The 288,358-nt window shown below is 45.3% G+C and overlaps 3 protein-coding genes across 10 annotated transcripts; 2 read left to right on the forward strand and 1 right to left on the reverse strand.

Moving 5' to 3' along the window:
• Positions 1–16,935: 16,935 nt before the first annotated feature.
• Positions 16,936–95,653, reverse strand: LOC136588016 (RAC-beta serine/threonine-protein kinase-like). Of its 8 annotated transcripts, none has more exons than XM_066586901.1 (6): positions 95,515–95,653; positions 29,277–29,487; positions 28,846–28,960; positions 22,289–22,351; positions 21,354–22,138; positions 16,936–17,294 (listed from the first exon to the last, which is right to left on the reverse strand). In XM_066586901.1, the coding sequence occupies exons 2-5, from the start codon at positions 29,470–29,472 to the stop codon at positions 21,790–21,792; spliced, it is 723 nt and encodes a 240-aa protein (XP_066442998.1). In that variant the 5' UTR covers positions 29,473–29,487; positions 95,515–95,653; the 3' UTR covers positions 16,936–17,294; positions 21,354–21,789. The 8 variants fall into 8 exon arrangements, with proteins under 8 accessions (XP_066442998.1, XP_066442999.1, XP_066443002.1 ...); XM_066586902.1 differs by having other exon boundaries at positions 29,277–29,490; XM_066586905.1 differs by lacking the exon at positions 95,515–95,653 and adding an exon at positions 44,400–44,480 and having other exon boundaries at positions 29,277–29,490.
• Positions 95,654–97,754: 2,101 nt separating this feature from the next.
• LOC136588014 (proton channel OTOP2-like) lies at positions 97,755–162,631 on the forward strand. Its single transcript, XM_066586898.1, has 6 exons — positions 97,755–98,415; positions 109,428–109,564; positions 114,862–114,920; positions 143,742–143,890; positions 154,591–155,456; positions 156,675–162,631. The coding sequence occupies exons 1-6, from the start codon at positions 98,088–98,090 to the stop codon at positions 156,843–156,845; spliced, it is 1,710 nt and encodes a 569-aa protein (XP_066442995.1). The 5' UTR covers positions 97,755–98,087; the 3' UTR covers positions 156,846–162,631.
• A 17,510-nt stretch (positions 162,632–180,141) lies between these two features.
• LOC136587924 (proton channel OTOP2-like) lies at positions 180,142–215,074 on the forward strand. Its single transcript, XM_066586759.1, has 6 exons — positions 180,142–180,663; positions 195,921–196,057; positions 196,827–196,885; positions 206,791–206,939; positions 207,850–208,715; positions 213,557–215,074. The coding sequence occupies exons 1-6, from the start codon at positions 180,339–180,341 to the stop codon at positions 213,725–213,727; spliced, it is 1,707 nt and encodes a 568-aa protein (XP_066442856.1). The 5' UTR covers positions 180,142–180,338; the 3' UTR covers positions 213,728–215,074.
• The last annotated feature ends 73,284 nt before the right edge of the window (positions 215,075–288,358 follow it).

Consider the following 288,358-nt stretch of genomic DNA (forward strand, 5'->3'; position numbering starts at 1 on the left):
ATCTTGTGCCCCCTTGGTGTCGTATATGGGCGACCGCGGTGATATTGTCTGACAGTATCTTTATATGCTGGTCCCGTAGCGAGTTCCCTAACTGCTGTAGGATCTGCCATACGGCCTGTAGTTCCCTGTAATTTGAGGACTGTTCTTTTGTCCTTTGAGGTCACGGGCCCTGAAAGAACTGGTTCCCCACATGCGCTCCCCATCCCCAGGCGCTTGCATCCGTTGTGATGCGAGTGGCTGGGTTTTGTAGCCAATGAACCCCTCTCCGCAGGTTCTCTGGGGATGCCCACCAACGCAGGCATGTTTTCACCGCGCTTGGAATGTACATTCTTGTCCCTAGAGAGGACCGCTTTTTGTCCCACGTGGATAGGACTGAGGCCTGCAGGGCTCCGGTGTGAGCCTGGGCCCATGCCACTCCTGGAATGCCTGAAGTCAAGCTTCCCAGGAGAGACATGGCTTCCCGAATTGTGCATAATTGTCTCCGTAAAAAGGTTTTGACTAGCAGTCGGATTTTTTGTATTCTCTCCTCGGTTAGGCAGGAGCATTGCGATTCCGAGTCGAGCGTTATACCCAGAAACGTTTTCTGTTTGTCGGGATCTAGGCTGGATTTTTCCCAGTTTATGCTCCATCCTAAGGATTGGAGAAGTTCTAGCACTATCCTCAGGTGTTTCGTTGGGAGTTCTCTGGACTCTGCTATTATTCGGACCGACTTCTTCCTCAGGTAGGCGGCTACCTCTGCCATAATTTTGGTGAAGATTCTGCGTGCTGAGGAGATCCCGAAGGGCAGGCATCTGAATTGATGGTGCTCTATTCCTTTGCCCATATCCACTGCGAGCCTTAGGTATTTCCGGGACCCTTCGTGGATCGGTACGCGGAAATAAGTATCCTTTAAATCGATGGATGCCATGTAGGCTCCTTTGGGAATCAACTTTATCGTTGAGGAGATGGACTCCATCTTGAATTTTCTGTATCTGAGGCAGGTGTTCAGAGGTTTCAGGTTCACTATCATCCGCTGTTTCCCACAGGGTTTCCTTACTAGGAAGAGCCTGGAATAATGGCCCTGGGTTTCCTCGTTTTGCGGTACGGGGGATATTGCATTTAGTTGTTGCAGGTGCCCAACACTTTGCCTTAGTAGGTGTAACAGTTTAGAGCCTCCCGTGATAATGAATTTTCTTCTGGGGAGGGACACCAGCTCTATCCGGTATCCCTGCTGTAAGATCTTTGGGATCCATGGGCCTTCAGAAATCGCGGCCCCTTGATCCACAAAGCCCCCCAGCCTTGCCCCTACGGGGATGGCGTCAGGGTCTCTGATTTGGCTCCCCCTGGTGGGGGTAAAAGAGGATATTCCTTACTCTGTCCCCCTTGGGGTAACTCCAGCGGCCTGTCTCTCTTGCCTCGGTAGGCCTCTGGCTGTTGCCTTGGGGCCCGGAAGAAGTTCTTCCCTCTCTGTGGCTTTTCTTCCGGGAATCCCTTCTTTTTGTCGGCCGCCTTCTCTAGAATCTTGTCAAGGTCCGGTCCGAACAAAAACTGGCCATAGAACGGGAGGGCACATAGCTTATTTTTTGAGGCTAGGTCGCCTGACCACGATTTCAGCCATAGCACTCTTCTGGCTGAGTTAGATCGGGCTGTAGCTTTCGCCGAGAGTTTGACAGTTTCGGCCGCGGCGTCCGCTAGGAAATTTGTTGCCATACGAAGGATCGGAAGGGAATTTAGGATCTGTTCCCTCGGCGTCTTATTGGTTAGGTGTAGCTGTTCTAGCCATACCCCCCAGAGTTCGCGGCACACAAGTGGCTGCGATCCCTGGCCTAAGTATGTTTGCCGCTGCCTCCCATGATTTCTTTAGAAGGCCCTCAGCTTTGCGATCCATGGGATCTTTTGACTGTGCGGCGTCCTCCACTCTTTTTGGATTATTTTGGTGATATTCTTGTGGACAGGGAAGGTGTGCTTGCGCCTCTCCCCTAGTCCCCCAAATATCTCATCTTGTAGGGTACGTGGTTCTCTGGGCTCTTCCATTTTTAGTGTAGCCCTGACTGACTTAATCAATTCCATTAAGTCGTCCTGATGGAATAAGTATTTTTTGTAGTCCTCCTAATCTGAGGACTCCTCGGCCGCCTGTTCCTCTTGCTCCGATCCGATAAAACTCTCGGAGTCGGAAGGCTCGTTAGGAACATACGCCCTTTTCTGGCGTTTCGCTGGCGGCGCCAGCTGTGACGTTAGGGCTGATCTAACCTCTTCTTTCACCAGCTTCCTAACGTCCTCCTGATTCCTCTTTAACTAGCCTAGCTACGCATGCCTTGCATAGAGGCCTCTGGTACGTAGCTGGCAGTTTTATCCCGCATTCCACGCATTTTCTGAGTTTTGTTCTGGGGGTGATGTCTTTTTTATCCCCCTGACAAATAAAGCATTTTTTGTGGGTAAATATGCAATTTTCCATACATAATACACTGGATATTTGCATTGTATTTTTTGCGGGTAAATATGCAATTTTCCATACACAATACACTGGATATTTGCATTGTATTTTTTGTGGGTAAATATGCAATTTTCCATACACAATACACTGGATATTTGCATTGTATTCTTTGCGGGTAAATATGCAACTTTCCATACACAATACACTGGATATTTGCATTGTATTTTTTGCCGCACTGGCTACTTACGGCCGCTGAGGCTGAGGTTTCATCTGTCTCTGGGGCTGGAGCACTCATTTCTATACCAGTGCTGCAGACACCCTGCGACCTGTAGTGCTGTTTGTTCTGGCTTCTCTCAGGTTCCTATTTTTTTAAAATTTTTGCGCTCCTGCGCTAAGCCCCGCCCCCTCCGCTCCTGATGCAGATGCGATGACGTCATCGCGCTGCGTGGCGCCCCGCCCCCCGCCGTCGAAAGGCTTCCTGGAGCACCGCGCTGTAACTACTGCAGGGAGGACGAGGGGGACTGAGGCTCCCGCTTTGTACCCCCCATGGGCCGCCGCGGGAGGAACCTGGCCCGGGGGTTACCACCCCATGTGGCGTCCCGGGAGTCGTCTGGCTTGGAAGGGAGGACAGGGTGAGCCACTGCCCTTCGATCCGCCTGTAAGTAAATCCTGGCTGGCTTCTCCACCAGCTCCTCTCAGAGATCCTTCCTCCTGGCAGGACAGGAAGACACTGAGGAAAGTGGGAAAGGGGGGGGAGCTTTTAACCTCTCAGTGTGTTCCTGTCCTATCAGGAGGAGGTGCTGTCGTGGAGACGACTGGGGGAAATATACTTACGCCAGTGTGAAACCGGCCTTCATCTGGAATCACACATGCAATTTCTGATGAGGTTTTTGAGCCAAAACCAGAATGGGAAATATAAATGGCTTAGGCCGACTTTACACAAATGTATTTGCGTGTGCAATTCACAGATAATAAACCCATTGATTCAAATAATGTAGTTCACATAAGCGTATATTGCGCACGCATTTCAGTCGCGCCTGAAAAAAAAAAAAAAGAACAGGTTCTATTTTTCTGCGTATTTGCGCACCTTAGGTTCACACAGAAGTCAATGAGGGTGATCAAATACTTGCAATACACAAGGAGATGTGTGAAACACTGCGTAATTCTGCTGGATGAAGAACACATATGGAACTAGTCAGCTATTCTAATTGGTGTTCATTTGCATGCAGCAAAAAACACACATGTCCTGTAGGTGCAAAAAGTGCAGTAAAATATGCCAATGTGGGCGTAGTTCATTCCGCAAATCACAGCCCTCCGTCGCGCGCAAATACACTCGTGCAAAGCCGGCCTTAGACCTTTTTACTTCTTCATCCTCTTTTGACTTTGACTAAACAAACTGCATCAAAACCTGCACCAAAAGCTGCCACAGAAACGGCATGTGTGATTTCTGCCGAATAGACATTTACTGACCCCATTTGTTCTAAAATCTGGCTTATCCGGAAGTAGCTGGTATCAGTCATTTACACCATTTTTAGCCCCTCTATGGGATTGCAGCCACCTACTGTTGCTTCCAGCAGTCACCACATTGACTATGCTTATCACTCAGTGTATTCCAACAGTCCCAAATGAGTGTATCTGCCATTCATGATGTACATCCCTGGTCACCTCACCATATTGTAATACAATGTTTGCACTTACCTGTCGCCGTGTCCAGCACTGCTTCCTAGCTGAATTCTCTCTGCTAAACTGAACACGGGCCCCATAAATTATTCACTTCCCAAAGACAGCAAAGGGAAACTGAGGCAGAGACCGGTGATCAAAAGGGTTGGAAGTTGTCCCCATGTCAATTATACCCTTATCAAATATCAAATTATTGTGTATGCGGAGAGGCAGGAGAATGGAATTCAACTTCTCAGGACTTTTATATATTGTGATAATCCAGTATATTAGCCAGCAGCCCAATGTAAAAACCACAGGTAATACATTATGATACCCCCATGTGATAGGAGAAATGACAGCTCCACTAGATTTCCACATATTCACATGTACAGTTTTAATTTTTTTTTGTGGTTTTACTTAAAAACAGAACAAAACAAACTCACATGAAAACAGCTATATCAGCTACGTATGAACAACGAGATCTAAAATCAGAGGAGTAATTTAAATCTCCTGGGACTGTCAGAGTAGCATCCCATCTGTGTGGGACCCCTTGTGCGACTGCCATGTGTCTGAGATGCAGCCAATAGCTCCAACACTGCGTGGCTCACAAATTATTTAAGTGGCTATTGAATGTTGATTAGAAATGGCCATTTGTTGTGTCTAAAACCATCTGGCTGTTTACAATAGACAATCACTGACTACGAAGTTATATGTGAGCTACTTTGAGTTGGAGCTTGAGTCTGCATCATGGCCATATCTCAAATGTGCTGTAACTACACAACGGGTATAATGAAAAACGTTTAGTACCGTCTTAGCCAGTAGAGCAAAATGTGATTATTCCCAGCAAGAGAAACCAAGTAATCTTAGAGATATGATCCCTTTTAATGGCTAACAAAAATACATGATGTTATAGCGAGCTTTCGAACCTCTCAGGATTCTTACTCAGGCTTAATAAAATAGATCCAAAGAGGCATGCATTACACATTATATATATATATTTGCGAGAAATACGCCTATCTGAATAAGCCCTTAGGTGATTATCGGTCGGGTTTTCACGACCGGCCGATATATGTTGCCCCTCTCTGCAAGGGGAGGAGGTGGTCCGGGCTGGGCCGGGAGCTAGTGCACTGAACTCCCACCCCCTCTCCGCCCCTCGCCACTGTTTGCAATGGGAGGTGGTGGGTTGGGGCGGAACTTAGCTTCACCCTATCTGCCCTCCCATTGCAAACAGTGGCGAGGGGCGGGAGCTCCGTGCACTAGCTCCCAGCCTGGCCCGCCTCCTCCCCTTGCAGAAAGGAGCAGCGTATATCGGCCGGTCGTAAAAACCTGACCGATATACGCCTAGCTGAATAAGCCCCAACATCGTTGAACATGTGATTTTCATATGCTTCAAAATCGCATGTCTTTTCAATAGGAAAAATTAAAAATCGCATGTACATGTAAGTGCCATTACATTTTTTTTCTCACTCAATGGAAACAATGAGCAAGATTTCTATGGACTCTAAAGCAGAACATGATGTGATTTGGCATTGCACAATGTGAGTTTTTTGTGTCTTGCAACGCACAATACTCCTGTGAATGCACCCTAAATATGGCTACCTGCAATGTTTTTCTTGTGCTTTTATAAAAACTTTGCACCAAGGAGAGAGTGCATTTACCTGCATTAAATACATTTTTTGTTAGATATTCAAGGTCAAAGTTTGCATCATGTGGCCTTAAAATGAAGAAGGTAGTATTTTATTAAAAAACATTTTTTTAAGAAAAGTGCTCCATTGGCTTCAAAACAAGCCCAAGATTAAAGCTCCAACATGATTAGAAATAAAGTTTTCACACTTTTCCTCATGTCTGCAACCCTGCTTTATGAATATGGTATATGGCTGAGGGCTAAAACTTTACATCTGTAAATTAGTTTATGCCGTCTATCATCCTACCAAATTTCATGAAAATCTGAGACGGATAGATTGGCAGCTCTGATTCAGTATGGGTAAAGTTATGCATCTGTGTACAGCTTATGTTTTAGCAAAACCAGGACAGCCCCAGAGTGCATTCACACAAACAAATCTACCACAGTATTCACAGATCTTACATGATCTGCAAAGCAAATCCTGTGCATTCCACTCTATTGCCAAGGACATAATCCACAGCAATTGTGCACCAAAACTCAGATTTTGCAGTGGATTTCTTTATGGTGTGTAAATTCAACTTTGTTAAGAAAGATCTGGGTGCACTCAAAAAATGCTTTTTACTTTTCCCTCAAAGAATACTATGGCCAGATGTTAACTATAAGGCAATAGGCAAACATGTAGCACAATACCAACAATACTTTTTTTGGGAGAATTTATCCAGAAGAGCATATAACGACCCATTTTCACGGCTGGCCGATATACGCTACCCATCTGGTTTCCAATGCCTCAATTCAGATGGGCGATTTTCCACTGCGTAAAAGCGCCCAGCTGGCCAAGATAGCGTATACGGTGCGCATTCTGCCTGGGGTTCTTTTTATGCCAGCCGGTAAAGATAGCTCTAGAACTATCTTTTTCGACTGGCAAGCGGCTGCTGCCATAGACTCCTATGGGAGCCTATGACAGCTGCCGGAGAAGGGAGGTGGTAAGGAGTTTAGCAGCGTGACTGCTAAACTCTCTTCCCCTCTCCACCCCTTGCCGGCTGACTGCAATGGAAGGGGGCGGAAGGGGCGGTAATGGGCAGAGCTAATTTGCTAGAGTTCCGCCTTGCCAGCAGCTCCCATAGGCTGGAGTGGAGAGGGGTAGGGACTAGCTGTCTTAAGCTCCCACTCCCTCATCTTGTTGTAAGTCAGCAAGGGGCGGAGAGGGAGCGAGAATTTAGCAGAGCTTAACTCCCATTCCCCGGCCAATGGTATTCCGAGGCTGTGGCATATATTCACTACAGCCTCAGCTGTCTGTACCGGCGTTTAACCCTTTCCAGTCCACTGTCTAACGTCTGAAGACATTCTGATTAAAGGCTGTACAGCTCTGATGTTAGAAGACGTCCGGCAGGGTATTCTTACTGTATATTACCGGCTGCTCTATTGTCGGGGGCCTCTTCAGCATGTCCCATACCGCAGTACTGGCTCTAGCCAGCAGATGGCGCCATTGTATAATGGCAGAAAGAGAAAGACTCCTAGGAAACCCTGAATCCAAAATTGGATTGCAAAGGTTTAAACGAGAGTTGCAGCCATGTCTTAGTCATGTCTGCCTCTTATCAACGCAATTTTCAGCTGCGCTGTGGCTGTGACAGGGCCAACTGAAAATCGTCATGCTTCTGTGAATGAAACATTAGGATGTTTTTGGATCCATGCTTTTTTTTTAAATATAGCATGAATTTCTCTTCAGGTGTTTTTGATAGGTTTCTCTATTGGTAAAAAAGAAAACCTGGTTCAAAAATCAAATCTGGTTATTGATACTTTTTTGCCTATGTAGGCAAAGATGTCTTAGGTGACTTATAAGACATCTTATGTCTTACATGTCTTATATTATACCCTTATGCTGTTAGTTTAGGTTAGTTTAGGTCATTAGATCTACAACCTGCATTCGCGGTACACACACTACATCCATGGAAAGGGTTCCTTGTCTTCAGTGAAGTCTGAGTTGTAGTGTGTCTTGCTCAGGCAGGTAAGATTCCTTGCAATAGAAAGGCAATCTTGATAGATAATTCAGCCTAACAAAGTGACAAGCGCCACAAACACGGCTCATAAATTAGTCAGGGGCTTTTTGTCCTGTAAACGACCAGAGGCCTCTCAGGTTCCCTTAATAATTAACCAAGTCAGAGTGAGGACTGCATAACCTTGTATAATAAGCCCAGCAGGTCAAGTTGAACAAGAAGACCAATCTCTTCTCCAGCGATTATGTAACACAAGTGGAAGGCAAATATGCATTTGCACTATATAAACTCAATTGATCTTTTCTCTTTAAATATTTACAGGGTTCGGCTATATTCACACTCAGAGCCAAACAGAAAATTGAATTCTGTACAGTTTAGAAATTATAGAATTTTCTTTTAGTTTCACTAAGGAATCTGAACATCCCCTATTTGCTTCTATAATACATTACATTGCAATACTTCTGTATTGCAATGCAGTATGCAGCTGTCTGTATGCCACTAACAGGAAACCTATTATGCCCTGCTTAAGATACAGCCCAATAAGCTCACAGACAAGGCAACTGGCAGACCCTCCCGTACTGAGGTTGTCGGGTGCCAATGGGCTAGCAAATTCAGCTTTGTAGAATAACTAAACCTCCGCAATTGCTTTTGACTGTAGGATCTAAAGGTGTTATATGGCTGGAATTGGAGTTATTTCTGACAGGGCCGTAAGATTGTAATATCAGCTAAATAATACAGCCAACACCCACAAGTATTGGTCCAGGCATAGTTTCTGAGCTGTGACAGCATGATAGTTCCTAGAGAACCCAAGCTGACCGCTACAGATAAGGTTGTTGTTACATTCATGCAGATGTAACAGATGTCTCAACTAGATGTTACAGTTGTCCTCAGGAGACACAAATAGGCATATTTCGACACAGAAGTGTGGGGAACACAAAGTAGGGCAAATAGCGGACACAAAAATATGAGAGTGGGAACAGTATCGCTAACCACCTGTGGAGTGGCGGAACATGCCTAAAAGCGGGGTGCTAATTCCTATAGGGGTGGCTCCATGTCAGAAACCATGGGGACCTGGTCTATCTCTAGATGGAGGATAGGGATGCATATAAAGCAGATGAAAAAGCTAAAAAAAATTATAACAGAACTAGGTGATAGTAAAACTCCATTAAAGTTGAATAAACCACTGGTACTTAGCTTGTCATGAGACCACTACCTCCAGATACCTGAAGCAGGATAATAACTGGTGTGCATGTAGAGGCGGGCATGGAATAAATACACTTCTATTATGTCTGATTGGCCGACTAGTGGAAACACCTCCCTGTTGGCCAATCATTCCATAAGCCACAGGAGATGTTGTAGCAGGGTTGTTAAAGAGGGCCCATTATATGCTGAGCCCATTGAGGGATTTCCTGACAGATGACACCGCAGGAACCTTCTGTATTCACAGGAAGAAGCTACTCATTGGAGCCCAGTGCCAAATAACAGGGTGCATGCACTGAAGACAAGGTCACATGGGTCAGGGCTGACGACATGACATCACCCCAGCTCCCCCCCTGATTGCGGCTGGGTTGTGGCTACAAGCATGAAGGGGTTAATCTGAGGCTAAAATTGTGTTTGGCTGTCAAATCACTTCCCAGCTGTTCTTTCATAACTTGCTTACATACATCACTACATGATCACTCCCGAGCACTTACTACTAGAGATGATTGTATTTGTGATTGTCCCAATGATGTGTGAAACTGGCAATCTAATCCTACCAGCTTTAGGCCGCCTGCAGACAGGCGGAAATTCTGCGGCGGGATTTCCCGCGGAATTTCCGCCCCTGGAAGCTGCCATAGGAGTGCGATAACAAACGCAATCCTAGGCAGATGGCCGCGAGTTGGCCACGCGAAATCTCACGCGGCAAACAAATCGCGGCATGCTCTATTTCTGTACCGGGCTCGCAGAGCCCTGCACTGAAACGTCATTCACCGGCCGCCAGCCACGCTCTGCGCATGCGCCAGCTGCCCGGCAGCCGGCACATGAAAGAGCCGGGGCCGCGGGAGAGGTGAGTGCCCGCGCTGCTCTCTGCAGACGCTCAGGTCGGGTCCCGCTGCGAGACTTCTCGCAGCCGAATCCGACCCGGCCGTCTGCAGGCAGCCTTAATCACTACTTCTGGTATCAGCTCTCTAGAAACATTTACAGTTCTAAACAGAATTGCACTTTAGGTTTAGTGACTCTTTAACCCCTTAAGAACCAGGGTTAAAGGGTTTTAGGGATTTTACCCATGTGGTGGTTTTACTACCAAAATTATTTTTGCTTTTTTTTTTCCGTTAAAATATACGTCAATTTCTTTTTTATATCTTTCTTCACTAATTTTTTTTTCTGTTTTTCAGTTTCTGTTTTTTTAACATGCATAATTGTTTATTTTTAAAATTACTATATTAATAAAGTATGAGAATGGGTTTCTTATTTTTTCTCAGACGTTTTCATATAAATTTGTATAGTCTAGGATTACAGGATGCATATGGCGATGGTTTTGGTTGGCGTTGGCTTTGGGTTATATATATATAATTTTTTTATTTACTTTTTTTTAAAAAACTTTTTGTTAACATCTATGTCCCCCATGATGTCATATAAGACCTCTGGGGGTCATTCACATGGTCTTTTTTTTCCAATTTAAGACTTTTTAACTGTAGCTGGGGCATCCATAGTAGCTCCATACAGAGGCTTTAATCCTGCTCCATATTTTTGCTATCGGCCAGGATAAAGCCCAGGACCAAGAGCCATAAGTTTACAGTGCCTGGTCCTAAAGGGTTTAAGCTAATGTATACCTAACAGGGGTGTAGTATATTGTTGCGATTATTCCAGGCCACTATCAGAGGCGTAACTTGAAGCTCCTGGGCCCTAATGCAAAACCGGGAATGGAGGCCCCAATTATAATGCTTTATTAATAGTACTGGGCTCCCTATATGGAGAAGAGAGGCCTTATGGGCCCCCTAAGGCTCCTGGGCCCGGGTGCAACCGCATCCCCTGCATCCTCTATAGTTACACCCCTGGCCTCTATGCTACGATGTTTCTGCTTATGTGGAGCTTGATGACCACTAGACGCCTCTACGACGCAATCAAAGAGATTTTGCCCAGTTACCAGTGTCTGAGCGGGGCGCATTATTAGAATGCGAGAAGCTGGATGGTCATATCGACGAATTGCCTGCCATCTGGGTTGCTCTGTCCAGACTGTTATTGAATGCTGGGACTAGTGGATGTGTGTGGGCACACTTTACTGGTTGTCTATCGAAGGCTCAGGATGCCCTCGACAGACAACCAGTAAAGAGGAACATCTAGTCGTCCGACAAGCATGAGCAGCTCTAACTCTTTCATTGTCAGCAATTTAGACATTTGATCTCACGGTGCCCATTACTCGTACTGCCTTTGACATCCACCATCGCCTCCATTTGCAGTGGTGTCGTGAACTACAAAACTGGACTGCTACAGAGTGGAACTCGGTTGTCTTCAGAAACAAATCCAAGTTTACCTTGGACAATGATGACACCTTTTTTTTTGTCTGGAGACTTAGGGGTGAGCACATCAATCCTGCCTTTGCTGTGGAGCAGCACACTACCCCCGCTGGTGTGATGGTGTGGGGGCCGTTGCATATTACAGTCGGTCACCCCTAGTAGTGCTACAAGGGACAATGAAAGCTTAGCGGTATATTCAGGACATCCTGCAGCCACGTGTGTTACCCTCATGGTAAAGTTTCCCAGAGACATTTTCCAGCAAGATAATGCTCGGCCGCACACATAAGGGGGTCACAGGAATGTCTCCACAACATTGTCACACTTCCGTGGCTGCCTGATCACCAGATTTATCACCAATAGAACATGTATGGAAACATCTGTGACACCAACTTTGACAGCCTAAACACAATCTAGAGGCTCAGTCACAGCAAATGTAAACAGATACAGGACAGAATACCATACAGAACCTGTATGCCTCCATGCCCATCAGTATTACATCTTGTATCCAAGCTAGAGGCGGTCCAACAGGGTACTAGATCCTCCATGCCTGCCCATATCACATCTTGCATCCAAGCTAGAGCTGGTCCAACAAGGTATTAGAGCCTACCTTCAAAAAGTCAGTTTTCTGCAGTAAATTAAATGCTCTGATATTGTAATCATTTACTTATATGAACACTACAATCACACAGAGAAAGTTTCATTGGTTTCTAACAAGTTTTTCTAGGTGTTTGATTTTTTTTTTGACAATGAGTGTAAGTCAATTTCAGTCACCCTTACTTTGAGGGGGTCACTGCATGGCACAATTATGGGATTCAGAGGGCATGGCCTGTCATAAAGATTTATAGTTATCCCTCTTGCTGTTGTCCCAAAGCTTGAAGTTATGCACATACTGTAGCTTTCACAGTTGATTAGCAAGAAACTTACCACTTCATTAAAGGAACTGGTGACAATAATAGCCAGAACCAAGTCCTGATCACCCACAGCCATCATTAGACTTTATTCAGACCCACAACTTGTGCTGGTGTACAAGGGACCAGCGTCGATGGCAGAGATGTAGAAGAGATACTCTGTTGAACAAGACGGGTGGGAATTAGGGAACCTGCCAAGGCATACTGCTGATTAGCAAATAGTTTCTCTTCCAGGGTCCACTAAAAAGGGGCTACTAGTGGCCTCATACCAAAGTACTGCCTATGGCTGTAGGTGAGCACTCGGAGGCTTGCGGTAGGTGGGCGGACAGAAATCTATGTTAACTTTTGCCAAGAACCTTTATTTTCAAGGAACAATTGTATGAACAGTTTCCGAACAATGAGGAGCAATTTAATCCTTTAAACATAGTTATCATATATGGAAATTAATTTGCAACAGCAAGAACAAAGTTATCAGCTTCAGTCACTTATGTTGGCCCATGCCTGGCCTCAATAGACCACAACAAGGTAGCAGTTTTGGACAAGCAGAGGAAGACCACAAAGTCATGTCTGACTTGAGTTCCCTTTTGCCTCCCCAGTCACAGACCGGTCTCCTGCCCCGGGTGTTTTCAGGTACCAAAAACACCTGCTTCATCCTAAGGGACTGACTTCCACCTGTGCATCCTGCCCAAAACATCTCTTGCCCCTGCAGACCTAAGACCAGAACAACCAATTGGGTGCAGTATATCTATTCTTCAACATATAACATTTCCTCCAGCAGAGGTCACTGCAACTCTGACCATTATTAACAAGTATATTAATAAGCAAATTACAGTCATACTCACACCCTTTTACACTGGAGCATCTTATAAAGACCAAAGTTAATGAACTTTGTTGTGAAGACTCAAACCAGGCACTGACCCAAGTTTAATGGAAAAGATGGGTGAAAACCAGCGTGTGCTGCCTGCCTATGGTGGCTTACTTGGTGTACAAGAATTTCAGGGGGAACTATAAACAGTATGTCTAATGAGGTACATTGGCTAGTAGACGTCAGTGTTTGGCACCAAGTGTGGACCACTTTACTAGTAGTTGCATGCTTGGTTTCTCTTTGCTGCTACTGAAAATAGCATTTTGTTCCATTTGGCTTGTAGACGGCCTTGCCACATCACTGCTGGTAGTAGCCCTGTACCTATTACTATCCAGTAAGAACTGCTGGATTTTCCTTAGTCATTGCATGTGGCTTCATGATCAGGTACCATAGCTAACAGCCACTGTATATTCATATTTGTGTAATGCAAGCCCGACAGATTTACTCTAAAATCCACAGTAGAAGCCTGAAGCAAAGATTCTTCATTCTGCCACAGACGTACCCTTTGATGTACTACAGAAACAATGCTTTAATTATTCTTCCAGCTCATGGTAGCAGCAACAACTATGTCCTTACATACATTTATAATACACTGCAGTATTTCTGCATTGTATTATGCTAGTCATTTTTTTTACTGACAGAAAGCCAATTAGGCCCTGCTTCAGATTTGCCTACATGGTAATCCACAGGCACCCCTCCATGACCAGGTTGTGTTGAGTGCTAATAGAGGAAGCACCCTTTCCTCTGTAAAACTAAAGCCTTTAGAGCACATGGGCAGCAGTATAATACATTGGCATCTACAAGTGATTAAGCAGGAAAAGTTGCTCTACTTAGAGGCCTCTAGTCATTTATCTCATTCCCTCTCAGACCGCTGGCGCTTGGAGTCATGTATGTTCTGCTTTGGTGTTGCTGTATACATGGGGTTCTGGGTGGGATTCCCTTGTCTATTAAACACTGAACAGGTCACTGTTCACACTGTTTGTAGGTGTTCAGACTTTAGGTGTGAACTGTCCTGTTCAGTGTGTGTTGTACTTTCCTTGTCTGATGTTGGCGCCTGTTACCATTTAGGGTGAGCCAGGCCTCTAGGTTCCAGCATAGTGCCGTCCCTATTGGGACAATTGTCCTTCTTGTAGGCAGGGTTCTTTTTTGGGGTTTTAGGCTGGTTTCACACGGGCGAGGCTGATATCAGGCAGTGAATCCTGCCCTCATACTGTGCTCACCATCCATGTGAAGGCCTTGTGGGTGCGAGGCGTTTTCACATGGAAACAGTTTAACATCCCTGCAGGGCTGAAGGAATCCCCCCATCGTGGCAGAGGATTGCGATGTTCTCCCACTGTTTTCAAGCAAGAAGCCAATATTGCAGAAAGATAAAACACGCTAGGATTTGTTTTCTGCATCACAACGCTGTGCCATGTAAGAGGAAAAAAAAAATAAAAAGCTTATGTATATACCCCATTCAAAAGATACAAATTGATTTTTTTTGGGCATGTGAAACTGGCCTTAGTTGTCTTATTAGAGTAGGGACAAGATGACGTGGGCTTGTATATTCTGGCCAAAATACAACCCAATACCTCATGCGTAGTAACTGACTAGGTATTTCCATGTGTCTGGGTGTTGTAGTGCATTGGTAAGTATTTTGGCGCCTGTTATTGTTTGTATGCACATTCTAGTTTATGATGGGCCAATAAATCGTTCAGATTCCTGCGATCCAGTAAGAATGTGAATGATTATCGATAAGTGTGAATGCGTGCTCCGCCTCAACAACAAACGATAATTTGTTCTCTTATCACTTGTTTAGTTTTCTACATGCATAAACTGAACGACAACTATCTTCCTGTGTAAACGTGCATTTCTTCATGTATGAAGGACTGCCTGTTTACTGTGACTGGAGGTGGGTGCCCAGAACGATCCCCGATCTGTTCAACCTCCATTACTGAGCGATGATCGTTCCCGTGTAAGAGTGCAGGAATGATCAGTACTGGAGCAACAGTCGTCCTGTGCAGAGGTGTAACTAAGAGCCCATGGGCCCCAATGCAAAGTCTGTAATGGGACCCCCTATCTACCATGTGTCATTTGTAATAGTGCTGTCTTGGTATTTAACAGGGAGGGGCCTTTGGGACAAGAAGGGAATGCTACCTCTGCACCCCCTTTAGTTACACCTCTGGTCCTGTGTAAATGGGCCCTAACTCCAGTAACCAAGGCCTTCTAATAAGTCTTCCTAAAAACTCCAAAGCATAGAAAGGAAAAAAAAAACCTCTTTTGCCAACATAAACTAAATGGTTCCCATAGGGCTCAGTGTGATTGTTCTCAGTAAAAGAAACCAAGAAATCTTGTAGATATGATACCTTTTAATGACTAACAAAAATACATGATGTTACAGAAAGCTTTTGGGTTCTATCGACCCTTCATCAGGCTAATGAATCATATTACCATAGGTCTCATGCACATGACCATATTACAGCTTCTAGGAAGGATGTTTCCATATGTACCGTACCCGATGGACGCTGCACAGTAGTGTACAAGGGCTCTAAACCTTTGTACTAAGGAAACTTAGCCATACTGCCAAGGAGGGCCACAACCGGGCTCTGCTGAGCACATAAACCCTTAAATAGATGAAGCCAGAAACCTTGGTGACACATAGGACTCCTGACCAGCGGTATAATGACCTAAACTAAAAGGAAAGCACAATACCATACTAGCGATGCCCATTTTTAATCATACTGTGTTGTCTCCTACGCACCCCATAAGGGGTGACCCTACAGTTCATGCACTTGTGAGGATCCATCTATTCTTCTAAGCACTCCAAAAGACAGTTATGATCTGAAGGTTGAAGGCAGGAGTGTAACTACAGTTCCATGGGCCCCTCACCCAACATTATGTTACTTGGATACACGATCCCCAGTAGTATTGGAAGACCACTATGTAAGACATTCAATGGAAATAAAGACACAGACACAAAGATTTATGGAGGGAGAAAGAAGATTTTAATTCTAGTTGTAGGAAACGGTAGATTATGTTATGGGGAATTTTGAAGCTGAGTTGATTCAGACGAAGGCAAAAACCCTTTGATAGGAAAGAGCCAATTATCCTCATATAAAAAAGGGGAAAAAATTCCTTCCCGAACCCAAATATAGTAATTGGAATCAGTCCCAGGATCAAAGCCGACATCGGATTTATCTGACTTTATAAAATGTATTATTGTTTTCATAAATCTAAATAAACCTATTACCATGTATTGTTTGTGTGAACATAAAGTATATTGAACTAAACCTGTTTATAGACTGTGTTGATCCAGAGGAAGGCGAAAACCCACTTGAGGCAAGAGCCAATTATCCTGTTTTAAGGGGGAAAAATTCCTTCTTGATCCCAAATCTGGCGATCAAAATAAACCCCAGGATCAAAACGCCAGCAGCTCCCCTTCCTGGTATATGTGACGTCAGCTAAAGGTTTTTTAAATGTTTATATGATGTTATTTATGTGGATGTTTCTTTATAAATAAAACCTAACCCTATTTAGGGCTGCCTCCAGATGGGCGGAAATTCCACAGCGGGATTTCCTGCGTAATTTCCGGCCTTGGAAGATGCCATAGGATTGCGTTAGCAAACGCAATCCTAGGCAGCCGGCCGTTGTTTGTCCGCGTGAAATCTCGCGTGGCAAACAAACCGCGGCATGCTCTAGTTCTCTGTGGGGCCGGCCGCCGGCTCCGATCTGCGCATGCGCCGGCTGCCCTGCAAGCCGGCACATCAAACAACCAGAGCCGCGGGCGAAAGGGAGTACGCGCTGCTCTCTGCAGGCGCTCGTGTCCCGCGGCGGGAATCCTCGCAGCCAGATCTGACCCGCCCGTCTGCAGGCGGCCTAAGGCTGCGCGTTGATCCAGAGGAAGCCAAAACCTCCTTGAGGTATGAGCCAATTGTCCTCAAGTTGAAAAAAATTCCTCCCTGACCCAAATATGGCGATCAGAGCAAGTCCCAGGATCAAAGCCGACATCTACACCTATCTGTGTGTATACTTGTGTCTATGTATGTGTTTGTGTCTACACTTGTGTCTAATCTTCATGTATGTGGTGTGCGCTACTTACCTGGCCTGTGCCGACGTCTTACAAGTAACCAGGAGCTCAGGGATAATAGTCACTCTGGCTATTTTTCCTGAACTCGCCAGTTACCAAACACCGGCCACTCCTGGGGGTGTAGAGGGTCTTCAGGAGAGGATGTCAAGGTCTGGGGTAGCATGATGGTAATACGCAGAATACAGATGGTGGAGAGTATATATGCTGGTAAGCCAAGCTCTTATGCAGCAGAGTTGCGGGTTCAGGAGACAGTTGGTGCGGGCCGAGCCTACAAGACATAAAAGAGTAATGTTACTTTTACCTCTTGTGGATACAAACAAGTGAGTTACTGTAATATAATAACTTATATCGGGATCTGATTTGTATCGGATATAAAAATAAAAAAAAAAAAAAAATTATTTTCTGCAACTGTCTTTACTATGAATTATTGGGAGTTTTGTGATTGTAGAAGCGACAATGAAGGCAATATTGCTTGTCAACCAGATATACCAAAATCTTAGGAGGGAATGACAGAGGGTGAAAATTACAGAACATGTTATGCCAAATTCTGGCATAGAGAGTCAAAAAAATTGGTGCAAGCCTGAATTGTTTAGCAACCCTTTGTCTGCTGCACCAGCTCACACGATTTTCTCAAAAATGGGCATGGCTTATTAAGAGGATGCATACCTGCCAAGGACCGACACACTTATGTATAATTTCAACCAGAAACTGACTTAATTTTATGCCGGATCAGGCCCGCTGCACATTTCTGTGTAGGCGCACAGAGAAACGCTGGTCTTAATATAATTTTCCCCAAGGCTTTTGCTATTTTAGAGCAAATGTTTTATATATTAAACTTTCTATGGTATGCAAGTTCTGTTACAGTGTATGGATATAATGGTAGCTGTCCTGTGAGTATGTATGTGTGTATATATATATATATATACACTACCGTTCAAAAGTTTGGGGTCACCCAAACAATTTTGTGTTTTCCATGAAAAGTCACACTTATTCACCACCATGCGTTGTGAAATGAATAGAAAATAGAGCCAAGACATTGACAAGGTTAGAAATAATGATTTGTATTTGAAATAACATTGTTTTTACATCAAACTTTGCTTTCGTCAAATAATCTTCCTTTTGCAGCAATTACAGCATTGCACACCTTTGACATTCTAGCTGTTAATTTGTTGAGGTAAGCTTGAGAAATTGCACCCCACGCTTCTAGAAGCATCTCCCACAAGTTGGATTGGTTGGATGGGCACTTCTGGCGTACCATACGGTCAAGCTGCTCCCACAACAGCTCAATGGGGTTCAGATCTGGTGACTGCGCTGGCCACTCCATTACCGATAGAATACCAGCTGCCTGCTTCTGCTGTAAATAGTTCTTGCACAATTTGGAGGTGTGTTTAGGGTCATTGTCCTGTTGTAGGATGAAATTGGTTCCAATCAAGCGCTGTCCACTGGGTATGGCATGGCGTTGCAAAATGGAGTGATAGCCTTCCTTATTCAGAATCCCTTTCACCCTGTACAAATCTCCCACCTTACTAGCACCAAAGCAACCCCAGACCATCACATTACCTCCACCATGCTTAACAGATGGCGTCAGGCATTCTTCCAGCATCTTTTCATTTGTTCTGCGTCTCACAAACGTTCTTCTTTGTGATCCAAACACCTCAAACTTGGATTCATCCGTCCACAACACTTTTTTCCAGTCTTCCTCTGTCCAATGTCTGTGTTCTTTTGCCCATCTTAATCTTTTTCTTTTATTGGCCAGTCTCAGATATGGCTTTTTCTTTGCCACTCTGCCCTGAAGCCCAAAATCCCGCAGCCGCCTCTTCACTGTAGATGTTGACACTGGTGTTTTGCGGGTACTATTTAATGAAGATGCCAGTTGGGTACCTGTGAGGCGTCTGTTTCTCAAACTAGAGACTCTAATGTGCTTATCTTCTTGCTTAGTTGTGCAACGCGGCCTCCCACTTCTTTTTCTACTCTGGTTAGAGCCTGTTTGTGCTGTCCTCTGAAGGGAGTAGTACACACCGTTGTAGGAAATCTTCAATTTCTTAGCAATTTCTCGCATGGAATAGCCTTCATTTCTAAGAACAAGAATAGACTGTCGAGTTTCAGATGACAGTTCTCTTTTTCTGGCCATTTTGAGCGTTTAATTGACCCCACAAATGTGATGCTCCAGAAACTCAATCTGCTCACAGGAAGGTCAGTTTTGTAGCTTCTGTAATGAGCTAGACTGTTTTCAGATGTGTGAACATGATTGCACAAGGGTTTTCTAATCATCAATTAGCCTTCTGAGCCAATGAGCAAACACATTGTACCATTAGAACACTGGAGTGATAGTTGCTGGAAATGGGCCTCTATACACCTTTGTAGATATTGCACAAAAAACCAGACATTCGCAGCTAGAATAGTCATTTACCACATTAGCAATGTATAGAGTGCATTTGTTTAAAGTTAGGACTAGTTTAAAGTTATCTTCATTGAAAAGTACAGTGCTTTTCCTTCAAAAATAAGGACATTTCAATGTGACCCCAAACTTTTGAACGGTAGTGTATATCACTGGCGTACATATAGGGGGTGCTGGGGGTGCGGTTGCGACCCGGCCCCTGAGCCCCTGGGGGCCCACGGGGCTTACTTTCCGACACTGACTGACTGCACTTACTTTCACTATGGTCTCTGTGCAGGCAGGCAGCCTCTCCTGCACATCGGTGCTTCCTCCCAGGACCTCCGCTCAGACCCCTCCCCCATCTGGTTCTCCAGCACAGAGATCATCAGAGGGGAGGAGTCTGAGCGGAGGTCCTGGGAGGAAGCGCCGATGTGCAGGAGAGGCTGCCTGCCTGCGCAGAGACCATAGTGAAAGTAAGTGCAGTCAGTGAGAGGGAACGTCCTCGGTATGATTAAGAGGGGGGAGGGGTGTTGTGTGTGATGGGGAGTGGGGGTGAGTGAGGGGTGTTCTGTGTGTGATGGTGAGTGGGGGAAACGAGGGGTGTTCTGTGTGTGATGGGGAGTGGGGGAAACAAGGGGTGTTCTGTGTGTGATGGGGAGTGGGGGTGAGTGAGGGGTGTTCTGTGTGTGATGGGGAGTGGGGGTGAGTGAGGGGTGTTCTGTGTGTGATGGGGAGTGGGGGTGAGTGAGGGGTGTTCTGTGTGTGATGGGGAGTGGGGGTGAGTGAGGGGTGTTCTGTGTGATGGGGAGTGGGGGTGAGTGAGGGGTGTTCTGTGTGATGGGGAGTGGGGGTGAGTGAGGGGTGTTCTGTGTGTGATGGTGAGTGGGGGAAACGAGGGGTGTTCTGTGTGATGGTGAGTGGGGGAAACGAGGGGTGTTCTGTGTGATGGGGAGTGGGGGAAACGAGGGGTGTTCTGTGTGATGGGGAGTGAGGGTGAGTGAGGGGGGTTCTGTGTGTGATGGGGAGTGGGGGTGAGTGAGGGGGGTTCTGTGTGTGATGGGGAGTGGGGGTGAGTGAGGGGGGGTTCTGTGTGTGATGGGGAGTGGGGGTGAGTGAGGGGGGTTCTGTGTAATGGGGAGTGGGGGTGAGTGAGGGGGGTTCTGTGTAATGGGGGGGGTGAGTGAGGGGGGGTTCTGCGAGCCGGCACCTGACTTCACTATTAGAGGTATGCCAGAACCGAGCCGCTGTATTGGTGACTAAGGGCTCAATGCCAATGCCACAGCCATAAGCCTACAACACTGTGGGAGACCACCAGCATCTCACACATTTCCCAGCCGTGCACGCTGCCGACAGGGACCACATATGGCCTTGTGTGGCACTGCACATGCACAGGGTGATTCTTTTTTTAATTCCCCACTCTGTTTAGAGTGACAATGCGTATGGAAACAATGTAATGTGTATGGGCAGCGTATCATACAAGTGTACAGGGCTCACATTACGTGGTACGCAGAGAAAGAGAGCATGCTGGGATTACCACGTGTGCATAATACGTGGTGAAAACCTGGTCGTGGACATGAGCCCTAACATGTTATAAAAGTTAGCTCATGCTGTCTCCAATGTATGTGTGCCTGTATTATGTATGTGTATATATAATTCGTTTTTTCTTTCTTGGGGAAGCAAAGCGTGCCTTGAGGCTTGTGTTCTGGATGTTTTAAAAATCTAAAACCCCTGATTACTAATGATCCATTGATGGGTCATTAAAAAAAAACAGTAATGTAGCTAAAAGTGATATACAAGGAGTAGCTGTGAAAAAGGAGTGGTGGGTGGACGGGTCTGGAAGGGGGCCCCAAGCTAAACTTTTGCACCCAGGCCCATGAGCCTCTAGCTACGCCCCTGATATATATCTATAACAGATATGTGTAGGGGTAGGTGTGTATAGAGGGTACTTACCGGATGGTTGCGGCTTCCTTCACAATCAGATTCTTCTCGTCATTTTAAGAAGAAGCAGAGACATAGTAATTACAGGAGCAATAATAATGAAGCTGAGGAGGGAGAAGACTGCGGACCAGGCATGATGACATGAAGCAGGGTTATTATATGACCTCCTGTGCCATCTGACACCAGAGGGACAGTGATAATGAACACAGAGGTCAGACTGAAGAACATCATCCCTGGAGGAGGAAGATCTTACTAGGTCCAGCTTGGTGAAGTGTACAAGAATCCGTCCATAGGGTGAAGGGGTTTCCCAATCTCCGGCCACGGCAGGTCTCGATTCTCCAGAACTCCTCTGAATGGCGGATCTGCCCTCTTCAGTTCCAGGTCCTCCCAATCTATGGTGTTGAAGAAGCGATGACCTCTGATGTTCTTGTAGACACTCAGCCTCTTCTCAGGACTCTTTCGCAGCAGCCTCTTCTGAAGATGCTTCACGCCAGCATCCAGCCAAGAGGAAAACTTTGGCTCCTTTCCGGTGATGGATTTGATAAACTCTCCTGGAGGAGCCGTAGTAGAAAGGGGACGGTCCTGCCGCCATCCAGGATACAACAATCCCCAGGCTCCACCAGTCGACTGCTGCGTCGTACTCCTTTTCATGAAGCACCTCTGGAGCCATGAATTGATATGTGCCCGTCATTCTGCTTATCTTCATAGATGGGGTGACGCCGTCTTTGGCCAGCCCCAGGTCAATGAGGCAGATGTGTCCATCTCCGTCCAGCATGATGTTCCCCAGCTTTATGTCTCTGCAATGAAAAAAAGAAATGAGGAATGTTAATCTGTTCAGTGATACAGCAGACTAAGGTATGTACCACAACAAAGGCAGGCCCAATTCAGAACTCTGGGAAAATCTGGAAGCCATTGCAAGGAAAACAATGTGGGAAAGTTCTGCTTACCGATGGATGTTGACGCACCTGTGCAGGAACTGGAAGCTGCATGCAATCTCCGCTGTGCAGAATCTGACAGAGAGAAGAGTGTAGTATCAATGACATGAAATCAGTTCCCTGACATGTCATCGAAGGGTCTATAACCCCCAGAAGAGGCGCCGTTTATGGCAGCCTGTACGCCCTCCACTCTTCTATATCGGACCTGTCACCCTTAGTATTCCCGGTATTCCCTTGTTTTCCTGCACCAAGCCAAGATTGGAAAGGCTCATAGTTGTCACAATGATAGATACTCCCACAAATGACCCCATTTTAAAAACTACACCCCTTAATGTATTCACTGAGGGTGTCAGGAGTATTTTGACCCCACAGTTTAATTTCAGGAGTTAATGCAATTTTTGTAAATATGAAACATGAAAATGAGGATTGGTACCCCAAATTGGATACCCTGTTTGTCCCGTGTTCAGAAATATACCCATTGTGGCCCTAATCTTATGTCTGTATGCACAATGGGGCCCAAACCAAAAGGAGCAGCCGATTGCTTTCAGAACAGACATTTTGCTTGAAGGTGTTTTAGGCACCATTGCCCACTTGTAGAGCCCTTGAGTGGCAAAAATCAACAAAGAACCCCCACAAATGACCCCATTTTGAAAACTAGACCCCTTAACAAATTCAACTAGGGGTGTACTGCATATCTTGACCCCACAGGTTTTGAATGAATTTAAGCAAAGCAGAAGGAAATCATACATCAACTGTCTTAACTTTTATGTGATCGCCATTATCCATTCGACAATGGCGATCACGTGACCGGGGACCGCTCACTGCAGCCCTTGGCTACCTTTAGTAGCCAGGAGATTTTAAGTTTCCTGGGCCCTCCCCAGCATCTGCGCTTGTGTCCGCCATTTTGACGATGAGCCAATGCGCAGAATCAGGGGAGAGGTCCGCGGATAAGGATCTCATTGAGGGACATTGCCAGAGACCTTAGGTAAGTAATTTCACCTCCCCTCATGGATTGGATCTATGACGGGAGGTGAAACTTTTTTTTTTTAACTTTTAGGTGATCACTGTTATCCTTTGGATAGCAGTGATCATGTGACCAGGGACCGCGTACCGCGGCCCTCTGTGAGATCTCCAGGCTCTCGGCTACGTTTGGTAGCCATGAGCGAAGAGATTTTAAAATAACCCTGGCAGTCCGCGGCTTTTGCACATGCGTCCGCCATTTTGATGACGTGTGTGTGCGCACATGCAGAAGCCAGGGTAAGGTCAATGGATAACTCTGGGGGCCTTAGGTACATAATTTCATCTCCCCTTATAGATCATATGTGTTAGGGGAGTTGAAAAAGTTTTTCTCTTACTTTTACATGATCACTGTTAATCATTAGATAATTGGTGACAGCTCCGTGCTCGCAGCTTCTTATACTAGCCGGAAGCAGGGAGTTTTTAACTTTCCTGGGCCTCCTAGGCTTCTGTGCATGCAGAAGGAGTACGAGAACGTTGCAAGGCATCACGGAGGACTGGTGGTGAGTATTCTTAGTTCCCCTTATGGATCTGATCCATAAGAGGAGCTGAAACTTTAACTTTATTTTACTTTTCATTCACTTTATTGCGATCGCCGGTATCCAGTGGATACCGGCGATCGCGTGACCAGGGGAGAGGTAGGGGGGGGGGGATGTTCCTGCAGCCACCCATGACAGCTCTAGGATGTCGGCGGACCTGCATGAGAAGCACAAGTTTGCTGCCATACGCAGCTATACGCAGGGTCATCGCAGTAAAAACGCTATAAAGTGCAGCTGGAACTGCTTACTGCAGTGGTATCACTGTGTCCGTAACGACCTATACTATAAATTGAACACCATTTATCATGCACAGCAAAAACCGATAACAGAAGCAAAATGCTTATTTTGTTAGTTTTACCTCACAAAAAAAAAGTGATTAAAAAAAGCCATCTGTACCCCAAAATGGTACAAATAAAAACTACAGCTCGTTACGTAAAAAAAAAAAAAAACTCCGTCCATGAAAAATTTAAAAAGTTGAGACTTTGAATGCAGCAATGTAAAAATAATTATAATTTAAAAAAATATATTTTTGATATCATTTTCATCGTAGAAAAAAATGTATTGTGTAATTTATGCTGTATGATTGATGCTGAGTGGAGGTCAAAGGTCAGGGAAGCTGATGTTGGCATGTTCCTGCCATATACACTGATGTGGGCACCATGAGTGATAGTCTAGCGCCCAGAGAAAGAGACATACATGGCCGGCTCTAGTGCCACATTAGTAGAGGGGGCAGAAATGGCACTTCATGTCTGGGTTGGCAGCAGTGCCCATAGTTCTGCACAAGCTCCTGCAATGTTAGAAAACTTGCAGTTGTGTGAAAACTGAAATAAAACCATAAATTTTACTAATGCAGGAGTAACAAAGCCTTGTGAGGAGTTGTTTTCTGCTCCATTCAATAAGTGTCCATCATCCAGATACTTGATGTGTATTTCCATAGGTTACAATGGGCAGCGCCCTCCCCAGCGTAGATCTGGGTGTACTGAGTGGAGATGCTTCTATGGAGGTTAGAGAGGGATTCATCCACAATGATGGTTTATTCTAAGGTGTGTAATGTTAGAAAGGGGGGGGGGGGGGGGGGGTCACAGAAATATTAGGAGGATCTTATAAACAAGCAGTCGTGGTGTGAGTTATTGTTGGGGGGCTGTAAATTGGCACAGTAATGTATATACGGTAGTATAAGGCTTATTATTTAAACTGAGCCAATAAAGACTATTTGATTACAAAAGGTTGCGAGTGCCCAATCTGAAGTCTGGGAGAAGGAGAGGATGTGCACAAGATATAGTCAGGCTTATGGCTTTGACAGATAAATATACACCATGATATACTCACTCCTGTGAACAAGTGTACTTAACACCCATGCCTGCGCAAATATGGAGTGTATTTGTGGAGCCTTCACTCACTTACATGAATGTCAGACTCACCCCACCCTGCTTTAAAAGGCTAATGTGTCCAACGTGGTGCCAATGATTGCAGGTATGTTTGTGTTTAGTGCAGACCTGTGCAGGCAGCAGTGAGGTCTTGCACGTCTTCCATAGGCCTCTATGGTGCTCTTTGTTCAAACACACAATAGAGCAGGTCCTATTGTTTTGCACCCACAAAAAAAAAAAAAATGATATAATGAACCCATTGAAATCAATCTCTTTAAGTGCTTTTATAAAGTGACCAGACATCCCCAGTTTAGTGGGTATGACGCTAATGGGAACACAGTGTCACCTTGGTGCAGCCAGCATCCAACCATCTCATTGGTTCAGGTACACATATTTCTGCCCACAGCAGCACCAAGAAGAGTGCTCCGAAAGAGAAGGGCAGCATACTTTAGGGTATGTTAACATGTTGGAGAAGTGCTGTGAAATGTCTGCAGCATTTCTAGATCAAAGAAGTAAAGCAATCAAAACCCAGACCATTGCTGCGGATTTTGACTGGAAACCCGCCACATCGCCGCAGTCGATTTCATACTATGCGGTACTCCACATCACCTCCTTTGAAGGCTTCCCGCTATCAGCACTCTCCAGCTTTGAAAAGTGCAGAGCTGCTGATCAGATGAGGCTGCTACAGGCTGCTGGAAACCAGAAGCCAGAGGAGCACTGACAGCGGGAAGCCTTCAGAGAAGGTGAGGGGGAAGCACTGCATAGTATGAAGTCAGTTGCGGGTACATGGCAGATTTCCAGTTGAAATCTGCAGAAATGGTGTGGATTTTGAATTTATGGATGCAGAAGTGTGAAATTTGGTCCCTGTGACAGAAAGTGTATATAATTACAAAAAAACAAACCTCCTGCTATAAGCCCTGCCACTGACCACATCCCTTTGTCCTGCTTTGACCCTGGGGAAAATCTAGTCACCTTAATAGCACTATTTACAAGAATTATTAGGAATAACAAATATTGTTATTTGTGTCAGAAACCCCCCTATATCTAATCTTCTATAAAAGTCAATTGTCATTCCACAAGACCACTGTAAATGGAGCAGATTGTTTTCCCATTACACTGGCCCTACAGCACCAGAGATGTCATCATTGAAGTGTAGCTAAGTTTAACCCTTTCCAAGCCAATGTCGGGCCTGCCCCGACATCATTTCCCCCCACAGCTCCGATGTCGGGGCAGGCTCGACACTGCAGTGCAGGAGTGCATCTGCACCCGATCATTAGACACATCGGGTGCAGATGTACTCCTGCACTGATCCTCATCAAGCACCCCCGAGGAGAAGGCAGAAAGGGTTTTTAACCCTCTCTGCCTTCTCCTTTACACATTACATAGTGCTCAATTAGCGCTATGTAATGCACAGAAATTCCGGCCGGCAATCATGTGACCACCGGTGTTACCTGACCCCCAGCGGTCACATGAACGCCGAGCCGGAAGCCTGCACCGTGGGGGGACCTGCTTACCTGTCCGGCGTCTTCCGCATTCCCCCTTCCGGCTCGGCGATCATGTGACTGCTGGGTGCCACCTGACCCCAGCGGTCACATGATCGCCGAGCTGGGAGGCAGAAGGGAGAATGCGGAAGATGCCAGACAGGTAAGCAGGTCCCTCCACGGTGCAGTGAGCACCCGTACCCTCCTGAACTCTGTCAGATCAGGAAGGTGCAAGGAAAATTTATTTTTTCTCATCCATTCTCCCCAGCTCCAAATAAATTGGAGCTGGGGAGAATGGATGAGAAAAAAAATAAATGGATTGGAAAGGGTTAAAGCCTTCTGATGTCATAGGGACATGTCAAAAGTGATGTGGGGGCTGCAAGTGGAGACCACCAGTCACTAAGACAGACATAGGCTGCCTGCAGACAGCCAGGTCAGAACCCGCTGCAAGAATTCTTGCAGTGGGATCCGACCCGCGCCCATGGCTCCGGCTGTGATGTGCCAGCTGCTGGCCAGCCAGTGCATGTGCAGAGCGGAGCTGGCCCGGCCCTACTGACAATAGAACATGCTGTGATTTGCTTTCCACATCCAATTTCACGTGGACAAAACGCATCCGTCTGCCTAGAATTGCATTTTCTAATGCAATCCCATGGCAGCAGCCATGGGTGGAAATTCTGTGGGAAATCCCGCCGCAGACTTTCCTCCTGTGTGCAGGGGGCCATACTCAGCCAAGTGCATCATCTCCAGTGGTGTACAGACTGTCTATAGACAATGTAGCCTGGACACTGCTGAGTTTTACGATACCACTGAACAGGCACAGCACTCAGATGACCACCTCTGCCTGTTCATTTTAGCAATCAGTGAGGGGCTCTGGCCCCAGACAAAGTTTGAGATGTCACAAGGAAGTGTCAAAGTGTAACTAGGACTTCGTAAAAGCTTTGAAGAGGCCATTATAGGCCAAGAAACCTTGGTAGTCGGAGGGAGTGTTAAAACAAAGTCTACACAAAACCAGAGTCCAAGCAACATTTATTTCTTAATCTACATCACATTTCTTCTGCTGGTAAAACACATCCTCACCAATCCTGAAAGAGAAGATACACAAGTTAAACTAGAAATGCTGTCAAGGAAACAATTCGGTTTTCAGACTGTCCTACATCAGAAATCTTTCAGAGGCCAGGAGGAGAAAACCCATCTGCCCTCAGAAGCTGCAACCCTTACTCATGTTTGTCTTGTTACTATAAGTCAGGAGAGGTCAGAGGTGCAGCTCCCAACTATTGTTACCACTAGGGTTTGCCAGTCTGTTGGACTATTCCTAGTAACTCAGATCTGAACCTTCTAGAGATGCCATGCTCCGTTTGCACTAGTATTGCTTCCATTTACAACTGTTGTGATATTCCTGTTAGATTCATCTTCAAGTGGATACTGACAAATTCAATGTGAGGCAAAAAATACCATGCAACCTTTTCCAGTTGCAGACAGACAAGGAGCAGGGAGGAGTAACCCAACTTTGTTTTTAATTAACCAGCAAAAATAAATTAGTACTACAACATGTGAACAAACCCCTACAGAGTTTTCATTCACATGTAGTACAAAGTTTTCTTCTCTAGTTTGTCACCAAAGGCTTCATACCTTAAAAATGCACTTTTTTGCTGGTTGTAAAGAGAAGTTGGGTTACTTTCCACCCCACCGACTCTTGTCTCTTCACTTGGGAAAGGTTGTGCCGTTACTGGCTTTTTTGGTTCACCTCCCGCTAACTGCTTTCTACTGCAGCATCCTCATCAGCTGGCAGCAACGCTAGTTTACAGCCCCAGATTTAGCCTGGGGCTCAGATACTCTAACCCTCAGAAGAGGCCTTCTGTGATATACAGGGGCACTGCACCCTCTTCTGCTCCGTTATCCCATGGCCAAAAAACAAGAGATTTGTGCATTGCAAGATGCAAAGTTTGAACCCCATTCTTTTGACAACTCTTGTAAATATTGACATCTAGGAGGTTGTGGCTTTGTGAATCAAATTCCACATGCAACATCTAAATACCATGTAGAAAAGGTACATGTGAGCCATTCTCCAACAGGTGAACAGTACATAGTAAGAGTATGAAGAACACAATCTTTAGGACAACAGAATGTTAATACAACATCTCCGTGGGCCTGGACTGTCTTGTTACCTGGTTGCTTTCCAGTTGTCTTCTATTGTAGCCTTTGAGCGCAACAACCATATTGTTTTCAGGACTGGGCAACCTGATATCTGGAAACATTGGCCAACCCAAGCAGTGACTGAACCTGCAGCAAGATAAGTCAGTAAGAAGGAGATGCATATACTCTCTAGTATAATTGATATATACTTGGGGTATGAAGGCTTCTTCACGTCAAACATTCTAGTGCAGCCATCAGGAATGTTTTATACTGTAGTAAGATCAAGACTGTATTTATAGGTTACAGGTCTACAAACTAGTTGAGCAACATCAATGGACTACAGTGTTACCCACGTACAAAGATGTCCACTTTCTAAAATTGTAGTTAAAGCCACCAAGGAGCCATCGTTATCCAGCTCCTGTTCCATATTAAGGGCCAAATTTCCAGACAAATCAAACCTCACCTCCTTTCCAGCTTGTGGACATGGTGAAGGTTGGCTGATCTCCTTGTCCTACGAGTCCCACCAGCTCACCAGGCATCTGCTCACAGACCGCACCAGGATGGAGCTCTACAGAAGAGTGAAGCGATCCTCTGATCTGGGATCCTTCAGCAGAAATATTAAGAACTGATCCCAGTGTATTCACCCAGACTCCAGTCATGTTACAGTGAGCTCCCTGCTGGCAGAGAAAAGCAAAAACAGCATTGCTAATATATCAAAGCTCTCCACCCCACCCATAGTATACAAAGCTATGAGAGGTGCACATCGACAGCCTAGTCATACTGCTCAAGTGTGCCCCTTGTGAAGGTGATCTAACTACATTTCAGCTTTCATAATGTGCTAGATTGGGTCTTCAGTCATGTTGGATGCCATCAGTCTGTAGATCTTACAAGTGTCTTGAGGATAAAAATTTTTTTTTTAAAAAGGCAAAGTTTTTCAAGTCAAAACTAAAGCTAGTAACTTAATACCAATTTACTCACAAGAGTTGCTTTAGGGCTAATGCCCATGGACGGATTTCTGACGCGTTTTATGCATTGGAAATCCGCAGCGGTGCCCCACAGCCATTAGGTTCTATTGAATCCTAATAGCTCAATGTTCATGCTGCGGAATTCCATCGCATGAAATAAGCTGCATGTTCTAAATGCCGTGGGAATATGCGCAGCCAGCTACCATTGTAGTAAGTGGAAGCCGGCCGTTACGCTATACTTAAGCAGAAGCACAGCTGATGTGTGATTATGCGCCCCGCCCATGTCATCTGACACGTCATGAGCTGTACTGCGCATGCACGCCGGCATGAGGGCCAGGAGGAGTGTATGGAGGTTTTTGGGCACGCCATGGCAGACTCCGCTGCGATATTCTGCTAGCAGAGTCCGCCATGGCCATGGGCATGAGGCCTTAGGAACAGACATCATTTACCCATACCTGGAGCTTCAGTTTATATGGTCCTTTGTCAATCTCTACTTTGTGTGCCCTCGCTTCTAGGATGATCTTATGCTGTAGAGTCAACACCCCCCACTACTAAGTGTCCATTGTATGCAACTGCATAGGGAAGATTTATATTTATTTAAGGGCATTGAGTAAAGTGCCAAGTAGATTGAGACCTAGTTCAGTTTGGTGCATCCTGGGCTGTCCCAAAGCCAGAACGTGAGATTATGCCTGTTATAAGCAAAGGTAACTTCACACAGAATTTGCACCATTCTCTAGTTTAAGACAATTTATTGCATCCTGTGCCGCATCAATAACACTTGTCCAATATCACTAATTGCCAAGCTTCCCCTGCGCTCACAGGAGCAGCCCAGCAATTGTCAGGAAAACATGAGTGCTTATTACCCTCAGGCCCTATTCACAAAGCATAATTTCAACACAGATTTGGACATGAATTCCATACCCAGGGCCGCACCACTTCAACATTTTAAATGCTATGGAGTCTTTCAGATGGTGCAGAAAACTCACAACATTTTTGAAAAACGCTGGATTCTGAATCCTCAGCATACATAGTTATGCTGCAGAATTCAACTCTTGCAATGCAAGGGTTAAACCCATAGCAGATAAGCTTAAAAACCCACAATCAAGCAGACACCAGTTAGGTGCAGATTTAGTCACTGCAGTTCTCCAGTATAATTGCTGCTGGATTTCCATTTTGGAAGACCCATAGCAATTACACTGTGTGAAGGGGGACCAAGACTGCTTTCACACCTGCATTAGGGCTCAGTTCAGGGTTTTTGCATCTCTGCTCCATATTTAGAAGAGAAACCAAAAAAAATAAAATAAATTTAGTTGTATTTGCTCTTCAAAGTTTAAAAACAGATTTAAAAAAAAATGAACTGAGCCTCAAGGCCTCATGCACACAGGCAGATTTGATTTGCAGAACCCACAGCACAGGAGATCCAAAAATTAAGCAGCCCATAGGGAGGCATGGGCACCTGCAGAGCAGCTAAAATCATGCAGATGTGATTTTTTTTCCCCCAGCATGCAGATCGCACAGGAAGAAATTGCAGCATGCTCCATTTTCCTGTGGATCCTGCAGGGACAGCTTCCATTGAAGTCAGTGGAAGCCATCCAATCTGTGGCACGCCTGCAGTTGTCAATGCAGACAACAAAAAAAAAAAAAAACACTGCACATCAGCTGACTTGCATCCACCATGCTGAAGAAAAAAAGATCCAGCCACAACAGAGGAGACCCACACTTGTCTCATGCCCAGGTCTACAGGCACAGACTAATTCTGCAGCAGAATTTGTGCATGAGCCCTAATGCAGGTGTGAAGGCACCTTTCATAGAAGCAGAAGTTTTCTGCAACACAGACACTCCAGCTTAAACTGCAGATTTCTGCTGACATGTGACCCACATGGATACATACAAATTTTGCTACTGAATTTCCTGGATCTTTAAGTGCATATTGCAGAAATATTCCACTCATGTGAAAAGCCCCTTGGAGGCCCATAAGAGCTCCCGTCCCCATATAAGGAGACAGTAATAATAAGGCATTATAGTTGGGGGCAAACTGCTCCAAGCTACCTCTGATTCCAGCACTGCAGCACATACTGCAGCTTTCACTGCTGAGGAACTAGAAACTTACCACTTCACTGTAGTAACTGGTGACCAAGGCCATAACCAGCACCAATGTATAACCACCCACAGCCATCATTGGACTATCTGCAGACCCACAACTTACCAGATCCCCAGTGAGCGTCTTATAAAGACTGAAGCTCATTAATTGATTAATTAGTTTTGTCTTGAAGCTCATGTGCTGCTGTGTCTAATCAGTGATGAAGCAACATGATTGGAGGGAATTATCAGGGTGGGCTCACACACAAGAGGATTGCTGCGGAATGCTAAAATTTTGAAACAGCGTACCGTATAATGTAACATAGTAACATAGTATGCTAGGCTGAAAAAAGACAAACACCCATCCAGTTCAGCCTGTTTCTACCCCCACCCACCTTGTTGATCCAGAGGAAGGGAAAAAAAACAGGGTTTTAACGGACCCCATTCACTAAGGCTGCATTCCCACCAACGTATATCGGCTTGGTTTTCACGCTGAGCCGATATACGTCGTCCTCATCTGCAGGGGAGGGGGGAGGATGGAACAGCCAGGAGCAGGAACTGAGCTCCCGCCCCCTCTCTGCCTCCTCTCCACCCCTCTGCACTATTTGCAATGAAAGGAGGTGGAACGGGGGCGGGGCTAAGTTCTAGGAATTAGCCCCGCCGCTGTTCCGCCTCCCCCCATTGTAAATAGTGCAGAGGGGTGGAGAGGAGGCAGAGAGGGGGCGGGAGCTCAGTTCCTGCTCCTGGCTCTTCCAGCCTCCCGTCCCCCGCCCTGCAGACAAGGACACCGTATATCGGCTCGGCGTGAAAACCGAGCCGATATACGTTCGTGTGAATGCAGCCTTAGGGCGACTTTACACGGGCAAGTGCAATATTGGCAAGCGTTTCCCACTGATTTCAATGGGAAACAACACTTCCCAGTCGTGTGTACATTGCAGGGCATGCGCTGTGTTTGACTGTCCCATTGAAAACAATAGGCGATGCGTTCTGAGAGATGCCAAAAATAAGACATGCAGCAATTTTTCCCCTCGCAGCATCGCTGTGAGACCAAACATCGCTTATGTGTATGACTCCATTCAAAAGCATGGAGTTCATATTTGCGCGTGCTTTGTACACCTCACAATGCTCAAAACTGGCACATGTTTCATGCTTGTGTGAATGTAATCTAAGGACTGCTTCACACTGGTGATTGCGATTTTGCGGCCAGAAAATTACGGCAAAATCACAATTTTGCTCGAGATATCTGAGTGACAGCAATGCTTTTTCTCGCAAAAACATCGCTGCTGCTTGTGATTTTCTTGTGCGTTTTCCTCGATATAGAAAATAAGAGTTTCTAATGTTAAAAACGCATTGCATGAAAATCGCAAGTTCGTGCTTTGCGATGCGATAGAAAAGAGGTTCCATAGGGAAACAGGGGAAAGCGAATGGGTAGGAGAGCGCCCAGGTAATGGCCAATACGAAAAAGTATAACAAAAGTAAAATGAAACCGCAGGAAACTATCCAAGAGCAAGTGGAGAGCTGCAGACCCCAGGAAATCACCAGACACTCCAGAAGGGTGCCGAGGAGCAAGTACGTAGTATTGCGTCTATAAGGAAACATGGGAGATAAAAAAAAGCAAAACGCAGAAAGCCAGAACATGCTGCGATTTTTTTTTTCTACCCCATGTCCTATGAATGAAACCATTGAAAATCATTGGTTTCATAATTCTGCGTTTGCACTCACTCTCACATCGCGCAACATGATATGGACGTGAGAAAATCACAGTGATATCGCTGCGGTTTCTTGCGGTGATACTGCAATTTTGCAGCACCATGTGCAAAGATTTTCCGAAGGAGAGGGGGTGCTAGAAATATAGGCCCTACCCCCAAACTAAGCCCTGGCTGCAGAAAAAAAGCAACAAAGCCCACATCACCAAAGAAGCGCTGTCCAGCTCTTTGGTGTCTTCTCCCCGATCCCTGGAGCTGGTCTTCAGGCATATCTTCTGGTCGGGGATTGGAAATTCCCATCCTCCAGGAAGCGCTGCCTCTGATTGGCTGAGCCATTCATTGAATGGCTGTGATTGGTTCATCAAGTGCTGGCTTTGATTGGCTGAGCACCACAGCACTCAGCCAATCAGAGGCAGCGTTTCCTGGAGGCAGTGAATTTCCAATCCCCGGCCAGAAGACATGCCTGAAGAAAACTATCGGGGACCAAGGGTAAGATGCAGCAGAGCTTTTTGAGCGTCAGAGCTGCTTGGTGTGTGTGACATTGTGGAAGTTTTGGAGAAGTTAAGAGGCAGAGTCGAGAGTAGTGAGGAGAGTGCAGAAATGTAGTCGGTGGAGGAGGACGTGTCAGCGGGAGTCTGAATCTCGTTTTGCTTCTGCATGCGCAGGGATGTGGGCCTATCTCATTTTGCCTGCTATAACAGACGGAGGAATCAACTAGCAAGTAAGAAAGGCAGAGCTGTGCGATTTTAACAATGTCAAGAGCCCACTCCCAGGGATCGTCTATCAGATAACTGAGACTGAGGATACCTTGATATCGGGAAGTGTGTATATATACTATATAGTCAAAAGTATTTGGACTCTGCAGAAAATCATTAAATATGGAAATACTGAGTTTGCAGAACGTTATGCTGGGAAGGGCATGGGTAAAAATAAAAGGCTTCTTATTTTGCAATAACTATTCATTCATCCGATCGTGACTTGTGAGACGAACTGGAGCGATGAGTATGACACCGCCACCCATGCCCATCTTCACAACAATCTCTTCTCACAGCCTTGTGCAGCAACCAAGGACCAGGCCTTCAGCTGAGGGGACGACAGGGTATAGGTTGGCAAACAGTTCACAGTGGTGCTACCGTCTCCCTCTTCCTAAGATGGCCGAAGGGTGGTCCCGCCGCATGCTGGGGGAGACTAAAGAGATTTTACCTGGTTATCCCAACATGTCCTTATTTTGTCATCGTGACGCCAGTGCCCCAGGATAAGTGACAAATTCACTCACCCAGAATAAAGTGTAGTCCACAACAAAAGACTTTTCAGAAACTGGGGGCACATGGTTCTCTTTTACTCATAGTTAATTTAGATAATTGCAAAGTACAAAAGTTCCAAAGTACGGCATTCAGTGCTTCAGAATAGATCTTCTAGAATTCTCATTTCCTTGTCTCATTTCTTTAAACTCGTATAGTTCTGGTTCCCCAAGGCACATACATTCTCAGTGGCAGGGAGATCTGATGGATCTCCTTCTTGGGTTAAACACTCAACTGCACGGCCGCTCTGACACATTCACACTTGTGACTAGCGTTAGGTACTTTCTACTAGTCTTTCTTGAGTTGCAGTTCTGCGCTCTCACACCCACGCTGACTGCATGTTTTGCATTCCCTTCTTTGAAGGGGATGGAACTCTTACAAGGAGAGGCTCCGCCATGGCTGAGCTTAGGAGCAGCCAATCTCTCCTCCATCTCCATCCTCTCCAACTCTCAACAACCAATGTCCACTCACTCCTGTCTCTTCTCTCTCTCTCTAAACTCCTCCTCCTAAAACCTGACCTATTGCAAAGCATGTGCACACAGAACATCATGACATACAATACACATAACTAGACTGATACAATTTCAGACACCAGACATTAACTCATTCATGCCCTGTTTTACGTTAAAACAGATATTACTGTTCTATTCACTACTCTTAACAGTGACACGAAACACTCATAAAACATACAGATTTACAGGTGCTGGGCCACTACTCTTGCACGAGGAATGGCGAGCTATTCCTGCCCAGACTTAGAGAGAACTTGTGGAAAGTATGCCTCGACGTGCTGCCGCTGTAATACAAGCAAAAGGAGGGCCGACACCTTACTAAATAGAAGAATAAAGCACTTTTATGTGAAAAACATGCAGTGTCCAAATACCTTTGTCCATATAGTGTATATGTGTGTATATATATATACATACTTACACACAGATACTTCTATACTGGGGATAGATACATCATGATTGAAGGAGGAAATAAAATGCACCGGAGTGTCTCTTTAGCAGCTTAAGCAGTATGTCCAGAGCTAGATTGATTTTCTTATAAATCACAAGTGAAGCTATGTCTCTCCATGATTACGGCTGCATTCCCACAAACGTATATCGGCTCGGTTTTCACGCCGAGCCGATATACGTCGTCCTCTTGTGCAGGGGGGGGGGGGGAGGATGGAAGAGCCAGGAGCAGGAACTGAGCTCCTGCCCCCTCTCTGCCTCCTCTCCGCACTATTTGCAATGGGGAGAGGCAGGATGGGGGCGGGGCTAATTCTCGGAATGTAGCCCCGCCCCATCCCGCCTGCTTTCATTGCAAATAGTGCAGGGGGTGGAGAGGAGGCAGAGAGGGGGCGGGAGCTCAGTTCCTGCTCCTGGCTTTTTCATCCTCCCCCCCCCCCCTTCAGATGAGGACGACGTATATCGGCTCGGGGTGAAAACCGAGCCGATATACATTCGTGGGAATGCAGCCTAAGGGCGCCCACCCACTGGCGTTTGCGATTTTCGTGCGTGAAAAACGCAGCGTTTTCGGCGCGTTTTTGCCGCGTTTTCCGTTTTTCGCGGTGTTTTCGCGGCTTTTTCGCGCCTTTTCCATTGACATTCATGGGTGCATTAGGAGAAAAATAAGGACACATATGCAACTGACAGTTCCTATGTTAAAAATCGCAACGCACCGCAAAAAAAAACGCCAGTGGACAGGAGTACATTCAATTCTAATTGCTCTTGAGAAAAAACGCAAAACGCAAAGAAAAAAAAATCGCCAGTGGGTGGGCGCCCTTAGGCAGTTTCCCGTGGCAATAAAATCAAGACAAACATTTTGTTCCCCAGTGTAACCTATTCTTAGGATAGGTCATCAATCATTGATCAGTGTACCAAGGGTACCCATAGAAGTCAATGTGGCGGGGGGGGGGGGCAAATGTACGCACAATACGCAAGGAAATGTGTGAAACACTGAGTAATTGCGCAGGAAAAAGACCACAGCTGGAACTCATTAGCCATTTCAATCGGTGCCTCTTTGTTTGCCACGCACAAATTCAACATGCCTTATGGGCGCAGAAAGTACAGTAAAATACACGGATACGCGTACAAAAAAGCATTGTTCATTCCACGAAAATGCCACATTCATGCGTGTTTACACTTGTGTGAAGCCAGCCTAAGGTTCATATCCCCAGGTATTTTTACACTGCGTATTACGCGAGGGTTGCACGCACACATGCGTCATACGTGGTGAATTGACGCAATGAAAGTCAATGGACTTTCATTGTTCTATGCATATTGTTCGATGCTCTATTTCTCTGAGTATGACACGCAGTTTTTCTATGTGCTACGTATGATACGCTGCCCATATGCAATTAAAAAAATCACACTCTGCATGTCCGTGACGTCGGATTCCCGGGCATACACTATGCCATAGTCAGCCCATTGGCAGAGCCTATGGGCTATGTATCTGAAAACGCCGTGGGTGTTCTACACATACACCTGTGGGCATGAGCCCTATGACTGTGTCTAAATCAGTGTTCAGGATTCCTTTCGGAGTCTTCATCACTGATTTCTGCAAAATTCCTGGACAAAACGCTGTATTATTACATTCAATACAATGCCAGATGGCTGGATGGAAACCTGACAGACCCCATTATAATCATTGGGGTCCATTCGGCACTGTTCAGCCAGAAGATTTCATTTTCGTGCTCCTATAATGGACCATGAAAGTGGGACCCATAACTGTGATGTCAACATAGGACCTGCAGGATGTCATGCTTCCTAAAGGTGGTGCTATACCTCTTGTAATCTTTATGATGGTGCAATACTGCACAAACACCAATCACATCAGTTTGTGAGCTCTGTAGCTGCAATGGGATTTTAGGCATGGAAGGAACAGATAATAAGGCTCTGTTCACATGTGTGTTAGTGGACAATCATTAAGTAGCCTTCAGAGGTGCCCGGCACAGCTGCTACCCCCTTTACTATGTAAAAGAAACATGTGGCATCGCTGTATTTGTAATGACACAGAGAAAAAAGTTAGTACATTATTGAACCCATACAGTGCACGCCATTAAAAAAAATGTTGAAAATAGCTAATTTTGTCTGTCTCGCCTTACAAAAATACAAATGAAAACGTCGCATGGATCAACAAATGGTGCCATTAAGTACAACTCATCTTGAAAAAAAAAAACCCTTTCACAGTACCTGTTGACAAAAAAAGAAAAATGTTGGGGGTCTTTGAATGCAGCGATAAACACAAAATCCATTTTTTTTTTAAAAAGCGTGAAAAAGTTGGAAAAAAACCCCCAAAACTATATCAATTTGATATTGAAATAATCACACTGACCTGCAGAGTTAGTTTAACATTATTTATTCTGCACAGTGAACGCCTTAAAAATAAAAATAGAAAACACGCTAGAACTGCAGAGTTTGTTAATCTTGCCTATAGAAAAAAATGGAATTAAAATCAATCAAAATGTTATATGTTCCCAAAAATAAATGGATAAATGAAGACTAGAGTTCATCCCACAAAAAACAAGCCCGCATAGAGCTCCGTCGATGGAAAAATAAATGTTATGCTTTTGGACCCATTGCTGTCTTTTATGACATATGAAGTGTCGTTTCAGTGATTTCATTTATGAGGTCACATGAATTCACAGGATACGAGGAACCGGTCTACTGAACATCCCCACCTGACTCACGAAACACCACTACACAACCAGCAAATTGGCGTTTGGTGCTCAGTGGCAGGAACATGAAAAGTGGGCCCAATTTTCTTTGAAGCAGCTGTGAATACCGAGGTGTATCTGGACACGTGTTAAACGTCTTCCAACCGAATAACACCAGAATAAAGAATGCACTGTATTCCTACTAGATGGGGCAAAACACCACACCTCCCATGACTCATGGAATCTTAGGCTACAAATATCTTTTATTTTACCATGAAAAATAACATACACGAAGTCCGAATCTGGATTAAAAGGCCGCGGCCTTTAATTAAACTGGGTTAAAGCATATTAAATATCATAAAATATATAAAATGTAGACTCAGTCCGTCCACCTCAAGTCTACCAAATATAATAAAATCAAATATAATATTAAATATCATAACCGATATAACACGTAGACTCAGTCCGTCCACCTCCAGTCTACCAAATATAATAAAATCAAATATAATATAACCTGTAGACTTAGTCTTGCATACTCCATTCTACACCACCAAAGTCCTTTTAATAACCTTTCTGTCCACCCGCAGGAGGCGGGCGACATCCCACCCGGCCATGCTCATCCTATGACATGCCCCCCCCCCCCACAACCGCCGCAGCCATTTCAATCATATTTTGCAAATTCATGTTAAGAATGTCAAGAGCAATATCAGATAGATGTACCTGGTCGGCCCTGTAAAACCCAGGAATGAACCCTTCTAATTCTCTGTGACGAAATGAGAAACCCCCAATGGTTGACATCCATCTCTCTAGAGATCTATTCAACCGTCTTCTAATCTTTTCCATAAACAAAAACTTGGGGAACGACCAAATTTTCCGGGGTATTATTTCTGATAACACTATTCTGGTCCCAGGGAACATAGACTTCGTTTTCCACAGCTCCTTTCTGATCTCAAGAATCAAGTCGTATGTCTTCAGCCTTCCAACATCATTTCTTCCTAAATGAATAATCAAAATGCTCGGCATCGGCAGCACTGTCTGCTTCTCGAGCAGCAACGATGTCAAGGAGGGCCAAGACATTACCCTGATTCCACACCAATAGATCTCATAAGAAGATGTATCTAAATCCAAATTCCCCGAGTAGCAGCGGCTTACCGCCCTCTGATGGGCCCAGAATATAAAAGAGTGTCCTACAATCCAAACTATCTCTCTTTGAGAACCTAAAAAAAACAAAGAACATTACAAGGCAACATTATTGGGCCGAACATATAATTGAAATCGATTTGATTCCCATCTACCGATACTCTTAATATGCTCTTTGCTGAAACCCAACCTAGCTGCCTCTGAGGCAGCGCCAATTCTAAACGAGTGCAATGTCACTTTAACACCATTGCAACCTGCCTTCTTAACACATTTCTTTAGCGCACTTACAAATTGAAATCGTGACAGCGAAGATCCGTCCACATGGCAAAAGAACGATCCCATCTTTTGCGGACGAAATCCTCAACTACCTTTGTAAAGCTCTGAGCGGGCACAGGTTAGCAGAGGGATTCTGAAACAGCTGTATCCATATCCCTGCTGCTGTGGAGCCCAACGGTGTCCTCCTGGAACGCTGGCTTGTGACGCTGTGGGGAAACTGATGGAGAATAGCGCCTGCTGCTCTTCTGTGTGCCCTCCACAACCCCTGGTACTATCTCCTTCCAGGCGACCTCTTCCTCGCACTGGACGATGCAGCAGCACTTCTGGTGGAGTCCCTCCGGGGCAAAATGACCGCTGACCCAATACCTCCGGCATCCTCCGGGTCACTTGGCTCAGGGGCTAAAAGGGAGATATCCTCCAGGCTGGCAGGTAAGGCAGACCCACCTGCAGCAGGAACTTCCAGGCAACGTCTCAGCCACTCCTCACCCCCTGCAGCCTCCGCTCTCACTATCAGCTGCCTCAGCAAGTCCTCCATCACACAGCTGGCAACCTTGAATGCTGTGAAGAAAACTGTGACAGGATTCTGCAGCTTTTCTTAATGATATCTCCTCTCTTCTTCCCGCTCAAACCTCCACCAATCACAGCCTGTTGCTAGGCCTTTGCCTCACAGAGACCTTCTCTCCTGATGGGTCACTGCCGTTATCTTCTTGGCCAATCATTCTCTGTCGCTAGGCTTCCCAGCTTCCATAGCAGACTCCTCATATTATAGCTGACCCTAGAGTGACTTAATAAAAACAGGTTAGAACCCCCCCCCATCCCCAATTCAAACCATATCCATCTACCTTTTATTAGTTATTAACCCTTTCCGCCCCCAGATTCCATGAGGCCTAAGTCCCCTAGCGTCCTTCTGTCGTACACTGGCATGGGTTTATGAACTGTTTACAGAAGAGCGCATTGTGAGCAAGGGGTTATGGCCACCATGTTCCCACTTGTCCATATGTGCTTTTTACCTGTCAGGAAATTTAAAGCAGAAAGTATACGCCAGTAATCCACATACACTGGATGAACTCAAGAAAAACATAACAAATACTATCCACAGCATCAACGTTGAAGAGCTGCAGGCAGTATCAGCCAACATGTTGCGATGTATCCAGAGGTTCATTGAAGTGAAAGGGACCACTTGCAGCATCTGTTTTAATTAGGGTAAATAAAGCTTTGGAAAAAACAATCCACTTGCTTGTTCTTCCTGACGCAGAATTATGAGAGGTGGGCTTCTTTTCTGTGGACCACCCTGTATACAGAAACAGAAAATTCTGATAACAATGCTCTTTAAACAACCCTCACAAAATTGCCGGTTCTTATTTGCCACTCCATATTACTTTCTGCTTTGAACAGTAAGAAGACCAGAGTACCTCATTGACTGCATGGTCTCTATGAATATTAGTTTCTGCATATGGCCTTTTAAACTAAAAAACAAGCATGAGCTTCACAGTAATTGCTTCATATTTAAGGTCCATTTACATGGGACGAGCTGTCGGGTAAATGATGCTTGATGAAGGCTACCAAGTTGAAACGTTGCCTAGTCGTATGGAGGAATAAAGTATTTTTTAACTTTTTTGCACCATTTATGTGGTCACACTATTTCTTTAGTTTGCTGCATTTGGTGGATCCTTGATTTGGGCTCCTGCCTGTGACTGCATTTTTTATCTGCCTCACTGGGGACAGCAATCCAGGTTGTGCTGCTGGCATACGCTTTTCTTTCTTAGTTTTTTCTGGGCAAATGATGCCCGGCACTCATTCCAGTGATGCTCGCTCCTGTACACAGGAGCGAGTATCACTGACATTGCTCACAGTGCTACCAGCATGGAGGTGGAGCTGGCTCCCTCCACCCGCCTCTATTCACTGTAAGCCGACAGTCGTTCAAAAGTGAACAACTGCTGTTTATACTGAGCAGCACATCGTTCAGTTATCTGCATGCGGAAAATGAACAACTGAACAATTTTCATTCAACTGCTGCTTGCATTTACACGGGACGATTATCATACAAAGTTCCGCAGGAGCGAGGAATCTGAGCCACTAGACAGTTATCTCACTATTTTCACATAGAGTAATGGCCCTTTTACACACAACGAGGACTGCACAATTCTTGTTTGCCAGAGCGAATGAGCTGATGACGTCCCCAGCAGCGTGTTCGTAAGCATGCATAAAAAAAGGTTAAAGAAAATTAAAACCCCACATATTTGGTATTGTCGCGTCTATAACGAAGTGTACAATAAGCTGCGCATGCTTTTGACTGTGCACGAAGAAAAGCGCTAAAAAACTGAGGCAACATGCTACTTTTTAGCATTTTGCCTCCCTTAAAACGCAATAAAAGTGATTTAAAAAGCTGTATGTACCCCAAAATGGTACCAATAAAAACTACAGCTCGTCTTGCAAAAAATAAGCCCTCATAGAGCTCTGTACATAGAAAAATTAAAAAGTTACAGGACTTTGAATGCAGCGATTTAGAAAAAAAAGATTTCCAAAAAAAGGTGTTTTGTTGCGGAAAAGTGGAAAAACCTAAAAAACGTAAGAATTTTGGTATCGCTGTAACCGTACCGACCCGCAGAAAAAATGTATTGTGTCATTTATGCTGCATGATTAACGCTGTAAAAAAAATAACACCGTATATTCCAGCGTATAAGACGACCTTTTAACTCCGAGAAATCAGCTCGGCAGTCGGGGGTCGTCTTATACGCCGGCTATGCAAAAAAAAAAGTGTAAAAAAAAAATAAAAATCAGTACTCCCCTCCCCCCGCATTCTGCGGTGCTGCTGCAGGCTGTCGCTCCCTCCTCATCCCCGACAGAGCATTGCTTTCTGGATGCTGGGCTTGAAATCCCCACCTCCAGAAAGCTAATGCTGTGATTGGCTAACTCACGCGCCATCAGCCAATTACAGCCATCCAATGACATCATTGAATGGCTGTGATTGGCTGACGCCATGTGGTGTCAGCCAATCACAGCTATTCAATGTTGAATGGCTGTGATTGGCTGATGCCGCGTGAGTTAGCCAATCACAGCATTAGCTTTCTGGACGCGGGGATTTCAAGCCCCGCATCCAGAAAGCAATGCTCTGTCGGGGACGAGGAGGGAGCGACAGCCTGCAGCAGCGCCGCAGAATGCCGGGGGAGGTGAGTACTGCTTTTTTTTTTTTACACCGTATTCCAGGCGTATAAGGCGACAGTTGGGAGCTCGTCTTATACGCCCCGTCGCCTTATACGCCGGAATATACGGTAATCTATGTCAGAATTGATGCATTTTCTCTCCTTGCTATCATAAAAAAAATAATAAAAGTTTTACAATATAGTCAATGTACCCAAAAGTGGCACCAATAAAAACTACAGTTCGCCACGCAAAAAACAAGCCCTTATACATCCGCGTCGATGGAAAAATAAAAAAGTTATGACTATTGAAAAATGGAGAAGAAAATCCGCCAAAAATCGTCGCGTCCTTAAGCCCAAAATAGGCCATGGCATTAAGGGGTTATTGCAACGAGAAGCCAATGATGACTTTTATGCCGGCTGAAACTGAACAACGAACTGAAAGCAAACGATTCTCAATCATCATTGGCTCGCATTTAAGCGGAACAGTTATTGTTCACATTCTTTCTTTGGAATAATATTTGGAACGATAATCATTTTGTCTAAATGCACCATAACAAGTGACCATATATAGGGTAAGTAAAGTAGCACATATGATTAGGAATAATTATTACCTCAATTATGAGTCTACAAAAAAACTTAATTATTCAAAGCATGCAGGGTGGAGACTCTCAAATGTACAGCTATGATTCCATAACATTTGTGACGTACAATTAATGCACACCCTGGAAAAGTTCCCAATAGACACACTAAACATGTTTACTGGGTTACATTAGTCTGACACAGGTCTAAAGAGAGCCCTTTTGGCCTCCATCTAGTCAGTTTCTCAAGTCTTCTGTAAGTATTTTGCAGTTACCCTTAGGTTCTTTCTTTTCTCTCTTAGGATTGCCAGTTGTGCTCTTGGAATGATGTTAACAGCACCCCCACTCCTAGGGAGATTAGCAAGAGTTCTGAATATTTTCCATTTGTAGATCATTTGCTAACAGTGGCTTAATGTACAATCAGATCTTTAGCAATACTTTTGTAGCCCTTTTCAGTTGCATGCCTCTTTATAACATGTCTTCTGAAAGTTGTTTGCATTGAGGCATGGTTCACAGTAACCAATTTTTATTGAGAAGCAGAGATTTGTCAGTAACCAGGCTTTGTGTAGCTTTATTTAATAGGCAAAGCACCTGCGAAACCCATACTTCCAATCTCATCTCCTTCAATTTAACACTTTTTGTCAATTAGTTCTTGGAGATGTCATTAACACAGAGGTTCACTTACTTCTTCTTCCTGTACTGAAATGTTAACCTAATTTGGTCAAGAAAATACAGAGGATATAAAAGCTTAAACATACCTGTTAAATTGCCATGTAAAAAAATCTGACAGAGATGAATCATTTCAGATTTATTTCCACCTTTAATGCGACCCATTATCTGTACAATTCTATTGAGAAAGAAACTGAAATCACTTAGGGTGCCTTGGCACTGGCGAGAAAATCGTGCAAGATTTGTGCGTTGCAAGACTCAATAAATCTCACACAAATATAAAACTCATTCTTTTGAATGGGTTCATTCACATTCACGATGTTTTCTTGCATGGCATAGCATTGCGATGCTATGCAGGAAAAGAAATGGCAGTATGTCCTATCTTTCTGCAAGATCGCCCATTGCTTTCAATGGGTTCGACAGCAATGGGACCGGCTGTGGCAGCCACAGTGGGAATTCCCTACATCTCCGCAGTGATGCAAGGCTTTTTCACGTAAAACCTCCACGCATCCACAGGTTTCACATGAATGGTGAGGGCGATATTGGGCTGTGATGCATGGCGCGATATCGCCCTCGCCAGAGTGAAGAAGCCCTGAGGGTAGAAAAGTTAAAATGTGGTTGCATAAGTGTGAACACCCTCTTATATTTGGGGATGTGGTTGTGTTCAGAATCAGCCAATCACATTTAAACTCATGATAAATAGTAGTCAGAACACAAGTGCCATTATTTACAATGACATTTAAAAAGGTGTTTCAGAATTATAACGTATCGCCTATCCATGTCTGATTGGTGGGGGTCCAACTGTTTTAACCCCCACCAATGACAAGGTTTGAGGTCCCATGTACTCTGTTTCAGTGGAGTGACAGTCAAGTGCTGCTGCTCCATTCTTTAGTATTGCTGAGGCCAATGATTGGAAAATACTACAAGGCAGCAGGAAACATGGATTCTGTCCTTGTATTGTTACACCACTTTATGGGCCTGGAACACCAGAGGCTTAAAGGTATTGTCCAACTTTTTTACTTAGGGAAAAATCAGCTGGCCACAGCTAGTTTCACATACTCTGACAATACTCTTCTTCCCTCCAGTAGTGCATCATGGGACCTGTGACATCATGCCAGCACCTGGTCCAATGACACCCCTATATAGTTACACGGACTAGGAACTAATCATCCAATAGGGATGTCACTGATAAGGTTTCTTTTGGAGTGGGCAGCTTGCAGGACTTTGGCTGCAGTGGTCATGTGAGTCTATAACAAAATCTGTATTTTTTGTATTTTGTGTTTTTAAAAATTATTTTACAATGTTCCTTCCCACTGCTCCATTTTTTTAAATCAGAAAACCCCTTTTACTACCCTGTCTATGATACATAAAATTTGATGGAAGAAGATAGATACCCTTACCATTAAAGGTTGTGTACCCTATACCTTTGTCTTTGGGTTTTATATTGTCTAGAACAGGGGTCCCCAACCACCGGGCCTCGGACCAGGGCCGGGCCATTAGGTGGTTAGCGCCGGTCTGCAGCACCGCCGGAACTTTTCTTCTAAACACAAGGCCCGCGTGCTGAATCCGGCCCGCTGCCTTGTGTTATGTGGCCCGCGGTGTGCCGACACCGCTCACCACTGAAGCGATTACCAGCGGAGGTGCCGCAGCTCCCCGCTGGTTTTCGCGCTGACCCCGGCGCACACTGACGTCAGTGTGCAGCCAGGATTCTCCTCCCCGAGTCCCCTGCTCATTAGTTCCGCAGGTGAGGACTCGGGGAGGAAGCATGCCGGGCTGCACACTGACGTCAGGGCAAGCAGAGAGGGAGCGATGCTGACAGCAGGGAGGAGGTAAGTATATGGGTTGGGGGGGTTGCTTACTACTGGGGGTGGCTGCTAATTACTGGGGGGGCTGGTTATTACTGGGGAGGGCTGGTTATTACTGAGGGGTGGGGGCTGCTTACGGGGGGGGCTGCTTGTTATTGGAAGGGGCTGCCTGTTACTGGGGGGGGGGGGCTGTTTATTAATAGGGGGGCTGCTTATTACTGGGGGGGGCTGCTTATTAATAGGGGGGCTGCTTATTACTGGGGGGCTGCTTACTACTGGGGGGGGGCTGCTTACTACAGGGGGGGCTGCTTACTACGGGGGGGGGGGGGCTGCTTATGACTAGAAGGGGCTGCTTACTACTGGGAGGGCTGCTTACTACTGGGGGGGCTGCTTATTACTGGGGGGGCTGCTTACTACTGGGAGGGCTGCCTATTACTGAGGGGTGGGGGCTGCCTATTACTGGGAGGGCTGCTTATTACTGGGGGGGGGCTGCCTATTACTGGTGGGGGGCCTGCCTATTACTGGGGGGGGGGGGGGGCTGCCTATTACTGGTGGGGGGCTGCTTATTACTGGTGGGGGGCCTGCTTGTTACTGGGGGGGCTGCTTATTACTGGGGGTGGGGGCTACTTATTACAGAGAGAGGGGCTACTAATTACTGGAGGGGGCTGCTAATTATGGGGGGCTGTCTATTACTAGGGGGGGAGATAATTTATATGCTGCCCTATGTGTGTACTGGGGGGGGGAATAGATTATATACTGCCCTATGTGCGTGCTGCCAGGCGGGGGGGGGGATATATTATACTGCCCTTTGTGTGTTCTGCCAGGACATTCTAAATGTCATAATTGAATAAGTATGCACTAAACTCCAACCCCCTTCATAACCCCACCTCATATAACCAAAGCCCCGCCCATGTCCCGCCCAATCCTGCCGGGCCTTGTAAAAATGTTCTTGCTTGAAGCCGGTCCCTGGTGCCAAAAAGGTTGGGGACCACTGGTCTAGAAGGCTTTAGTAGATGGCCACAGATGGGGTTGAGATAAACAATGCTTAGAGTGCTGAGATCATACTTGCAAACATTTGCTAAGTTGCAGTCAGAGTATGCGCTGCCTAACTTGAAAGTTTCTAAGTACTTGTAACTGTGATCCTCCAGTGCTCTTCTTCGATTGTAACTTGGTCAGTCTCACTTTTTTTTTCAGGGATTTAGTTCTAAATCTTTAGTTAGCAGAAATCATACCTGATAATGAGCCGGTTATTTGTCAGGGTGCATTCACACGAACGTATATCGGCTCGGTTTTCACGCCGAGCCGATATACGTTGTCCTCGGGTGCAGGGGGGGGAGGCTAGAAGAGCCAGGGCCAGGAACTGAGGCTCCCGCCCCCTCTCTGCCTCCTCTCCGCCCCTCTGCACTATTTGCAATGGGGAGAGGCGGGGCGGGGGTGGGGCTAATTCCCGGGCTTTAGCTCCCGTTCCGCCTCCTCTCATTGCAAATAGTGCAGAGGGGCGGAGAGGAGGCAGAGAGGGGGCGGGAGCTCAGTTCCTGCACTTGGCTCTTCCATCCTCCCCCCCTGCACACGAGAACAACGTATATCGGCTCGGCGTGAAAACCGAGCCGATATACGTTCGTGTGAATGCACCCTCAGCTATATATCATGCAACACACATTCTGCCATGAAAGCGTCACTGACCCTAACCCTCAATGTGAGGATGACCTAGGTGCAATTCAAGAAGAGCATTGGTGGAATGTGTTGTTAGGGTCATCCTCACATTTAGGGTTAGGGTCAGTGACATGCTTTCATGGCAGAATGTGTGTTGCATGATATATAGCTGATAAATAACCAGCTCATCATCAGGGATGATTTCTGCAATCTAAATGAAAGGAGATTCCAACGCAGATGTGAACCCGGCCTTAGTGAGGCACAACAGCTTTTCCATTTTTAACTTATTCACAGAGAGTACAAAATGATACTGTTTTTATCTAATACTTGGCTGAGAAACAGTCCATGATGGCAGAAATCTAAGTAAGCTGCTCCACATCACATGGCCATGCCCAAAATAAACATGATATTGGGACAGAGTCTAACGGTTTATTTTATTTTATGAGGTTTCTAATCTCTTTAACCCTTTCCAATCCAATTTGTATCCTGGTTTTCCTAGGGGGCTTACTCTTTTTCTGCCGTTATACAATGGCGCTATCTGCTGGCTAAAGCCAGTACTGCATGAGGTGACACGTTGGACAGGCTTCGACAGCAGAGAGGCTGGCAATATACAGTAAGAGAACCCTGATGGACGTCTCCCCACATCGGAGCTGTACATCTTTAAATCATAATGTCTTAAGACGTCAGACAGTGGATTGAAAAGAGTTAACGCTGTCCTGAGATACCTGGAAGACATTCTTGTGATGGAACATATTAAACTAGATCAGTCACGTATGCTGAATATGGCACAAAAGCTAATTTCACAGCACTGCGAACATTGTAAAACCGAAATGTGGTGAATTCACTAAATGTGAAAATATGTGGGTTCATTGAATAGATTTTTGAGTTATGCTACATTGACACTGACCAGAGGTAAAATAATGGGTGTAAGGAGGTGACCTGCTTACTTTGTTCTCGTATGCAAGACCATCTTCACATAACGATGTTATGTATTATATATCTCATATATATACAGGGTGCCAATATAATGTATGCACATTTTGAATGATTATAGATTCAGCATTTATTAACATACAGTTCATTCATTCAATAATTTTTGACTGATTGTTTTTATTTTTTTGTCAATGTCTGTTTTCAAACTGATGACCAATCTGTTCCAGGTACTGCAGATAACACAAAACAATGAACCTCTTCATTCAATCAACCTGTTTGGCACATTGTCATTGGAGGCCCAATTAATTCCTTTGTTGATAAGCCGCACCACACTGTAACTCCTAGTAAATTACCATGATGTTTCTCTACAATGTGGACTCTCTGGTCCCTGGTAGGTGCAATTGTGGTAATTATTTGAGCCATTTAATTTAAATGGAGCCTAATCATGCATCCTCTGCATGTCTTGCCAAGTACAACTCACAAAACTGCACTCTCCAGTCTGGGTCATCTTCATGGAAAGCATGGACTATTCTGGAATGGCTGTAGCTCTGGTTCTATCAGTGTTACCAACATGTTTTTGGTGTCATTTTATAGCTAAGATTCAGTAGCATTTTTCTGTCAGTGTGTGCAGAGGAGAGAGGGAGGGAAAGTAGTAGGTAGCAGAGAAGGAGCTGTCATTCTCCTGCCTCTCCCCATCCAGGGGAGGGGTAACATGAACTTTTGTTCATGTTTTCACCCCCATCAATCAGAGAGTATATTTGCTCTTCGATTGTCACATATGAGGGTCTTTTTTCCCAGAAAAGTGAAATGATAACGATTAGCTCCTCTAATCGCTTCACTCCACATGGGCAATGTGGATTCCGCATGCAGGACCCTGGAATGGAATCCGTCTCTGACCCTGGCTGGCAACCCTGCGTACCTTGTCTTTTCTGTAATGCGAATGATTGCGGATGCTCACCGTCAGTCAGATTTTTTTTAAATATATGTTTTTCCCGCAGCCTATCTGCAATGTCAATTGCGGATGGTCTGCGGATGGGCAGCTTCCATTGACTTTTATGGAAGCCATCCTCACGGAGTCTACAGCAAAATAGAACATGCTGGAATTTTTCCTCTGATTGCAGAAATTGCAACTTGTTTCCGCGGGTGTAGCCTGTTTTGAACTGAATTACTGCCGATCCTCCACGCGGATGCTGACCGTGGATTCCGCAGCAAATATCTATTTGTGTGCAGCCGGCCTTCCCCTTCAGATACTGCAGTCATGTAAAACCTTTCAGCCTTACACAAGGCTTTAAATATTGAAAAGTAAAAAGATTAACCAAAGCTGCACATCATTGAAATCATCACATCCATAACAAATAAAAAATATTACAATAGTTATCCAACATGGATTCAGAAAAAAAACTTAAACAAAAGACAAAATATCAGTTTTGTGGTAAACTATTTACTGGCCAAAAAAATGCGCTTAAGGTGACTGAGTTCTGCATCAAATAAAGTTACACAAAATATGAATTTGAAATCTGCAATTAAAAAAAAAGAAATTTTGGGGAGGGTTTTTCTAATTTTAACGTGACTTTTGGAGGGATAAGACAAAAACGGACATGGTTATACAAAGATGCAATTCTGTTCTGCATATATGTGTTTGTTCATGAGATAGGCAACTACTGCTTCAGTGCAGATAATACAGATGGTTAGGGGCTGAGAGGTGTGGAGGGGAATTGCTATATTGATAGTATATAAGAAATGTAGCGACAACTTTCAATCATATTTACATACCAGTAATTTAAAAAAAAGACAATTAAAACCTAATTTATTATATTTCCTAGAAGAAAACACACAAATGTACAATTTAATCTTAAATCCTATGTACTGGTGTATGTGAGAAGGAAGCTCTTAAATAGTGATGAGCAAGCATTGCCCTTAGCGAGTACCTGCCCACTCGAGAGAAAAGGTCCGGCTGCCGGCGACGGGCAGGGAGCAGCGGGGGAGAGCGGGGCGGAACGGAGGGGAGATCTCTCTCTCCCTCTTTCCCCCCACCCCCCCTGCTCACTGCCGCAACTCACCTGTCACCCGCGCCGGCACCTGAACCTTTTCTCTCGAGCGGGCAGGTAATCACTAAGGGCAATGCTCGCTCGAGCAATTGCCCTTAGCGAGTAGGCTCGCTCATCTCTACTCTTAAATCTTGAATCACATGCTGGAAATCAGATTACAGATGTAGTTTAACATTCCAACATTAGGCACATGTCTGTAATTGTATGCAGTGTTAAACAATGATTCATGCTGGCGTCAAACAAGCAGGATGTTTTTGTATCATGATGAGGTCACAGAATGCTAAATATTGAGCCCTGAGTCCATACTCTGTGTTGAAGATAGCTCTGTTAGGCCTCTTTAAGTGAAATGAAACCTTTGGGTGGCTTTTTCCAAAAATATGTAACTTAAAAATGAGAGCATCAAGCAAATTTTTATTTTGTGAAATCCTATGTAGATGAATCATCAATATAGTTTTGGAGCTTGACAGCTGCTCTTCTGTATAATCCAGGTTAATAGCCCCTATGGACCCTTCTGTCAGACAGAGATGTTGTCTGCAACATTTACTCTTTAACATTATTAAATATTGTATTGCTGCCCAACTCTAAGGTCGATTTTACATCTGTGTTGGAACCGCCAGCTGAAGGTTCCGTTGCAGATCCGGTTCACAATACTGGAAAAAGAAAGTGTTGCATGTATCACCTTTTCTTCCATCTAAAAGCTGGGCAGCTGGACGGAATGCGGACGAACCCCATTATAGTCAATGGAGGCGGGCCGGTTCAGTTCCATCCAGAGACTGAGTCGGTCGTCCACAGGGATTCCCCTTTCCTGTTGCCTGAACAGATCAGGAAAGCGGAATCCTCAGCACAGATATAAAACCACCATAATATATACAGTGGCATGAAAGTAAGTAAACCCTTTGAAATTACCTACATTTCTGCATTGATTACTAATAGAGATGAGCGAGCACCAAAATGCTCGGGTGCTCGTTACTCGAGACGAACTTTTCGCGATGCTCGAGGGTTCGTTTCGAATAACGAACCCCATTGAAGTCAATGGGCGACCCGAGCATTTTTGTATATCGCCGATGCTCGCTAAGGTTTTCATGTGTGAAAATCGGGGCAATTCAAGAAAGTGATGGGAACGACACAGAAACGGATAGGGCAGGCGAGGGGCTACATGTTGGGCTGCATCTCAAGTTCACAGGTCCCACTATTAAGCCACAATAGCGGCAAGAGTGGGCCCCCCCCCCAACAACTTTTACTTCTAAAAAGCCCTCATTAGCAATGCATACCTTAGCTAAGCACCACACTACCTCCAACAAAGCACAATCACTGCCTACATGACACTCCGCTGCCACTTCTCCTGGGTTACATGCTGCCCAACCCCCCCCCCCCCACGACCCAGTGTCCACAGCGCACACCAAAGTGTCCCTGCGCAGCCTTCAGCTGCCCTTATGCCACGCCACCCTCATGTCTATTTATAAGTGCGTCTGCCAGAGGAACCGCAGGCACACACTGCAGAGGGTTGGCACGGCTAGGCAGCGACCCTCTTTAAAAGGGGCGGGGAGATAGCCCACAATGCTGTACAGAAGCAATGAGAAATATAATCCTGTGCCACCACCATCAGGAGCTGCACACGTGGGCATAGCAATGGGGAACCCATGTGCCACACACTATTCATTCTGTCAAGGTGACTGCATGCCCCAGTCAGACTGGGGTTTTTTATAAATAGTCACAGGCAGGTACAACTCCGCAATGGGAATTCCGTGTGCACCCACAGCATGGGTGGCTCCCTGGAACCCACCCGCTGTACATAAATGTATCCCATTGCAGTGCCCTGGACAGCAGAGCTAGCGTCAGATGAAATGCAGGTGGGCTTCGGCCCACACTGCATGCCCCAGTCAGACTGGGGTTCTTTAGAAGTGGACACAGATGCATTTACAACTCCCTGTGGACCCACAGCATGGGTGGCTCCCTGGAACCCACCGGCGGTACATAAAAATATCCCATTGCATTGCCCATCACAGCTGATGTTATGTCAGCTGTAATGCAGGTGGGCAAAAAATTAATTGGATTACACTGTAGGCGAGGGCCCCCAAAAATTGGTGTACCAACAGTACTAATGTACCTGAGAAAAATTGCCTATGCCCAATCGAGAGGGCAGGTGAAACCCATTAATGGCTTTGGTTAATGTGGCTTAATTGGTAACTAGGCCTGGAGGCAGCCCAGTTAAAATAAAAATTGGTGGAGGTGAAAGTTTCAACGCTTTAATGAGCATTGAAACGTATAAAAATTGTTTAGAAAAACTATATGACTGAGCCTTGTGGGCCTAAGAAAAATTGCACGTTCGGCGTGATTACGTCAGGTTTCAGGAGGAGGAGCAGGAGGAGGAGGATGAATATTATACACAGATTGATGAAGCAAAAAGGTCCCCGTTTTGGATGGTGATAGAGAACGATGCTTCCATCCGCGGGTGCAGCCTACGTATTGCTTAGGTATCGCTGCTGTCCGCTAGTGGAGAAGAGAAGTCTGGGGAAATCCAGGCTTTGTTCATCTTGATGAGTGTAAGCCTGTCGGCACTGTCGGTTGGCAGGTGGGTACGCTTATCCGTGATGATTCCCCCAGCCACACTAAACACCCTCTCTGACAAGACGCTAGCCGCAGGACAAGCAAGCACCTCCAGGGCATACAGCGCGAGTTCAGGCCACGTGTCCAGCTTCAACACCCAGTAGTTGTAGGGGGCAGAGGCGTCAACGAGGACGGTCGTGCAATCGGCTACGTACTCCCTCACCATCCTTTTACAGTGCTCCCGCCAACTCAGCCTTGACTGGGGACCGGTGACACAGTCTTGCTGGGGAGCCATAAAGCTGTCAAAGGCCTTAAAGAGTGTTCCCCTGCCTGCGCTGTACATGCTGCCTGATCTCTGCGCCTCCCCTGCTATCTGGGCCGCGGAAATGCGCCTTCGGCCACTAGCGCTGTCGGATGGGAAGTTTACTATCAGTTTGTCCACCAGCGCCCTGTGGTATAGCATTATTCTCGAACCCCTTTCCTCTTCGGGAATGAGAGTGGAAAGGCTCTCCTTACACCGTGGATCGAGCAGTGTGTACACCCAGTAATCCGTAGTGGCCAGAATGCGTGTAACGCGAGGGTCACGAGAAAGGCATCCTAACATGAAGTCAGCCATGTGTGCCAGGGTACCTGTACGCAACACATGGCTGTCCTCACTCGGAAGATCACATTCAGGATCCTCCTCCTCCTCCTCCTCTGGCCATACACGCTAAAAGGATGACAGGCAAGCTGCATCTGTCCCCTCAGCAGTGGGCCAAGCTGTCTCTTACCCTCCTCCTCATGCTCCTCCCCCTCCTCCTCCTCCTCCTCTGGCCATACACGCTGAAAGGATGACAGGCAAGCAGCATCTGTCCCCTCAGCAGTGGGCCAAGCTTCCTCCCCCCCCCCCCCTCCTCATGCTCCTCCCCCTCCTCCTCAACGCGCTGAGATATAGACATGAGGTTGCTCTGACTATCCAGCGACATACTGTCTTCCCCCGCCTCCGTTTCTGATTCCAAAGCGTCTGCCTTTATGCTTTGCAGGGAACTTCTCAAGAGGCATAGCAGAGGAATGGTGACGCTAATGATTGCAGCATCCCCGCTCACCATCTGGGTAGACTCCTCAAATTTTCCCAGGACCTGGCAGATGGCTGCCAACCAGGCCCACTCTTCTGTAAATAATTGAGGAGGCTGACTCCCACTGCGCCGCGCAAGTTGGAGTTGGTATTCCACTATAGCTCTACGCTGCTCATAGAGTCTGGCCAACATGTGGAGCGTAGAGTTCCACTGTGTGGGCACGTCGCACAGCAGTCGGTGCACTGGCAGATTAAACCGATGTTGCAGTGTCCGCAGGGTGGCAGCGTGCGTGTGGGATTTGCGGAAATGTGCGCAGAGCTGGCGCACCTTTCCGAGCAGGTATGGCAAGTTGGGGTAGCTTTTCAGAAAGCGCTGAACCACCAAATTAAAGACATGGGCCAGGCATGGCACGTGCGTGAGGCTGCCGAGCTGCAGAGCCGCCACCAGGTTACGGCCGTTGTCACACACGACCATGCCCGGTTGGAGGCTCAGCGGCGCAAGCCAGCGGTCGGTCTGCTCTGTCAGACCCTGCAGCAGTTCGTAGGCCGTGTGGCTCTTCTCTCCTAAGCTGAGTAGTTTCAGCACGGCCTGCTGACGCTTGCCCACCGCTGTGCTGCCACGCCGCGTGACACCGACTGCTGGCGACGTGCTGCTGCTGACACATCTTGATTGCGAGACAGAGGTTGCATAGGAGGAGGAGGAGGGTGGTTTAGTGGAGGAAGCATACACCCCCGCAGATACCACCACCGAGCTGGGGCACGCAATTCGGGGGGTGGGTAGGACGTGAGCGGTCCCAGGCTCTGACTCTGTCCCAGCCTCCACTAAATTCACCCAATGTGCCGTCAGGGAGATATAGTGGCCCTGCCCGCCTGTGCTTGTCCACGTGTCTGTTGTTAAGTGGACCTTGGCAGTAACCGCGTTGGTGAGGGCGCGTACAATGTTGTGGGAGACGTGGTCGTGCAGGCCTGGGACGGCACATCGGGAAAAGTAGTGGCGACTGGGAACCGAGTAGCGCGGGGCCGCCGCCGCCATCATGCTTTTGAAAGCCTCCGTTTCCACAAGCCTATACGGCAGCATCTCTAGGCTGATCAATTTTGCAATGTGCACGTTTAACGCTTGAGCGTGCGGGTGCGTGGCGTCGTACTTGCGCTCGCGCTCAAACAGTGGCGCTAGCGACGTCTGGACACTTCGCTGAGAGACATTGCTGGATGGGGCCGAGGACAGCTCAGGTGAGGGTGTGGGTGCAGGCCAGGAGACGGTACTGCCTGTGTCCTCAGGGGGGGGTTCGATCTCAGTGGCAGGTTGGGGCACAGGGGGAGAGGCAGTGGTGCAAACCGGAGGCGGTGAACGGGCATCGTACCACCTTGTGGGGTGCTTGGCCATCATATGCCTGCGCATGCTGGTGGTGGTGCCTTCCCAGCTGATCTTGGCGCGACAAAGGTTGCACACCACTGTTCGCCGGTCGTCAGGCGTCTCTGTGAAAAACTGCCACACCGTAGAGCACCTTGACCTCTGCAGGGTGGCATGGCGCGAGGGGGCGCTTTGGGAACCAGTTGGTGGATTATTCGGTCTGGCCCTGCCTCTACCCCTGGCCACCGCAGTGGCTCGGCCTGTGCCCACACCCTGACTTGGGCATCCGCGTCCTCGCCCGCGTCCACGTCCTATAGGCCTACCCCTACCCCTCAGCATGGTGTATTAGCAGTAGTGCAGAAACAGAACGCTGTAATTAAATGTGCCGCTTATTGGCCTGTGCATGGAGGCTGACTTCGTTTACGGAACCCCAGGAAATAATTTGGCGCACGCCTGCTGTAACACTTAGCTGGCTGCGTATTTATTTGGAGAACTAATACCCCCAGCAGACACGGACCCAGAACACTGAGCACAGTTACAGGTAGGCCAAATAGATTTTTTTCCAATATTTTTTGGAAAAGGACCACTGCGTATATTCAATCTATAATATATGTCTTCTGGCCCTGCCTACACAATTCTGTCCCTGATGTGTGTGTCACGGAACTGCAGTGTTGCACTGTTATTAACTGCAACAGAGCGGTGATTTCAGAGCCAGGAAATAATTTGGCGCAAGCCTGCTGTAACACTTAGCTGGCTGCGTATGATTTTGGAGAACTAATACCCCCAGCAGACACGGACCCAGAACACTGAGCACAGTGACAGGCAGGCCAAATAGATTTTTTTCCAATATTTTTTTGAAAAGGACCACTGCGTATATTCAATCAATAATATATGTCTTCTGGCCCTGCCTACACACTTCTGTCCCTGTAGTATTACTGCAGGGCGCAATGCTCTGCACGGCCAATATACCAAAAAAAAAAAAGTGCAACACTGCTAAAAGCAGCCTCCACACTACTGCACACGGTTAGATGTGGCCCTAAGAAGGACCGTTGGGGTTCTTGAAGCCTACAATAACTCCTAACGCTCTCCCTGCCTCCACACTTCTGTCCCTGGACTATTACTGCAGGGCGCAATGCTCTGCACGGCCGATATACCAAAAAAAAAAATGTGCAACACTGCTAAAAGCAGCCTCCACACTACTGCACACGGTTAGATGTGGCCCTAAGAAGGACCGTTGGGGTTCTTGAAGCCTACACTAACTCCTAACACTCTCCCTACAGCAGCTCCAACACGATACCACTGTCCCTCAGCTATGTCACAACGCATCTGAGGCGAGCCGCGGGAGGGGCCGATTTTTATACTCGGGTGACACCTGATCTCCCCAGCCACTCACTGCAGGGGGGTGGTATAGGGCTTGAATGTCGCAGGGGGAAGTTGTAATGCCTTCCCTGTCTTTCAATTGGCCAGAAAAGCGCGCTAACGTCTCAGACATGAAAGTGAAAGTAACCCGAACATCGCGTGGTACTAGTTACGAGTAACGAGCATCCCGAACACGCTAATACTCGAACGAGTATCAAGCTCGGACGAGTACGTTCGCTCATCTCTAATTACTAATAAAATCTAGACTGATGGTTATCCAAGTCAAGTTTTAGTCAAAGTCAAGATTGGATACAAAACAAAGGAAAAGTATTCAGAAGCAACATAGGTTGTATATTGTGAGGTTGAGGCATGGTTAAAACCACACGAAAAACACAATAAAAACATGATATATGATGTGGTTGCAGTTTCTCATGCAACGGCCAAGCAGAGAGCGCCAAAATGAGGGGGACCATGGGATTTGAAGAAGGATTGTTACAGGTGGCTCTGTGGTCTCTCCCAACAGTGGCACTAAGGGTGCTCTGTTCGGGGGTTGTGCAGTGGTCCAAAGAACATACCGTGGTACGCTTAACAGGAAGCACAGAAGAAGTGAAGAGTCCTCAAGGATACCACCGGTCATGCCATAAAATCCAAACCCTTTATTTTAAAGTGCCATACAAATGAGTAAAATGTAAGAAGGATGCGTTTCCACTCCTGCACGGAGTCTTGATCACCTCGCTAGTCTATCAGTTTCCACTTCCTTTTACGTACATGTAGTTAATTAAAAACAAACATTCCACACATGATTGTTAAGCCTTTACCATATTTCTTTTTCCTGTTGTTTTAAAGTACATATCAGTGAATTTCACATATGCAGTTATACATTTAAATGCCATTGGATCATATAAAATGTATGTAAATTACGAGGGCCTAGTATGCACACCAATGTATACAAAATAAGACAGACTTTTATTTTCTGATATATTTTGAATTATCTGAGAAAATCACAGCAGAGAAGGATCTCACCGGTTCATATGCAAGGTCCCTTTCTATTTGCTAATGGACGGATTGAGCTGCCCATGTACAGTGATACCTTGGGTTAGGAGTGCCTCAGCTTACAAGCTTTTTGACTTGAGAGCAGCTCTCTCCTGAATTTTTGCTCTCACTTAAGAGCAAAAACTTGGGTTACAAGCCTTGCTCTCAATAGGGCCGCCGCTGCTGCCGGTGGCCCTTTTGAAAGCAATGGCCTGCCGGCAACCCCACACTGGTTTTCGGATAAGGGCTTTAAATATAAGCCCTTCCCTGAAAATTATCCCTACCTGTAGTAAAAAAATAAAAAATATATATACTCACCTGTCCGCCGCTGCTGGGGCTCAGGTGTGCCTAGTCGCCGCTTGTTCTCCCTGCGTTTTTAATTCCTACCTGCTGAAAAGCTTCAGAGCAGTGCTAGGAGAATAAGTGGTGGCTAGACGCGCCTGAGCCCTGGCAGAAAGGTGAGTTATGTGTATTTTTAATTTTTTTACTACAGCTAGAGTGCCTTGGGTTAAGAGTTTAATTTGTTCCGTGATGGAGCTCTTAACCCAAAACACTTGTAAGTCAGATCAATTTTCCCCATTCAAATGAATGGAAAAGCCATTAATCCGTTCCCGTTCGTGAAGCTTTCCCACCGATTTCAATGGGGATGGCGTTGCCCCATTGAAAGCAATAGGACGCCTGCACCCCCACAGTGATTTTCGGGGAAGGGCTTTAAATATAAGCCCTTCCATGAAAATCATCCCTAGCTGTAGTAAAAAATATATATATACTCACCTGTCTGCCAGGGCTCAGGCACGTCTAGCCACCGCTTGTTCTCCCTGCACTGCTCTGAAGCTTTTCATCAGGTGGGATTAAAAATGCAGGGAGAACAAGCAGCGACTAGGCACGCCTGAGCCCGGCAGACAGGTGAGTATATATATTTTTTATTTTTTTGCTACAGCTAGGGATGATTTTCAGGGAAGCGCTTATATTTAAATCCCTTCCCTGAAAATTATTGCGAGGGTGCTGGTGTCCCACTGTTTTCAATGGGGCAACGCCATCCCCATTGAAATCAGTGGGAGAGAGAGCTCTATGATCCGGAACGGATTAATGACTTTTCCATTTATTTCAATGGGGAAAATTGATTTGACTTACGAGTGTTTTGTGTTTAGAGCTCCGTCACAGAACAAATTAAACCCTTAACCCAAGGCAGCACTGTATATTTGTTTAATCTTATATTTCTCTTTATGTCATTAATCATTATATCCAATGCCTAATAATATTGAAGCACCATTCTAAAATATTTTTCCATATGTGTAATACTAATTGTATACATAGCATAACCTAATTACGTCTACAACCATAAAACCGATTCATGTATATGTATTTATTTTTTATTCCCTACTTATGCAAATATTATCCATATAATAAAAAAATCATTGGGTATAATATTATTTATTCATTAATTATTTTTAAATTCACTTTGTATTCTAAATACAGGTTTTAAGCAGCTCCTTCCTAATGCATACTATTTGAACATCACAATTTCCCCCAAAGTATTATACTTTTAATATACACACAATAAGTCACTTCTAATATTTAATCCTTTGGGAATTCTTGTGTCTAAATTCAAAATCCAATAGGCTTCACGTTTAAATACCATATTTTGATCTATTTTAACTTTTCTTTTTAGTTACTTCCTCTATTCCATAGAATTCAAATGTCTCGATTTTTTTTCCCCCCATGCTTTTCTGCAAAATGTTTGGCTGCACCTGAACTCCCCAGACTGCCATTTTTTATCTGTCTACGATGTTCTCCCACTTGTATTCTTCATTTTTCTCGTAGTACATCCTACATAGTGTAGATTACCCTCAGTACATCCAATAGTATAGATTACATTATGTGAATTACAATTAATGTAATTTTTGATATCATATTTTTATTTGTTTTTCTCAAGTATCGTGGGGAAAGAAATAGGTGAGCAAACCCGATTTTTTTACTATATGCTTAACAGGAAGGCCAGTTTTGTCACGGGTGACACCAGTATTCCAACCGGGACCCACGGGATGGAATGCCGATGAAATAATTGAGACGAGTCCAGTAGTTTGTGGTAGTAATCTGGGAGTACGCAGATTTACTAAACTGAAGTTTGTAACAGTAAACAATACAAATCTCCAATGCAGCTTTTGGTAATGGTACAGGGAGATGCAGCAGTTTGGAGTGAATTGAAGACGATGAAGAATACAGCAATATAGACTTGAATAGACTTTTTGGCCCTACACTAATTAGACTCCGATTTATGGCCCCACAGTAATAATCCCCCCCCCCCCTCCTGCTTCCTGGATGCTTTAAAACAAAAAAAAATTACACTATACCCCCCGGCCACTTTAGTGTAATATGTATAAGTGTCACGATCTGACCGTGGGTTTACTGATCTGAACGCCAAACATCTCAGTAATGCAGCAGGAAAACGCACATGTGCAATGGCGTGCTGCCAATAGAGGCAAACCATGTGACTGCTATGGGGACCCCAGGGCAGAGAGCCCGGGCAGAATGACCCAATCACCCCTACCCCATTTGCAGAACCTTTATGCCCCGAACCACTGGCTGACAGTAAAATGTGATCACATACTCACATTGTCATGCTGACGCCAGCCAGAGTGCTCAGTACACCATCTGACTGTTGTCTTTCCTGCTGGCAGAGTACAATATGCAGGAGACTGTGATAGTGTCAGTATGTAATCACATTATTATGGGTGGCTGGTGGGGATAATGGTTCAGTGGGTGGCAGTGGATCAGGTGGAATATTACTGAGCCTGAGCCATTCTAAATTTTGTTATGGGGCCCCATGAGGTCTGTGCATGCCTCTGCGTCACTTGCCTTATACACGGTTTTGAAGTCACTCCTGTATTTGGTTCAAAAATCTTGCATCAAAAACTGCACGTCATTCCGGCCTTATAACTATATTGGGTTCTACAGTTTTTTTTAAGTCTCCACTAGAGATGAGCGAGCACCAAAATGCTCGGGTGCTCGTTACTCGGGACGAAATTATCGCAATGCTCCAGGGTTCGTTTCGAGTAACGAACCCCATTGAAGTCAATGGGCGACCCGAGCATTTTTGTATATCGCCGATGCTCGCTAAGGTTTCCATTTGTGAAAATCTGGGCAATTCAAGAAAGTGATGGGAACAACACAGCAACGGATAGGGCAGGCGAGGGGCTACATGTTGGGCTGCATCTCAAGTTCCCAGGTCCCACTATTAAGCCACAATAGCGGCAAGAGTGGCCCCCCCCCCCCCTCCCAACAACTTTTACTTCTGCAAAGCCCTCATTAGCAATGCATACCTTAGCTAAGCACCACACTACCTCCAACAAAGCACAATCACTGCCTGCATGACACTCTGCATGACTTCTCCTGGGTTACATGCTGCCCAACCCCCCCCCCCCCCGCACGACGCAGTGTCCACAGCGCACACCAAATTGTCCCTGCGCAGCCTTCAGCTGTCCTCATGCCACGCCACACTCATGTCTATTTATAAGTGCGTCTGCCATGAGGAGGAACCGCAGGCACACACTGCAGAGGGTTGGCACGGCTAGGCAGCGACCCTCTTTAAAAGGGGCGGGGAGATAGCCCACAATGCTGTAGAGAAGCAATGAGAAATATAATCCTGTGCCACCGCCATCAGGAGCTGCACATGTGGGCATAGCAATGGGGAACCTATGTGCCACACACTATTCATTCTGTCAAGGTGTCTGCAGCCCCAGTCAGACCGCGTTTTTTTATAAATAGTCACAGGCAGGTACAACTGGGAATCCCCAACTCCGCAATGGGAATTCCGTGTGCACCCACAGCATGGGTGGCTCCCTGGAACCCACCCGCTGTACATAAATGTATCCCATTGCAGTGCCCTGGACAGCAGAGCTAACGTCAGATTAAAAGCAGGTGGGCTTCGGCCCAAACTGCATGCCCCAGTCAGACTGGGGTTCTTTAGAAGTGGACACATGCAGTTACAACTCCGTGTGGACACACAGCATGGGTGGCTCCCTGGAACCCACCGGCGGTACATAAATATATCCCATTGCAGTGCCCATCACAGCTGAGGTAATAATGTCATGTTTAATGCAGGTGGGCAAAAAATTAATTGGATTACACTGTAGGCGAGGGCCCCAAAAAATTGGTGTACCAACAGTACTAATGTACGTCAGAAAAATTGCCCATGCCCAACCAAGAGGGCAGGTGAAACCCATTAATCGCTTTGGTTAATGTGGCTTAATTTGTAACTAGGCCTGGAGGCAGCCCAGTTAAAATAAAAATTGGTTCAAGTGAAAGTTTCAACGCTTTAATGAGCATTGAAACGTATAAAACTTGTTTACAAAAATTATATGACTGAGCCTTGTGGGCCTAAGAAAAATTGCCCGTTTGGCGTGATTACGTCAGGTTTCAGGAGGAGGAGGATGAATATTATACACAGATTGATGAAGCTAAAAGGTCCATGTTTTTGATGGTGATAGAGAACAATGCTTCCATCCGCGGGTGCAGCCTACGTATTGTTTAGGTATCGCTGCTGACCGCTGGTGGAGAAGAGAAGTCTGGGGAAATCCAGGCTTTGTTCATCTTGATGAGTGTAAGCCTGTCGGCACTGTCGGTTGACAGGCGGGTACGCTTATCCGTGATGATTCCCCCAGCCGCACTAAACACCCTCTCTGACAAGACGCTAGCCGCAGGACAAGCAAGCACCTCCAGGGCATACAGCGCGAGTTCAGGCCACGTGTCCAGCTTCGACACCCAGTAGTTGTAGGGGGCAGAGGCGTCACGGAGGACGGTCGTGCGATCGGCTACGTACTCCCTCACCATCCTTTTACAGTGCTCCCGCCGACTCAGCCTTGACTGGGGAGCGGTGACACAGTCTTGCTGGGGACCCAGAAAGCTGTCAAAGGCCTTAGAGAGTGTTCCCCTGCCTGTGCTGTACATGCTGCCTGATCTCTGCACCTCCCCTGCTGCCTGGCCCTCGGAACTGCGCCTTTGGCCACTAGCGCTGTCGGATGGGAATTTTACCAGCAGTTTGTCCGCCAGGGTCCTGTGGTATAGCATCACTCTCGAACCCCTTTCCTCTTCAGGTATGAGAGTGGAAAGGTTCTCCTTATACCGTGGGTCGAGCAGTGTGTACACCCAGTAATCCGTAGTGGCCAGAATGCGTGTAACGCGAGGGTCACGAGAAAGGCTTCCTAACATGAAGTCAGCCATGTGTGCCAGGGTACCTGTACGCAACACATGGCTGTCCTCACTAGGAAGATCACTTTCAGGATCCTCCTCCTCCTTAGGCCATACACGCTGAAAGGATGACAGGCAAGCAGCATGGGTACCCTCAGCAGTGGGCCAAGCTGTCTCTTCCCCCTCCTCCTCATCCTCCTCATGCTCCTCCTCCTCCTCCATCCACACGCTGAGATATAGACAGGCGGGTGCTCTGACTATCCAGCGACATACTATCTTCCCCCGCCTCTGTTTCCGAGCGCAAAGCGTCTGCCTTTATGCTTTGCAGGGAACTTCTCAAGAGGCATAGCAGAGGAATGGTGACGCTAATGATTGCAGCATCGCCGCTCACCATCTGGGTAGACTCCTCAAAGTTTCCAAGGACCTGGCAGATGTCTGCCAACCAGGCCCACTCTTCTGTAAAGAATTGAGGAGGCTGACTCTCACTGCGCCGCCCATGTTGGAGTTGGTATTCCACTATAGCTCTACGCTGCTCATAGAGCCTGGCCAACATGTGGAGCGTAGAGTTCCACCGTGTGGGCACGTCGCACATCAGTCAGTGCACTGGCAGATGAAACCGATGTTGCAGGGTGCGCAGGGTGGCAGCGTCCGTGTGGGACTTGCGGAAATGTGCGCAGAGCCAGCACACCTTTCCGAGCAGGTCTAACAAGCGTGGGTAGCTTTTCAGAAAGCGCTGAACCACCAAATTAAAGACGTGGGCCAGGCATGGCACGTGCGTGAGGCTGCCGAGCTGCAGAGCCGCCACCAGGTTACGGCCGTTGTCACACACGACCATGCCCGGTTGGAGGCTCAGCGGCGCAAGCCAGCGGTCGGTCTGCTCTGTCAGACCCTGCAGCAGTTCGTGGGCCGTGTGCCTCTTATCTTCTAAGCTGAGTAGTTTCAGCACGGCCTGCTGACGCTTGCCCACCGCTGTGCTGCCACGCCATGCGACACCGACTGCTGGCGACGTGCTGCTGCTGACACATCTTGATTGCGAGACAGAGGTTGCGGAGGAGGGTGGTTTAGTGGAGGAAGCATACACCGCCGCAGATACCACCACCGAGCTGGGGCCCGCAATTCTGGGGGTGGGTAGGACGTGAGCGGTCCCAGGCTCTGACTCTGTCCCAGCCTCCACTAAATTCACCCAATGTGCCGTCAGGGAGATATAGTGGCCCTGCCCGCCTGTGCTTGTCCACGTGTCCGTTGTTAAGTGGACCTTGGTAGTAACCGCGTTGGTGAGGGCGCGTACAATGTTGCGGGAGACGTGGTCGTGCAGGGCTGGGACAGCACATCCGGAAAAGTAGTGGCAACTGGGAACTGAGTAGCACGGGCCGCCGCCTCCATGATACTTTTGAAAGCCTCCGTTTCCACAATCCTATACGGCAGCACCTCCAGGCTGATAAATTTGGCTATGTGCATGTTTAACGCTTGAGCGTGCGGGTGCGTGGCGGCGTACTTGCGCTTGCGCTCCAACACTTGCGCTAGTGACGGCTGGACGGTGCGCTGACAGACATTGGTGGATGGGGCCGAGGACAGCAGAGGTGAGGGTGTGGGTGCAGGCCAGGAGACGGTAGTGCCTGTGCCCTGAGAGGAGGGTTGGATCTCAGTGGCAGGTTGGGGCACAGGGGGAGAGGCAGCGGTGCAAACCGAAGGCGGTGAACGGCCTTCGTCCCACCTTGTGGGGTGCTTGGCCATCATATGTCTGCGCATGCTGGTGGTGGTGAGGCTGGTGGTGGTGGCTCCCCGGCTGATCTTGGCGCGACACAGGTTGCACACCACTGTTCGTCGGTCGTCTGCACTCTCAGTGAAAAACTGCCAGACCTTTGAGCAGCTCGGCCTCTGCAGGGTGGCATGGCGCGAGGGGGTGCTTTGGGAAACAGTTGGTGGATTATTCAGTCTGGCCCTGCCTCTACCCATGGACACCGCACTGCCTCTTGCAACCTGCCCTGCTGCTGCCCTTGCCTCCCCCTCTGAAGACCTGTCCTCAGTAGGCGTAGCAAACCAGGTGGGGTCAGTCACCTCATCGTCCTGCTGCTCTTCCTCCGAATCCTCTGTGCGCTCCTCCCTCGGACTTACTGCCCTTACTACTACCTCACTGATAGACAACTGTGTCTCATCGTCATCGTCCTCCTCACCCACTGAAAGGTCTTGAGACAGTTGCCGGAAGTCCCCAGCCTCATCCCCCGGACCCCGGGAACTTTCAAAAGGTCGGGCATCGGTCACGACAAACTCCTCCAGTGGGAGAGGATTCGGAACCCTTGCTGCCCATTCTGGGCAGGGGCCCGGGAACAGTTCCTGGGAGTCTGCCTGCTCCTCAGAATGTGTCATTGTAATGGAGTGAGGAGGCTGGGAGGAAGGAGGAGCAGCAGCCAGAGGATTCAGAGTTGCAGCAGTGGACGGCGCAGAACTCTGGGTGGTCGATAGATTGCTGGATGCACTTTCTGCCATCCACGACAGGACCTTCTCACACTGCTCATTTTCTAATAAAGGTCTACCGCGTGGACCCATTAATTGTGAGATGAATGTGGGGACGCCAGAAACGTGCCTCTCTCCTAATCCCGCAGCAGTCGGCTGCGATACACCTGGATCAGGAGCTCGGCCTGTGCCCACACCCTGACTTGGGCCTCCGCGTCCTCGCCCGCGTCCACGTCCTCTAGGCCTACCCCTACCCCTCAGCATGGTGTATTACCAGTAGTGCAGAAACAGAACGCTGTAATTAAATGTGCTGCTTATTGGCCTGTGGTTGGAGGCTGACTTCGCTTACGGAACGCACAGCAGAGGCAGGAAAGAATTTTGCGCAAGCCTGCTGTAACACTTAGCTGGCTGCGTATGAATTAGGAGGACAACTACCCCCAGCACAGACCCAGTACACTGAGGACAGTCACAGGCAGCCCAAATAGATTTTTTTTTCCCAAATGTTTTTGAAAAGGCCCACTGCCTATATTCAATAAATATGTCTTCTGTCCCTGCCTCACCACTACTGGCCCTGGAGTATGTAAAATAACTGCAGACTGTTGCACTGTGGACAGGAATACCGCGGTGATGTAACAGCCAACACAGAGCCAGGAAAGAATGTTGCGCAAGCCTGCTGTAACACTTAGCTGGCTGCGTATGAATTAGGAGGACAACTACCCCCCGCACAGACCCAGTACACTGAGGACAGTCACAGGCAGCCCAAATAGATTTTTTTTCCCAAATGTTTTTGGAAAGGCCCACTGCCTATATTCAATAAATATGTCTTCTGTCCCTGCCTCACCACTACTGGCCTTGGAGTATGTATAATTACTGCAGGGCGCAATGCTCTGCATGGCCGATATACAAAAAAAAAAAAAAAGTGCAACACTGCAAAAAGCAGCCTCCACACTACTGCACACGGTTAGATGTGGCCCTAAGAAGGACCGTTGGGGTTCTTGAAGCCTAAAATACTCCTAACACTCTCCCTATAACAACTCCAGCAAGACAGCACTTTCGCTGATCTCTATGAGAACGCATCTGTGGCGAGCCGCGGGAGGGGCCGATTTATATACTCGGGTGACACCTGATCTCGCCAGCCACTCACTGCAGGGGGGTGGTATAGGGCTTGAACGTCACAGGGGGAAGTTGTAATTCCTTCCCTGTCTTTCTATTGGCCAGAAAAGCGCTCTAACGTCTCAGAGATGAAAGTGAAAGTAACTCGAACATCGCGTGGTGCTCGCCTCTAGTAACGAGCATCTCGAACACGCTAAGCTCGGACGAGTACGTTCGCTCATCTCTAGTCTCCACTTATAATTCAAGTGCTCTGTATTGATTTTCCCACTCTCAACTACCACCATTTAGTTCATCACTAGCTACACCTTACCTTTGTTTGGGGATGAGTATGCTGAGTTCCTGGAAAGAGCAGCTGCCATGCCTGACACCCTGATAGTTACACCCATGCTCATATAACAGTACTTGCTTCTATAGCCTTATTGTTTACACAAGTTTGTTGTAAGGCATATGACGTGGTAGGATGGAGCAGTTTGCATAGACAGTTTTATTAGCTCATTCCCTGTATCTATGCAGCTGTGTTTGAGTTAGGGCTCCTTCAGATGACCATAAAAGCTCATACAAAATTTGCTTGTGCAATACGCAAAGAATAGAACCCATTGATTTTAACGGGTTCATTCTCATTTACGTACTTTGCGCGCATATTTCTTTTAAGATATATTTTCATTTGGTAGTGCTGACCTATTTTATTTTTTTTTGTACAAATATTGTGAAGTTTTGGCTGCCTTCACTTGGTCGTGCACACCTGCCGCCCATTTACCTTCTGTCCCTCCTACTGAAGCATATGAATGGTATCCTACCTTCCCTGGTTTTATTTGCAGGCTTAGTCCCAAGAGAGGAGCAATCTGAGACGTAGGAACCCAACTTTCCCAGGTTGTGATTTACCAACTGGTATTAGCGTTACGACCCATCTGAGCTTGGTCACCTGGACGTTGGTAGATGGGCCAATGTAATTTGATCAAATTATATACCAAGAACCTTGGATTATTTAATGTGGTTAGAGTATTGATAATAGGTATGTATACCTCTGATAGTAAATTTATTTTGCGTGCTGTTACTAAAAAATAAGACTAACATATTCATTTAAGTAAACTGCAGGCACACCGTTTACTATTGAACATGACAGTCTGAAATAAGCTTGAACAATGGAACATACATATACACCATTTTTACACTTAATATCCAGACAAATAAGAGCTGGGGAGACGGCACCTGAGTTAAGGGACAACTCTAGAGAGACTGACTTGGACTGAAACCCCTTTGACCCAAATAACAGTAAATGGCTAGCCTGAAACACGAGCTAAGATTCTCCAGTGCTCACACAGCTGGACCGTAGGAAGGTTCTCTGGGCTCTGCAGCGTAAGCTGCTGTGCCTTTTCTGGCTATTCAGTCAAAGCACGGTTTGGAAGGATTTCTGGTCTTGAAGATCAACACAGGCTTACCTCAACATAGTGGGTAAACAATCAATAGGAGGATTACTGGAAGAATGAGTCAGCCTCTGCAGCATCAGGGTAGGGAGGATGTCAGCAGGAAGGATCTCTTCTCTTGTACAGCTGTGGCTGCAGAACTCCTCCATGTCATTCTTCTATCTCTCTCTCTCTTGCACTTTCCCACCTCTCAACACTTTTATATTTCTATGCTGAAACACAGATCAGGGCCAAGGGGATTTCCCTAGTCTTCTCCAAACAGGACTCTCTTCTCAAATCGCCTGCGGTTAGCTCTGCCCCTCAACCAATTCAAGAGCTCCTTTCTTCGGCTGGGTCATGTGTACCAATGGCAGTGGAAAGTCCTGTTTAATATAATTGTTTGAGGGCATGTGAAAAACCTCAGTATGCAGCAAAGTGGATTAACTAAACTAAATTAACCCATTAATTCCCTATTCTAGCCCTAACGTCTATTAAATGAAAACCAATAACAGTTAGGCTACTCTGTTTCTACAAAGAAATGATAAGAATTATGGGAACAGCATAGGAAAATGAGCTACTTTGTTTCCATATTTCAGGAGCATAACCAGCATAACTCCCATTGACTATTTTGGGAGTTTCTGAAACCTGCTTGGTTGTGTCTGTCCTCCCAACCACCCCCTGCCACCACATAGAGTTAGGTGGGGGTAATGGGGGCCAGAACAACAGAGAGGTGTGAGTCCCAGAGGTCGGACCCACATCTATCAGACTTTCATGACATACCCTGCCATGAAAGTCTAAGATGGGAATATCCCTTTAACTAACATTACATATCTGTCTAGTTTTGAGCAAACCAAACAGTAGAACCCTCTTTCTGGTCAAAGTTCAGTCTAGCATGAACCTGAACTGAGCTTTTAGCAAAGTTTTACCAGAAAAAGGGTTCTACTGGTTCAGTTCGCTCAAAACTAATTCCGAATGCCGGTGTATATCACTGTCTAAGGGTGCATTCACATGAACGTATATCGGCTCGGTTTTCACGCCGAGCCGATATACGTCCTCCTCATCTGCAGCGGGGGGAGCCTGGAAGAGCCAGGAGCAGGAACTGAGGCTCCCGGCCCCTCTCTGTCTCCTCTCCGCCCCTCTGTACTATTTTCGATGAGAGAAGGTGGGACGGGGTGGGGCTAAGGTCCGTGAATTAGCCCCGCCCCCGCCCCACCTCTCCCCATTGCAAATAGTGCAGAGAGGTGGATAGGAGGCAGAGAGGGGGCGGGAGCTCAGTTCCTGCTGCTGGGCTCTTCCAGGCTCCCCCCCTGCACACGAGGACAACGTATATCGGCTCGGCGTGAAAACCGAGCCGATATACGTTCGTGTGAATGCAGCCTAAGGGCGAGCACCCACTGGCGTTTTTTTACCTGCGTTTTGCGTTTTTCCTGCACAGGCATAGAGATAACATGTGTTCCTGTCCACTGGCGTTTTTTTTGCGTTGCGTTTGCGTTTTTAACATAGGAACTGTCAGTTGCATATGTGTCCTTATTTTTCTCCATGGAAATTAATGGAAAAGCCGCGAAAACGCCGCGAAAAACGCGCGGAAAAATCGCGGGAAACGCAAACGCCAGTGGGTGCTCGCCCTAAGGGCGCCCACCCACTGGCGATTTTTTTTTCTTTGCGTTTTGCGTTTTTTCTCAAGACCAATTAGAATTGAATGTACTCCTGTCCACTGGCGTTTTTTTTTGCGTTGCATTGCGTTTTTTAACATAGGAACTGTCAGTTGCATATGTGTCCTTATTTTTCTCCTAATGCACCCATGCAAGTCAATGGAAATTAATGGAAAAGCCGCGAAAACGCGGCAAAAAACGCTGCGAAAACGCTGCGTTTTTCACGCACGAAAATCGCAAACGCCAGTCGGTGGGCGCCCTAAGGGCGAGCACCCACTGGCGTTTTTTTACCTGCGTTTTGCGTTTTGCGTTTTTCCTGCACAGGCATAGAGATAACATGTGTTCCTGTCCACTGGCGTTTTTTTTGCATTGCGTTTGCGTTTTTAACATAGGAACTGTCAGTTGCATATGTGTCCTTATTTTTCTCCATGGAAATTAATGGCAAAGCCGCGAAAACGCCGCGAAAACGCCGCGAAAAACGCCGCGGAAAACGCGCGGAAAAACCGCGGGACACGCGGCGAAAACGCTGCGTTTTTTTCCCGCGGGAAACGCAAACGCCAGTGGGTGCTCGCCCTAAGAGTCATAAAATCCCTGTATAACGCTATCAAAATGTTATACAAGGTGCTTATGGCTCTTATACAGTGTTATACACCAATTTTAAGGGTTTTGGTGAGCTTTCGGTATCAAACTTTTTGGAAAAAATGTGTCAAACCAGCCGAACTGAACTTTTTAAAAGTTTGCTCATCAGTACATCTGACCATTGCAATAAAACACAAAAGCAACGAGAACACAAGTCATACAGTCTCATATATATAGATACAGATAAGACTGTATTTACATTGGCATTAAGGGCTCTGTTCATATTTCTGTCTTTCTGCTCTATTATGCGAGCAAGAAAACAGAATCTCTGTCCGAAAGGATTCGTCCTGTGAAGGAACCAGAGTTGAATGGACCCTATTGACAGTAATGGGGTCCATCTAGTTTCTGTTATGCTGTCCAAGATTTTTGGAAGGATGTGCCCCCCAGGCCAAATGGAGCCTCCGACTCACATGTCAGCATAGCCTAAGAGGCATATTGCCACCTCTGGATGGGAAAAGCATTCAGTTTATCAAACAGCATTTATTATTATTATTATTATTATTATTATTAGCCGTTTAGTCGTTCATGACCCTCGGCAACCCTAAAGGCGAGCTTCCTCCATGTTTTTCGGTTTTGCGCAGCTTCTTCCAGTTGTGTGATATCCATGCCAGTATCAGCTCTGACAGTATCAGCCATCATGTCCTTTGCCTCCAGGTCATCTTTTGCCACTAATCTGTCCAAGCATTATAGATTTTTCTAGCGACTCTGCTCACATTACATGGCCGAAATACGCGAGTCTGGCCATCTTGCCCTCCAGTGACATACCGGTCTTATACGATTCAGGACTTCTCTGTATGTTACTCTCGCCATCCAGGGCAACACCACAGCTCATACGCATCAATCCTCCTATTGGCTTTTTTTTTCGCAGTGCAACTTTCATATCCATTCATGGTTATGGGGAAATACGATGGTTTGTAGTATCCTGCATTAAGTTTCTATACCAATATCCCTTTTCCAGATTTTGTTCATGTTTAGCATTGCGCTTCGCCACAATGCTATCTTTCATTTTATCTCTGGCATAAATTCTCCAAGCTGGTCAATCTTTGAGCCAAGGAAGATGAAATCTTGCACGCATTCTAAGGCCTCGTTGTATGTGAATTGTGAGCTACTAGCTATAACAGACTGTAGCTCACAGCCAGTTGAAAAAATACAAAATCCCCTGTCACAATACTAGTAGAGATGAGCGAGCACCAAAATGCTCGGGTGCTCGTTACTCGGGACGAAATTATCGCAATGCTCCAGGGTTCGTTTCGAGTAACGAACCCCATTGAAGTCAATGGGCGACTCGAGCATTTTTGTATATTGCCGATGCTCGCTAAGGTTTTCATTTGTGAAAATCTGGGCAATTCAAGAAAGGGAACGACACAGCAACGTATAGGGCAGGCGAGGGGCTACATGTTGGGCTGCATCTCAAGTTCCCAGGTCCCACTATTAAGCCACAATAGCGGCAAGAGTGGGCCCCCCCTGGGTTACATGCTGCCCAACCCCCCCCCCCCCCCCGCACGACGCAGTGTCCACAGTGCACACCAAAGTGTCCCTGCGCAGCCTTCAGCTGCAATCATGCCACACCACCCTCATGTCTATTTATAAGTGCGTCTGCCATGAGGAGGAACCGCAGGCACACACTGCAGAGGGTTGGCACGGCTAGGCAGCGACCCTCTTTAAAAGGGGTGGGTTGATAGCCCACAATGCTGTACAGAAGCAATGAGAAATGTAATCCTGTGACACCGCTATCAGGAGCTGCACACGTGGGCATAGCAATGGGGAACCTATGTGCCACACACTATTCATTCTGTCAAAGTGTCTGCATGCCCCAGTCAGACCGCGGTTTTTTATAAATAGTCACAGGCAGGTACAACTCCGCAATGGGAATTCTGTGTTCACCCACAGCATGGGTGGCTCCCTGGAACCCACCGGCTGTACATAAATGTATCCCATTGCAGTGCCCTGGACAGCAGAGCTAACGTCAGATTAAATGCAGGTGGGCTTCGGCCCACACTGCATGCCCCAACCTGACCGCGGTTTTTAATTCATAAACACAGTACAACTCCCTGTGGACCCACAGCATGGGTGGGTGCCAGGAAGCCACCGGCGGTACATAAATGTATCCCATTGCATTGCCCATCACAGCTGAGGTAATGTCATGTTTAATGCAGGTGGGCTTTGGCCCAAACTGCATGCCCCAGTCAGACTGGGGTTCTTTAGAAGTAGACACATGCAGTTACAACTCCCTGTGGACCCACAGCATGGGTGGCTCCCTGGAACCCACCGGCGGTACATGAATATATCCAATTGCAGTGCCCAGCACAGCTGGTGTAACGTCAGCTGTAATGCAGGTGGGCAAAAAATTAATTGGATTACACTGTAGGCGAGGGCCCCAAAAAATTGGTGTACCAACAGTACTAATGTACGTCAGAAAAATTGCCCATGCCCAACCAAGAGGGCAGGTGAAACCCATTAATCGCTTTGGTTAATGTGGCTTAATTTGTAACTAGGCCTGGAGGCAGCCCAGTTAAAATAAAAATTGGTTCAAGTGAAAGTTTCAACGCTTTAATGAGCATTGAAACGTATAAACATTGTTTACAAAAGTAATATGACTGAGCCTTGTGGGCCTAAGAAAAATTGCCCGTTCGGCGTGATTACGTGAGGTTTCAGGAGAAGGAGCAGGAGGAGGAGGATGAATATAATACACAGATTGATGAAGCTAAAAGGTCCCCGTTTTTTATGGTGATAGAGAACGATGCTTCCATTCGCGGGTGCAGCCTACGTATTGTTTAGGTATCGCTGCTGACCGCTGGTGGAGAAGAGAAGTCTGGGGAAATCCAGGCTTTGTTCATCTTGATGAGTGTAAGCCTGTCGGCACTGTCGGTTGACAGGTGGGTACGCTTATCCGTGATGATTCCCCAGCCACACTAAACACCCTCTCTGACAAGACGCTAGCCGCAGGACAAGCAAGCACCTCCAGGGCATACAGCGCGAGTTCAGGCCACGTGTCCAGCTTCGACACCCAGTAGTTGTAGGGGGCAGAGGCGTCACGGAGGACGGTCGTGCGATCGGCTATGTACTCCCTCACCATCCTTTTACAGTGCTCCCGCCGACTCAGCCTTGACTGGGGAGCGGTGACACAGTCTTGCTGGGGAGCCAGAAAGCTGGCAAAGGCCTTAGAGAGTGTTCCCCTGCCTGTGCTGTACATGCTGCCTGATCTCTGCGCCTCCCCTGCTACCTGGCCCTCGGAACTGCGCCTTCGGCCACTAGCGCTGTCGGATGGGAATTTTACCATCAGCATGTCCGCCAGGGTCCTGTGGTATAGCATCACTCTCGAACCCCTTTCCTCTTCGGGTATGAGAGTGGAAAGGTTCTCCTTATACCGTGGGTCGAGCAGTGTGTACACCCAGTAATCCGTAGTGGCCAGAATGCGTGTAACGCGAGGGTCACGAGAAAGGCATCCTAACATGAAGTCAGCCATGTGTGCCAGGGTACCTGTACGCAACACATGGCTGTCCGCACTAGGAAGATCACTTTCAGGATCCTCCTCCTCCTCCTTAGGCCATACACTCTGAAAGGATGACAGGCAAGCAGCATGGGTACCCTCACCAGTGGGCCAAGCTGTCTCTTCCCCCTCCTCCTCATCCTCCTCATGCTCCTCCTCCTCCTCCTCAACGTGCTGAGATATAGACAGGAGGGTTCTCTGACTATCCAGCGACATACTGTCTTCCCCCGCCTCTGTTTCCGAGTGCAAAGCGTCTGCCTTTATGCTTTGTAGTGAACCTCTCAAGAGGCATAGCAGAGGAATGGTGACGCTAATGATTGCAGCATCGCCGCTCACCATCTGGGTAGACTCCTCAAAGTTTCCAAGGACCTGGCAGATGTCTGCCAACCAGGCCCACTCTTCTGTAAAGAATTGAGGAGGCTGACTCCCACTGCGCCGCCCATGTTGGAGTTGGTATTCCACTATAGCTCTACGCTGCTCATAGAGCCTGGCCAACATGTGGAGTGTAGAGTTCCACCGTGTGGGCACGTCGCACAGCAGTCGGTGCACTGGCAGATGAAACCGATGTTGCAGGGTGCGCAGGGTGACAGCGTCCGTGTGGGACTTGCGGAAATGTGCGCAGAGCCGGCGCACCTTTCTGAGCAGGTCTGACAAGTGTGGGTAGCTTTTCAGAAAGTGCTGAACCACGAAATTAAAGACGTGGGCCAGACATGGCACGTGCGTGAGGCTGCCGAGCTGCAGAGCCGCCACCAGGTTACGGCCGTTGTCACACACGACCATGCCCGGTTGGAGGCTCAGCGGCGCAAGCCAGCGGTCGGTCTGCTCTGTCAGACCCTGCAGCAGTTCGTGGGCCGTGTGCCGCTTCTCTCCTAAGCTGAGTAGTTTCAGCACGGCCTGCTGACGCTTGCCCACCGCTGTGCTGCCATGCCGCGCGACACCGACTGCTGGCGACGTGCTGCTGCTGACACATCTTGATTGCGAGACAGAGGTTGCGTAGGAGGAGGAGGAGGAGGGTGGTTTAGTGGAGGAAGCATACACCGCCGCAGATACCACCACCGAGCTGGGGCCCGCAATTCTGGGGGTGGGTAGGACGTGAGCAGTCCCAGGCTCTGACTCTGTCCCAGCCTCCACTAAATTCACCCAATGTGCCGTCAGGGAGATATAGTGGTCCTGCCCGCCTGTGCTTGTATCAGGGTTAAAATTTCTAAGTACAGCACCAATCGGGCCCACCCCACTTGCCCCGCTGCCGGCCGTAAGAATAGACACCACACAGAGGTCTGGTATAGTTTCTCACACGGGACATGTCTCTCAGCTGTGCCCACGTCGACGTCCTTTATTACAGATTACATGAGATCTTATACCCTTTGTCCCATCCCCAAGGGGGTGATGGGCTCATAACCATATATGGGAAGTCCGGATTTGCGGACTGAGACAGTGAAAATCATATAACAGTCATTATCTTGATACTGGCGCCTCTGGCTTACGTACAGAAAATCCCGTATTCAATTAACTCCAGTACAAAGAATCACCCACTCAATTCTAAGAAAACGGCCAAACATGTATTCTCCATATATGGGAAGTCCGGATTTCTAGCCTACGACAGTGAAAATTATGTACATGGTTGAACATCTTGATATCTTGTTTCTGGGAAAATGGCCAAGTACACGCGTCCTTCATGTCTGGTTCTTCTTCGCTGTGTTTAAGATACATTTTGTTCAAGATACGTTTTTGTCTTCGCCGGGCAAGGCCTCTTGGAATATCTGATGTAAGGCGACATATAAGTTTTTTCTCATTTGGAATTGAATAAAACTTGCATATAGGTATAAAAGTATAAAGAACACATATGGCAATATATATATATACCCTCACACTTGTCCACGTGTCCGTTGTTAAGTGGACCCTGGCAGTAACCGCGTTGGTGAGGGCGCGTACAATGTTGAGGGAGACGTGGTCGTGCAGGGCTGGGACGGCACATCGGGAAAAGTAGTGGCGGCTGGGAACTGAGTAGCGCGGGGCCGCCGCCACCATCATACCTTTGAAAGCCTCTGTTTCCACAACTCTATACGGCGGCATCTCCAGGCTGATAAATTTGGCTATGTGCACGTTTAACGCTTGAGCGTGCGGGTGCGTGGCGGCGTACTTGCGCTTGCGCTCCAACACTTGCGCTAGCGACGGCTGGACGGTGCGCTGAGAGACATTGGTGGATGGGGCTGAGCACAGCGGAGGTGAGGGTGTGGGTGCAGGCCAGGAGACGGTAGTGCCTGTGTCCTGAGAGGGGGGTTGGATCTCAGTGGCAGGTTGGGGCACAGGGGGAGAGGCAGCGGTGCAAACCGGAGGTGGTGAACGGCCTTCGTCCCACCTTGTGGGGTGCTTGGCCATCATATGTCTGCGCATGCTGGTGGTGGTGAGGCTCGTGGCGGTGGCTCCCTGGCTGATCTTGGCGCGACAAAGGTTGCACACCACTGTTCGTCGGTCGTCTGCACTCTCAGTGAAAAACTGCCAGACCTTTGAGCACCTCGGTCTCTGCAGGGTGGCATGGCGCAAGCGGGCGCTTTGGGAAACAGTTGGTGGATTATTCGGTCTGGCCCTGCCTCTACCCCTGGCCACCGCACTGCCTCTTCCAACTTGCCCTGCTGCTGCACTTGCCTCCCCCTCTGAAGACCTGTCCTCAGTAGGCGTAGCAAACCAGGTGGGGTCAGTCACCTCATCGTCCTGCTGCTCTTCCTCCGAATCCTCTGTGCGCTCCTCCCTCGGACTTACTCCAATTACTACTACCTGAGTGATAGACAACTGTGTCTCATCATCATCGTCCTCCTCACCCACTGAAAGCTCTTGAGACAGTTGCCGGAAGTCCCCAGCCTCATCCCCCGGACCCCGGGAACTTTCCAAAGGTTGGGCATCAGTCACGACAAACTCCTCCGGTGGGAGAGGAACCATTGCTGGCCATTCTGGGCAGGGGCCCGGGAACAGTTCCTGGGAGTCTGCCTGCTCCTCAGAATGTGTCATTGTAATGGAGTGAGGAGGCTGGGAGGAAGGAGGAGCCAGAGGATTCAGAGTTGCAGCAGTGGACGGCGCAGAACTCTGGGTGGTCGATAGATTGCTGGATGCACTTTCTGCCATCCACGACAGGACCTGCTCACACTGCTCATTTTCTAATAAAGGTCTACCGCGTGGACCCATTAATTGTGAGATGAATGTGGGGACGCCAGAAACGTGCCTCTCTCCTAATCCCGCAGCAGTCGGCTGCGATACACCTGGATCAGGAGCTCGGCCTGTGCCCACACCCTGACTTGGGCCTCCGCGTCCTCACCCACGACCACGTCCTCTAGGCCTACCCCTACCCCTCAGCATGGTGTATTACCAGTAGTGCAGAAACAGAACGCTGTAATTAAATGTGCTGCTTATTGGCCTGTGGTTGGAGGCTGACTTCGCTTACGGAACGCACAGCAGAGGCAGGAAAGAATTTTGCGCAAGCCTGCTGTAACACTTAGCTGGTTGCGTATGAATAAGGACAACTACCCCCAGCAGAGACCCAGTACACTTGTGGACAGGAATACAGCGGTGATGTAAGAGGCAACACAGAGGCAGGAAAGAATTTTGCGCAAGCCTGCTGTAACACTTAGCTGGCTGCGTATGAATTAGGACAACTACCCCCAGCAGAGACCCAGTACACAGAGGATGGTCACAGGCAGCCCAAATAGATTTTTTTTCCCCAAATGTTTTTGGAAAGGCCCAGTGCCTATATACACTAAATATGTCTTCTGTCCCTGCCTCACCACTACTGGCCCTGGACAATGTAAAAAATTACTGCAGACTGTTTCACTGTGGACAGGAATACAGCGGTGATGTAAGAGGCAACACAGAGGCAGGAAAGAATTTTGCGCAAGCCTGCTGTAACACTTAGCTGGCTGCGTATGAATTAGGACAACTACCCCCAGTAGAGACCCAGTACACTTGTGGACAGGAATACAGCGGTGATGTAAGAGGCAACACAGAGGCAGGAAAGAATTTTGCACAAGCCTGCTGTAACACTTAGCTGGCTGCGTATGAATTAGGACAACTACCCCCAGCAGAGACCCAGTACACTGAGGACGGTCACAGGCAGCCCAAAAAGATTTTTTTCCCCAAATGTTTTTGGAAAGGCCCAGTGCCTATATACACTAAATATGTCTTCTGTCCCTGCCTCACCACTACTGGCCCTGGACAATGTAAAATTACTGCAGGACGCAATGCTCTGCACGGCCGATATACAAAAAAAAAAAGTGCAACACTGCAAAAAGCAGCCTCCACACTACTGCACACGGTTAGTTGTGGCCCTAAGAAGGACCGTTGGGGTTCTTGAAGCCTAAAATAACTCCTAACGCTCTCCCTATAGCAGCTCCGGCACCAGCAGCACTTTCCCTGATCTCTGTCAGAACGCATCTGTGGCGAGCCGCGGGAGGGGCCGATTTATATACTCGGGTGACACCTGATCTCGCCAGCCACTCACTGCAGGGGGGTGGTATAGGGCTTGAACGTCGCAGGGGGAAGTTGTAATGCCTTCCCTGTCTTTCTATTGGCCAGAAAAGCGCGCTAACGTCTCTGAGATGAAAGCGAAAGTAACTCGAACATCGCGTGGTACTCGTCTCAAGTAACGAGCATCTCAAACACGCTAATACTCGAACGAGTATCAAGGTCGGACGAGTACGTTCGCTCATCTCTAATTACTAGCCCTTTACATTGCTTTTGACTCCCTGTCCTCTGACTTTTTATTTTTCATTCTGCAACGAATGCGCTTTGATGGCGCCTTCACACATGCTATCAGGGCCCTCTATTCCACTCCCTCCACTTTATTAAAGCTGACTTCAAGCAAAGAGACTCCTATCTCAATTAGGAGAGGCACACGACAAGGCTGTCCCCTCTCACAAGCGTTATTCGCGTTGGAGATTGAACCTCTTGTAATAGCTATCAACCAAAATCCCAATATAAAAGGAGTTACGGTGAGGGGAGTGGAATACAAATTTAGTTTATTCGCAGACGATTTGCTGCTCACATTAACCCAGCAGTTAACTTCTGTACCCAACCTGATGGGACTACTGGATAGATCGGCGTCTCTTACAGGGCTTAAAATAAACTCGGACAAGTGCGATATTGCTTACATAAACTCTCTGCCCTCCCTAACAAAACTAATTAACTTAAACTTTGGTTTCCAGCATCAACCCCAATATATTTCCTACTTGGGAATCAACCTAACTACTTCATTAGCTAATCTATATAAATGGAATTATTCCCCTTTGATACAAAAACTGGCATTAGAACTGACTAGATGGGATGATCCTCTATTATCGTGGGTGGGGAGGATTTAGGCAGTGAAGATGAATCTACTACCTCGCATATTATACCTTTTCCGGACACTACCTATCCCCGTCCAGCACCCAGTTCTAGCAAACGACGCATATTTCAGTTTATCTGGGCTTCAAAAACGCCCCAGAATTAAGAATACCCTCATGCACTATCATAAAAGTAAGGGAGGCCTTTCCGTTCCTAATTTATGGAAATATTATATGGCGGCACAGTTGGTCCAATTGATAACGACTAGAGATGAGCGAGCACCAAAATGCTCGGGTGCTCGTTACTCGAGTCGAACTTCCCGCAATGCTCGAGGGTTCGTTTCGAGTAACGAACCCCATTGAAGTCAATGGGCGACCCGAGCATTTTTGTATATCGCCGATGCTCGCTAAGGTTTTCATTTGTGAAAATCTGGGAAATTCAAGAAAGTGATGGGAACGACACAGAAACGGATAGGGCAGGCGAGGGGCTACATGTTGGGCTGCATCTCAAGTTCCCAGGTCCCACTATTAAGCCACAATAGCGGCAAGAGTGGGCCCCCCCCCCCCAACAATTTTTACTTCTGAAAAACCCTCATTAGCAAGGCATACCTTAGCTAAGCACCACACTACCTCCAACAAAGCACAAACACTGCCTGCATGACACTCCGCTGCCACTTCTCCTGGGTTACATGCTGCCCAACCCACCCGCACGACCCAGTGTCCACAGCGCACACCAAAGTGCCCCTGCGCAGCCTTCAGCTGCCCTCATGCCACAGGCTGGCCTCATAGCCACAGCACCCTCATGTCTATTTATAAGTGCGTCTGCCATGAGGAGGAACTGGAGGCACACACTGCAGAGGGTTGGCAGGGCCAGGCAGCGACCCTCTTTAAAAGGGGCGGGGCGATAGCCCACAATGCTGTACAGAAGCAATGAGAAATCCAATCCTGTGCCACCTCCGTCAGGAGCTGCAAACGTGGGCATAACAATGGGGAATCCATGTGCCACACAGTATTCATTCTGTCAAGGTGTCGCATAGCTCAATCCACACTGCAAGGGGAAAGCCGTCAGTGCTCTGCCCCCTACCCAAGTCAGTCAGTGCCTTTGTGCCAGACAGGTCAAACACCGCAATGGGAACTAAGTTTGCACCAACAGCATAGGTGGGTCCTAGGAAACCCAAGACATGAACGAAAAATTAATCTGAGCGGCCAAACATGGCAGACTTGCACCGCACCCACGGCATAGGCCTCGGTCCACAGATTCAGCAATCCTAGGCTGGAAGCGGACTTTCACTGCACCCAGGACATAGGCCTCCGCACAAACCCTCAGCAATCGCGTGCCTACAGCGGACTCCAATGCTAGCGTAGCTGTGCACGTCTCATTAGCGCTGTATTGCTCCTGTAGTTTGTCCCAATGCAGTGCCCCGGATAGTAGAGCTAACGTCAGATTAAATACAGGTGGGCTTCGGCCCACACTACATGCCCCAGTCAGACTGGGGTTCTTTATAAGTAGACACAGGCAGGTACAACTCCGTGTGGACCGACAGCATGGGTGGGTCTCAGGAAACCACCGGCGTTACATAAATAAATCCCATTGCATTGCCCAGCACAGCTGAGGTAACGTCAGATTAAATGCAGGTGGGCTTCGGCCCACACTGTATGCCCCAGTCTGACCGGGGTTTTTAATACATAGACACAGGCAGGTACAAATCCCTAATGTGAAGTCCGTGTGGACCCAAAGCATGCGTGGCTCCCTGGAACCCATCGGCGGTACATAAATGTATCCCATTGCAGTGCCCTGCTCAGCAGAGCTAACGTCAGATACAATACAGGTGGGCTTCGGCCCACAGTACATGCCCCAGTCAGACTGGTAATATGTACCTTAACAGTAACCGTGTTGGTGGGAATGTGGTCGCGACTGCGGACCTAGTAGCGCGGTTTTATTTAGTTGGTTCTCGGAATGTGGCCAGGATTAAGTGGGCCGTGGCGGGGGGATGGTGGGGGGGCTCTCTTGTTGTGTCGTTAAAGGTGAAATTCTTGGACTGCCACCAGACGGACCAATGCAAAGGTATTTGCCAAGAATGTTTTCATTGTTGGAGGAGGAGGGGGATGTTTTTGAGGCACTACGCGTCCTCTCCACGTGTCCGTGGTTATATGCACCTTAACAGTAACCGCGTTGGTGGGAAATGGCCTCGCCGCCATCATGTCTTTGGGAAGACTCCGTTTCCACACCCCAGTGACATAGCATTAGAAGCGGTAAAGGCAGAGCCCAGAATTAGTAACATTTCAGCGGTAGCATTAGGGACAGGCCCCAGTAACATATCACTAGCAACAGTATAGGGGGAGCACAGTATTAGTTCCATTTCAGTAGTAGTAGCAGTCAAGACAGGCCCCAGTAACAATTCCGAAGCAGTAGTATAGGGGGAGCACAGTATTAGTTCCATTTCAGTAGTAGTAGCAGTCAAGACAGGCCCCAGTAACATATCGGTAGCAGCAGTATAGGGGGAGCACAGTATTAGTTCCATTTCAGTAGTAGTAGCAGTCAAGACAGGCCCCAGTCACAATTCCAAAGCAGCAGTATAGTGGGAGCACAGTATTAGTTCCATTTCAGTAGTAGTAGCAGTCAAGACAGGCCCCAGTAACAATTCCGAAGCAACAGTATAGGGGGAGCACAGTATTAGTTCCATTTCAGTAGTAGTAGCAGTCAAGACAGGCCCCAGTAACAATTCTGAAGCAGCAGTATAGGGGGAGCACAGTATTAGTTCCATTTCAGTAGTAGTAGCAGTCTAGACAGGCCCCAGTAACATATCACTAGCAGCAGTATAGGGGGAGCACAGTATTAGTTCCATTTCAGTAGTAGTAGCAGTCTAGACAGGCCCCAGTAACAATTCCGAAGCAGCAGTATAGGGGGAGCACAGTATTAGTTCTATTTCAGTAGTAGTAGAAGTCTAGACAGGCCCCAGTAACAATTCCGAAACAGCAGTATAGGGGGAGCACAGTATTAGTTCCATTTCAGTAGTAGTAGCAGTCTGGACAGGCCCCAGTAGCATATCACTAGCAGCAGTATAGGGGGAGCACAGTATTAGTTCCATTTCAGTAGTAGTAGCAGTCTAGACAGGCCCCAGTAACAATTCCGAAGCAGCAGTATAGGGGGAGCACAGTATTAGTTCTATTTCAGTAGTAGTAGAAGTCTAGACAGGCCCCAGTAACAATTCCGAAACAGCAGTATAGGGGGAGCACAGTATTAGTTCCATTTCAGTAGTAGTAGCAGTCTGGACAGGCCCCAGTAACATATCACTAGCAGCAGTATAGGGGGAGCACAGTATTAGTTCCATTTCAGTAGTAGTAGCAGTCTAGACAGGCCCCAGTAACAATTCCGAAGCAGCAGTATAGGGGTAGCACAGTATTAGTTCCATTTCAGTAGTAGTAGCAGTCAAGACAGGCCACAGTAACATTCCCGTTGCAGCAGTTTAGGGAGATAACAGTCTCTTTCACATTTTTAGTAGTTGCAGTATAGACAAGGCCCCAGTTACATTTATGTAGCAAAAGTGTAGGCCAACCCCACACACCTTGCTGTACCATGAGTGCAGGCGAAGCCCATAAAAATTACTAGGATTACACTGTAGGCGAGGGCCCCAAAAAATTGGTGTACCAACAATACTAATGTACGTCAGAAAAATTGCCCATGCCCAACCAAGAGGGCAGGTGAAACCCATTAATCGCTTTGGTTAATGTGGCTTAATTTGTAACTAGGCCTGGATGCAGCCCAGTAAAAATAAAAATTGGTTCAGGTGAAAGTTTCAACGCTTTAATGAGAATTGAAACGTATAAACATTGTTTACAAAAGTAATATGACTGAGCCTTGTGGGCCTAAGAAAAATTGCCCGTTCGGCGTGATTACGTGAGGTTTCAGGAGAAGGAGCAGGAGGAGGAGGATGAATATAATACACAGATTGATGTAGCTAAAAGGTCCCCGTTTTTTATGGTGATAGAGAACGATGCTTCCATTCGCGGGTGCAGCCTACGTATTGTTTAGGTACCGCTGCTGTCCGCTGGTGGAGAAGAGAAGTCTGCGGAAATCCAGGCTTTGTTCATCTTTATGAGTGTAAGCCTGTCGGCACTGTCGGTTGACAGGCGGGTACGCTTATCCGTGATGATTCCCCCAGCCGCACTAAACACCCTCTCTGACAAGACGCTACCCGCAGGACAAGCAAGCACCTCCAGGGCATACAGCGCGAGTTCAGGCCACGTGTCCAGCTTCGACACCCAGTAGTTGTACGGAGCAGAGGCGTCACGGAGGACGGTCGTGCGATCGGCTACGTACTCCCTCACCATCCTTTTACAGTGCTCCCGCCAACTCAGCCTTGTCTGGGAGCGGTGACACAGTCTTGCTGGGGAGCCATAAAGCTGTCAAAGGCCTTGGAGAGTGTTCCCCTGCCTGCGCTGTACATGCTGCCTGATCTCCGCGCCTCCCCTGCTACCTGGCCCTCGGAACTGCGCCTTTTCCCACTAGCGCTGTCGGATGTGAATTTTACCATCAGTTTGTCCGCCAGGGTCCTGTGGTATAGCATCACTCTCGAACCCCTTTCCTCTTCGGGTATGAGAGTGGAAAGGTTCTCCTTATACCGTGGGTCAAGCAGTGTGTACACCCAGTAATCCATAGTGGCCAGAATGCGTGTAACGCGAGGGTCACGAGAAAGGCATCCTAACATGAAGTCAGCCATGTGTGCCAGGGTACCTGTATGCAACACATGGCTGTCCTCACTAGGAAGATCACTTTTCCAAAATGCGCTGAGATATAGACAGGAGGGTGCTCTGACTATCCAGCGACATACTGTCTTCCCCTGCCTCCGTTTCCGAGCGCAAAGCACCTGCCTTTATGCTTTGCAGGGAACTTCTCAAGAGGCATAGCAGAGGAATGGTGACGCTAATGATTGCAGCATCGCCGCTCACCATCTGGGTAGACTCCTCAAAGTTTCCAAGGACCTGGCAGATGTCTGCCAACCAGGCCCACTCTTCTGTAAAGAATTGAGGAGGCTGACTCCCACTGCGCCGCCCATGTTGGAGTTGGTATTCCACTATAGCTCTACGCTGCTCATAGAGCCTGGCCAACAGCAGTCGGTGCACTGGCAGATTAAACCGATGTTGCAGGGTCCGCAGGGTGGCAGCGTCCGTCTTGGACTTGCGGAAATGTGCGCTGACCCGGCGCACCTTTCCGAGCAGGTCTGACAAGCGTGGGTAGCTTTTCAGAAAGCGCTGAACCACCAAATTAAAGACGTGGGCCAGGCATGGCACGTGCGTGAGGCTGCCGAGCTGCAGAGCCGCCACCAGGTTACGGCCGTTGTCACACACGACCATGCCCAGTTGGAGGCTCAGCGGCGCAAGCCAGCGGTCGGTCTGCTCTGTCAGACCCTGCAGCAGTTTGTGGGCCGTGTGCCTCTTCTCTCCTAAGCTGAGTAGTTTAAGCATGGCCTGCTGACGCTTGCCCACCGCTGTGCTGCTACGCCGCGCGACACCGACTGCTGGCGACGTCCTGCTGCTGACACATCTTGATTGCGAGACAGAGGTTGCGTAGGAGGAGGAGAAGGAGGGTGGTTTAGTGGAGGAAACATACACCGCCGCAGATACCACCACCGAGCTGGGGCCCACAATTCTGGGGGTGGGTAGGACGTGAGCGGTCCCAGGCTCTGACTCGGTCCCAGCCTCCACTAAATTCACCCAATGTGCTGTCAGGGAGATATAGTGGCCCTGCCCGCCTGTGCTTGTCCACGTGTCCGTTGTTAAGTGGACCTTGCCAATAACCGCGTTGGTGAGGGCGCGCACAATGTTGCGGGAGACGTGGTCGTGCAGGGCTGGGACGGTACATCAGGAAAGGTAGTGGCGACTGGGAACCGAGTAGCGCGGGGCCGCCGCCGCCATCATGTTTTTGAAAGCCTCCGTTTCCACAAGCCTATACGGCAGCATCTCCAGGCTGATCAATTTGGCTATGTGCACGTTTAACGCTTGAGCGTGCGGGTGCGTGACGGCATACTTGCGCTTGCGCTCAAAAAGTTGCGCTAGCGACGGCTGGACACTGCGCTGAGAGACATTGCTGGATGGGGCCGAGGACAGCGGAGGTGAGGGTGTGGGTGCAGGCCGGGAGACGGTCGTGCCTGTTTCCTGAGAGGGGGGTTGGATCTCAGTGGCAGGTTGGGGCACAGGGGGAGAGGCAGCGGTGCAAACGGGAGGCGGTGAACGGCCTTCGTCCCACCTTGTGGGGTGGTTGGCCATCATATGCCTGCGCATGCTGGTGGTGGTGGCTCCCCGGCTGATCTTGGCGCGACAAACCTTGCACACCACTGTTCGTGGGTCGTCTGCACTCTCAGTGAAAAACTGCCAGACCTTTGAGCACCTCGGCCTCTGCAGGGTGGCATGGCGCGAGGAGGCGCTTTGGGAAACAGTTGGTGGATTATTCGGTCTGGCCCTGCCTCTACCCCTGGACACCGCACTGCCTCTTCCAACTTGCCCTGCTGCTGCACTTGCCTCCCCCTCTGAAGACCTGTCCTCAGTAGGCTTAGCAAAGCAGGTGGGGTCAGTCACCTCTTCGTCCAGCTGCTCTTCCTCAGAATCCTCTGTGCGCTCCTCCCTCGGACTTACTGCCCTTACTACTACCTCACTGATAGACAACTGTGTCTCATCGTCATCGTCCCCCTCACCCACTGACAGCTCTTGAGACAGTTGCCAGAAGTCCCCAGCCTCATCCCCCGTACTCCGGGAACTTTCCAAAGGTTGGCCATCGGTCACGACAAACTCATCCAGTGGGAGAGGATTCGGAACCCTTGCTGCCCATTCTGGGCAGGGGCCCGAGAACAGTTCCTGGGAGTCTGCCTGCTCCTCAGAATGTGTCATTTTCATGGAGTGAGGAGGCTGGGAGTAAGGAGGAGCAGCAGCCAGAGGATTCAGAGTTGCAGCTGTGGACGGCGTAGAAGACTGGGTGGTCGATAGATTGCTAGATGCACTTTCTGCCATCCACGACAGGACCTGCTCACACTGCTCAGTTTCCAATAAAGGTCTACCGCGTGGACCCATTAATTGTGAGATGAATCTGGGGACACCAGAAACTTGCCTCTCTCCTAATCCCGCAGCAGTCGGCTGCGATACACCTGGACCAGGAGCTCGGCCTGTGCCCACACCCTGACTTGGGCCTCCGCGTCCTCGCCCGCGTCCACGTCCTCTAGGCCTACCCCTACCCCTTAGCATGGTGTATTACGAGTAGAGCAGAAACAGAACGCTGTAATTAAATGTGCTGCTTATTGGCCTGTGGTTGGAGGCTGACTTCGCTTACGGAGCGCACAGCAGAGCCAGGAAACAATTATGCGCAAGCCTGTAGTGAGACGTAGGTGCGTATGACTGAGCTAGTGGAATTCACAGCGCAGAAGCAGTCAAGTGGCCAAAGGCCAGTGGTAGGCCTTCAGTATTTTGCTTCAATTTTTTAAAATGGTGAGGTGAAAAACCAGACAGACACCGTATGCAGCGTATATATTGTATACTCTTTCCCGCTGGCGGGATGACGGCGATCATGTAACGGACACAGCAGAGCCAGGAAACAATTATGCGCAAGCCTGCTGTAACGCTAAGCTGGGTATTAATTAGCGACTACTACCCCCAGCAGACACGCAGTAAACTGAAGACGGTCACAGGCAGCCCAAATATTGTATTTTTTCCCAATTTTGGGGAAAAAGCCCACTGCCTATATAGCCTGTATATGGATTTCCCTGTTGGAGGATGACTGTGGTTAAGCACGGTGCAGCCAGAACAAAATTATGCGCAAGGCTACAGTAACACCTAGCTGGGTAATAACTACTACCCCCAGCAGACACGCAGTAAACTGAACACGGTCACAGGCAGGCCAAAGATTTTTTTTTCCGATTTTTTTGAAAAAGCCCACTGCCTATATAGCCAGTATATCTCTTTCCCTGTACCACTGTCCCTGCCTCACCAGTACTGCCCCTATACTCAGTAAAATGACTGCAGACTGACGACGCTATGGTCTGCACGCCCGATATACAAAAAAAAAAAAAATGTGCAAAACTGCTAAAAGCAGCCTCAACAGTACTGCACACGGTCAGATGTGGCACTAAGAAGGACCGTTGGGGTTCTTGAAGATGAATATAACAGCCTAACACTGTGCATCTGTGGCGAGCCGCGGACGGCCCCAGTTTATATACTCGGGTGGCACCTGATCTCCCCAGCCACTCACTGCAGGGGGGTGGGATAGGGCTGGAACTTCACAGGAGGAAGTTGTAATGCCTTCCCTGTGTTACTATTGGCCATTTGTTCTGCGAAGAAAATGAAAGTGACTCGAACACCGCGTGGTGCTCATCTCGAGTAACGAGCATCTCGAGTACCCTAATACTCGAACGAGCATCAAGCTCGGACGAGTACGCTCGCTCATCTCTAATAACGACATTAGGGGGAGCTAGAGCCCCACTGTCGGAAGAAATAGAGTTATCCAGAATAACCCAGCAGACTTTCCCTAACCTGATGTGGTCAGATAACCCCATGAGCCCAAATCTAATTGACACGAGTCCGCTCACTTATTACTCCTTGAGAATATGGAGAAACATCCGGTTCAAATATAAACTATCTGCTAGACCGTCTAGGATGCTTCCCGAATATGTGATTCTCACCGAGCCAAGATCTGGTCCATTTCTAATGGTGGAAGATTAATGAACGGACAGGCCTCCACCATTTTGTAACGGGATCCCATCTATTAACAATAGCCAAATTTCAGGCTAAATTGAATCCCCCTGCAGCGGAAATCTGTCGAGTGAACCAGGTTTTCCATTTTCTGCATTCGCTGAACTTGCCATGGGCAATTCCCGAGATGACAATGCTTGAAAGACTATGCAAAAACAACCCCTTGAGAAAGGGAACCCTGTCCTTGCTCTATAATCTACTAAATAATCCTAATATAGAGGGTAAGCTTCCATTCATGCAAAAATGGGAAACAGAGTTGTAAATCCACATGTCAGAGGAAAGATGGCACCACTGCTACGAAACTATTACTAAAGGGAGTCATCAGGTCACCCTAATGGAGACATCCATCAAGATCCTACATCAAACACATCTAGTACCAGTCAGGATAAATATATTTTTCCCTTCAGTTTCGCCCTTATGTTTCAGAGGATGTACGGAGATGGGATCTCAAGCACATATATGGTGGAGTTGCCTGGTGGTAGCCAGACTCTGGTCCCAGGTTCAATCACCAACATTGTTTCTACTGGGAGACCATCCTCCTGGAGTTAAAGGGGTTGTCCCGCGGCAGCAAGTGGGTCTATACACTTCTGTATGGCCATATTAATGCACTTTGTAATGTACATTGTGCATTAATTATGCGCCATACAGAAGTTATAAAAAGTTTTTTACTTACCTGCTCTGTTGCTAGCGTCCTCGTTCCCATGGAGCCGACTAATTTTCGCCCTCCGATGGTCAAATTAGCCGCGCTTGCGCAGTCCGGGTCTTCTCCTGTCTTCAATGGGGCCGCTCGTGCAGAATGCCGGCTCCGTGTAGCTCCGCCCCGTCACGTGCCGATTCCAGCCAATCAGGAGGCTGGAATCGGCAATGGACCGCACAGAAGAGCTGCGGTCCATGGAGGAAGAGGATCCCGGCGGCCATCTTCAGCCGGTAAGTATAGAAGTCACCGGAGCGCGGGGATTAAGGTAAGCGCTGAGCGGTTTTTATTTTACTTCCCTGCATCGGGGTTGTCTCGCGCCGAACGGGGGGGGGGGGGGGTTGAAAAAAAAAACCCGTTTCAGCGCGGGACAACCCCTTTAAGTATCAAGCCCACAAGTTAATCCAACATATATGCATGGCAACCAGTATCCATATAGCGGCTAGATGGAAGCAACCCACCCTGTCATTTAGCGAAGTGCGAAACCGGATCTCACAAATCGCCTTGTACGAGAGGCTACACGCCATACAATCAGACACCCTAGTGAAATATGGTGAGCAGTGGGGACCCTAGCTCGAGTTAATAGATATCCCAGGCCTTGGACACAACCTACTTTCAACCTAGAGTTATCCCGATGACAATTCAATCCAAAAAGGAGGGAACTAAAAAAAGGGAGGCTCATGATAAGTTGTTGTCTACTATGAATAGTGATTGGCTGAAAAAAGCGAAGACCTATGTTTTAGTTTATTTGGTTCGTAAAAATTTTATTCTATATCCAGGATTATTTGACACTGCAAAATTTGCTGAATACGAGAAAATGTTTGCTAATGGATAGACTATTGTTATTACCAATTCTCATCATTCCGCCCCCTGTGTGGGCTAATGTGAAAGTATGAATAACACATGTGTCAACTTTGGTACTTTAATAAAAAAGGTTGAAACTAAAAGAATACAAGAGGGGCCTGGAGTGTTACATTATTAAATATTATAGTCACTTCAGAAGGGTTGTTGATCCAGGGATTATTCTGATTGCCAGATTGGAGTCAGGAAGGATTTTGTTCACCTTAAATGAGGAAAAGTGTCTTGTACCTAATTGGGTTTCTTTTCTTGCTTGTTTTACTCTGGATCAACAATGGGGGGGGGGGAATAAGTATTTTTTAGGCCTTTCATACTATGTGAACTTACCCCCTACTTAAAAGCAAGCCGACCCCGGCGCCTCTTAAACAGGGTGCAAAGTCCGGAGTGGACTAGTCTTCATTGTCCTTCACAATGACATCTAGCAAAACATCTACACAGTAGTTGAGTGTGCAAGGCGAAAACTGTAAATGAAACTCACCCTCCGGTGCTACTTTAGAGCTTACCCATCTAAGTGTACTTTAGACTACTTATGATGTCACATTCTATATCTAGTGTTACTTATTATGACAGCATGTGCTGAAATTGAATGGCCAAACCACAAAAATCTGTTAGGCTGGACAGAATCCAGTATGCACTAACATTGCTATGGGGCACTAAAACATGGCTCTTCTCCCCAAAGACTACAAGACAGGATGCAACTAGAAACAAAACAGAGAAAGAGTTGACTGGTAGTACTGAATATAGAATAAGTGGAATCATTCATCACTTTCCTGAAAGACTGTCTCATGAAGGGTAGTAACCTTAGGTAAATACTCCCAACTGAGCTGAAGATAAAGATGTAAATTGTGGATGCCTCCCCTGGGACAGGTAAAAGAGCATGCTGACCCACTGAGATAGACTAGCAAGGCTTGCAAACAGAAAACTCCTAACTAATTTGCATACAATTATTCCATCAGACATTTATGGAAAGGCAAACAAACTTTACTCAACACTCTTGCTTTACCCTCCTGCACAATAGCTTAAATAATATAACTTTGCAATACATTTTAAAATAATAACAGCTTTGCTATGAAAAGGGGAAAATAAACTTTAAAGTCTCTTTAGGGGCCTAGCAAAAAAGGGGAAAATAAAGTCCAGAGAAGCACAACAAAGTCTCACATACGAAAGTCTCTTAGCACCACGTGGTTCTTGGGTGCACTGGCACATCAACTGACTCCTCTGACCCAGAGCTGAAGCCAGTGGGAGTGAGCATGCTGCTCCATAAGCTCGCTAAGTGGGCGGAGCAATGCAACCACGGGTGCCAGTCGCTTCCAAGCCTGCACATAGAGTTGCACCTCGGGGTCCTCAAAGATCTGGATGTGGGGATGCAACCCAGGAGGAATGGCAGCTCGGGCTTTGGTGTTGTCGTGATGGCTGACAATCCAAGGCATGTGGAAAGGTTCCATTTCCTCTTGTTGGGCAAAGTCGAAGGTGGTCAGTCCCTATTTTTCTTTGGAAGAAGTGGAAATTGGGGGAGACCTCTTTCTAACAGGCTTCAGATTTCTGAGTTGGACAAGCTCCCATCCAGAAGGCTCTTCAAGGTGTCTCTCCGGCAGTGGAGAAATAGGGGACTGCTGCAGCATCACCAACCCCTGTAGCTGTGTCTCATCACCCCAATAAAATCTGGACTGAGGTGGTGGGTAACCAGCTGGGACACAATGCAGAGTAGTGTAGGTAGCCATTTCCTCAGTCTCGAAGAGTTGCTGGTGAGTCTGTGAAGACAAGTCCAGTGGTTTGCTGGAGGCACAGGGAATCTCCTCCTCTTGGCGGTCCTCAGCTGCAGACTGTTACTCCACAGTGGTGGTAACCCCCCCTACTTTTTCCTCAGCCTTGGTGGGAACAGTTTGGTGGGAACTTTTCGCAGGCTGAAGACTCCCTGAAGAACATGAGGGCTGGGCGCCATCTTGGCTTTGAACACTATCACAGTCCTCTTTCACAATTTCTTGCTTGCTGTGTAACGTAGGCAACTCCACACAGTCCAAAAACACCACACAGTCTCTTTGTAATCTGTAGCGCATCTCTGCTACGTATGAATCAAGGTGCTCTCTCTACATCTCGGACACACAACTTAGTCTGACACTGCTCTGACAAATGTCCATAGGCTCAGAGGATCTATCTATGAGGCCTTAGTCAGACGGGCGTTTTTAGCTGCGATTTGCGCATGCGTCCGGCGATTTTATAAAACCATTGCTTTGCAATGGTATCGGACACATGAGCGCTTTTTATGCGCTCATCCGATAAATTATAGAACAAAAAATCGCAGATCGCACCTATCTGCGATCTGCGATTCCTGTTCTCTTCTGTATATGCGCTCAATGGGGCCGGCGGCAGCAGCGCCGGCCCCATTGAGAACATATAGAAGACAAATCATTCTTCTCTGCCACAGCTGTAACAGCAGAGAAGAACGATGTTTGCCCATTGAATTCAATGGAGCGGCAATACAGCCGCTCCATTGAAAGCAATGGGCTGCCGGCGTGCGCGGGGTGAATTGTCGGGAAGGGGTTAAATATATAAGCCCTTCCCTGCAATTCATCCTAAAATGTGTTAAAATAAAAAAAAAATTGTATACTCACCTTTCCGCTGCAGCCGGAGTCCAGCCGCGGCCGCTGTCAGTTCTCCTGAACTGCTTCTCGGCACTATTCAGCCGGCGGGGCTTTAAAATCCCCGCCTGCTGAATGATCTGCCTCTGATTGGTCACAGCCCTGACCAATCAGAGGCCGGTTTCACTCACACACCCATTCATGAATTCATGAATGGGTGAGTGACTGCTGCCTCTCAGCGCTGAGCCAATCAGGGGCAGGTCTGACTCACATCCATTCATGAATTCATGAATGGGTGTGAGTGAGGCATGCCTCTGATTGGCTCAGCGCTGAGCCAATCAGGGGCAGGTCTGACTCACATCCATTCATGAATTCATGAATGGGTGTGAGTGAGGCATGCCTCTGATTGGCTCAGCGCTGAGCCAATCAGGGGGCAGGTCTGACTCACATCCATTCATGAATTCATGAATGGGTGTGAGTGAGGCATGCCTCTGATTGGCTCAGCGCTGAGCCAATCAGGGGCAGGTCTGACTCACATCCATTCATGAATTCATGAATGGGTGTGAGTGAGGCATGCCTCTGATTGGCTCAGCGCTGAGCCAATCAGGGGGCAGGTCTGACTCACACCCCCTTCACACCCACTGCAGGACGGCCGCACGGAGCTCCGGCTGCCGGGAGAAGGTGAGTATACAATTTTTTTTTATTTTAACACATTTTAGGATGAATTGCAGGGAAGGGCTTATATATTTAAGCCCTTACCAACAATTCATCCCGGGCTCGCCCGCAGCGCATTGCTTTAAATGGAGGCGGCTCTATTGCCGTCTCCATTGAATGCAATGCGCTGGACAGCTCCGGCCCGTTTCTAATGAAACGCGGCTAGGAGCAGAATTTCGGGCGATTTGCGGGCGACTTGCGCGCACCGGTCACGCGATTTGCGGATGCGCATCCGTCATGCGATCCGCAAATCGCGCGAAAAAACGCCCGTCTGACTAAGGCCTAAGAGTTGGAGGGATCTTGTCCTGGATGACTTAGAAAAACAGAGGGCTGTAAGACCGGAAATAACCTTGCCTGAGCTCTGCACAGGCAAAAAGAAAATCCTTCTGCGACTTGAAATATGTGGGGAAAACGTCTTTTTTGGCGTTTTTTTCAGCGGTTTCTTGAGAACAGGCACATCCTGTTCGTTATGCTAAGTTAACACTGCCCTGCAGCGTCCAAGGAGTGGGCCACAGCCTAGGAGACAGTGGGGTAGAGTTAGGGCCTTGTCACGGTGGCTCTACTGTCTCCAACTTGGAGGGTTACCGGTGACACGTCCAAAGGCCGATGGCAGGTCACTGAACGGGAAACCCAATGCTGGATTACCTAAGTCCTGTTTTGTGTCACGCGTGACACCACCGTTTCTTCTGCAGCGGAGGAATTCCCAGATGGCAGAGTAAACTCACTTTCGCGTGGCCTTCATGGGGGAATTTCTAGTTGTCAGGATAAATCCACAAACACACAGAGTTTTTTTAAGACACAGCCTCCAGAAATGGACGGGCGACTGTTCGCTTTAGTTGTGTTACGGCAAAAATATATGGCCGTCTGGGGAAAGCGGAGTGTACCTCGTGAATGACGTCATATGACCCATGCTACGGCGATAGCCTGATGAGGGACAGCAGAGTGTACCCTGCGACTGAAGTCTAGGTGACCCGTGCAGTAGGGCTGCCACACCTAGAGTTCAGTACGTCATATGACGGAGGAATTAAATGACAGAGCCCACACAGTTATGGATTCGTCAAAGAATTCCCAACAAATCGATGTCGGGCCTCTTTATTTATAGCCCCCTTACATTGGGGTGTCGCAACATCATTGGACAATTAACTATGCAGTTTATTGGTTAGTTTCCAATCCAACATTTCTCATAGGTCAACTTAAAGGGGTTGTCTCGCGAAAGCAAGTGGGGTTAAGCACTTCTGTATGGCCATATTAATGCACTTTGTAATATACATCGTGCATTAAATATGAGCCATACAGAAGTTATTCACTTACCTTTCCTACACGTCATCACGTAGCTCCGCCCCATCACGTGTGCCGATTCCAGCCAATCAGGAGGCTGGAATCGGCACACGTGACGGGGCGGAGCTACGCGATGACGCGTAGAAGTGGGCAGAGCCTGAGCGCCGCTGCTGCCGGACAGACCCGAAGGCAGAAGACCCTTCTGCGCAAGCGCGTCTAATCGGGCGATTACACGCTGAAGTTAGACGGAGCCATGGAGACGAGGACGCCAGCGCAGGGAAGGTAAGTGAATAACTTCTGTATGGCTCATATTTAATGCACGATGTATATTACAAAGTGCATTAATATGGCCATACAGAAGTGCTGAACCCCACTTGCTTTCGCGAGACAACCCCTTTAACCCTTCTTCGTGTCCATTGGTTACACCTCATTAATCCAAGAAATATCATAGTTCTTTGCACAGTTCTCAATCCGAACTCTGATTGGTTACTTCTCAGACATTTCATGGCATTCACTGGATACATTCTGATTCTTCATTTGCATACCTTCCAGAATCTTCCAAGTCAGCAGTGAATAAGTCTTGACGGAGTGCTGAGGGGCCCAAGTAGCTCGAAGTTCTTATCTTATCTCACCATATGCCTTAGCTAAGAATATGGTCACGCGATCTGTGCAATACATTTCGGGATGATTCTGTGGCGTAATATGTCAAATATCACTTATATACATATATCTATATACATACAGGCATACACACATACATGTACACCTACATATATATATATATATATATATATATATATATATATATATATACATACATATATATACTCACATATATCCAGCTCATGAACTACTTTATTCTCTAGTCTTAGTGTGAGGAGTCAACCCCTCCCTTAGTATCTTGTTATTCCTAGGGCCCCTTCAGCTAACATGTGGAAGCTTCTTGATATTCTTATCTTATCTAGACATATGTCCCTAGTTTGTGAAGTAACTTCTCCTGGTATATTTCAATGGTGTCTCTCATTGCGCATTTTTAAATTCATATAATTATTATAATACCTTACAATCAAATAATTTCCATTACAGTTGTAATAACTTGTTGACAACTCCAAAATACATGCCAGCATGAAAACAGTGCAAGCACATCAAAGTGGTGGGACAGGGAGGACACACGGGTGTACAGGAGAAACCACAGTCTTGTTATCTGTAGGTCCTGATCCCGGTACACGCTCTCTTCTCTCCAACACTCTACCGGTTAACACTCACATTTGATAAACCAGGGTGCGCTGCATGGCGCTTCCTCATTTACTCACTTTTGTTACGGAAGAAGACCTTTCATATCTCCTGGATACAGCAGTCCCAAGGTAGGCTGCAGACTCCTTTCCGCCTCTTCCATTCTGGGTCGCACAGGCTGAAGGTGCTTGTGTGGTCCTCTTGCAAGCTCAGAACAGACCAAATCCCCTTGCACGCACCTTGCAAAACACATATATCTCACAAAGCACGTGACAAACAAACAGATACATTTTCCAGTCAGCTCACATACCAGATACTTAACCACTCCAGTGCTACAGCTATGCAATACACATAACTCATGCAACACAGAAGAAACTGACAATACATAGACAAATGCATGCATACAGCTATGGAGAGGCCCCATTGTACCGGGCCACTACAACAGCACAGTAGGAGAAGCAAGCGCTAGCACTCACTTTAGCGCAACCTGACTTATGATAACTTGGGTGTATTCCAAGCTCAATAGAAAATAATACATTTAATATCCCTTTATACTGGTGCTGCCTCATCGTATAAAAACTGATTTTTTTTTATTGGTCTCTTGCTATGAAATAAGAGGAAATGTTTGCTATGAAGTATCTTTCATTTTATTTTCAAACTACATCAAAGTAGATGAATATGGAATTAATAAATTAAATTGTCGTACACAAATTTGGAGAAATGGTAAATGAATATTTAAGTATAAAAGGATCTGTATTATATTCAGCTGATTAGAAATAACTTAAATGCAATAAAAAATGTAATCTTTAATGGCTTACAGCTCCAGTTGCGATTGCTACCTAATAAAGTACGCCTTCACAGTTTTGATCCTAGAATATAACTTTTAATAAATATTTATAAAATTAGAAGGCTAAAAGACAGACAAACAAACACATATGTGGCTGTGTTCCTTATTGCACCCCTTGAAAAATGGATAACAAAGTGTCTTGCGCTAAGTATCTTCCCTTATAGTGGGAGTAAGGCGCCAAAATATTAGACCATACCAGAGGTTCAGTTGGAGAAACAACTGAGAATTTGATGGCAAGTAAATCTCAGATGGTATATCCAGGGGGTAGGATAACAGCCCTAGACTATCAACGGGTAATAGCCAAAAGAACAAACATTGGCATCTGCTCAGTTCAAAAAGGATTATAGAAGATGTTATGGTTTCGACGCATTTCCGACGTTTTACCGGCTCATCAGGAACCTTTATGGACCAAAAATAAAGTTAAAGTGCCAAAAAAGCAAGTAACTAGATGGAATAGAATGATAAAAAAACGAGCCCGTGCCCGTGCAAAAAAATGAAATTAATTTTGATTATAAAAACTCCACTGTTTGACCCTATAAAGAGAGCAGAATATCCCTAAGACTTCCTTCTGGATATCAAAACCTTATCCCTGGTTACAATGTAACTGAAAGTGAGGAAAAATCTATTCAATAAAGGCTCCGCTCATATACCCTTTTCCCTAAAAAATGCCCAAATCTAATACTCAATCAGAGGCTACTAGATGGAGAAATTATGGTGCAAGGCACCAAAATAAGAAAGGGAGAAGGAGAGGTCAAGCAGCAAGACCTTCAGCCTTGATGGTAGACTGGAGGCATTACTACCTAATAAAGTAATATCAGGATTAGGCTCTTATGGAATTATTTGGAATTTTCTGCTTATAAAAATTGTCTTTTGTTTGAAGAGTCTCTAGAAAATAAGATAATTAAAGTGTCTTTCAATGCTGCGGCTTTTAGCGATACATTTGCAGGTGAACCTGCCAGCAAGTGTTAAATTCCCTTTGAGCAACCACAAGGAAAATTAAATATTACATGATATGTGTTGAAATCAGTGGGCTGTCTGTGTGATGTACAGACGTGCTAAGTCCCTCAGAGACAGAAAGTTGTTCTCTGTAGATGTTCTATTAATGGCTAATTGGTTGAGATCATAAATGAAGGACTCATAATTCAGAATGTCCTAAAATAGTATATAAAATGGGTTTTCTAAATCAGACAACCTATTTTAGGTGAACCTTTCAGTCATTCACATCGCATCTGGTGAAATTCCAAACCGTATACTTTGTTAAATGCTATCTGGGGTTATACAAATATCAAAATCCATCCAAAGAATACACTGCACGGATCAATAAATGTTAGTCCGCTTATTTCCAAATACAGTTGTGATGCCAAGGTCTGATTTTTTTTTATATTCAGAGCTACTTTAGAAGATCAAACATATGTTGGATTCATTTCTGTACCACACCTTCACTTCCAGCACTGTCACCTGACATCAATATACACATTCGGTTACTGTTTTTGGCATCTAATCTTGCTCCGCCTATATTTTTTTGGTGTCTCCCACATTATGTCTCCACCCAAATGTTACTTCGCCAGGAATGATATTAACATGCACACACTGTTCTGGCTAAACAGTGCATGCTTATTTGAGTGAATAGAACATATAAATGAAAGGGCTTAGAACAAAAAGTGACCACATACTCAAGGACTTGGGGAGTCGAAAGAGAGCGTAGGACAACCCAAAAGGAAGCCACTGCTACAAAGTGGTCATTGGAATCTTCACCAATTTTACAATAGAGTTGATACTTGCAAATTTACTGCTGACCTAATTAGCATGGAAATGATGCAAGATCTGCACACTTTAAGTGACCAAGTAGAAGACAACCAACTTAGTACAGAATTGCGGAGTACAGATCCCTGGAAAAAAGGTGGAAGACTCTTGTCTTTTCTTCTGGGCTCCAATGTTTTACTATTTGGTGGTGCGTTGGCAACTTGTGTGTTCACAGAAGATTCTGATATCTATGAATTTGACTTTCTCATCTTCTTGTCCATCATGATGGTAATCTGCACTCTGTGGATGTTTTTTCAAATGCACTTCACTTGGAAGTACAAAAATGCTATTCTCTATAAGGACTGTGAGGCTGGACCAATATGGATGAGAGGTCAGTGACTTGGTGCATTTACATGCTATTACACGTTACTACTTGGTTTAGTTTTTTACTTTCTGTATTGATTTCTTTTATACTAAAGTAATAGAAAAATGCATGGAGAATTCTGTTCAGAAATGGAGCTATTTTTGTATAGAAGTATAAAATGCTGTTTTTTACAACCTCTTAAAAACTCTTAAGTCACAAATTGTATTAGAGGTGTTACAACTTGTGTGCCCAGCTGCAATACGTGAAACGAACCATGGACAAGCATGGTGGTGCTTCAGTAATATGCAGACCCCTTTGTCTAATTGCAGGACAGTCCTTTAATATACAACTGTATCATAAATAAAGAATGTAGCAGATTTTCGCTGAAAGAATCAGACCTATGTTATGAAGCGTGATTACATAAGAGAATGATTACGGAGGTGTATTTTAATCTACAGACAACAAACAGGTATAGACTAGTGATATGGTAAGTACTGCGTTTGCCTGAAGCAAAGGTGTAGCTAAAGGCTCATGGACTCGGGTGCAGAAATTCAGCTTGTGCCCCCTCCACAGCTACTATACACATGCACAACTTCTCTTCATTTCCGCTGGCTGCACATTGGTGACAGAATAATATAACTTTTATAACATGGCAACTTACATACAGTAGCTCAGCTCTGGTATACCTCTAAATAGTGCAGTCACCATATAATAGTATGATACCAGTTATACACAGGGCTGGTGAAGGAGATGGAACACTACCTCTGTAGCACCAAATGTTGGAAGGCAGCATTCCTGCAAGTCAATGTTAGACTCTTTATACAAGCCTTGTAACAATGACTGGAAATTGAAAGCCAAGCCAGAATCCATACACAGACAGCTGTTTTGGGGTGTTTGCCCCTCATCAGTGTGCAGTAGGTTTCTGGCTTGGCTGGCGAGAGGCCTGGGACATCGGTCAGGAACACTATTTTTTCTCCTTAAAGGGGTTGTCCCGAGGCAAAAGTGACATTTTTTTTTCTGCCCAGTCCCCCCTCTAAATCAAACATTACAATGTACACATATAAAGAAGGTTTAAAGAAGGTTTCTACTCACCATTCTAGCGTTTCATCAACTTATAAAACTTCTTCCAAACATGGCCGCCGGTCCTTTCCCAGGGATGCACCGCGGTTTTCTCCCATGGTGCACCGCGGGTCTTCTCCCATGGTGCACCGTGGGCTCTGTGCGGTCCATTGCCGATTCCAGCCACCTGATTGGCTGGAATCGGCACACGTGATGGGGCGGAGCTACGCGATGACACGTAGAAGGGGGCAGAGCCAGAACGCCGCTCGTGCCCAGACCGACCAGAAGGGAGAAGAGGACCCTTCTGTGCAAGCGCGTTACCCAGCAACGGAGTGGGTAAGTGAATAACTTCTGTATGGCTCATATTTAATGCACGATGTATATTACAAAGTGCATTAATATGGCCATACAGAAGGGCTTAACCCCACTTGCTTTCACGAGACAACCCCTTTAATAAACAGCAGCAGACTTCTTTAGTGCAATAAAAATCTTTCCAAAGTTTATTCCTCCATTTACAGAGTAAAAATAACCACGCGACGTTTCGACCGTTACTCGGTCTTTTTCAAGCATGAGTCATACTACAAACCTACCCCCCTTAAATACTAAAACATGTATCTTTGTGGGAGACACTAATGGCGCATTATTACTTGGTGGGCACATTAACTTGTAGGCACTGAGAGGGCATATTACTTTGCAGGGGCCCAAAGAGAGAATTTTTGCCGTGTATAGGTATAATAATGGCATTATGTTGTGGTGGGCACAATAGGGAAATTATTACAGTCTGATGGGGACTGTACTGTGTTGGGTGCAAAGCGTGGCACTGAGAGGGGCAGAGGTAGCAGCAGGATGATGAATTTGTGTGCAGAGACTAGCTAAAGGAGTGGCTGGAAGAAATTGTTAAGGTATTCTGGACCCAGATAGAGAAGAAATAAGAAAGTGAAAACCAATCAGAGACGTCACCTGGTGATCACCGGAGGTTACTGCACTGCATTCTCCAGAACCTACAGAAACCTACTGCACACTAATAAGGGGCAAACTCCCCGAAACATCTGTCTGTATATATTCTGGATTGACTTTCAATTCCCAGTCATTGTTACAGGGCTTGTATAAAGAGTCTAATATTGACTTGCAGGAATGCTGCCTTCCAATAGGTTTCGCTGCAGAGGTATTGTTCCATCTCCCTTATTTGCATATTACCCAGAGGAGCATGAATGGCCTTATAAGTCTCCTCACTCACTCACCTCCTAGGTGCTTTCCCTAAGGAGAAAAAATTGTCCAATCCAATACAATTAGACCAACAACTCCACTGCTTTAAGCACCCTTTTTAGGAGAGGCTTCTCACACTGCAACGCTGTATTAGGGAATAGACTCCAATGTCCCATAGGTCATCAATCTTTCTAAGTATAAACAGCGGCAGACTTCTTTAGTGCAGTAAAAATCTTTCCAAAGTTTATTCCTCCATTTACAGAGTAAAAATGACCACGCAGCGTTTCGACCGTTACTCGGTCTTTTTCAAGCATGAGTCATACTACAAACCTACCCCCCTTAAATACTAAAACATGTATCAGTGTAGCCAATCAGATTGCCAGACCCCCCTCAATTCAAATCACCATCCCCTCCAACACATATGTGAGAGAGAGAGCAGTACCTGTATACCAATCTATGTAATTAGGATGGCATCCGGCGTCCAGGTGCTGATGATATCAACTTCTAATTCATGCATGTATATAATTAAACTCCTCCGATGTACCTTAGCGTTCCCGCAACTCACTGCGCATGCGCCATCTCCCATACCGCGTCATCACGTCGTCGCATCACTACGATCCGGCGCCGATGCCTTGCACCGCGCATGCGCCATCCCCTGTTCAGCGCTATTACATCACCATACTCCAGGGACTTCCACACCAGGCATGAGTCAGTTGCGCACGCGTTGATCCTCTTATTGTGCGTTATGCGATACTCTCTCTATACCTAATTATGTAACGGAGCCTTGTGTCATTACATCGAATCGGGCAGAAATACCATCTCTCATTGTTGCGCATATATTAGCGTCCCTAACTCACAACCAATAAATTTAACCTTCTCTTAACCTTTATAAGTAGGACACACTTTCCTGCTTATTAATAAACCTTCATTTCTCTCTTCCATAAAAAACAGGTATATAACAAAAATTAATACTAAAATCCATCGAGATGCACAATAAACTTTTATTAAATATTGCTTATAGCTTAAAAAAGGGCCATGTTCCACACAATGCATATACATTCAGAGCGGGTAAGGTGGAGGCTGTTAAATTTAGAAATTCTCAGAAGACCATAAAAAACACCTGGAGACCGGATGAGATCTGAACCTATCAGAATAAACAGAGAAAACCTGTTAGTAAAGCAATCTAAACGACACCTTACATGATTAAAAAATATCAGTGATGCTGAGAGTAATCACTAGATGTGCTGCAAATAACCATATTCCCGATATAAGCCTCTAGGCGCCATGGTAACCAACGTGTGGATCCATTTTAGTTCCTTACTAGGGATGAGCGAGTATACTCGCTAAGGCACTACTCGCTTGAGTAATGTGCCTTAGCCGAGTATCTCCCCGCTCGTCCCGAAAGATTCGGGTGCCGCCGCGGAGCGGGGTGCTGCGGGGGAGAGCAAGGAGGAACGGAGGAGAGATCTCTCTCTCCCTCTCTCCCGCCCGCTCTCCCCTGCTCCCCGCCGCAACTCACCTGTCAGCTGCGGCGGTCCCCGAATCTTTGGGGACGAGCAGAAAGATACTCGGCTAAGGCACATTACTCGAGCGAGTAGTGCCTTAGTGAGTATACTCGCTCATCCCTATTCCTTACGTTTGAGTAACAATTCACGATCCCCACCTCTCGGTAACTCTGGTACATGATCTATAATCCTGTACCTCAATTGGTTTACAGAGCGCCTCGAGTCCAAAAAATGTTTAGAAACTGGTCACTCTTTGTTTTTCATGCGTTTGTGGTTTACCTTCTAACCTGCCCCTGTTGGCTAGGTTGCGTGGGGGAAACCACACAAGAAGACAGGAAGAGAATTTCGCAACACAAAAGTACTATACGCATGAAAAACAAAGAGTTACCAGTTTCTAAACATTTTTTGGACTCGAGGCACTCCGTAAACCAATTGAGGTACAGGATTATAGATCATGCACCGGAGTTACCGAGAGGTGGGGATCGTGAATTGTTACTCAAACGTAAGGAACTAAAATGGATCCACACGTTGGTTACCATGGCGCCTAGAGGCTTATATCAGGAATATAGTTATTTGCAGCACATCTAGTGATTACTCTCAGCATCACTGATATTCTTTAATCATGTAAGGTGTCGTTTAGATTGCTTTACTAACAGGTTTTCTCTGTTTATTCTGATAGGTTCAGATCTCATCCAGTCTCCAGGTTCAGATCTCATCCGGTCTCCAGGTGTTCTTTATGGTCTTCTGAGAATTTCTAAATTTAATTTTTGCTATGGTTATATACCTGTTTTTTGTGGAAGAGAGCAATGAAGGTTTATTAATAAGCAGGAAAGTGTGTCCTACTTATAAAGGTTAAGAGAGGGTTAAATTTATTGGTTGTGAGTTAGGGACTCTAATATATGCGCAATAATGAGAGATGGTATTTCTGCCCGATACGATGTAATGACACAAGGCTCCGTTACATAAGTAGGTATAGAGAGAGTATCGCATAGCGCACAATAAGAGGATCAACGCGTGCGCAACTGACTCATTGCCTGGTGTGGAAGTCTCTGGAGTATGGTGACGTAGTAGCGCTGAACAGGGGACGGCGCATGCGCGGTGTAAGGCAGCGGAGCCGGAACGTAGCGACGTGACAACTTGATGACGCGGTATGGGAGATGGCACATGCACAGTGAGTTGCAGGATCGCTAAGGTACATTGGAGGAGTTTGATTATATACATGCATGAATTAGAAGTTGATATCATCAGCACCTGGACGCCGGATGCCATCCTAATTACATAGATTGGTATACAGGTACTGCTCTCTCTCTCACATATGTGTTGGAGGGGATGGTGATTTGAATTGAGGGTGGTCTGGCAATCTGATTGGCTACACTGATACATGTTTTAGTATTTAAGGGGGGTAGGTTTGTAGTATGACTCATGCTAGAAAAAGACCGAGTAACGGTCGAAACGCTGCGTGGTCATTTTTACTCTGTAAATGGAGGAATAAACTTTCGAAAGATTTTTACTGCACTAAAGAAGTCTGCTGCTGTTTATACTTAGAAAGATTGATGACTTATGGGAAATTGGAGTCCATTCCGTAATACAGCGTTGCAGTGTGAGAAGCCTCCCCTGAAAAGGGTGTTTAAAGCAGTGGAGTTGTTGGTCTAATTGTATTGGATTGGACTATTTTTTCTCCTTAGGGAGAGCACCTAGAAGGTGAGTAAGTGAGGAGACTTATAAGGCCATTCATGCTCCTCTGGGTAATATGCAAATAAGGGAGATGGAACAACACCTCTGCAGCGAAACCTATTGGAAGGCAGCATTCCTGCAAGTCAATGTTAGACTCTTTATACAAGCCCTGTAACAATGACTGGGAATTGAAAGTCAATCCAGAATACATACACAGACAGATGTCTCGGAGAGTTTGCCCCTTATTAGTGTGCAGTAGGTTTCTGGAGGTTCTGGAGAATGCAGTGCAGTAACCTCCGCTGATCACCAGGTGATGTCTCTGATTGGTTTTCACTTTCTTATTTCTTCTCTATCTGGGTCCAGAATACCTTAACAATTTCTTCCAGCCACTCCTTTAGCTAGTCTCTGAATACAAACTCATCATCCTGCTGCTACCTCTGCCCCTCTCAGTGCCATGCTTTGCACCCAACACAGTACAGTACCCATCAGACTGTAATAATTTCCCTATTGTGCCCACCATAATATAATGCCTTTTTTGTACCCATACACAGCAAAAATTCTCTCTTTGGGCCCCTGCAAAGTAATATGCCCTCTCAGTACCTAAAAGTTAGTGTGCCCACCAAGTAATAATGCGTCATTAGTGTCTTCCACAAAGTAATAATGCTCCATTTGATGCCCCGTTGCTATAGTGCTCCTCTTTATGCCCTTCACAAAATTACAGTGTCCCCTTAGTGTCCCTCAGTTATTTGTGCCTCTCAGAAAGTAATATTGTTACCTTAGCACCATTCACAATGTATTAATGCCCTCACAAAATAATGGTGCCTCCTTAGTGCAGCACATAGACTTTTTGTTAGACCTGTTAATCCTACATGCATTTTTGATTATTCATATTTATGATATCTGAATAGTATTAAAGACTGGACTGCTTTTATATACTGTATGGAATATTTTGTAGGCTTTTTATGTATATTTTTACTTTGGGGTTATTTTTTGATAGGACATTCCAAATTTTCCAAATACATCATATCCATAGACCTCAATGGATTGGATGAATATATGCCAACAGAGCATACTTTTGGCAAATGTCTTGCCGTTAAGCATCAGGACGGCCTTTTGTTTTCAACTGTATTGGAAAGCATAGTCAACTACACTCTCAACACTAAGGGATGCTAAAAACATAGATTAATGTGTTTATCTATAAAATGGGAGTCGATATATTATGGCTAGCTTGCCTGCTATTAAAGATGACTTCCACAGTTGGACTTCATACTAAAGGACCTCAAGTACCCTTTAATCCCTGTCCAAGGACCTTGACACTAGACGTCTCCAGGTTTCATCTGCAGAGTAGTGACCAACTGGTAGGGTAGTGGCCCAGTACAACGGGGCCCCTCCTAAAAAGTGTGGATGTTCAATATTGCATTGTCAGTGTCTTTTGTGTTGCGTGAGGGAAGTATATTGCCTTCTCTGCAGCACTGTATGGGTTAAGTGTCTGCGTAATGTATATTTTGTCTGTCATGTGACCGTTTATTATTTATTGGTATGTGAGGAGTTGCTAGGGGCTTTTTGGTCCTCAACAGAGGTGTACAAGGCAGCTGTCTGTGGGTACCATCAATCCACAGGCATAGAATGGAGGAGGCTGAAAGGATGGCCTAATTTCTGCGTGGCCCTGCATTCCCTGAAGTTCGGCAGTGTGTTTCCTCTGTGTATGAGTGTGGACCGGTAGAGGCTGTGAGAGGAAGGAGTGGTCCCGGGCCAGGACCTACAGATAACTGTGACTGTGGTTTCTCCTGCATCCCGTGAATTCTCCCCGTCACCTCACTTGTCAAGCCGCTGCTCAATTGTTATTTACTGAAGAGAACCTTGTAACCCAGTTCCAGTAAAATGACCAGTTGCCCATCTGTTTCCGGAGGCTGCATCTTAAATAGTACCCGTGTGTGTGTGTGAATTTACTCCGCCAACTTTGAATCCCCTTATGGAAACTGTGCAGGAGAAGATTCACTCCATCATCCAGGAATCCCCAGCTGTGGAAGAACCAGTGGCGTCACGAGACACAAAACAGGACTAAACGTAATCCAGTATTTGGGTTCCCCGTTTATTAACCTGCGCTCAGCCGGTGGACATGTCACCGGTTACCCTCCGGGTGGGAGACGTTAGAGCCGCCATGACAAGGCCCAAACTCTACCCCGCTGTCTCCTTCGACGTGGCTCGCTTCTTGGACGCTGCAGTGGCACAAGGAAGTGAAGAGTATTACCAAGAGGGACTAGTCAGTAACATAGAAGAGCAGACAAAAGAAAAGTCAAACAGCTCAGAGGTCAGCCACAGAAATACAAACAGATCAGAGGATAATCCAAAAACAAGGTCACATAACAAGCTGGGTCAGGATGAAATAGCAATAGAAACTATCTCAGAACAATCAGATAGTTTAAAGTAATAATTGGCACACAAAATGGGATGTCCCTTTTTCTTCATTGCTCACTGTCTGTAGCTTAGCAAAAGGTGTATGTAATGAAGAGCTATGATAAATTTAGAATGACTAATTCCTATATACACAGTGAAGCTTGACAATGGAGACGCTTCCCCAAGGATATCAGGTGGAAATGTCAAGATCTTCACAAAGACAAGTTAAAATATATCCAATTTATTGTAATCCATAAAATTAGACAAAAAGTCTAATGCGGGATGGTTTGCCATTGCCTTTCTCAGTCATCTTTACCCCCCAGCAGGCTGGGTACTCATTTTACCGACCTCGGAAGGATGGAAGGCTGAGTCAACCTTGAACCGGCTATCTGACCCAAGCTGGGATTGAAAACACAACCTTCAGGTTGTGAGCGAGAGCTTAGGACTGCATTTCTGCTGCCTTAACACTCTACGCCACACAAGGCTCCAAAATGAGCTGTAGCATAAATAATTGGGTATGACTAATGTATGTGCTATTCAGATTATGTGAGGCAGACTCTTATCAAACCAGTACAAAGAAAATAAGCCTGCTCACCTCAACCATGCTTGGAATCCAAGAGCTCCAAATAGTTCAGTAGAAAGATGGAAGATCCAGCACAATGTGTGGATAAAAGATTCGTACCTTAGTAAATATAGCATAAAAACGTACAGCATCCCCAAAAATATAAACAAAAAGACTGGAAAATAAATGGTACTTCAGTATACACATTTAAGGCTACACACCCTTATTCATGACCCCATGAGACGTACAACACCTCTTCTACATTACATAATCACATGATCAAACATACTGTTGAGCAACGTAAGGGCTTATTCAGATGACCGTGTATCGGCTGCATTTTCACGCTGAGCCCATATACGGTGTCCTTGTCTGCAGGGGGGGGGGGGGGGGGGAATGGAAGAGCCAGGAGCAGGAACTGAGCTCTCGCCCCTTTTCCGCCCCTCGCCATTATTTGCAATGGGAGGGGCAGGATGGGGGTGGAGCTATGTGGCACCACTTAGCCCCACCCTGTTCCACCCCCTCCTATTGCAAATAGTGGCAAGGGGTGGAGAGGGGGCGGGAGCTCAGTTCCTGCTCCCGTCTCTTCCATTCTCCCCCCCTGCAGACGAGGACACCGTATATCGGCTCGGCGTGAAAACCCAGCCGATATACGGTCGTCTGAATAAGCCCTAAGGCCTTAGTCAGACGGGCGTTTTTAGCCGCGATTTGCGCATGCGCATGCGTCCGGCGATTTTATAAAACCATTGCTTTGCAATGGTATCGGACACATGAGCGCTTTTTATGCGCTCGTCCGATAAATTATAGAACAGAAATCGCAGATCGCACCTATCTGCGATCTGCGATTCCTGTTCTCTTCTCTATATGCGCTCAATGGGGCCGGCGGCAGCAGCGCCGACCCCATTGAGAACATATAGAAGACAAATCATTCTTCTCTGCCACAGCTGTAACAGCTGTGGCAGAGAAGAACGATGTTTGCCCATTGAATTCAATGGAGCCAGCAATACAGCCGACTCCATTGAAAGCCGAGCCAATCAGGGGGCAGGTCTGACTCTCACCCCTTTCACACCCACTGCAGGCCGGCCGCTCTGAACTCCGGCTGCCGGGAGCAGGTGAGTATATATATATTTTTTATTTTAACACTTTTCTGGATGAATTGCAGGGAAGGGCTTATATATTTAACCCCTTCCCGACAATTCATCCCACACTCGCCCGCAGCGCATTGCTTTCAATGGAGCGGGCTGTATTGCCGGCTCCATTGAATGCAATGCGCTGGACAGCTCCGGCCCGTTTCTAATGAAACGCGGCTAGGAGCAGATATTCGGGCGATTTTCGGGCACCGGTCACGCGATTTGCGGATGTGCATCCGTCATGCGATCCGCAAATCGCGCGAAAAAACGCCCGTCTGACTAAGGCCTAACACTGAAAAAACACCTCCCTGCCAAAAAAAAGGCACAATTGTGTTTTTTTTTTTACATTTCAACCCATAGCAGAAACATGAGGTGAAAACCCCTCAAATCAATCCTCTAATGACTAAGCTAAAGGTTCATTTACACCAGCCGATGATAGCAAAAAAAATTGCTAATCAGCGATCGTTTTAGCGATCATCGGCGCATCTAAACGTGACCATTGTGCGCTTTTTGGGCACTGCTAGCTGATCATTAAATTCAGTCTTACCTGAAAATCGTCCTTCATTCTTACCAAAAAATCGTCCTTCATTCTTATCAGCATTCTCACGGGGAGTGCTGATAGCATTGTTTCCCCGTGGAGAACAAAGGATCTGAGCGCAGATAAGAGCCCTCGGGCTATTAACTGCATTCAGCTAAGGCTTCATTTGCACACTTAATTGCTACTAAGTAGTTGAGTAGCTAAAGCTGTCACTCAAACTGTCGTTTGATCGATCTTTCAGCGATCATCTGCTGGTGTAAATGGGCCTTAAGCCAGGATTGAGGGCAGAGTCCTAATCCACCATGTGCAATTTATAATACTGGTGTCTTCTTATGTTCCAGATGGGCATCAGGGTCCCTAAGTCGCCAGAGCCCAAGCGCAACTACTAGCTCTGCATCCTCTATAGCTCCCCCTGTTGGGTGGGGAGTGAAGACATTTTTTGGATGAATAAATGTTGGTTACTTTGAAGTTGCATGCAATCCCTCTTTTTTTGTGGGAGGGGGGGGGGAATCTTGCACAGAAATGAGAATCAGGTCATTTCGTGAAAGCACTAAATTATATTACTTTTTTCAAAGTGCTCTTGTCATCTTTTTGTATGCTGAGCCAGTAATGTTCCCTCCACAGAAGGCTCAAATGTGCTATTGCTATGACTAAGCAATAGCTCTCCCCCCTGCTGCCCCCTGCTCACTGCCGCAACTCACCTCTCACCTGCGCCGGCAGCCGAATCTTTTCTTCCGTGCGGGCAGGTACTCGCTAAGGGCAATGCTCGATCGAGTAATTGCCCTTAGCGAGTATGCTCGCTCATCTCTACTAAGCAGCCATCTTGCAATTATAAAGAATTGAAAAATTGTTAAAATGAGTCTGCATTTTACAAAATCGTACAAGGAGTAGTATTATTCTGTATATGTAGATCAATATGTGGACCTGCTGAACAACATATATTTATATCCTCTAACATATTCTCGTTGTAGGGGGAATCCTTATATTTGGAATTGGAACACTTGTTATGGTAGCTGCTAAAATTGTATCAGCAGTTCAGCACATACACTGCATAACACCTTTGAAAATTATCCAGCCTGTCATTCAGGCCATCTTTGTCATTGTACAGGTAAGATTGGATATACCTGCTCTTTTTAGGCTTTGGTCAGGGTTGTCCACTGTTGGATGCCATGGGCACTGTCCCAGGGCCCCACTATCATTTTAGAGGCTTGGCTTACCAAAAACCACCTGTAAGATCTCCATACACAGAATACAGTATGGTATAAAACACGTTCTACAGAGAATTTGAAGTCTTTTCTTCAGTATTGCTCTGATCAGTTGTTCATCGGGCTGGTGCACTCACGCACTGAGCTGATTTCTGTAGGAAGCAGACAGCTCCGTTCCCACTGCAGTAGCAAGGCTTAGTATTTCAGACCAAGTTTCCATTCAATTTAGTGTCTGCAATACCAAGCCTGGCCACAGCAGTGGGAACGGAACTGTCTGCTTCCTGTAGAATCAGCTCAGTGCATGAGCACCCTGGCCCAGCGAACATCTGATTGGTAGAGGTCCCTGATGACAGACTCCCATCAATCCAGTTTACAACTGGACAACTTCTTTAACTGAAAGAGTTTGGTAACCATATTATAATATATTAATCATATAGAATTCTTCACTTCGAATGGTCACAAATAGTTAAGGCAATGAAAATATCCCACTTTTAGGGCGGACACCCACTGGCGTTTTTTTCTCCACTGTGCTGTGAGAGAAAGTGAAAACTGTGGCCTCGCAGTGAGAGAAAAAGACCTGGATGACGCCAGGATATCGCCAGTCTTTTCAATGGGGTCAGCGGCAGCAGCACTGGCCCCATTGAAAAGATATGGAGAATACCGCAGACGTCTGCCACTGCTGCCACAGCTGTCACAGCTGTGGAAGAAGTGCAGCATGCTATCCCATTGCTTTCAATGGGATCGACGCTGCTGCCAGTCCCATTGAAAGCAGTGGTTTTTGGCAAACCCTGCAGTATGATTTTAGGGGAAGGGCTTGAAATATAAGCCCTTCCCTAAAAATCATCAATAAGTGGTAAAAAAAAAGTAAAAAGAAATTACTTACCTATCGCCGCTCACACGCGTCCTCCGGCTGGGTCCCTGACACTGCTATCCAGCACTTTCAGCAGGCGGGGATTTAAAAATCCCCGCCTCCTGAAAGGGCTGTGCTGATTGGCTGAGCGCTCAGCCAATAACAGCTAGTGCTTAGCTATTGGCTGAGCACTCAGCCAATTACAGATAGTGCTATTCCTAAGAATAGGCAATAAATGAAAAAGCTTGAAAACCCCATGAAGAAGTTAAAACATTGATTATCCTGCAGAGCTATCGTGTTACTGACTGGTGTGACATGGTTGGTGGGATGTTGGGGTATTATAACCCAGAGTTCCACTGACACTTCAGGGCTGAGATTTTGTACCATTCGTTGCTATTACAATGCCTGCTCAAAGCCTGTTCTGGTCCTTTGTGTTCCAGGAAGGATAGATTTTGTATCAAACATTGTAATTTCCTTCATTACATAAACTCAGCTAAGCTGTTAATAATGGGTCTGCCCACAAGCTTGTCAGAGCACGCTGACGCTTGTTAATTCACAATAGCAAATAAGAGAATAGTGAATGTTGATCTGGGCCATAATAAAATAGGATTATTACATCAACATAATATAGTAGCGATAATGTATCCGACTAATCGTTGCTCTCCCGGTTTGCATGGTGTACATTTACCACGGATTATGAATGTGATGTACGCGCATTTGATACGCTGCAATCAAATACATTGCCTTACGCAGTTTCGCTTATATTTCCACATATGCATTGTGTAATACACAAGCGCAAAATAGAACACGGCATGTTCTATTTTGCTGCGTATTACGCGTGAAAGAGCCATTGTTCTCTATGGATGTGTAATCAATGCCACCCATACATTGCGTATGGGCAATGGATATACGCACCATTGCGAAGCGACAGCGTGGGAGATTTATACAAAAAACAACAACAGGGAGACTGCGTATGACAGCGTGTGTGAGATATGCAATCATGCGCAGTACTATATCACTGTCATACGCGGTGATAGTGGTAAAACCCTGTGTGACTCACGCAGGGTTTTACGCATACAGTCATGTGAGCCCAGCCTTAATAGACCCTAAAAATGGTGTGACGGGCACTAGGAAAATAGTTAAACTGCGCAAGTTATTTTTTGACATTGATAAATGTGCCTCAACGTAGTTGCAAAAATTGTATGTAGATTAAAGCCATATACAAGCTTTGATTCACATATGAACACGTGTGTTAAGATACATTCCAACTGACAGTTAAAGGCTGTGGATGCCTGTGGCATGGAACTATTACTTTTAGGGTGCATTCACATGAACGTATATCGGCTCAGTTTTCACGCCGAGCCGATATACGTCGTCCTCATGTGCAGGGGGGGGGGGGGAGGATGGAAGAGTCAGGAGCAGGAACTGAGCTCCCGCCCCCTCTCTGCCTCCTCTCCACCCCTCTGCACTATTTGCAATGAAAGAAGGTGGGGCGGTGCTAAGTGTTGAGAATTAGCCCCGCTCCATCCCACCTCTCCCCATTGCAAATAGTGCAGAGGGGCGGAGAGGAGGCAGAGAGGGGGGGGGGGGGTGGGAGCTCAGTTCCTGCTCCTGGCTCTTCCATCCTCCCCCCCCTGCACATGAGGACGACGTATATCGGCTCGGCGTGAAAACCGAGCCGATATACGTTCGTGTAAATGCACCCTTACATATGAGTAGGTACGCAAAAGAAATGGGAATTGTCTTCTAGTGGGCAGAGCATTACTAGTACAGGCTTCTCTTGTTAGCTGAATGTCTGTGGAATCCTTCTGAGGCAGAATGGCAGCCAACATTATATTACGTTAGGATTAGTGATTTTTTTTTTCTGACAAGTTGTTCAGTTTTGGGCCCATTTTTGTGATGGTTGATTCATATGAATAGCTGTGAAATTTTGTTTCCCTTTCCACTGCTCAAAGCACTCAAGAAAAAAAAAGTTGCACAAAGCATGATCGGGTGGATATGAAGGGTGAGGCAAGGGTGTTCTGCTATTTTTCGTCACTCAGCACTGTGTGGGCAAACAGGTGACCTGTTCTGCTATCATGACAATGTATCTGCCAACAGGTAGCTCTGAGTGTTAAGCATCGTTTGACGAAATACAGCATGGTACTCTTGCCTCACCCCCTGTAATTAAGTGATCTCACTCCGTGTGACTTATTTTTTAAGAGTGCTTTGAGCAGTGGAAAAGGAAATTAAATTTCACAGCTGCACGTTGTTCGTATAAATCAGCCATCACAAATAGGTGAAAAACTGAACAACTTGTTATAAAAAACAAAATCACTGGAGCCTAACGCAACCTTCCTTCAATGCCAGCTAACATACTGCCTCAGTGTTCTCGCAGACATTTATCTAGAAGCAGAGGCGTAACTTGAAGCTTCTCGGCCCCAATGCCAAACCTGTAACGGGGCCCCCAACTATAATGCTTTATTAATAGTACTGGGCTCCCTATATGGAGAAGAGAGGCCTTATGGGCCCTCTAAGGGTCCTGGGCCCGGGTGCAACCGCATCCCCTGCATCCTCTTTAGTTATGCCTCTGTCTAGAAGCCCATACTAGTGATGCCCTGCACGCCAGAAGAAGGTTCCTGTTTCCTTTGGATACCCCTTCTTACGTTAGTAGTTACCTTGAGTTATACTAAGTTTCAGGCTGCATTCTTCATTCATTTTTACATGGTCTGATAAACAGTTTGAAATTTGCTCCTAGTTTCAGACTTTGCTCATATGGATGTGTTCTGCCCAGTAATACATGCTGGATGTGAGGTCTGTGTGTCCAGGATGCTGCTGTCTTCACTAGCTCTAATGTATCAGTGCAGCTTCATTCTTGTACTGGTGTCTCCTTCACTATAGCCATTGAGGGATCTCTTCTTCTGACATTCACTGATGCAAAGTAGTGTGTGATTTTGAGACAGTCGGTACCATTCCTGATACCCAGATATGGCCTGCATACTACGTTACTTTAGGCACGGCTTGGTATGCATGAAACCCTTGCCTGCCGCTGGTTACTGGGGCTTGAACTTCCAATAAGTAAATAAGAACTGCAGACTGCATCTTTTTCTTTTGCCTTATTTAACTTACAAAAACAATTCCAATGTTTAATCTCTCACTGTGAATATGCAGATACCATCCCAATGATAGCAGTTGATCAGTTTCGGCAGTGGGAAGGAGACAAATGTTAGTGAGGTACTCTCGGAACTTCAGAAGTCTTCTTCAGTTCTGGAGCAATAAAAGAAATCGGCACTCTTTTTTTTGCCTTCTTCCTCACCATTCTCTTCCTGGATCATGGGTGGGAACTCTGAAACTTGGCTTTCATACATTCACCTTCCTAACCAATAACAAGTTGGCGCTCAATAGCTTTGTCCTGGACGTGCCACTTCCAGTTTGGATCTCTCTTGAGAACACTCCATTGCTCTGTTCATCTCGTGCATATTATTAACATAGGAAAATAAAATTGAGGGCAAATTCGATAAAAGAGTTCAAGAGGGGCCTGGACGCCTTTCTTGAGCCTTACATGTTACAGTCACTAATTATTTCAGAAGAGTTGTTGATCCAGGGAATATTCTGATTTACAGGTTGGAGGAGTTGGGAAGAAATTTTTTCCCTTAAATGTGGAAAATTAGTTTCTACCTCATTGTTTTGGTTTTTTTTGCCTTCCTCTGGATCAACGTTGGGGGTTAATAGGCTGATCTGGATGGACATATGTCTTTTTTCGGCCTTACATACTATGATACTATGTGAAATAATCTTAAAATGATATATCCACAAATAAACATAAACAACACAGGATATTTCAACTTGACCATACAAATCTATTTTGATTTCTTACAATTTCCTCTCCCTGTGCAGAGATTACCATGGTTTATTTCCTTTCCCTCTCTACACTCATACACAACCTGTGTGAATTTCCCCTCCCACCTTTCTGTACTCTCCTATCTGTCTGTATGCTTATATAATACAACTTCTGTGATCTGCCCTCCCTGAAGACTTGGATGCTTCCCCCATCTCCACTTTCTCATCTGCTATGTACACCCCCTCCTCCTCCCTGCTGTTATCTTTAACACTGGGAGAAGGGAAGGTGTGTGTTGTCAGTATGCTGCTAGATCTATGTCAAAAGCAGCAGAACAATCAGCAAATGAAAGAGTTACATAGACTCTATAGCAGCAACATTGCAGGAAATTGTTAATGAAGACTATATAGAAAGTTACTTGAAGGTATTTATAACCTTTGGATTGTATTTATGGTGATATGTGTTTTATTTCAAGACTTTTCTTTGCATTAGACTTGTATAGTTACCCAAAATGTTTTGTTTTTGTCTTTTAGACATGTTTTCTTTGGATCTCCTGCAAACATTGTGTCCAGATATATTTAAATGCTACCAGGTAAACTCTAAAAATCATCAATTAGACTAAATGCATGAATAAACAAAAGTAGTATCTTCTTACATTTTCCGCACAGTAAAAATAATTAGGTTTAAAATATGCAACTATATGAATGAATAGGATTGATACAATCTGTAGTATTAACCCTTTCCAATCCACTGTCTGACCTGTGAAGACATTATGATTTAAGGCTGTACAACTCCGATGTTGGAAGACGTCCGTCGGGGTTCTCTTACTGTATATTGTCAGCGTCTCTACTGTCGGACTCTATCCAACATGTCACCTCATGCAGTACTGGCTTTAGACAGCATATAGCGCTGTTGTATAACGGCAGAAAAAGAGTAAGCTCCCTAGGAAAACCAGGATACAAATTAAATTGGAAAGGGTTAAGGCTCTTTTACATGGGCCGATGATCAAGCTGGAAATAATAGAACGCAGCACTGTGTTGACAGTTGTAGGGGAGCCAGCAAGACTGGAATTCAATCTCAAAATCTTCTTACAAATATAATCACATTACTCTCAGTTGCAGTGAATCATAGTTTTCAATAAGATTATCAATATTCACCCATGTTGGCAGATTGAAATGGTTTATCCTGTTTTGTTTGACAAAAGCCCCAATAAGTGGGTTGAAACGTTGCAGTGTACGAACTTGGAAGAATAAATCTTGGATTTCACTGCATTGATTGTGCAATGAAGTAAGGAACATCATTTATGTGTAGTGAAAAGACAGTTGCATCACCAATACCAATCAATGTAGTCAGACCAACCCAGAGGAATTATCTGATGGGCCTTGTTGTTGCAGTCAAATGTTCTTAAAGTTTGCAATGTGGTTCTGCTTTTGGTTTCGTGTTTGTAGCTCTAAAAGCCATGACCTTCTTTTGACATGTCCAAAGTGTTTTTTCCCAGGTTGCCATCCCAGCACTACAGGTCGGGCTTGCTTAGTAGGAATGACGAGGGATGGCTTTTTTTCTTTTCAGCTCTCAGGACTGGATTACTGACCAATAGTAGGGCAACACTTAGTGGAGATATGCACAGGACGAAGTACAGAGCAGGGGAGTGTGGGAAATGTTGTTTCAAGCTAAATATTAGCAGGAGTGGCATATTAGCCTTTTACTCCCCACTTCTACACGAGCCAACCTAAACAACCAATCACCGTGAATCAGCCAACTCAAATAACCAATCACCGGGAATCAGCCAACTCAAATAACCAATCACCGGGAATGAGTAAATCCAAACAACCAATCAGGTTGTGAATGGTGTGGATTTGGGGAGTAATATAGATATATGCGCAGGGGTGCAGTAGCCATCTTGGAAAATAGTGATGTGGGGAAACATCAGAAATGAAGGACAGGATAAGAAGGTAATCTCTGCTCAGTTTGTACCCATAATCTGTTGTGCATAAATATGGTGCATATCTTGCATATCTGGAATTTTTGAAAATTTGCTTCAGAGCTAGAATACCTTTTTAACTTGCAACTTGTACGAAGATCCGACCAACACCATAGCTGCCCAGGTATAGGGAGGAAATGAAGAAAAAGAAGTGTGCGACCTACCGTAGGTATAGGAGAGAATACAGTGACAGGTAAATATGCACAATAATCAAATGTACTTTCCTCTGGGTTAGTTCTGCAGAAAGTGGGCACAGCTACAATTAGTGCATTCTTGTCTGATGTCCCTAGAACAAGGAGACACTGAGCCTCCAACCATGTTGTCAACCAAAGAAGCCCTCCAAACATTTCCTAACTGGTGTCATTCTTCTCATCCCAAGTCTGATGAAACATATACTCAGTGTAATTGCCATGGTTGAAGTATTTGGGAAATGGGACCTTGTGGGTGCTAGGACACTTATAAATGTTCTGGATAAAAAGGGCCTACACTATTTCTAGCAGAGAGATGACCATAAACTGGTGGTTTCAATTAACCCTTTCCAATCCACTGTCTGACATCTGAAGACATTATGATTTAAGGCTGTACAGCTCCGATGTTGGAAGACGTCCGTCGGGGTTCTCTTACTGTATATTGCCAGCCTCTCTGCTGTCGGAGCCTATCCAACGTGTCACCTCATGCAGTACTGGCTTTAGCCAGCAGATAGAGCCATTGTATAACGGCAGAAAAGGAGTAAGCCCCCTAGGAAAACCAGGATACAAATTAAATTGGAAAGGGTTAAGGCTCTTTTACATGGGCCGATGATCAAGCGCGAACGTTCCCCCAATGTTCATTTTCTTGGTCACAGATGAATGATTACCTGTTTATACAGGCCAATCATTGTTTGCTTCTAACGCCTTCAGAAACTGAACAATGAACGAATTATCCTCCACCGACACTGTGAAACCGGCCTTTCATAGTTTGATCAAAATGTATACTAAAAAACCCATGTTCATCTATATAAATGTTATTTAGCAGCAATAAATCACACATGGACTTTTGGCTGCTTTCCAATTTTGGCTTTTGAGCTGTAGATGCTGTCCAGGGAAGGAGGGGTATGAAATGGGTCACGTGTAGGCACCTGAGTTGCAGGATACATGATGGTGCAGCAGCAGACAGACGGAAACAGGATTTTTTCTCTGAACACAAAATAAACGATACTAAACATAAGAATGCTTTTATGTCACTCCATAGGAGGACACAAAGTTACAATATATATTGTTTTGGAATGGAAAGGCACTCAAACTTACCTTGCATATATACATGTCCATCACTCATCTATACTCTTAAAGGTCTATGACATTACACAACCATTGCAGCCTAACTCACCGTAGGTGCAAAAGTCTGCATGGAATGCAGAACATCACTGCTATGACTGTACTTTCTGGTAGTGTGTAATGCCATAACAGACATTCTGGTTAGTGAATGACGCCATAATTAAGTGCCTCGTCTTCATTTTACAATATCTTCACATCACATGCTGTCATACCTTTAAAGCAACTCTCCGAGCCTGGAGAAACAAAGATGGCTACACCAGATTCGCTGATTACCTGCTGCACGCTTCATTAGTATGGATCATTAATTTAAGACGCTACACCTGCGTTGCTTAATTGGTGCTGTCCACATGAGTAGTGCTGGTCAGTCAGATTAGCATGTAGTGTCTTAGACTACCAATGCATGCTATACACAACATGCATCAGGTAGTCTAAAAAGCACTTTGGCCATCTTTGTTTCTCTCGGCCCTTTGGAGAGATTCTCCCCTAGTCCACATTCATTTGTCATTGTCCCTAATTGTACACAATAAGAGTTAGGGACTGGTCCCTTTCATATCCTGCAGCTTGCTCCTTGTACCAGATCTGTGGCAATGTTGTCTGCTTCCAGGATTGAGTCGTGTACGAGAAATGAGTCTCCTTCCACGCAGCTTTTCACTATCATTTTTGGCCCTTGGGTCATCAGGGCCTTTTGATATCTGCACTGCACCTCCCACTTGTGGCAAACTTTGATGCAGTGCAGTCTGTAACCAAATTCTAGAGCTCTGTCCAGGATGCCACAAAGTGGCTCACAGTGGTAGAAGGCAGGACTTACTCCGGACGGGATCTGACAGAGAGGTTTGGCCACGGTCATCAGTGAGAGGGGAGTGGAGCAGAGGCGTAACTTGAAGCTTCTGGGCCCCAATGCAAAACCTGTAACAAGGCCCCTAACTATAATGCTTTACTCATAGTACTGGGCTCCCTATATGGAGAAGAGAGGCCTTATGGACCCCCTAAGGCTCCTGGGCCCGGGTGCAACCGCATCCCCTGCATCCTCTATAGTTACACCCCTGGAGTGGAGCATTGCTCACCCCTCTTACAGGTGCATTCAGTTGAAGTGGCTTGGTGCAGTGCTGTGGGCTGTGGTAGCTGGAATTGGGGGATCTCTGCGGGAGTCTGTGTTTGGCCCTAGCCTATAAAGTTGACATGCAGTTCGGGTCTTTCTACAATTGCTGCATATCTCTGACAGATTGTGCCACCCAAAGCTCCAAACAGCAGGACACAAAGTTCTTGCAGACCAGTAGTATGTTGGTCTTGGTATGCCTCTGCACAGCCTTCTGCATGTCTCTGCCATGTGCCTTATAGTCAAAGATAGAATGGATCACAAGCTACATACAGGCATATGGTAATGTTGGTGATACATGTCTGATTTTGCTATAGATATCCTCCAAAACAAGTTGAACTTGAAAATCTACAGCATGCACTAAAGTTCACCCATGTTTTCTGTGAAAAGTCAATTAGGTGTTACAACACATCACTCCCTAGTATTTTACTGTACCGTATGTACTGTACAGGACTTTCAATGCAGAAGCTCTGAACATGGTCTCATATGCCTGCTTACTGCAACATAAAAAAAGCTAAATGGAGACAGTAATAGGTGCAAAATGTGCTTACGAAGCACTGAAAAAGGTGGACTGAAACTGACGCATTTATTGCATAAGATTTATAATCCATTTGATCCACTGCAAACAAAAGACAGTATAGCCAGGAAATCCCGATGTATCCAACATGTGACTGCAGACTTAAAGGATTTAGCTGGGAAACATCATTGACAACACTTTATTACTGCGTAATCCTGGGTGCAGCCATTCTACTAAGCAGTGTGCCTTCCACGAAACAACTGTACTCTAGTACTGACGAGCCCAAGAGAAAATAAACAGGGGTGCAACCAAAGGTGAGCAAAACACCGGAGAACAAGCTCACATAAACAAAACGTTGCACAACCCAAAATTACACAAAACAGGGTGGTTTCACATGCGCAGCAGGAATTCCGCTTTCTTGCTCCATGTGGAAAGCAGGAAAGGGGAATCACTGTTGCCGAACGGTTCCATCTCCAGATAGAACCAAACAGCACTGGACAGACCCCATGGACTATAATGGGTCTGCCTGCTTTCCGCCCAGTTGACCAGCTTTTGGACGGAAGAAAAAGCGCTGCATGTATTTTCAGGCGGATCTGCATTGGAACCTACTGCTAGAGGTACGGACGCAGATGTGAAACCAGCCTAACGAAATCTATGTAAGGGCCAAGACAGATGGCTGTGATTTCCGCAGGTTTTGTAGATGTGAGAATCACACCCGCCAAATACGATGAAACAAAACCATTGATTTCAATTCCATTAGCGGGATTCTCACTAGTTTTTATATGCGCGAGAATGGAGTCAATGGGGCCTGTCCAGCGCTGTTCGGTTCCGTCCACAGATAGAGACGTTTGGCCACAGGATTCCCCTTTTCTGCTCTTTGAATGTGAAACCACCCAAACACGCAGTCTGCTGCATCTGTGTTCCAGTCAAAAAAACTGAACTGAAGCAGACTGAAAGCCTTCAGTATTTTTGAAAACCCATTGAAAGCAATGGGGGAAAAAACGGATCAGTTCATTTCAGTTTTATATCCTCCAAAAACTGAGCAGAGAGATCAAAACCCTGAACTGAGCCCTAACGCAGGTGTGAAACCACCCTTAGGACAACTTCAGATGACCGTATGCGCTATTGCGCATGCTTTGGCACAATGTATTTTCGCAGTCAACAACTTTGATTTGCCCATGTATCGGGGCATAGTAATGTGCAGAGTCTATTTCCATGCATGCATAAAACACCCTCGTCCTGATTTTAAAGGTTATTTATAGAGATGAGCGAGCACCAAAATGCTCGTTATTCGGGACGAACTTTTCGCGATGCTCGAGGGTTCGTTTCGAGTAACGAACCCCATTGAAGTCAATGGGCGACCCGAGCATTTTTGTATTTCGCCGATGCTCGCTAAGGTTTCCTTGTGTGAAAATCTGGGCAATTCAAGAAAGTGATGGGAACGACACAGCAACGGATAGGGCAGGCGAGGGGCTACATGTTGGGCTGCATCTCAAGTTCACAGGTCCCACTATTAAGCCACAATAGCGGCAAGAGTGGGCCCCCCCCCTCCCAACAACTTTTACTTCTGAAAAGCCCTCATTAGCATGGCATACCTTTGCTAAGCACCACACTACCTCCAACAAAGCACAATCACTGCCTGCATGACACTCCACTGCCACTTCTCCTGGGTTACATGCTGCCCAACCGCCCCCCCCTCCCCCCCACAGCGCACACCAAAGTGTCCCTGCGCAGCCTTCAGCTGCCCTCATGCCACACCACCCTCATGTCTATTTAGAAGTGCGTCTGCCATGAGGAGGAACCGCAGGCACACACTGCAGAGGGTTGGCACGGCTAGGCAGCGACCCTCTTTAAAAGGGGCGGGGCGATAGCCCACAATGCTGTACAGAAGCAATGAGAAATAGAATCCTGTGCCACCGCCATCAGGAGCTGCACACGTGGGCATAGCAATGGGGAACCTATGTGCCACACACTATTCATTCTGTCAAGGTGTCTCTGCATGCCCCAGTCAGACCGGGCTTTTTAATTCATAGACACAGGCAGGTACAACTCCCTATTGTGAAGTCCCTGTCGACCGACAGCATGGGTGGCTCCCTGGAACCCACCGGCGATACACAAAAATATCCCATTGCATTGCCCAACACAGCTGAGGTAGTAATGTCGTGCTTAATGCAGGTGGGCTTCGGCCTACACTGCATGCCCCAGTCTGACTGGGGTTCTTTAGAAGTGGACACATGTAGTTACAACTCCCTGTGCAATCACAGCATGGGTGGCTCCCTGGAACCCACCGGCGGTACATAAATATATCCCATTGCATTGCCCAACACAGCTGAGGTAGTAATGTCGTGCTTAATGCAGGTGGGCTTCGGCCCACACTGCATGCCCCAGCAGACTGGAGTTCTTTACAAGTGGAAACAGATGCATTTATAATTCCCTGTGGACCCACAGCATGGGTGGGTGCCAGGAAGCCACCGGCGGTACATAGAAATATCCCATTGCATTGCCCAACACAGCTGAGGTAGTAATGTCGTGCTTAATGCAGGTGGGCTTCGGCCCACACTGCATGCCCCAGTCAGACTGGGGTTCTTTACAAGTGGACACATGTAGGTTAAACTCCGTGTGCACCTACAGCATGGGTGGCTCCCTGGAACCCACCGGCGATACACAAAAATATCCCATTGCATTGCCCAACACAGCTGAGGTAGTAATGTCGTGCTTAATGCAGGTGGGCTTTGGCCCACACTGCATGCCCCAGTCAGACTGGTAATATGTACCTTAACAGTAACCGCGTTGGTGGTAATGTGGTGGTGACTGCGGACCTAGTAGCACGGTTTTATTTTGTTGGTTTTCGGAATGTGGCCAGGATTAAGTGGGCCGTGGCGGGGGATGTTTTTGAGGCACTACGTGTCCTCTCCACGTGTCCGTGGTTATATGCACCTTAACAGTAACAGCGTTGGTGGGAAATGGCCTCGCCGCCATCATGTCTTTGGGAAGCCTCTGTTTCCACACCCCAGAGACATACCATTAGCAGCGGTATAGGCAGAGCCCAGAATTAGTAACATTTCAGCCGTAGCATTAGCGACAGGCCCCACTAACATATCACTAGCAGCATTATAGGGGGAGCACAGTCTTAGTTCCATTTTAGTAATAGTAGCAGCCTACACAGGCCCCAGGAACAATTCCGAAGCAGCAGTATAGTGGGAGCGCAGTCTTCGTTCCATTTCAGTAATAGTAGCAGCCTACACAGGCCCCAGGAACAATTCCGAAGCAGCAGTATAGTGGGAGCGCAGTCTTAGTTCCATTTCAGTAGCTGCAGTATAGCCAAGGCCCAAGTTACATTTATGTAGCTAAAGTGTAGGCCAACCCCACACACACTTCTGTACCATGAGTGCAGGCGAAGAACATACAAATTGCTATGATTACACTGTAGGTGAGGGCCCCAAAACATTGGTGTACCAACAGTACTAATGTACCTCAGTAAAAATTGGCCATGCCCAACCAAGATGGCAGGTGAAACCCATTAATCGCTTTGGTTAATGTGGCTTAAGTGGTAACTAGGCCTGGAGGCAGCCCAGTTTAACTAAAAATTGGTTCAAGTTAAAGTTTCAACGCTTTTAAGAGCATTGAAACATATAAAAATTGTTTAGAAAAATTAGATGAGTGAGCCTTGTGGCCCTATGAAAAATTGCCCGTTCAGCATGATTACGTGAGGTTTCAGGAGGAGGAGCAGGAGGAGGAGGAGGAATATTAGACACAGATTGATGAAGCAGAAATGTCCCCGTTTTGGATGGTGAGAGAGAATGTAGCTTCCATCCGCGGGTGCAGCCTACGTATTGCTTAGGTATCGCTGCTGTCCGCTGGTGGAGAAGAGAAGTCTGGGGAAATCCAGGCTTTGTTCATCTTGATGAGTGTTAGCCTGTCGGCACTGTCGGTTGACAGGCGGGTACGCTTATCTGTGATGATTCCCCCAGCCGCACTAAACACCCTTTCCGACAAGACGCTAGCCGCAGGACAAGCAAGCACCTCCAGGGCATACAGCGCTAGTTCAGGCCACGTGTCCAGCTTCGACACCCAGTAGTTGTAGGTGGCAGAGGCGTCACGGAGGATGGTCGTGCGATCGGCTACGTACTCCCTCACCATCCTTTTACAGTGCTCCCGCCGACTCAGCCTTGACTGGGGAGCGGTGACACAGTCTTGCTGGGGAGCCATAAAGCTGTCCAGGCCCTTAAAGACTGTTGCACTGCCTGGGCTGTACATGCTGCCTGATCTCCGCACCTCCCCTGCTACCTGGCCCTCGGAACTGCGCCTTCTGCCACTAGCGCTGTCGGATGGGAATTTTACCATCAGCTTGTCCGCCAGGGTCCTGTGGTATAGCAACACTCTCGAACCCCTTTCCTCTTCGGGAATGAGAGTGGGAAGGTTCTCCTTATAGCGTGGGTCGAGCAGTGTGTACACCCAGTAATCTGTAGTGGCCAGAATGCGTGTAACGCGAGGGTCACGAGAAAGGCATCCTAACATGAAGTCAGCCATGTGTGCCAGGGTACCTGTACGCAACACATGGCTGTCCGCACTAGGAAGATCACTTTCAGGATCCTCCTCCTCCTCCTCCTCAGGCCATACACGCTGAAATGATGACAGGCAAGCAGCATGGGTACCGTCAGCAGTGGGCCAAGCTGTCTCTTCCCCCTCCTCCTCATCCTCCTCATGCTCCTCCTCCTCCTCAACACGCTGAGATATAGACAGGAGGGTGCTCTGACTATCCAGCGACATACTGTCTTCCCCCGGCTCTGTTTCCGAGCGCAAAGCGGCTGCCTTTATGGTTTGCAGGGAACTTCTCAAGATGCATAGCAGAGGAATGGTGACGCTAATGATTGCAGCATCGCCGCTCACCACCTGGGTAGACTGCTCAAAGTTTCGAAGGACCTGGCAGATGTCTGCCAACCAGGCCCACTCTTCTGAAAAGAATTGAGGAGGCTGACTCCCACTGCGCCGCCCATGTTGGAGTTGGTATTCCACTATAGCTCTACGCTGCTCATAGAGCCTAGCCAACATGTGGAGCGTAGAGTTCCACCGTGTGGGCACGTCGCACAGCAGTCGGTGCACTGGCAGATTAAACCGATGTTGCAGGGTGCGCAGGGTGGCAGCATCCGTGTGGGACTTGCGGAAATGTGCGCAGAGCCGGCGCACCTTTACGAGCAGGTCTGACAAGCGTGGGTAGCTTTTCAGAAAGCGCTGAACCACCAAATTAAAGACGTGGGCCAGGCATGGCACGTGCGTGAGGCTGCCGAGCTGCAGAGCCGCCACCAGGTTACGGCCGTTGTTACACACGACCATGCCCGCTTGGAGGCTCAGCGGCGCAAGCCAACGGTCGGTCTGCTCTGTCAGACCCTGCAGCAGTTCGTGGACCGTGTGCCTCCTATCTCCTAAGCTGAGTAGTTTCAGCACGGCCTGCTGACGCTTGCCCACCGCTGTGTTGCCACGCCGCGCGACACCGACTGCTGGCGACGTCCTGCTGCTGCTGACACATCTAGATTGCGAGACAGAGGTTGAGGAGGAGGAGGAGGAGGAGGGTGCTTTAGCGGAAGAAGCATACACCGCCGAACATACCACCACCGAGCTGGGGCCCGCAATTCTGGGGGTGGGTAGGACGTGAGCGGTCCCAGGCTCTGACTCTGTCCCAGCCTCCACTAAATTCACCCAATGTGCCGTCAGGGAGATGTAGTGGCCCTGCCCGCCTGTGCTTGTCCACGTGTCCGTAGTTAAGTGGACCTTGCCACTAACCGCATTGGTGAGGGCGCGTACAATGTTGCGGGAGACGTGGTCGTGCAGGGCTGGGACGGCACATCGGGAAAAGTAGTGGCGACTGGGAACTGAGTAGCGCGAGGCCGCCGCCGCCATCATAGCTTTGAAAGCCTCCGTTTCCACAACCCTATACGGCAGCATCTCAAGGCTGATAAATTTGGCTATGTGGACGGTTAACGATTGAGCGTGCGGGTGCGTGGCGGTGTACTTGCGCTTGCGCTCCAACACTTGCGCTAGCGACGGCTGGACTGTGCGGTGCGAGACATTGGTGGATGGGGCCGAGGACAGCGGAGGTGAGGGTGTGGGTGCAGGCCATGAGACGGTAGTGCCTGTGTCCTGAGAGGGGGGTTGGATCTCAGTGGCAGGTTGGGGCACAGGGGGAGAGGCAGCGGTGCAAACCGGAGGCGGTGAACGGCCTTCGTCCCACCTTGTGGGGTGCTTGGCCATCATATGTCTGCGCATGCTGGTGGTGGTGAGGCTGTTGGTGGTGGCTCCCCGGCTGATCTTGGCGCGACAAAGGTTGCACACCACTGTTCGTCAGTCGTCAGGCGTCTCGGTGAAAAACTGCCAGACCTTAGAGCACCTCGGCCTCTGCAGGGTGGCATGGCGCGAGGGTGTGCTTTGGGAAACAGTTGGTGGATTATTTAGTCTGGCCCTGCCTCTACCCCTGGACACCGCACTGCCTCTTGCAACCTGCCCTGCTGCTGCCCGTGCCTCCCCCTCTGAAGACCTGTCCTGTGTAGGCGTTGCACACCAGGTGGGGTCAGTCACCTCATCGTCCTGCTGCTCTTCCTCCGAATCCTCTGTGCGCTCCTCCCTTGGACTTACTGCCCTTACTACTACCTCACTGCAAGACAACTGTGTCTCATCGTCATCGTCCTCCTCACCCACTGAAAGGTCTTGAGACAGTTGCCGGAAGTCCCCAGCCTCATCCCCCGGACCCCGGGAACTTTCCAATGGTTGTGCATCAGTGACGATAAACTCATCTGGTGGGAGAGGAACCACTGCTGCCCAATCTGAGCAGGGGCCCGAGAACAGTTCCTGGGAGTCTTCCCGCTCCTGAGCATGTGTCATTGTAGTGGAGTGAGGAGGCTGGGAGGAAGGAGGAGCAGCAGACAGAGGATTCGGATTTGCAGCACTGGACGGCGCAGAACTCTGGGTGGATGATAGCTTGCTCGAAGCACTTTCTGCCATCCACGACAGGACCTGCTCACACTGCTCATTTTCTAATAAAGGTCTCCCGCGTGGACCCATTAATTGGGCGATGAATGTGGGGACGCCAGAAACGTGCCTCTCTCCTAATCGCGCAGCAGTCGGCTGCGACACACCTGGATCAGGAGCTCGGCCTGTGCCCACACCCTCACTTGGGCCTACGCGTCCTCGGCCGCGTCCACGTCCTCTCGGCCTACCCCTACCCCTCAGCATGCTGTATTACCAGTGATTTCCAAGCTAGGAAAGAAATTGGCGCAAGCCTGCAGCCAAAATAGAATTTTTTCCCTTGTTTTTCAAAGGACAAGCCACACTGCGTGTATTCATTGAATACTACTAAGTTTAATAACTGTGTTGTGGCCCTGCAAATGTGTCAGAGAACTGCAGTGATGCAAAGTTATTGGCTCCAGCAGATCAGGGATTTCCCATGCAGGAAAAAAATTGGCGCAAGCCTGCAGTAAAACGTAGCTGGCTGCGTCTGATTTTTTTTAACGTTCTGCATGCAGCACACACGTACCCAGAGCCCTGAGGACTGTCAGAGGCAGGCGAAATAGAATTTTTTCCCTTGTTTTTCAAAGGACAAGCCACACTGCGTGTATTCAATGAATACTACTAAGTTTAATAACTGTGTTGTGGCCCTGCAAATGTGTCAGAGAACTGCAGTGATGCAAAGTTATTGGCTCCAGCAGATCAGGGATTTCCCATGCAGGAAAAAAATTGGCGCAAGCCTGCAGTAAAACGTAGCTGGCTGCGTCTGATTTTTTTTAACGTTCTGCACGCAGCACACACGTACCCAGAGCCCTGAGGACTGTCAGAGGCAGGCGAAATAGAATTTTTTCCCTTGTTTTTCAAAGGACAAGCCACACTGCGTCTATTCAATAAATAATGTATGTCTTCTGGCCCTGCCTACACAATTCTATCCCTGTAGTATTAATGCCGGGTGCAATGGTCTGCACAGCCGGTTTTGAGAGAAAAAAAAATATGCAACACTGCTAACAGCAGCCTGGACAGTACTGCACACGGATAGATGTGGCCCTAGAAAGGACCGTTGGGGTTCTTGAAGCCTACACTCACTGCTAACACTCTCCCTGCCTAACCACCACTTCTGTCCCTATTGCAGGGCGCAATGCTCTGCAGATCCAATTTTGAAGAAAAAAAAAAAATACAGTGCTAACACAGTACTGCACACTATTAGATGTGGCCCTGAGAAAGACCGTTGGGGTTATTGAAGCCTACACTAACTCCTAACGCTCTCCCTACAGCAGCTCCAGCACGATACCACTGTCCCTCAGCTAACTCACAAGGCATGTGTGGCGAGCCGCAGGAGGGGCCGACTTTTATACTCGGGTGACATCTGATCGCCCCAGCCACTCACAGCAGGGGGGTGGTATAGGGCTTGAACGTCACAGGGGGAAGTTGTAATGCCTTCCCTGTCTTTCAATTGGCCAGAAAAGCGCGCTAACGTCTCAGAGAGGAAACTGAAAGTAACCAGAACACCGAGTGGTACTCGTTACGAGTAACGAGCATCCCGAACACCCTAATATTCGCACGAATATCAAGCTCGGACGAGTACGTTCGCTCATCTCTAGTTATTTAGCCTAAGGAGGTCCAGATGTATTCTTTTCCCTGCAATTTTACGCAGTGTTGCACGCATGCCCTTGCGTTTTGCACACCTCCCATAGACTTCTATGGGGACCTTTGGTGCGCAAACACACAGGAAAATACAGCAGGTCACATTTTTTGCATATGGTTGAAAACATTAATGAGAGTGAACCCAATTAAATCATTCATTCTCATGTATTTTTGTTAGCCATTAAAAGGTATCATATCTACAAGATTGCTTGGTTTCTCGTAGGCTGCCTGCACATGGGGGGATTTGCATTGCTGAGTCTGCGGTGGGCGTCCGCCTCCAGATTCTCCAGGAAATACCGGATGCGGGCTCTGAGCTGCCCGTGTGCAGGCGGCCTTACTGAGAACGATCACACTATTCTCTACGTATTGCATGGGCAAAAATGGTCATTTGAAGGAGCCTTAAAAAAAAAAGACACAATAAAAACATTTAAAAACCTCTCTATAACTGACCAAACATAAAAATGGAGTATATGGTCACTACAGGTGCAGGCATGATTAGTGCAAAAGATCTAATACATAGCCACCATAAATATAATACAAGCCCGCACAGAAACCCCTGAAGAGTGCCAATGATGCACAATAGAACCTGTAGACAAACACACCTGGAAAATCTGTAAAAATGCATAAACATGTATCACCTACTGAGGCTTCCTCCCAGTGTACCCAACATGTGACTGGAGACTTAAAGGATTTATGTCTGAAACATTATTGCCAAAATTTCATTATTGCATAATTCCTGGGTGCAGCGGCCATACAAAGCAGTGTGCCTCGCACGAAACAGACACGGCACGTACTGTACGGTAATGGGTAAACCAGATCTGCATCAACTACAGTCCATGCTATTACCATGGCACTTTTCACATTACTCTAATTAGTCCCATGTTATGTATATACTGAGAGAAGCTCTAAACAAGTACGTATAATGGAGACCATGAAAGAGGCTCTTTCGGTCTCTGTCGAATAATTAAATTTAAAAGCTGCGTGCCCAAGCTTCTTGGGTGCAACTTGCATTGGCTAGCCCGTCTGTGTGCTGTCCAATGTACTGAGCACTGCAAGTTGACATCTGCTATCCTTATCCGAAAATCAGACAAGAATAGGATATCCTGTGATTTCTTTTATTCAAACTGTCATTTTGATTGGACATGAAGCCTGTGTGCATCCACCCATTGAAATTAATGGGTCCTACTTCTGAGACTGATTTTTTAAGTTGAAAAAACATCACTGTACAAGTAACCTAAGGCCTTTCATGACCAGCTGATATACGCTGTGATCTGATGCATTGTATTCCAATGCATCAGATCATATGGCCGTATTTCCATGACGAAAAACACCTGGGCGGCCAATATAGCGCCGGGCGTTTTTATGTCACGCTCAAAAGATAGTCCTGGAACCATTTTTTGGGCCGGAATACGTCAGCTGCTGCATGGGTTCAATGGGAGCCAATGACAGCATCCGGAGAAAGGAGGTGGGGGAGAGTTTAGCAGCTTGTCTGCTAAACTCCCTCCCTCTTCTCTCCTCCCCTTCGTCTGATTCCAATGGGAGGGGGCGGAGTTAAGTGCTGCTCCATCCCGTTTCTTCCCAATGCTGGCTGCAGACAAGGGGTGGGACGGGGGCAGAGCTAAGCTCTCGCCCCTTGTCCGCAGCCAGCAATAGGAGGAGGTGGGATGGGGCGGCGCTTAGCTCCGTTCCCATCCTGCCTCCTCCCATTGGAATCAGCCGGAGTGGAGGAGAGAGGAGGTGAGCTGGCTAGGAGGGAAGGGGAAGCCTCAACGGCATGGCAGCCTTGGCATATATGCACCGGGGCCCATGCCATCTGAACAGGCGCACAAACATTAGATATAAGTTTTACCGCCTTACATTGTAGCGTATATCGGCCGGCTGTGAAAACGGCGGCCGATATGCACTCGTGGTTATAAAGCCTTAGGGCATATTCACACGAACGAGAATCCCATGTAAGTTTTTTGTGATGCGAGATGCATAAAATGTGCACAAATATGAAATCCATTCATTTGAATGGAGTTATTCACAAGAGCAATTTTTTTACTCGTAGCAATGCCGCAAGAAAAAAAGATCACGCCATGTTGTATCTTTGGTCGCAACATATCACCCTTTTTTTTTATGGGACCTTGAAAGCAATGTGCATGTAAGTGCTATGCAATTTTTCCCACTGAAGTCCCTGGGAAGCACTCGCTATCTTCTTACGAGCGGCAATGCGAATTTTAAGCAAAAACACATCCCCTCGCAGCAAAAATCGCAAGTTGGCAAGCGTGATATTGCACTTCCTTTGTGAATGTAGCCTTAGTGTGGAGCTTTTCCTGTGTACACGCGAACAAAACAGATTGTGAGCAGGCCTTAACACTATCCGTAAAGGCAACTGTATGAACAATGTAAAGAAATTGACCGTGTAATGATCCCGTGTGCCGCTGGACATAAGGTGCAACTGTCAGCATGTGGCATTGTAGCGGCATAATAATCCACTGTTTACTCTCTGGATGGCAAGTAGTCGCAGAGACATATTCCCATAATTGTATTTTGTGCTCTTCATCAATCAGGTTCTAGTTGTCGGATTGTCTGTCTGGGAACAATATCACTGTACAAATACACTGTTGGCTGATATCCTAGAAGTATTGTCCTGCACTGCCAGTAAACTGTTACATGTCCCAATGTGTTCCAGTGTTGTCATTCTTTTATGTAATTTGGTATATTTCTCTTACAATAGATGTTGTTCTCCTAGATTTGTATGACATCATTGCTGATGTTGTCCGTAGCTCTTTGTGGCGCAGTTCTATAACCCTCTCTACCAAGTATCGGGCACTGTTCACATTAGATTTGTGAAGGAGGCTTTACATTTATAATACATGAGTAGTATTGGCTGAGAGGAGAAACTTAATTCACTATGTGACAGACACTGTTTCGTAGATGTGATGTATTCTTTTGCTGACTAATATATCACTTGATATCTGCCATACCTAATGTGGCAAGTTGGGGTTCATTCGCCTATTAGAATCACCATCTTTCACTCAGGATAGGTGGGCATCACGAGCATAAAGGCTCCAGGAGACTTGCAGTTTCTTGTAAATATGGCACAGGTACTCTGTCACTATCTCCCACCTGGGGCGTCTAAAGGGCGTGTTCCTCTATCACACTGGTGACGGGCCCAGACTGGTTGACACGGACCTCAGGCTCCTATTCCTGATGCAGCGTCTTAACACCGCCTCTCACTCTGGCTCCTAGCCAACTTTCCCCTGAGTATGGCAGGAACTGATCTTTTTATCTCACTTCCTGGCATACCCGCAGGTGTTCTCTCTCATTTCTGATCCCAATATGCCTGTCCTCAGCCCCCCGCAAGCCATTCTGTGTACTACCCTTCTACACTAATGAGATAAGCAATATTAATCACTTCACTTGGCTGCTTTATTTTAATATTCTGACTAACTGGTGTGTATATTATATATATATACAGGAGATATTTACTGTATATCAGTGGGTTACCTCCAACTTGTGTCCAAAGAATAGTGAATATGCAGCACTTCAGGATTTGTAGAGCAGTGGGCACTAACTAAAAAAATAAACTAAAAAATTAGTTACCATTCCAATTATGGGGCAGGATTGGAACTAGAAACAATATTTACCATTGTAGGGTAATAATTCTGTTTTTAGGAACTAGTTTGGTGGGAAAGTACCAATTTTTAGGATTTTAATCTCTTAATCACCAAGTAATTTGTTTCATTGTCTTTTTATTTATTTTTATCAAGATAGCCAAATGAGAGGGTTTTTTTGGGGGACAAGTTGTATTTTTAATAGCATTATTTTCAGGGAAAATAAAATATATTGTATAACTATTTTTAATTTTCTTCCGGGGAGGGAACTGGGATTTCATTTTTAGGGCTCAGTCACACGGGCGTTTGTACGCGCGTCTGTCAGTTGCATTTGCCGGCTGCATCTAAATAGAACCAATGCTTTTCAATGGGAGCAGGCACCTGTGCGAATTTTACATGCGCACAAACGGTTTGCAGAGCGCATGTTACTGTGGCAAACCGGTGTTCTATGTTTGTGAAACACCTGGATGCTGTTGCATAAAGGGGTTTCACCTTGCGCTCATTGGGGCTAGCGGCAGCAGTGTCGACCCCACTGAGAACATATAGTGAATTCATGAATGGGTGAGTGCTGCCTCTGATTGGCTGACCGCAGGGACCAATCACAGGTAGCTCTCAGCTGTCATTCAATAGCTGAGAGCTGCCTCTGATTGGTTGAGCACTGTGACCAATCAGAGGCAGCTCTCAGCTTCTATGTTAAGGACTAGTGATGAGTGAGTATACTCGCTAAGGGCAATTGCTCGAGCGAGCATTGCTCTTAGTGAGTACCTGCCGGCTTGAGAGAAAAGGTTCGGGTGCCGGCTGCGGGCAGGGAGCTGCGGGGGAGAGCGGGGAGGAACGGAGGGAAGATCTCTCTCTCCCTCTCCCCCCCCCCCCCCGCTCCCCCCTGCTGACTGCCACAACTCACCGCTCCCCTGCGCCGGCACCCGAACCTTTTCACTCGAGCTGGCAATTGCCCTTAGTGAGTATGCTCGCTCATCTCTATTAAGGGCCCACATACTTATAGACCTTTCTTCATAGAGTCAAGGCTTGTTGTGCATAGCATACAAGTATAATAGAGCTACACCCAGCATTAATTACATTGGGATTTAGCCCATGTAACTCTTACTTGAGATTATGGTGACATTACTATAAATGCAATGTATACTATATTTGAATGGATCATTGAGCTTCAAGCAAAAGACACAAGCACGATCTTTTATCAAGCCAATGGCTTGCCTTATTGAAACAGCAATCTGAGGAATTGACTATTACAATAGCAGAGAAGATGGCATAGAGGTGTTGACAGATTCTAATTCTTATAAGAAATAGTCTACTAACCACTCTTCTATTTTATAGCAACAGCCTGCTCAAACCGTATCGGATGCTGTTGTGTAGGGGATGTCAATTCAAAAGCAGTGAGATTACTCATGTTTCTAATCACACCGTTCTTACATGCATCACCTAAGATCCACAATATTGGTCTCCACCTGCCTTGAAACCTATTGTCTCTAGTATGCATATTGAGCTCATGTATGTTTTGTTCTGAAGCTCTGGAGCTGAAATACTCAGAATGGAGTTCCGTGGCACAAGAGTAGGATAGCGCCAGCCTCTCCCCACCCACATCATGTAAAGTTATAGCTCTTTCTCTATATACATAAGGAGAGAGAACTGTCGCTCTACATAATGCCCTCATTATTCGGAGCTCCATTCTGAGTCAAGTATGTTTATTCTGAAGCACAGTAGCCAGGGGCGTAACTATAGAGGGTGCAGGGGATGCGGTTGCACCCGGGCCCAGGAGCCTTAGGGGGCTCATAAGGCCTCTCTTCTCCATATAGGGAGCCCAGTACTATGAATAAAGCATTATAGTTGGGAGCCCTGTTATAGGTTTTGCATTGGGCCCAGAAGCTTCAAGTTATGCCTCTGTGCAGCATGGTTTAGGTATGGGTACGGGTACAGATATAGATAGAGGGGGGGCCCCTGATCACCTTTTGCATCAGGGCCCCTGAGCCTTTAGTTACGCCCCTGACAGTAGCGTTTCAGAACAAAACATAAATTGACGCAACGTGCATACCTGTCCTGGGTTCATGCTGCCCGTTGTCAGGTAGCATGAATCTGCTGACAGGTTCTCTTTGAGTTTGATATGACCTCTTTAATCAGATCTATTCCCATTGGGAGCATTAGGACATCATATGGTATGAAGCATGTTGTATGGATGTATGTGAATTTATTGTAAAAGTGGCATTCTTTTTAATGACGTATAAACATAAGGTTTTATGGGGACTAAATAGTCCCCTTCCCTGTTCAACATTGAGATGGAATAGTGGGAGGAATTGGCTGTCTTTATTGTTCACAACTCCTTTCAGGATCAGATTCATTAGAACGGCAGATACATAGACGACCTTTTGCCCTTCTGGTGGGCAAATGTGTCTACCATTCCATTGTTTTTTCAATTATATCTATAACAATGCTTTTCTTTTATAGTTTACTTACTATTTCTATCCTAGAGAGATATATTTTTTGTTCTTACAGTACAGATAATGAAACTACAATATATGAACCATAACTTTTCATAAGGGGATAGTGGGCAACACTCTTGAATGCTGATAGTGGACACCTGAAATCCATCCTAAAGTCAATTCCTGTTGGGTAGTTAATCAGGGCTTAAAGAACATATAATCACCCACAAGAGATTCAGGTAGAATTTAATAATATTAAAAACTGCCTTCAGGATAGAAATTATACTAATTAGATCTTTGAATGGCAGATAATATTGTTTATAATATTGGGAACCTGCCATCTTGAACTTATCATCCAACTGCCTTCAGGAAAGAAGTTATCCTGATTAGATCTTTGAATGGCAGATAATATTGTTTATAATTAGAGATGAGTGAACGTACTCGTTTAGGGCAATTACTCGATCGAGCATCGCTTTTTTCGAGTAACTGCCTACTTGGGCGAAAAGATTCGGGGGGCGGCGTGGTGGAGCGGGGGGTAGCAGTGGGGAAACAGGGGGGAGCTCTCTCTCTCTCTCCCCCCCCCACTCTCCTCTGCAACCCCCCCGCTTACCCCCGGCGCCCCCCGAATCTTTTCGCCTGATTAGGCAGTTACTCGAAAAAAGCGATGCTCAATCGAGTAATTGTCCTAAACGAGTACGTTCACTCATCTCTATTTATAATATTGGGAATCTGCCATCTTGAACATGTCATTCAACTGCACGCATCATGCTGTAGAGCAGAGTGAGATGAACAGATTAGTATTTAGTTTTGTGGGACAAGATTTACTATAACTTCTATTTTATTCTTTTACATCTGTTTATCCTGCGTTTAGAGGTCCAATGGGTGGTCCTACAGGGATTGGCAGCTATGTTGGTCTGGATAGTCATGCTCAAATAGCTGTCAGTCACTGATTAGGACCGCCCACTGGACCCCTTAACTCATCACAAAATGTTGTAAGTTAAAGGGGTTGTCCCGCAGAAGCAAGTGCAGTTATACACTTCTGTATGGCCATATTAATGAACTTTGTAATGTACATCGTGCATTAAATATTGGCCATACAGAAGTTATATACTTACCCCCTCCCGGTGCTGGCGTCCCCGTCTCCATGGCGACGACCAAACTTCTCCTCTGGTCGGCGGAACAGTCGTGCTTGCGCAGAGAGGAATCCTCTTCTGGATGGTCCGGGCTCACGAGCTGCGTCCTGGCTCCTCCCTCTTCTCAGCATCATCGCGTAGCTCCGCCCCGTCACATGGCGCCGATCAGGCAATGAGGTGGCTGGAATCGGCAGTGGAGAGCAGACAGCAGAAGAACATCCACGGTGCACCATGGGAGAAGACCCGCGGTGCACTGTGGGAGAAGACCAGCGGCAGCCATCTTGGAAAGAAGATTTTTTAAAGTTGCTGAACGGGGATTCAGGTAAGGGAATTTTTTTTTTTTAATAACACCTGGCAGCAGTATTCCTTTACAAGTACTGGGGGACTGGGCAAAAAAAAAATTTCTCTTTAGGCGCGGGACAACCCCTTTAATGAAATACAAGTTATACTAAATGTTTTCTCACAAACCATGTATCAGTTTGCTCAGGTCATCTAGCTTTAGAACATGATGCCTATAGTTTGGACAGCATATTCAATGTTAAACAAATAACATGTAAGCAATTACCGGATAAGGTTCATGTTCAAAGAGATGACAAAGTTAAAAGGCCAACATTAGTATTGCAGTACAGCAAGCACTTTCATCAGCTTAAAAGGTGATTATGAAATACCTTCCTTCTTCATATACTTACACGGGTCAGAGGCCTCTTAAGTTTAGTTTCCTTGATTTTATGGATGAAGCAATAAAGGATTGAAAGATCTTAATACAATGACTGATTCAGAATGTCCTTGTTTTCTTAGTTTCTACTGTGGAGCATTTTATTCCTGGACACGTCTAGGGCAAACGGGTTACCTTTTTGTGCTGTGGCCTCAAATTAAAGCTTACGTATACAACCCCTGGTAGTGTGGAAGCAATACGATTAAAATGGGGGGGGGGGGGGGGTGACATATTTTTGTTTCTTGAATCAGGTTGCTAAGAAAGAGGGAGAAAAGTCATCTTTATTTACAGAGATTATGGTGTAGATGCTGGAATAAAGTGAAAATAATTTGTGGGGTTGATGATTTTAGTGGTTCTCACTTTGGGACAATGTATGTTTGCAGGAATTTGATTTAATTCCACATCATATTTTTGTTATGTTCATGTGGGTAGCAACTACGATGACCTCCACAAACATCACCAACACATCAAATCATTAAGCGATCATTTCCAGGAACAGGAATGCTATCCTTAACCAACATTGGCTTGGAGGACAATACCTAATAGTAGAGTGATCGTCCTGCAGTAATAGGAAAGAGCCATTCAACAGTGATCAAGGCATAGTCACATAGACCAGCAGACGTAGAAATGCCACCCTAGTATCGCAGTAATCATGCTGATCCAAATCCTGTTATTGTTGCCGAATGGTGGACCCTGTAAAACCAAAATCCCAAAACAATAGCAGAATTTCTTAACATTTTTTCCATGTCCCTCCCAAAAAAATGTGATAAAAGTTATACAACACATTATATGTAACCCATAGTGATACCATTAAAAAATACAACTTTTCCCCCCAAAAAACCAAGCCCCCATAATGCTATATTAATGAGTTATGGCTCTTGCAATGCCATAATGAAAATCACTTGGTCCTTAAGACACAAAATAGGCTTGTCACTAAGGAGTTATATATTAAAAACAATAGAAAAATTGGAATACTTTTAAAATATATGATTTTTAGATTCACAAACGTCTAAAGTCTTTTTAGAAAAATGCAATTTTTTTAAAGTAAACAAAGGTGGTGTCAACATCACGGTGAATTCACAGAACGACAGTGGGGTAGGATATTGAGGGCAATTCCTTATAGTTCACTGAAGGTATCAAAGAGACTCAAGGTCCTTTACCATGTAACGATTATCGCTCAAAATTCGTTCAAACGCCTGGCAGTCCCACTGAAATTAATGGAGCCGTGTCCAAGTATGCATGCTACTACTTTAGTCATTACCAGTCAAATATGAGAACGCTGGAACACCTGTTTTGGTGATCAGTGGGGTCTTGGCAGTCAGCCCACCTACTGATCAGCAAGTTATCCCTCATCCTGTGGATAAGATAACTTGATATAACCAAAATACTCTTTTAAGTAATAAAGGCATTATAAGAACTTTGTTTTAAGCTAGAGAGTCATTAGCAAGATACTGGATTGCCGCCCAGATTCCATCTGTTGATGAATAAGCAGGTGAATCAGGTCATAAATTTTGTAGAGTAATTGTTTCAGAGGTAAACTAGAGTTAAAGAGTTCTTTCAGTTGTGAAACCCATGGATTGAAAGCCAAAGCCCAATTTATAATCTATTGTTGGGCTTCACAATGTAATTTGTTATGATTCTGTGGCTATTTTTTTTTCTTCTCTATCCATGGCATTCCACTTGGGTTTCGGTGGGTTGGAGTAATTGCTTCGAGGATTAGATAATTTAAAGTAGCAATAAACAGTAAGTAAACCTTGTGAAATTACATGAATTTCTGAGTTGATTACTAATAAAATGTAATCCGATTGTTAACTAAATCCCAATTATAGACAAACACCATCTTACAAGACTAATTACACACAGACAATTGTACCGTTCATGCCTTTTATTGAGTTACCATCCACAGTGCAGAATGAAAAGTAAGTGAACCTCTGTGTTAATGATTTGTCCCCAATAGAAATAGCAAAAGGTGTTTCGCTTAATGAGACTATCCATGAACTAAGACTTTTTGTAAAGCTGCTCAGCCTACAGTAAAAAAAATTTAAGAAGCCATATTCACCTCATCAGATCCCCTGTTGCTTTTCTTTCACTGAGGTTTGGTCATCCAGTGTTCTTCACTTCAGGCTGCAGCAATAATGATACCTCAACAATGGGATATGTGACTGCTGCAGCTAATTACCGGCCCAAGTGATCTGGTGGGTTTCACAGGTGCGTTGCCCATTAAATAAATGCACACAGAGCCTGGTTATTGGAAATCTGTTATTTTCATTAAAGACTGGTTACTGTGAGCCATGCTTCTTTAATATTAATAATCTTGAGAGGACCTCAGAAGACATATTATAGAGACATACAAAGCTACAAAAGAATTGCTAAAGACGTTGGTGTACATCAATCCAATATTATTTAAATGATCTACAAATGAAGAAAACTCAAGACTGTTATGAGTCCCCCTTGGAGAGCACAATGAGCAGTCCTGAAAGTTTTGAGAAAGAACCCAAGCATAACAGCAAGAAAACTGCAGAAAAACCTTTGCTCATGTGTCTACTTTTAGGAAAGATTGAACATGTATGATGATCATAGAAGGACACCTAGAAAGAAATTGCTGTTGTCCACAAAAAAACTTTTGCAGCCTGTCTCGAGTTTACCCAAGACACTTTATTGTTCCATAACACTCCTGAGAAAATGTTCTATGGACAGATGAGACAAACTGCAACATTTTAGCACAAATGCACATATACTATGTTTGGAGGTACAAAATAAAACAGTACACTGTTGGGTGAATCAACAAGACAATGACCCAAAGCACACAAGTAAATCAACTGAAGAATGGTTGAAAAGATTTGTGTTTTGGAAAGGTCAAGTCAAAGTCCTGACCATAAGCCTACAAAGATGCTGTGTGTAGTATAACCTGAAAAGGGCTGCGCACGCAAGGCATCTCAGAAGTATTAATGAATTAAAACAGTTAGGGCTTGAACAGGTGAGCGCATGCGCAAATACGCTCGCGGCTACAGAGCGTACTTGCCCATGAACAAATCAAAATTCAAGTTTTTTTACCATATAAATTTCACGCTAATGTGCACGGTAAAAAAAAAAAAAAGATTGGGCAAGGCCTATCTTTTCTCATGCGTAATAATATCACTCGAGGATCCTGATAGTCAAAATGTAACCACTGAAATGGTTTTGTCTCGTCACATTTTGCAGCTGTGATTCCCATGGCCGCCAAACCTGACAAAATCAGGTTTGTTTGTTTAAGCCCTTTCAGGGGGGAAATGGTACAAAATTCCCCTTCAACTTTATTCAAATTTAATTTGCCATTACAGGAAAAATTTGGTGGAAGAGCTTGCTGCCAAAATAGATTGCATTTAACCCTTTCCAATTCACTGCCTGACCTCTGAAGACATTGTGATTTAAGGCTGTACAGCTCCGATGTTGGAAGACGTACGTCAAAGCCTATCCAACGTGCCACCTCATGCAGTACTGGCTTTAGCCAGCATATAGCGCCGTTGTATAATGGCAGAAAAATACTAAGCCCCCTAGGAAAACCAGGATACAAATTGGATTGGAAAGGGTTAAGGGTTCACCTACTGTTTCTCTCTGAACTGGATAGTTACTGAATGTGCCCAATAAAAGACATGAATGTATAACTGTTATTTAGTCGTAGTAGTAGCTATTTATATTGTGTTCGTCTATAGTTGTGACATAGATTAAGGCCACATTTTTTAGTAATTCATGCAGAAATACAGGCAATTCCAAATGGTTCAATAACTTTTTCTTACAGCTGTATGATGATGAGAAGTTGCAACTAATTTTAAGATCATCAATGTTGGGTTATCTCAATGAGACCACCAACCCTTTAAAAGTTTTTGTCGTCTAATATGTGCATGTCATACGAGGCTAAAAAGACCTGACCTCATTATAGATATGGTTCTCACCCATGTTAGGGCTCAGTCAAACAACCGTTTTTTAAATGCATTTTAGGTACGTCTGTGATTCGCATGTATTAGAACCAATGCTTTTTAATGAAAGTGGTCACATGTGCGTTTTTTACATGCAAATAAAATTCGCAACCGTATAAAATAGGGCAGCAATTCGTCAAACGCACTTAAAATTCGCACATAAAGTGCGGTGCCATCACTATCCCCTGCTGCGGCAGTGACAACTGCAACAGTGGATTCCTTGGATGTGAAACCCCTGGGCTTCCAGGGCTTCACCTTGTGGTCAATGGGGCCGTCAGCAGAAGGGCCGACCTCATTGAGAACATACAGAGCAGATCGCAATCAGTGACAAGGGGACCAATCACAGGCAGCTCTTAGCTAATGAATGACAGCTGCATGTGATTGGTCCCTGCACTCAGCCAATCAGAGGCAGTGCTTTCTGGAGCTGGGGATTTTCAATCCGCGGCCACCAAAAGACAGAAGAACACTGCCAGGGATGGAGCGAAGAGCCAATCAGCACTTCTAGGTGAGTTAACTTTTTAAAATCTTTTTATACAGCTAAGGTCTTGTTCAGACAAGCGTTTTTATGTGCGTACATATGTTCGCACAAAACTACGCATCTATTAGAACCCTACGGTGTGTTCACATGTCCGTGTTTTATAGGGGTGCAAATGCACATACCTGCAAAACATAGGATATGCGTGCACCATAGTTCAGTGACAAGGGAACTCCCCGCAGGGAGTAAAGAATCCCCTGCCTCAGCTGTGACAAAGGATTTCTTCATCTCTGCAGGGAGTCCTCTCATCACTGAACACTGACAGCACTGTCACAGTGTTCAGTGATGAGGGGACTCCCCACGGGGAGTAAGGAATTTCTTGCCACAGCTGTGACAGCTGTGACAGAGGATCGCAAAACTCTCTATTGATTTCAATAAGGGTTGCCACTTGAAAGTGAATTCGCCCTCATCATGTGTCCAAAGTCAGTCTCTGTCTCATGATCTTGCCTTCCAGGGACACCTCTGGGTTGATACAGTCCAGGACAGCGTTGTTGGTGACCCTAGCTATCCAGGGGATTCATAGAAGTGTTATCCAACACCACAACTTGAAGGCATGTTTGTAATATTTCAATACAAAATCATTCAGGCATTGGCAGCTTGGGCTGGGCATGACTTGACCATATGTGGCTAGTCGCACTGTGTGGTCTCACCCTAAACCCATTGATTTTTGGGGGTGGAGGGAATAAAATGTGACTCTATTCTGATGGGATTTTCTTCTTATCTATACATGTTGTAGCAATTTCCTTATTGGGGGTGGGGTCAGTAATGACACACTGACGCAGCAATTCCATAAAACTTACTTCAGTTTTATTGTAGATTCAGATAACATAGGTTCCAGGTGTAAATAAGCTTTATTTGTATAGTGCCAACATATTCCGCAGCACTTACGCAACATCAGGAGAACAGATACAAAAACCACAGTTACATCTAGTCTGCAAAAATAATGCCCAGCTCAGAAGGGAAAGATGAAGATCCCTCCTGCTGACATAATGTCTCATAGGACTTATTCATACGGGCCTCGTACAGGACATACAGCAGGAGAGGGCCTGAAACACAGGTACCTGCACACAGGGAACCAAAGCTAAAGGTAAACTGCAAACAGGACTTGGACAGAGCGGTGCTCTCTGAACCCCTCAGACTCAACCCATTACGCAGTGGAGCACTTGTCCCGAAAGGGTCAACCCCACTTTCTTCCACAAGGACTGGATGGGTGTCCGAGGGGAAGCAGAGTACTGCATCCAAGAACAAAGAGACAAAACAAAGCCCACCAATGGACAATGGGGACAGGATTCGGATCGGGCATCGACCCACCAACAGACGGGTAGACATACAGAACAAGAACCGGGCGTCCAAACAACTAGTGGACGGGTGGATCAGACATAGGACGGAATACAGACATAAATTATGACTGACAGTTACACAAACGTATCACTAACATAACATATCATGCAACATAATATAACTCAGACGTGTTATGTTACATAACATAACATAACATCATGCAACAGAAGGCAGCACAGGCAAGGAAACATGACTGCTCAGCCTGGACACCCAGCAGACACTGAAAGAAGCTGGTATATATGACAACACCCAGACAGCTAAATTAGCCACCTGTGGAGCTGTGCTGCTAGAAACACTGAGGGAAACAGATTTCAGCACAGCCCAATCCTAAGGCCTCATGTCCACTAGCTAAATGGAATTGCGGATTTCCACTGCGGAATCCGCAGTGGATTTTGCTCATAGGGAATCATTTTAAAAGAATTGCGTTTTTCACGCGCGGGAGAAAAAAACGCGGCATGCTCCATTTTGCTGCGGAATCCGCGCGGATTGGCAACATTGATAGCAATGTGTGCGGATATCTGCATGCAAAAAAAATGCCATGTAAAGCAAATCCGCGCAGAATCCAGGACTGGATTCTGCGCGGATTGTATTTTTTGAGTGGACATGCCTAAAGGCTGATTTCGACACAACGATTTTCGCTCAAAAATCAATCAAAGCCATCTTGTGAGCGATAATCATTGTGTGTAACTGCACTGACAACATGCAGTTTTTCGTTAAGCCGTCGCTCATCATTGTCTTTCAGCGTGCTGAAAGATTAGCAATCAGTTATCAGGGATTCACAGCGGGATACAGCTGATACTATTGTTTCAGTTGTATCCCGCTCCCTGAAAACAGGTGGGGTATGAAGAACAGGGCGGTCCAGCTGGGTTCTTCATCCCCCGTTCAGAGCCGGGGCGCTCCCAGCAGAGAACAGCTGGGTGCAGAAGACAAGCGGGGCCACCCCGCTTGTCTTCTGCATTCTCCGCTCGGCTGTATAACAGCTGGGCGCTCCGAGCAGAGAACAGCTGGGTGCAGAAGACAAGTGGCCCGCTTGTCTCCTGCATCCCCTGCTCGGAGCACAAGGTGATCTCACAACGTTTGAGCAATCACCTTGCGCTGTAAAAAGCATACAGTGATTATTGCTCAAAAATCGCTCAAAAGATTTTTTGAGCGATAATTGTTGTGTCTGTGGCCTCATGTCCATAAATGGATTTACAAAATCTTCGCGTGTGATACACGCCCATAGGGAATCATTGGGCATCGCACGCGCGGGAAAACAACCACAGCACGCTCCTTTTTTGTGCGGTTTTCCCGCACGGACAGCTCCCGCAGCTTCCATTGAAGCTAAGGGAAGCCATCCGGATTCGCAGCACAGACGCATCTGGGAAAGCAGAAGTTGAAAAAAAAAAAAGAGGGCATTGCGCATGCACACAGTACGCCGCCCGCGTCCTGAGCACATCTGCCGTGCAGAAGAAAGATGATCCGGTCGCTATGGGGAGAGCCCCGCAGTGTCCGGACAGGTGAGTATAATGTATTTTCTGGCCTCATATCTGCGGGCCGGGTGGAATCCACTGCAGGATTCTGTACAGGGAAACCGTGCGGGGCCATGATCATGAGGCCTAACAGTATAGAAGCCTTTTATGCTCCAGTAATGAGCTCATTGATTTCACCTGAGCTGACTGGGACCCACAAGGAAGCTCAGGACTAGATTTCTATCTCACCCAGACTAAGTGTCTTGGTGCGATATACACCCCATCCAGGACTTTTCCCTTCAGTTGCCTACAATGTCCATGAAATTTTTCATTTAAATTACCCCAATATTATGTAAATAGTCCTGCTAATTTGAATATATGTAACCTAAGGATCTATGATAGTATGGCTAGGGGATAACTTTATGATTGGTAGGGATCTCACTGATCCTGAGAATGAGAGTCCCAATGGAATGGAGTGCAATTTCCAGTGCTGTCATTGAGGTTAATGGAGCGGCAGATCACATGCACGTCTTCCACTCCATTCATGTGGGAACCATCGAGTCACAGTGATCGGGTCACCACCAATCGTCAGGTTATCCCCTAGCCTCTGCATAGGGGATACCTTTATAACTTGGTACAGCCCCTTTAATAATTATAGATTAAGTCTAATAGACATTCTCATGCTTTCCTCACCACAGGTGTTTTCTGATGGTCCTGTTGACTGTTAATCTGATCATATGGATCATTGCAGTTTCTGAAGAATCCAGACATCTCACTTTTGAACTAGAGAAGTACCTCCTTGGAAATTCTTCTGAAGGCAATAATATCAGTTTCAGTGCACATGAAGGTACGCAAAACTTCAGCCCACATACAGAAATAGTAGAACTGCTGTGAATTTTCATAAATGTGCAGAAATCAGAGCACACGGTGGGTTTTTAAATCCATAGTGCGCTCAATCTGTTAAGAAAATTGCACAGATTTTCACGGTAGAGTTTAACCTTTAAAATGCATAAGGCGAAATCCATAGCAAATGTCAGAACCGGCAACTCTCGGGGCCGCCGTGCCCGCACCACCGGTCCGGCCACCCGGGGTGCAGGAGCGCGGCGCAGAGGTACCCCGGTTCTTGTGATCTCCCCGGGCCGCTGTAAGACTGGTCGCCGCCGGGTTGCTAGGGAGGCAGCTGGTGCTTCTAGTGTCCTGACTACCAGGCTGGCTTCCCTAGTAACGGTCTGTGCAGCTAGACTGGGGGCGTGTCCCCAGCACCGCCCTGATTAGCCCTGCTGCTGTCAGGCTCCCCGCCCCAATCAGCTTCTGGGGCGGGAGCGCTGACAGCATTTAAATAGGTGTGTTTTCCTCTCAGGCCTCGCCAGTGTTAGTTTGGTTCTCCAGCTGCACCCGCGTTTATCCTGACTGCTCTTGTGACCTCGGCTTTTCTGACACCTGCTTTTGGACTTGACTACGTTTTTGCCTGACCCCTCCGTACTGCGTACCCTCTTGTTGCCGACCCGGATTGTCTGACCATTCTACCGTTGCTTGTCTCAGTGTCTGTTTGTCTCCCGTGTCCCGCTTCCCTAGTGAGGGTAGGGACCGTCGCCCAGTTGTCGCCCTGGGGGTTAGCCCAGGGGGGCAAGTAGGCAGGGACAGGGGTTGCGGGATATCCCAGGGACCCCCATATCCCGGACACTGTCCTGACAGTAACACTGGCCGAACTAAGGTCAGACCCTTGCATCCGCCCGGCAACTTTGAGCCCCTCGATGGAGGCCGTGGCGGCTGTAGCGAACCAGGTCCAGGTCCTTACGACCCTTGCCCAGGACCTAACAGCCCGCTTGCAGCCACGGGAACAAGTGGCAGCTGCAGGTCCCATGCAGCCCTCGTCCGCTCCAGGAACGATGTCAGAACCTCGAGCCACGCTTCCGGATTGCTTCTCCGGAGAGAGAGATCAGTTTTTTGCATTTAGAGAGAGCTGCAAGCTCTACTTTGATCTCCGCCCCCACTCCTCTGGTACTGAATACCAGAAAGTGGGAATCGTAATTACCCGCCTGAGGGGAGAGCCCCAAAATTGGGCCTTCTCGCTACCAGCTGGCTCTCCAGCCCGACTATCCCTTGACGCCTTTTTTTCCGCCCTGGGTCAAATTTATGACGAACCCGACCGGGCGGGCTACGCAGTCTCCAAACTTCTGGCCCTGCGCCAGGGTTGTAAGATGGCGGAGGACTACTGTTCCCAACTCCGTCAACATTGTACGGAATCCCGGTGGAACGATGCCGCCCTAAAAGACTTATTTTTGACCGGTCTGTCTGAGGGTCTCAAGGACCTACTTGTGGCCCACCCAGAGCCTAAAACCCTGGAGCAAGCCATGTCGCTGGCTATTCGAGCCGACCGACGTTTGAGGGCCAGACACGCCGCTCGGACCACCCCACTCCCCACGTCTACTTCTTCGACTGACCCGACCTGTTACCCTCCCACCACCGAGGCCATGGAGCTGGGAGCCGTGAACCCCGAGCAACGACGGGAACACCGCCTGAAGAAGAACCTCTGCTTCTACTGTGGGGAGCCGGGTCACCGCATTGCTACCTGCGCTAAGAAGCCACGGCAGGAAGAACTCCCGCTCCTGGGCAGTTGTCGGGGGGACTGTCTAGGAGCCAAGGTACTCCCTGTGTTGTCCAAAATGTTAGTGCCTTGCACCCTAGAATTTCATGCTTTCCACCGTACTGGGCAAGCCTTTGTTGATTCGGGGGCTGCGGCTAATTTCGTTAACTTTAATTTCGTTGCTCAACTGTCCGGGGTTTTGTTACGTTTAGAAACTCCGATTCTGGTTTCAGGAGTGGACTCCACTCCTTTGCAAGCAGGGGTGGTTAATCTGGTGACCCCTGAAGTAAGGTTTACTATAGGAGCCTTACACGTGGAAACCTGCACCTTTCTAGTGATGAGAGATTTGTCTGTGGACGTCGTCCTAGGCCTCCCCTGGCTCCGGGAGCACAACCCGGTAGTAAATTGGGACACGTTGGAACTGGTAAAGTGGGGTCCCCGCTGTGCCAACCACCTTCGTGCGGTGAAGGTGGGAATCTCCACCTGCGAGGGGAGCCCCCTACCAGAATACCTCTCCGAGTTTTCTGACGTGTTCTCCAAACAATTATCTGAAGCTCTGCCCCCTCATAGGGAATGGGACTGTAAAATAGACTTGATTCCTGGGGCCAAACTTCCTAAGGGCCGCATTTATAACGTTACGGTTCCAGAGAGAGAATCCATGAGGGACTACATCCAGGACAGCCTGGCCAAGGGGCACATCCGGCCCTCAGAATCCCCGGTGGGTGCCGGGTTTTTCTTCGTTGAGAAGAAGGATGGGGGTCTCCGGCCCTGTATTGACTATAGAGAGCTAAATAAAATCACAGTCCGAAACCAGTATGCTCTTCCACTCATTCCTGACCTCCTCAACCAGGTCGCTGGTGCCCGATGGTTTTCCAAACTTGATCTCAGGGGAGCATACAACCTCATCCGCATTCGGGAGGGGGATGAGTGGAAAACCGCCTTCAATACGCCCCTCGGGCATTTTGAATACCTAGTTATGCCTTTTGGATTGTGTAACGCCCCCGCCATTTTTCAGGGGTACATGAACTCAGTGTTTCAGGATATCATGGGGGTGTTCGTGGTTGTATATCTAGACGACATTTTGATTTTTTCCTCCGACTTGCCGAGTCACCATACTCACGTTCAGACTGTGCTAGCTCGACTCAGACATAACAAGCTGTTTGCTAAACTCGAGAAATGTGTTTTCGGGGTACAAAGGATATCATTTTTGGGGTATATCATCACGCCATGCGACTTCCAGATGGATCCTGAAAAGGTGAAGGCCATCACGGAGTGGGCCCAGCCAGGGTCGTTGAAAGCCCTTCAACGCTTCCTCGGCTTCGCCAACTACTATCGCAAATTCATTAAAGACTTCTCCGTGGTGGCTAAACCTCTAACGGACCTCACCAGAAAGGGGGCAGATGTGAGGACCTGGTCTTCTGAGGCTCTGAGGGCCTTCAATACCCTAAAGGCGGCGTTCTCGTCTGCACCTGTCCTAGTACAACCGGATCTGTCCAGTCCTTTTGTGGTGGAGGTAGATGCCTCTGAGTTTGGTGTGGGAGCGGTACTGTCCCAAGGTCCCTCCACTCTCACCAACCTTAGACCGTGTGCCTATTTTTCTAGGAAGTTTTCGTCCACCGAACGGAACTATGATATAGGCAACCGGGAATTGCTGGCGATTAAGTGGGCTTTTGAAGAGTGGAGGCATTTTTTGGAAGGAGCCCATCACCAGATTACGGTACTCACTGACCATAAAAACCTCACTTATCTAGATTCCGCTAAGAGGTTAAATGCTCGGCAAGCCCGCTGGGCCTTGTTTTTCTCTCGGTTCAATTTTGTTGTTACCTATAGACCCGGTTCTAAGAATGTCAAGGCTGATGCCCTGTCTAGGAGTTTTGGTTCTCCGGAACCTTCCGAGCCCGAGCCTGAGAGCATTCTCTCCCCTGGGGTGGTCCTCGCTGCTGTCTCCTCCGACCTTTCACCTCTCATTCACGCCGCTCAACAATCTGCTCCTGAAGCCCTTCCGGAAGGCAAATTATTTGTCCCGTTGTCACTGAGATTGAAAGTGTTAGAGGAGACACATGCTTCAGTCCTAGCTGGACACCCCGGTATCAGGGGTACTCTGGAGTTAGCGGCCAGACTCTATTGGTGGCCGCACATGGCCAAGGATGTACGGGTATTTGTGTCCGCGTGCCCGGTTTGCGCAAGGGGGAAGAACCTCAGGAGACGTCCTGAGGGGCCTCTTCTGCCCTTGCCCATTCCGTCCAGGCCATGGTCCCACTTGTCCATGGATTTTATTACTGATCTGCCATCCTCGCTGGGGAATACGGTCATTTGGGTAATAGTTGACCGTTTCTCCAAAATGTCTCATTTTGTTCCACTTGGCAAGTTGCCTAACGCCAAACTTTTGTCTGAGATGTTCATCAAGGAGATTGTTCGGTTACATGGGATCCCCGAGGATATTGTGTCTGATAGAGGGGTTCAGTTCGTCGCTCGCTTCTGGCGAGCCTTCTGTAAAAATCTAAACGTTAATTTGTCCTTTTCCTCCGCTTTCCATCCCGAGAGTAACGGACAAACGGAACGGATGAACCAAGAACTTATCCAGTATCTGCGACTGTTTGTCTCGGATAACCAGCATCAGTGGGCCAACTACTTACCTCTCGCCGAATTTGCTATTAACAACCATGGTAACTCGTCGACCCAACTGTCACCTTTTTTTTGTAACTATGGGTTCCATCCCCGGTTCTCGCTTTCTACTCCTTTGGTCTCGAACAATCCGGCCGCCGACATATCCGCCGAAGAACTGTGCACAGTTTGGGCCCAGGTTCGTAAGAACCTTCAGGGTTCCCAAGAGAAACTGCGTAAATACGCAAATAAAAGACGTACTATCTCTGCACCTTTTGTGGTCGGGGAGCAGGTTTTATTATCATCTAAGAATCTGAGACTTAAGGTTCCCTCCCTGAAACTTGCTCCTCGGTTCATTGGCCCATTTACGGTTTCTCAGGTTATCAACCCGGTGTCATATAAGTTGGCACTTCCTGACCCCTGGAAGGTCCACAAGGTTTTTCACAAGAACTTGCTTAAGAAGTATGTGACTCCAGTTCTCCCCACCCAGAACCCGCCTCCTCCCTCTCTGGTACAGGGGGAACTGGAGTATGAAGTAGATAGGCTTGTGGATGCCCGACGGGTTAGAGGTGGGCTGCAGTACCTGGTCCACTGGAGAGGATTTGGCCCTGAGGATAGGACGTGGGTCCCTGCCAGGGACGTTCATGCGCCACGCCTAGTCCAGGCATTCCACAGGGCTTTCCCGCTTAAGCCCGCACCTGGCCATGGGGGTCCGGTGTACCCCCGTAGAAGGGGGGGTACTGTCAGAACCGGCAACTCTCGGGGCCGCCGTGCCCGCACCACCGGTCCGGCCACCCGGGGTGCAGGAGCGCGGCGCAGAGGTACCCCGGTTCTTGTGATCTCCCCGGGCCGCTGTAAGACTGGTCGCCGCCGGGTTGCTAGGGAGGCAGCTGGTGCTTCTAGTGTCCTGACTACCAGGCTGGCTTCCCTAGTAACGGTCTGTGCAGCTAGACTGGGGGCGTGTCCCCAGCACCGCCCTGATTAGCCCTGCTGCTGTCAGGCTCCCCGCCCCAATCAGCTTCTGGGGCGGGAGCGCTGACAGCATTTAAATAGGTGTGTTTTCCTCTCAGGCCTCGCCAGTGTTAGTTTGGTTCTCCAGCTGCACCCGCGTTTATCCTGACTGCTCTTGTGACCTCGGCTTTTCTGACACCTGCTTTTGGACTTGACTACGTTTTTGCCTGACCCCTCCGTACTGCGTACCCTCTTGTTGCCGACCCGGATTGTCTGACCATTCTACCGTTGCTTGTCTCAGTGTCTGTTTGTCTCCCGTGTCCCGCTTCCCTAGTGAGGGTAGGGACCGTCGCCCAGTTGTCGCCCTGGGGGTTAGCCCAGGGGGGCAAGTAGGCAGGGACAGGGGTTGCGGGATATCCCAGGGACCCCCATATCCCGGACACTGTCCTGACAGCAAATACCGATGTGGACATAGTCTAACTACACATATGCAGTTACACCCCCTGTCCACGGGCATTGTGAAGTCCCGCAGCGAATATCTGCTGCCGGAGCCGCTGCCCAACAGCAGGAGTCGGCAGACGAATCTCCGCGGTCAGCCTATCTGACAGATAGGCTGACCACGGAGAATCGCGGCAATTTGCAGCATGCTGTGAATTGCCAGACGTGATTGGAGAATTGCAATGATTCTCTGCTCGTGGACATGGGGACGGCGCTTTCCATAGCAATGATATGGAAAGCTTAAGACGGCATGATTCGCCGGCAATTTACTGCCGGCGAAATCATGCCCATGGACTTTACTGAGGTCCATCCTCACTTACGAGTCCAGGTGTCCCCAGTTCTGTGTTGGTAGTGACTGGTCTTCCAGAGTCCAGCAGCAGCTTATGAACCGACAAGCTATGGAATGATATATTGCTCTGATGTGTCGCGCTGACCAGTCGCTCTCCATCGTGTTCCCAGTAGCTGTGATATTACTGTAGTCTCTGTGATTCTGCAGCCCATCTTCCTGCAGCCTTGCACTTCTAAGAGTCTTCCCTGAGCACAGCGTTTGCCCAGAAAGCGGGGAGCAGTACACTCTTTCAGCAGTGAGCAACTAGGCAGCTCTCCCAAGTCCACACATGCTCTCTCCACAGCATACATAACACAAGGCTTGCACAAACCCTTCACTTTGTGCTTCCACCCCCAGGGACACATGACTTGCCCTGCATTTTTTCTGTAATTTCCCACTAGGTGGCAGCAAAAGATTACATTTATGAAAAACATGTATTTGTTACATTGCTTCATTCAGCTTCATTACTGCATAAACCAATTTCCTGCAGAATTAATCATAGAATGGTAGAGTTGGAAGGGACCTCCAGGGTCATCTGGTCCAACCCCCTGCTCAGTGCAGGATTCACTAAATCATCCCAGACAGATGTCTGTCCAGCCTTTGTTTGAAGACTTCCATTGAAGAACTCACCACCTCCTGTGGTAACCTGTTCCACTCATTGATCCCCTCACTGTCAAAAAGCTTTTTCTAATATCTAATTTATGTCTCCTCCCTTACAGTTTCATCCCATTGCTTCTAGTCTTTCCTTCTGCAGATGAGAATATGGCTGATCCCTGCTTAGCCCAATTCCTCCCATTCTGTTTGTGCTTTCTTCATTTTTCTTGCCCAGATGTAGGACTTTGCATTTCTCCTTTTAAAATACCATTCTGTTAGTCGCTGCCCACTGTTCAAGCTTTTCTAGATCTTTTTGAATACTCTCTCTCTCTTCTCTACTGTTAGCTATCCCTCCTAGCTTTGTGTCATCAGCAAGTTTGACTAGTTTACCATCAATTCCCTCCTCCAGATCATGTATAAAAATGTTGAATAACTCTGGGCCTAGGACCGAGCCTTGTGGTCCCCACTTGATACATTCTTCCGCTTGGATGTGCAGCCATTTATGACCACTCTTTGAGTACGATCACTCAGCCAGTTGTGAATCCATCTAACAGTTGCAGAAATAAAGTGGAAATAACCACAGAATTTTCATAACAGTCTATGCTCTACAGACATATAATAGGATACATCACTAATAGGCAGGCTACGCTCAAGCTCTATATACTTAACATATACGCCGAGAAAAGCTCCCAGCGTATGACAAGCATATCCATAGGGTTTTTTTCATCCAATTGAAGTCAAAACAGTATCCAGTATATGCCAGTAAATCTTTTTTTTTCAGCTGTATAGGAAACCACTGCAGACTACTCTTTCCTATAGAATGGACCAGTGCAAAAGAACAGTATACCATACTGAACAGTTTTTGAAACATTGTAGCCGAAGCACAATGTTTGCCATTGTACATGTTCTTTTGTGGTGGGCCACTGTATACAGCCCAAAACTGCAATCTAGGTTTACTAATATTTATTGGCCATCATTCAAGGTGAATGTATCCTCTTGGATACAGTGCATACACGAAGCATAGGGTTTGAAAGCAGTTGGAACATAGACTTAAATGGACAGAAAAAGGCTAAAATAAAATACTTTGCTGATGATAATAAATATCAGTTTTTTTTATAAACTTATAGTAACATAGTATGTGACTATCTAGTTCAGACTGCTTATCCTCCCATGTTGTTGATACAGAGGAAGGCAAAAAAAAACCCTCGTAGGAGGCAGGAGCCAATTAGCCCTTTTGGGGGGAAAATTCCTTCCCGACTCCCTAATGGCAATCAGACTAATCCCTGCATCAACCCCTGCCTGTATACCCAGATTAACAATTAACCTAAGATTTATATCCTGTAATATCCTTCCCCTCCAGAAAGACATCAAGTCCCCTTTTAACCCCTTCCCGCTCCATGACGTAGCCGTATACAGTGGTATACATCTCTTCATACAGTGCGGGCGTCAGCTGTTTAGAACAGGTATTCTTCGATGGCGTCTCTCAGAAACCCCTTGAATATTTTTCCAGTTACTGAAGTGAGACTTACCGGCCTGTAGTTACCAGGCTCACTTTTAGACCCCTTTTTGTAAATTGGAACCACGTTGGCAATGCGCCAATCCAATGGTACAACCCCGACCTTGATAGTATCCACAAATATTAGATATAGCGGCCTAGCTATCACATCACATAGTTCCCTAAGTACCCTTGGGTGTATTGCATCTGGGCCTAGCGATTTATCGATTTTAATCTTCTTTAACCGGTTCCGTACCTCCTCTTGTGTTAGGTATGAGATATTTCGTGCGGGGTTCATTTTATTCCTCTGCATCTCATGTGGCATTTCCTTTTCGTTTGTGAATACACTTGAAAAGAAACTATTTAATTGGTTTGCCTTCCCTCATCATCTTCAATTATTTCTACTGCATTATTTGTTAAAGGGCCAGTGCTCTCAGTGCAAATCCTTTTGCTGTTAATATAGTTGAAAAATAGTTACGGGTTGTTCTTGCTCTCTTTGGCGATCAGTCTTTTTTGCCTCCTCCTTAGCAATTTGATCTTATCATTGCATATTTTGTTTTTTCCCTGTATGATTTTAGTGCTTCTTCGCTGCCTTCTTGCTTTAGTAGTTTGAACGCTTTCTTTTTTTTTCATTTATTGCCCCCCTTACCGTCTTGTCGAGCCACAATGGTTTCCTTTTACTCGAAGTTCTTTTATTTTTATAGGGAATGAACTGCTCACATGAGGCGATTAGGATCCTTTTAAACTTTTCCCATTTGTCCTCCGTACTGGCATTTTTGAGGATGTTGTCCCAATTAATGTTACCGATAGTAGTTCTAAGCTCATCAAATTTTGCTTTACCAAAGTTTAGTTTGTTTGTCGCTCCCTGATAAGGCTTCTTATTGAATGACAGCTGGAAGTTGATTATATTGTGGTCACTGTTCCCCAAGTGTCCCTCAACCTGTACCCCCTTTATTCGATCCGGTTTGTTAGTTAGTACTAAGTCCAGAATGGCCCTCCCTCTCGTTGGTTCCCGCAGAAGTTGGGTAAGGTAGTTATCTTTAATTGTTCTCAGGAACTTATCACCCTTGTGAGATTTGCAGGTTTCGTTTTCCCATATTATATCTGGATAATTAAAGTCCCCCATAATAATTACTTCATTGTGGTTTCACACCTCTTCTATCTGCCTTAATAGTAAGGTTGCAGTTTCTTCTGTTGCTTTTGGTGGTCTATAGAAAACCCCTATCAGGATTTTGCTATTTTTTTCTCCCTGTATTTCTACCCATAGAGATTCCACACTTGTATCTCCTACCCCTATATCTTCCTGTAGCCTCGGCAATAAGTACGATTTAACATACAGACATACCCCTCCCCCTTTCGGGTTTCCACGGTCTCTTCTAAAGAGGTTGTAACCCTGTAAATTAACCACACTTTTCATCAAGCCATGTTTCCGTTATTCCGACTATATTATAGTTTTCATCGGCCATTCTCGCTTCAAGCTCACCCACTTTACCAATCAGACTTCTTGCATTCGTGGTCATACAATTTATACAGTTTTTTTGTTCTTTAAATTTGTTTTGTTGCTAATGGTACTATTGGCTGATCTGTCAGTTCTAATTGTACTAACCCCATCCCCTGCTCGACCCCCCCTTCCCATTGCTTAGACCCAGGTCGCTAGCTACACTGACTACCCCCCTATTTCTCTTTTTGCCCTCCCCCAGTGTCTAGTTTAAACACTCCTGCAGCCTTCTAGCCATCTCCCCCACAGCACAGCTGCACCCTCCCCATTAAGATGCAGCCCGTCCCTATGGTAGAGCCTGTAGCCGACAGCAAAGTCAGCCCAGTTCTCCAGGAACCCAAATCCCTCCTTCTTAGGCCAACTCCGGAGCCACTTGTTTACCTCCCTAAGTTCCTGCTGCCTTTCTAGTGTGGCCTTAGGTGCAGGTAGTAGTTTCGAGAAAACTACCCTGGAGGTCCTCGCCCTAAGCTTGGACTCTAAGTCCCTGAAATCACTTTTGAGGGCCCTCCATTGACCTCTAATTTGTTTATTAGTGCCAATGTGCACCATAACCGCTGGATACTCTCCAGCCCCTCTCAGTAATCTGTTAATCCGATCCGCGATATGTCGAACTCGAGCGCCAGGAAGACAGCACACCGTTCGATGATCCCGGTCTTTATGGCAGATTGCCCTATCTGTCTCCCTTATAATTGAGTCCCCCACCACTAGGACCTATCTAGCCTGCCCTGCGCTCCCCGTCCCTGTCTCACTGGAGCAGTCATCTCCCTGGCATTCAGAGGGCGTGCTGCAGCGGTGCTGGCTCTGTAGTGGCATCCCCCTCATCTGCCAACGTTGCAGTCTTGTTGGGTTGTGCCAGTTCAGGACTAGCCTTCCTGGTTCTCTTCCCTTTACCCCTCCTTCTGTCTGTCACCCAGCTAGCTGCCCGCTCCCCCTTATGACAGTAGATGCATTAGTCAGACAATCTAAGTAAATAAACTCATTTGCCTTTACAGATGAACATGAAAGTGAGTACAAATGTAAATGCAAATATCGGTGCATGGATGACAACAGAGTATTTTCCTACTTGTACCCCTTCGACATCGAGTATAATCTGTTTGCTGCGGCTATGCTTTACATCATGTGGAAGAACGTAGGACGTCAAATTGATGAAAATGCTCCCCACTACCATGGAATGGGACCAGGACTCCGTGAACATATACCCCTCCTGGGACTCGTAGCTGGTGTGAGCATTTTGGTTATTGGCCTAGTGATGTTCATCATGTATGAAGTGGGTACCAATGACCATCATAAGCACTGGTTGTCACTGGAAGCCTTCTACATTTTTCACGTGGTCAGCCTCGCACTCATGTGCATAGCCAATATAGTGGGAATTGTTATCTTCAGATTAGATAAAAGATACATGGACAATGAGAAAAACCCAAGTCGTACGCTGGATATGGCTCTTCTACTTGGAGCAGCATTAGGTCAATATGCGATCTCCTACTACTCTATTATAGCCATGGTGTCTACAAAACCCTTCAACATTTTGTGTGGATTAACACTTGGCTATTCAGCATTGATGATTATTCAGCACTCTGTCCAGAATGTCTTTATCATCGAAGGACTACATCGTCTTCCACCCAATATATTATTCAGGCATGTAAGTTCAAATAATTCCAGGTCTAGCAGACCAGAAGAATCCATAAATGAGGAGAAAGTAAAAGATATGGACAGAAGGCAATCCCTTACAGGTCCCCCAAGGAATTCAAGCAGAAGAATGTCAAGAAGAGAGACCCTAAGCGGTCACATCAAAAGTCACCTCAAGAAAAGGAAAACCATGAAAGACGTCTACTTGTTTCTTTTTCTCTGCAACATAATAGTAAGTAGTCTATATGGCAATATCAACATCTTCCTCACCTCACCTCACCTCCCCATAGTAAGGAGGAACTTGATGGAACGGAGGTCAAACATATGTACTATCTCTCCATTTAACTCTATGGGATTGCTGGAGAAAGACGAATGCTTATACTTGGCTCTCTCCAGCAGTCTCATTAAAATGATTGGCGTGGCAGTACACAGGCTTGGCCACAGCTTCATTCAAGCTCCTGGTCAATAAAAGGCGTTGAAGTGAAAATAGAGCAATGGCACACAGAATCCCCGTTCTTGCCATTGGTGTTGTGGATCAGGAGGAGTGTCATGTCACCTTAAGGAGAACACCCAAAAAGTGTGTGGAGACACCTAGGGGGTGAGTGGGTCAAGGTATGGTACAGTCTTTCCCCAAGGAGAGCACCCAAAAGGGGAGTGGGGACGTCTAAGGAGACACAACACCCCTCCTGACCCATATCGCAGGCCTGTCACGAGCTAAGCTAGAAACCTACTGCACGCTGATGAGGGGCAAACACCCTGAAACAGCTGTATGTGCATGGTTCTCTGGCTTCCTATTCCCGGTCATTGTTAAGACTTGTTAGAAAATCATATTTATTTGAAGGAATACTGCCATCCAATAGGTGGCACTGCATAGGTATTTTTTCATCTTCCTTATTCGCATAAATTACCCAGAGGAGCTAGCATGGCCTTATAAGTCTCCTCACTCATGTTCTAGGTGTCCCCACACCCCTTTTGGGTGCTTTCCTTACGGGGAGAGACTGACCCACTTATGTCCTAGGTGTCTCCACACACTTTTTGGGTACTCTCCCTTAGGAGACAAGATACTCCTCCTGACCCTTCTAGGGTTGTGTAATACAAGTATATAGTCAATAGGGAGCCACATGTCACTGCAGCATTTGCACACCAAAGGGAATTACACCAGATGAAGGTCTAGAAGAATGGCAACTTTAGGAAGTGGTCACTTGGCATGAGAACCTGAACCACTGATTCTTCTATCTGAAGGTAGACTGCACGGACTGAGTAAAAAAGACCAAAATACATACAAAGCAAAAACATAATTTGATTTTGACGTAAGACTACCTATTTACACTATTTGTGAGGGTACTGTGTTTTTGCGAAAAACTACAGTTTGTGGGATAACCCCTTTGCTGCAGTCACTGTCTTTGTCCTATTCCTTTACTAAGTCTTGTGTCTTGTCTCCTTCTCACAGTTCTGGATTATGCCTGCCTTTGGAGCCCGGATACGATTTGACAGCGGCTTAGAGGTCAAGTTTTATGGTTTCACAATATGGGCCATAATTACCAACATTTGTCTTCCTTTTGGCATCTTCTACCGTATGCATTCAGCTGCTTCATTACTGGAACTTTACAGCATGGCATAGAGGATGACATAATCAGCTCTTTAAATAAATGATGACTTCGTAACATCATCATCACCAGCTATATGTTGAATTTTGAAGAACTATGAAACTATAAAACAATTACCATTTACAAACACATCAACATACTGGGATTTTGCTAGACTACACAACATGGATGATACTTTCTGCTTCATGATGAATAACCTGAATGCACAATATAAAAAAAACCAAATTTCCCTGGAAATAGTGCACAGGAACGGTGGCAAATTAAAATGTTTTATAGTAACTTCATTAGCCAACTTACTGCAAATGAAATAGTGTAGTAAGGAAAAAGGATGGAAAAATGGATCACGTACGGTGGACAAGCCACAAGAGATCAATATAGCTTAGTATTGTAGCCTTTTAACCATTTCCAATCCAATTTGTATCCTGGTTTTCCTAGGGCGCTTACTTTTTTTCTGCCATTATACAATGGCGCTATCTGCTGGCTAAAGCCAGTACTGCATGAGGTGACACATTGGATAGGCTCCCACAGCAGAGAGGCTGGTAATATGCAGTAAGAGAACTCCGACGGGTGTCTTGCAACATCGGAGCTGTACAGCCTTAAATCATAATGTCTTTAGACGTCAGACTGTGGATCGGAAAGAGTGAAGACTATCTTGCTCTTCCGTGTAAGCTATTGAATGACAGCTGAGAGCTGCCTCTGATTGGTCCCTGCGCTCAGCCAATCAGAGGCAGCACTCACTCACCCATTCATGAATGGGTGAGTGAGAGCTGCCTCCTATTGGTGAGGGCTGTGACCAATCAGAGGCAGCTTATTCAGCAGGCGGGGATTTTAAATCCCCGTCTGCTGAATACTACACAGAGCAGTTCAGGAGAACTGCTGGCCGGACGCGGCTGAACTCCAGCTGCAGGGACAAGGTGAGTATACATTTTTTTTTTACACATTTTAGGATGATTTTCAGGGAAGGCTTATATTTTTAAGCCCTTCCCGAAAATTCATCCCACGCTGTATTGCCGGCTCCATTGAATTCAATGGGCGAACATCATTCTCCTCTGCCACAGCTGTTACAGCTGTGGCAGAGGTGAACAATCTTTAGTATATGTTCTCAATGGGGTCGGCGCTGCTGCCGCCACCGGCCTCATTGAGCGCATATATAGAACACAGCGATGCACAGAACGCAGATAGGCGCGTTCAGCGAATCGTTGTGTCCTATAATTGATCGCACATCCGCATAAAAAGCGCTCATGTGTCCGATACCATTGGGATGCATTTGGTCTATAGATCTGCAGATCGCAAGCATGTCTGCAGATCGGACCAAAAAACGGTCGTGTGACCGAGGCCTAAACCTTTTTTGGAGGTGAAAAAGAAAGTTAATGCGAATGAGGAGTGGTAAATTGTGAATGCGATTTGACGAAAATATAATACTCCTAATCAGTGAAGAGTTCCACATGTACAGGTGACATATAATTCAAGTAATTATCATGATGGCAGTCAAGCTATTACTTGAATACATTCTCAGAATGTGTCCTTTTTTATGAGAATGTTTACAGTTATGAAAATTCTATAAATGTTCCACATGTACAGGTAACATATAGGTCAAATAATTATCATGACTACAGTCGAGCTATTAGGCCTCAAGTCCATGGGCCTGATACAGTGCTCTGTGAATTCCCAGAAGAGTATGATTATCAAGCCCATCAACAATACTCACTATACAAGTTCTGGGATTAAGACCTATATCAGCAGGATATTTTTTTTAATTACCTCTAGTACCCCATTCTAAAATTCATGCAATTTTACTAAATCCTAGACCATATGCATTTTATCTGCACTGTCCATATAACATTTCGGAAAGTCGGAGTTTAATCTAATACCCATGTTAAACAACTTTAATGGAGTATGGTAAATCCTATTACCTAAATACAATTGAGATACTCATTGTCTTTCAGATAGAGATATCACTGAAATGATTTGCAACACTGCGGCCAATTTATCTTTGCTTATATGGCTCAAACTTCTTTCCCATCCTTCTTCTACCTCCATTGGGAATTGCTCTAAATAGTACCAAAGCATTTGTCTACATAAGTAAGATTATACACCCTTCCTAGCTCCAGAACACTTAAGAAAAAACAGCAAAAGGTGCTGAACCGTAAACACAGACACTTTCCGGGCCCGAGCAGTCAACAGGTGTCGGGGTGGCATCAAAATCATTATAATAAGGTTTTCCCTGCCAATTATCGACAATGGGAGATGATTCCAGACTTTGAGATTATCTTCAAACTTTCGTATCAATGGAAGCATATTGGCAAAGATATAGTCTTGAGGCTTAGAAGATACTACAACTCCCAAAAATTTGAATTTCTTCACTATTTGTAGTTGCATATGTTCCAATGAATAGTCCACTGGCAAGGGATCTAAAGGAAGATTTACAGATTTCCCCCAATTAGTAGTGCGACGTGACATCTTACCAAATATATCAAAAATGGATGCAATAGAACTCACTGATCTATTCACATCCCCCTGTATACAAAAGTAAATCATCTGCATATAATGAGATATGTTCCTCAATTTTTCCATACTGCAATCCAACTATATTGGGTGATTGCCTTATCAAATCAGCCAGGGGCCTGATTGCCAAGACAAAGAGAAGATGGGACAGGGGACACCCTTGCCTTGTTCCCCTCTCCAACACCATCCATGCTGAAATATAACCATTAACACCACTCTTGCTCTTGGAACTGAATAGAGCAGTTTAACTCATGCCACAGGTTTTTCATCAAAACCTATCCTATGAAGAACAGCTCACAAATAATTCCACTTGACACTGTCTAAAGCTTTGGCAGTGTTGAGTGAATGCCACACCCCCCACCCCAAGCTAAGGAGGAGCCAGGCCGCAATTGCGACTCCTAGTGGAACGCTACTGATTCAGCCTTCTTATATTAATATCAGTTTATTTTTTGGGCATAAATCTGGACTGATCCTCATGTATTAATTGAGTCCACTTACTAAAATTAATCTATTACAAAGTAGCTTAGCCAAGATATTAACATCAGTGGTCAGAGATCTTGGACGATAGGAATAAGGAAGAGACAAATCCTTTCCTGGTTTAGAAATCCTATAGCCATCCTATGCTGTAACATACGACAATGATTCTTGTACCTTAATTATAGAAGCCAAATAACAACCCCCTGCCTCCCCTTCCTCAAAAATCTTCCGTCGCATAAAAAACACTTATTTTTGCATTACCTCTCAGATGGTCTGCAAATTGAGACTGTGCCTCTTTCCAATTCATTTCCGCCTGATTAGTGGTAAAATATCCGTACGCTTGCTCTGCATCTGAAGCTCATCACTGAAGGGCCCTAATGGCATTCTGAGATTTAGACTTATGTAAGTTAATCTTCTGTATAAAATGACCACATACATAGCATCCCACACTCCAGACACTGAGGAAAATATGAATCTGAAAAAATTCCAATGCAGCCTCTTCTGTTTTAGCATTACCGTTGAGGAGGTTCAACCAAAAGGGATTTAGCCTTCAAACGCTATCCAAATCCCCCACCATTCATATGACCAATGAAAAATAGACTTTAGAGTGATCAGACGCTGTTTGTGGTAGATATTCCACTCTTCGTACATAAGGAAGCTGTTACGATTGTGTGGGCAGGCAAAGCACGGGACCCACACGATCGTGACCAAAGGGGACGCACACGGGTATCACCAGGGAACTGACCCTGTGCTACAAGGAGGAATGAGAGTGGCCCTACCTGAGCGGGGACATTGCCCCAATAAGGGCAGCCCAGCGGTCTTCGGATCTGGGCCCTAGCTGATCCTAGGAGCCACGCACCAGAACAGGATGCATTCACATGCCACATGACAGACCCAGAATACACTGCATACAACCACTATTAACAGATTGGAAGCTGAATATAAATACCAGGTATTGGTTGACATTTTGTACAAGATGTTGAAAGCTAGCAGGCCACTTCATGGCTCCTGGTTATACTGCTAGTCCCTACACTAACCAGGAGTCCAGCAGAACCGGACACCGTTCACACAGAACGCTGCAACAGGACAGGACATAGATCGCAGGACACACAGCAAGCTAACACAAAACTGACAGAATTTAAACGTACAAACGGACATGAACCAAGCCACACTGCAAACTTCACCAGACAAGCATTCATGACTACTCACCTGAGGGGCCATACAGACTGACCAAGAGCTGGGTTTATATGTGAGCACAGATCCAGGGGATTGGTTAGCAGAAAGTACCACACCCAGCCAGCTCAATCATTAACCTTGAGAGTGCTGTGCTGCTGGAATCACAATAGTACAACATGTCTCAGCAGCACACGTAACAGAAACATAGATGGAGTACCTTTTGGGAGATCTATTTTAGAAAGTGTATTATGTGAACTGGAATAACAAGAGTATTGTCGAACTTTTAGATTTCTCAACCTCCGCAGATCACATAAACCTAATTTCATTAACAAGCATGCAAAAGTAGTTGAGGAAGGTGAAGCCACCACATGACCTTTATTAAATCTTTCCTAACAGAGATCCAGACATTTATTAAAATCGACCACAATTAATGTTGAAACAGCAGGGAATATAGCCAAAAATGCCATCACCTTCTTAATACATTCACTGGAATATGGAAGGAGGATATATATTGCCAACCAAAAATAATTTTGTGCAATAATACATTTAAAACAAACAAATCTCCCTATGGGGACTGTAAAAGATAATTCACGCTTAAAAAATATATTTTTGTAAATTAGTACAGTTATTCTGTGGGCCTGATGTTGGTGCTACTACGACTATAAAAGACAAAGAAAAACAGCTCACCTTTTCACACTCTCCAGCAGTCGTCCGTCTTTGCAATCCACTTCTCCAAACCAGCTGTACCACCCAGTCCAAGCGGGTTTTTTTTTTAGATAAAAGACTTCACACACGAGGGGAGTCAGTTTTTTGTACAAAGTGTTTTTGCTTTTATCCCATTTAAAAACCTACATAATATCTAGCTAAAAATAACGCCTGATATTTAACCTCTTATGTACCATTACCTTAATTAACAAACTCCCTATATCCCCACCCCCACCCCCTGGTATAAGGGAGCTTCATGCAAATGCCTGTTCCAGTTTTGCGATGTATTTCAATGCTCATTCATCATTATTTCTATGACTTATAATACAATTCTCTGTTGCATAAATTACTATTCATTCTTAATTAATGTTTGACATTTTAATAAATGTTTTAACACATTATTCGTTATTTCTCCTAATATCATGATTTTAATTGTATTGTAAATATCCCATAAATCCAATATATCCTTCTATTATAATTATGATAAATTGACTTTTACTTTATTTTTTCCTCTTTCCTTCTTCTATTATTTTCTGTTTGGAGCTTTTATATGATTTCTAACTATTATATACATCCCTCAGAATATGAATTTGTTATTTCTATGTGGATGAAAAAACCTGGTCCTTTCTAGATCAATAAATGTATAACAGGTCGGTTCTAATGTTCATTCATTGGGTATCCTTGTGTTTAAATTTAGGATGTTTTCTTTTATCCATTATGCCATAGGATTTAAATGTATGGATGTTACCTGCATGTTTTCCCATGAAATGCTTCGCAGCTCCTGAACTATTGGAGTTATTATTTTTACTATCTCTTATGTGTTCCGCCTTGCGGGATTTCAATTTTCTAGTTGTACACCCCGCATACTTGATATTGCATTCTGTACACCATATGATATATATTACATCAACTGTATTAAAGTTAATCAAAGTATTAATTTTAAACTCCCTCGTTTCTTCATTATTTGTAAACTTCTCTTTTTTTAGGGTTAAATGACATACCTTACAGCGGGTACCGCCGCATCTACAGAAGCCTTTTTGTGTGAGCCAGCGTGTTTTACCTTTCTGAATGAACAAGCTAGGTGATAGAATATTTCCAAGGTTTCTATTCTTTCTGGCAACAACAGAAATGCCATTATCTAGAATTCCCCGCAGTTCATTATTTTGACGTAAGATTGGCAGATATCTAAAAATATTTTCTTGATCTTATACAAATCTTTATTAACCCCTTAAGGACATGGCCTATTTTGGAGCTTAAGGACTGTGGGTTTTTTTTGGTGCTATTTTTGGGTACATAGACTATATTGTAAAACTTTTATAATTTTTTTTATGATGGCAGGGAGAGAAAACGCATCAATTCTGCCATAGATTTTTTTTTTTAAGCATTAATTAGGCAGCATAAATGGCACAATATTTTCTTCTGCGGGCCGGTACGATTACAACGATACCAAAATTCTTATATTTTTTTAGGGTCTTTCCACTTTTCTGAAATAAAACTCTTTTTTTGGAAATCTTTTTTTTTTCTTATTCGCTGCATTCAAAGTCCTGTAACTTTTTTATTTTTCCATGGGCGGAGCTCTGTGAGGGCTTTTTTTTTTGTGAGACAAGCTGTAGTTTTTATTAGTATCATTTTGTGGTACATGCGGCTTTTTTGATCACCCCGCCCTGATTTAAAAGGCTAATTTGCCTAACGAGGTGCTGGCAATCACGGGTATGTACTGCGTTTAGGTCATACCCGTGCAGGCGTGTTTGTGCACCTTCCGTAGACCTCTATGGGGCTCTTTGCATTCAAGTCCTATTTTTTGGGGGGGCATAAAAAAAGTGAGGATGAACCTGTTGAAATCCATGGGTTCTTTTCTGCATGTTACGCACGTGGGAATTTCCCACACTCATAATCAAGGCATATCACGCTCATCTGTTTAAGCCCTCGGGCCTTGATCACATGACTGCATCTTACAGTATGTAAGAGATACGCAAGAGATACGCGCACGGCATGAAGCCAGTACGCAATAACATTGCATATTGGCTGCATGCCGCTCATTCGCATGCACTATCTTGGCATGTATGCACACGTAATACATGCCAAAATAGAACATACTGCAATAGTGCTTGTGAGTAGCAACACAGCCACTTTTTGCACATTGGAGCAGCGTATTACGAGCGCAAGACCAGCATGAAGAATACACTGTACCAACATGGTCGTGTGAGCCCTGTCACACAGTCACACAGTACAGCTTGTATGTTTGTGAGCTATCTCAGTTGGGCATAAAGTAATTGGATTCTTCAAACCTATGTCCCCTACTCCTTAGGCTGGTCTCACATGGCCATAAGTGTAAAACCCTGCAGTATTTTACAGCTGTGGAGCCGACCGTGCCCCTATGTACGAATGCCTACGGTGGTGGATATCGTGATCGGCGTCCATATGAATGATCCGCAGTAAAATGCAGGCATTGAAAGGCATGTACCTTTGATTTTTCATAGACACGAAAAATATTTTCTACGCGTGGAAGGAAAATTGCAGCATGCTCTATTTTACTGTGGAATCCGTGCGAACGGCCTCCATAGATGTCAATGGGGGTGTCTGACCCACGGTCCATACGCAATTAACATTGCGTACGAGCTGCGGACACCCGCATCATTGCTAAGCGATAGCACGGGGAATACAAACAAAAATTTTTTAAAAAACTGTACTGCGCATGACCGCCTTCCAGTTTCTGTGGTCGTCTGCAATACAGGTGATACACAGGGTCAGCGGCCGGGCTCACAGCCGGAATCCACTGTGAGCCTCCCATATGCAGATTCTGACCCAATCATGGGAGCCCAGCCTTATAATGTGCCATCGATGCCTACAGGAGGTGTATGCTGACACACACTTAACCTTGCCATGCACTTCAGAAAGCTGTCTGATTAGCCAACAACTATTCTCTTTATCTTTTCATTCACATGCACGCACAGCCCAGCCAAGTGTGTTCAAAAGTGGAGATTATAGTCAATTGTCTGGTAGCAAGTTACCCCTGTCCCTGACAACAGAAGGATCAGGCATATTGAAATCCAACAGATGCCTCTTTCTCACGACAACTGCCGTAAGAGGAAAGTTGGGACACCCATACCCATTAGATGGTCTTCTAGCCCAGCTGACGTTGGTGGGTTTTTTCGATATTAATATGCATCAATACTTTTATACTCAGGAGTGTAACTGAAATTCATAGGGCTCCATCAGCATAAGTAGCAATAACTAAAAGTATAGATAATAATAGTATTAGTGGTAAATAGCAATTATGGCTAAGTTGGTGTCTTTCTTCCATCTAGCACAGGGTTCCCCAACTCCAGTCCTTAGGGACTGCCAACAGGTCATGTTTTCAGGATTTCCTCAGTATTGCACAGGTGATGTAATTATGGTCGGTGCCTCAGACATTGCCTATAGTAAGACAGGTGTTCTTACTATAGAATATCCTGAAAACATGACCTGTTGGTGGTCCCTGAGGACTGGAGTTGGGGACCTCTGATCTAGCATACTGCTAGATAGCAGCAAGCCAGCAGTTCTTGCACATGAGTGGGCGCACTCAACATCTGGGCTCCAAAGCAGCCGGTTGTAGTTATACCAATGGTACCATCTAGAATATCTATATATACCGATATAAAGTCTATTGGAATATTATTATACTTACATTTATATACATACAGTGTACACATACATACAATATAACTGTTCCTGATATAAGTGCTGCTCATCCAGGGTGGCAGGGAAAGAGAGATGAATCACCAAGACAAGGTTCTTTAAAGGAGATGTATCACCTATATTATCTTACTAATTAAATCAGATGCTAACATTTTTTTAAAATCTGTTTTCCTTTGTGATGGTAGATCGCTTTACAGCAGTGTGTGATTGTTCTCAGTAAAAGAAACCACATAATCTTATAGATATGATACCTTTTAATCGCTAACAAAAATACATGATGCCATTGTGAGCTTTCAAACCTCTTAGGATCCTTCGTCAGGCATAATGGAACAAACCTAAATACGTATTTAATAGATACACATGATCACATGGGAGGGTACAAACATGGTGAACTTAATTTGCACTAGATAAATACCAGAAAAAGGATAAGAGGGCACAGACATTGTGATTATTAGCACTAGATAAATATCAGGGAGGGATGAGCATAACAGAAAATAATTAATCCAATGACAAAGAATGTGAAAGTTAGTGCACTTACTTTGTTATTGCACTAGTACCCCTATCTTATATAGATGATGCCCTGTGGCCGCCTCACTTTTTTTCTTTATTTAGATGCTCCGCAAGAATAGCAGAAGCGGCAGCAGTATCTCAATAATCAATGTCTATCTGGTCCCACATTGTGCAGCCAAACATAGGGCATCATCCAGCAACATCACCATCCAACCCCAGACCTAGACCATATTAAAAATAGAATAGAATGGACATTAGCTATGTGCAAATGAATTTAATTTCTCTGAAGATAAAACTAAATGCGTGATGAACATCTTCATTGAACAATATCACTGAATAATGATATATAGGGGCAGGGACCAACAACCAGACAAAAACATGTTCAATGAAGACTGGGACAATTAGACAATTATTTGGAAGTCTGGTCAATAAATTACTTTTCCAGAGAAAACATGATTGTCAGATGTTAATTGACATTTTTATCACCAGGTTGGGATTTACGAACAACACCTCGACTTTTATTGCATTAATGAAAATGGCACCAATCAGATCTTTAGGATCAAACAGGATCTAGTAGAAAAGAAAGCCATTAAGTTGGCTAGGGAACAGCTTGATTATACAGCAAAGAATCTAGCCAGACCTTGTTTTGCAGCATACTAGGTAAACACATATCACGTTTCATAGGGAATCATATAAAAATGAAAAAATAATTAAGGAATGTTTGGAATTCCTAGGGAGAGAATCATCCTGTATAAGCAATCACATTAAATCATGGCCATAGATTGACTAATCCAACATGAAGGATAAATCTCATTTAGTCTCCAACACAGATACACCTACTGTATATCCAGTTATGGTAATAGTGATACAAATACTAAAAGTGGTAATAATAATAAAAGCAATCTTGATAGCCACACCAATAGATCGCAGCAACAGTCAGCACTAAATACAATGTACAACAAAACAGTACACTAAATATTAACAGTAAATACAATAAGGCCAGATCAGCAACACCAAAACCTTCCAATGTTCCCTCTCCAGAAAAACCTATAGGTAACACTTCCATACATGCCCCCAAACTATTAAGCTTCCCTTTCATCCTTTTACTACTACCGTACCACTACCACTAGGTCCCCACTGTCTTCTCAAGAAATAACTGACCCTTCCACACTATATCCTCTTAATACCAGAATTCCTCCAGCAGAGGATATACTCAACAACTCCATCCTGAAGGTATATGAAACATCGTCTAATGAATTAACAGCAATTAAAGGGATTTTCTATGAAATTATTATTGATGACCTGTTCTCAGGATAGGTTATAACTCATGAGTAGGGATGAGCGAGTATACTCGCTAAGGCACTACTCGCTCCAGTAATGTGCCTTAGCCGAGTATCCCCCTCTGGCTGGAGCTGCAGCATTAGTTTCCGTTCTGGTGACTGCCGTTCCTTCTTGAGGGTGCCTTTACAGTTGCAATGTCAATAGGACTTTCTAATGTTAAAAACGCATAGCACAAAAATCGCAAGTTTGTGCTTTGCGATTTTTGCACGATGCGTTTTTAACATTAGAAAGTCCTATTAGCATTCGCATTAAGAAAACGCAGTGATATCGCAATCGCAAGTGTGAAGGCACCCTTACAGAAAAGTTGCACTGCCATCACAGACTATTCTGAGCAGGGTTGCCAAACTAAATTTTTTGTTTCCCTGGACAACGTATCTAAAAATCACAGTCGACAATCATTTTTTCAATGAATGATAAGGATTACAAGTGATACATGTCTATAGCTAAATATACTCATTTAAACTCCTTATCAGCATTTACTGTGAACTTTAAAATGATGATAATTAAAGTCATAATAACCTTCTCAAGTATCACCAGCTTGCAGAAATTCGTGGACCCACCTAATATTGTTCATGTTGGAATTCTGCATGCAGATTTTGTCCATTGACAGGGCAAATTCAGTGTGCAGATCCGCTCCAACACCACAGCAAAAGGGCTCTTTCGCATGAGCGCATATCAGCCGCCGTTTTTACAGTCGTCCAATATACGCTACGGTCTGATGCTTTGGATTCCAATGCATCAGATCACATAGCCGTATTCCTGTGACGTAAAAGCACCCGGCCGGCCAATATAGCACCAGGCGTTTTTACGTCAGGCCCAAAAGATAGTCCTGGAACTATCTTTTGGGCTGGAATACTTCAGCCGCTACATGGGCCTATGGCTCCTATGGGAGCCAATGACAGCGTGACTGCTAAATTTGCTCCCTCTTCTCCCTTCCGGCTGATTGCAATGAGAGGGAGCGGGACAGGGCGGAGCTAAGCGCCATCCTGTCCCGCCTCCTCCCATTGCTGGCTGTGGACAAGGGGCAGGAGCTTAGCTCCACCCCGCCCCCTTCCCATTGCAAACAGCCAGCGGGTAGGAGAGCGGAGGTGAGCCGGCGAAAGGGAGGGAAGGGGCAACGGCATGGCGGCCTCGGTGTATATATGCCTGGGCCCATGCCATCTGAACGGGTGCACAAACGTTAGATTTGTGCACCCGTTCACAAGTTTTTATGTCTCAGATCGTAGCGTTTATCGGCCGCTCGTGAAAACAGCAGCCTATATACGCTTGTGTGAAAGAGGCCGAAAGTTGTGGATTCCAATGGATTTTTTAGGCTGAAAATTCTGCAGTGATTTTTGACATACGTTAGATCAAAATTTTGGAAATCTCATCTACTTTGCTGCTACTGTAAATACCACGGATTTTCTGTGTAGAGGACCCAAGGTCCACATGTGAACACGGCCTTAGAAGGATTTTCCAGGGAGAATACTATTGATGACCTATCCTCAGTATAGGTCATCAAAAGTTGATCAGCCGGGGTCCGTTATTCATGGCCTTGACTGATCAGCTGATTGTGCGCCCGCTGACAGAGCTGAAATTACAGGTCATCAATAGTATTTTCCATGGAAAACCCCTTTAATATAAATAAAACATCACTTTTGATGCTTTTAGTTATGTTGGATCCTTTTGGTTATAGTTGAACTATCTGATCCTCATTGTCCTACTTATCTAGGTAGGTCCAGCCTTGAGCTATGTACCTAGACAGAGGTAGAGACAGGACAACTCATTTGTGAGGATGCTGTCCTTGTACATTTTGTTTACATTTAGATTACATAAAGAACATCTTTTATGAAACTCTGAGGTCAAACTACAAACGGTATGTGCATACTAAAAGGAAAATAAATATTGCTAATTGTTCAACCAGCAAAGCTAAAGCAATAATGATATTTTCCTTATCACAATCAGACTTCAGAGCTCAGGCGAATATTTTAAATATAAAGGGCTTTAATAAATCTTTACTTAAATGTACCTATCAATAAAATGGACTTCAATTCGGCCCCTGAGTGATGGGAGCAGAGGTCGTACAGGCATTACCGAGTTCAAGCACTCCAGTAATCTCTGACATGGTCTTTGAAGTGAATGGAGCAGTGGCATACCTATACAACTTCTGCTCCATTCACTCAGGGACCAACTGGATCTTCATTCTTGGAGATAACTTTATAACCTGGCATGATCCCTTTTATTTAGGGACCACTTATAGTTCATTGCAAATCTTCCATTGCTTCTAACATAACAAAGAAACATTCAGCATTAACCCCTTTAGTGAAACGCCCGGGAAAATCTCCGGGGCTTGCTGCACTGACCATGCAGTTAAACCCAAGAAGATTTCCGTGGACAGCTCTAGTGCTGAAATGCTGGACAGGTCACACAGTTATTGTGCCACTGTACACATTTGCCACTTCAAATTACCTCAGGAAAATCTCTGGGGCTTGCTGCGCTGACATGGTAATAATAAACCTGATACTGAAGGGGTTAAGGGAACCTGACACCCACCTAAAGCAGCACAAACTAACTTATGGTCCTCTTAGGGCAGGTGACAGGGAGCCGGGTGCCGTATTTTTCATACTCACCTGTTTCTTGGTGTAAGCACTGGCGGTTCGTGGGTCCGTCGTGCCCGCACCGCCGCTCCTGTCACACGTGCTGCTGTGCGGCGCAGGGGGGCCTTGGTCCTCGTTACCTTCCCTGGCCGCCGAGCTCCTCCTCGCCGCCAGGTTGCTAGGGTCGCGGTGGGTGTTGCCGCCGTCGCGTCCTCGGTATTATGGCAACCAGACATGTGTCTCCTTCCCTGTCTCCTGCAGGGCTGGGAGCGGGTTCCCCAGTGCTGCTGGGTGCACTCAGCTGCTGTCAGACTCCCCGCCCCAATCAGCTGCTGGGGCGGGAGCTCTGACAGCATTTAAACCTGCTTGTGTCTGCATTCCAGTGCCAGTGTTAGTTTGGTCTTCCTGCTACACCAGCGTACTTCGTGTTTTGACTCCTGATATTGACTCTCTGCTTTTGGACCTGACATTGCCTTTGCCTGACCCTCTTGTATCGCGCACCCTCTTGTTCCCAACCCGGATAGTCTGACTCTCCTTGCTGTTGTTTGTTCCAGTGTCTGTCCGTTTGTTAGTCCCAGTGTCCCCCTTCCTTAGTGAGTGTAGGGACGGTCGCCCAGTTGTCGCCCTGGGGCTTAGCCCAGGGGGGCAAGTAGGTAGGGACAGGGGTTGCGGGTATTTTCAGGGACTTCCAGTTTCCCGGACCCCGAGTCCTGACACTTGGTGCACGAAAATCTGACTCTTTTCAGAGTGTTGTGCGTGCGCACTCCCATAGATTTCTATAAGAGAGCGTGCATGAGAAATTAAACGGAAGTATAGCATTTAGCATTTGAGCTATGGGCTGGTGATCTGCACCGCTGGGAAGGATTGTATATTAGATGTTACAGCTTTTGTAAACACCAAGGATTTGTGTGATATCCAGCAACTGACTCTTACAGTAGAGTATATTATAATATAACATAGGCACCGCACCACATATAGACAGAGAAAGAAAAATCACAGGTTATTCTGAACAGCAGTCAGACTCCACTGCTTTCTCTACCTATGTAGCATATTTCAGTCTCATTTGCCCCATGATTTATACTTCCAACGCACCTAGGGAGTTTGTCAACTGTGTCCTGCAATACCATTCTGTGTACTTGAAAGCTGTGACTCAATTATTTCTTGTCTTGTCAAATGTACTTTAATAAAGGTTTTCCAGTTTGAAAACAATGACGTGCCTGTTTTGCCTTATGTCTCATTGTTTCTATTCTCTCCATTCTAAGCGCTCCTCAATGAAGTACAAGAGGCCAAAGAGAAGGCAGAAGGTGAAGCAGAGTAGGCCACTAGAGATTGGAATAGAGGCCTCAGAAGTTACAGGTGAAGAAAGTCCCGTAAAAGAAGTTGCAGAGGTGATAGCTAGGAAAGGGACAGTTATGGAACAGACTGATGGAAAGGTAATTGAGGACATGCAGAAAAGTGAAAAGGTTATTAGTGGTATAGAACATGAAGAAAGTATCAGTGATAGCCCCACAGAGAGAAATCCCCGAGGCTGTGATGAGGCCTACGGCCTTCATCGGAGTGTGTGTGTGGGGGGGGGGGGGGGGGAGGGGGGGATATGTAGGACTGCAGTATCAGAAGGGCCTTGACAAGGTGTTAGTAAGGCATTCTGGCTACTGTGGGTGTAGCAGGAAGCAATACAAAAGAGCCAGTTCCTGACAGACTCAGGGTGGGGAGAAGTGATAGCTCAGTGGAGCTGAAGGGTTGCTAGCCTGAGGTCCTGTGTGGGCCTGTTTGGAACCCGTCACCCGGTCTGACAGAGGAGGACGCTCTCCAGACGCTCTGTGAAGGGTTAGTGACCCTGTGGGTTGTAAACCCGAGACTTTGTACATGCACTGTGTTTGTGTATACTGTGCAAAGCTGTTCCTGTAAATAAATACTGGTATGCACCAGTTTTAAAGAAATTCAAGTCTCCTGGAGCCTGTTTACACGTGAGGTTTCCATTTCCCGGATGGAGAGGCCGGCCATTCGCAGGCAAGTAAACCCCCTCGCAACACATGGTAACATAGTATGCACGGCAAAAAAAGACATATGTCCATCCAGTTCAGTCTATTACCTTCCAATGTTGATCCAGAGGAAGGCAAAAAAAACAAATTAGGTAGAAGGCAATTTTCCCCATTTAGGGGGAAAAAATTCCTTCCTGACTCCAATCTGGAAATTGGAATAATCCGCGGATCACTGACTCTTCTGAAATTATTAATGATAACATATAATATTGTTGCGCCCAAGAAAGATGTCCAGGCCCCTCTTGTACTATTTTATTGAGTTTGCTATTGCCACATCCTCAGACAGAGTTCCATAGTCTCACTGCTCTTACAGTAAAGAACCCTCTTCTATGTCAGTGTAGAAACCTTCTTTCCTGTAGATGTAGAGGATATCCCCTTGTTAGTCACAGTCCTGGGTATAAACAGATGATGGTGAGATCTCTGTATTGTCCCCTGAAATATTTATATATAGTTATTAGGTCACCTCTCAGCTGTCTTTTTTTCTAAACTAAATAATCACAATTTTCATAACCTCTCTGGGTATTGTAGTCCGCTGATTCCATTTATTACTTTAGTTGCCCGCCTTTGTACCTGCTCAAGCTCTGCTATGTCCTTCTTGAGTACCGGTGACCAAAACAGTACACAATACTCCATGTGTGGTCTGACTGGTGACTTGTAAAGAGGAAGAACAATGTTCTCATCATGAGCTTCTGGACCTCTTTTGATGCACCCCATGATCCTATTTGTCTTGGCAGCAGCTGCCTGACACTGGCTGCTCCAGTTAAGCTTACAGTTAACTAAGATCCCCAAGTCCTTTTCCATGTCAGTGTTTCCCAGTGGTTTCCCATTTAGTGTGTAATGGTGACATGTATTCTTCTGCCCATGTGCATAAACGTAAATTTATCAGTGTTAAACTTCATTTGCCACATTTCTGCCCCCATCTTATCCAGATCCTCTTGCAACCACCTTGTGTCCTCTCTTGTGTAAACTTCTTTATATAGTTTTGTATCATCTGCAAATATTGATATTTTATTGCACAATCCTTCTACCTGGTCATTAATAAATATATTATAGTACCAGTGTTTCTGGTGGCACAGTGCGCACATAGCTCTGCCACATGCACGTCACACACAGCACTGCTACATACATTGTTCATCCCAAACAACAGGGATCAGAAGCAACACAGCACTAGAGATGAAGGACCTGTGATGACGTCACTATCATGCTCCGCCCCTGATCACATGATGGTGAAGCTCATCCGAGTGAATGACTTACATGCCCCGCCCTTGATCACATGACAGTGACGTCATCAAAGGTCCTGCATCCTTGTGAAAATTATGGGCAGACTACAAACCCTCTGCAGCCTCAGTTGCTATGGAATACTAATGGACACCTAGCTGGACAGCAGCAGTGTGTGTGCAGGACCTGTGATGTTGTCACTGTCATGTTATCAGGGGGCAGAGCATGTAACTCCCTCACTGGTCATCAAGGACCTTTGATGACATCACCGAGCATGTAACTCACTCACAAACCCACTCACGCACGGACGGACAGGTCGTCATTAGTAGTTTGATTAACATTTATGTACACCTACTTAATGTGGCTTTCTATGTTATATATGTGTAATTTGCTCTTGCATTGGCTTACTGCTGGTGTGTTATGACATCTGCTCCATGCTGTGAGTGAATGATTGGTGCTTGCATGGGCTGATATATATTGCTGAGATACCAGGACATCAACGGGGATGAACAGCACAACAGGACAATATAAGGATCTCTCCCATGATCTGTTTATACCCAGGACTGCGATGGTAATGAGAGGACATCCACTACGTCTAGAAGAGAGCAGGTTTCATCACCAACACAGAAGGGGGTTCTTCACTATAAGAGCAGTGAGACTGTGGAACTCTCTGCCTGAGGACGTGGTGATGGCAAAATCCATAGAGGAGTTAAAGAGGGGACTAGATCTCTTTCTAGAGCGGAAGGATATTACAGGATATAAATTTTAGTTGACCAGTGGGTTGTTGATCTGGGTCTTATAGACAGGTTGGAACTATTAGAGGTTGATCCAGGGATTAGTCTGACTGCCATTAGGGAGTCGGGAAGGAATTTTTTCCCCAAAAAGGCTAATTGGCTTTTGCCTCTTGGGGTTTTTTTTGCCTTCCTCTGGATCAACAAGGAGGTTGAAACAGGCTGAACTAGATGGACATTGTCTTCATTCGGCCTTACATACTATGTTACTATGTGCATTTCACTGCTGCTCTAACTTACAGCTCCCAGTATGTCAGCTTGATGCAATGTTGTAAATCATGTGCACAGGGGATGGAGCAATGCTTTGCTCACCCCTCTATACAGCCCGGTTGCCCATTGCTCCAGCCCCCGGGACTTAGCCCCATCACCTTCCCCAGCCTGGCATGCAGGCAGAAAGATTAATGATGGCTGAACATGGCACAACTGGATCGCACATGTGGGTTCCCGCAGCGAAATCCATCTCTGACCCTGGCCAGCGAACCCACTTACCTGTTATTTCTATATTGTGGATGACCGCAAACGCTTGCCATTGGTCATGGACAGTACAGATTTTAAAACAAAATATTTGCTTTTCCTGCGCTGTTGCTAGGCGATGATGTGGGTACCAGCAGCCTATCTATAATTTACATTGCGGATAGGCTGTGGGTCAAATGGCTTCCATTGACTTCATACGAATGTTCTATTTTTTCAATAGGCACAGAATACCATGGAATGTCCACATGGGTGACAAGCGCTGATTTTTCAATTGAAATCAGGTTGTGTGAAGCTGGCCTAATAGAGAGCTCTGTCCTCTCCATGAAAAAACAGTGATGTGATCACTTCGTCACTACCCATGAAACATCTCCCATCATAGGAAGCAATAGGGATCCTGGCCCCAAACCTTCTCAGACAGGTCCTGAAGTTTCTGGAGCCTAATGAAAGAAGGACTGTAGCTCCATCCCAGGGTGCAGTGCAACAGCTCAGGGAACAAGAGCAATAAAGCAGCGATCTGTGTTGCAGGTTAGTGGAGGAAGTGCTGGGTCCCTGAGAGTTGGGTGTAATGACCGGCAGGCACCAGAATGAGTGTTTACCAAGGAAACAGGCTACTATAAAGAGGGCTGGGGATTGCTGGAGGCAATTTGGAATTGACCTTGGATGTAAGTGAGGCCAGCCTCATTAAAAACGGAGACAGTGTGCACACTTAAGAGTGACTTTTTAAGGACTAAGCAGGCCTGCTGACAGTCTAGTAAGACAAAAACTCTTCGTTGGGACACTAACAATTGCAAGGCACGAACATTTAGTGGGAAACCACAATTTTGATTTGATGCTGGAATAAGACTGAGACTGCTGGACATTACTACTGAAGACTCTGCAAACCTGTAGGCTGTATGCAGAATTTTTGTTATGTGTTTACTATGTGTGATAAACCGCATTTATTGTTGTATGGGATTAGGATTTCATATAAAGTGTGAAGCATTGTTAATTTTGGTTACTCATAGCATACCAGCTGTCGGCCATAGTTGGGCTAAGACAGGATTAATTAATAGTACCTTGACCAGTTATTTATTTCCGGCATTGTTTCTTATTCGGCAAAACCTTCAGTTATTTGTTTAAAAATAAAAATTTCCATTTTTGTAACTCTGTCATCTGCATCGTACCTCGTGTCCTGTGTCGCATCTCATCACCCATGACACATGCACAACATGAAAGTCAACAGATTCAATTAATTACACTTTACCCTTTCCAATCCACCGTCTGACATCTAAGGACATTTTGATTGAAGGCTGTACAGCTTCTGATGTAGAAAGATGTCCGGCAGGGTATTCTTACTGTATATTACTGGCTGCTCTGTTGGTGATGGCCTCTCCAGCATGTCCCATACCGCAGTACTGGCTCTAGCCAGCAGGTGGCGCCATTGTATAATGGCAGAAAGAGAAAAAACCCCTAGGAAACCCTGAATCCAAAATTGGATTGCAAAGGGTTAACTTAGTTTATACAAATACAACATCCACCTCTTCCACCACAGAACCCTATAAAAAGCTATGAGCTAAAATGCATGTCAGGGTCAGAGGTGCAAGTTGTTACCTTGTGTTGGTTATTACTGTATGGCCGGGCTCACATGAACGGATTTGAATTGCGGATTCCGTGATCGCTGCCCACGCGGAAGATCCATGGTAAAACAAGGGCATTGAAAGGCATGTATTTTCCATTCACCCTCATGGGTACGTATTGTGTATTCCGTGAGCGGAAGAAAAATCACTGCATGCTCTATTTTAGCATGAATTCCGCACAGATGACCTCCATTGGAGTCAATGAATGGGAGTGTTCCATCGTCTATATGAAATTAACATTGTGTATGAGGGGCAGAAATGCTCGCAACTTCATAGGAAAATAGATAGAAAAGCTGGAATGTTGGCTGGAAGGGAGAGAGATCTTTCTTCTGCATGGATGATACACTGTGCATACGTGTATATCTGCGTAGAAAAATGCTTGCATCAGCGATCTTCCACGACTATTCGCAATTACTTTCTGCGAGTGATCACAGGTCTTCATGTTTGACTATCTTTTTTGTTTCAGTTTTGATTGTTATTGTAGCCTGATTGGTTACATGATTATGCATGCTCTTTGTATGTTCCTTGTGGATATTTTTGGACTTTCCAAAGGCATTGAATATTGTCATAGACACCTTATGGGAAAAATAAGACCAATTGGCTAAAAAATATATAAAATAGTTTAACTCTTTGCAATCCAATTTTGGATTCAGGGTTTCCTAGGGGGCTTTCTCTTTCTGCCATTATACAATGGCGCCATCTGCTGGCTATAGCCAGTACTGCGGTATGTGACATGCTGGAGAGACCCCCGACAACAGAGTGGCTAGTAATCTACAAACGTCAGACAGTGGATTGGAAAGGGTTAAATTTAGCATGTATAAATAGGATTGAAAATTGTCTCAAGGACTGTATCCAGAGACCTGTGGTTAATGGTTAGAGAAGACCCCTGTAAGGTTCAGTGCTGGGTCCCCTACTATTTAACATCTTTTAATTAATGGTATAGAAAATGGAATTAATAGCCCTATTTCTATTTTTGCAGATGACACCAAGCCTTGTAGTATAGTATAATCTACATGAAGATGTTCAGAAATAACAAGCTGACTTAAACCTACTGTTTAGACATCCGTTTGGCAAGATTTAATGTGGACAAATAAAAGGCCGCCTTCACACTGGCGTATTTGCGCATAAAAAATTTGCACACGCAATACACAAAGCATAGAAATCATTGATTTCAATTGGTTCGTTAAGATGCACCTATTTCTGCTGGGCTCGAAAAAAACTTAGCAGCATTTGTAAATTTCCTGTGCAGCTGCGTACCCAAAATCATCAAAGAAGTCAATGAGGATGCGCAAATGCACGAGCAATACGCTAGGAGATCTGTGAAACACTGCCTAATTAAGCAGGAAAAAGAACACTTCTGGGACTAATTAGACCAATTAGTCATTTTAATCATTTTTTGTTTTTTTGCCGCGTGCAAATGAACATACCTTGCAGGTGTAAACAGTACAGTAAAATACCCAGATGCACACACAAATAAGCAGCCAGCTTGTTATCTCTAGAGTGTGACAGGATCCTCTCCTTTTATGTTAGATTCTGTCACACCCATAGGTGTTAACCCTTTCAGACAGGCTCAGGTTAAACAATCAAAAGCAGTAATCTGCACTCCAACGCCCTCTACAGGTCACTCCTGCTAGTGGCTTACGACAGAACCAATCGTTTCCTATAGAAGCGTTCACATGAAGGATTTTTCGACTTGCAAAATCCTCACACCAATCAAAGATAGTATATGCATGGCTACAATGCCCACATCTAAGGTCCATGCTGCAAATAAAGATAGGACCTAACCTGTCTTTGGTATGTGCTGCACGGGAGTTTCCATTGACTCCAATGGGAGCAAAAGCCTATGGAAACTCCTGCCCTGGAAAAGAAGATTAGAAGTCATTAGGAGGATTACAGCAGGACATTTAATACTTGCAGCCCAGAAGCACATTTTAAATGTCTCGCCGTAAACTCTAGGGATGCCCTGAGGGTTCCATTCATCTCCCCGGGGGTTCCCTTAATCCCTGCGGGGACTAACAGGAGTTTATAGCTGGACATTTAAAACGTGCTTCTGGGCTGAAATCCCGCTGCTGGGCAATTCCCAAGCAGTGGGGGGCAATAGGGGATTCCCTCCACCTCTCAGCATGGAAATCTCAAGAGATTCCCCCATAGCAAGGAGAGAGAGGAAGGTGGGGTTACAGGGTTTCTCCGAGAGTGGGGCAGAGCTAGAGGGATCAACCCTCTAGCCCTGCCCCTTCTAGCACTGCCCCTCTCAAGTCGCAATGGGGAAAATCCCAGGGAGGAGACCTCTACCCCACCCCTCTGTCTTTACTATGGGAATGTCCCTCAGGGATCTCCTGTACCCCCGGCCCCTCTCTCTCTCTGCACTATTGGAATATCCCTCGAGGATCCCCATAGCAGGGAGAGAGTGGGGCTATGGGTTAATGCCCCATAGAAGGGAGAAAGAGTGCAGGGCTACGGGAAATTAACCCATAGCCTTGCTCCCTCTCTTTCCCTGCTGTGGGGAAATCCTCTCTCCTCCTGGAGCAGCTGTGCTTTTTTAAGCTCGGCTGCTCCAGGGAATGGGCAATTTTCATGCCCATGAAGCTCAGTTCTTCTGCACATGAAACATTGTCTGTTTATGTGATTTTTAGTTCAGTGTAGGCGTGCTTTCTTTGCACACTTATAGTGCACTAAAACTGTGCTTGTGTGAATGAGCCCGCACAGAAAAATCTGGGTGTATTTGTAGATTAGACTACTAGTCTTTGCTCCAAGCCTTATAATGGCCAAGATATAGCATACTTTTATATTATTGTATCCCTTATCAAATTGATTCTTCTAAAAGACTATTCTATTATCCAAAGTCCACACTGGATAGCTGGCCGTAGTCCTTTGTACATATGTTGTTTGTCATGAAGAATCTCTTGTTTGTTTTTCCTTCTCTTGTAACAGACCAAATAAACCATCCGAATCCTCTGAGAATTTCTCATCAGTGAAGCATTCACAGATATGAAATTGTTACCACTGTTGTAACCATAATAAAAGCCTTAATTGTGATATATGGACTGTTGTAACCATAGTCTTGGGTCAAAGTTCCAGTTGCAAGTGCTACTTAATTAAAGTAATACCAGAGGTATTTTTATATTGAATTAATTAGGGCTTCTGCTTTCAACAATGTCCTGGGTAAGAAAGGCCTCTGGCAAATATGATAATCACAGGGTGTTCCCCTTGATCATAATTTGCAATGCCCGAATTAGGTATATGAAATGTTTTATTTTAAACCAGACAACCAATTTTAGATGAAGTCTTGGACTTTTCACTGAATCAAGTTTTGTAAAACATCTGGTGAGAATCTAATATATTTTGTTAAGTGTTAACAGGGTATTTCAGGGCTTTGATTATTGATGATCTATCCTCAGGATCGGTCATCCATAGTTGATTGGCAGGGGTCAGCTGCTCAGGATCCTGTAGATCAGCTGATCACCCGGCCCAGTAGTCCCCGGTGGTCAGGGCCGGAAGTGTAATACCGTTGATGGTTTCAATCCCACTGAGATCAATGCCTGACAAAGACCTAATAACAACAGAGGTCAAAACGTTGCAACCATGCTTCTGATGGAGGAATAAAGCAATGTTATTGATTTTTACATCGTGGTGCTGCCGTGGATTTTTCCTTTGTATGGAGATCAATAACTTCTGTTATATTTGCGGCTCCTCATTGCGGTCAGAGCCAGAAGTGTAATACAAGGCATTGCTCCCATTGATTTCAATGAGTGAATCAGTCTATTACACTTCCTGCCTTGACCACCGACGATGATGTCCGAACTGCCTCAATGATCAGCTGCAGCAGAGGACCTCCACCACTAAACTACCAACAACTTGTTCTGAGGATAGGTCATCAATAGTAAAAGTCCTAGAATACCCCTTTTACTGCTATTACACAAAAGCACCAAAATCCATACAAAGAATACAATTTTCCTGTATTCCAAAATACTAATAGTTGGAATATTCAGAGCGAACTCAGCAGAGCACATCTACAATCTAAAGACGTTGCAACATGTCTATCCCACACCTTCTTCAGCACCGTGCCCTGTCAGCTCTATGAACATTCTTTCTCCTCCTTTGTTCCTTTAGTTTCTCCTCTCACTACCTTATGTCACAGGTGACTCCTCCCAAATGCTTCTTCCCAGAACTAATACTAACATCCACACACTGTGCTGCTTAATTAAACAGTGCATGCTTATTTCAGTGAATGGAACAAGTGAATGGAGACATTTACTGCAAAGTGGCGACCTAGTCAAGGACATGCGGAATCATAAGAGGGCATAACACTACAAAACAGTCATTGGGATATTCTACCATTCGCACCCTACAATAGATACTGGAAATAGTCGACATATACCTGCAAATTTACTGCTGACCATGGCAATGATACTAGATCTGCGCACTTTGAGTGATCGAATACAAGACAACCAACCTAACAGGGAATTGAGTATAGATAGATGGAAAAAAGGTGGAAGGCTCTTGTCTGGTCTTCTGGGCTCCAATGTCTTACTGTTTGGTGGTGCGTTGGCAACTTGTGTGTTCACGGAGGATGCTGATATCTACGAATTTGACTTTCTCATCTTTTTGTCCGTTGTGATGGTAATCTGCATTCTGTGGATGTTTTTTCAAATGTACTTCACTTGGAAGTACAAAAATGCTATTCTCTATAAGGACTGCCAGGCAGGACCGATATGGATGAGAGGTCAGTAATTTAGTGCAACCATTTACATTGTATTACATGTTATTATCTGCTTGTTTTTTTGTCCTTTTTATTTGTGTATTTTTTGCATTTTTGAGAATAAAATAACAGAAAAGAAATATGTTCATAAATAGAGCTATTGTTCTATAGAATTATATATGAAAATTGGTGCTTGTACAACCCCTTATGTACTGCGCAGTGAAGAGTTACAGAATTGTATTAGAAATGTTGCAACTTGTGTCAAGTATGGTTTCATATTGTAGATGGACTGCCATATGTGAAACTGCTCAAGGACAAGAGGGCTGCTGTTTTTGGGAACTGCAGACCCCTTTTTTAATTTTGAATAATACCCCCCCCCCCCCCCCCCTACACACACTTTAATATGCAACCATATCATAAATATAAGAACACAGTGGTCTAGTACAACAGTAGTTCATTGATGTCATCAGAGGCAAGTTGCAGGGCATGGTTACCTAAGAGAATGATTTACAGGACTTCTTAGAATCTACAGACAGGGACGATTTTAGACAATGTGTTGCCTTGGGCAAAATTAAAAGGGAGGCCCCAAATGTTGAAATCGTGTACAAATAACCCAGTAACATTTAGTCATTTCAGTAGGCATGTACGAACAGCTGCACCAATGACCTTTACTGCTTCCAAGGACATTGTTAGTATTTAAAAAGATTAGGGGCAAAAGCTGCAACATATATTTCATTCTCCCCCTCCCCCCCAAAAATATATATGCAAATAGAATTAGCAAATATTACTGCTGCACCAGGAGCAAATATTACCTATATAAAGTTATTAAAGGGGTTTACCACAATTTCAAATTATGTGTGGATAGGGGATAACTTGCAATTGTGGTACAATCCCTTTAAATATTACCTCCTTACTATTACTGTGCAAAACACAATATACAAACACCACTATTACCAATAATACCACCATACAAGTCTCAGATAATACCATGACACCATGACCACTGCCATTGTCACTTACATAGTGACTAATATCATCATACTGTTACTAAATAAAAGCCACTATACTAAGACTTATATTACCACCATGCTGCAGCCATATAGTGCTAGATATCAGTTCTATACAGGCACTCTGCACACTATATAAAGAATTACAGTAGTTACATCCAGTGACTCCCATACAATGCCTTCTCTGATTGGAGTCACTCAATTTTCCCATCTTTTCCATCCTGTCTAGACCGTCATGAAGACTTTTTCCAGCCACAACTTATATTTGCAGAGTTTGCTTGCTACTAGAGATGAGCGAGCGTACTCGTTTAGGGTGATTTCGCAATTGAGCCCCGCTTTTTTCGAGAAACTGACTACTCGGGCGAAAAGATTCGGGGGGCGGTGGGGGTGAGCGGGGGGGGGGGGGGTTGCAGAGTGGAGTGGGGGGGGGGGGGAGAGCTCCCCCCTGTTTCCCACTGCTACCCCCCGCTCCACCACATAAGTTGTGCTCCAGTCAGTTATTGTGCACCTTACAGTAAAAATGACATCTTTTGTGCCCCACACAGTAGACGTAACCCGCTTTGTGGGGCTTTATGCCCCACAAAGTAATAGAATAGTGCCACCTTTTGTACCCACACAATAATAGTACAAACACATAGTCGAGTTTAGCAATCAGATGATGTACTGAGATGCCAGGCGGCACATACAGTATGAAGCCAAGTTGGAAATCCAACTTGAATGCAAACTTCAGGCTATACCCAATAAAATCCATCATTCGAGCTCAGCAAGTTTATGTGATTCAGACGTCCACAGGTTCAGCATGCTCACACCAGAGTGAATCAGGTGCTTGAAATACTCTCAAGACCAATGAAGATTAATATGATGCATATACGTCATGAGGATAAATACAGGGTGTCCCAGGTAATGCTGTAACAGGGCCAGTAGTGAGGTAGGCTTCATCACATTGCAGATGTGTACTGCTGGGAGACTATATGCGTGGAGAGCAGAGTAAAAACTAATTTATGAGTAAAGTATGTTTTTATTTGCAATTGCATGATTCAAATCAACTGCAAATAGACAGAAATAGACAGAGAGACAGAAACCCTGAACTGATCCCTATCGCAGGTATCAGAACAATTATTGCGCAGTGCAGATGCACGCCCCGACTGAACGACGAACGAGAATTTGTTCGCTTTTCGTTCATCGTTTAGTTTCTGCATGCAGAAACAATATATCGGCCCGTGAACATAGACAGACATCTATGAATGACTGCCTGTTTACTGTGAACGGAGACGGGCTGGAATGATCCCCGGTCCGCTCAGCCTCCATTTACTAAGCGATGCTCGTTCCTATGTTATAGCAGAGGAACAATTATCTCTATGATGACCGGTTGGGCATCTGTGTTCGACGGGTCGTCCCCTGTAAAGGAGCCCTTAGACTAATGCTGCATACTAATGCATAGTGTGCATCAGACAGTCAGAGAAGCTGGTGTACCAACTTTATTTCTCCATGCCCAAAGGGTCGCTTTAAGTGCAGGAAGAGGAAATAGTTTACGTCAACAAGTTCTTGATGTGCCCTCCCTCTGCCGCAGCGCCATGTCCTGTGATGACGAGACCCATAGCAGCATCATTTGGCTAGTGGCGAATGGGTTGTAGTTGGTGCGCTGGGTCAGCCTTGTGCTGAAGGTAATGCTGCCCTTACACAGAATGATTTGTTTAGAAAACCGTTCAAACGAGCTAAACTGAAAGAATAATTATCGCTAAGTTTAAGGAAGGTTTCAAACGGCTGCATGCGCAACTTTGCTTGCCGCTATGGAGTGTAGTTGCGCATAAACTTCCCTCCCCCCCCCCCCCCTTCCGGACATTCAAACTCTACCATAGTGCAGGAGTTTGAAAAAATATTAGCTATGTGTGGGAAAATCCTTTGATTCTCATTCAGTGTAAAAGGGGCAAAAGTCCTATGAAATTGTGCGAGGGTTATTTTTCAATAAGGGGGTCCAGACGGGGCAGATCTGCCGTGGAATTTCCGTGTGGAACGTCCGCACGAAAATTCTGCAACATTTACAGCAAAGTAGATGAGATTTTGAAAATCTCGTCCACAAGTTGTGGAAATAATCTGCGCAAAACCCTGTGGAAATTGACATGTGGTGTGGAATTCAAATCCACAGCAGGTCCATTTTAACGCAGTCTCACCTCTTCTCAATGATGGGGTGAATTCCGCACAGGAATACGCCATGAAACCTGCGGATTTGGAGACAGGTTTTCCACTGCTGATCTGCAGCAGACATTCCCCTGCAAATCACCTCGTGTGTGGACCCAGCCTCAGGCTTCTTTCACACAAGCGCATAAACGCCGACATTTTTACGCCCGACCGATATACGCGACCATCTGGGCCATTGGTTTCCATCCGTTTACATGGGCGAATATACGGCATGTAAAAACGTTGAGCGTAAAAAATGGAACATACGCGACTGAAATATGCGGTGGGCAAAAATATAGTTCTGAAACTATCTTTTGCCCGATAAATAGTGGCAGCTCCCATAGACTCCTATTGAATCTGGACAAAGAAAGGGAGCAGGAAGGCATTTTAGCAGCGTACAACACTGCGAAAAGCTTACAGATGCCTCTATATAGGCAGTGGAAGGTATCCCAAGGATTTTTGCAAAACAAGCGTTTTCCAGGGTACAACATATTTTTTTGCTTAAAATGCTCATGGTCATGTGAATGGGTGAGAAAACAATGGCCGTGATCACGGAAAAACGTCCATTAATGCCAATGAACGGCGTGAATGTGAAAACGTAAAAACGCCTATGCTCGTGTGATAGAGCCCTCAAAGATATGAACATGTTGCTGAATGAGCTGTGGATATTGTTCTCCATTGAAGTTTTTCCCATTAAGGACTGGAGCAATTAGCTGTTGGCCGCACATTCCGTAACCAGATGTTATTGCTGAACTGTTGCTGGTTGTGATGTACCCAAATGGCCATTGGGTTCCTTCTTGCCCAAACATATTAATTATGCATGTTAAATACCCCATTGAATTTGGACTCATCAGTCTGTATGATGTGGCAGTAAGGCTACCTGTCTACAGGCGAGATGTCATAGCGAGATCCACGGCGATAAATTGCCAATGGATTTCACATGACACGCTTTCCATAGGATGTACGATATAATCAAATCAATGTATGCCCATAAGAAATCGCACAACTCTACATTCATGTACAGCATTGTTTATTGCTTGCTACGGCACTGAGCACTCCACCAGATGGCAGAGCACCTACATCTCCTTTACCTCCTTCGAGATAACAAGGCACACCATCATTACTACCCACCATTCTTTTATTACTCCACACTCATCATCGTAGTACTCCATATTACCGAAGGTCTGCGGCATGACAACCTTGCAGCCTAATGCACCAGAGAATGTCACTACACTTTAGGAGCTCCACGTCACTGCAGACTAATGTACTGTAGGCGCATATCAACATCTCACATACATTTTTGTCTCACATTACAGCACTACTGCCTCTCATCTGCATATAACGCTACAATCCACATCACGTTTTATACATCGCATTAACACATGCCCTGCCACATGATGTTTTATACATCCTATTAACAAACATCATATGACTCCCATCCTGTCACTTCTCAATTAAAGACAGCCCCAGCAGCACTATAGTCCCCTTTGGGAGATGCTTCCACAGTCTGTAGATGTCTGTCATTTCTAGTGTGCACACTATTGTCTTGTTGGACCGGTCTTATGCAATTCTTGCAGTTCCAAATCCAAATTCCAATCCAATTGGTATCCTGGTTTTCCTAGGGCGCTTACTCTTTTTCTGCCGTTATACAACGGCGCTATATGCTGGCTAAAGCCAGTACTGCATGAGGTGACACGTTGGATAGGCTCCGACAGCAGAGAGGCTGGCAATATACAGTAACAGAACCACGACGGACATCTTCTAACATTGGAGCTGTACAGCCTTAAATCATAATGTCTTCAGACGTCAGACAGTGGATTGGAAAGGGTTCAAGGTTCACAGTGCCATCATCTTTTTCAAGGACCATGTCCCCTATGGGAAGGGAGACTCCCTCTCCTTCCACGTGGTTTCGCTGTTCCCAGACAGGAACTGGCAAGTGCTGTCTGCTTCTCCATGCTCTGTTCCCCTCCCAGCCAGGTCCCTGGCCGGTGGGGACATGGCTAGAACTTTCAATGTTGGCCACTGGTTACAAGTGGCTAATGAAGCCGCCAGCAAGGCAGACGGGGCACCTCTGTCCCTTTGTACACCCTATACATATGTACACACAGCATCCAAATGAATAAACCAAAAATGATGAAATGGATGTTATTATAGTATCGCAATTCAATAGTGTAGAATTAGGTCATGCTTACCATTTAACCCTTTTGGGTTGAGGTAATCGATGAATGCATTCAAAACGTTATGTGCTTAAGAAGTTTCTTCCTGCAGTCACCACCTTGTGGAACAGCATTAACTGGTTTTATGTTTTGTATGTTAAATTAGGACACATATCCATTGAACTTGTGTATGACTTCATAAATATATTTAAATTCAAGACTGTATGATGTAGAAAACACAACAGGTTGTGTAGAATTATTTTTCAATGTACGTGATGCCTTACTGTACACAAACTTGTCCCGCTTCTAATTAAATACAATGTGTTTAGCTTTTTAAGGGACCATACAGAATATCCCCATTGCTGAAATCTACTAGTGGTGTTCTTAGCCTCCCGAATAACCCCCTAAGGCTTGAACAGTTTTCTCTGGCCCAGATAATCTCACCCATGGGTATATTTTTCAGGACATATAGAGGTTGCAAGGCGAAAGCTTGTAGATTGGCATTCCCTGATGATTCCTTATGATAGATGTTATGGACAATAGATTTCCTATTAAATCGCCCCTTGAAGCAAGATTCAAAAAAACTAATTTTGGAGGGTTCAAAGTGAAAAGTCAATCACAAACCTAACAAATTGTTGTCCAAAAAGACACCAATTGCTGGTGGCCACATCTGTATCCTAAATGAAAAATAGATCATCTATGTAACAACCATGCCAGACAAGAGAAAACAAAAATGATTGACACCTTCAAAGTAGTAGTTGCTCTTCCATCATGCCATAAAAATATTAGCAAATGAGGGAGAAAACTGACCCCAAGGAAGTGCCAAAGAAAAAAACGATTAGCTACTAGAGATGAGCGAGTAGTGCCTTATGCGAGTACCTGCCCGCTCGTCTCAAAAGATTCGGGTGCCGGCGGGGGACAGCGGTGAGTTGCGGGAGTGAGCAGGGAGGAGCGATCTCCCCTCTGTTCCTCTTCGCTCTCCCCTGCCGCTCCCCGCCCCTTGCCTGCACCCGCATCTTTTGAGAGGAGCGGGCAGGTACTCGCATAAGGCACTACTCGCTCGAGTAATTTGCCTTAGCGAGTATACTCGCTCATCTCTATTAGCTACAAAAAAGTATGCTCTAACAAAAAGCACAGCTGAACAAAGTGACCAGTAGGAGCACAGTATAATCACTGTATGTGGAAAGAAATCATCAGCAATAGCCAAATCATGAGGCACCGCCGAGTGCAGAGGTAATATCTGCAATAATCTAAAATAGGTATGCTTCCACTAAATTGTTCCACTGCACAAAAACATGTTTCGTACCTAGTAAAAAAACTGGAATCCAGTTAATAAGCTGTTACACTAGATCGTTCACCAAAACACAGAGGTTTTTATTCGAGAAATTAATTACAGCTATGGCTGAGAGGAAAGGGGAGGGAAACCATGCTTGTGTAGTTTGGGAAGAGCATTCAATTAAGTGCCGTAAGGGTGTTCTACTGTAATATAGTTAGACAGTTATATGTAATAAGACATAGATACACACCCTCTATTACCAGCTATTCCCATTCCAGCTGAAACTGGAATACATTAAATTCACTTTCAAAGAACAACATGTTAAACTGTCAGATGTATTAGTTCATTCTGCTCTTACACACTCCCTTATCAAGTATATCTTTTGCACACCCATTGTTAATTGAACACAATTTTTGAATGGTCTAAATTAGAATGAAATGTAACCTCAGATGTGCTGTCACAGTGCAAAGCATTATGGGAAAAATGAACATTTTTAGAAAATTATTCATCTATCTTTTAACGGCCAAATTCCTCACAAAGCAATTTATATCCAAATATACTACGATGCAAATTAAGGTGGACAGGAGGAGCAAATTAACCCTTTCTAATCCACTGTCTGACCTCCGAAGACATTATGATTTAAGGCTGTACAGCTCCGATATTGGAAGACAACCGTCGGGGTTCTCTTACTGTATATTGCCAGCCTCTCTGCTGTCGGAGCCTATCCAATGTTACCCCATGCAGTACTGGCTTTAGCCAGCAGATAGCGCTGTTGTGTAATGGCAGAAAAAGAGTAAGCCCCCCTAGGAAAACCAGAATACAAATTGGATTGGAAAGGGTTAAAGTCCCCAAACCGCTATACTGTAGATAATTTCTCCCTGGTTCAAAAGTTTGGTTGATAGATTATATACTTGTAAAGTTCAGTTTGGAAGTTTCGGTTTCTATTATATGTAATTTCTGATGGTTTCAGTGACATTGTCCAACCAGCTTATTAGTTTGGCATTGCAGAGGACATGTCAGACAGTGTCTGACTGGGGTGTCCAGGGCCCACCAGTGAAATTCATTCTTGGAGCCCGCTGTACAATTGCATGCAAATTTTATGGTTTTTGTAGTTCACAAATTTCTAGCCGCAGCATTCTCCATACATGTCAATGGAAAGGTGGCTGCATTTGTGTGTGGCCCTGTCACCACTGAAGTATATGAAGAATGCGGTAAGCGGGAAATGGTGGACTCCCATTAACTCGATAGGTGAGGACCCCACTGATGACAATTATGGCAAAATGGCCTCATTATGACCGAAAACTATGATGACATGCCGTTTTATTGTAAAATGGCACAGTTTTTTATGGATCCATGGTTTCGCAGGTAAAAAGCAGTTTTACCTGTAAAATTATATGGCTACTTACAGTCAATTTGAAAACCATGCCAATGTGCGGTAAACGGAGTGAGGTAGTTCCCATGTGAGGCAGTCCAAGCCTGAAGTCAGATGAGTCAGCCTCTATAGAACTAAAGTTTACTCTAGATTATATTTATCTACTCATGTTACAATTAGTTTTACATAGACTTTTATGCCTCAATCTCTCTCACACACTGCTCTCCATGCCTCAATCTCACACACAGACTGCTCTACAGGTCTCACCTGCATGGGCCTCCTCATCTCACAGATTGCTCCCTCTTTCACACACAAACTGCTCCCCCATCCACACGGACTGCTCTCATAGACTTTCAAACGTCGGTCTTAACCCTTTCCAATCCAATTTGCATCCTGGTTTTCCTAGGGGGCTTACTCTTTTTTTGCCTTTATATAAGAGCGCTATCTGCTGGCCAAAGCCAGTACTGCATGAGGTGACACATACAGACTCTGACAGCAGAGAGGCTGGCAATATACAGTAAGAGAACCCCGACAGACATCTTCCAACATCGGAGCTGTACAGTCTTAAATTATAATGTCTTCAGACGTCAGTCAGTGGATTGGAAAGGGTTAATATTAGAGATGAGCGAACGCGTTCGTCCGAGCTTGCTATTCGTGCGAATATTAGGGTGTTCGGGATGTTCGTTATTCGTAACGAACACCATGCGGTGTTCTGGTAAATTAAACTTTCTTCCCTGAGACGTTAGCGCTTTTTTTTGGCCAATATAAAGACAGGGAAGGCATTACAACTTCCCCCTGCAACGTTTAAGCCCTATACCACCCCCCTGCTGTGAGTGGCTGGGGAGATAAGGTGTCACCCGAGTATTGAAATCTGCCCCTCCCGCTGCTCGCTATGGATGCATTCTATATGCGCTCAATGGGGCCAGCGGCAGCAGCGCTGACCCCATTGAGAACATATAGAAGACAAATCCTTCTTCTCTGGCACAGCTGTAACAGCTGTAGCAGAGAAGAACGATGTTTGCCCATTGAATTCAATGGAACCGGCAATACAGCCGACTCCACTGAATGCAATGGGCTGCCGGCGATCGCAGGATGAATGGTCGGAAAGGGGTTAAATATATAACCCCTTTCCTGCAATTCATCCAGAAATGTGTTACACTAAAAATATATACCGGCGTATAAGGCGACGGGGCGTATAAGACGACCCCCCAACTGTCACCTTATACGCCGGTAATACAGTGGAGCAAAGAATAAAAAGCATTACTTACGTTTTTAGATGATCTGCGGCGCTCCTGCAGGCTGTCACTCCCTCCTGGTCCACGGCAGACAAGCTTTCTCCACGAAAGACTTTAAATCCCTGCCTCCAGAAGCACATGTGCCTTCAGCCAATCACAGCCAATGACAATGATGTCATTGAATGGCTGTGATTGGCTGTGTTTCTGGAGGCGGGGATTTCAAGGCTTGAAATCCCCGCCTCCAGAAACACAGCCAATCACAGCCATTCAATGACATCATTGTCATTGGCTGTGATTGGCTGAAGGCACATGTGCTTCTGGAGGCAGGGATTTAAAGTCTTTCGTGGAGAAAGCTTGTCTGCCGTGGACCAGGAGGGAGTGACAGCCTGCAGGAGCGCCGCAGATCATCTAAAAACGTAAGTAATGCTTTTTATTCTTTGCTCCACTGTATTACCGGCGTATAAGGTGACAGTTGGGGGGTCGTCTTATACGCCCCGTCGCCTTATACGCCGGTATATATTTTTAGTGTAACACATTTCTGGATGAATTGCAGGAAAGGGGTTATATATTTAACCCCTTTCCGACCATTCATCCTGCGATCGCCGGCAGCCCATTGCATTCAGTGGAGTCGGCTGTATTGCCGGTTCCATTGAATTCAATGGGCAAACATCGTTCTTCTCTGCTACAGCTGTTACAGCTGTGCCAGAGGAGGACGATCTTTATGCTGACAGTGGGGGGGGGGGGGGGGGGGGCACTCTTGCCGCTATTGTGGCTTAATAGTGGGACCTGTGAACTTGAGATGCAGCCCACCATGTAGCCCCTCGCCTGCCCTATCCGTCACTGTGTCATTCCCATCACTTTCCTGAATTGCCCAGATTTTCACACATGAAAACCTTAGCGAGCATCGGCGAAATACAAAAATGTTCCGGTCGCCCATTGACTTCAATGGGGTTCGTTGTTCGAAACGAACCCTCGAGCATCACGGGAAGTTCGTTACGAATAACGAACACCCGAACATTTTGGTGTTCGCTCATCTCTAGTTAATATGATTCCTGCAGTTGCAACATGCGCCTAATATACTGTATGAAGAGCTGAACGCCTCTTCGTAAATCAGACACATCTAGGACCGTCCATGCACATAAAAAGAAATTTACACCGGCCTGGAGCTGGTATAGATTTCCGGTATAATTTACACCAGGTTCTGGTGTAAATCATATTTAAATCTGAAGGGCTGAGGGTTGTGCCAAAATGTGCAACTTTTTTATGCCAGTGCACTCTTCCAAAAACTTTCCCTGCCCCATTCCCAAGTTTAATCTGATCCTACAGTCGTGTGTTAGTCCAAGATCATGTCCCATTTGATATGTACACCTGGCAAATCTCTGTGTTTACACCAAATACATCACTAGAATTTAAAAGCGTTGTGCAAAAATCTAACGTTGTCCCCATCCACAGGATAGACGATAACTTTATCATGGCAGTAAAGTCTGGGGCCCACACACATACTCAGACCGGTCAAAGTGGGATGCCAACCCCGACAGAAACATTCCACTTGGAATTCTGCAAGCATTTTCTCCAAATCCATTGGAGGACTTCAAACAGGGCCTGTAGAGCTGAGCTGGGCATATTCTCACCACATCTAACAATCCAAAAGAGGGCGCTATCATTTCAGGCCCACCTACAAAGTAGTAGTCCAAGCTCCTACCATCACAAAGCCATGCTGCACCAAAGAGCCCCCAGCCAAAGCCAGCTCAACCAAATCCCTACCCAGCACTGCCTCACAAAAGCTGAATTCAAGAAAATGATAAATGAGAGCCAAGAGTGGTATATCAGTGACTAGAAGAATGACATAAGAGCATCCTACAAACTGGCAATATACCAGGGGCTACAGAAGGACTACAAACTGGCCCCATAACTGGAAATCATTCCAGATCCTAGAGAGCACCAGTTCATGAGCTGCTACAGACTGAGTGCCCACAGCCTGGCCGTCAAATCAGGGTGGCACAGGCAGAACTACAAGCCCAGAGAGAGCAGACTGTGCCAACAGTGCCACCAGAAGGCCGTGGAGGATGAGGCCCACGTCCTGGCGCGATGTCCAAATAGTTAGCGGCGGGGGATTCTCACTTTAGGAGATTCTCTAATCTCTGGCTGGACATCAGCTCCATCGAAGAAGAATAAAAAATGAACATTCGGTTGTGGGAAGAAAAAGAAACAGCGGCCATAGCAGCACAATATGTCAGTGCCTGCCATAGACTGAAGGGAGTGTAATATGCCATGGACTCCTATACTACCCCCTACATGATATACCATGGACCTCTCTACCTTGACCCAGGAAGTTCCCTTACCCTCTGTACCCCAGCCCTAATCTGTCACCCCTATCTCTATTTTCTAATCGCTTTGGCAATACTGATATCTATTTAGTCCTGCCAGATTGAAGGTGGGAAAAAGTCTGAAATAATTAATCCTTTTCAGATTTTTTAAAATGACAAAAACATTGCATTTTAATGGGGTGTGTTCATAGTAGCCACTTGTGTGTGTGTGTGTGTGTGTGTGTATATATATTGACATGCCAAAAGTCATGGGATAGCCATGTGCAAATTGATTGTTAAGTTGCGTCAGGTAACAGCTTGGGAATGCCCAGACCTGTATAAGTTGTGAGGTGTCATCTTGTGACGTGAATTGTTGGAGATTGAACGAGGCATGATAGTGGGTGCCAGATGGATGAAATATTCCATTTCCAATGTTGTGCATGCATTTAACATTCCTTGATTCAAAGTGTCATGTGTGTAGTGGCAATACGTCATAGAAGGCATTACCACCCACAGTGGACAGTTCATTGGCCTGCCCACAGGTGCCTAATGATCGCCACTCCTGGCGTCCGGCTAGAATTACCCGTGTGAACAGACAAGTGACTCTGGAAGAAATCATATCCACATTCAATGCAGGAGGCCCCACATGCATATCCACAGGTCATTGTTTTGTTCTGATATGTTCCATGAGAGTGCTCTATTAACACCAAACACAAAGCCTACCACGGCTTGTGAGGTTGCTAATTGCATCCTAAAAGACTGGCAACATGTGGCGTGGTCCAATGAGTCACTGTACCAATTGTTTCAGGCTGATGGTATGGTTCATGCATGGCACAGACCTATGGACCCCAGTTGTTAACAAGGCCCTGTGCAGGCTGGTGGTGCTCATACTGGTTTGAGGTGTTTTCATGGCGTGGGTTCTCTGGTCTACCTAAACATTGACCAGTGCCTGCTACATTTCAGTGTTTGGCAACTATTTGCAGCCATTCATGGAATAATGCACACGCAATATAGTTCAAATTGTCTAGAATTGTTATGAGGAAATTCTGGAGAGCCCCTAGGAATGGTGTGGCCTGCACATTCACCCGACATGTGCCCAGTTGAGCTATGTTATACTCCAAATATAAAGAAAAAGAACAGAACCCTTTAAAATGGACACCAAAGTGGTGTCAATTTTACTAATGCAGGTGAGTGGTTGAGTTCTTTCCAGTTCTGTCTCTTGCTGTGATAGAACTTTCTGACGCAATCAAAGAGTAAACCTTAGGCTGGGTTCGCACAGGGCGGATTTGCCGCGGAAATTCCATCCGGAATTTCGCTGCGGCAAATCCGACTGTGACTACTAATCCCGGGGTTAGCCAGCTATGTGGACAAGATTTCTCAGAAATCTCGTTCACATGGTACGGCAAATCCGTCGTGGCAAAGCTGGCAGAGGCTGGCGTTGCGGCGCGAATTCACCAGCCGCAGCATGTCCATTTTTCTTTTCTGCTGCGGCTGCGCTCTCCTCTATTGGACCGTCGACAGCAACGGAAAAGCGTGCGGCCAAGCCGCTTCAAAACCCGTGGCTGATTGCCGTGGGTTTTGAAGCAGCGCTTTCCTGGCGGAAATCTCGTGGTTTTTCGCTGCGGCCAAACCGCGAGATTTCCACCAAGAATGCACCCTGTGGGAACCCAGCCTCAGACTCACTTTTATGGCTGATCTAGTATCTAGTACAAGGTTTTCTCTTGATTTGCTGCTCCATTTTGCATCTGGTACAGTCTCTGTTGTACAGTCACCTTTGCTATACTGACACGCAGGTTACAGAAGACAAGGCGGACAATGGAGTTTCAGGAATAGAAACTTTTATTTAAAGGAACAAGTGCTGTTGTAGGTTCGCACAGCTATGAAAAAGCAATTTACACTTTAATACATAAAATTAGACCAGCAGCAGCTAAACCTAAAACATTCATGAATAACAACTGCACTCCGCAGACTTCTGCAGTAATATGTGGTAACTCTAATAACGTTGTAGAAAAGTTCCCAGGGAGTCATAGTCCCACCTGTTACCAGTTGTTCGATCCGTACTTGCCTCATGAATGTCCCCGATAAGTAGTGGTATCTTGCTACCTTAATAGCAGGCCTGCTACTCTCTATGAGTATGCACTCTGTCAGTTTTCTAAAAGGCCTCAAGATAGGTCATCAATCTCATATCGGTAGGAGTCTGACGCTCATGACCTCCACTGATCAGCTGTTTTAAAAGGCTGTGGTATTTGCAGGAGTGCTGTGGCCTCTTCTCATGCATCTGATGTCACGTTCATCAGTACCTGGTCTGGGAACAGCTCAATCCCATTCAAATTATTGGGATTAACCCCTTTCCAATCCACTTTTGTATTCTGGTTTTCCTAGGGGGCTTACTCTTTTTCTGCTGTTATACAACGGCACTATCTGCTGGCTAAAGCCAGTACTGCATGAGGTGACACATTGGATAGGTTCCGACAGTATAGAGGCTGGCAATATACAGTAAGAGAACCCTGACGGACGTCTTCCAACATCGGAGCTGTACAGCCTTAAATCATAATGTCTTCAGAGGGCAGACAGTGGATTGGAGAGGGTTAATCTGTTAGAACCAAGCACAGCGATGTGCCGGGTATACACTGCAGTGGTCAGAGCACTTATGCAAGCGCCACAGCCTTTTCAAACAGCTGATCACTGACGTCACGAGCAGCAGACTCTCACTAATCTGATAATAGGAAAGGTCATCAATATCTCAGAATCCCCCTTTAAACCCCCTCTTGACATCAAAGAATTCTAGTGTTTTTTCCATGGATAAACAATTGTTGGCTTGTTAGGGAGAAAAAAAGAAAGATAATATTTTCTAGAAGTCTGAAAGTATACCTGCAGTCCATGGGTCCTTCCCCAATTATATCCCCCAATGGATGAGGGAATTGACCTGAATCCTGAGGCTCTTTGCTTGACGTCAGGTCGCTATTAAAAAGCATATCTCTTGGAGATTGGCACACCCTAAAAAAGTTAAGATGGTAGCCTGACACTACATAAACTATTGTGGAAGGGACTAAGTACCACCTAAATAAGACTTTAAAGGATATTTGCAGCATTAGAGTGCTTTGCATGCTTTTGTAAGGGGTGAACATCCTGGCTTCCCAATTTCATTGTAACACCATTAATGCAGTTTTTTTCCCCATCCCAATATTCTTGTATCTATCTCTATAAGAGAAGGAGGGCACTCAGCAGGGGAAGCGGAAGAGGAAAATGAAATGCTTGGGATGAAGATAGTGGAAAAGTTTAGAGGGAAATTACTGAGGTGAAGGGGGATATACACTCAGGGGATTAAAAGGTGGTAGATTTTTGTATAATTGGGGGTATAAAGGGTAGTTAAAAGTGGTAAAAAAGGTTGAAGCGAGTATTGAGCTCAGATGAGTTGAGCATTTTCTGAAGCCCCATTTTGTGGGGGAAAGTTTAGTAATGGGGTAAGAAATGTGTGGCTGAAAGTAGGAGGGGTCCACAGACTCATGATCTTGTCATAATCTTTTTTAAGAAAAGCCAGCAATGTTCCCTTTATATATGGCTCAGATGTGCTATTGCTATTATTGGATGGCCATCTTGAAATTTAAAACTGTTGAAAAATTGTTAACTTTAACAGAAAAGTATACAAGTTACAAGTATTAGCCTTCTGTATATGTGTATTGCATATCTGGACCTGCAAAAAACGTACATTTTATTTTATGGATTTTTATATGCTCTATTATCTTTACAGGGGGAATAATTCTCTTTGGAATTGGCACACTTATTATGGAATCTTTTAAAATTGTATATGCAGCTCATCCCACGGAGTGCGTAACACCTGTAAGAATTATCCAGCCTGTCATTCAGGCCATTTTTGTCATTGTACAGGTGAGATCAACTATATCGCTTCTGTTTCTGCTTCAGATAGAGTTTTCCACTCTTGGACCTCATGGGCCCAGGGCCCTACTATCATGTCGGAGCCTGGGCTCTTGAAAGTACCATCTGATATACATAAAATAGTATGATATAAGCCACACTCAGTATGAAATTTTACTTCTCTGCCGCAATTTTGGAATTGGAATCATTGGAATTGATTACTCCGGTTAACAGAGAGATATTAACCCTTTCCAATCCAATTTTGGATTCAGGGTTTCCTAAAAGACTTTCTCTTTTTGCTGTTATACAACAGTGCCATCTGCTGGCTAAAGCCACTGTGTGCGCCAGAGAGGTTCCGACAGCGAAGTGGCTGGCAATAGAAGGTAAGAATACCCTGCCAGGCGTCTTCTGATATTGGAGCTGTACAAGCTTCAATCAGAATGTAGGAAGACGTAAGACAGTAGATTGGAAAGGTTAAAATTGTGCTATGGAGTTTTTTATAATGCAGTTTCCAAATATAATAATCAACAGTCAAACTGGAAGTTCACTTAAAAATGTTGATGGCACTGCCAAATAAACCAACTTTTACTCATTGGAAGCTTTAATATAGACAAATCATTTTAGGGTCATTCCACTGCAGAAAAAAATGTGTAAATTATATCTATATTAATTACCATATTTATGGTGATATTATATGTTTTATTTTAGAATTTGTGTAATAATAATATATTATACTGTATAGGTATACTTACTCTAAAATGTGCAATTCTTTGTCTTTTAGACATGTTTTCTTTGGATGTCCTGCAAACATTGTGTCCAGATATATATAAATGCTACCAGGTAAACTCTAAAAATCATCCACTAGACTAAATTATTAAATCCATTTAAATAATGACTCTTTACGTTTGAAGGGATTTTCTGATACTGATGGCTTATTTTATAGTGAATTATCACTCTGTGAGGCAAAACTAGCTATACTTGCTCAGAGGGTTTTATTTTTAACTTACATAACTATGTGACTAGTTTAAACCGAACGTGTCAGCTGGATCATGCTGTTCAAACTGCAGGCAGCAGGTTACAGAGGAGGACGAGATGAGCAGATTGATATATAGTTTTAGGGAAAAGATTCAGTATAACTTGTATTATGTTCATTTAAACCCCTGCTCTTCTGCGCCTAGAGGTCCAGTGGGCGGTCCTATCAATGATTGACAGCTGTGTAGGAGCGTGCATACAAAGATATATTTCAATCACTGATCGGACCACCCATTGGACTTCTAAGCTCATAAGGGCCTTCTCCCCCGATTAAGTAGTTTGGTGCATTGGCCAGCTCTAGAAAGAGTCCTAGAAGGTTGTTCCAAATGTCTTCCATTTAATAATTATGGAACCCACTGGGCTCTTGGTAACTTTTTTAGTGCAGCAGAATTTTTTGTAGCCTTCTCCAGATCTGTGCCTGCACACAATCCTGTCTTTGAGCTGTATAGACAGTTCTTTCCTCCTCGTGGCTTGGTTTTGGCTCCAATATACATCGTGACCTGTGAGACCTTATATAGACAGGGGTCTTTTAAAATCATGTCCAATCAACTGAATTTACAACAGGTGGACTCCAACCAAAGGGTAGAAACATCTCAAAAATGATCAAGAGAAATGGGAGTCTTTTATTTTAAAAAATTACAAAGATTTCTAACATTCTGTTTTCACTTTCTCATTATGGGTTATTGAGTACAGAATCATTAGAAAATACGATAATTAAAAAAAAAAATTTGAATAAGGCCAAAATGTAAAATATATATATATATATATATATATATATATATATATATATTTATTATCTGTGGACTAATTAAGGATTTACTCTCCAAGCTCATCCCGTTCTGTTATATATATCGATCGATCGATCGATAGATAGATAGATAGATAGATAGATAGATAGATAGATAGATAGATAGATAGATAGATAGATAGATAGATAGATAGATACATAGATAGATAGATAGATATAAGAGAACGGGATGAGCTTGGAGAGTAAATCCTTAATTAGTCGACAGATAATAAATAGTGCAAAAGCTTTATTGTCTCTAAATTGATGTACATTCACAGACCTGGTGCCCTCACTATCGCTGGACTAGACGCTGAGATGCTATACCCCAAATAAATCCTTCAGAGACATTTCTGCCTAAAAGTAGGGCAGCTGTTTCAATAAGGCCACACAGGAACCCAGGGAACACCTGACTCACCCTAGGTGTAAAATTGGGTAGGAGGCAGGGAACACCAAACAGGGACAGAGCACCTACAGACACAGCAACTACAAACAGGACATAGTTCACACCAGGCATCTGCACACCTACAGACGAAGAGGAATTCAGACATAGCACATACAGACGGATGGGAATTCAGATAGAAGACAGTGCACACCTACAGATGGAAGTAACACCAAACAGAACATCATATATACAATCACCAGGGCTCTGGGAGTAGATGATGAGGTATAATGACCAGCAGCCTCTAGCAAGAGCGACTGGTATTTATGTGCACAGACCTCAGGTGATTGCCTGGCTGGAGCAATCCATACAATCAGCCAGCTAAATCCCCCACACCAAGCCCCAAAAGCACGACATGACAGTCTAAATGTTCATCCCTGTCTATTATGCTGGAACAAATAAGTTACATCCTAGATGGACTTTTTGATGTGTTATGGGTAGAAGCTGTTCTATGTAGGTGCGTGGGCCAATCAATAGGTTTTCTGTACAGGGATGTCTGTGTTGAGTTGATTAGATTTTTTAGGGTGGTGTCCAGTTAATTTCTATATCTTAGTAGTCTTGAAAGCTTGCTATAACATCATCTCTTTTTGTATCATATCTACAAGATGACTTTGTTTCTTGAGAGCTATAGTTAATAAGTATAATATATGTATAATAAACACAAGGTACAAGTGTGATTAAACGTCATTATGTGGCATTGTGATAGCAGAATAGTCCACTGTTTACTCTCCGGAGGACAAGTAGTCAATGAGTGTTCTCATCATTGTATTTTGTATTCTTCATCAATCAGGCTATAGTTGTCGGAGTGTCTGTCAGGAAACAATATCACTCTGTAAATACACTATTGGCTGATATCCTAGACGTATTGTACTGTTCTGTAAATGAATCATGTTAAATGTCTTACTGTGTTCCAGTGTGGTAATGCTTTTTGGCACATGAGTACATTTCTTTTATAATAGATGTTACTATTAATGATAATTGGAATCAAATTGTCTGAATTAATTGAAAGATTATTGGATAACTGATCACCTCCAAGATTACTTCTTTGAGCTATGACTTGTCTCAGCAACGTTTGCAGCATAGGCATCTTTGGCTCCTCAGTTTGTAACCACCCCATCAACCATTTTACCAACTTGCACAAGTTCTTCATCCTGCTGCTACTCTTAACCCTTTCCAATCCACTGTCTGACTTCTAAAGACATTCTGATTGAAGGCTGTACAGCTCCGATGTCAGAAGACATCCGGCAGGGTATTCTTACTCTTGATTACTGGCCGCTGTGTTGTTGGGGGTCTCTCCAGCATGTCACATACCGCAGTACTGGCTCAAGCCAGCAGATGGCGCCATTGTATAATGGCAGAAAGAGAAAGCCCCCTAGGAAATCCTGAATCCAAAATTGGATTGAAAAGGGTTAATTCTATGTCTGCTGCTATCTTATCTGCCCTAAGTACAGTGGCTCGGTGTCCCCCTATTACTGTGCTTTAGAAATAATGCTCTCATAGCTATCATTCCCCCACACCACCAAAATAGTGCCATACAGTCAGCACCCCTGAAAACAATAGTGTCACCAAATAGTGTCCCATATTATATCACAAATAGTAATAGTGTACCGGCTAGTATTACTGCACCACACAATAGTGCCATTTTTTGTGCCCCAAATAGTAATAGTGCCATTCTTAGAGCCCCCGAACAGTAATATTGTCCCCTTTGTGCTCCTATGCAGTAATAATGATTACCAAAGTAATAATGCCCCTTTTTGCCCCTATAAAGTAATAATTTTCCTCTAAAAGTGATATTACCTCCTGTATGCTACTTTGATGGTAGAACAATAAGAACCCTATAGCGCGTAATAAGCGGTAAAGTAGAACATGCTATTTTCTCTTTTATCATGCATATTATATGCAATGTACTTTCATTGGATCCATTCACTGCGTATTATGCATTCTTACATCGCACTCGTAATACGTGATTAAATTACACTCATGTAAGTCTACCCTTATACTTTTGTGACCACGATGAGTGCAGAGTTAATCTTCTGGCCTGACGCAGGTGGTGCAATGCAGTAATGTAATTGCACTGCCTTGATTACCAGTAGTGGCCACAGCTACAAGGGGAGATACGGAATGTGCAGGAGGCCAAGGAACAGCCTGGTGCAGCTGAGAATATGTACCTAGTGAGGCTGATGCATAGCGCCACTATGATGTGAGTAATAGTTGCTAGGAGTAGTAGTCAAAAGGAGATAAAGAGTAGGTTTGGTGGCAACATGGAAGAGTAAGGATGATCTACGTGCGGTGCCAACTTGAGCTGCTGCTGGCCTATTAAAGGGCTATTACGGTTAGTGGCATAACGCTTGGTTATCTTTCTGAAATTACGGCCACTAACCAGAATATGCCTTTAAGAGTTATATGTGTTCAACCAGGGGGACTACAATGTGCAGAACATCCGTGAAGGCAGGGGTCAAGGTTGAAAACTGTCTGTAAATTCCTGATCAATCCTTAAAAATAGGACTTTTTTCTAATGTGTCTGTTAAAAAAATGGAATGCATCCAGGATTTTTTAAAGTTGGAGTAACTAGCGCCGGTAATTGTGATTGTAATTAAATTAAAGGGGTTATCAAAACTTTTAAAACTGAGGTCTATCTTCAGGATAGGCCATGAATATCTGATCAGTGGGTGCTCCGATGGAAGGATTAAAGAGGATAAGCGCCTTGACCCTTTCAATCAGCTGATTGGCAGGGATCCTGATCTGCAGACCCCCTCCAATCAGATATTGATAACCTCTCCTGAGGATAGGCCAAAATGTTACAAGGTTGGATAACCCCTTTAAACTGTTTATTAATGACATGTTAAACAGACTAAATCCCCATATTAAGGAAGTCATTAAAAACCTGATCTTCCAGTCAACTTGGCAATAGTGTTATGCTAAATATACACTACAGGGGCTGAGTGTGCTATCATCCTAGGTCGGGTTAGCTCTGGAAAATTTTGCTGTGTCTGTGGAGATAATGCCAACCTTGAAGGTCACATAGAGGGCTAAGCCAAAGCCGGAGGAAGCTATAGCTAGGTCCAGTCCAGACTATGGAATAAGCCAGTTCTGCGGGGAATAAAGAGGAGCTATGATGGAGGCCTTGTTACCTAGAGGCTTGAAGTATTGCCCAGTGGGTTCACATTAAATGGAGATATTCTGAAAAAGGGAGTAGTGTGGCTAGGGCTTGGGAGAGCTCAGCATGGGTAAAGAAGAACAGGGCTCTGGAGAGTAGGGTCTACCAGGGTTGGGGGTTGAATTGGGGCTCTGGAGAATAGGGACTTATCTAGGAGGAATATCCATTTGGTGTTCGATAGAATAGTGATTTGACTATTGAGGCTTGTGTAAAGTGAATAGGAACCAGAGATAGAAGGTTACATAAATGTTCAATGTTATTCACTGTTGTCTAAATTCTACAACACGATACAAAAAGGGAAACCTTTTTACGTGTTTCAAGCCTGAAGACTCTTAGTCATAGTGCAGTTCCAAGTTTCCAAGCGTCTTTAAAAACAATCTCAAACTCCTAATTACAGGTGAACAATAATCAGTCATAGAAATCCAAAAACGTAATTAATTTTTAACCAAATTTGCAATGTATTAGAAGAATACTGTATAGAAATAAAAAAAAATATATATATATATATATAAATCTGCACATAGAATCCAATAACAAAACAGGAAGGGAGGAAAGTGAGAAAAAATTATATGATACAATTAGAGATGAGCGAGCATACTCGCTAAGGCAAATTACTCGAGCGAGTATTGCCATTTTTGAGCACATGCCCGCTCGTGCCAAAAGATTAGGGGGCTGGCGGGGGTGAGCGGTGAGTTGCGGGAGTGAGCATGGGGGAGCGGGGGGGAGAGAGAGATCTCCCCCCCCCCCCGTTCCTCCCCGCTCTCCCCCGCCCCCCGCATCTTCTGGCACGAGCGGGCATGTACTCGAAAATACTCGCTCAAGTAATTTGCCTTAGCGAGTGCGCTCGCTCATCTCTAGATACAATGTATTTACACAAGTAGCTAAAATGAGTTCAGCAATCTAGTAGAAACTAGTAATTATCAGGAAATTATAGTACTAGTGTTCCTGGTGGCATAATGCATCACACACACACAACTCTGCTACATACATTGTTCATCCCATACAACAGGGATCAGAAGCAGTACAGCACTAGAGATGAAGGACCTGTCAGGATGTCACCATCATGCTACGCCCCTGATCACATGAAGGTGACATCGTGAAAGGTACTTCATCACCAGTGAGGGAGTTACATGCTCCACCCCTTATCACATGATGGTGATGTCATCACTGGTCCTGAATCGCTGTGCAGATTACAAGCGAACTGCAAACCCCCTGCGGCCTCAGTTGCTATGGAATACTAATGAAAACCTAGCCGGACAGCAGCCATGTACTTACAGGACCTGTGATGATGTCAGTGTCATGTGATCAGGGGCAGAGCATGTAACTCCCTCACTGGGGATGATGGACCTTTGATTATGTCACTGTCATGTGATCAGGAAGGAGAATGTAAACCACTCACAAACCCACACACTACTCACTCACGCACGGACGGACAGGTCATTCTTAATATTTTGATGTGTGTTATCTGTGGTTTACGTCACAGCTGTAAATAAACCTTCAAATTTATATCCAGAAAGAGTAAATACATAGCTCAAATAAAGTAGATTTGACACATTCAGCTCTGCTGCATCTCCATAATTAAACCATTATGAAATAAATAATTACTAGTCGATGCTCACGATTAACCAGGGTTGCATATAATTCTAAAGCTATCTATCTAAGGGTGTCTACCCACTACAGTTCTTTTTCTTTTTTTTATAAACAATTTTTATTGAGTTTTCGAGAAAAAAGGTTCCATACAGACAAGATTGCAATGATGTAGCTGATATAGCTAAGAATGCTTATCCTAGCGAGAGCTCTATCAACAGTTTTACATTTATCAATCAGGCTGATGTACATTGCATTCTTTGCTTTCTGTGACTACAATAAACTACATTGAAAAAAGACTTTTCTTTTTATAAACATTAAAGACCGTATTATTCGATCCAGTAACGTCCAGATAATGAGGTTTCTGCCTACTGGTGGGACCATAGTCATAGCTGTGCTTGCTCGATTAGCGTCGGTCCACCGTGGCCGGGCCTCTTCGCTTTACGGTCTGATAAAATTAACTGAACATTGGGAGGATACATGAAGTGCCATGACGGCCTTCGTTCTGTGTAAACATATTGCATAGCCTAACATAAACAGGGAGGGGATGGGGGTAGGGAAGGAGGGGTAGGGGAGAGAAGGGTGGGTCACTCTAAGAGTTTGTGCGTGGGGTTGCTCCCCCTCTCTTACTTTGTAGTCGTATCTTTCGAGGTGTAAGGTGCGTGTGTCGGCTGCGGTCAATATACCATGGGCGGTCCCCGCCTGTGTCCGCCTCTGCGTCCGCTCCAACATCCGGGGCCCCCTCCCCGGCGAAACCCGGGCATTTGTTTCAGTGTTGTGGGTGTGGTTGTGAGTGGGGGCACTCTGCCTTTAGGCCTGTGGGTCTCCCAACGACTCCCGTCCCGGTCCAGGGGCACTGCAGTGATTGTGGAGTGGGCTGCGCTAAGGTATTCTTTTCCACAGCTCCCATTCCTTTATGAATTTATCTCAAGTGTTAGTTTTCCAACTCGTTAGTTCCTCCAAATTGTAGATTAAGTCTACCCTGTCTCTCCACTGTGCTGCGGTTGGGGGTGATTTTTGTAGCCACATAGTTGGGATTAAGGCCTTTGCGACGTCTAGCAGTAGGGCAATAAGTTTATCTTTGAGGGGATGGAAGTTGTCTGTCGGTTTCCATAAGAGCACCAATTCTGGTGTTAGTTTTAGGTTCGGTTTTGATTGATTCTTCAATGTCCTTCCAGAAAGTGCCCAGTGCTGATCAGTCCCACCAGATGTGTCTGTATGAGCCTTTCATGGTGTCGCACCTCCAGCATTTCTCGTGGGGGGCTAGTTTATGTGTGTATAGCCATTGGGGAGTTCTATACCACCTTGCTAGTATCTTGTAGTGGCTTTCTTGTAAGAGCACACAGGGGGATAGTCCAAAGGCTAGTCTGAGTATTATTTTTGTGTCCTCCGCCGAGATGGTGGTGTTAAGTTCGCGTTCCCATGAGCTGAGATAGGCGGGCTTGTACCCCGTGGAGGGTGAGATGTATTTTTCATGGAGGTTCGCGGTGATCTTGTTTTTTGATGCCCCTTCTAGATAGAATTTTTCGAACGGTGTTGAGGGTCTGGTTGATCTATATCTCTTAGCGAAGTCATCTATTGTTTTAGTAATCTGAACTTTTTGTAGGAAGGGAATATTTAGGTCTGGGGCTAGGAGGTGGATGGCCTCTCCGGCTCCTCAGTTGACTATGGGTTGCAAGTCACCTAACTTGATTCCTGCGAGTTTCTCCCAGACGCTCCTAGACGCGGGGTCTGGCGCCATTCCCAGTAGTTTACCCAGCGTGTTCAATGGAGTAATTGGGGAGGGGTTAGGGGCTATGTTGGGTCTCAGCGAGTCCCAGGTCTCGCAAGGGGCTCTACAGTTCTTTTTCACTGCGAAATTCGCAGCGGTTTTTTTCTTCAGGAGTCTATGGGACTTGTTAATGTGAAAATCGCGACACGGCAAAATCACGATTTCGCGGTAAACTACGATTTTGCCGTGTTACGATTTTAACATTAACAAGTGCCATAGACGCCTGGAGAAAAAAAACGTTGTGAATTTCGCAGTGAAAACGTAACGGTAGTGGGTAGACACCCTAGAGGGCAACAAATATTGCAATTGTATTTAGTGCATAGGGTTTATCATACTCCACTAAAGTTTTTTAACATGGGTATTAGATTAAACTCAGACTGTCCAAAATGTTATATAGACGGTGCAGATTTAATGCATGCGGTCTGTGATTGTGTAAAACTATGTGAACTTTGGAATGGGGTACTAGAGATAACTAAGAAAATAAATCTTGTCGATATTGGTCTTAATCCCCTTTTACACACAGACGAATGTTGGGCAAACGATGCCCGATACTCATCCCCGCATCTACTCGCGGGAGCTAGTATTGCTGGCTCTCTGACAAAGCAGCCAGCAGGGGGCCGGGGTGGGTGGATGAAATTTCCCTCCTCGCTCTTCCCCGCCCCTCTCCATTCACTTAACACAGCGGCTGTTCAGTATTGAACAACTGCTATTTACACTGAACAATCATCGTTCAGGATCATCGCTTAACGTTTAGGCTGCATAAAATCCTGAACGATGATCTTCAGTATAAATAGCAGCTGTTAATACTGAACGGCCGCTAAGTTAAGTGAATGGAGAGGGGTGGGGGAGAGAGAGGGGTAAAATCTCCTCCAGCTTCACTGCTGCGAGACAGCGATACTTGCTCCTGTGCAACAGCACAGGAGTGAATACATGCAGGGATGAATGTCGGGCATCCTGTGTAAATGGGGCTTTAGTCCCAGAACTTGTATATTGGGTATTGTTGATGGGCATACTCTTTTGGGAATCCAAAGAACATTGTATCAAGCGCGGAGGCTGATTACTGACTGTTGGATGCAGCCTATGTTCTCCCCCCCATCCCCGACAGTAGGAGATTTGTCCCAATAATAAGAGGTTATATTTTTAGAAAGGTAGATATGTTAAGAAAGGGGCTGTTTAACTTAGGGCTTAAACAGACGGGCGTGTTTCTGTACCATTCTACAGTCCTGAAAGTCATGGACGCAAAACAGGATGAAACGAAACCATTGATTTCAATGGCTTCGTTTTCGGGATTCTCGCACATAGTATTAACTTGCCCTATCTTTCTTGCATGTAGTTTTTCTACGTGTGAAAAAAGATAGTGCAGGACCTATCTTCCCGCTTTTTTTTTTCAAACTTGCGCAATATGAAAAAGAATTTTACCTAGTTCGTGCCCTAATACGCTCCGCAACGGCAAGCGTCTTAGCACCTGCGTTGAACTGTTAAAGCCCTAAGTTTGAAGAAATTTGGGGAAGATGGTCTGATATATCTGCTGCTGTAAGGGACATAAGGGAAAAAAATATTTATTTCAATGTAATTTTATTCTGATGAGATTTTCCTACTATTAATACTTTCATGAAACTATTCAACAAGTAAATGGCGCCCATTAATAATGTAAATAGTCCTGTTAATTGATTTCTTCAAAATGGTTGTTGATCAGGGAGTTATTCTGATTGCAAAATTTGGAGCTGGGAAGGAATACTTTTCCCTAAAATTAGAAAAATTGGCTTCTACCTCATCAGGGTTTTTTGACTTCCTCTGGATCAACATTGAAGGAAAATAGGCTGGACTGGATGGACTGAAGTGTTTTTTCAGCCAAAAATACTGTGCTACCATGTTTTTAATTTGAATATTTTTTTAACCTATGGATCTATGGTAGTTATTGACTGTAAATTATCATTACATAATGGACATTCTCATGCTTTCCTCACTACAGGTGTTTTCTGATGGTCCTGTTAACTGTTAACCTGATCATATGGATCATTGCCGTAGCTGAAGAGTCCAGACATCACACTGTTGAACTACAGAAGCAACTTCAGGGAAATTTTTCTGAAGTCACTAATAGCACCTACAGTGCAGAAGAAGGTACATAATTCCTTAATCCACGTTCAGACGTGGCCGAATTACTATGTATTTTCAGTGCAGATTTACAGTATAGTCCAATTTACACAGCAATTTACAGCTAAATGAATGTAAGGCCTCCTTCACACAAGCGTATGCGTTTTTACGCTCACCGCCAAAAACGTGTGAAAAGCAAAAAGCCCTGATCAAGTCCCCATCTAAATTAGCGTTTTTTCATCTATTCACATGGGTGGCTGCAGCGAATCGGTAAATATATACACTGCAGCGCGGAAATCCCTCGGTTGGCAGAAATCCTCAGAATGCCTTAGAATGGTTAAATAGAGGCGGCTGTAATAATTTCCCAGCATTAGACACAGCTAAACTTCTTCCCCCTCCCTTTTTAGCTCCCATAAAAGCCTATGGGAGCCTCCAGCGTATCTCATCCAAAGATAGGGAAAGACCTATCTTTTCACGCACCATATAAAATCGGTCGCCGTTTATTAATTCTATTATTTCCGGTGCAATTTTTTACAAAACATTTTTTTGGAAAAATGGTCTATTATGGACCTTGATGTCAGCATTTCTTTTAAATTGTTCCACTTACATTTAAAGGGGTTGACCATTTAGTCCCCAGCCCATCTTTAAAAAAAAAGTAATGAGACATTTACTACTATCCTGTTGTGAGCAGACCAATGGTGATGCCTCTCTAAGAAGCCCTGCCCTCTGCACTGCCTAAACATACCCGCTGATGGAGGGGCATGTGACCAGACCATATGGGACACTAGCAAATGCACAATGCTGTGTTATTCAATGGAGGCTGCTGGTGGAAGGGTTTGGTCGCTTCTGGTGATTTTTTTTTATAAGCTATGATAGTAGACTACAGTAGATGCCTCAGTCTGACAATCTAAGTAAACACAACCATTTGCCTTTACAGGTGAAGATGAAAAGGAGTACGACTGTGATTGCAAATCACGGTGCATGAATAACACTGCGGTGTTTGTCTACTTGTATCCCTTCAACATTGAGTATAACCTGTTTGCTGCAGCTATGCTTTACATCATGTGGAAGAACGTAGGACGTCAAATTGATGAAAATGCTTCCTACTACCATGGAATAGGACCAGGAGTCCGTGAACATATACCCCTCTTTGGACTCGTATGTGGTGTGAGCATTTTGATTATTGGTCTAGTGATGTTCATCATGTATGAAGTGGGTAGGGATCACAAGCATAAGCACTGGTTGTCACTGAAAGCCTTCTACATTTTTCATGTGGTCAGCCTCGCTCTCATGTGCATAGCCAATATAGTTGGAATTATCATCTTCAGATTAGATAAGCGACACATGGACAATCAGAAGAACCCAAGTCGTACACTGGATATGGCTCTTCTACTTGGAGCAGCATTAGGTCAATATGCGATCTCCTACTACTCTATTATAGCCATGGCATCTACACAACCCTTCCGAATTTTGTGTGGATTAACGCTTGGCTATTCAGCATTGATGATTATTCAGCACTCTCTCCAGAATATCTTTATCATTGAAGGACTACATCGTCTTCCACCCCATGTTATATTCAGGCCTGTTAGTCCAATAACCTCTAGGCCTACCAGACCAGAAGAATCCATAAAGCAAGACCCGACACAAGATACAGACAGAAGGCAATCCCTTACAAGCGTCCCAAAGATTTCAAGCAGAAGAATGTCAAGAAGAGAGACCTTGAGTGCTCACATCAAAAGTCACCTCAAGAAGAGAAAAACCATGAAAGACGTGTACTTGTTTCTTTTTCTCAGTAACATACTAGTAAGTAATACATAAAAGTGCTTGTTTTATACAATGGTTAAGCCACCTCTTATACTAAATAAGGTTGTACTCATAAAGCCACATGAGTCAGTCACCAGCCAGTATCTGCGTATGCACAAATAAAAGATGCACTGGGGTTTTACCAAGATCCATATGATAGGTAATAAAAGTCTGATTGGTGGGGGTCTAGTAGCTGAGACCCACACTGATCCCAAGAACAGGGGTCCTACGACCCCTTCCATCACTGAGGGATCACTGCACCTCCTTTCCCCCGGAGTAAGAAGGAGACTGAATGGATTAGTAGTCAATCATATGTGGTGCCGCTTCATTCATCTTCATTGAGACTGCCGGAGACAGCCTAACACATATATTCGACTATTTCTGTTAGCCCAATTGATATGAATGGAGTGGCACCATGCATTTATGACCACGGCTTCATTCAGTCTCAATGTCACTGTAGGTGGGTGCAGAGAGCCCACAGTGAGAAGAAAAGGGGGACGCCTTGTTCTTGGAATTGGTGGGGTTCTCAGCTGTGAGATCCCCACTGTTTAGGCCTCATGAGGTCCACGGGGAAAATCAGGCCCGCTATGGATTCTCCATGGAGAATCCGTAACGGGTCCCTCCTGCCCCGCGGACATGAGCGCTGAAAAGAAGAATTAATAAGAATTAACTTACCCGCAGTGGACCGGGCACGTCTTCTCTTCTTCACAGCTGGATCTTCTTTCTTCGGCCGGCGGATGTACTCGGCACGTCGGCGGCGTGCCGCGCGCATGAGGCGGGGCACATCCACCGGGCCGAAGCAAGAAGAACCGGCCGTGAAGAAGAGAAGACGTGTCCAGTCCGCTGCGGGTAAGTTATTCTTATTTTAGGTCTCCCACGGATCCGGACGGTTTCCATAGGCTTCAATAGAAGCCTGCGGGAGCCCCGCATGAAAATAGAGCATGTCACGTTTTTTTTCATGCTCCATTTTTTAAAATTCCCTTTTATTGACCATCCGCGGGTATTTATCTACCCGCGGGTGGTCAATGCATCCCTATGGGGTGCGGATCCGCGGGCGGGAGAAGAGTTAAAATCCGCTGTGGATTTTAATTCTTCTTTTGCCCGTGGACATGAGGCCTTAGACTTTTTTATCTACCCTGTTGATAGATGATAAAAGTCAATCATGATACAAGCCCTTTCTCTACTTTCTGATGAATAATGTAGAGGGGGTAAAAGGAAAGGAGTCAGATCAGGGAATGTGATAGACCAGTGTTTCTCAACTCCAGTCTTCAGGGCCCAACAGGTCGTGTTTTCAGGATATCCTATAGTAAGAACACCTGTGATAATTACATCACCTGTGCAATACTGAGGAAATCCAGAAAACATCACCTGTTGGGGGTCCCTGAGGACTGGAGTTGGGGAACACTGTGGTAGACAATACATATTGAGAATCTCTCTGTTGACCTAAACTGGTTGTCCAAGATTCTAAAAACCTGACTAGTTTCCTCCAAAAACAGTGCCACAGTTGCCCATAGGTTAATATCTGGAATAGCAACTTGGCTCCACAGAAGTGGACACGGCTCAGCTGCAATACCACACACAACCTGTGGGCAGCTGTGGCCGTGATTTTTTTAATCCTGAGGGAGAATACTTTGACTACTCCTGAAACTAGTTTTATCTGTTTATGTGAGCAGTTCTAATCCTGCAAAACCTCTTTGATTAGTGATTGTAATGCTTTCACTACTCTAACAATAAAGCCATACCCATATATAGTGCAGACATTTCAGGACACTTTATATATTTGCTTGATAGTCTGATGTGAGAAAGGATATTAAAAAAAAAATAGTTTTTCCCGAATTTCCCAGAAGGGTATTTCAGATTAGTCCAGTTTCTCCTTAAAGGGGTTGTCCAGTTTTAAATTATTGATGGTCTATCCTCAATAATGAGGATTGTTATTGAGCCATTAATAATAATTTAACAGGGGTCCTCTGAAGGGACTCTTGCTAATCAGCTGTTTGGACTAATGTTCTTGTGCATAAAACTGATTTAGGCATAAAGTATAAAGCTCTGTTGCCACTGCAGTGGCCCAGCTTGGCATTACAGGTAAAGTTCCAATGCACTTAAATGAAAACTTTGCTGCAGTACCGAGCTGCGCCAATGAAATGTGAATGGAGCTGTCTGCATCCTGCACACATCACCTCTGTGTACAAAAACACTGGCCAAGCAAACAAATGATTCAGCTAGAATCGTAGGAGGTGGGCCCCTGCCACTATACTATTGATGGCCTATTTTGAGAATAGTCCATCAATAGTTTAAAAATGAACAACCCTTTAATTTTTCTATTAAAAAAGTAGTTCCAGTCTAGTACAAGCACCACTCATAAAATAAATACACCTTAACCTTAAGGCCTTAGTCAGACGGGCGTTTTTAGCCGCGATTTGCACATGCGCATGCGTCCGGCGATTTTATAAAACCATTGCTTTGCAATGGTATCGGACACATGAGCGCTTTTTATGCGCTCGTCCGATAAATTATAGAACAGAAATCGCAGATCGCACCTATCTGCGATCTGCGATTCCTGTTCTCTTCTCTATATGCGCTCAATGGGGCCGGCGGCAGCAGCGCCGACCCCATTGAGAACATATAGAAGACAAATCATTCTTCTCTGCCACAGCTGTAACAGCTGTGACAGAGAAGAACGATGTTTGCCCATTGAATTCAATGGAGCCGGCAATACAGCCGCTCCATTGAAAGCAATAGGGCTGCCGGCGTGCGCGGGGTGAATTGTCGGGAAGGGCTTAAATATATAAGCCCTTCTCTGCAATTCATCCTAAAATGTGTTAAAATAAAAAAAAATTGTATACTCACCTTTCCGCTGCAGCCGGAGTCCAGCCGCGGCCGCTGTCAGTTCTCCTGAACTGCTTCTCGGCACTATTCAGCCGGCGGGGCTTTAAAATCCCCGCCTGCTGAATGATCTGCCTCTGATTGGTCACAGCCCTGACCAATCAGAGGCAGGTTTCACTTACACACCCATTCATGAATTCATGAATGGGTGAGTGACTGCTGCCTCTCAGCGCTGAGCCAATCAGGGGCAGGTCTGACTCACATCCATTCATGAATTCATGAATGGGTGTGAGTGAGACATGCCTCTGATTGGCTCAGCACTGAGCCAATCATGGGGCAGGTCTGACTCACACCCCCTTCACACCCACTGCAGGACGGCCGCGCGGAGCTCCGGCGGCCGGGAGAAGGTGAGTATATATATATTTTTTATTTTTACACATTTTAGGATGAATTGCAGGGAAGGGCTTATATATTTAAGCCCTTCCCGACAATGCATCCCGGGCTCGCCCGCAGCGCATTGCTTTAAATGGAGCCGGCTCTATTGCCGTCTCCATTGAATGCAATGCGCTGGACAGCTCCGGCCCGTTTCTAATGAAACGCGGCTAGGAGCAGATTTTCGGGCGATTTGCGGGCGACTTGCGCGCATCCGTCATGCGATCCGCAAATCGCGTGAAAAAACGCTCGTGTGACTAAGGCCTAAACGATAAGTCAATACAGACATTCTAATTAGTGTGGGAAAATAATGACCACAGTAGTTATAAAGGGGTTACATATGAATAAATCAATCATTAAATAAATAAGAATTTGCAAGAGATACTGACTCATATTAATAAATGCTAAAATCCAATCAATAATCAACCAATAACTCAACATTACATGACCTTGTCCACCCATAAACTAACAAGATACCACAACAGCACATAAGGGTGGGAGGGGGAGGAGATGCTACCAATACTCTTCTTGATCCAACACTGGATTATATATCAAAGATTCCCACCACTGGACTATAATAAACAATCAGAAAGTTGGAACAAAGACTGGGAAAAAAATAAAGAAAATGCTATAAACTGTGCATGCAAATAACACCGATGACCTTCACATGACATGTAAGTTACAATCCATTGATTATTATCCATGAAGTAAACGTAGAAAGGGGGGCAAGAATAAGGGATAAAACATCCTTAAAATAGGTGGCGGACGCTGTTACTATGGGAGTACCAGGTAATATTCATCGCTTGGTCCCCCATACATTTTTCATATGGATTCCCATTTGCATTTGATAGTTTAAAGGGCTTGTCCCACCTTTTACTATCGATAACCTAGCCTCAGAATAAGTCATCAATAGCAGATTGGCAGGGATGCTCCAATTTGGATCGCTACTGATCAGTTGATCCATGGGCTGATCATTGTTGGTTTGGAGTTGTCTATGTGCTGGAAATGAGCCTCATGTGTTGCAGAGTGTTAAGGCAGCAGAAATGCTGTCCTAAGCTCTCACTCACGACCTGAAGGTTGCAGGTTCAATCCCCCACGTGGTTCAGGTAGCTCGCTCAAGGTTGACTGAGCCTTCCATCCTTCTGAGGTTGGTAAAATGAGTACCCAGCGTGCTGGGGGTAAAAAGATGACTGGGGAAGGCAATGGCAAATCATCTCACAAAAACAGTCTGTCTAGAAAATGTCATGATGCGACATTGCCCAAGGAGTCAGTCATGACTTGGTGCTTGCACCAGGGGACTTTACCTATGTGCTGGAAACAGACAGCTCAGTTTACTGTGTAGTGGCTGAACTGAAGTGAATTGGAATCAGAATGCGATACAAACTTGGGCCGCTGCTCAATGTACTGAGCTGTCTATTTTTGGCACAGTGACAGCTCGGAAACAGTAGTGACCAGCCGGGAGATTAACTTATCAGCGGGGATCCCAAGTGGCAGACCCTTGAAAAAAGTTGGACAATCCCTTTAATGCAATTATTGTCCTTGCCCTGTTCTTCCATTAAGTTATGTTTTTTGTCTCCTTCTCACAGTTCTGGATTATGCCTGCCTTTGGAGCCCGGATACGATTTGACAGCGGCTTAGAGGTTAATTTTTATGGTTTCACAATATGGGCCATAATTACCAACATTTGTCTTCCTTTCGGCATTTTCTACCGTATGCATGCGGCTGCTACCTTGTTGGAGCTTTACAGCAGGTCGTAGAAGACCTCTCCAAATAAATGATGCTTTTGTAGTATTATCACAACCGGTTCATTGCAGAATTTTGAAAGACTTTGGAGCTATAAAACAATTACATTTATGAACTGCAAAGTTTACAGATAAACATACTGAGATTTTACTGGACTACAAATGATGGATGAGACTTCCTGCTTAATGATGGATAACCTCCATGCACAATATGGCGAACAATACATTTCTCTGAAGAACAGTACACAGGAACGGTCACAGACTTTATCCAAATTAATGTAGTGAGGGGAAAAATATAGAAAAATGGATGACATCTGATGGACAGGTCAATATAGATCAGTATTGTAGCTTTATGACTCTCCTGCCCTCCAATATGAACTTGCAGAGAGAGGATGAGAGATAAATGCTCCCAACGCGTGGACACCGGTGGCTACTAGGACTTCCCGTGGCTGGCCACCATTGTACACTATTTCAGTTGTGTGAAGACTAGAGATGAGCGAGCACCCAAATGCTCGGGTCCTCGTTATTCGAGTCGAGCTTTTCGTAAAATTCGAGAGCTCTACTCGAGTAACGAACCCCATTGGCTACAATGGGAGACTCGAGCATTTTTGTATGTTGAACGCCGGGTCCCGAGCTTTTTTTTTTTCTTCGCTCGTGTTCTCTCTCTCTCTCTGGCTGCGTTGCGGCAGGGAGGGGCCAAAACAGGCACATCACAGCGGGGAGGAGCCAAAAACTGGGGCGGGGTCGAACACGATTTCATGCTTGTTCGAGTAATGAGCACCATCGAGTACGCTAATACTCGAACGAGCATCAAGCTCGGCAGAGTATGTTCACTCAACTCTAATGAAGACGTTTAACACCTCAAAATGTGTTACTATATCACTATCAGTGTCTTTCTAGTACCATTTCTATCCAATGCAAGGGTGTGGCTAAAGGCTCATGCAAAAGTTTATCTTGGGACCCCCCAACTTCTCTTAACTCCTTAACGCAGAGGCGTAACTTAAAGCTTCTGGGCCCCAATGCAAAATCTGTAACAGGGCCCCCAACTATAATGCTTTATTCATAGTACTGGGCTTCCTATATGGAGAAGAGAGGCCTTATGGGCCCCCTAAGGCTCCGGGGCCCGGGTGCAACCGCATCCCCTGCACCCTCTATAGTTACGCCAGTGATCCAATGTGAGGCCAAAAAAGTGTGGTAAAACATGAGAGATCGGTGATGAAATGCTGAAGATAATGTAATGTGATCAATGTGTGACTTTATTTTGATGCAGAGACAATGTGAGACAGGTCCCACCGTTTATATTGTTTTTTACAGATGTAGGGGAGGTTATTGCGAGAGAGACCTTGGTGGGGAGCGTGTGGGGGGGGGGGGGGAGCAGTTTTAAAAGTTTGTACATACAGTTTGTACAGGTATGTCCTTGTGTGTTTGAAGATTTTAAAATGTTTAATAAAAACATTTAATTCAATAATGTGATTTTTAAATCATAATTAATGGGGATTTCAAAATGTACAGGTAATGTATACCTCAAGTGATTATATATGACTGCAGACTGGCTATTACGTTAAGGCATATTTGCATGTGCAAAATTTGCATATGCAATACGCAGAATATAGAAACCAATGATTTCAATGGATTCGTTCTCATTTCCTTTTTTTTGTGCGAATGTCATGCGCATTAAACAAAACGCAGCATCCTCTACTTTTGTGCACATTTCCACACCAAAGGTCCCCATAGAAGTCTAGAGGGAGGGGTGCAAATGTGCAACAGGATAAGCAATACGCTGTGCAATTGTGCAAGAAAAAGAACACATGTGGAACTCATGAGGCTAAATAGCCATTGAAATTGTGGCGCGGTTGTGTCCCATGTGCAAAAAAAACATGCCCCGAAAGTGCAAAAAAATACAGTAAAATACGCTGATACGCAAAAAAGTCTTGTTTGTTTCACAAAACGCAGCGCTCAGGTGCACACAATGTACGGGAGCCTATTTGAAGCCGCCCACAGGGCTCCTTTATATGGGCATGTTTGCGCATGGTTTTTGAGCACTTGAAATGTATGCATGCAATACGCAGAGAATAGATCCCATCAATGTCAATGGGTTTGTACATATATACTGATTTTGAAAGCAAAAACATAGGAGGTGCTCTATCTTTCTGTGCATTTGTGCACCAAAGAAGTCTATCGGGAGGCGGGGGGAGCGCAAATGTGCATGCAATACACAAGGAGATACGTGAAACCCTGCGCAATTTCGTGAAAAAAAGAACACATCTGGAACTCATTTGTCTAAATAGCCCTTTACATTGGGACATATTTGTCTGTCCTTCCAAAAAAATATGCCCTGAGTGCACAAAAAGTACAGTAAAATACGCCGATACAAGCACAAAAAAGACTCGTTCTTATGCTTGTGTGAAGGAGCTCTTATTTTAAAGAAATACTTAGAATTACGTGACTTACAATAATGCCTTAAACACAGTGCAATGATTCCTCACAGCTACTCTACAGCCGGGTCAGGCTGCCGATGATGTCACACACCAGGCGCAGGTTCAGTGTTGGAACCCGCTCCTCTGCTCTCTCTCACCGGTGTACGCACTCTCTGGCCGGCTGCCGCTCCTGGACCTGCTCCTCTTCTCCCTGCCGGAAGAATCCTCCAGCGGCTCCTCTAACATTTCTCCTGGTGGCTCCGATGCGTCCCACGTTCCTGATCCCCTGGTTCCCGCCTAATGTCCATTGTGGAGCTGCTAGACTACAACAGTCTGAACAATGGGGGATAAGACTGAGTTTCAGAACAGGGACTGCTACATCAGCAGACCTTATGTGAATGGAATCCTGCCAGTTCATGGAAAAGCATAAAATCGGGCGAACCGTCCTGTGAGGAGACCTGGGAGAAAGAGTAATACATTCTGAGGTAAAACTTGTGAGGAAATGTGAGGCGAGTTACCCCAAGATACAACGAAGACACTGAGGGTTTAGTCAGACGACCGTATTTATGCAGGCATTTCACCACATAAAAAACATGGCCATGCGATACATTGGATTTCAATTACTTCATTCAGAATAATTGCACATACGATACAGAAATAGCGCATACAATACTGTTTTCGGTCACCATTTTTTTTACACACTTGGAAAGATAGGTTTTGCCCTATCTCTTGACGTGATACGCAGGAAGCTCCCATAGACTTCTCGTTCTTCTAGCTGGAAAAAAGGGGAGGGAGTTACCCTGCGCACAACGCTGGGAAAAGAAGACCGCTCGCCCTACTTAAGCTTTATTAATCACTCCGAGGATTTCTGCTGTTCACTAGTTTTCATCGCTTCTGCGTATTTTTTTGCCGATACGCTACAGCCTCCCTTGTAAATGGCATGAAATATGTGAATAAAGATCGGGAATTAAAAGTGGCAAATATTAATTCATATGATTATATGGCGTACGCATACAGTCGCGTGGAGGAGGCCTGACACTGAAAAAGTTGGGATGCCCAGCTGAGCAGACTGAGTGACATGGAGGCTACTATGGAGGACATGTGTCTGGGTGCGTTCACATGGCCGAGAGTGAGTTGTGACCAACATTCTAAGGCACGACTCACAACACACAACATACGGGCACACCGCCCATGTGATGTGCGGGAGACCACACATCTGCATGTTCTACTCTTGTGTAAGACTCACACGAAAAAAGAGAACACGGCGCAATTTTTATGTCTCACAGCATCACTGTTCAAGGAAAGTTGTCTTTTTCGATAAAACCATTGCAAATAATGGGTTGTATTTTCATGCGTGTTTCCTTTGTTCTCACGACACACACAACTCACACGATTTTCTCACCCACATGAAGGCACCCTTATGTATATCCAAAAGTGCAGGAGAGATGTCAGCGGTGCTCTGAGACCTGTTGTACTTATATCTGTGAAGCTAAGATGCTTGGTACAAACTCTGTGATAGTCTCCAGTTGGGGTGCCTTCACACTTGCGATAAAATCGAGCAGAATTATGAAACCAATGATTTTCAATGGTTTTCTTCACATTTGCGATATTTTCACTCCTGTGACAAAAAAGAAAAATCGCAGTAAGTCCTATCTTTCTGCATTTTTCATTGCCCATGATTCCCTATGGAGCCTCATTTTTATCACATCACAACACACAAACTTGTGACATTACAAAGTCCTATTGACTTTCGCGCTAAAAAATTGTGCTATTTTATTACGTGAGAACGTTGCACGCTGCAGCAATGTGATACGAGATTATTCTCAGGAAAACGCATCACTGATGCTCAAAAATCACGGGAACAAAGACGTGATTTTGCCGCGATTTTCACACGGCAAAATTGCGATCGCCAATGTAAAGGAGCCCTAACTGCAGCTCTTCTGTTATGGAGTCTACCACCATTTTCTATGCTTTTCTAGTGTGAGCTACGTGCAGGTTAATAATTCTTTGGGGCCTTCGCCAGGTTAAATTTAATCCATAAAGGATTTTATATAGGTTTATAGCCTAAAGTACCGTGACCCTTTTGAATTGTCTGTGTGAAGCTGATAAACTCCACTGTAGAGGATTTAACCCCTTAAGGACCAAGCGCGGTAAATATACGGCGCTTGGTCCTGCGCTTTAATCCCCATCGATAGCAGATGTACGGCATGGGATTAAAAGCCTCTGCTCCTGCAATCAAGCAGCAGCAGGTTGGGTCCTTGGCTGTTAGTAACAGCTGAGACCCCCAAGGAGAAGGGAGAAGCGGTTTTTAACCGCTTCTGCCTTCTCCTTTCCTGGGTACATAGAGCTCAATGAGCACTATGCACTAAGAAGTAAAAATGGAAATATTTCTTCCACTACGCCCGCAATCACAAAATGTGTGCGAAAAATCAGCAAATGTGTATGAACCCAATGACATCAATGGGCTCTATTCTCTGCATATTGCGGGTGTAGGTTAATGTGCGCATGTGAAAGAGCCCTTATACTACTGTAATCAATTAACCGTTTAAAAGCACATCATTCCTTCAGCCAATTTGTCTCTTTTTAATAAAGCAATGGTTTAGCAGTAATTAGAGTTAACTTCTAAGGCCATTCTCGCACAGACTGGTTTTTACAGCATTTAGTGCAGCATTTCAAATGACGCACTAAACGCGTTTCTAATGCCATGTTTTTTGAACATTCTGTTCTATTTTAGTGCATTTCAGCGCTTTTTAATGTACCTCATCACCCATTGTAATGATGGGTTGCGTTAAAAAGACGTGTTTGAAAACGCCGTTCAAAAACCCAACATTTAAAATGCGGCATTTTATCAGAGGCCTGTGTGAGATAAGTCTAATAGTATTCTTAAAATCACAGAGGTGAGAAAAAAACGCACAACAATATAACTCACAGAAAAGGGAGCCAAAAATGCACCATCTGATAAACTAAATAAAAGTAATAACAGTGTTCTTTGGGTCTAGATGTCCTTGTATTTGTAACTTCTTATCACAAGGCACAAGGTGTGATGAGTTGTTCTTTGTCTTTAGACAAAGTGCAAATCATATCCCCCACATGTACTGGCACTGTTCCCAGACGGTGTTCTTAGGTACTGAATAAAATGTGACTAAAAAGGATACATTGTCAGGAGGCCGGTTGCCGGGTTAATTGACCTCAACTTGAAGGATTACAGATGCTTCTGATGCTCTAAGTTCTGGTCAGTAAACCCTGCAGTCAAACCAGGACACACACTTTATTACAGGCACATGAATGCTCTCATAATACGCTGGTGTGGAGTCTTCTGAAATCGACCCTGGATATAAAAGTGTAATCTCCACTGTGTTCACAAGCCGGGAGAAGTTTTGGATGGTGGTACTGTAGGATGAGATTAGACAGGACACTCCAGGATCTCTCTTCAGGAAGTGGATACGTTTATTTGTGTGCACACAGACCCTGGGGGGATATACATCCAAAGCCCAGAATGAGTTAACAGAGACATTCATACAGCTTTATACCAAGTAGGCTGGCTTATTCACAGCTACATAACTATTGGTTAACACTTTAAACAAAGACCAAGTTTATGGTGGGGTGAAATGCGTTGAATCTCTCATGGAATTTTACTAGTTCTTGTTCGGTGTTGGTCCAGATGATTATGATGTCATCAATGTAGCGGTAGTAAGCCAATAGTTTTGCTGGAGCAGGAGGCCAGAAAGTCACTTTCCAGTTTTGCTATAAAAAGGTTGGCATATTGTGGTGCCATTTTACTGCCCATGGCGGTTCCAGCGAGTTGCAGGAATATTTCTTTGCCAAAGAAGAAAGTTATACTTAGAGGCAATTTTAAGTTCCAACGTCACAGAAGAATTTGGGAAATTATCTTTATAACCAGCTTTGATACTATCAGAAATGGAATGAATCTCAGAGGCTTTTTTTTTGCATCAGTGAAGATTATGAGATATGAGAAAAACTGAGCAGAGGTAACACACTGGCCTGTTGACCCCCTAACATCAATTTAGAGATAATAAGACTTTCAGATTTCTTGTCACTAGACTAATTAAGTATTTACTGTTATGCTCATCCCTTTCTGGTATTTATCCAAATGCTATTAATCACAACATGTCTGTACCCTCTTATCCTGTTCTGGAATTTGTTTCAGGTGCAAATTAAGCACACCATGTTTGTGCCCTCCCATGTGTCTATGTGTTTTTATGTGTTTTTATATAAATACATCTTTAGATCTGTTCCATTATGCCTGAGGAAGAACACTGAATATGTTTAAAAGCTCGCTATAACATCACATATTTTGTTCTTTGGGTCTAGATGTCCTTGTATTTGTGACTTCTTATCACAAGGCACAAGGTGTGATGAGTTGTTATTTGGCTTTAGACAAAGTGCAAATCATATCCCCCACATGTACTGGCACTGTTCCCAGATGGTGTTCTTAGGTACTGAATAAAATGTGACTTGAAAAGATACATTCTAAACTTTGTTACATTACTGGTAAGAAACTCTTTATGAAATGCTTATTAATGCTATCCAATAAAAGGTATCACATCTATAAGATGACTTGGTTTCTCTCACTGAGAGCAATCACACTTAACTAGAAAGAACAAAGTTTAAAGGCAGCGCTCCAATGGGTAATTGAAATGGAAGAAATAAAGATATATATAAAATGTGTATATGTATGTATGTATATATTTATATATAGTAAAAAAACTCACCCTGACCTGACCGGTCTACTGGTAGAGTAGATCCCGATCCATCATCTCATCCAAGTTCGTATTAAATAATCAAGTAGATACTTCTTTTGTAGTCCACCGGTCTGGAACGACATCCCATCGGGAGAGCGTCGTGAGCTGGCTCCAGCATATACAGGAGTATACAAGCAGTGTAAATAAAAAATCTCTCAGCGGTCAAGTGGATAAGGATTTTAGAGATAGATATAGAGGGAACTTCCTTTTTATGCGTGCCTAGCCCAACGGCACCCCTAATTTAAGCTTGAAAAAAAGCCAAAACGCGTCACTATAATAAATTTATGAAAGTGAACATCGGACCATCTCCTGTATCTAATATACGCCGTTGGACTAGGCACCCCTAAAAAGTAAGTTCCCTCTATATCTATCTCTAAAATCCTTATCCACCGGAGCGCTGGGAGATTTTTTATTTACACCGCTTGTATACTTAACTAGAAAGGCTAACGCCTAACAATAACATCCAATACAAAAACAGATGTTAACCACACTGTCAACAATAGACAGCAAAAATAGAAACGGCAATTCTTCAACAACTAATAAACTACTAATTGCAGCTTGCCGACCACAGTTAGTGAATTACGGGAAGATTTGACAAAAACTAGCGGTTTCATTGTAAACTATCAAAGCAGATACTCAAAAGTCCCAGGCTCGTTTCTGGTATAGAACTCTGGTATGTCATTTCACTAAGGCTAATTTCATATGGGCAAAAGTGATATCAGGCCATGAGGCACTGCCCAATATTGCCCTCGCCAACATGCAATTTCCATGCGGGTGCAAGGTGTTTTTATGTCAAAACAGCCTCACATCACTTTGGGGATGTAGCGATCTTTTTGTTTTCAATGGGACCTTGCATTGCATCGCGTGTACCTAGCACAGTTCTGCCATTGTTTTTTTTTTTACAGCGTTAATCATGTAGCTTAAGTGACATAATAATTTTTTTCTGCAGGCTGATATGATTATGACGATACCAAAATAATTACTTTTCTTGCAATTATAGTCAATGGGATTCGTTCAGTGCTGTTCAGTTCCATCCTGAAATAGAGCCGTTTGGCCACAGGGATTCCCCTCTCCCACTCCCTGAATGGAGCAGAAAAATGGATTCCCAGGTGGAGGTATGAAACCACCCTAAGGTGCTCATTCTCCTTCAAGGCTGTCTCAACCCTCATCTTCAGCTGTATGGTCTCATTGATGGCAACCAGCTTTTCTTTAAGCATCTTGCTGGTTTCTTCTCTCTGACATGTGGCTTCTTCTTTCATCTGCTTAGACTTTTCACTTGCAGAATGAGACTGTTGTTCTGCTTTGGCCTTAAAAATAATCTCGATTTCAGCATGCACCTTGATAATTTTTTCCCTGGTTTGTCTTCTTCCCTGTACTGCTTCACTGACTGCGTTTTTTGGCGGAAGAGATCCTCTTCCCAAACAATGCGTTCCTTTTTACCCTTGTTATCACCACTTATTCACCTTTTTCACCACCACTCTTTTTAATGGGAACTTGGCCTGCAATACCGAACAAGGCCACTGCAATGGGACCAGAGCTTCTCTTCCCTGCAGAAGTCAGGTCATTGCATGAATGCATCTGCCCAGAGAACAGCTACTTGGCGGGGTTTCCAGGGGTTTCCAACTTACTATTGATGACCTATCCTGGGGATAGACCATTGATAGTTTACAACTGGACACCCCCTTTAAGTCCATGATACCCAGCCTCAGTAGACATTAGTGTAGTCTCACCACTCTCAGGACTTTTACCCTTACAACGTAGCAATTCCAATGCATTTTTGATCCATCTTGGTCACCACTCACACAGCTGCCATTGAGACTTCACTCACCATCAGCTCACAGGCTTACCCCTGCAATTTGTCTTTAGGTAGCTAAACGGCAGATTCGAGACTACTCGAAACATGGAAAGTCTCTGCCCAGTATGATCTCTACACTAACTTCTTTACACTTGACAAGTTCATGCTGTATAGGTCTATTATCAGTCACAAAATTAATTAGAACACTCTCAACAGTTTCTGGACCCTTCTCATTGAACAGCCAAATAGCAGGAAGCACCCTCGACACTTCCTGTTTAGGATCCAAATCCACCAGTATCGGGATTCCACCCACCAACATTTCACAGCTTTAAACTTTCAATTCCTCTGGCCTACTGATCAGTGGACAATCAGGTGCATCCCTATCTGCTGTTCTGCATCTGTAACACGGCTCCTTCTACTGTTTACTGGCATTAACCGCTGACTGTCGACATTGGTCGTCCCTAGTTTCGTTTCAGCAAACTGGGCTCCTTAAGGGTTGACAAATGTTTGCGAGGAACACTTGGCCTCTTAATAGGACATCTAGGCACACATCAGTCCAAACTCTCATATAGTTTTCATTGGTTCCCCTTAGCATTTGTGTTCACCGTCTTTACATCAGGACATCCAGACATCATGGTGGTTTTCTGGCTTGCATATCACAATTCAGGACATACAGTTGGAAGCAAATCTTGATTGTGCAGCTTGCAGTTGATCCAGGGACCTCTTGCAAAGCCTCTCGCTCAGCTTCAAACTGTGCCAGATTAATCTGAGACCAGTTCCTCTTCTTGGCATTAACTTTACACCGCATTACTTTGCATTTCAGGCTCACAGCAACAGTCTTTTCTCTTTCTCTTCAGCTGCAGACTCTTAAACCTGAATTCTGGCTCTTCGAATTTTGCACAGAAGCAAACATCTTGCAACATGCAGTCTTTCCCAACTCAGTCGTCTGGCCTTTTAAACTGTGTCAAACTCCATGTACCATAGCATACCTGCACTAATTATGACACGGTGGAGATTAGTCACTTCCCAGGATTGCAGTTTATGGAGTTAGATGGTTGACATGCACAGCAAAATTCATTCCAACACACTGGATTCAGATTTAAATTGCGAGTACCAACGTTTTTGCTTCACACAAGGCAGCAGTTTACAGTAAGGATCCTTTTACTCCTGGGCACTTAAAGGGTTTTACCAGAATAACAAGTCATTGATCAGTGGGGGTCTCTCCATGGGACTCCAATGTCCCACTCTCCTGTCACTGTGGGGGCTTCTACTTCCCCATACCTGCATTCTCATACAGAAAGATAAGAACAAGTTGGAGAGAAAAGCCTAATAGAAACAAAATGTGTTTGCAAAGAACTAAAAGTGCATTGAAACCGATTCATCTATGGCATCAGATTTCTAATCCTTTTGATCCACTGTAAATAAAGAAGTACTTCCAAGAAATTCTAGTGTATCCAACCGATGATTGACTGGAGATTAAGAAAAGATTAAGAAAGGATTTAGGCTGCTCATACATTTTAGTTAGTTGGCAGTCGAATGCTCGTTCAGCCGACAGCTATCTCTCCCAGCCAGCCATACACATGCACACTTAGAGCTGCCAAGTCAGGGGCATAGCTAAAGGCTCAGGGGCACAGGTACAAAGTTTAGCTTGGGACCGCACTTCCCTTTCACGCCCTGTACCCAAAAGAGGCATAGGTGCGAGGGACGAGAATATTATGCTTCCACTGTACAAGGCACTTGTCAGGCCCCACATGGAGTACCTAAATCTTGCTGTCTATTTTATTTTTGTGGTTTTGTATTTTTTAACACACCTCCTCACCCGTCACAATGATGGGGTGCATTAAAAAGCGCTGTACTATGCGTTAAAAAAACCTGCTCAAAATTGCAGTAAAAATGCCACGATTTCGAGCTGCGTTTTTCGAATGCATGTGTGAGAGTGGCCTTAGGGCATGTTCATGTTTTTTGTTGTACGTTTGAACCACAATTAAGAAAAACACATTAAAAAACTGCATGCGGTACTAAAAACAAAATGTGTTTTTGATGCATTTTTAATTGCGTGTAAAGCGTGCAATTATATACAGTATATAGAGGGAAATGTATGACTTATACCAGTCATAGATAGATAGATAGATATGAGATAGATAAATAGATAGATATAAGATAGTTAAATAGAAAGATATGAGATAGATGTAAGATAGATAGACAGACAGATACATATCCCAGGGCCTGGAACACTTTCGTGGGTGAGGAGAGCAGCAGGGCATGCAAGCGCTATCATCGTACAGCAGGAGGCAGGAGCAGCAGGATGATGAGTCATCATTGATGGCATCATCATCTTGCTCCCGCTTCCTCTCCGGCAGTGATTGGGTTGGTGCGACCAGACGTTAATGCACTGAATGTGCATTTGTACATGGCGGAGGGCAGCCTCTGGGCCCCCTCAGCGCAAGGGCCCCGTTGCCACTACGACCCTTGATGGTACGCCAGTGCGTCAAGCAGACATGTCTACTGAATATAGAGAGGGACTTAAAGGGGCCAGATTCCTCTGGCAATTATTTCTCTCTCAGGAACAAAATGATCAGGCAATTGAAATCAAACTGTAGCCCTATATGCAAAAAACTGCATTGTACTGAATGTTCTGAAACCTATTTATCATAACTAGCATTAATGTTTTCAGCCATTTTTGCTACAGTACCTCTTCCATGGGATCAGATCAGATGGGAAGACCTTCTCTCCTCATTCAGATCAATGAGACTTGGGCACTCATGACCCTATCACTGCAAGAACACTCCACAGCACCTACAGTTTTAGACATGCTCTGACCCATAGTAACATAGTATGTTAGGTTGAATGAAGACAATGTCGATCTAGTTCAGCCTGTTTAAACCTCACCCTTGTTAGTCCAGAGGAAGGCAAAAAAAACAGCTCCTATGGAGGAAAAAATTTCCTTCCTGACTCCAGAATGGCAGCCAGAGTAATCCCTGGATCAACATATGAGATCAACATTTGAGTCAACAACCCCATTGGTTATTTAATGTCTATATCCTGTAATATCGTAGCGCTCTAGAAAGACATCTAGTCCCCTCTTAAACTCCTCTATGGATTTGACATCACCACATCCTCAGGCAGACAGTTCCACAGTCTCACTGCTCTTACAGTAAAGAACCCCCTTCTATGTTGGTGATGAAACTTGCTTTCTTCTAGACGTAGCGGATGCCCTCTTGTTACAGTCGCAGTCCTGGGTATAAACAGATCATGGGAGAGATCCTTGTATTGTCCCCTCATGTATTTATACATAGTTATTTGATCAACCCTTAGCCGTCTTTTTTCCAGGGTAAATAATCCCAATTTGGATAGCCTCTCTGGGTATTCCAGTCCCATCATTCCATGTATTAGTTTAGTCGCTTTTCTTTGAACCCCCTCAAGCACTGCAACATCTTTCCTGAGCAACGGTGACCAGAACTGTACACAGTATTCCATGTCAGGCCTGACAAGTGCCTTATATAGTGGGAGGATAATGTTCTCATCCCTCCCCCCTATAACTCTTGTAATACACCCCAGAACTTTAATTGCTTTTGCAGCAGCTGACTGGCATTGATTGCTCCAATTAAGTCTACAATCAACTAGTACCCCCAGGTCTTTTTCCATCTCACTTTTCCCTAGCAGTACCACATTTAGTCTATATTGGTGACATCCGTTTCTCCTGCCCATGTGCATATCCTTACATTTATCAATATTAAACTCCTGCCATGTCTAGCCATCACATTTTTCAGGAACCATATTTGGGGAAAGATGCCATTTATAGGATTTCTTGTAGTCAGATTTGAGACTTGGGATAACTGTCACCTTTGTCAATAGCCACTTCATCTTCATTTGAAATTACTGGCAAGTTAATACACTTATCAGCCCAGTGGAGGGGCAAAAAAATTCTAGTGGCAGTAATATAAAATCATTAGCCTCATCCTTAGCTTATGTATAATTAATTTAATTCAGATTTGATTCATAAACTACATGATCCACCTTACAGCCGCTTAATTAAAAAGGAAAGAATTTTTCATTCCTAGGGCTTTTACCCACTAGTGTTTTTTTAACGCTGCGATATCGCTGCGTTTTTTAACTGCAAATGTCAATGGGACTTTCTAATGTTAAAATCGCATCACACAAAAATCGCAGAAGTGCAAACTTGCGATTTTCGTGCGATGCGATTTTAACATTAGAAAGTCACATTGACATTTGCAGTAAAAAAAAAAACCTGCGATATCGCAGCTTTAAAAAACGCTAGTGGGTAAAAGCCCTTATACTGAAAAGTTAGAAAAACTGGGTTTACTTGAAGAAAAAGGACACAGCATCCTTATTTATATGTAGAAATACTTCCAGGATCAGCTATATGTGGAGCGGAATGGTATGGACCAAAAGGCTAGGAGTAAGGCGCAACTCTTTAATAGACATGCACACATTCATACACGGGCCCAGCACCATTCTGCTATTTACTAGCGTGTCTCCAATAATACTGCTTCGAAATGCGTTTTATAAGCTGATTCTACAACATAAAAAAGAGATTTTAATGATAATATCTTCTCATTGGATGCTACTGAAACACATAACGTTAATAAGAATCTTAACCATTTGCAATCCAATTTTGGATTTAGAGTTTTCTAGGGGGCTTTCTCTTTCTGCCATTATACAATGGCGCCATCTGCTGGCTAGAGCCAGTACTGCATGTATGTGACATGCTGGAGAGGCCCCCCAACAACAGATCGGACAGTAATTTACAGTAAGAATACCCTGACGGACGTCTACTGATGTCAGGGTGCGTTCACAAGAGCGTATATCGGCTCGGTTTTCACGCCGAGCCGATATACGTCCTCCTCATGTGCAGGGGGGAGAGCCTGGAAGAGCCATAAGCAGGAACCGAGGCTCCCGCCCCCTCTCTGCCTCCTCTCCGCCCCTCTGCACTATTTGCAATGAGAGGAGGCAGGACGGGGGCGGGGCTAAGGTCCGGGAATTAGCCCCGCCCCCGTCCCGCCTCTCCTCATTGCAAATAGTGCAGAGGGGCGGAGAGGAGGCAGAGAGGGGGCGGGAGCCTCAGTTCCTGGCCCTGGCTCTTCCATCCTCCCCCCTCTGCACCCGAGGACAACGTATATCGGCTCGGCGTGAAAACCGAGCCGATATACGTTCGTCTGAATGCAGCCTCAGAGCCATACAGCCTTCAATCAGAATGTCTTTAGACGTCAGACAGTGGATTCGAAAGGGTGAAAGCTAAAGTCAGATTTGGTACAGAATCTGAAAGATCTGCCCCTGCTTTACAAGTGCCCTAGCAATACACCTATCCCAGCGGCCATTGGCAGGACTTTCTAGCTGAGTCACCCCGGAGGTGCCCTTGTCCCTCTCTGTGCCAGTCCAATCACTGGCTGCAGTGACCCCCTATATAAACTGTGTGGCACGGGACCCCTGGGTACCCGTATGGTATGGAGTGTGAGAGTGCAGAGCTGTCCTGTGTGATCTGTAACATAATAATCATATAATATGCATCATACTACATGGGGCACGATTCACCAAAGTATCATCATGTCCCCTGACTCTCCACCAAATGTCTCTCCCGCTCTCTATACTGTCTCGTTCCTCTCCCATTTCTTTCCTCCGCTCTCTCTTCTCTGATGTCTCTTTGCTCTCTATCTTCTCTCATTCCCAGCATTTCAATCTTTTTTTCTCTAATTCCAGTCATGCGTCTCTTTTCTGCTGTCTCTTTCTGCCATGTCTCTCTCCTCTCTCAATCCTGTCACGTCTATCTCTCCTCTGCTCTCTCTTTCCTGTCACCTCTTTTTAGTCTCTCTGTCTCACTTGTAATGTCTCTCTTCAGTGATGTTTTTTGTCTTCTGCAGTTTCTATCCTGTCATGTCTCTCTCTCTCTCTTCTCTGTTGTGTCTCTCTCTACTCTCTCCATTGCTCTCTCTTCTGTTTACTGTTTCTTAGCCATCATGTTTCTTTCCTCTGCTCTCTCTCCTGTCATCTTTCCTGTCTCTTCCCTGCCATGTTGCTTTCCTTTGCTGTCTCTATTTTGTCATGGTTTCTCCTGTGTTGTCTCTCTTTGCAGTCTCTTTCCTGTCATGTTTCTTTCATGTTGTTTCCTCTGCCATCTCTTTCCTGTCATGTCTCTCTCTGCAGTCTCTTTCCTGTCATGTCTCAATCTGCAGTCTCTCTACTGTCATGTTTCTTTCCTCTGTCTCTTCCCTGCCATGTTACTTTCCTCTGCTGTCTATCTTTCTCTGCTGTATCTTTCTTATCACGGCTCTCTCCTCTCCTATCTCTCTTTGCAGTCTCTTTCCTGTAATGTTTCTTTTTTCTGCTCTCTCTACTGTCTCTCTTTCCTCTGTGTATTCCCTGCCATGTTGCTTTCTTTTGCTGTCTTTCTCTGCTGTCTCTTTCCTGTTATGGCTCTCTCCTCTCCTGGCATGTCTCTCTTTGCAGTCTATTTCCTGTTATGTTTTTCTCCTCTGCTGTCTATCTCTCTCTTGTCATATCTCTCTCATGTTATATTTCTCAGCTGTTTCTCTCCTATCATGCCTCTCTCTGCAGTCTCTTTCCTGTCATGTTTCTCTTCCTAGCTGTCTCTGATATCCTGTCATTTCTATTTATCTGCTATCTCCCCCCTTGGCTGTCTCTCTCCTGTCCGTCTCTCCTCTTCTCTCCCCTCCGTCTGCAGCAGGGTGGCCTGGTCCTCCTCCCAGGGATGCTCCTCTATGCCTCTGGTCTTCGGGATGGCTCCTTGCAGTAGTTGCCAAGTGCTGCTCAAGGGAGGAGTACAGGGGTGGGAAAGACCACAGCTGAGCTGTCACCCCCTCACTGACAGCACCTGGGACGGGCCGCACCTGCTGCACCCCACTTCCTACGCCACTGCCTACAGGTTGAATGTTTCCTGGTTTGGCTACACCCAGCACCCCATGCATATACTTCTCTTACTACTTCACTATCAAGATACCTAATTAGGACAAGGACCTACTCTTCACCACTGCAGCTGACCTCCACTGAGATAGTGCCACTCCTTTTTCTACACCCTATCAGTTATGTGTGAAGGGAAGAGGTGTACACCAACAATAGTAATGGCAGAATCAAAAACAGAATTTAAAATAGGACCAGACACCTACAGTATGTTGTGTCTAATGCTGTTGAGAGGTGGTATAGAGTTAATTTGACCTATGGAATATTTCTGACAACCCATATAAGGGCAAGAAGGATTTTGTTTCCTCATGAAACACAGCTGACTACAACTGCTATGGGTGGATTGTCCCAACTTCTTCATGACCAACTATGTAAATTTATATTAAAGGGGTTGTCAGAGAGTAAACTATTATTCTCAGATTGTTGTGGGTCTGCTGCTCAGGACCTCCACCAATCAATTGATTGAAGTGACAGTGGCACTGCTGTCATTTCAGTCCATGCCACTCATAGCACCATACATTGTATAGTGCTTGTGCCTGATATTGCAGCTCAGTCCCATTCACTTAAATGAAACTGAATAGCTATCAGTCCACATGACGAATGAAGGTGCGGCCTCTTCAATCAGATGATCGGTGGGGATCCCAATCTGTGGACCCGCACTGATTAACTACTGATAACCTCTTCTGAGGATAGGTGATCAGTAGTTCTAGAAAAACCCTTTAAACCCTTAGGACTTTTGTCCTTATTTAAACTGTGTAATTATCTACATGGAATAGTAGAATGAAAGTATGAATTATGCAACATCATTTTTCTAAGAACTTGTGCTAGAATAACCTTAGCCTATAGTATACTGTTGAGAACATACAGTATATATTTTGATAGTATGTGTATATAATGGAAGGTCACGAGTAGAGGTGTATATACCCTGAGGGCACATTATTATGGTGCATTCACATGGGCAATAATGTTGCAGCAGAGAGATACACCATAACAGCAAATGTATTTGTAGATACATGTCTTTTTGTTGCTGTTTTACAGCAATTGTAGTTTGCAGCAAAACCCATGATGCATTTTATGCTGCAGTTGTAGCTGAGGTTTTACTTCGCTCCTTATCTTCAATCACTTGCATGCTCACCTAGACCTCAAAAACATCTCCGAAATCCATCATTATCTCTCAGTAAAAACAGCTGAAACTCTTATTATTGCCCTGGTCCATCTTTGGCTTGATTACTGCAGCTTACTACCAATTGGTGTTCCCCTTACTAAACTCTCCCTCCTTTAATCCATCCTGAATATAGCAGTCAGGCTCATCAATATTTTTGTCTAATGGCTTCCCTGATGCCTCCACCCTGCGTCAATCACTGCACTGGTTAGTCTTGTATTACAGAATTCAAATAAAATTTATCATCAATCATAAAGTTCTCCACAGTCCTGCACGTCCCATATCTCCTCCCTCATGTCTGTCTACCATGCTATCCATGTTCTCTGTTCTGCTAATGACCTTAAGGCCCATTATCGCTCAAAATTCAGTCAAACGACCGCTAATGAGCGAAGATCGTTGCATGTAAACATGGATATCATGTGCTGTTCGGCTGAATGATGATTTTAAGGTGAACATCATTCAGCCGCAGAGAGATAACACAGACCGCACACTGTGTTCTCAGGGGGGGACAAGAGATTACATTGTATTCTGCTGACAGCCTGTGTGAGAACAATGCAGCTGTAAGCAGGGCCCAGCCCACATGCTGGGGTCTGAAAACAGCTCCTAGAGGCACCTTTACATGCAAATGAAGATGATAAAGTGTTAATGAACATGATGATCGCTAAAACTTTCAGTCGTTTGAAAGATTGTCTTTGCATGTAAATGGGCCTTTAGACTAAATTTAGACACAACAAGAACTTCTCGATTCTCATAACCAGCTTGTCTATGTTCAGGCAGCCATTTAGAGTACATGAATTATCATTGAGAATCGTGCAGTTCTCGTTCTCTTCTCATTCAATGATTCACATTCGCATATGAAACATTGAATGATCAGTGTTTAAACTGCACGGGAAGTGCATGACCCGGCACTGATTTTATGCCGGCTGAAACTGAACCAGAACCTCACAATTCTCGTTTGTAGTTCAGTCGTCTCAGATTTGTCAAACCTTACACTTCTATCTCCAAGACTTTTCCTGAGCTATTCCATTTTTCTGTAATGTGCTACCCAGAGAATCAGGTTAATCCCCAACATCCACAATTATAAGTGTGCCCTAAAAACACATCTCTTTAGAGAAGCCTATCATATCTCCAAATCTAACTCTACCCCATCCATCGTGTTTCTAAACTCTTCATCCCAACCTGATCACAGTATCTCTAACCCCCTACACATCAATACTCTTATGTACAATACTCTTATGTACATTTGTAGATATGGCCTGGTGACCGGCTCATTAGCATTGTATAGATGGCTAGACCATTGCTCAGATCAAGCGTTTGTATCTCATGGTTCACCACCACCTTCTCTTCACAGGTCATAAGCTCTTACAGGTAGGCTCTGATCGCTGCTGTTCTTTTACATTAGTTTTATAGTGTATGTAATGCCTGATTTCATCTTTATACGTACCCTGTGATTTATAAAGCACTGTGGAATATGTTGGCACTATATAAAGATTATGATGATGATTATTAATAAAAGTAATGGGTCAGCTCTCTGCTCCACAATTAGCTAAGTGTTTGACTATAACTAGAGATGAGCGAGCATACTCGATAAGGCTAACTACTCGAGCGAGTAGTGCCTTATTCGAGTTCCTGCCCGCTCGTCTCTAAAGATTCGGGTGTTGGCAGGGGGCGGGGAGCGGCGGGGGAGAGCGGGGAGGAACGGAGGGGAGATCTCTCTCTCTCCCTCTCTCCCCCCCCCCCGCTCACCGCCGCAACTCACCTCTCACTCGCATCGGCAGCCGAATCTTTAGAGACGAGCGGGGAGCTACTCAAATAAAGCACTACTCGCTCGAGTAGTTAGCCTTAGCAAGTATGCTCGCTCATCTCTAACTATAACTTAATGCACAATTATTCATCTTGGACCTTTCTTCACAATACAAAGTAACCTTTGTTTTTCCCACATCATTTGACCTTTCTTCACAGAGACATATCTTGTCATGATCAGTATAAGAGTATAATAGGGTTGCACCCAACATTAATTTAATTGGCATTTACCTCGTGTTGACGTACATTTTTCTTGGAAGCATGATGAGCATTAATGTAAATGTATTTAGTGCTGTTATATTTAAACTGATCTTTGGGATTCAAGTAAGAAACATTGGGGCTAACTATAGTTATACTGTCTTAAAGTTAGACATTAAAACAGACTAGACAGGTTGTATGTGCACCAGGTTTATCACTGTAGCTCTACTAAATAATATATTTGTTGAATTTTAAGACTAACTAGTCTAATGGTGCTTTTACATGGGATGATTTGTCAGGCAACAGATGCCCGGCAGCTTGTCCCGGAGATAATCGCTCCTGTGCTTTAACACAGAAACAAGCATAGCTGACTAAATGGAGGGAAAGTAGGCCGGGGACTGCCTGTTTACACGGAACAATGCGTTGTTCAGTTTTCAGTTTTTTTTGTTAATATAAAACAAAATGAAAACCAAACAGGGAAACAGCAAATACATGCAGTGTATGTCAGTGGCCTGAGACGTTGTTCAAAGTCCAGCTACTATGAATTATTGGCAGGTCTTACGCAGCTAGCAGTGGTTGGCTGCAAACTACCAAGTCAGCTGACAAGTTACATAAACTATACTAAAAAATGAACAAAAAAAAACCTGTGTGATTGGAGGACGCTCTGATACAAAAGATAATTTTTGCTGCATACCATTCTGAGAGAGGGCACACAGAGATTGTGGAAGAAGACCATACAGCTGAGACAGAGGAACAAGGAAGCTGCTGAGTATCAGAATGGAGAAGCAGGATCATTACTGCCCGGAGAGCAAGCAGAACTGGCTGGCACTGGTTAGAGAATGGAGAGAGGAGTACATAATAGTGTTCCCAAAGCCCCATACAACGCTGTGAGATCGCTGAGGTCTGTGGAAGCCGAGGCTCCTGTGCAACAAACTGAAAGTGAGGTTGACCTCATCTTTGAAATTTAGGTGTGCATACCATTAAAGGGGTTTAGTCATTAGAAAAAAAAACATCAATACTTACCTATTCCTCCGCAGGCAGTCTTTTTACCGGATCTTCTCCTGGCTCCTCCAGTCCCCTGGGTCATGGCAACTCCAGCCAGCTGGATCCTCTTCTTCCTGTTATGTATTGCACATTCTCGGCATTTTGCTTCCTGCAAGTCAGTGTAGATTACATCACTAGTGGTGTAGCGTTCACTGTCTAGCAGGGAATGCCAAATCCTATACCGGGCTATTGCCAAGACTGCGAGTACACTCTGTCTCGCATATGAACACTCGAGGCAGGAAGCAGAATGCCGAGAATGTACGCTACATAACAGGAAGAAGAGGATTCGGACAGCTGGAGGTGATGTGACCCGGGGGACTGGAGGAGCCAGGAGAAGTTCGGTGAGGTGAAAATCTGGTAAGAAGACTGTCGGGGGAGGAAAGGTAACTATTGATTTTTTTTTTCTCCTAATGACAGAACCCCTTTAAAGCCAGAAATAATTAGCCGGTAGGCTTGCTGCAGGGAACAGAGCCTACACTGAAGAAACTGGACAGTTGACAAATTTCCATTGCTCAAACCCCCATTCACAGACTGAGATACTGTTGCAAGTTTTAGGCTGGCTGTCCATGGGCGATTTGTCAAAGCATGATCCGTGGCGATAAATCACATGCAGAGCACGCATAACACCCTTTCCATAGGATAACTATGGAAAGCGCAGCCCAATGTACACATCTAAAAATCGTGGCATCCCGCAATGAACCTATCATTAAGATAGGTTCAGCGTGGAAAATCGCAGTGACATTAGTGCTCCCTCGCGGCAGTATATTGCTCGCGATATTCGGTCCCGCCCGTGGACACTCAGCCTTAATGTTGTTGTTTGAAGGTACTACTACTTTATTGTTACTAGTACTTTGTGACTAGGTAGGCCACCTGTCCACGGGCGTCGCATTTTAATGTAAGTGGATTTCCGCCGTGGGAGAACACTTAAAGCAACCCTGATTTTCCGCAATGAAGTTATCATTATGATAGGTTCATCACGGAAAATCGCAACATGCCACATTTTTTACACGCGAGCGTAAAATCACAGCGGATTTCCGCTTGTGTACATTGAGCTGCTCTTTCCATTATTGTCCTATGGAAAGTGCTTCATGTGTTACCCGCGTGCGGATTATCGCCGCTGATGACTCTCCTGTGGACAGGTGGCCTTGGTCAAAAGTGGAAGTTCAATTCTTTACTTACTATTCTATTGTTTACTTTTATTTCTGAGTTCTTAAATAAAAAACTCTGCTGCATCGTATCCTAATTCTTGCATCGCTATACCTCACTTCGCGACACAGCAGATGTCTATATATGTTCTAACTGCATGGGGCATAGTCACTTAAAACATATAAAGGTGTATATATGTCGCGGAGGGGAAAGTCTATGGATCTATGGTAGTTATTGACTGTAAATTATTAACATAATGAATATTCTGACTTTTCCGCACTATACAGATCACTGCAGTTTCTGAAGGGTCCAGACTAGAGATGAGCGAGCATACTCGCTAAGGACAATTACTTGAGCGAGCATTGTCCTTAGCGAGTATCTCCCCGCTCGGAATAAAAGGTTCCGCTGCCAGCGCGGGTGAGAGGTGAGTTGCGGCGGAGATCTCCCCTTCGTTGCTCCCTGCTCTCCCCCGCAGTTCCCCGCCCGCCGGCGGCGGCCGAATCTTTTCTTCCGAGCGGGCAGGTACTCGCTAAGGGCAATGCTCAATCGAGTAATCTCTAGTCCAGACATCACGCAGCTGAACTACAGAAGCTTCTACAGAAAAATCTTTTTGAAAATACTAATGCTGGTGTTACACAGGCCCTTTCAAAAGTGTCACATTTTCATCAGTTTTGATGCATTTGCATCTCTGATGGCAAAAAACCACCATCTCCATATCTTAGCTGTAGGTCAATAGCAAAGTAATAAAATATGAAAAACCATACAAAGATTGCAGGTTTTTGTGACATTTTCTCTCTTTTGTTGCATGATTGGAGGCTATGACTTGGATTATTAGCATAAATTTCCCATAACTGCTTGTGCTGATTATTGCGATTACTAAAAAGCAGTAATGTTAAAACTGTGGTTTCGTGTGTCTGACTTGCTTCTGCTAAAGTCTGCTAGAAATCGGGAAATAGAGAGTTTCATTGTATGCTTGCTCCTGCTAAAGTGTGCTAGGAATAGGGAAGCAGAGTGTTCCACTGTATGTTTGCTTTTGCTAGGAATAGGGAAACGGAGAGTTTCGTTGTACATTCCAATATGAGGAAGTGGAAATGTAAGATATAAAAAGATATATGTGTGTAAGCAAACTTAAGATGAAAAATATTGTCATAGGTATATAGAAGATAAAGAATGTATAGTATGTAAAAGGATATATGGGTTTCACAGTTGCAGGACGAACACCTTGATGAAGAATAGATATGTCACAGTAGGGTTCAGTTAAAGGGGTTGTCCCGCGCCGAAACGGGTTTGTTTTTTTTTTAAACCCCCCCCCCCCCCCCCCGTTCGGCGCGAGACAACCCCGATGCAGGGGTTAAAAAAACAACCCGCACAGCGCTTACCTGAATCCCGGCGGTCCGGCGTCTTCATACTCACCTGCTGAAGATGGCCGCCGGGATCCTCTGTCTCCATGGACCGCAGGGCTTCTGTGCGGTCCATTGCCGATTCCAGCCTCCTGATTGGCTGGAATCGGCACGTGACGGGGCGGAGCTACACGGAGCCGGCATCCTGCACGAAAGGCTCCATAGAAGAAAGCAGAAGACCCGGACTGCGCAAGCGCGGCTAATTTGGCCATCGGAGGGCGAAAATTAGTCGGCACCATGGAGACGAGGACGCCAGCAACGGAGCAGGTAAGTAAAAAACTTTTTATAACTTCTGTATGGCTCATAATTAATGCACAATGTACATTACAAAGTGCATTATTATGGCCATGCAGAAGTGTATAGACCCACTTGCTGCCTCGGGACAACCCCTTTAAGTCTCTAAAACATAGCTTTTATTGAAAAACTAAATAAAAAGGAGTTTGTAGCACAAAGTCCTAAACTCTAGACACAAATACACAAATAAATAAAAAAACTGCACCTCTATGTCAAATGAGGGGAAAGCAGTATATAGGAACGTTGCCTAGGAACCGATATTTTCTCCCAACGTAATTAAAGTTTCTATTTTTGTTCTCCGTGGTATATATCCTAGAGCTAGTTGGATAGGCTCGTTAAGAATGGTGTTCCAGCTTGTATAGACAGCTATAGATATTCAATAGATGGGGGACTTGTATCCGCTTTTTAGAGCACGTGCATTATTCCTCCCAAATAGAGAAAGATGCATAGACTGTCAAAAAATGCCGTAGGTGAGAGAATATTCACGCTACTTTGGCTAGTTTCAGAGAAATCAGATATAAAGCTGATATCAAAATGCTGTAGCTTGCCAACGTTTTTTGCGAGTTGTAGCCACCAAAAGTTATAATGCAGTACACCAAACTGCCAGCTCAATTATTTTGTAGGTTCAAAAATCAGTGGTTCAACGCGTTTCCGCTACCTGTTACGTAGCCTCATCAGGAACCATAAGAGAGTTTTTACAAACAAATCAGCTTCCAGCTAAACGGTTAATCCCCAGATTGGGATATTATAACCTTTTAGGAGGAGGGAGGTAGACAATCCTATCACTAGGTAGATCAAGGTAAATGAACCCAGTTTCCCCCCAAGAAAAATAGCTTCCAGCTAAACGGTTAGTCCCCAGATTGGGAAATCATAACCTTTAGAGAGAGGGAGGTAGACAATTCTATCACTAGGTAGATCAAGATAAATACACCCAGTTTCCCCCCAAAGATAGCAGGAACAAAAACAAAAAAAGGCAGCAGCACCAGCCTCTGTGGTAGACTGTCTACCACAGCTGGAAGCTGATTTGTTTGTAAAAACTCTCTTATGGTTCCTGATGAGGCTACGTAACAGGTAGCGGAAACGCGTTGAACCACTGATTTTTGAACCTACAAAATAATCGAGCTGGCAGTTTGGTGTACTGCATTATAACTTTTGGTGGCTACAACTCGCAAAAAACGTTGGCAAGCTACAGCATTTTGATATCAGCTTTATATCTGATTTCTCTGAAACCAGCCAAAGTAGCGTGAATATTCTCTCACCTACGGCATTTTTTGACAGTCTATGTATCTTTCTCTATTTGGGAGGAATAACGCACGTGCTCTAAAAAGCGGATACAAGTCCCCCATCTATTGAATATCTATAGCTGTCTATACAAGCTGGAACACTATTCTTAACGAGCCTATCCAACTAGCTCTAGGATATATACCACGGAGAACAAAAATAGAAACTTTAATTCCGTTGGGAAAAAATATCAGTTCCTAGGCAACGTATATACTGCTTTCCCCTCATTTGACATAGGGGTGCAGTTTTTTATTTATTTGTGTATTTGTGTCTAGAGTTTAGGACTTTGTGCTACAAACTCCTTTTTATTTAGTTTTTCAATAAAAGCTATGTTTTAGAGACTTAACTGAACCCTACTGTGACATGTAAAAGGATATATGAGGGAGACTGTCCACTACAGGTCCACTGTCCACTTCATATGAAAGTGTATGTCCATTGTCACTGAAGTATAGATATTGCGTATATCCACTACAAACCCCCCTCTATAAACCTACTGTTCGTTCATATGTCTTGATGTTATGCAGTCTAATCTTTGTTGTATGTCCTTCATACAAGTGTAAAAAAGTTATACCCCACTCACATCTTGTGGAGGCTTTTTAAGAATACAAGGGTTAAAGAATGCAGAAAATGTTGCATTGCCAGAGGCATCTGGCATATGTTTTATTAACTGCAGGGAATAGTTAACCCCTTAGTGACGAAACCTGGTTGCGCCTTAGTGACGTAGCCAAATTTTGAAAATCTGACATGTGTCACTTAACATAGCATAACTCCGTAAAGGCTTTACATATCAAAGTGATTCTGACACTGTTTTTTCGCCACATGTTGTACTTCATATCGGTGGAAAAAATAGACTGATAGTATTTATGAATATTTATTAAAAGTGCCAATATTGGGAAAATGTTGAAAAAATTGAAATTTTTTCACATTTTCAATTGTAATTACGCAAATATGTGCAGACATACTGTACAAATGTTTGCTACGGTATATATTTCCATAAGTTTACTTTATTCTGGATGCACATTTGAAAAACTTTTGTGTTTTTTTAACCATTTAGGAGACATACAAATTTGACATTACTTTTCAGCATTTTGAGAAACACTTTGTTTTCCTGCACCAAGCCAAGATTGCAAAGGCTCATAGGTGTCAGAATGATAGATACCTCCACAAATGACCCCATTTTAAAAACTACACCCCTTAATGTATTCACTGAGGGGGGTCAGGAGTATTTTGACTGCACATTATATTTTCAGGAGTTAATGCAATTTAGAAGAGAAAAAATAAAAAATTTACATTTTTGCAAATATGTCATTTTAAAGAAATATTTTTTTTCTATAGTGCACATCAGAATAAGGAGTGACACCCCAAAATGGATACCCCTGTTTGTCCCATGTTCAGAAACATACCCATTGTGGCCCTAATCTTATGTCTCGATGCACAACGGGGCCCTAAATGAAAGGAGTAGTCTGTGGCTTTCAGAGCAGAAATTTTCCTTGAAGGCCTTTTCGGCCCCATAGCACACTTGTAGAGCTCTTGAGCGGCCAAAATCATTGAGGACCCCCACAAATGACCCCATTTTAAAGACTAGACACCTTAACGAATTCATATAGGGGTGTACTGACCATTTTGACCCCACAGTTTTTGAATGAATTCAAGCAAAGCAGAAAGAAAAAATTGGGATTTTCATTTTTTTTGGCAATTCTGTCATTTTAAAAGCAGCTTTTTTTCTTCAGCACACTTATAAATGTAGACTTGCACCCCAAAATAGATACCCCTGTTTCTCTCATGTTCATAAACATACTCATTGTGGCCCTAATCTTATGTCTCGATGCACAACGGGGCCCTAAATGAAAGGAGTAGTCGTGGCTTTCAGAACAGAAATTTTGCTTGAAGGCTTTTTAGGCTCCATAGCACACTTGTAGAGCTCTTGAGCCGCCAAAACCATTGAGGACCCCCACAAATGACCCCATTGTGAAAACTAGACCCCTTAACAAATTTATCTAGGTGTGGACTGCATATTTTGAGCCCACGTTTTTTGAATGAATTCAAGCAAAGCAGAAGGAAAAAAATCAGTTATAATTTCTTTGGCAATTGTGTCCTTGTAATAAAAAGTTTTCTTGTGCAGCGAACGTATGAATGACGACTTGCACCCCAAAATGGATACCCCTGCTTGTCCCGCGTTCAGAAACAAAGCCATTGTAGCCCCAATCTGCTAACTGGAGACATGGTAAAGCTTGTAATGGAGAGAACACCCATTGGATTTCAGGGCACAACTGAATAAATTCCAGGCCTCATTGCTCACTTGTAGAATCATTAAACTGCCAAAAGCAAAGAGAACCACCACAAATGACCCCTTAACGAATTCATCTAGGGGTGTACTGTGTATTTTGACTCCACAATTTTTGAATAAATTTGAGTAAAGGAGGAGAAAACAAATCACAATTTTCATTTTTTTGCCAAGCATGTCATTTTAATAAAAAGTTTTTTTATGCAGCGAATGTATGAATGAAGACTTGCACCCCAAAGTGGATACCCCCGTTTGTTCCGTGTTCAAAAACATAGCCTAAGTGGCCCTAGTCTTATGTCTGGATGCACAACGGGGCCCAAAATAAAAGGAGTAGTCGGTGGTTTTCAGAACAGAAATTTTGCTTGAAGGCTTTTTAGGCCCCATAGCACACTGGTAGAGCCCTTGAGCGACCAAAACCATAGAAAACCCCCACAAATGACCCAATTTTAAAAACTAGACCCCTTAACGAATTCATCTGGAGGTGTACTGAGTTTTCTGACCACATTTTTTTGCAAAAATTATTATAAAGCAAGAGAAAAATTAATACAATTTCATTTTTTTAATAAATTTGTTATTTTCATGACAGTTTTCTTTGTTTTAAGCAGGGAAAACTGGGGAGACGTACCCCAAATTTTATAGCGCTAGTTGTTCTGTGTTCAGCAATACTCCCATTATAGCCCCAGCTGCATAGAGGACACATTGCTAGGCCTATAGTGGAGGGACCACCTATTGGATTTCGGGGCGCAACTAAATAAAAATGACTCCCTAAAAAGAATACTCCCCCCACCCCCCTCCTTTTGGTGTTTCTGGACAATAAGTTATAAGGCGGCATAAGTGATAAAGAAATTTAAAAAATAAAACTAATAATTTAAAACGGTATGATAAGTTTAGAAGTTGGGGTAATTACAAAGGCCAGGGTGGGATGGGCACATGGGGCAATAAAATCGTGTATCCCTCCTCCTCCCTTGCTTGGAGCAGATGCAACACTTTTTTTGAGCGTATTTTTTACCCGGAGCCTCAGGGATGGGGGGCATAAAATGGCGCTCTGTGAGCCTTCGCACCTCCTCAGATTGCAATGCATCTTGAGGTGCGGTGGTCTCAAATAAAAGATTCTCTACAAGCTCCTCCTGTAACTGGAGGAAGCTCAGCGTGCCCCCAGATGACTTATAAATAAGGTGTGCGTTATAGGTAGCGATCTGTATTAGGTAGATCGCCACCTTCTTATACCACTCTCGTGTTTTTCTTTTTACCAGTTATGGTTGTAGAGCCTGGTCGGACAAATCGACCCCCCCATAAATTTGTTATAGTCCGTCACACAGACCGGTTTTATTTTCTGCGTTGCAGCCCCCCTCTCCCTTACTGCAACGCAGGCGTCTGTGTGAATGGTGGACAACATATAAACATCTTTTTTGCCACACCACTTTATGGCTAGTAAGTGGTCGTTTGCCAGCGCGTAAGACGCTCCTCTATCTACACGCCTGGAAACCAGGGGTTGTGGGAACCCTACCCTATTTTTGCGCACCGTTCCGCAGGTACTTGTGTCTGCGTCATGTAATGCCTTATAAAGGGGGATGCTAGTATAGTAATTGTCCGTATAAATGTGGTACCCTTTATTTAAAAATTGGCCCACACGCTCCCACACGATTTTCCCACTCACGCCGATGTTTTCAGGACAGTTGGGGGAATTTAGATATCGGTCTCTGCCCTCATAAATAAAAAAAATCAGATGTATATCCGGTCGCACTTTCACAAATTTTATAAAGTTTGACGCCATATCTAGTGCGTTTCGATGGAATGAATTGGCGAAAGGATAGACGGCCTTTAAAACTCATAAGAGACTCGTCCACCGCCAAATTTTTCTCTGGGGTATAAATATTTTTAAAAGATTCTTTTAATAAAATAATAAGGGGCCTCAACTTGGACAAGTGATCGTACGACGGGTCATTTCTTCGGGGAATTTGCGTGTTATCGGTGAGGTGGAAAAATCTCATGGTGTTTTCAAACTTGCGGGCGGGGCATTACAGACGCAAAAACAGGTGTCGCATGAACGGCGCTGGCGGACCAATAGGACAGTATAGAGGATTTTTTAACGAGTCCCATTAAAAGGACAATTCCCAGGAATTTTTTTAGTCCTGGGATGTTAATGGGGGTCCATGTCCTGGAATATACCGACTTGGGGTGCGCGGTAGTATACTGTCCAGCATAGGTGTTTGTCTGCCGGACAATAAGCTCTAGGACGGCATCAGTTAAACATAAATTTTAAAAAATGAAATGGGGTGAAATTGGCGACATCCGCATTGATGCCAGGCGGTAAATGCGGGGATGCGGGGCAAAAATATATCTGCGTTACTCCACGCAGTGGCAGGCGCCGCAATACTTGGCCCTGCTGCGTCAACAACTTCCTCAGCCTCCATAGCGCTAGAGGCTGAGTCGTCGCTATTAGAAAAAACCTCCTCTTCTGACTTACTGGTAGCATCGCTACCGGAACTTGAAGCGAAGAGCAGCTCGTACGCCTGCTCAGCGCTGTAGCGCCTATGATCCATTTTAGAATTTTTTTTAAATGGATGTAGAAAAAATGAAAAAAAATTAATGTAACCCCCGAAAAAAAACGGACGTGGGTATACTGGGGTGATTAGGGTATGAGGGGCGGCGAAGACAGGGTGATGAGGTAGATAAAATAAAAAGACTAATTCCCCCCTCCCCCCCAAAATAAAAAAAAAATGGACGTGGGTATAGCGGGGTAATAAGGGTACGAGGGGTGGTGATTATGGGATGACGGCAGGGTTTTTTTCCGTTTTTTTCACTCTCTATATCGGACACGATTTCTCGCTGCTATCTCTCTCCTGTCACAAATCTCTCTCACACAGGAGTGACAGGAGAGAGATACTCTGGACTAACTGTGTCCGATATTTACTAAACAAATGACATGGATGGCTGTGATAGGTGTATCACAGCCACCCATGTCAGCAGGGACCAATCACTTTGGTCCCTGCAAGTTACTATGCCAAAGGCAACTTTGGAATTATACTCTACTGCGCATACGCCGCCATTTTGGCGGCACATGCGCAGTTTTGCTGTTATTTTCGGCACTTTTGGGGGCTTTGGGGACTTTTGAGGATTATTTTCATCTCCCCTCACACTAGACAGCAAGAGTAACAAATAGAGAAGTCCTGAATCATATAGGACCCGCAATATCACTGGAAGGCAAGGTGACCGGGCTCAGGCTCATGGATTTTGGCCATGTAACGTGAACAGAGTCTATAATGTTTGGACAGATCAGTGGCAAAAGAAGACCCGGCCATCAAAGAACACGATGGCTGATACTGTCCAGAGCTGATACTGGCATGGATATCGCACAACTGAAAGAAGCGGTGCAAAACTGAAAAACATAGAGGGAGGGAGCCTTTAGGGTCGCTAGGGGCTGTGAACAACTAAACGGCTAACAACAACACACTGCAATAATTTGGATTGGTGTGAACATGCTATATTTCTGACCATTTGCCATATAAAAGGCATCATAGTAAGCTGCAATAATTACTAATTACACCTGACTTGGTTCATATAAACTCAGCATCCACCCCTCTCACCTCAGCAGCACCCAAAGAAGTGGCAAGGCAAAACATACTTGGGTGTTTGAGGTGGAGACTGCTACTTTTTGCTGGTTATTGCGTCTCACTCTGGTTAATGCTTTATCTATTTCATACTGATGTACCTATTTGAAGCTCTTTGTGGTTGATATTACTGCAGTATTAATATAAACAAGGGGAGCAAACTTAAAGGGGTTGTCTCGCGAAAGCAAGTCAGGGTTAAGCACTTCTGTATGGCCATATTAATGCACTTTGTAATATACATCGTGCATTAAATATGAGCCATACAGAAGTTATTCACTTACCTGCTCCGTTGCTGGCGTCCCCGTTGCCATGGCTCCATCTAACTTCGGTGTCTTCTTGCTTTTTTAGACGCGCTTGCGCAGATCTATCTTCTCCATTCGGCTCGTCTCGGCATCACCGGCATTTTGGCTCCGCCCCCTTGTACGCGTCATCGCGAAGCTCCGCCCCCGCCTCTGAGAGGCTGGAATCGGCACACGAGAACAGGAGAAGACCTGGACTGCGCAAGCGCGGCTAATTTGGCCATCGGAGGGCGAAAATTAGTCGGCACCATGGAGACGAGGACGCCAGCAACGGAGCAGGTAAGTATAAAACTTTTTATAACTTCTGTATGGCTCATAATTAATGCACAATGTATATTACAAAGTGCATTAATATGGCCATACAGAAGTGTATAGACCCACTTGCTGCCGCGGGACAACCCCTTTAACTCTACTGGACGTAATATATCAAGATTGTGAACCCCAAATCCTTCTCTTTTACTGAGCATGTTCAAAGAATCATAGATATTTCAACCCGCAAAGACATTCTAGAACAGTGGTGGCGAACCTATGGCACGCGTGCCAGAGGCGGCACGCAGAGCCCCCCCAACTGGCACGCGCCGCCATCGGCCGATCACCACTTATGAATGCTGGCAGGGGCCGCGGCTCCCCTGCCAGCATTCACTTAGGTGCACTGCTAGCAGCACCGATCCCAGCGCACACTGTGACGTCAGTGTGCAGCCGGGATCCTCCTCCCCCGACGTCTTCTCGGTATTGGTGTATTATGTCACCACCAGAAGTAAGGGGTGGCGACATAATACACTTTTCACCCAACTGATTCATGCCCCCAGCTTCTGATTGGCTAGGGGAGGAGAACTGCGACGTGGCTGAGAGCGGCGGGCCTGAGGCTGAGAGCGCCGGCCTGCATGGCTGAGAGCAACGGCAAAGGTACCTCAGAGCCTGCCCAGTGGTGAGGCTGAGAGCGCCGGGACAGAGGACAGTGCTGACCCTGAGAGCTGTGGCAGCAGAAGGTGAGTGAGTAGGGGAGGGCGGCCACTATGGGATGTCACTGTTACTACTGGGGGCCGCTATGGGATGCCACTATTACTACTGGGGGCTGCTATGGGATGTCACTACTACTACTGGGGGCCGCTATGGGATGTCACTACTACTACTGGGGGCCGCTATGGGATGTCACTACTACTACTGCTGGGGGCCGCTATGGGATGTCACTATTACTACTGGGGGCCGCTATGGGATGTCACTATTACTACTGGGGCCACTGTGGGATGTCACTATTATACTAGGGGCCACTGTGGGATGTCACTATTTCTACTGGGGCCACTGCGGGATGTCACTATTATACTAGGGCTACCGTGGGATGTCACTATTATACTAGGGACTGCTGTGGGATGTCACTATTACTACTGGGGGCCGCTATGGGATGTCACTATTACTACTGGGGCCACTGCGGGATGTCACTATTATACTGGGGCCACTGTGGGATGTCACTATTACTACTGGGGCCACTGCGGGATGTCACTATATTACTAGGGCTGCTGTGGGATGTCACTATTATACTAGGGGCTGCTGTGGGATGTCTCTATTACTACTGGGGTCCACTATGGGATGTCACTATTACTACTGGGTCCACTATGGGATGTCGCTATTACTACTGGGGGCCGCTATGGAATGTCGCTATTACCACTGGGGGCCGCTATGGCATGTCGCTATTACCACTGGAGGTTGCTATGGGATGTCACTATTACTACTGGGGGTCGCTATGGGACGTCACTATTATTGCAGGGGCCGCTGTGGGATGTCACTATTACTACTGGAGGCCGCTGTGGGATGTCACTACTACTACTGGGGGCCACTATGGGATGTCACAATTACAGCGGGGGCCGCTGTGGGATGTCACTATTACTGCGGGAGCCACTGTGGGATGGCGCTATCACACTGGGGGCTGATGTGGGATGTCGCTATTACACTGGAGGCCGCTGTTGGATGTCGCTATTGCATTGGGGACCCCTGTGGGATGTTGCTATTGTCGTGGAGGTGCTTTTGTCTCCACAGACTTGATTATTTAGGAATGATCACACCCTTCCAGATTGAATGATCAAAGGTATGGGGCAGTGCGCACTGTCATGAAGTAATCAGTCTGACACACATTCAGAATAAGAAACTTCCTGTTTATTTTTGGGCGCTTAGCCTCTTTTAAAGTTTAACAGTATCCACCCTTTTGGGGCAGGCAAAGATTACATAGATACAACGTATTGTTTGATTATTGGATAAGCGTCTTCCTTCATCCGGTCATCTGGTATTGCCCGTCACGTGGTAGCCGATTGGATAGAGCGGATACTATTTCGTACCCCACATGTATTTAACCGAAATGATTGGATGTGACATCATGAGTTAGTAATAGCATAGACCTCCCATGTTATTCAGTCTGTTTCCAGTAAAATTGCTGGGGGAATTATTGCGGTATCTAAAAGCGGTACTTTGTCTCAAATGCGGTTAACTGTCTAATCTTTACTTCTTCTAAAGGCACAAACAGCTGGAAAAACAGATATATCTATAGATTGGTTTCATGTTAAATTTCACCATGTCAGCAGAGTTATAGAACAGATATTTTCATATAAGCGGAAGTACCGATTGCATAACTGTAAGAACATCACATTTGTAGCAAGACAGAAAGCAAATATGTTATACAGAATGCTAGTTGACAAATGTCCACTGCCTAGGCCCACCAACCCAATACAGATATATATTGGGTTTCCACTACAGACCCCCCTTGAAACTATCTGTTTCACTAAACTTGCCCTGCTTCGTCCCACCCCCACCGCTGACTCTAGACTTGCATTGTGTTGTACACTAGAGCTATTTCTGTCATGGGGGTATAGGATGGTTCGACATCATCGTATTCTGGATCTGTGATGACGACGTTTGCATTGACAGTGGGCCTATTGTTGGACATCATAGTGAAACAGGTGGACCAGGTAGTCATCAGGGTCGGAATACACTGTATGCAACAACAAACAGAAATTAGAACAATTATAATGACAACAAAAACAGTTAGTATCTTTTTCATCAGAGTGAGCCCAAACCAGGACCCTGTCAACCAATCAAACCACCCTTGATCCGTTCCTTGTTTGATACTGGTGGCTAGATCTCTCAGGCGGTTGATTTGTTGGTGGATCGATGCAGAGTTGTCAGAGAGATTGAAACAACACATCCCTTCAAACTCTTCGCACCCGTGGTTCATGGTCATAAGGAGGTAATCAATGGTGGCCCTGTTCTGTAGGGTGGCTCTCCGTATGTTTTGTACATCTAAGAGTAGTAGGTCCAGTGCCTGGGACGTGGCATTTAGACCTTTTACCATGTCACAGGCTAAGCCATTAATCACTCTTGCGTTATGCTGGGCTAATGCGGGGGTACCTAGAATACTGAAAGCTAGTGCAGTGTGCTCTGAAAAACTCAGTAGAGTAGGTGGTCCTACACAGCTATCGGGCAGGCCGTGGATGTCCCTCTGATACCTAGGTGCGGGTGCCGGGGGGTCTGGCTTCTGGTACATAAGGATACTCAGACGGGACAATGCACACGGTCCTCCTGAAATATTGGCGGGAATATATGTGTACGTTAAATTGCCACAAGACAGGACCCATCCTACGGGTAGTTTGACATGTCTGAAATGGCTGGGACTCCGAACTACCTTCTCACAAGACATGGTAGTCACTATCTTTTGACATTGTTCTTCCGTACGGGAGCAAAGTATTTGGGAATCACTAGTGACCACTTGGTCCTTCTCACATTTCCCAATGTACCATGGATTACATGTGAAGTTGTAACATACCTCAGCCTGTGAGATATTTCTGACCTGGAACTCAGTCATATTGGACCAATCGGTGTGTTCTACAGCTTTACAGTAGGGACAATATTCATATATGTTAATGAAGGTGTTATCTTGTATTACATCGTCTTCCCCCACATCATCATCGTTATGTACCATTGCATAAATTGATCTCAATACCTTTACTGGAGTGGGAATGGTCAGTAGGCAAGCCCGTAGAATGTCATCCCCGCTCCTTAAGTTAGGCATACACATATTAGTTATATTGATTACATCTCTGGCTAAATACTCCCACATATTGATATGACTTTCCCCCACCCATTTAGCCTGCTGTTTCTGGTTCTTTACTGATGTACCCTTCTACACTGGGGGCCGCTGTGGGATGTCACTATTACACTGGGGGCCGCTGTGTTGTGTCACTATTACTGCGGGGGCTGCTGTGGGGTGTCACTATTACACTGGGGGCCGCTGTAGGGTGTCACTATTACACTAGGGGGGCGCCGTGGGATGTCGCTATTACACTGGGGGCCGCTGTGGGATGTCGTTATTACACTGGGGGCCACTGTGGGATGTCGCTATTACACTGGGGGCTGCTGTGGGGTGTCACTATTACACTGGGGGCCGCTGTGGGATGTCGCTATTACACTGGGGGCCGCTGTGGGATGTCGCTATTACACTGTGAGCCGCTGTGGGATGTCACTATTACACTGGGGGCCGCTGTGGGGTGTCACTATTACACTGTGAGCCGCTGTGGGATGTCGCTATTACACTGTGAGCAGCTGTGGGATGTCACTATTATACTGGGGGCCACTGTGGGATGTCGCTATTACACTGTGAGCCACTGTGGGATGTCGCTATTACACTGGAGGCCACTGTGGGGTGTCACTATTACACTGGGGGCCGCTGTAGGGTGTCGCTATTACACTGGGGGCTGCTGTGGGGTGTCACTATTACACTGGGGGCCGCTGTGGGATGTCGCTATTACACTGGGGGCCGCTGTGGGATGTCGCTATTACACTGTGAGCCGCTGTGGGATGTCACTATTACACTGGGGGCCGCTGTGGGGTGTCACTATTACACTGTGAGCCGCTGTGGGATGTCGCTATTACACTGTGAGCCGCTGTGGGATGTCACTATTATACTGGGGGCCACTGTGGCATGTCGCTATTACACTGTGAGCCACTGTGGGATGTCGCTATTACACTGGAGGCCACTGTGGGATGTCGCTATTACACTGGAGGCCACTGTGGGATGTCACTATTACACTGGGGGCCGCTGTGGGATGTCGCTATTACACTGGAGGCCGCTGTGGGATGTCACTATTACACTGGGGGCCGCTGTGGGATGTCGCTATTACACTGTGAGCCACTGTGGGGTGTCGCTATTACACTGTAAGCCCCTGTAGGATGACAGGGCCGTTTCAAAATAGACAGGGTGCAGATTTTGACTGCTGTTTGGATGCGGAAATGCTGCAGACTTTTTGTACAGAAATTTCCGCTAGGGACATTCTGCAGTATTTCTGCATCCAAAAAGCAGTCAAAATCTGCCCCCTGTCTATTTTGAAGCAGCCCTGTACTTTTTAGAACGACAGGGGTAAAATCATGTGTCGTGCTCTGCCCCCTGGCACTTTGCGATAAATAAGTGGGTTTTGGGTTGCAGTTTGGGCACTCAGTCTCTAATAGGTTCGCCGTCACTGTTCTAGAAGATTAACCACACTGAATTATTATTTACAGAAGTATGTCATTTCAAGTAAATCCTAATTAGGCGTTCTAGAGATGTATTATAAAGAATATTACAGTAGCTAAATGTAAATGCGGTATGTTATGTACATGTAATTGCGGTATGTTATGTACATGTAATTGCGGTATGTTATGTACTTGATGTGACCTCACGCTATACATGTATCCCTTGCGAATTAGAACTAAAATCTATTAATGAATGATAATACCCTGCAGGTTGATCAAGGTAGATTTCTTTTCGAGATTATTAAATTCGGCTTAGGGAGGAACTATTTTTGATTTATTAATCAGTTTTTCTGTTGGAAAATTCACACCCTCTAATGCAAATCTGTACCAGACAGTCTGGAAGGATGAGTTTGTTATCAAAAAATAATCCCTAAGTATTTAATTTGCTAATACTCATAAATAAAAGGCTTATCGATTACGTCACTATTCTTCGGAGCGACTGTGCTGATCTTTTAAAATTGTTTTAGGTATATGAATAATAATAACAGGAATATACAATTTACATTTCCGCATAGCAAAGATTCTTGTGGATCCCATAAACACATATTATGGCAGCATCTTCAGGATAAGCCGAAGGTAATGCATCAAAGGGGAACAATATCAAGGATAGGTTAATTCAGAGTTGTATTTGGTTGGAGTTTCACAACAATATGACTACAAAAGGCTTTTTTGCTTGTTTAACATGTCAAGCATGTAAGTCAATTCATGTTTGAGGAGACTCTCATGCCATATGATATGGAGACTGATAAGTCATTCTCCATAAGAGATTTTATAACTTGCGATAGGGTAAGAGTGGTTTATCTTTTAGAATGCCCTTGTAGGTTGAAATATGTAGAGAGGATGTGTAGGAAATAAAGAACAGAATTGTGCAGAATATTGTAATAATAGAAAAGAGGTAGAATTTCTGCTTGGTGGAGAAAAACAGTAGAAATCCTTGGGGTTTGAAGTTTTGTGGTATAGAGGCGGTTGAGAGACAACGGCGGGGAAACGATTTTTGAACATGATCAGTAAATGAGAAGGATTTGGGATTTACAATTTTAATAAATTAAATATCGTACGGTAAAATATAGATTTAGAATTGAAGTGTTTTTTAAAATAATGTATAGGAAGTCCCCAAAAAATGTGTATACACTTACACTTCAGTAGTGGTTATCTATGTCCTTTTTAAAAACCTGAATCGAAAAATGGCAGCAATATGGCTGTGATCGTGAGGTTTAAATCTCAACACGATTTTTAGTGTGAGCAATACCGCGTTTCCCCCCAAAGTAATACCTACCCCTAAAATAAGCCCTACTCTGATTTTTGCAGGGAGGCTTGAAATATAGGCCCTACCCTAAAAATAAGCCCTAGCTACACTACATTTAAAAAAAAACAATACCTATCTAGCAGGCTCCGTCCGGGTCCCTCTCCTGGTCTCCGGCATTCCGGCAAGCTTTCTTGCAGTTCTCAGTGCTGACAGCACATCACTTCCCGGTAACAGGGTTTGTAAACCCAGACTCCAGCAAACGATTGTTCTGATTGGATCTCAAGAGCTACGGCTCAGCCAATCACTGCGGCGCTCGATGAACCAATCACAGCTATATATTATTTTCTAAAATAATATATAGGAAGTCCCAAAAAATGTATACACACTTCGGTGATGGTTATCTGTGTCCTTTTTTAAAACCGGAATTGAATTATGGCAGCAATATGTAGTACTATGTTGCCTCTAAAAGAGGTTAGTAGTCGTAGATGTCTACATAAATCTAGTAATAAAGATATTTTTTATTTTTTTGGAATGCCCTGGAAACCCCTCAGAGATTATTCATTATTTTAATTTTCATGTTTTCGATTGAACCATCAATATTTGTTGATTTATCGTTCATCGCTGCAGACAAAAGAATCATTGTTTGTTGTTTGCCGTTTCGCTCCATGCAAAACGCAACTGTTCAGTCATACACAAACCATTGTCAGGCATCTCTAGACTCCCCCCTGACAGACGAACGATAGACTGAACGAACTATGACAAAAAACCTATGAAAAAATGACCTGCATGTGTAAATAGATGTCGTTTGAAAGCAACTAACTCATTCACTCTTCTACTCCTTGCAACAATTAATTGCTCCAGCTGAAAGGACCCTGAGCTAATCGCTGGTTGCAGTGGTGGTCCATGCCCATTACTCACTGAGCAGTCACATTTCTGTGCTGAGAGGGACCAAGACGTAGAGAGATAGGTGGGGGACTAAGAAGCATCGGAACTGGAGCATGAGCTGAAAAAGATTTTTTATTTTTTTCAGCCTTTCATAAGCTACCCTTTTAAAAAATACCAGCCAGATAACCAGGGGTGACAACTACCACAGCACAGGCAAAAGGATTTAAGATTCAGCACTGACCTCAGAAAATCTCATGACTCATCTCTACCTAAGTGAGTCCCTAACAGCGTTACTCAACAGTCATCGATGCAAGGCTAAACTCTTCTGCACCATCATGCACAGTTATGCTGCCCTCTGTAGGCAGCAGTCAGTGACATAAGTCATGTCTCATTCACATCACTGTCTCTGCTAAATAAAAAGGTATCTAAATCTTGTAGAACCTTCCATCTTTTAGGAACTTTCTGACCAGGTAAGGAGTCACCCGGACATAGCGAAAAAATTGTCAGCCAGACACTTGGAATGCAGTTAGGGATTACAATGAGTATGCTAGGAAACAAGCAAGCATGTGGGGTTAGTATTTTAGTTGTTTTCTTGTACGCAGTGTTACTACTGTTTAAGATTTGTGCCTTACACTTATGTAAAGAAAATGTTTCCATGTAAGTACGTTCATGACGTTGGATGCATCGAAGGGGAATGCAGTAGGTCACGCAGAGGGAACGTAGGTAAGATAAAGTGCAGGAAGAGAGGCGCTTGGTTATAGTGTAGTGGTTCCACCATCGTTGGAGAAAAGGCTAGGCCTAAAGCACAGGTGAACACATGAGCTGAACTAGAAGAAGATACCTGGTGTCTGGGCAAACAGTGCTGAGCTCCTGCGCCCTTCTTGTTGACTGCAGCCTACATCTATTTGTTGCTGGGTTTGTTCAGTTCTGGAGAAAAAACCATTAGAATGCAACAGGATCATGATTTTGTCCAGCTGCTGCCACGCTACGTTTCCTGTGATCGCTTCCATTTTGCTTGACAAGATGATCAGTGCAACTGACAATGGGGATGCCCATAGTAGGGCTTCACATATACTACCCTATCAGAGAGCTGACTGTGCCCATGGAAATGAGTGAGACCCCTGAGCCCATCCTGGACCTGGAGACTATCCATCTGGTCCCCCTGGTGACTTTATATGTACTATAGAGATACTCCTTGCAGTTCTTATAGGGCCTGAGAGAGAAGTCAAGTCAAGTTGGTCCCAATGCCCAAGTTCCATGTGAACCTGTGAATGTATGCTCCAGTTCAAAAGTAGAGCAATGTTAGCACACAACTATGATGAGGATATGGAAAACTGTCGCTTGACTCACTACATGAATGTGGCAGAATGCGCAAAAGTTATGTTGATGTAAATTTATGGTTGTCGTTGCCTTATGGATGAAATGGCACACACTGCAAAAAAACTTAAAGATGAATATGGGTGCAGTAAACAGAATTTTGACTTTTTCCATGTCATATACCAGAATTTCCTTGTGGTTCGTGAAATTCAGGAAAAATAAAATCCTAGAAACCAATACTCTTAAGCTTTCTCTTATTTTTCATTAGTTATGTCCCTATTCATTAGGCAGAAATGGTATAGCCTTCAGCTAATGCTGTGATGATGCATCCAGGGATTGATTGAAAGTGAAAGAAAAATTTTCACCAAGATGGTGCCTGATAAGCATCAGACAGGAGGCTGCACAAAGTGGAATTGGCTGCAATACACAAAGGAGAACTCCAGTATATCACAGACAATCATGTGAGGATAGCAGGAATATGCATAAAGAAAACACGGAGGACATATAAATATATGAGTAGAGTGCATTCCTGAGCCCCGATCCGCATTTCGCCACCTGCTTTCTCACATATTGTGATTGAGTCATTACATATACAAGGACTGACTACTCCTATTATTTTTTATGCCAATGTATTGACTTGTTTAGAAGTAATATGACCAGATTGTGTGAGCCTGCTTATTCGGACACTACATACTATGTTTTGTTTTTTTTAATTTAAATCTTGAGTCCTAATAAAATTCTATTTCCTGTGCCTCTGTGTCTTGTTTGTTGGACTTTTTTTCCCTTATTGTGTTTATAATCTTCTCAATGAAATAGAAATCAGGAAAGAACCAAACTAGACGGGGCAGAATCTCAGAAAAACAAAGCACAACTTGTGGAAAAATAGCCTTAGGGCTAATGCCCATGGTCGGATTTATGCCGCGTTCCCTGCGGCGGAATAACGCAGCTATTAGGTTCTATATAACCTAAAGGCTCAGTGCTCAAATGCAGGATTTTGCCACTGATATACGCAGAGGGAAAAAAATTGCGGCATGTGCTATTTTACGCCATTTTTCCGCGGCGGGAGGTTATAGAATTAATATAGACCGCGAAAAAACATGGTAAAAAGCGCGTTTTCCTGCGATTGCCAGTATGGGCTTTTTTGTTTATCCCCACGGGATTCCCATGGCGTAAAACCTCGTGTGTATCCAGCTCCGTCTGTGAGCAGGAGGCCTTAATATTTGCAGTCTCTTTTAATTTCCCAAATGAGATTTAAGGTATTAACCTTGCCTATCTCATTTTCTCCAGCATGCAAAATTAAAATGTCAGGGTCAGGCCAAAATCCCCTCTGACGCTTCATCTGTGCTGATAATCTACCCCATTTTAAACCTCGAACACCACACCAAAAAATGTGAAATCTAGAGCCATCCAGTGCAAGATTCTCAGTGTATGGCCAAAAGCACACGGGCTGAAATTCCGCAGCGGGATGTTGTGCAGAATTTCCACCTGTGCCCGCTGCCATAGGATTGCATTAGATAATGCAATCCTATGCAGACAGCTGTGATTTCACCACGTGAAATCTCGTGCGGTAAACAAATCGCGGCATGTCTTATTTCTGTGTGGGCCTCTCAGAGGCCCGCACAAAAACGTCACTGGTGACATGCCGTCTCCGCTCTGCACATGTGCCGGCTGGCTGGCAGCCGGCACATAGCAGAGCGTGGAGATGCCGGGAGCAGGTGAGCCGCAGTGGTCACTGCAGGGGCACGGCTCGCATCCCACTGTGAGAACTCTCGCAGCGGGATCTGAACTGGCCATCTGCAGGAGGTCTAACATCTAGGCCCAAAAAACAAACACCTAAGGAAGGGAAAACAATTAAACAATTATCAAATTTGTCTGAACATGCAGCCTAAAACAGGTAGAACTCCATCTCAAGACGGCAATTTCCATAGCGGCCCCAATTCTGAATGAATGCAAAATAACCGATGCATTATGTAATCCCAACAAAACTAAACATTTATTTAAAACTCCATTAAACTGAAAACAGGAAAGAGAAGAGTATGAATTAATAGAGAACCACAAGATTCAACAAAAAACAATAAATTATGAACCGGGCATAGATCTGAATTAACCAAACTGTTCACCCGAATCCAAAAATCTCGACTCAGACTTACCCATCTTAGATTGACGCAACAATAATTTAATAAAACCTTCACCAAAGCACATCTGACAGTAATAGAGGGGACAAAGAAACCTTGGTCCTAAACACTAACTGACCAATGCGAAGTGAACTAAAAAAAGCTAATAAGAAGACACAACTAGAGATGAGCGAGTATACTCGCTAAAGGCAATTGCTTGAGCGAGCATTGCCCTTAGTGAGTACCTGCCCGCTCGAGGCAAAAGGTTCGGGTGCTGGCGGCGGGCAGGGAGCTGCGGGGGAGATCTCTCTCTCCCTCTCTCCCCCCCGCTCCCCCCTGCTGACTGCCGCTACACACCGCTCCCCCGCGCCGGCACCCAAACCTTTCGTCTCGAGCGGGCAGGTACTCGCTAAGGGCAATGCTCGCTCGAGCAATTGCCCTTAGCGAGTATACTCGCTCATCTCTAGACACAACGAAACAATGTTTCATGCTCTGGAAACCTGAGACAAGACAGATACTAACTCACCTAATAATGTACATGAAATAGGAGACTGACGATCAGGCCAGACACTTCACATTTATAGCCTTACACCAACTAGTTAACCGGAAAATAAGAATTAATTGAACGAACATTAGGCCATTTCTGAAAAAAATTAATTCCAGATAAAAGTTTCATAAGATTGCTGTATGACCGACCCTGACGAAAAAGAGAACATAAAAAGGATGGAGATGCATTCTCATCAGGAGTAAGAATAGCAATACACTTCTTGGAACAAAGTTTTCACCATAGTTCCCAGGCTGACTGATAATCTTGCCAAGTCTTGGGTGAGACTGAACGAGCCAGTAGTTGATACATTAGTCTCATATCAGATCCCATAGATGTATTGGACGCTCCAAGCCCACCATGTCTGCATCCTCTGCTGCTTCCCGAAAGCGCTGCATCTGAAAACAAGACAAGGCATCCACGATAACATGGCTGTGTCCATACACATGCCTGGATCTCAATAAAATATTCAAGCGTAAACATCAAAGTGCAAAATTACGCAATGTTTTTACAGCCAGATCAGATTTTGACGACTGACAATCAATGGCAAAAACAGTACCTTTGTTGTCAGTATTTAACCCTTTAGTAATAATAATAATAATAATAATCTTTATTTGTATAGTGCCAACTTATTCCGCAGCGCTAAAAATAAGCTAATTCATTGGGTTCTATTCACTGCAAATTCGGCACACAGATTTTGTGGCCGCAAAAGCGCCCATGTGAGGCTGCCCTCAGCATTTGCAAATACCTTCACAAACAGGGCTGTGTGAAGGAGCCCTCAACATGCACAAAACTCACATGAGAATATCAGCCATGTGAATACAACCTTATGTATCCCTATAGTCACAGAGGCGTAACTTGAAGCTGCTGGGCCCCAGTGCAAAATGTGGAGCTGGGCCCCCAACTATAAAGCTTCATCGATAGTATTTGTTTGCAATATGGGGAAGAAAGACTTTATTGGCCCCTTAGGGCTTCTGAGCCCAGGTGCGGCCGTACACCCTGCACCCCCATACGTACGCCCATGCCTATGGACATATCTAGCTTGTATGTTAGGAGCGTTCCTGGTGTACACATTAAACATACATCACAACCGTGATGTGAATGTTGCCTCATGGGTAGGAAATCACTAAAATCTACTGTCCCATGTATCTCTACTGCTTATGCACATGCAAATACACTGGATTACTAAACAGTGTTAGCAAAGATGTTTTATGACAACTTGTCTGTTGGCAGTCGGTAGGTTGGAAAAAAAGAACATGACCGAACACTAAAAATCAAGAAATCATCTGACACTAATAAAATGAGTTGTCTTCTTCTACTAAGCTATAAAATGATTATTTGCAGGTTTTTCTAAGAAAGTTGGGTGGCAACCACCATGGCCACCAATACAACAACAGCAGCTCGTTGACACCTAATTTTATTTTATTGCAGAAGGGAATGCTCTTTAAGTTAATGTTTCTAACAGAGCTTCCAGCAGTGACCCATCAAGAGGATAGGACTCCAAATTATCCCCATAACTGTGTATGGCAGCTGCCTTGTTATACGAGAATCACCCGTCTCTATAATTAAGGAGAAGGCTATGGCTCTGTCATCACCCAGCACTGTCTACATGCCAATCATCTAACCTTTTATAATCTGCCTGATTACTATAATGCTGTGGACATTACAATGATAAACCTGTCTGAGCTGGGGAGAATGGATGTGAAAAAAATAAATGGATTGGAAAGGGTTAATGGGAGATAATTGTGGTCCTTTGCCACAGCTGTGACAGAGGATTTCTTCATCCCCGCGGGGAGTCTCCTTGTCACTGGACCCTGTGACAGTGCTGTCACAGTGCTCAGTCATGAGGTGACTCCCCGCGGAGATGAAGAAATCCTCGACCACAGCTGTTGCAGCTGTGGCAGAGAATCGCCATCTTCTCTGTATGTCAATGGGGCTGCCGCTGCTGCCACTGGCCCCGTTGACCACAAGGTGCAACCCCTGAATGCTGTCACATCCAGGGGTTGTACATCCAAAAAAAACTGAATGCCGCAGTTATTTGTGTTTTAAAATTTGTCGTCCTATTTTTACAGGTGCAAAATTTTGTGCACAGGTAAAAATTGGACATGTGACTGCTGCCATTGAAAAGCATTGGTTCTAAAAGATGCGAATCGCAAACACAAAAAACATGCACAGCAACAAACAGCTGTCTGACTGAGCACTTATGGAGTAAAATAAATTTACAATTTTTAACTATGGATATCTCTCTCCTGCATTGAACTCCTGAGTACTGCACCTACTTGCTGTTTTTTGCTGATACATGGAGGGCCAAGGAGTCTGAGGCATTGTTTTCAGAGGTATGCACCTGCAATGATTGCTTCCCAACAGTGGGGATCCATTTGGAGTGCCGCTTACAGCATTTCTTTGCTTTGCTATATTAAGCATGTATGTCATACTAATATTAATTTAAAACTATAATATTTGCTATGATATGCTTTGGGGGTCCAATTCTTAGTTAGAGGATGAGTCGAGCTCCGGAGAATAACTCTCACCACAACAACACTTAGCATGATCAAAGTTATCTGTTTATTGATTTACAGGCAACAGTTTTTATAGGGGCACGTGCTTCGATTACAATAATTCAAATCTATTATAATTCATTTATTACCATTGGTCAAAAGAAACAAACACAATATGAATATGCAAGATAAGGAATTTAGCATCTAAAATGTCAGGCAAATGCACGCAAGTGCATAAATAATCATACATGATTAACTTCTTGGAACAGCAAATCTAAACAGTACGTTGTTTAGAGAGAATGTTTAGGAACATATGTGAACAGCCACATAGCTATCTTCTGGAGCAAAAGCCTTAGTGATTCACTCAAGGTAAATTAAATAGTCATCTAATATCCATAAATCCTCCAGAAAAAGGACAAATGAATACAGTGAAAAGAGGCACAGAAAATGTCTACTTGCTTACAAAATGGCTATGCATAGGAGTCATATTCATTTCACTTAGGCCTTAGTCAGACGGGCGTTTTTAGCCGCGATTTGCGCATGCGCATGCGTCCGGCGATTTTATAAAACCATTGCTTTGCAATGGTATCGGACACATGAGCGCTTTTTATGCGCTCGTCCGATAAATTATAGAACAAAAAAATCGCAGATCGCACCTATCTGCGATCTGCGACTCCTGTTCTCTTCTGTATATGCGCTCAATGGGGCCGGCGGCAGCAGCGCCGACCCCATTGAGAACATATAGAAGACAAATCATTCTTCTCTGCCACAGCTGGAACAGCTGTGGCAGAGAAGAACGATGTTTGCCCATTGAATTCAATGGAGCGGCAATACAGCCGCTCCATTGAAAGCAATGGGATGCCGGCGTGCGCAGGGTTAATTGTCGGGAAGGGGTTAAATATATAAGCCCTTCCCTGCAATTCATCCTAAAATGTGTTAAAATAAAAAAAAATTGTATACTCACCTTTCCGCTGCAGCCGGAGTCCAGCCGCGGCCACTGTCAGTTCTCCTGAACTGCTTCTCGGCACTATTCAGCCGGCGGGGCTTTAAAATCCCCGCCTGCTGAATGATCTGCCTCTGATTGGTCACAGCCCTGACCAATCAGAGGCCGGTTTCACTCACACACCCATTCATGAATTCATGAATGGGTGAGTGACTGCTGCCTCTCAGCGCTGAGCCAATCAGGGGAGGTCTGACTCACATCCATTCATGAATTCATGAATGGGTGTGAGTGAGGCATGCCTCTGATTGGCTCAGCGCTGAGCCAATCAGGGGGCAGGTCTGACTCACACCCCCTTCACACCCACTGCAGGACGGCCGCACGGAGCTCCGGCTGCCGGGAGAAGGTGAGTATACAATTTTTTTTTATTTTAACACATTTTAGGATGAATTGCAGGGAAGGGCTTATATATTTAAGCCCTTACCGACAACTCATCCCGGGCTCGCCCGCAGCGCATTGCTTTAAATGGAGGCGGCTCTATTGCCGTCTCCATTGAATGCAATGCGCTGGACAGCTCCGGCCCATTTCTAATAAAACGCGGCTAGGAGCAGATTTTCGGGCGATTTGCGGGCGACTTGCGCGCACCGGTCACGCGATTTGCGGATGCGCATCCGTCATGCGATCCGCAAATCGCGCGAAAAAACGCCCGTCTGACTAAGGCCTTACAGTAACACCATAACATAGTATGTTAGGCTGAAGGGAGACAATGTTCGTCTAGTTCAGCCTGTTTCCACCACCCCCCTTGTTGATCCAGAGGAAGGTAAAAAAAACCTGCTGGTTATTTACTGTCTGTATCCTGTAATATCGTAGCACTCTAGAAAAGCATCTAGTCCCCTCTTAAACTCCTCTATGGATTTTGCCATCAGCACATCATCAGGCAGAGAGTTCCACAGTCTCACTGCTCTTACAGTAAAAAAAAACCTTGTGTCAGGAGCGTCCCTGGTGTACACAATAAACATAAATCACAACCGTGATGTGAATGTTGCCTGATGGTTAGGAAATTACTAATATCTACAGTCCCATGTGTCTCTACTGCTTATGTGCATATGCAAATACACTGGATTAATAAACAGTGTTAACAAGGATGTTTTATGACAACTTGTCTCTTGGCAGTCGGTATGTTGGAAAAAAACAAGCCCTAAAAATCAAGAAATCACCTGACACTATAATAAAATGAGTTGTCTTCTTCTACTAAGCTATAAAATATTTCTCTGCAGGCTTTTCCAAGAAAGTGGGGTGGCAACCACCATGGCCACCAATACAACAACAGCAGCTCGTTGACACCTAATTTTATTTTATTGCAGAAGGGAATGCTCTTTAAGTTAATGTTTATTTAATTAATTAAAATATGGTGCCCCATACACATAACGAGAAAGACACAAGACAACATAAAGAAGGATATGGATTGCTGGTTATGTGCCTCTATGGATGTGCAGACAACTTGATTTATCAATCAACCAGATCCACATATCACTAAGAAAATACTGGCAGTTTAGAGAAGCCAGCTTCCAAACTTCTAAGGGTTAGGAAAAGTCCATTTACAAGTTTCGTATTTTCTAGAGATACAGGTTTACTAGCGAAATACTGGCAGTTTAGAATTGCCAGCTTATAGACTACTAAGGGTAAAACGAGTCTGTTAGTAAGTTTCGTATTCTAGAGATTCTGGTTCAAATTCAGCCAGTATTTCTCTCTGAATTTGAACCAGAATCTCTAGAATACGAAACTTACTAACAGACTCATTTTACCCTTAGTAGTCTATAAGCTGGCAATTCTAAACTGCCAGTATTTCGCTAGTAAACCTGTATCTCTAGAAAATACGAAACTTGTAAATGGACTTTTCCTAACCCTTAGAAGTTTGGAAGCTGGCTTCTCTAAACTGCCAGTATTTTCTTAGTGATATTTGGATCTGGTTGATTGATAAATCAAGTTGCCTGCACATCCATAAAGGCACATAACCAGCAATCCATAGCCTTCTTTATGTTGTCTTGTCTTTCTCGTTATGTGTATGGGGCACCATATTTTAATTAATTAAATAAAAGTTAAATTTTAAGGGATCATTCCAGTGAATATATTCCATTTTCTTTATTGATCCTCCTGTCTCAGTGATTCGTCTTAAGTTAATGTTTCTAACAGAGCTTCCAGCAGTGACCCATCAAGAGGATAGGACTCCAAATTAGCCCCATAACTGTGTATGGCAGCTTCTTTGTTATACGAGGATCACCTGTCTCCTTAATTAGGAACAAGACTATGACTCTGTCATCACCCAGCATTAGTTTACCAGGAGAAATAAAACCAATCAATGTGTAAGTGGGCGGTGGAAAAAGTTAACGGGGTTGTCCAGTTACTAGACAACCCCTTTTCAATAGGACCCTCTGCCGTAAAATAATAAGCAGAGAGATACTTATCCCTCTGCAGATACTTCTGCCATCGACTTGTATAGGAGAGCGCGCACACAGGACTCTAAAAAGAGTCAGCTTTTCTAGCGCCGTGTGATCTTCAGAAGGTGACATTGCATCGGCGTGTCAAGATGCTGTCTCCCCTTGTTGGTGTTCTCATGCTGCTCTGACGTTCAAAGGACTAGTTCCAACCTGAAATTGCCTGTACACCATGGTGAATATTCATGCACCTCTTATTCATTCATCTTAAATATTTGATTGATAAAAGAATTTAAAGAAAATTTCAACAGAAAAGAAGCTGTTGTTTTCTGTATATTTTTGTGTGCTGGACATTTAACTAGGAGGGAGTGAGAATACCTCCTCATTACATGAAAACCAAAGGTGCTGTCAGATAAACAGGTTTTCTAATTTGAAACAAATGAGTATGTGGTTCCGAACTCAGAAATGGTGGCAATTGGGGAAAGCTCTGCAACCAGTCACAGTGCTGGGCGTAGCCTGTGCAAGTGAATCACAGGATACACTGTGCCCCATGGGGTTGTGCTTGTCCACTGTGTCCTCAAGTTGTGGACAAGGGTCATGAAGTGAGAGAGAACAAGCAAAAGCGGACAGAGCAAGGCTGGGAGCGGCTGAGGTGAAAGCCATGCTGTGAAGTCCCTGTGTGAGAGGTTGGGAGCAGAGTTGTGTGATCTGTGTAAAAAGTTCCTGGAGCCACCTTTTGGGGCTGGTGTGCCGGATAATCGAAAATGGAAGCTAAGGGAAATTTGCCGCTGCGTTGCTGCAGGGGTGAGAAACACTAGTACTATAAAGACTGTGTGATAAAACACTGAGTGACGTGTTGTGTGCCCACACAACCCCAAGAGCACTGGCATAACTATAGGGGATGCAGGGGATGTGGTTGCACCTGGCCAAGGAGCCCAAGAGGCCTCTCCATATAGTGAGCCCAGTACTATGAATAAAGCACTATAGTTGGGGGCCCTGTTACAGGTTTTGCATTTGGGCCCAGGAGCTTCAACTTACGCCTCTGCACAAGAGGTCTCTGTCATTGCACTTACTCGAGTTTCAGCAAAGCGATAGCAAGCAAGTGTGAGTGGGTGCAGCAAGCTTTGTGTGTGGCTGAGGTGGAAGCCATGTGATGAAATCCTGAAAGCCTGTGCGAGAGGTTGGTGCAGTGAGCAGGAGTTTGCAGGAGTAGCTCGAGTGGGTGCGCCAACTCTGGCCTGGTCACAGTGTTGGCTACTCCGCCTACATTGGTAGGTTGTGCGGAAGGTGGGATTGCAAAGGTATTTTTGGCAAAAGCAATTAGTAAGTAGTGTAAATTCTTTGTGACGCCAGTGCCTTAAAATGAATGCGTTTTTGTAGTGAAATGAAGAGACAAGTCCATAGAGTGCACTGTTCACACTTTTTTTTCTTGCAAACAGTAAATTCTCCAGCAATTTCTTAAACACATCAAATGGCATACATTAGTTCCTTGACTCTGTGCTTCTGAAGAATTGGATAAGGCGGCCAGACAAAGTAAAGGGATCACTGCTTCACAAGGTTACTTCTGGAGGAAAGGGGGGGGAACAGTGAAGTCTCTCTTGTGGGCACCCTGACTCCTGACTGTGCAGGAGCAAGTTATACTCACAGTTCAAGTGTTTGGTCTCCTTCCAGCTTACACGAGGATCTACCCTGGCACCAGTGCCTCCTGGCAAGGTTGAAGAAGACTTCTCTCCTGCAGTGGGCTCTGTCTGACCAATCAGATATTTATCTGCAAGCAGCCAATCAGAAGGGCCACTGTTGCTAGGCAGATCACATTTATGCAGGGAAAAACTGTGTTTTTCTCCTGAATAGTGCCTCCTATGTCCTCTAAGGGCTCATAGCGAGGTCCCTGAGACGTATTAACCTGAAGTCTGCCCTGTAAGACCCCTCTGGGTCACTATGTTGGAAGCAGGGTTATATGAGCTGTTGAAAAAGTCCCTGGAGCCTCCTGTTAGAGTTGGTGTGCCGGACAGCTGAACATAAGAGCCAAGGAAGTTCTGGTCATTTGCCACTGTGTTGTTCCAAGAGCGAGAAAGACATTCGCTATAAAGACTGTGAGTGTTAAAACACTGAGGTTGGTTTCCCACAGGCGAGAAAATCGCTTGACTTTTGCCTGATGAGAGAATCATTAAAAAAGCAGATCATAAATCCAATAATTTACAATGCTTTCTTTCCCATTAGTGATGTTTTCACTCATGCAATTTTGCGTGAGCAAAAAAATCGCAGCATGCTCTATCTTTCTGCATTTTGCGACTTTCCATGTTTCTCCTTTTTATTGCATGACAACGCAACAAACTTTTATCATTAGAAAGTCCTGTTGACTTTGATTTTAGATCTCTGCCTGCTGAAAGAGATTCAGAGCAGTTCAGGGAGAAGAAGCGGCTAGACGCGCCTGAGCCCCGGCAGTGGCGGAGAGGTGAGTATATATTTTTTTACTTCTTACACATTCTAGGGATGATTTTTCAGGGAAGGGCTTATATTTAAAGCCCTTCCCCGAAATTCACTGCGGGCAGAGGCGTAACTTGAAGCTCCTGGGCCCCAATGCAAAACCTGTAACAGGGCCCCCAACTATAATGCTTTATTCATAGTACTGGGTTCCCTATATGGATAAGAGAGGCTTTATGGGCCCCCTAAGGCTCCTGGGCCCGGGTGCAACCGCATCCCCTATAGTTACGCCCCTGACTGCGGGGGTTGCCAACATCGCACTGCTTTCAATAAAGTTGGCTTCATTGAATTCAATGGGATAGCATTGTGCTCCTCTGCCACAGCTGTAACAGCTGTGGCAGAGGATATCTTCACCTCCGCAGCGAGTCCCTTTGTCACTGGACACTGTGACAATGCTGTCACAGTGTTCAGTCATGAGGTGACTCCCTGCTGAGATGAAAAAATTCTCAGCTGTGGCAGAGAATCACGATCTTCTCTGCATGTCAGTGGGGCTGCCGCTGCTGCCACTGGCCCCATTGACCACAAGGTGCAACCCCTGAATGCTGTCACATCCAGGGGTTGCACATCCAAAAAAAACTGAATGCCGCAGTTATTTGTGTTTTAAAATCTGTTGTCCTATTTTTACAGGTGCAAATTTTTGTGCACAGGTAAAAATTGGATATGTGACTGCTGCCATTGAAAAGCATTGGTTCTAAAAGATGCGAATCGCAAACACAAAAAACAGGCACAGCTAAAAAAAACACCTGTCTGACTGAGCGCTTATGGAGTAAAATAAATTTACAATTTTTAACTATGGATATCTCTCTCCTGCATTGAACTCCGGAGAACTGCACCTACTTGCTGGTTTTTGCTGATACATGGAGGGCCAAGGAGTCTGAGGCCTTGTTTTCAGAGGCATGCACCTGCAGTGATTGCTTCCCAACAGTGGGGATCCATTTGGAGTGCCGCTGACAATATTTCTTTGCTTTGCTATATTAAGCATGTATGTCATAGTAATATTAATTTAAAACTATAATATTTGCTATGATATGCTTTTGGGGTCCAATTCTTAGTTAGAGGATAATCCGAGCTCGGGAGAATAACTCTCACCACAACAATACTTAGCATGATCAAAGTTATGTGTTTATTGATTTACAGGCAACAGTTTTTATAGGGGCACCTACTTCGATTACAATAATTCAAATCTATTATAATTCATTTATTACCATTGGTCAAAAGAAACAAACAATATGAATATGCAAGATAAGGAATTTAACATCTAAAATGCCAGGCAAATGCACGCAAGTGCATAAATAATCAGACATGATTAACTTCTTGGAACAGCAAATCTAAACAGTACGTTGTTTAGAGAGAATGTTTAGGAACATATGTGAACAGCTAGGAACATGTCAGTTTGACCTGCTGGCCAGTCTAATGGCCACATAGCTATCTTCTGGAGCAAAAGCCTTAGTGATTCACTCAAGGTATATTAAATAATCATCTAATATCCATAAATCCTCCAGAAAAAGGACAAATGAATACAGTGAAAAGAGGCACAGAAAATGTCTACTTGCTTACAAAATGGCTATGCATAGGAGTCATATTCATTTCACTAACAGTAACACCATAACATAGTGTGTTAGGCTGAAGGGAAAGCATGTTCATCTAGTTTAGCCTGTTTCCACCACCCCCCTTGTTGATCCAGAGGAAGGCAAAAAAAAACCAATGAGGCAGAAGCCAATTAACCTATTTGGGGGAAAAAAATTCTTCCTGACTTCATAATGGCAGTCAGAATATTCCCTGGATCAACATTTTGAAGTTCCTACCTTACTCCAAGACCCGGATAAAAAAAACTGCTGTTTATTTATTGTCTGTATCCTGTAATATCGTAGCACTCTAGAAAAGCATCTAGTCCCCTCTTAAACTCCTCTAGGGATTTTGCCATCAGCACATCATCAGGCAGAGAGTTCCACAGTCTCACTGCTCTTACAGTAAAAAAAAAAACTTGTGTCAGGAGCGTCCCTGGTGTACACAATAAACATAAATCACAACCGTGATGTGAATGTTGCCTGATGGTTAGGAAATTACTAATATCTACAGTCCCATGTGTCTCTACTGCTTATATGCATATGCAAATACACTGGATTATTAAACAGTGTTAACAAGGATGTTTTATGACAACTTGTCTCTTGGCAGTCGGTATGTTGGGAAAAAAATGAGCCCTAAAAATCAAGAAATCATCTGACACTATAATAAAATGAGTTGTCTTCTTCTACTAAGCTATAAAATATTTCTCTGCAGGTTTTTCCAAGAAAGTTGGGTGACAACCACCATGGCCACCAATACAACAACAGTAGCTTGTTGACACCTAATTTTATTTTATTGCAGAAGGGAATGCTCTTTAAGTTAATGTTTCTAACAGAGCTTCCAGCAGTGACCCATCAAGAGGATAGGACTCCAAATTATCCCCATAACTGTGTATGGCAGCATCTTTGTTATACGAGAATCACCTGTCTCTATAATTAAGAACAAGACTATGACTCTGTCATCACCCAGCCTTAGTTTACCAGGAGAAATAAAACCAATCAATATGTAAGTGGGTGGTGGAAAAAGTTAAAGTGGTCGTCCAGTTACTAGACAACCCCTTTTCAATAGGACCCTCTGCGGTAAAATAATAAGCAGAGAGATACTTATCCCTCTGCAGATACTTCTGCCATCGACTTGTTTAGGAGAGCGCGCACACAGGACTCTAAAAAGAGTCAGCTTTACTAGCTCCATGTGATCTTCAGAAGGTGACATTGCATCGGCGTGTCAAGATGCTGTCTCCCCTTGTTGGGGTTCTCATGCTGCTCTGACGTTCAAAGGACTAGTTCCAACTAGAGATGAGCGAACGCGTTCGTCCGAGCTTGATATTCGTGCGAATATTAGGGTGTTCGGGATGTTCGTTATTCGTAACGAACACCATGCGGTGTTCTGGTTACTTTCACTTCCTTCCCTGAGACGTTAGCGCGCTTTTCTGGCCAATTGAAAGACAGGGAAGGCATTACAACTTCCCCCTGCAACGTTTAAGCCCTATACCACCCCCCTGCTGTGAGTGGCTGGCGAGATCAGGTGTTCGCCTAATATAAAAGTCGGCCCCTCCCGCGGCTCGCCTCAGATGCGGTGTGAGTTAGATGAGGGACAGTGCTGTTTATACCGGAGCTGCTGTAGGGAAAGAATTGGTAGTTAGTGTAGGCTTCAAGACCCCCCAAAGGTCCTTATTAGGGCCACTGATAGCTGTGTGTTGGCTGCTGTTAGCAGTGGGATTTTTTTTTTCTCAAAATCGGCTCTGCAGAGCGTTGCACCTGGCATTAGGGACAGAAGTGCTGCATAGGCAGGGAGAGTGTTAGGAGTGAGTGTAGCCTTCAAGAACCTCAACGGTCCTTTCTAGGGCCATATTTATCCGTGTGCAGTACTGTCCAGGCTGCTGTTAGCTGTGCTGCATTTTTTTTGGGCTTCTCAAAATCGCCTCTGCAGAGCATTCCACCCTCCATTGATACTGCAGGGAAAGAATTGTATAGGCAGGGCCACAACACAGTTATTATTCATAGAATATACGCAGTGCTGCCTTTTGGTGGAAAAACAAGTGAAAACAAATCTATTTGTCCAGCCTCTGTCCGTCCTTACGGGCGGTGGAGACGTGTGAGCTGCGTGAAGAACAGTGCTAAATCATACGCACCCAGCTACGCTTTACTGCTGGCTTCGCCATTTGCTTTCCTTAATTGGGAAAAAAAATACCTGCTCTGCCAGAGTTATAATAACTCTGCTACCCTCACGTTCTGTGACACATAAGCAGGGACACAGCACAGTTATTACACTTCTCATGTTCATTGAATATACGCAGTGCTGCCTTTTGGTGGGAAAAAACTGAAAACAAATCTATTTGTCCAGCCTGTGTCCGTCCTTACGGGCGGTGGACATGTGTGAGCTGCGTGAAAAACATTGCTAAATCATACGCACCCAGCTACGCTTTACTGCTGGCTTCGCCATTTGCTTTCCTTAATTGGGAAAAAAAATACCTGCTCTGCCAGAGTTATAATAACTCTGCTACCCTCACGTTCTGTGACACATAAGCAGGGACACAGCACAGTTATTACACTTCTCATGTTCATTGAATATACGCAGTGCTGCCTTTTGGTGGGAAAAAACTGAAAACAAATCTATTTGTCCAGCCTCTGTCCGTCCTAACGCCTGTGGACACGTGTGAGCTGCGTGAAAAACATTGCTAAATCATACGCACCCAGCTACGCTTTACTGCTGGCTTCGCCATTTGCTTTCCTTAATTGGGAAAAAAAATACCTGCTCTGCCAGAGTTATAATAACTCTGCTACCCTCACGTTCTGTGACACATAAGCAGGGACACAGCACAGTTATTACACTTAGATTATTCATTCACTAGAGGCAGTGGGGCCTTTCGTTTTCCCAAAAGGGCAAAAATTATATTTGGCCTGCAGTCTTGCGCCAATTTATTTCCTGCCTGTTAAATCAAATCACTGGTAATACAGCATGCTGAGGGGTAGGGGTAGGCCAAGAGGACGTGGACGCGGCCGAGGACGCGGAGGGCCAAGTCAGGGTGTGGGCACAGCCCGAGCTCCTGATCCCGGTGTGTCGCAGCCGACTGCTGCGCGATTAGGAGAGAGGCACGTTTCTGGCGTCCCCACATTCATCGCCCAATTAATGGGTCCACGCGGGAGACGGTTATTAGAAAATGAGCAGTGTGAGCAGGTCCTGTCCTGGATGGCAGAAAGTGCTTCGAGCAACCTATCGTCAACACGCAGTTCTGCGCCGTCCACTGCTGCAAATCCGAATCCTCTGTCTGCTGCTCCTCCTTCCTCCCAGCCTCCTCACTCCACTACAATGACACCTGCTCAGGAGCGGGAACACTCCCAGGAACTGTTCTCGGGCCCCTGCTTAGATTGGGCAGCAGCGGTTCCTCTCCCACCAGAGGAGTTTATCGTCACTGATGCCCAACCATTCGAAAGTTCCCGGGGTCCGAGGGAAGAGGCTGGGGACTTCCGCCAACTGTCTCAACAACTTTCTGTGGGTGAGGAGGATGATGACGATCAGACACAGTTGTCTTGCAGTGAGGTAGTAGTAAGGGCAGTAAGTCCAAGGGAGCAGCGCACAGAGGATTCGGAGGAAGAGCAGCAGGACGATGAGGTGACTGACCCCACCTGGTGTGCAACGCTTACTCAGGAGGACAGGTCTTCAGAGGGGGAGTCAAGGGCATCAGCAGGGCAGGTTGCAAGAGGCAGTGCGGTGTCCAGGGGTAGAGGCAGGGCCAGACCGAATAATCCACCAAGTGTTTCCCAAAGCGCCCCCTCGCGCCATGCCACCCTGCAGAGGCCGAGGTGCTCTAAGGTCTGGCAGTTTTTCACAGAGACGCCTGACGACCGACGAACAGTGGTGTGCAACCTTTGTTGCGCAAAGCTCAGCCGGGGAGCCAACACCAACAGCCTCACCACCACCACAATGCGCAGACATATGATGGCCAAGCACCCCACAAGGTGGGACGAAGGCCGTTCACCGCCTCCGGTTTGCACCCCTGCCTCTCCCCCTGTGCCCCAACCTGCCACTGAGATGCAACCCCCCTCTCAGGACACAGGCACTACCGCCTCATGGCCTGCACCCACACCCTCATCTCCGCTGTCCTCGGCCCCATCCAGCAGTGTAGTTCAGTGCACCGTTCAGCCGTCGCTTGCGCAAGTGTTCGAGCGCAAGCGCAAGTACGCCGCCACGCACCCGCACGCTCAAACGTTAACCGTCCGCATAGCAAAATTCATCAGCCTTGAGATGCTGCCGTATAGGGTTGTGGAAACTGAGTCCTTCAAAAGTATCATGGAGGCGGCGGCCCCGCGCTACTCAGTTCCCAGTCGCCACTACTTTTCCCGATGTGCCGTCCCAGCCCTGCACGACCACGTCTCCCGCAACATTGTGCGCGCCCTCACCAACGCGGTTACTGCCACGGTCCACTTAACTACGGACACGTGGACAAGCACAGGCGGGCAGGGCCACTACATCTCCCTGACGGCACATTGGGTGAATTTAGTGGAGGCTGGGACAGAGTCAGAGCCTGGGACCGCTCACGTCCTACCCACCCCCAGAATTGCGGGCCCCAGCTCGGTGGTGGTATCTGCGGAGGTGTATGCTTCCTCCACTAAAGCACCCTCCTCCTCCTCCTCCTCCTCCTCTGTCTCGCAATCAAGATGTGTTAGCAGCAGCATGTCGCCAGCAGTCGGTGTCGCGCGGTGTGGCAGCACAACGGTGGGCAAGCGTCAGCAGGCCGTGCTGAAACTACTCAGCTTAGGCGATAAGAGGCACACGGCCCACGAACTGCTGCAGGGTCTGACACAGCAGACCGACCGCTGGCTTGCGCCGCTGAGCCTCCAACCGGGCATGGTCGTGTGTGACAACGGCCGTAACCTGGTGGCGGCTCTGCAGCTTGGCAGCCTCACGCACGTGCCATGCCTGGCCCACGTCTTTAATTTGGTGGTTCAGCGCTTTCTGAAAAGCTACCCACGCTTGTCAGACCTGCTCGTAAAGGCGCGCCGGCTCTGCGCACATTTCCGCAAGTCCCACACGGACGCTGCCACCCTGCGCACCCTGCAACATCACTTTAAGCTGCCAGTGCACCGACTGCTGTGCGACGTGCCCACACGGTGGAACTCTACGCTCCACATGTTGGCCAGGCTCTATGAACAACGTAGAGCTATAGTCGAATACCAACTCCAACATGGGCGGCGCAGTGGGAGTCAGCCTCCTCAATTCCTTTCAGAAGAGTGGGCCTGGTTGGCAGACATCTGCCATGTCCTTGGTAATTTTGAGGAGTCTACCCAGGTGGTGAGCGGCGATGCTACAATCATTAGCGTCACCATTCCTCTGCTATGCATCTTGAGAAATTCCCTGCAAACCATAAAGGCAGCTGCTTTGCGCTCGGAAACGGGGGCGGGGGAAGACAGTATGCCGCTGGATAGTCAGGGCACCCTCCTGTCTATTTCTCAGCGCGTACAGGAGGAGGAGGAGGAGCATGAGGAGGATGAGGAGGAGGGGGAAGAGACAGCTTGGGCCGCTGCTGACGGTACACCGGCTGATTGCCTGTCATCCTTTCAGCGTGTATGGCCTGAGGAGGAGGAGGAGGAGGAGGATCTTCCTAGTGAAGACAGCCATGTGTTGCGTACAGGTACCCTGGCACACATGGCTGACTTCATGTTACGATGCCTTTCTCGTGACCCTCGCGTTGCACGCATTCTGGCCACTACGGATTACTGGGTGTACACACTGCTCGATCCACGGTATAAGGAGAACCTGCCCACTCTGATTCCCGAAGAGGAAAGGGGTTCGAGAGTGTTGCTATACCACAGGACCCTTGCGGACAAGCTGATGGTAAAATTCCCAGCCGACAGCGCTAGTGGCAGAAGGCGCAGTACCGAGGGCAAGGTAGCAGGGGATGTGCGTAGATCGAGCAGCATGTACATCCCAGGCAGTGCAACAGTCTTTAAGGGCCTGGCCAGCTTTATGGCTCCCCACCAAGACTGTGTCACCGCTCCCCAGTCACGGCTGAGTCGGCGGGAGCACTGTAAAAGGATGGTGAGGGAGTACGTAGCGGATCGCACGACCATCCTTGGTGACGCCTCTGCCCCCTACAACTACTGGGTGTCGAAGCTGGACATGTGGCCTGAACTAGCGCTGTATGCCCTGGAGGTGCTTGCTTGTCCTGCGGCTAGCGTGTTGTCGGAGAGGGTGTTTAGTGCGGCTGGGGGAATCATCACAGATAAGCGTAGCCGCTTGTCAACCGACAGTGCCGACAGGCTAACACTCATCAAGATGAACAAAGGCTGGATTTCCCCAGACTTCTGTTCTCCACCAGCGGACAGCAGCGATACGTAAGCAATACGTAGGCTGCACCCGCGGATGGAAGCTACGTTCTCTCTCACCATCCAAAACGGGGACATTTCTGCTTCATCAATCTGTGTCTAATATTCCTGCTCCTCCTCCTGAAACCTCACGTAATCACGCTGAACGGGCAATTTTTCTTAGGGCCACAAGGCTCACTCAAATAATTTTTCAGAACAATTTTTATAAGTTTCAATGCGCTTAAAAGCATTGGAACTTTAACTTGAACCAATTTTTCGTTACACTGGGCTGCCTCCAGGCCTAGTTACCACTTAAGCCACATTAACCAAAGCGATTAATGGGTTTCACCTGCCCTCTTGGCTGGCCATGGCCAATTTTTGGGATGTACATTAGTACTGTTGATACAGCAATTTTTGTGGGCCCTCGCCTACAGTGTAATCAAATTAATTTTTAGCCCACCTGCATTACAGCTGACGTTACCTCAGCTGTGTTGGGCAATGCAATGGGATATTTTTATGTACCGCCGGTGGGTTCCAGGGAGCCACCCATGCTGTAGGTGCACACTGAGTTTTTAATACATCTGTACACTTCTAAAGAACCCGTCTGACTGGGGCATGCAGTGTGGGCCGAAGCCCACCTGTATTACGCACGACATTACTACCTCAGCTGTGTTGGGCAATGCAATGGGATATTTCTATGTACCGCCGGTGGCTTCCTGGCACCCACCCAGGCAGTGGGTCCACAGGGAGTTTAACCTACATGTGTCCACTTGTAAAGAACCCCAGTCTGACTGGGGCATGCAGTGTGGGCCGAAGCCCACCTGCATTAACCCTTTCCAGTCCACTGTGTGACCTGTGAAGACATTAGGGTTTAAGGCTGTACAGCTCCGTTGTTGGTAGACGTCCGTCGGGGTTCTCTTACTGTATATTGCCAGCCTCTCTGCTGTCGGAGCCTATCCTACGTGTCAGCTCATGCAGTACTGGCTTTAGCCAGCATATAGCGCCGTTGTATAACGGCAGAAAAAGAGTAAGCCCCCTAGGAAAACCATATACAAATTGGATTGGAAAGGGTTAAGCACAACATTACTACCTCAGCTGTGTTGGGCAATGCAATGGGATATTTCTGTGTACCGCCGGTGGGTTCCAGGGAGCCACCCATGCTGTGGGTCGACAGGGACTTCACAATAGGGAGTTGTACCTGCCTGTGTCTATGAATTAAAAAGCCCGGTCTGACTGGGGCATGCAGACACCTTGACAGAATGAATAGTGTGTGGCACATAGGTTCCCCATTGCTATGCCCACGTGTGCAGCTCCTGATGGCGGTGGCACAGGATTCTATTTCTCATTGCTTCTGTACAGCATTGTGGGCTATCGCTCCGCCACTTTTAAAGAGGGTCGCTGCCTAGCCGTGCCAACCTCTGCAGTGTGTGCCTGCGGTCCCTCGTCATGGCAGACGCAATTCTAAATAGACATGAGCGTGGTGTGGCATGAGGGCAGCTGAAGACTGCGCAGGGACACTTTGGTGTGCGCTGTGGGGGGGAGGGGGGGTTGGGCAGCATGTAACCCAGGAGAAGTGTCAGTGGAGTGTCATGCAGGCAGTGATTGTGCTTTGTTGGAGGTAGTGTGGTGCTTAGCAAAGGTATGCCATGCTAATGAGGGCTTTTCAGAAGTAAAAGTTGTTGGGGGGGGGGGGGGCCCACTCTTGCCGCTATTGTGGCTTAATAGTGGGACCTGTGAACTTGAGATGCAGCCCAACATGTAGCCACTCGCCTGCCCTATCCGTCACTGTGTCATTCCCATCACTTTCCTGAATTGCCCAGATTTTCACACATGAAAACCTTAGCGAGCATCGGCGAAATACAAAAATGTTCTGGTCGCCCATTGACTTCAATGGGGTTCGTTGTTCGAAACGAACCCTCGAGCATCACGGGAAGTTCGTTCCGAATAACGAACACCCGAACATTTTGGTGTTCGCTCATCTCTAGTTCCAACCTGAAATTGCCTGTGCACCATGGGTGAATATTCATGCACCTCTTATTCATTCATCTTAAATATTTGATTGATGAAAGAATTTAAAGAAAATTTCAACAGAAAAGAAGCTGCTGTTTTCGGTATATTTATGTGTGCTGGACGTTTAACTAGGAGGGAGTGAGAATATCTCCTCATTACATGGAATCTAAGGCGTCATGTCCACGGGCAAAATAATAATTAAAATCCGCAGCGGATCACCCGCACGCGGATCCGGATCCCATAGGGATGCATTGACCACCCGCAGGTAGATAAATACCCGCGGATGGTCAATAAAAGTGAATTAGAAAAAATCTGGAGCATGAAAAAATCTGGACCATGCTCCATGGAGAATCCGTAGCGGGCCTGATTTTCCCCGTGGACATGAGGCCTTAGGCCTCCTTCACACAGGCAACGTGATATCACCGCGAGAAAATCACAACGATATCGCATCAGTTGCTGCATTTTCTCATGGCAATACCACGATTTTGTAGTACTACAAAGTTGCGCAATGTTGTAGCACCACTTGCAAGGATTATCGGGGGAGCAGGGGAGGCTACCCTGAAAATAAGATCTATCTGCAAGAAAAAAAAGCAAAAAAAAAAAAGAATATACCACCTTAGAAGCACTATCCGACTCTGCTGCATCTTCTTGCCAGTCCCAGGCACTGTTCTTCATCATCTCTTCTGACCAGGGATTGAAAAATCCCTGCCTCCCAGAAGCGCTGTTTCTGATTGGCTGAGCACTGTGATAAAACTCGATAAAGCAATCACAGCCATTCAATGATTTATCAAGCGCTGACTGTGATTGGCTAAGCATCACAGCTGGAGGTCGGGATTTTCCAATCTCCAGCCAAAAGAGATGATGAAGACCAGTGTCGGGGACCAGGAAGAAGATACAGTGGACCGGACAGCGCTTCTAAGGTGATGTTCTTGCAGCTAGGGCTTAGTTTAGGGCTTTGATAGTAGGATTTCCTACTGTCAAAGTCGCATTGCATCGCACGAAAAACATGTTGTTATTGTCCAGTGTATCCTGAAGTTGTGGAAAAGTTGCAGTCAAGTGAGAGAGAACAAGTAAGAGCAGGTGCAGCAAGAAGCAAAAGTTCCTAGAGCCTCCTGTTCAGGCTGGTGCGCCGGATTGTCGAAAATGGGAACTAAGGAACACCGGTCCTTTGCAGCTGTGTTTGTGCAGGATTGAGAAAGACTTCCATCATAAAGACTGTGAGTGATAAAACACTGAGTGACGTGTTGTGTCCCACAGAGCCACAAGAGGCCTCTGTCATTGCGTTGCGTAGGACTTGCAGCAAAGTGATAGCAAGCAAGTGTTAGTGGGTGCAGCAAGGTCTGGGTGTGGCTGAGGTGGAAGCTGCATGATGAAGTCCTGGAAGCCTATGTGAGAGGTTAGAAGCAGAGTTAGGTGAGTTGTTGAGGAAGACCCTGGAGCTTCCTGTTTGGGCTGAACATGAGAGCCGAGGAAGTTCCGGTCATTCGCATAGATGTAAGAGTGAGAAAGACATCCCCAATAAAGACTGTGAATGTTAAAACACTGAGTGATGTGGTGTGTGCCCACAGAACCTTTAGAGCCCTGATAATAATTAAGATACTGTATATATTTCAAGGAGGCCTGAAGCCTATCAAGAAACTGTATGTGATAAAGAGATCTGCAACGCAACTATGCATTTGCCACTATAAATCTAATATGGTGGGTACTGACTTTTACATGGTTGCTCCGTCTATCAGATATACTACTCCACTTTTTTTTAGCTGCATTCACATGACCCCAGAGCCTAAACCACTTCCATGTGTGGATCCTTAACATTGCTAAGTCCCATCCTCCCCATTGACATAGCTGTAAGAGGTGGACATCTAGTAGACCACACAGCACATGCGTCAAATGTCTAGATGAGAAGAAGCAAAGAAGGTAGCAAATTGAGTTGCCAGTTGCATGAGGCTGGGACATGCTCACCTCTAGGCGCATTATTCTTGCGATGGTGTAGGCAAAAGGTGGTTGTTGCCAGTGACTACCAATGAGCTGTGGGCACTGACGTCATCACATGACCACCACTGAAAATGGCACGTCTGATGGACGGGACGTCCATATACAAGTAGATAGCCACCACGTCACATTTACCCAACAAACACTATAACTATATTTTGTGGGTCAGAACAATTATAATGATAATACATTTATATTGCTTTTGTTATGTTTTACTACTTTTACAAAATAAAAAAACTTAAAACAAAATTGTTCTACGTTACCATATTCTGAGACCCACAGCGTTATTATATTATATTATCAAAAGAGCAGTTTGAGGACTTGGTTTTTTAGGGATTCTTTAGCGCACTTCCCTATCTAAAATGTTGCTCAAATGATTCCTCACCACTCTCTTCTCCTGTTGGACTGTGTCTTCAATCTCACCTCTTGTTCTCTTGTTTCCATGACTCTCTACAGACATCAAGATGACACGAAAATTACAGGAAGAGACAGAAGGACTTAAAGGGTCAATCCAGTGAAACTTTTTTTTATTATTATTATGTAGCCATTCCCTCAGTATATATAAGTTGGCTATTATTACCTTGGTTAGTTATTCCTTTCTATCTGAAACTCCTGGCCTTTTATCTCCTCAGGTGGTCATGTGGTCTTAATTCTGACCACCTCAGACTTAGTTGGGTTTAAGTGTTCAGTTACTAGTCAGTTTAATCAGTCTGCATGATGGTGTTACATGGACGCTGCCACAGAAACTACCTAGATGATCATACGGATCCTGTCACACAGTTATAATAGGGGAGATCATAGCTCATTCTTTTGACTGTGTACTTCTGATCGGTAGCTTATTTAGGTAAATGTGGAAGGTAATAATAATTAAACTATCTACCCAGCAGGCAGAAATGGTATAGTCTCTAGGTAATATTGTGCTTATGCATTATTCGATTGACTTGAAAGTGAAAGCAAAAACAAAAAATCTCACCATCAAAATAGTGCCTGAAAAGCATCAGACAGGGGTTTTAGTGGGTTAAAAATACACAGATAAGTATCCCAGAGTGTGACAGACAATCAGGTGAGGGGGACAGGGATAGAAAAAAGTATGTTCATCTGAGTGGCCCTTTATACAAGTCTACATCCCCAGATGATGATCTGTGGTTAGTTCTCTGGGATGTTTGGAACAACCTTCCTGCCAAGTTACTTTGAAAACTATGTGCAAGTGTACATAGAAAAATTGATGCTGTTTTGAAGACAAAGGGCGGTCACACCCAATGTTGATTTGATTTAGATTTCTCTTTTGCTCATTCGCTTTGCATTTTGCTAATCGACAAAAATAAACTATTAACACTTATTTTTAAAAATATTCTTACTTTGCCGTACGTTTTCCACACCTACCTAAATGCACAGTACTGTATGAGCACCGTGGACTAAGTTATGGTATTCATAGGCTAGATTCCAATGTGTCTGTGATGTAGTTTTGATACTCACCTTGCTCCCTGTTCCCATGCTATCACCTGTGTAAAGTCAGCAGTCAGCATCTTTGTAGCTGTTTGTACCCATTCAATATGGAAGTGCATGCACACAGCTGCAGAGATGACTCCGCTGGCACTGACTTTCATGGGTGACAGCGCAGGAATGAGGAGCCAAATAAGTATGAAAACTACATCCCAGACTCCTCGTGACCTGCCCTATAACTTAGCTTATGGTGCTCAAACAGTAGGTGATGAGAGGTTCTCATTAAGTTGTAAAAATGTAAATTCACGAAGTTCAAAACGTCTTTACTTGGTACACTTTTTGTCAAAAACAATCCAGCACCTGGAAGGAGTTGTTCTTTTGCTGCAAAACTCAGCATGCAGCTCCATCTCAGGCAGATATGTAAATGATCAGAGTTGTGGTGATTAGATGAATAGTCTTGCCAACTGAGGCCCTAAAAGTGGTTCCACCCTTGGCCTATAAAGAATCTCTCAAAGGCTACTTGTGTGTAGTTTCCCCCTTTTTCCGCTTGTGTAGAGCCTGTTGACCACTTGACCTGCAATCGGAGAGATTTTGACCAGTTAATAGAATTGGAGAGTCGGTGCATTATTGGAATGCAAGAAGCTGGATGGTCATAACAACGAATTACCATCACATGGGCCGTTGTAACTAGATTGTTAGCAGGTGTCAGGACCAGTGGTTGCACGAGGGCACACAAGGCGACCGGGCTCAGAAGGTCCTCGACAGACCACCAGTAGAGAGGATTGTCTGATCGTGCAACAACCACAAGCAGCTCCAACTGTTTTGCTATCCACCATCCAGAGACAGGTGTCACCATCTTTACAGGCCCCTGTGTGTCTGTCCAAACCATTTCAAGGCACTTGGCTGAAGGACATTTGGTCTCACGGCGCCTGTTACGTGTACTGCCTTTGACACCCACCCACCATTGCCTCAGTTTGCAGTGGTATTGTGAACGACGAATCTGGACTGCTATGGAGTGAAACCGGGTTGTCTTCAGCAACAAATCCAGATTTAGTTTGGGCACTGACAGCGGCCTTGTTCGTGTCTGGAGACCTCGGGGTGAGCACCTTAATCTGCCTTTGCTGTGGAGCGGCAGACTGCCCCCTGCTGGTGTGATGGTCTGGGGGCCATCGCATGCAACAGTTTGTCCTTCATTCCACTACTAGAGGTGACTTTGACAGCTCAGTGATATGTTCAGGACATCCTGAAGCCACACGTGTTCCTCTCATGGCGGCTTCCAAGAAGCAGCAGGATAATGCTCGGCCGCACACACAAGGGGGTCACAGGGATGTCACCACAACATTGTCACGCTTCTGTGGCTGCCCGGTCACCAGATTTACCACCAATAGAACATAAATGGGACCATCTGAGACACCAACTTGGACAACCTACGAGTTTGCATGATCTAGAGACTCAGTTACAGCAAATGTGGACTAATATGCCACAGGATATCATATGGACCCTGCATGCCTCCATGCCTGCCCGTATCACATCTTACATTCAAGCTAGAGGTGGTACAACAGGGTTCTAAAGGGGTCCGTTTTTTGCATTAAATTTTCCTTTTGCTGGGATATTGTAATCACTTTCTTATATCAAAGTTACAATCACACAGAGAGAGTTTCATTCGATTCCAACAACTCCTTCCCAAGAGGGATTATTTTTTTGACAATGTATAAGCAAAAGATGACACCTTGTGGTCAACTGCAAAATTACTGGGCATGAATAGTTTACACACAGTGAGACGACATACTGTAGCTAAAGACATGTGCAAAGAGGCATTTTAGGGAAAATATGAGTAAATAAGTGCCATCTGACACATTGTGGGGCTTAAGTGTGAAGGAATGCTTAAGCAATTCACAAAGATTTTCCTGCTGTCCATTTTCATAGATGCCAAAAAATCCTACGCATTTTTAGAAAACAATTTACAATATTAATAACAATCTGTAGCAAACAGAAGATACAATTATTTCCATGGAGAAATATAGATATTGCCATCTTTTGTCAGATCCACCTCTACTATCCCCTTTAAGGACTTTACCTGCATAGAATTGGACTTACTGCACAGTAGAAATGGTTTACAAATATATTTTCATGAACATCACGGCTGCTGTCTATCCATATCGGGCTTGTCGTCATTTTTATCCAGTTTTCTAATCCATGTGTGATTCCTTGTAAACAATTTAAAGCAAAGCATAAAAATCTGCCAATAATAAAGCAGGACGTTTGCGGGCTTTGTCTGGACCTGAGATAGCGCAGCCAGCTGTTTTAAATCATTCTTGTGCTGCAAATACAAAAGGAACACATTAGTACATACTCATTTACTGCACATCAATAGTTTATCATTTGTCACTGAGCTATAAAATAATAAATAACTACTTTATCGCATTGCTTACAGGACTGGAGCTAGTTGGGGTAAATGAGCGGAGGAAGAGATATGACTATCTGAAAGCTAACAGCAGTAAAAGTTGCCCAACCTCCAACGCGTAGATTGGCTTTACATGGGACAACGATCGTCCAAATAATCACCTGATAGAGCGAATGTAACAACAGTTATTCCGTGCAAACACGGCCAACAACCAGCTTAATTTCAGCCCATATAAAAATAGTTACTGGTTGATTAATTTCACCTGGTACAAACAGGTAATCGCTGTCCTTCAACGAATGGCCAACAACTCTGTGGGCGCTTGTTTGCTGTATGCCTCCCACTAATGCTGATTGCCTCCAGACTTTTATTGAACATTTTGCCCTACCACTTAAACCTCATTGGTTTCCAAAAGCACACAAAGACGTGCGAATACTCCTCAACTGAACAGTCCCTGCCGGTCTTTGATGGAACACTTGCTGTTGCAGTCTCTGACTGGCATTGGTCTTCAAAGATACGCTTGGTGCAGAAGCAACTGTTCAGCCGAACCAACAAGAGACCACACGTATTTATGTGCATCTAATGGACTCGGCAACCAATGAGCATACATTGAGGGGAGTTGAAATTGGAAATGTCCACCAAAAAAACTCACGCCACCCAACTAGTCAACAAACTATATTTTGGCCCATTTCAATGCTCCCAATAATTCGCTCAGTGCCCGTAAAATTGAAAGACAAGTAAACAACAATCACTCTGTGTAATAGCACACAAACAACATTTGTTTGGACCATGCAAAGCCATTCTAAGGGTGGACTTATAATTTTACACAATGGACAAAATCACATCTTAATCACACAGCCATCTGCGCAAATACACAGGCATTAGCGTGTCGTTTTTGTGCCGTGAACGTCGTGCTTTTAGGTGGAATCACAAATGACTGAGTGATCGTAGGGTATGTCAAGCCTCTGTTATGGGCCTGGTGTCATTAAACATTTTTATAAATGATCTAGATGAGAGAATTGAGGGGAAACTGATCACATTTAGTAATGGCACAAAGCTAGGTTGGATAGCTAACACTAGAACAGAGAGAGAGAGAAGATTCAAAAAGATCTAGACAAGCTTGAACAGTGAGCGGTTACTAACAGGATGGTGCTTAGCAGGGAAAAATGCAAAGTCCTACATCTGGGCAAAAAAAATAAAGGAAGCACATACAGAATGGGAGGAATTGGGCTAAGCAGCAGTACATGTGAAAAAGAATTGGGTATACTAATAGATCATAGACTGAATATGAGTCAACAGTGTGATGCAGCAGACAAAAAGGTAAACACGAGTCTAGATCACATGAGGTAATTATCTACCTCTACTCTTCCTTAGTCAGACCTTATCTGAAATACTATGTCTCGTTTTGGGCACACGAATTTTAAAAACAATTGACAAACTGTAGCAAGTTCAGAGAAGAGCTGCCAGCATGGTGAGCCGTCTGCAAATCATGTCCTATGAGGAACAGTTAAAGGATCGAGAATGTTTAGCTTGCAAAAAGAAGTCTGAAAGGAGACTTAATAGCTGTCTACAAATATCTGAAGGCCTGTCACAGTGCAGAGGGATCAGCCCTATTCTCATTTGAACAAGAAAAAACAAAATGTAATGGGATGAAACTGAAAGGGAGGAAATACAGATTAGATATTAGATAAAACTTTCGGACAATGATCTACGAGTAGAACAAGTTGCCACGGGAGGTGGTGAGTTCTCCGTCAATGGGATTCTTCAAACAGAAGCTGGATAGATGTCTGTCTGGGGTGGTCCAGTGAACCCTGCATTAAGCAGGGGGTTGGACCCGATGACCTTGGAGGTCCTTACCAACTCTACCATTCTATGTTTCCACAATTACATTACAAACACACAGTTTCATTTCACCTCCATTTCTAAAGTCCATAAGTGCTTCTCTCACACTGCAGCCCATTATCCTCACAGTTGTTGTCCTTCCATACCACAGCCTCTTATTTCCTCAGATGCATCTCACAGACCCTTCTAACATTCCCCGTTTGTTCGTCCCTTTTTTTGAGAACTGCGGAATTTCTCCACACTATGTTCTTTTCTCTGCTAGTAACAGAGAACCACAGCCGGCCAAGAGGCTTCAGCCACAAACTCACTTCCTGCCAGCCAGAACACCTTTAACCCTTTCCAATCCACTGTCTGACGTCTGAAGACATTATGATTTAAGGCTGTTGTTGGAAGATGTCCGTTGGGGTTCTCTTACTGTATATTGCCAGCCTCTCTGCTGTCGGAGTCTATCCAACGTGTCACCTCATGCAGTACTTGCTTTGGCCAGCAGATAGCGCTGTTGTATAATGGCAGAAAAAGAGTAAGCGCCCTAGGAAAAGCAGGATACAAATTGGATTGGAAAGGGTTAAATAGATTTTTATATAATCTTTCTAATTTCTACAGCAACATCTAGTTATGACAGTGAGTATTAGAAGTTTAGCTCTTACATGTTGAATCACATGTAACAATTAGAAATGAGACAACAGTAAATACATTTACATAGGCAACAATTACTTTGCAAAGGGCTAGTAATGCTTACCCACCTTACGAAGTTAGCAGCCATTCAAAGAAAAAACACATCTCTTACCAGGAAACTGTAAGGCCTCATGTCCACGGGGAAAAGAAGAATTAAAATCCGCAGGGGATCACCCGCACGGTGATCCGCACCCCATAGGAATGCATTGACCACCCGCGGGTAGATAAATACCCTCGGACAGTATTTAAAAGTGAATAAAAAATTTTCTGGAGCATGAAAAAAAATGGACATGCTCCATTTTAGTGCGGATCACGCGTGCGGGAGCTCATAGAGCACATAGCTCAATTGATCTCCTGCATGAAAAGTAAAAGACAATTACAGTGCATCCGCAGCCCAAATCCATGTTACAAATCTGCAGCGGATCTGATTTTCCCAGTGGACATGAGGCCTTAGGCCTCATGTCCACGGGCAAAATAGGATTTAGAATCCGCAGCGGATCACCCGCATGCAGATCCGCATCCCATAGGGATGCATTGACCACCCGCAGGTAGATAAATACCCGCGGATGGTCAATAGTAGGGAATTTTAAAAAAATGGAGCATGAAAAAATCCGGACCATGCTCCATTTTCGTGCGGGTCTCCAGCGGGGACGGCTCCTGCAGGCTTCTATTGATGCCTATGGAAGCTGTCCGGATCCGCGGGAGACCAAAATCAGAATATACTCACCCGCTCCGGATCTTCCCTTCTTCGCGGCTTCATCTTCTCTCCATCGCGGCCGGATCTTTTGTCTTCGGGCCGGCATGCGCGCGGCACGCAACCGAAGTGCCATGCACATCCGCCGGGCCGAAGAAAGAAGACCCGGCCGCGATGGAGAGAAGATGAAGCCGCGACGAAGGGAAGATCCGGAGCGTGCGAGAGGTGAGTTAATTCTTATTTTCAGCCCTCATGTCCACAGGGCAGGAGGGACCCGCTACGGATTCTCCATGGAGAATCCGTAGCGGGCCTGATTTTCCCCGTGGACATGAGGCCTTAAGGCCCATAAGCGGGGAATCTCAAAATGAAATAACAAAGGATGGACAAAATCCTATAGACTTTATGGACTAGTTTAAGTATTAACAGAGTTAAACGGGTTGTACCGCAAAAGCAAGTGGGTTAAAGCACTTCTGTATGGCCATATTAATACACTTTGTAATATACATCGTGCATTGAATATTGGCCATATAGAAGTTATACACTTACTCCCTCCGGTGCTGGCGTCCCCATCTCCATGGCGCCCACCGAAGCCTTTTTCTCCCTCGATTAGACGCGCTTGCGCTGTCTGCTCTTCTGTTCTGTTGAGTGGGGCCGCTCCGGCGTGCTCGCGCCGGAGAGCTGGTCTGCGCATGCGCAGAAGACATGTGCGGTGCGAGCACGCCGGAGCGGCCCCATTCAACAGAACAGAAGAGCAGACAGCGCAAGCGCGTCTAATCGAGGGAGAAGAAGGCTTCGGTCGGCGCCACGGAGACGGGGACGCCAGCACCGGAGGAGGTAGGTGTATAACTTCTGTATGGCCCATATTTAATGCACGATGTATATTAGAAAGTGCATTAATATGGCCATACAGAAGTGTATAACTGCACTTGCTTTTGCGGGACAACCCCTTTAAACTCTCTGCCTGGCTGCTGGGATTTGCTCAGCCCTGATACATATCATGTGTCTGTGAGATCCTTTTGGTAACAATGTTGACTAGTATCCATGAAGACCCTTTCTAAAACTATTTAGAGGATGTGAAACTTAAAGGGGCTATCCAGTTGTAAATTACTGATGGTCTATTCTTGGGATAAGTCGTCAATAGTAGATTGGCAGAGGTCCATTGCCCTGGAGCCCATCTGATCAGCTGTTTGCTGGGCTGGTGCACCTGTTCACTGCGCTGAATTCTGCAAGAAGCAGACAGCTCCATTCTTACTACAGTGGCCACGCTTGGTATTGCAGTCAAAGTTCCCATTTATTTCAATAGGAACCTGGCCTGCAATACCAAGCCTGGCCACTGTAATAAGAACAGAGCTGTCTACTTCCTGCGTAAACTAGCATAAGTACACCAGCCTGGCAAATAGTTGATTGGTGGGGGTCTCCTCGCTGATCAACTATTGATGACATGTCCTGAGAATAAGCCAAAAATAGTTTACAACTGGACAATTCCTTTAAAGGGGTTATCCGAGTATTTTACAATTTCTTAAACATCAATCCAAATTTGTTATAACAATAAAAGTAGCCATACTTACCCATCCTCTACCCTGGCAATCCAGTGCTGTAGCCCTGCAGTCCTCTCGATTTTTTGGAACGGCTGCAACCTGACTGAGGCAGCCAATCAGATGCTGCAGTGGTCATATGCCATTTCCCTGACATTACCGCTTAGATGGGCTGCAAATGGTCACCAAGCAGTGAAATGTAATGGGCACTGGTCAATGATGTGTTTAGGCGGACCAATGGACCCAACCCATGCCATAAGAACACACTCCACACCAGTACAAAACTACTGCCAGCTTGCATGGTGCCTTGGGGTCCATGGCTTCATGGGGTCTGCACCACACATGAACCCTACCATCAGTCCGAAACAATTGGTACCATTACTCATCAGAACATGCCATATGTTACTAGTCCTCTAGGGTCCAGTTAGTAACCTCATGAGCCCAGGTGAGGCGCTGTCTCCAGTGTTGTGGTGTTACCGGAGGCACTCATTGAAGCTAAAGAATGCTGCACTGACCTACAGGATATGCATGTGGGTGTGATTCTGCCAAAGTTACTTTTTTGTTTGCACAGACAATTCCCACAATCATTAATCACCCTTGGGTGGTCACTGCGCTGTCCGCTGTGGCTGGTAATGCCTTCTATGCGGTTTTCTTGGTACACATATGACACTGTGGATTGAGGAATATTTAATACCTGCACAACTTGAGAAATGGAATGTCCCATCCATTTGGCACTCACTATCATGCTTCGTTTGAACTCTGATTCACATCGCCTTTCCATGAGCATGCTGACCTCACTCACAAGATAACACCTCACAACTTATACAGGTGTTGGCGTTCCCAAGCCCTCACCTGAGGTAATTCCACTTCATAGTCAATTTACATACTGCTATCCCAGGACTTTTGGCACATCATTGTTTAAAGCAACCAAAAACCTAAGGGCTCATGTCCACGGGGAAAATATGATTTAGGATCCGCAGCGGATTACCTGCACGCGGATCCGCACCCCATAGGGATGCATTGACCACCCGCGGGTACATAAATACCCGCGGATCGTCAATAAAAGTGATTTTAAAAAAAATGGAGCATGAAAAAATCTGGACCATGCTCCATTTTCATGCGGGTCTCCTAAAATAGGAATTTAAAGCATTTACTCACCCGCAGCGGTCCGGGAAGCTCTTCTCTTCCTCACGGCCGCATCTCCCTTGCTTCGGCTCGGCGGATGTGCCCGGCGCATACGCGCGGCACGTCGACGACGTGCAGGCGACGTGCCGCCGGCGTCAGGAATTCATCCGCCGGCCGAAAATGAAGATCCGGCCGTGAGGAAGAGCAGAGCGTCCCCGCCCGCTACGGATAGGTAAATGCTTTTAAATTGCTATTTTCGGCGCTCATGTCCGCGGGGCAGGAGGGACCCGCTGCAGATTCTCCATTGAGAATCTGCAGCGGATCTGATTTTCCCCGTGGACATGAGGCCTAAGAATCAACAACTTAAGGTTAGATTAAAAAAATAGAAAAAAAACATTATGCATCATATGCAAACTGCTCAAAAACAAATGCCATGTTTTTGTAACCGTCCTCGGATTGTACCCGCTGTCTTTTACTTACTGTGCAATATCTTCGAGCTGTTTATTCTGCTGGCTTTACATTCTCTACAAAATGGTTCTGTAACATAAAGTTGCAAACATGACTATTGTACTACTTTTTAACAAATCTGTTCCTGTGCTAGGTAAGAGATGCTAATATCATTCACACATGGATTTTATGGAACCATTTCTAGAGGTTCTCAAAACTAGCAATATGTAATATACCGCGTTTCCCCAAAAATAAGACCTCCCCCGATAATAGGCCCTACCCTGATTTTCGGGGAGAGCTTGAAATATACCCCCTCAAAATAAGCCCTAGCTACACTACATGGAAAAAAAACAATACTCACCTAGCAGGCGCCGTTCAGGTCCCTTTCGCTGGTCTCCGTTGCTCCGGCAGTCTTCCGTGTAGTCATCAGCGCTGAGAGAGCATTTTCTTCCTGGTAAAGGGGCTTGAATACCCTGCCTCCAGCAAGAGATTGCTGTGATAGGTTCAGGAACACTGACTCAGTCAATCAGAGTCAGCGGTCAATGAACCAATCACAGCCATTCAATGGTGTCCTTCAATGAATGGCTGTGATTGGTTCATCGAGCGCTGGCTCTGATTGGCTGAGGCGGTGTTCCTGAACCAATCACAGCAATCTCTTGCTGGAGGCGGGGTATTTAAGTCCCGATACCAGGAAGAAAATGTTCTCTCTGTGCTGAAAACTACACAGAAGACTGCCGGAGCGATGGAGACCAGTGAGAGTGACCTGAATGATGCCTGCTAGTTGAGTATTAAGACACCCCCCCCCCCCCGAAAATAAGAACAGTGCGCCTCTTTTGGGGCAAAAATTAATGTAAGGCAATGTCTTATTTTTGGGTAACCACAGTAATATAATATAATTTTTATCAAATTGCCATCCCAATGAAGACCATTACAGTTCGTCTCTTTATACTCTGAATTGGCTGACAACAGGAAACAATATGCTACATTCCTCTGCTCCTAAAATATAGTTTAGGTATAAAAAGGTGTCACAATATCTACAGAACATGTAACGTTTTCCCAGAACAGTTTTTTTTTGTCTAAAATACACTATGTTCTATCACCGCATTATACTGTATGTTCTCTCCTATCACAGTATGTGTCATAAATAAAATATTGCCAGAGCGGCTATAACCATAGGGTGAATTATTCACTGGAAGCGAGCCAACAATGCAGTACCTGATAGGGTGCAGAGCAGGCACAATCGCCATAAGGCTGGTACAATCGTCATAGGGAAGGCAATGTGACCCACTGTTCAGATATAGGGCAACCCACTGCTATGTCAGTGCGAGTTGTAATCCTGTATGGTGGGAGGGACTCATCTATTGGCTGGCTTCTATGGTATCGTTCACATTGCAGACTAGGCTTGTCTGCAGTCACTCCTCCCCAATGTGGGCTGGGTTGAGTGGTTAGCTGCACATTAGTCTGCACTGGACAATTAGCTCCTCTGTTACGTTTGTGTGGGCAAATAAGCATCGGGCCCACACGAACGTGACCCAGAAGGGGTTAGGGACCACCGGGAACAGTGTCAGGCATCGGACTGGACATACTGCTGGAAGATACAAAACAGGGAACCGACTGACGACCACATCGCCTTGCATACCTGTACACATAAGGAAATGTCACAGCTATAAAAGTATGAGGTATTGGTCAAAATACTTAAGCCCGCAAGCCGCGATCAAGGCTCCTCATTGTCTTGTGGGTCCTTACACTAGCAAGACAACACATACCAGATGACCCTAAGGGCCACTCTATGCCAGAAATGGCAAATGACTCAGCAGGAAAAAGCAGAGACAAACTGACAGAAAACTGACAGAAAGCAAAACGTAAAAACGGACATGCACCAACAACGCACCAATATATTAGGGCTAGCATGCAAGACAGAACAGGACCACCTACACCTGATGTCTGGCCACTTGCACAAACACTGGACAAGACACTGTTCAGACACATAACACATATACAGGCATGCAGGACAACAATCCCTAGAGTGAAAGGATACCAGCTTCCTCTTACAGAGCGGCTGGTGTATATATATGCAGCAGACTCGTGGGGATTGGCTGACAGGAGGAACTCCACACCCAGCCAGCACAATTATCCCTCACCTGTGAAGGTGTGCTCCTGGA

Source organism: Eleutherodactylus coqui, chromosome 13 (assembly GCF_035609145.1).
Source record: "Eleutherodactylus coqui strain aEleCoq1 chromosome 13, aEleCoq1.hap1, whole genome shotgun sequence".
NCBI lineage: Eukaryota > Metazoa > Chordata > Amphibia > Anura > Eleutherodactylidae > Eleutherodactylus > Eleutherodactylus coqui.

Coding starts and splice junctions, on each gene's coding strand:
- LOC136588016 (XM_066586899.1), bottom strand. CDS start 39,986: ATGGGATCGTTCTTTTGCCATGTGGACGGATCTTCGCTGTCACGATTT. Junction 29,491..39,932: donor CGCTGTCACGATTTCAATTT/GTAAGTGCGCTA, acceptor TTTCTCTGCCAG/CAGGGAGCTCACTGTAACAT. Junction 22,139..22,288: donor AGGTGCGTCAACATCCATCG/GTAAGCAGAACT, acceptor TTTTCATTGCAG/AGACATAAAGCTGGGGAACA.
- LOC136588014 (XM_066586898.1), top strand. CDS start 98,088: ATGGAAATGATGCAAGATCTGCACACTTTAAGTGACCAAGTAGAAGAC. Junction 109,565..114,861: donor CCATCTTTGTCATTGTACAG/GTAAGATTGGAT, acceptor TTTGTCTTTTAG/ACATGTTTTCTTTGGATCTC. Junction 155,457..156,674: donor TTTTTCTCTGCAACATAATA/GTAAGTAGTCTA, acceptor TCCTTCTCACAG/TTCTGGATTATGCCTGCCTT.
- LOC136587924 (XM_066586759.1), top strand. CDS start 180,339: ATGGCAATGATACTAGATCTGCGCACTTTGAGTGATCGAATACAAGAC. Junction 196,886..206,790: donor ATATATATAAATGCTACCAG/GTAAACTCTAAA, acceptor TCCTCACTACAG/GTGTTTTCTGATGGTCCTGT. Junction 206,940..207,849: donor CACCTACAGTGCAGAAGAAG/GTACATAATTCC, acceptor TTGCCTTTACAG/GTGAAGATGAAAAGGAGTAC.